Source organism: Trichosurus vulpecula, chromosome 7 (genome assembly GCF_011100635.1).
Source record: "Trichosurus vulpecula isolate mTriVul1 chromosome 7, mTriVul1.pri, whole genome shotgun sequence".
Taxonomy (NCBI): Eukaryota; Metazoa; Chordata; class Mammalia; order Diprotodontia; family Phalangeridae; genus Trichosurus; species Trichosurus vulpecula.
This window is the reverse complement of record NC_050579.1, coordinates 37,978,300-38,266,657: the sequence shown is the minus strand read 5'-3', so window position 1 is coordinate 38,266,657 and position 288,358 is coordinate 37,978,300. Positions and strand designations below refer to the sequence as shown.

General features: G+C 43.0%; 1 protein-coding gene and 2 non-coding genes across 3 annotated transcripts; 1 reads left to right on the top strand and 2 right to left on the bottom strand.

Moving 5' to 3' along the window:
- The first annotated feature begins 86,636 nt into the window (after nt 1-86,636).
- LOC118858922 lies at nt 86,637-86,738 on the top strand. Its single transcript, XR_005011034.1, has one exon. It is a non-coding gene; the product is annotated as a U6 spliceosomal RNA (small nuclear RNA).
- A 6,159-nt stretch (nt 86,739-92,897) lies between these two features.
- Nucleotides 92,898-94,304, bottom strand: LOC118857477 (probable E3 ubiquitin-protein ligase TRIML1). Its single transcript, XM_036768152.1, has one exon. The coding sequence runs from the start codon at nt 94,302-94,304 to the stop codon at nt 92,898-92,900; it is 1,407 nt and encodes a 468-aa protein (XP_036624047.1).
- Nucleotides 94,305-283,237: 188,933 nt separating this feature from the next.
- Nucleotides 283,238-283,309, bottom strand: TRNAT-CGU. The gene has a single exon. It is a non-coding gene; the product is annotated as a tRNA-Thr (tRNA).
- Nucleotides 283,310-288,358: the final 5,049 nt, after the last annotated feature.

Genomic DNA, 288,358 nt, shown 5'->3' with positions numbered 1-288,358 from the left:
AAGGTTTTTTTTTTCTTTACCTGCAGTGTGAGAGAGCAGCTAGAGTAGTGGATTTGAAGACAGAAGAACTGGGAATGAATGAATAATGCTGGTTTTGCCGTTTATTACCTTTGTGATGTTGGGCAAGTAACTTAACGTCTCTGAGCTTTGGTTTTCTCATCTGTAAAATTGGGTTAATAATAACTTTTTACTTGCCTCCCATAATCCTAACCCTATCATCCCCGGACTTAACTTGGGGGTCACATTCTCCCACAAATATGCACAATGTCAATGAGAAGAGTGAGCAAAAACTTGGGGTACAATTGGCAGTGAGGCCCACATATAGGGAACTCAAATCTACCAGTGCTGTGGAATTCTGGCGTTTTTCTACTCTCTGTCTTTGCTTTTGTATTTGTATTTCCAGCACTTGGTACGATACCTGGCCCATATTAAATGCTTTTTCATTGATTCATTCAGACTCATGGAGTCCTCATGCAGCTCCCTCTGGGTGCAGTTTTTCTGCTGCACAGGTTGCACACTTGATTGTCTGGGACTGTTTGTCTCTGTAGATAACTCTTGGCTGCCAGGGCTATTTCTCTCCTGAATCCGTAGTCAGCTCTCTTCTCTACTGCCAGAGGTCTAGGTCCTTAAAGCTATTTCCTGCCTGGGATACTACTCCATTTTGTTTCTGTGGCTACATAAAGAGCGTGTCTTTGCTCCATGATGGATGTATCTCTGCTGGGCCTCTTACTAGAAAGAGTAATTCCACTGCAAGATTCTATGTTTGTTGTGTAGCTCCCTATGGGCTTAGTCACACTCTAATTAGCACAGGAGCTTTGACCAACATGTTCCATTTCTGACTTGGGTTGGTTTGCCCGTCTTTAGGCAGCCTCTTTTGTATTCTGAGAACGCTGACTCTCATCATATGCTTAATCCAATTCAATACTCTTACCATTAGAAACCTACTCTAACTAGCTGCACGCACGCGCGCGCGCGCGCGCGTGTGTGTGTGTGTGTGAGGGAGAGAGAGAGAGAGAGAGAGAGAGAGAGAGAGTGAGAGAGATCCTTTTCATTATAGAATTCCATCTCCCTTCCCCCCCATCTCCTTGGGCATACCATTTGGCAAAGGATCAGAGCTTCTGTGTCATTGGAAGGGGTTTGAGTATGGAGCCCCCACCAGAAGAGACCAGAGTGTAGGCTCAGGTCCATGGAAAGTGCTCCAGTCTGACAGATCAGGGGGCTCTGCTGATGACTACCACTAAACACACACACAGGTATATATGTGTGTATATGCATATAATATATGTATGTAAGTATATTATATTTATTTATAATTTATTATTTTATACAAACATATAAATATAAATTATATAAACAGAAGCCATAGCATATAATAAATTATATATATTTATGAACATATAAATATAGATTACATATTATAAATATATTATAGATTATTATTAAATTATATATTTGTATTTATATAAATATCTTGCCTCCAAGGATCCTACATGTAACTTCATTGGCTCCAACAGTACAGACAACAGCTTATCCTCACCTCTACAGTCTTCATCTGTCCTTCCAATGATCCTCTACAAAAAACTGACCCCATGTTTGGGAGTACTTCTTAAGTCTTCCCACATTCTCAGGGCATACTTGGGTTTTCCATTGGTGGTTCTTTGCTCTTGTTACATGATTAACCCACCAGCTATCTGTTCAATACTTTCCAGAAAATGTCAAAGTTTGGTTTATAATACTGAGACCTAGAAGGGGCTCTCAGAGGTCATCTAGAGCTGAGGCCATCATCATGTAGAGAAGATTGAGAGGTTAGTGACTTGGAGAATGTTAATACTGGAAGGAACTCACCGGGACTTTTAATTTTCTAGGGGTCAAGGTCACACAGGTCCCAAGGTCATGCAGGTAGGAAGTAGAAGAGCTGGGATTCATAGGATCCTAGATGTGGAACTAGAAGGGACTTCAGATGTAATCTAGTCCAACCCCCTCATTTTATAGATGAAGAAACCCAGGCTGGGGTGAGGGTGGGGGCTCAATGACCTTCCCAAGGTTCTACAGGTAGTGAGGGTCAGAACCAGGGTTTGAACTTAGGCACATGACTCCAAGTCTAGTGCTCTTTCTGCCTTGCATTGCTGCTGGGTATGTGGGGTGTTCAGGGAGGACCAACACCTCTGGTGGGAGGGCTTGCTAGCCCTTTTCAGGGCTGCTCACTCAACCTTCACCTGTGACTCCAAGAAGCTGTAGCACATGCAGCAGCTACACCCCAGTAAAACCGTGTCAGCTGACAGGTTAAACCAGGTTGAGGGTAACTGACAGGCCTCAAACCCATCAATGAGTTAGGGGGTGTCTACCCCGAGCATGTGAGGACTTCCTCCAGCAGAACAGGTAGATGAGAACAATTTGTTCCAGTGGCTACGAAGGTGGCTGAAGAAGGTGCTGTGGAGTGCTGGTGGAGAGCTCGGTCAGACGTTGAAGATGTCGAAGTCATCCCCCAAATCCTGGGCCTGACTTTTGTCCTGCCACTGGCCTTTGATGACTCTGAAAGAGAACGAGGCTGCCAACTTTGTGTGACGCTGCCTCGCTGAAAGCCAATTCACGCACAAGTCGAAAGGCCTTGCCCTGCCAGTTTGCTGCTTCATTATTCTACGGTTTTAGCCTTCTAGTATTTTATCATTCAACTATCTTGCTCTTTCCCGTTTCATTATGTTGCTATTTCACTGTCTCACTATTTTACCTCCCTCAAAGTCTTGTAGCAACAGGTGAGTGACAAAGCAGCAGGTGTGGATACACTGGGAGCTGCAGTCACAACCCTGCACCCGGGGTGCCTAGGCCATAGGGTCGTCTTCTCACTGGGCTGAAGCAACAGTGGGATTCGGCTGCCCCTTGGGTGTCTGAGCAGCCTTCTTAAGGACCTCATTGCTCACCTCCAGGAATGAGGAAGGGGCTGGAAAAGGTATCCTCAAAATTATCTGCTTCACCTAACTGCTTACTGAGGCAGGTAGGGATCGCATCCTGTGGTCAAAACAAAAAACATGTGCAAAAATTTTTGTGAAGATGATTCCACTCACCACTTGCCAGTGTGGCTTCAGAAAGGGCCAAGGAATGGAATGGTTGATGTGGAATTTGCTGCCCTACAACTTCAGGAGAAATGCTGGGAGCAGAACAGAGATCGGTATACCACATTTACCCGTCTTACCAAAGCTTTTGATACTATCAGTCAGGAGGGCCTATGGAAGATCTTGGGGAAATTTGGTTGCCCAGAGAAGTTCATTGATCTCGTATACCAGTTTCATGGTGGTGTGTTTGCACAGGTTGTGGATACTGGGTGATGTTCTTGCACTTTCCCGGTTGCCAGGGGAGTGAAGCAAGCCTGTCGTTCCCATTCTTTTAGCATGGATGTTTTCAGTGATGTCAGATGCCTTCAACCCAACCTTGGCAGTGACGGTAAATTAGTTAACTTGAAAAGGTTACAAGCCAAGACTAAAGTAGAGGGACAGTTGGTGGATGACTTTTTGTTCACAGATGATTGCACATTCAATGCTGACTCCAAGGCTGAGATGCAACATAGTATGGATGATTCTCTACGGCTTGTGCTAATTTTGGCCTAAAAATCAACACCAAGAAAACACGTGTCCTCCACCAGCCTGTGTCACACCATCCATCTGTAGAACCATTGGTTACAGCAAGTGGAGAAATTTTGAATACTGTGGATAAGTTTACTTAGCTTGGCAGTATACTCTCCAGGGATGTACACATTTTTGATGAGGTTAATGCAAACATTGCCAGAGTTGGCTCAGTGTTTGGGAGGCTCTGAAGGAAAAGTGTGGGAGAGAAGATGTAGGCTGCCTACCAAACTGAGGGTCTACAGAGCTGTTGTGCTGACCTCACTGTTGTATGCCTGTGATGCCTGGGACAGTATGCCAGTGCCATGCCAGAAAATTGAATCACTTCCATTTGAATTGTCTTAGGAATATTCTGAAGATCAGTTGGCAAGATTAGGTACCATACACTGAGATCCTTTCTTGAGCTGAACTGCCAAGTATTCAAACTATTGTAGAGACTGGGCTGGCCATGTTGTTGAAATGCTAAATGTATGTTTGCCTAAAAGACCGTTTTATGGAGAACTCACACAGGGCAAGCACTCACGTTGAGGTAAGAAGATCTCTCTGAAGAATTTTGGAATCAACTGCATGAGATGGGAGACACTGGCAAAGGACTTCCCAACATGGCATGCCTGCATCAAAGAGGGCACTGTGCTCTGTGAGTGAAGCGGAATTGCAGTATCTCAAAAAGAAATGTGAGATTCACAGATTTAGAGACATCTCCACACCAAATGTTCATATGCACTGCACTCTTTGTGTCCAACATGTGGTAGAGCCTTCTGAACTAGTGTTGGTCTGATTAGCCACAATAGGATTCATTGTACCTTGACCCCGACAATGTGATGTCATTTTGATCCTCTTCAAGAATGAAGGATAACAACCAACAGCAATGCCATAATCCTGGTTTGCAAGGTATTTCTTGAACCTGCTGTGTGGAAAAATATGAATATTTGGGTTTAGATTAGCAAATTAGAGCTGTTCATTTCAGTTTGGGGTTTGTAGCTCAGTTCATGTCCTTGGCACTTAGTAGATGCTTGGTGCTCCATAAATATTGACTTACCCATGTGTGAAAAGCCATTGAGGAGCTGTGGTACGTGGAAAGATTTGAAAGCCATAAACTCCTCCATACTTGGCTTTGGGGGAGGGTTAGTGCTGATGTACATGAAGATGGATCATAGCCGTGAGGACATAAAAGACGAGCAATGACTAATACTAAAGTGGATGGTGGGTAAATAAAAATGAATTCTTGCTTTGAATAATTTTTATTGGAGCGTTTCAAATGTGGGGTGATCTATGACAGGCAAAACCCACACAGGGCCATATAACAAGCATACACACGTCAAGCCATGCATGCAGCTTTATGTCCGCTCTGTTTTCACTTCGTGGAATTAGTACTTGGCTGGTGAGCACACATGTTGCTTTTTGTCCAATAATCCTGAAAGACTTTGTGGAAAAGGCCACTTTTCTCCTTCTGTTTTTCTCTCTTTGTAAAGAGAGGCATTGCAGGCAAGGGCAACCTCTGGCAAGATGGGGATACAGGTAACAAGTTAAGTTTTGGTTTTCTGTTTGGGTTTCCAGACCTCTTATACCAGGGCTCTTGGCTTGTTCCCTCTCTCCCTCCCATGTTCCATTCCTTCCTTTCTTCCTTCCTTCCTTCCTTCCTTCCTTCCTTCCTTCCTTCCTTCCTTCCTCTCTCCCTTCCCTTCTCCTCCCTCCCTTCCTTCCTTCTCTTCCTTCCTTTGTTTCTTCATTACTTTGTTCCTTCCTTTCTGCCTTCCTCCTTCTCTTTTTCCCTTCCCTTTCCTTCCTTCCTTTTCCCTCCTTCCTTCCTTCTTTTTCCTCCCTTCCTCCCTCCCTCCCCTCCTTCCTTCCTTCCTTCCTTCTTTCCTTCCTTCCTTCCTTTCTTCCTTCCTTCCTCTCTCTTTCCATCCTTTTCTTCCTTGCTCTCTATCTACTATACCAAGCTGCCTTTCACATACAGAAAAAAAAATATGAAATACACACAGAGTGATTTGGTAGTGGTGGGTATAGTGATGTGGAATAGAATACCAGTAACCCTGGGAGGGAGGCGTGCAATAATATTGGAAAGGCCTCTTGTAGGTGGTGACACCCGAACTCCTTAAAGGGACCTTATAGAATTATAGCCTGAAAAGCTGAAAAAGACCTCAGAGGTCATCTCATTTTTTAGATGTGAAAAACTGAGGCCAAGGGAAGTTAATGACACATCTAAGGTTATACAGTTAGTACCCGGCAAGGCAGGGATTGGAATCTACTGCACCACACTGTTTCCTTGGATATTTCCAGAAGTGTCAGTGAGGGAGGAGGGCATTCCAGATACAGGGATGGCCTGTACAAAGGAATGGAGGTAGGAGGCTGAATGTTGGGCTCTAGACCCAGCTCTTCTCTTTCCCCTCGTCAAAGCTCTAGACCTTTGCCTGACTTAGTGAGACTTTCACTCACCAAGAGGCACAAATGAATGACTTGACTTCATAGACCATTAATCTGCTAGTGGTAATTCCTGGTGGATAAAGGCTTTGATCAGTTCTCCCAATGGCTGATCTGTGGGTAACCTGTCTGAAAAAGCCTTAAGGGACCAGATGGATAAGATTTCCATCTGCATCAGGAATTCTTAACCTGGCATTTGTGAACTTAAAAAAAATCTTGGTAATTGTTATTTCACTATAATTGGTTTCTTTTGTGATTCTGTCTCTTTTATTTTATGCATTTAAAAACATTATTCTAAGGAGGAGTCCATAGGTTTCACTAGCCTGCCAAAAGAATCCAGGGCATAAATAGAGATCGAGAATCCTTGATCTGTACTGATTCCTGCTTGGAAACTATCAGTCTGGCCAAATGTTCTGGGCCCTGGAAAGAATGGGACCCCTTAGGGGTCAGGAGCAATGAAGGAATTTTGTATTTTGACAGGGATCCTTGGAGACAAAACCTTTATTCAATGAGTCTCTCCAATCATGGGGACTTTAAACATCACAGCAAGCTGGTGGAATCTGGGGCCATGGGAGGGATCTCAGGGTCCCTTATTGAGCTGTATCTCTGCCTGGATTCTTTGCCTGTAGGGCTGACTTTGACAGCAGCCTCCCACCTAGCGGTATGTTTATAAGAGATAGGGGACCCTGTTTATGGTCTCACGGCTACTCTCTAATGGTTCCCAGCAACCCACCTCCAGGTCCAATCCTCTGCAAATCAGCTTGTTTATCCTCGTCAGCTCATGCGTCTTGTTCCCTATTGCTTCCCTTACCCCGCCCCGCCTCCGCCCCCCCCCCCCCCAACCTCCCATCCCTCTGTATCGTGATTATAGGGCGAATTCTTAGGGGAAACTGACATTGAACTGGAAAGTTCCTTTTTTTGTAGAGTCCGCAGGGAGTTTGGTAGTAACTGCTTCAGAGGTCTGAATGACAATAAATGCCCAGACCCAGAACAGCAGGCAGAATCAGCAGGTTTCTGTGTATTCAGGCCAGTCTGCCCTTCCTGGGTGTTGAGGTCAGAACAAGATGTTTGTTGATAATACTGAGAGTTTTAAGGGATATGTGATGGCTGAAGAGAAACCCAGGAAAGGTCAGAACTCAGTTCTGAAGAGAGAATGCCTCATTTATGGTTTGTAAATACAGTTAGCTCTCAGTTGCTTCCTTTGTGTCAGGAGGCAGGGGAATGGATGACCTATCACTCCAGTTTTCTTCTCCTCTCTCCTCAGAAATGGATGCCTCGCACACGTGTTTAAATAAATGCATTTTCCTCATAACAAGCCTGGAAGACATACCCATGGGCCCATTTTGTTGCTGTTGTTCAGTCATTCAGTTGTATCTGACTCTTCGTGACCCTGTGGACCATACTGTCCATGGGGTTCACTGGAGTGGTTTGCCATTTCCTTCTCCAGTGGATTAAGGCAAATAGAGGTTAGGTGACTTGCCCAGGGTCACACAGCTAATACGTGTCTGAGGCTGGATTTGAACTCAGGTCTTCCTGACTCCAGGACCAGTGCTTTAACCACTGAGTCACCTAGCTGCCTCAAGGCCAGTTTTGTATATGAGGAAATTGAGGCTCAGAGGAGTGAAATGGAATTACCTAAGGTTATATGGTTAGTTATTGGCAGAAGCAGCATTTGAACACAGGTCTTCCGAGCCCAAGACCAGGACTTTTGTCATTACAGCATTGTGTTTTTCATTATACGCTTGCACATACACACACACACATGTGTATACATGCATACATATACAAATATTTTTATTAGTATCTTCTGTTTTTACATTACCTAGACTTTCCCCTGAATCTTTCCCCCTTCTCTTCCCAGAGAACTATGTATTATAGTGCTTTTTTTTTTTTTAAAAAGAGGAAGAAGGAGAAAAAAAAAACTTGGACAAAATCAATGAACATATTGAAAAACATCCCTGTCTCTTCAGTGCGGTGGGGGAGAGTCATCTCTCATCTCTTCCTTAGGTCCGAGCCCATTCTTTAGAATTCGCAATATTCATTTTCGACCGTTCTGTGGTCATTGTTCCTTCCCTTTCTATTGCTACGGCCACGATGTCTATTACTTTCCTGCTTCTGTTTACTTCGCTTTGAATCAGTTCGTGTCAGTTTTCTCACGGTTCTCTGTATTCATATTTGTCATTTCTCACAGCCAGCAATATTGTATCACATTCATGTACCACAGTTTGTTTGGTCATTCCCCAGTCAATGCGCAGGTACTTTATATTAACCCACTCAGTACCCACTTCCAGTTCTTTCACAAGCAGTTAATTTAACTGGATTCCAGCCCAATAAATACTTGACTTTTCCCCCACTGATTAAAAGAAAAACAGCTAAAAGAGCCAGGGGAAAGTTAGTCTGGAGAAGAGAAGACTGGGGGAAGAAGGGAAGGACATAACAGAGGTATTAAAGTATGCAAACCTGACAGTCCAAAAAATGACTTGCCTTTGTGTTTGCTGTTTCTCCCTCTGATTGCAATAAGAGATGTGTAGCCATTAAGGACTTGGGATTTGTTCTCCTCTCGGACTGACTGGGCTCTTAGGGCACAGACAAATCAAACTGCGCTCTGCCTCAAATCATTCACCAGTCGTTTTGTGCTTTACTCTGCAGACCAGCTCAGAGACAAGGAAAGTGTCTTTGCTTCTGGACTTTGGGGTCTATATTCAAGTGCTTTCTGGTGGGGAGATTGTGGTTATTCTGTGCCTGGAGTGGGGAAAGAAGAATGAGGTATTGAAGATGCTGGGTCAGGTGACCACGCAGGAGGTGTAATTCGTCCATGCTCCTGGGGAAACTGAATTGGTTTGTGATGCTGATCTCTACTCCAAATCAAATACACAGGAATGACTCCAAGCTGGGCAAACTCTACACAAAGCAGGTGGCGTGGGAGGTTAGTTACTGCCCTGAACTTTGCTTCGGCTGTTGGGAGCAGGCTAGCCTTTCCCCTGACTGCGGGGATTACCCCTGAATCCCAAGGAAACACCGCCAGATCTTTGCCACCTGTCTCTTGGTCACCCTCATCCTCTGGCTTTTTCTTGAGTCGGAACTTTCTAAGACACAGCAAGACAAAGTCTTCCTTTCTGGGACTTTCCCAGTCTTTCCCCAGTTCTCAGCTTCTACTCTAGCTTCTAGTTCATTCACTACACTAGAATTCTTTCGAGCCTGACATTCAAGCCAGCCATTTAAAAAATACATTTTATCTTCCTGTTATTACTGTCATTTGTTTGTTTACAAATATATCCTTCCTTCTTCCCCAAGCCGTTGAAACATCTGTTGTAACAAAGATTAAAAAGGAAGAGAAGAAACAAAGCCAAAGTTGGTTTTTCTGGCTTCTTGTAGGTCCCGGTTAAAATCCCACCTTCTACAAGATCTCCTTTAACTTGAATATCTTCTTTCTGCTAATTATTTACAATTTATCCTATTTGTCCATAGTTGTTTTCATATTTTTTCCCCTAGAAGACTTGCTCCTTGGGAGCAAAGATTATTATTATTAATAATGATTTTTTGTTTCCTTTGCATCTTCAGTGCTTAGTATGGTGCCTGGCACATAGTGAGCACTTGTTTCTTGACTTGGCTCGAATGAACCAACATATTGACTGTGTCTCACAGCATATGCATGCTCATAGACTCCAACTTCAGCAATGAATGGAGGGAGGTGTTGAGCCATCAGTTATAATAGTGATTATTTCATGTATGGGCTGTCCTCTCCATCTTTCCCATGTAGTGGGTGTCTATCCATCACTTCTTTCCCCCAACTCCTCTCCAATTATCGTGGGGCTTGTGAGTATGGAGGGTGAGGAGACTGAGGGCATGGTGACCTGTCTCTCTTAGCTGCAGGCTTGTTCCTTCTTTTGGTCTTCTCTCTGTCTGGCTTGGAGGTTGGTCACCATGGCAACCACCTTATCAACTCAGTAAAATTAACTGTGAAATGGCTCCAAAGAGGACTTATGTATGTGGATGTGTGTGCATGTATACATTTGTGTATTAAAAAATCAGTAAGACATTAACCCTCCCCTATGACTTATTCTTCAGTCTAGAGCTTGCTTGTGCTTTTGAGGTTGATAGAGGAGTTCACTAGTATGGTAATCAAGAGAGGGGGGCAGAATGGTGTAAAGAGTAATCACTGGCTCCAGAGATGCAGACCTCAGTTCTAATCTTGCTTCTGATATCTATCATGGGGTGAAGTCGGGCAAATCATTTAACCTCCTCAGGTAGATGACCTCTGAGGTCCCTTCCAGCTCTAGAGTCATGAGTCTCTGAAACATCGAGGGAGAAAATTTCAAGCAATGTTTGGCATTGAAACCCTGTTCTTTTTTTTATCAATTCTCTTATGAGACAATGTAGAGAGCATGTCTGAAGGAAGCCATGTTGAACAATACATGCAATAAAAGCAACAAGAAGTGCCAATTAAAATGCCCCCTTGGGTCCTCCTCAATCCTTTATTTTCGGAATTTAAAAAAATAACATAAGGAAATAAATGATTTCTTCAAGATCATATTAAAATAGATGGAAGAACAAAGCAGACACTTTTGTGTCCTTCTCACCAATCCTTGGCGCACAGTTTTGCACACTGTAGTTACTTGGATTGGATTGGACGGCTTTTGCCTATTAGAATATTATATTTCTTTATTATTGATGCCCTTTTTTATCTTGAATGGCAGAACCAAGAAGAAAGTTTTTGTGCTGAAAATCTTTTCAGTTCTTTTTGGCTCTCTTCCCATCCCTCTCCACCCTTGCTGGTGTCAAAGGTATTTAAACCATCTGCTCAAAGCACCTGTTTTTTTATATCACCTTCTTCCCTAAATATTCCATTTCTCCCTCCTCTACACAGAGACGATAGGATCATAGATTTAGAGCAAGAAGGGACATACTGATAATGCTAATAGCTAGCATTTACGTAGAGCTCTAAGGTTGGAAAGGATCTTTACATGGGTTATCTCTCTTGATCATCACCTCTAAGGTAGGCGCTATTATTAAACTTATTTTACAGTAGAGAAAACAGAGACGATGAAGGTCGAGTCATTTGCCCAGGGTCACATAGCTAGTATGTGAAGTAGGATTTGAATCCGTTCTTCCTGACTCTAAGCAAGTGCTCTTTCTACCGTACCACTTTGCTTCTTGTAACAAAAACTGACCAAAAAAGCAGTCCAGCAAAACTCATGCACACATCAACTCGTCTGACAGCATATGGTAACATTCCACACTGAAAATCACTCACCTCTTCAATTAAATCAATCAATCAACCAATCTGCAAATATTCATCAAGTTTCTACTATGTGCCAGGCATAGGGACATGAATACAAAGAATCAAACAATCTCTATTCTCCAGAAACATATTCTAATCCAAGAAGGGAGTTGTATTTTCCCATCTACTTAGTCACATTTATTAAGCCCCTACTGTACATGCCTGGCACTGTGCTAAATGCTGGGGACAGAAAAAGAGACAAAAGACAGTCCTTCCCCTCAAGGAGCACATAATCTAATGGGGGAGACAATAAGTAAATCACTATGTACAAACAAGCTATGTGCAGGATAAATAGGAAATGATTAACAGAGGGAAGGCACTAAGAATTAATGCACTTATTTTCCATTAATTGTTTTGTTTTATTTTGACTCTACAAATGTCATGCCTGCCCTAGGTTAAGTTCACCACCTGAAATCTCATCACCAAGCTGATTGACTCAGTTTTGATATTGTTATGGGAATTTTTGGTTTCTTTTTATTAACTTTTATTATTCAGGGATCAGGGCCATTCTTCCTGTAACTTTCAGTTAACCAAAAGTCTGTCTTCTGTTAATATTAACCTCACCTTACTAAAACCTGACTCCTGGAATAATAGCATTAAGGAAAGACTGTTTAACATTATTCTGATAAAAGCCAAAGGGGAGTTGAGCTACCCAGAGTGATTTAGTTATTTGTGAGCTCCCCTTCCTAACTGTGCAAGGAAAGATTACCTTGACAGCAATTTCCTTGGTTATCTTGGGGACATGTAAATCTTCCCCCTCAATCTGTAACCCAATTTAGTTTACCTATAGAGTCCATTTAACTAGCTTTGTTTCCTTAAGGGATGTAAGAAATTTTGTCTCTGCTTAACTAAGTTTGTTCAACTTTTGACACTGAAGGAAGCATGGGATTATGAATCTGTCTTTTATTTCACCTCTATGACCTAAGAGGAATATTTAAGATGCAATATGTAAAAAAAAATATTTCTCTATCACTGTGATGTAATTTTGTCTCTAAGAGGCCTTGTTAGAATCCTAATCTTTGTTCAGGTTTATTTTTTTGTCTGAGATCTGAGCCGATGCTTAAGCATAATAAAACTTAGGTTTTTTTTACCTCCATCATTTCTGCATTGTGGTAGATCAATTTTGACAGTAGTTTCCTACCACATGAAGTAAAAAAGAGATATTTCTCCCATGACAAATACTTAACAGCTCATCAGATTCCTCAGTTGCCTCTCCCTGCTAATTAGAGGGACAGAGGTGGGGTGGACTGATAAACTCCTCCCAAAGTCTTCCTTTATTAAGGGCTCAGTATTTTCCAAGTAGGTCATTTTCCATCTGCCATTCTTCTTGGTTTCACCTCCACTGAATATCATGCCCCATCATGGAGTACCCTTTGATGCCCTTCCCTTTCAACTTTCTATTGTATATTGTCTTCCCCTATTAGATTGTAAACTACTTGAGGGCAGAGACTGCCTTTCTTTTTCCTTATTTGTGCTTAGTATAGTGCCTGGCACCTAGTAGGCACTTAATAAATGCTTATTGACTATTGACTAGAATCCAGAGGAATTGGGAAAGGCTTTCTGTAGAATATGGAATTTTAGTTGGGATTTAAAGGAAGCCAGGGAAGCATGTAGGCAGAGATGAGGAGGGGGAGCATTCCAGACATGGGGCACAACCAGAGAAATGCCTAGAGCCAAGAGTGTCTTGTTCATGTCCAGGAGGCCAATGTCACTGGATAGAAGAGTCCATAAGGAGTAAGGAGTAAGAAGACTAGAAAGATAGTAGGGGGCTTGATTATTAAGGGCTTCGAGTGTCAAACAGGATTTTGAACTGAGAATGAGTGGTCAGATAGGAGGAAAATCAGGTGGTATCTCAAAACAGTAAGAAGAGATAGTGATCAACAGTGTCAGAGGCTGCAGAGCATTTGAGGACAATGAGGATTGAGAAAAGACCATTAGGTCTGGCAATTTAAAGATCATTGGTAACTGGAAAGAGTGGCTTTGGTGGAATGATGAGGTTGGAAGCTGAATTGTAAAGGGCTAAGAAGACAACGAGAGGGGAGAAAATGAGGCATTGCAGATTGGATTGTAGATGGACTTTTCAAGATTAGCCACAAAGGGCAGAAGAGACATATGGGCGATAGTTAGTAGGGATGGAAAGATCGAGTGAGGGTTCTTTTATAGGGATGGTGGAAATGTGGGCATATTTTTAGGCAGTAGAGAAGGATCCAGTAGGCAAGACTGAAAATAAGTGATGGAGTATGAATGAAAGAAGAGGCACTCTGTTGGAGGAGGGAGACAGGATAGAATAGCTTGCTTGAGCAGGTAGAAGGGTAAGGAGTAATGGTGATGGGAGAAAGCCAACACTAAGGCTTGGCAGGGTACAGTGGCAGAAATAATAAGGGGGAGAGGCACAGAGAAGAGGACAGTGGAGTGCTGAATTGGTTCTCTGAGGCCAGAGCATTATGCAGCGTTTGGGTTTGTTTTATTGTTCTATCTGCATTATTGTAGTCATTGCTTCCATGATTTCCTGCATCTTATTTTCTTTACTCTGCATCAATTCATATGTCTTCCCAGTGGGGAGGAAGCATGATATAGTGGACAAAGTGTTGGATTCGGAATCAGAAGGTTATTTTACTCACTATATTTGTGACCTTAAGTAAGCAAGTCACTTAACCTCGCTAGGCCTCAGTTTCCTCAACCATAAAACAATGAAGTTGGATTAGATGACCTTGAAAGTCCCTTCAAACTCCAAATCTATTGTCTCATTTCTCTGAATTCTTCATATTCCTTGTTATTCCAGCACAGAAATATTGCATTATAGTATCTAACGATTTGTTTATTCCTCAGTTAATGGGTATCTCTTTTGTTTATAGTTTGTTCCTATGACAAAAAAAAGTTGCAATGAATATTTTGGTATATATGGGAACTTTCTGTTGACCTTCTCAGGGGTTTAGGCCTATCAGTGGGGTATCTGAGTCAAAGAGTATGAACATTTTTAAAAGCATAATTTCAAATTGATATCTAGAATAGTTGGATAGACTCACAGTTCTAATAACGTAATGATTGGTACGTGGCTTCAAGGAAAAATTGTAACATATTTATGTTAAAAGGTAAAATTGAAAGTTTTACTAAAAAAGTTAACATATGGAAAAACAGGGTGGGAAATGGTCCTTTAGAAATGTTTACAGCCACAGATGATTTTATAATTGAAAATAACCTTCCAAAGAGTTATGATTGATCATCTGAAGTTCCTGGAGACACAGTTTTAGAAATATTTCCCTTCAAATTTTAATTCAAAAAAGCTAAGTGGGGTTCATAAACCATACTCAATTAAAATAAAAAACGTCAGTCATTTGCCATTAAAAGTTCAAGAAGAATTTGCTGGGTTATCAAGTGAGATAGGTTAAAAACTTGAGTTTCCTAAAAATTGTTAAATGAATTTTGGCTTGGGATTAGGACAGAATTTCCAACAATTTCTGAAATGGCCTTAAATGTGCTTCTGCAATTTTGTACTATGTATTTATGCCAAGTGACCTTCTCAGTGTTGGCGATTATAAAATAAAAATATCGATCAACTCTGAAAAACGTTGGAGATGCTCTATGTCCTGCAGTATCAAATATTCTGCCAAGATTTAATTCTTTATGTAAAAATAAACAGGCACATCCATCTCATTAGTATGCAAATTTACTTTTTTCCTTTAATAAATGGTAAAATTATATGTATACCAAAGAATTGTTTTAAAATGAATTTCTTTGATTTATTATCAGTAAATGTTTATTTGTATACTCATTTTATATATCTGAATACCAGGTTCATGTTAAAATTTCTCAGGCCAAAAGGGAAAAAGTTTAAGAAGCCCTGGCCTAGTAGACCTTTATCTGGTTCCTCTCTAAGGCAGGAATAAAAATCTACTTTGGAGGGGGTTGAATTAGAGTCCAGAAATATCTATTAATGCCTTCCCACAAACTGCATTTAGACAACCCTTATGGACACATACACACATACATACACCCTATACATTCATAGTCAATCTGCTTTATACTTTGTTAGAAACATTTAGCTACCTAACATTCCTCTTCCATCAGGAGAACATTCTGATGCTCTTTGGTGAGTCATAGCTCTGGGCAGCAGTGAGCCCTCTTTGTCTCCATACACAACTGCTCTCTCTTCAAAGATCATCTCTATTCACAGAGGAAAGGATCGATGCATGTGGGCTGGGTCAGTCTGATTATGGACAGCAGCTGATGTTGCTGCTGCTGCTGTAACCTGAGCACCTTTGAAGCAGGTTGTGTCTCTATGAGCCACACCTGGGTAAACAAGTACCTCCTAAGGGGAGAAAGCTGGATTAGAGATGGAGTAGAAGAGGTAAACTGGTAGGCAAGGGATCTGGGACCATAAACTAGGGAGCTCAGGAGACATCCAGAGCAGCCAGTTCTGAATATTCCTAGGTTAATTAATAAATGGCCCTCCCAGCCCTATAGTGTCTCTCATGCTTCATGAGTCCCAGGCCATTTTGTTTTCTCTTGGCGGGGGCGGGGCACGTTGTGCTTAAGTGCTTGAAGCAGATTTTACATAATAAACATTTGCCACATTTTACTTCCTTTGTCAAGATTACTAATCTGATAAAGCTCCTTTCCTTCCCAGCCAGATCTTTCACAGCTGTGAAGCAACTTGGAAGGAGGTTTGATTCAATAAAAGCAGTGAATTCAAGGCAGTGGGCTCTCAGTGAAGTTAATACTGCCCTATATTAAGTTTAATATTCGGGATCCCCCCTCCTTTTCTTAATTTACATGGATCCAAGGGTACTGGAGATTTCCCTTCCCAGAGACGGTCTGCAAGGAAATAGGGCATCTTTACTTATTTATTAGATTCACCATCAACCCTACAATCCATGCTATTATAATCCATAATACTCAACTGTAATTGTAGAAATACCATCTTTTTGTTCACTCTCAAATGCATTACCTTCCTCCTGATGTTTTGTTCAGACCAATAAGAAGATTCATTTGCATTGGCTGGGAGGGAGGTATGCCGGATAGCCAGGGGCATAACATTTTGCTATTGGACAATCCACTGAGTGGGTGACAGAGAGTTGATTATCTACCATGGGGCCTGAAAGATGGATTTTCTTCAAAGCATTTTCTCCAGGAGGCTGTGGCTGAATGAGCCCTGGATCTAGAATGGAAGGAGCTCAGTTCAAATTCCAATTATACTGCTTACAGGGGTGTGCTGGAGCAGGCTCTAACTGACTTGTCAGACCTGAGAGCTGATTGTTAAATTTTCAGCGTGAACATTTACACCTCAGAAATCAGTAAGAAAAAATAGTTACAACAACATAATATATAAATACAACACATAGATTATCTATGGTATATAATATACAAACATAATACACAGATTGTATATGATATATAGTATACAAATATAATACGTGGATTATATATGGTATATTATATATAAATATAATACATAGATTATATATTGTACATTACATAAATACAACGCATAGATCATAATTATATGTAATAAAATATATAAACACAACAAATATATTATACAGTAAATATACAGATATAATTATTAATAATAACTGGCATTTATGTAGCGCTTTAAGGTTTACAAAGTGATTTATATCCACAATCTCATTTGAGCTTCCTAATACCCCTGGCAACTTGCTTCCTGTGTGACTTTGAACAAGTAAGTCACTTAACCTTTCACCATATGAGTTTCCTCATCAGCAAAACAGGAAGGTTGTAGTGTTGGAGTATATGACCTCTGAGGTCCCTTCCAGCATTAAGTCCATTATTGTATGATTCCCCAATCCCTTGCCAAAAGGCTAGTCAAATACAACTAGTGAATAAATGATTTCTTGGGGGTGAGGAGGTGGGAATAGGTTTTTAGTTCTGATACTAATCAAAAAAGAATTCAGGACTTCTCCTTATCCACTCTGCCTTAGCTCAGCCTGGCTAAGTTTCTGTTCTCCTTCATCATTCCTGAATCTCAACAGGCTATCGTGCCCCCAATGCCAGCTATCTCACTTGGCTCCTCCTGGTATGGCCAAGGGTGTAATGCTTTGGCCAATGGACAATCCATTGAATGGTTAATGGAGATCTGTTTACGGTGATGACTGATGCTGGGTTTTATTTAAAACCATTTTCCTGTAGTATGGTATAGTGAAACGAACGCTGGGTCTGGAATCAAAGGATCTCAGTTTGAATTCCCTTATAGTTTGCTAGGTGACTATAACTGGTCTTTCTTGTCATGGGGGGAAGAGGAAGAGTAAATGATTTTTAAAGAAATCTTTGTTTCAGACTTTACCATAGGCTATCATCAAGTTGTGGATTTTCCGGTAGTAGAATGTTAATCCCGTGTTTCTCTCTCCATCCTTCAGCAACTGTATTTTAGGGAATGCAAACTAAAAAAGCTGTAACTAGGATAGGGTGGCTGGATCTTTGACTCAGGTGTTGATTCTGGTTAGGGGTGGGCATGCTTCTTCCTCACAGCAATCCAGAGGCTGTCAACCTCTTTCCTAGCAGTTTTTTCCTGACCTACAAGTTAGTGGGAAAGATGGCCCTGGGGAGAAGGGGAGGGGGCAGAGGGGCAGGCCAGCAGATGTCGGAGGAAGAGGTGATTATCGTACCAGTCATTAGACCGTCTCTGAGGCCGCTTGTAACACAGCCCTCCCACCCGCCCCCACAACTAAATTTACCTCAGGTACTGGGAGTTCTAGTTACAACTCTGCAAATCCACTGCATTACTGGCCTGAGTAAAGCACCATGGGAAAGGCTGAGGTGCCTCTTTTGATACGTTTGCCAGTATGCAAATCAATATAAACTGGCTGGTTGAAAATAAAGCTTAGAGTGCTAATTCTTTTAATTTCCTTAGGGTTACAAAGCAGCAAGACTTAGAGTCAGGAAGACCTGAGTTCAAATCCAGCCTCCATTAACGGATACAATCAACAACTTTAAATACGGTATCATTTAGATTAGAATTTAGATTTTGACCTGGATGGAATCCTAAAGGCCATGGAGTCCTATCTGCCCATTTTTGCAGCTAAAGAAAGAGTCCTAGGGAAGTTTTGGGCAGTTGGGTGGTGCAGTGGATAGAGCACCAGGCCTAGAGTCAGGAAGACCCGAGTTCAAATGTGACCTCAGATACTTACTAGCTGCGTGACCCTGAGCGAGTCACTTAGCCCTTATTTGCCTCAGTTTCCTTATCTGTCAAATGAGCTGGAGAAGGAAATGGCAAACTCTAGTATCTTTGCCAAGAAAACCCCCAATGGGATCGGGAAGAACTGGAAATGACTGAACAACAAGGGAGGTTTTAGTGACTTTTGCAAAGGAAGCATTCCCCCTCAGTATTTGTTAAGCACTTCCTAGTGCCAGCCCCTGGACTGCCCACTGGGGATACAAAACAAAAAGAATGGCTCATAGAATCTCTCCCGGCTCTAAATCTGTGATCCTACAGAGTTGTCTCTGACTTTGAAAAATTTCCATTTAGTCTGAGGAAACAACTTTTCTAGCTGTAAACATTTATAAAACATAGGCTGTGGGGGGCGTTAATTTATACTCTTAGAGTGTTTTGGGGGCATTTACAGACTGACACCAATGGTCACCCAGCTAATTATGTGTCAGAGGCAGGATTTGAACCCAAGTGTTCCATACCCCTGGTCGGAAATTCTTCCCACTCTAGCACAGAGCTTGTACTTTTGTGTTCATTTGCACTCTTTTCTATAAAGTCAGCTTCCTCGAGCCCAGGGATCACATTGCCTTATTTCTTAGCCCAGGAATCTGCATATGGTGGTCACAAAGTCCTTGGCATCAGTCATCTGGTCTGACTTGCCCAGACACCATCTTGCTACAAAGCTGCGTCACTCCTCAGTCGACTTTTCTTTCTACAGGGTCTCCAGGGACGAGCAGTCAACGTTTGGCTCAGTGTGGGACGTTTCCCAACAAGCCACTCAGGACAGCTGTTGTGCTCTCTATTTCTACCAGTTCATCCTTTTGCTGGTCTTAGGCTCAGCCTACGGGGAGAAGACAGCCTCCAAACTAAAGGAGTTTCTTTTTCAAATGCACATCTCCCGAGGTCTATCTGGGCTTACTCTCAGGGTCTGGCCCCTCCAAGGTGAGGGAAAAGCAGAGTTTAGTGGGATTAGCTCTCCAGATGAGATAAGGAGACAGGAAATAAGTGTTTATAGAGCACCTACTTTGTGTCAGGCATAGCACTTTTCTCTCTCCCTCCCTCCTTCTCTCCTTCCCTCCCTCCCTCCCTTCCTTCCTTCCTTCCTTCCTTCCTTCCTTCCTTCCTTCCTTCCTTCCTTCCTTCCATCCTTCCTTCTCTTTCTTCCTTCCTTCCTTCTTTCTCTTTCTTTCTTTCTTTCTTTCTTTATTTCTTTCTTTCTTTCTTTCTTCCTTCCTTCCTTCCTCCATTCCTTCCTTTCTCCATTCCTTCCTTCTTTCCTTCCTCTCTCTTCCTTCCTTCCTCTCTCTCTCTTCCTTCCTTCCTTCCTCCCTCCCTTCCTCTCTCTTCCTTCCTTCCCCTCTCTTCCTTCCTTCTTTCCTTTTTTCCTTCCTTCCTTCCTTCCTTTCTTCCTCTCTCTCTCTTCCTTCCTTCCTTCCTTCCTTCCTCTCCCTTCCTTCCTTCCTTCCTTCCTTCCTTCCTTCCTTCCTTCCTTCCTTCCTTCCTTCCTCAGGAATTGTTTCCCAAGGAAAAATCATGTGAATCAATCTCTCCCATCATCTGAAACTCAGTATCATATCTACAAATATTATAGGCTCAGAAGTCTGAGACTTGAAGGGACCTTAAAGGTTATCCAGTCTAGGGTTTGTTAATATGGGGCCCACATACCAAGGCACTTGTGAGTTTTGATGGGGGAAAATGACATCTTTGTTTTCACTAATTTCCAACTACACTTTAGCATTTCCTTCAATGTTGAATGTAGGTGACAAGCATGATTCTGAGCAGGGGTCCCTAGGCTTCTCCAGACTACCAAAGTGGTCCGGAATTCACAAAATGTTAAGAAATCCTAGACTGGTCCAACCTTGTCATTTTATGTCGGACAAAAGGGAGGCCAAGAAAGAGGAAGTGACTTAGCCAAGGGGACGCAGACAGAGCTGGGATGTGAGTGCAGGACCTTAGATTCCAAAGTCAGTGTTCTTCCTATAATACCACAGTCCTTATAGACACAGCCCTGTTTACAAAAATGTTTTATTCCAAACTTAGTGGGAGATGGTGTAGTAGAGTTGGCTTTACAGTCAGGAAGACCTGGGTTCATGTGACCCTGGCCAAGTCACTTCACCAAGCAACTCTCCTAAACAAAGTATCAGACCTCAGCACAACAAACTAAACTTCCGTAATACATTTTAAAGTGTAAATTTATCCACTTTAATACATAAAACATCATAACAACTTTTTAATTACTCCCTCTACTTTCTCATTAGGATTCTCTGTCCTTTCATTTTTATTCACTTTTCCTTTTATAGTCTCAAGGAGAAAACAAAATGTCCTGGGTGAAAATTCTTCCATGATTCCCTTCAGCACATATATTAATCCAATTGGATGCCCAGAGAGAATCTCTTCATGCCTCTATTTAATACACCCGCTATTTCTTAAGGCATTCTTGTACAAATAGGGTGATCTCCCTGGAGGACCAGACAAAAAGATTTCCTCTGAGTGCCTGCACAGAGAAGGCACCAGAAAATTTTCCAATATATAGTTGCCAATGCATAGGAAATCCAAATGGTGTTCCTAACTCAACTGACCACAGCATAAACAGGCTTAGTTGAAAAAGAAAGAAAAGCCAGATGAGCCTGAAACACACATGAGAATTCTCAAAATGATTAAGCACTTGGGGTTGATGGGGATCAGCTCCTCCAAAAATAGGTAAGGTCCCTTCACCTAGAATTAAGGACCCGCTGCTGGGCCCAGCAGACTGAGGTGCTCTACCCATGCCCTTCTCCACTAAGGGGGTCCTCATAGTTCTGGACTCACACATGTGGTCAGACCAGGTTCATTGTTGGAGGAGCCATGAGATGGAGGTAGGCTCCCATTTCTCATGCTCTTTGGCAATACCACCTTCTCCCCTCCCAACCCTAATGCCCCGGGACAGAAAATTTAAAGTTTAAGTTTTGCCTTACATCTAGAGTTTCTATAAAAAGGAGTAAAAATATATTCAGTGTACAATGTAAGTCAGGTATAGGTCAGATATTTATTTTCTTCCACACCGAAGAAATGCTAATAGACGTAAAACATTTACAATGCCCATTGATGGAAGAACTTACACTGAATTTACAAACAACTTATAGCCACTATCAAACCATCTCTGGAGGCTGATTAAACCTAATTAGAACATAAAGCAGTTATCAGGGCTGACAATTAGACGTTTCCTATTTCACCTCTACTTTGTACTGTCCAAACAACTCCTGGTCTCATGTCTTCTGGTAAAACAAGGCAAGCTTGTACTGATCCTTTGGTTGGTGGTCATTTTCTCCAGGAGTCCTAATGTAGTTACTGGTCACTCCTCCATTTGCTACCAGGAAGCTCTGATCTGTTGGGACCTGGATCATCAAATCTCACAGGCTTGGGCAATATGAATTCTGGTAGAGAGAACTCATTTTCTTAAATCTCAGGAATGAATAAGCACAAAACAGGCAGCCCAAACCCAAGGTCAGGCTTGCCCTTGTAGGATATGTGTTTTAGATTGGACATGGCATGGCAAATGGCAGTGAGGTTGTAGGATAGGGAAAACTTCTCCTTACTTCATCCACTTCTTGGGAAGCAACTTGAAAGAATCCTGACATAATTCGAAGGTAGGAAGGAAGAGATAACTGAGGTGGGGGTCACTCCTTTATAAATCCAGTAAGTTATCAGCTCTTTCTGCTCTTCATCCAGGGAGAGAACCCTTTTAAATTTCAAAGTATAAGCCCTTCACCCCTGAGTCACACCCAACCAGAAGCAGATACCAAAGTTCCCACATTGTTCGACTAGAACAAGAAAGGTCAACTGTGAGCAACTGTGAGCATTGGTTGGCCCTTGTTACATTAGCCATGCTGTTAACAAATCATTCAAGTGATGTTTTGATGGACGGTGAGCCTAAGGAAAGTGACCAGCATGAGGATTTAGGAAGATAGTGAGATAAATAGGAGATCCAGATTTTATTTTGTGGATGGGAGAGTTGTTAAATTTCCTGACTGGGATAAGCATGTGAAAATTTGAATTTTTCTCTGCCTCTCGATGATAGTAAAATTTTGACACAAGTGTGGAATCCTGGGGAGTGAAGTGGGTGGGTGGGGGAGGAAATGTTAGGGGGGCAAAACTGAGGAGACTTCTCAGCCTGAGAAGTTCCCAGGAAGGAGACCTAGGAGCTAGGCTCCCACATCTCTCCAAGGAAGATAGATGGGGGTCAGGTTTTTTTGGGGGGGAGGATTAGGCATAGCTTCTTTTTTAATTATAAATTTATTTTTATCTCTTGTTTACAACACTCAGTTCCACAATTTCTTGGGTTCCAATTTTTTCTCCCTCCCTCTCCTCTCCCCTACTCTCCAAGATGGCATGAAGTCCAATGTAAGCTCTACACATACCTTCACACTGAACTTATCTACATAATAGTCCAGTTGTAAAGAAGAATTACAATCAGGCATAGCTTCTAAAGGGACTTGCATGGTTTCCCTTGACCCTCCACATGGATTAGGGGCTAGCTCTAAGAGTTTCTCTCTCTCTCTCTCTCTCTCTCTGTCTCTCTCTCTCTCTCTCTCTCTCTCTCTCTCTCTCTCTCTCTCTCTCTCTTTCTCTCTCTGTGATTCATTATACCACTGCCCAGAGTGTACTCCGGGACATCTCCCACAGCTATTGGGATATCCTGCATCTATGTTTCCACAAGGGTGGGTTGAAGGTGTCTCCAGATACTCCAGAATGTTTAGGCATTCAAGGTGGCAATGATATAGTGCACGGGATAGACATTATTTTACCTCATATAAAGTGTACAAATGCAAATAACTCACAGGAAAGAATATAACAAGAATAAAGGAGACACCTGAAGATCTGAACTTGAATTTTACAAGTCATCTAGCCCAAGGTCCAGAGACACTTGCAATAACCAATAACTAATCAACACAACCCTCCTTATTCTTTGGTTGTTCTGATCTTTCCTTCAGGGTTTCAAAGTCCTTTGGACTATTCTCAGGAAGGAAATGAACTGGAGGGGACAATAGAGAAAATGTTCTGATGTTCCAGTGGATCTTCCCTTTCCACATGAACCTATGTAGTTCTTCCCTAGGCTACTGGTGCTGCCCTGAGGTTTGAACTTTCCTTAGGAAGGAAGTGGGCTTGGGGCTACTGGTCAAGCAACTTCTCCTTCTCAATGGATATGTGCTGTCTGAATAACTCACTGGAAAATGGAGATGGGTGAGACAAAGTCCAAATCCCTTGCTCTCCTATGTCCTGACTAGTTTCTTGCAGCTGTTTCTCCTGGCGCTGGAGGCCACATGCACAGTCCTATTCTTTTTCCAAGAGGCACGCTGCTCAGGAAATCCCCCTTTGCTGGGTGGGTCAGATCCCTGAACTTTTGAATTTAGGGATACTCTCGATACCAACTCCCAAAGTTTCCACGAAGTTTCCCTTCTCTGGCTGGAAGGCTAGATTCTGAGAGTGTGTTGTGGAGAACATCTTCCTTCCACTACCTCAGCTGCTGCCATCTCTTAGCTGAGTAGGAACAGCTGAGAAAGTCTATTTTCAGGCTCCTGGTTTCTGACCTATGTCCAAAAAAGAAAGAAAGAAAGAAAAAAAAAAACCAGATGGGTGAAGGGGGCCAGGAACTTTCCTCTTAAGCTACAGAGATGAGCGCAGGCTTATGTGTTTCTTACCCAAGGTCAGAGGTGGGGAAAAAACCTTGCTTCCCCAATCGCTTCCCAATACATTCTCTTTGAAAGGCAGAAGAGAAAATATGAAATGGAACCTAAAGTCTTCAATAATAGCAACTTATGATAGTAATAATATAGTAGCTAGCATTTCTATAGTGCTTTAAAATTTGCAAAATACTTTACATATGAAGATTCCATTTATAGACTAGCATAAAGACTTCTCCAACAAGAGTCTGTTCTCTCAAGGATCTGAGCCAAGCAATTCATTCTGGGAGCTGCTCCAGTCATTGAAATCCAACCTCTAAGATGGCTAAAGGGGGAACTTCAAGTCAGCCAAGCTATCCTCGGGCAGTCCCAGCATCTTGGCAGAGATTACCTAGTGTTCTTTTATTGACATCTTGAATAAAGCACCCAAGGCATTATGTGAAAGTGAGTGGACAAAATCAAGATTATGCCTCCCTCCAAGGAAAAGTATGACACTCAATGATTTGGTCAAACTGCTTTTATTTACATCAATCAATACAGGCACTCAGTTACTTTGCTCAATTTACTTAATCACCCAATTATTTAATAAAGGGGGGAAGCTCCTATTCTGATTCCCACACCACAGAATGGAAATCACCTAAGATCCCTGAGATGTACAATAGGGAATACGCAGAAAGACATCTTCTTCTAACTACCCCAAAAATTCTTACTCCACCTGGGATGGCAGAAACATCTATGGGGGATCAGAGGTTGGAGGGTAGAAGTTGGATCTAGTCAGGCAGACCCAATGGCTATGGGCATTGACGGTTGGGAGCTGGATCCTGCCTAGACCAGCCTGAACCCTTCAGGCCCCAGGAAGCTAGAAGCTCAGGGTCGGGTTTCTTGATGGGTTTTGAATCATTGCCAATGACTGGTTTTGTTTTGCTTGTGTGTGGGCTTAGAGGTAGTTCCTACTTCAGCATTGGGACCATCTTATCTCTATTAGGAGGGAATACTTGGGCTTAGTGTGACCTGCTCTTAAGGGAAAATTGACCAGTGCTTTTTGCTGACTGGATGGTTAAAGTTGTTTATGCTGTTATGTGAATATATTCACAAGGTAACTAGCATGTGTTTTGTAAACGATTCATGGTAATACATTGATATCACATTTCAGAGTGACCCTATTTGGTCACAGGCACCTGATAATTAGATCCATCTGGGCTTACATACTTGGGAGCTTGGAGCATGTATGCTCATTACAAATTCAAAGAAGATTCACTCATGTCAGGCATGTTCCTATGATGCCCAGTCACGAGACTCAAACATAGATCAGTACAGACTCTGCTTCTGAGAGTATACATTCTAATAGAATGGCATCTTTACCAATAACTACACTGTGCAGAAGACTCAGGTAAGTAGAAAGGAGTTAGCCAACAAGCACTTCCTTCGTTCTAGGAACTGGGGATACAAAGCATTGGTGATACAAAGAAAGATCAAAAAATGGGGATACCTGCCTTCGAGTTGCTTATAGTTTAATGGGGGAGACAACAGCCAAACAACTATGTACATAAAAGATACAGTGTAAATGGGTTGTAGTCTCAGAGGGAAGGCCCTAATAATAGGGGGACTAGGAAAGGCCTCCTCTAGAAGGTAGGGTTTCAATTGAGGGAAGCTAAGGGAAGCCAGGAAGCAGAGCTGAGGAGGGAGAACATTGCAGATATGGGCAGCAGCCAATGCAATAGCCCTGGGTCCATGGTCACGTAGCTATCAGAGGTGGAATTTGAATCCAGATCTTTCTGACTCTAAGTCCAGAACTCTATCTATCACTCCACGACTTTGTGGAAGATAGAGTGGCCTACTATATTTGCACTGGAGGACATGTACTTAAATCTCAGTTCTCCAATTTATTATCAATGTAAGTTTATGCAAGTTACATCTTTTTCCTGGGTCTCAGTTTCTCCATTTGTAAAAAGTGGAAATTTACATTAAATGGCCTTTAAGAACCCTTGCAGGACTAGATCCTAGGATGTCTCCCTTATCCTTTTTGTGGAAGTTCCTATACCTCCAGTATCCTAGAAGTCCTGCCATTGAACCTGGCCCATTTTTCTTGGAACTATTTGGTTTGTCTGAAGTACATTCACTAGCCCGTAGTTCAGGCCAGTTTTACCTTCTAAGTAAACAAGCCAAAGTTCACCACTCTAAGCCTGTGCCTGGTCCTATCCTCACTAGCAGCCATGTGGCCTCCATGGTGTGGCTGACCTTTCCCAGGAGCCTATCTGCATTGCATTAGTTTCCTTGATGGCCTCTGTTTCCAGGCTTCCTTTGCAGAAAAGATATTACTTGATAGGTCCTAAGCTCAGTAAAATATCAAGTTATTCTTGTCTGGAGACATCAGACTCATCCCCTGCCTCAGGTTCCCTTTATACCATCCCTCATGATATGTCCAGGGATATCGGCTTTCAGAGTCCTAGCTCTACAGTTTTGGAAAAAAAAAGAAACACATATGTGTATGTATGTATGTATGTATGTATATATATATTTGTGTATATATATATATATGTATATGTGTGTCTATATGTATTTGTCCAGACCTGTGATTTCATGGGTATAGAGACCTACCTGATGAGGCTATATACACTCTTCCAAAGTGGCTCAGCAATTCTTCTATTACCTATGGTTTAATTAGAGGGTTCCTTGGGGTCTTGAGAGGTTAAATGACTTGCTCTAGAGTCACTCAGCCAGAATGAATTGCATTTAAACCTTGGTCATACTGACTCTGAGGCCAGCTCTGTATTCACTTGGCCATCCTGCCTCTCATACTTTTGTAATAGCACAAAGAACTTCTATATATGGTAAAAAACTATAGGAACAGTTTTTTTTTTCCAGGAAAAGAAGCTAAGGGCCATTCTCTTATAGGAATAGGGAATCACTGTGAGTTCTCAAGTGATAGCAGAACTTCAGGTGGGAAGAGTGTAGTGGAATATTGTGGAATCCTACTTCTATGGAAGGAATACAGGGAGGATTGTAGGAAATCGTAGGAATTGAAGCTGGAAGTCTTTGAGTTCAGTCACCATCTCATCTTACAGAGAAAGAAACTGAGTCCCAGGAAAGAAAAGTGACTTTCCTGAGGTCATCCAAGTAATAAGTAACAGAGCCAAGGTTGGCTCTGCCTTCTGATTTTGAATCCAATATTGCTTCTACCGCCCTGCTGTAGGTCGACAGCATAAGAAATTCTAATATCCATCTCATTGAGGTTTCCTCCATAATGACTGGACATCTCCATTGGCATTAAATGCTGTTAGGTGTATTAGGAAGCACAGAATCCAAATTCAAGAGGGCTTCCTTTAGCTGGTGAGGTTCAGCTTTCCAGCACTGTACTTGGCACATATTAAGCACCTGATAAATGCTTTTCATTAATTAATTCCACTAATTAATTAATTTCTGTTTGTGGATGACATTGTGTTGTTCAAGTCCTGGAATAATAAAATGACTCCTAAATGAGATCCATAACTATTCAGGAATTGAATCTAACTATCCATACAGGACAAACTAAATGGATGAAGTAAGTAAATGCTTATTTTCCAGATTGTGATATGTGATTGGATGGGCAATTCAAAGAGCTGGACAATGAGTATACACATCATCTCATATACACACTGTGTAGGGACAATGAGCAGGGCCCAGAATTGTACATAAGCAGGACAGGCCACCTTTGGGAAATACTTTTAATGAAGCTTCTCCTTGAAGTGAGAATCCATCATTTTAACAGTATCTTCCTGGTGAGGCTGTATGATTGTGAATCATAGTATACCAGTTTCTGAAGAACTAAAGCTTAGATCATCCGAAGGGTAACAGAGAGGCATTTGGTGGGTGTGAGTGGGCTGCAACCCATTACTAATGTGAAATTGCTGATAAGCAGCATAAAGGATACCATCAGAGAGATATATGACAGAAAGATGGTCACATAAGTACTCATGGCTTCACTGGCACCCATGTGAATCAGTAGGTCAGCAGATTTCTTGGAGGATTTGTAGAGGGATATGGACAAGATTTGCGGGGATGAGAGGGCATGGATAGGTTGGGGGAGGTCTTCATTGCTGGAAAGCGTACCTATTAAAAACCTTTTTATTTACATATTTTCATTTTAAAATAAGTTTCATTGATGTTGCATTTTTGTATCACCCACATTTCTTCCTGGATCCTTCTCCTTCCCTTCCAGAGTCATCACCTATAACCAAGAATTTAAAAAAAAAAAAAGAGGAAAAAGAAAAAATTCAACAAAAAATCAACTCATTGAAAAAAACCTGATGTTTCATATGATGGTCCATACTCATAGAATTCCATTTCTGAAGCACAGTGGATAGAACACTGGGCCTGGAGTCAGAAAGTCCTGAGTTAAAATCCAACTTTAGAGATTTACTAGCTGTGAGACCCTGGGCAAGTCACTTAACCTCTGCTTCAATTTCCTCAATTATAAAGTGAGAATAATGACAGCACCTATCTCATAGGGTTGCTGTGAGGATCGAATGAGACAGTATTTGTAAAGTGCCTGGCACACAGTAGGCTCTATATACACGACAGCTCTTCTCTCCCTCCCTCTCCCCTGCCCCTTCCTTTCCTACTCTCCTTCCCTCCTTCTTTTTCATTTCACAACATTCAGTTTCAATTATTTTCTGGTTTTTCCATTTGCCTTTTGTCATTGTGTATATTGTTTTCCTGGCTCTGCTCACTTTTGCATCAATTCATATAAGCCTTCCCATGCTTCTCTATATTTATCATGTTAGTTATTTCTTTCAGCACAGTCAGATTCCATTACATCTCTGTGCCACAATTTGTTTAACTGTTCCTCAATTAATGGGCATCTGCTTCCTTTCTGGTTCTTTGTTACCACAAAAAGTGTGGCCATATTTTGCTGCATATGGAGCCTTTATTTTTGTTAGTCGTGGGAGTACTCATATCGATGTGATCATACGTCTTGGTACTGAGGAGAGAGCTCTTGATACTTGGTATAGAGTCTGTCTGGGGGTTATGGTTAGATCAAATAGGCATCTTTTCCAACAGGACTGGAAACAGAATATAGCCTTTCCCGAGTCCCATGCAATGGCTGGATAATGTGATATTAGCCAAATGTTCCTTTGCACTTTGGGGAAGAGTAGGGCATGATCCAATAAGCATTTGTTAAGTGTCTACAACACTCCAGGTACCGTGCTAAGCTAAGACAATTTTTAATAATCAAGAATTGAGTAAGCAGAAAAAGATTGTTCTTGTTTGTTCATCCTTCGTTCTTGAAGAGGATCAGTGACATCATGGGTAATATCTTGATTTGTGTGTGGTTTAGATTTAAGCGAGGCAGAGTTGCACGAAGTCATCAGCCTCACTCTCTCTCCCAGAGTCATCCAGGTCCAGTGGCAAGACAAAAGTCAAGATGACTGCAATGGCTCAGCATGCAGTGGATGACCTTGGCGTTTTTGATGCCCGACCCAGCTCTAAGTGCTCTACAGTATTTCCTTCAACCACTTTCATGGCCGTTGGAACAAATTGTTCTCATCCACCCATTCCGTCTTCATGTGCTTGGGGTAAGCATCCCTCTAACTTACCGGCAGGTTCTCTACTGAGAGGCACGGAGGTGGCCGTGCGGACTCCTGATATAGCAGATCATCAGGTGGGTTGTCTCCTTGGAGCTCAAAGCCAAGATGTGATGGAGAGCCTGCCAAACCTCATCAAACCCACAGACTGCTATCTATTGCTGCTGATTCATATAGGAATGAGTGATATAGGCAGTAGAGGCCTGAAATGCCTCTCTCTAGAGGCTTTGAAGGTTGAGGTAAAGGACACGGTGGGCCAGATGTTTTCATCTCTAATCCCAGTTGATGGTTTTGACAGTGGACTAGAAAGGAGGAAGTGAGCAGCTAGGTATGGAGATTGTGCTATAAAGCAGAAATTGATTTTTGAGACCTTTATTTCCCATACCAGAATGATAGGTTTCTCTAGGAAATTATAATATAAATGGAAAATATAACATAAAACAAACAAAAATCAAATGGAAGGATAGCTTGGGAGTTTTCCTGGAAGACATAAACAAAGTAATTATCCGAATCACCTTCATTATACAGTATGAAATATCATTTCATGAGACACTTGGGATTGTAGGATCATAGATATGGAGAAGGAAGGGACCTCAAAGTCCACCTGGTCCAACACTTTCATATTACAGAAAAGGAAACTGAAGCCCAGAAAAGTTAAATGACTCAGCCAAGACTTGGCCATCTCACATTGCGCAAACCAGCTCCCATGAGGAGTACTGCAGTTTGTGCCAATATCCACTGTAAAGAACAAAGAGGGGGAGGAATTCTCTGATCTTTGTGAATTGGATATTGAAATGCAGACTGGATGGGGATATGCTGAGGTACATTGGCAGCTGATTGAGTAAGAGGCTGCTGGTTGTTTTCTTTATTTAATATTATGAGCTCCAATCCTATCATGTCCATTTGGTAACTTTTTCACCAACGATTCTTTCCATGTGGTGCAATGGATAGAGCATGGAGCTTGGCATTAGGAAGATGTGATCAATCTTGCCTCAGACATTTATTGATAAGCTATGTGACCCTAGGTGAGTCACTGTGCTTCGGTTTCCCCATCTGCAAAATGAAGAGCATCATAACACCTATCTCACAGTGTTGTTGTAGGGATCGAATGAGTTAACATATGTAAAATGCTGTGCTGACTTTAAAGTGCTACATGAATGCTAGGTCGTCATCATCATCATCTTCTCCTTCTCCTCCTTCTCCTCCTTCTTCTTCCTCATTACTGGTCAGCTCATTTTACAAAATGCATTACTTCTTATTTGTATGTTATATCGTGAGTCACTGTTCCATAGATAATAAAGGATCATAGAACCTTAGATCTAGAGGTGGAAGAGACATCAGAGGCCGTTGAGTCCAACTCCCTCATTTTACAGATGAGAAAACTGAGGTCTAGGGAAGTTATCACTTGCCCAAGATCACACAGGCAGTAGCTTCAGAGGTTGGGTTTGAACCCAGATTCTTGGACTCCACAACATGCCTCACCTCTGAAACATGTTTGCTATGTAATTTTGGGCAAGTTATTTGACCTCTTCATGTCCCCAGGCATTTCTGTAACATTATAAGTTGCAGAACAATTATCAATATGCATTAGTAGATGGAGTTTCCTCCCAGGTTACTCCTTAGGCTGAAATTACAGGTATGGAGTACAAATATATCAGTCAGTCAGTCAATAAATATTTATTAAGTGACTGCCATGTGTCAGGAACTGTGCTAAACACTAGTTATACAAATTAAGGCAATAACACAGTCCTTATTCTTAAGGAGCTCACAGTCTAATTGGGGAGAAAACATGCAAATAACTGTGTACAAAGACACTTTATGTGGGATAAATTGGGGGTGATCAACAGAGGGAAGTCACTGGAATTAAGGGGAATCAGTAAAGGCTTCCTGTAGATGATGGAATTTTACCTGAGGCTTGAAGAAAGAAAGGGAGGCCAGGTGGCAGAGATGAAGAGGAAGAGAATTCCAGGATGGAGTGTTTTGCTCAGGGAATTGTAAAGAAGCCAGTGTCTTTGGATCACAGAGAATGCTTAGTACGTGTTGGTGGGTGAAGTTGTGAGGCATAAGAAGCCAGGAAAGGTAGTGGGGAAGCAGGTTATGAAGGGCTTTGAGTGCTAAACAGAGAATTTTGTATTTGATCCTGGAGGTGATTTGGAGTTGCTGAAGTTTATTGGGTAGAGGGGTGCTATGTCACACCCGTGCTTTAGGAATATTATGTTGGCAGCTGAGTGGAGGATAGACTGGAGTGGGGAGAGACTTGGGGCAGGAGACCATACCCTAAGTGAGGTGATGAGGACCTGCACTAATGTAGTGATAGAGTCAGAGGAGAGAAGGGGCCCTATGCTAGAGATGTTACGAAAGCAAAATCCACAGACCTTTGCAACACACTCAATACGGGGGCAGGAGGATTGAAAATGAGCACTCTAGGATGATACCTAAGTTGTGAGCCTTCATGACTAGGAGAATGGTGGCTTCCTCAATAGTAGAATAAAAGGGAGAAAGATGATTTGGGGGGAAAAGGTGATGAGTTCAGTTTTAGACATGTTGAGTTTAAGATAGCTATGGGACATCTAATTTAAGATGTCTAGTAGGCAGTTGGAGATGTGAGCCTGGCGGTCGGAAGAGAGGTTAGGGCTGGATAAGTAGATCTGAAAATCATCAGTGTAGAGATGATAATTGAATCCATGGTAGCTGGTGGATCATATATAAATATATATGTATGTACACATAAACACATGTATATATGTATGTGTATACCATGTCCTTATATCACTGTTACCTCATTAATAACACATATTTTGGTGGTTGCATCTTTCAAGGAATCTTGTCTGACATGCATAGGGAGACTTCTTTCTGGGAGGAAGAATTTTGCTTGAGTCAAATCCTTCTTTGTCTCTGACAATGCTGAACACAGTGGGATCTTGTATTGTCTCAGTCAATCGTATAATGTGACATTGTGGCCTTGCAATGAAAAGTCATCTATGAAACTTGCCTGTATTTGTATCATGTTTTCACTAAAGACAAAATAAATACAGAGACCATTTTAATGAAGGTTTTGTAGCACTGAGAAAGTAGACATGTGGGTTGATAGTCGTTGAGGTTTTCTTAGTCCCCTTTCCTTTTTTGGAGGTAATTCTACCATCTCTGATCTTTCCCATGCTTTTGCAACCTTTCTCTGTCTGAGCTATCTAGAAAATTAATCCCTTAGTAACTTTAACCCAATGGTTGCCTTGAGCAACTGTGTCTGTAATTTGACTGAGTTTAGCTGTTCTTTCCAATGCCTTTTCTTAACTGCTCTTTCCACTTCCTCTCAGAGCACACGGAAGTGTTAGAGTCCACATGTGATGGTTCCACTGTTCTTGACGATGGGCATTGATTACTACAGAAACCAGAGAAAATTGGTTGCAGTTCTTTTTGTTTGTTGTTTCCCTTCCAGTTTTATCTAAAAATGCTCTCGGGATGATCTGACTTGGTAGTGTCTCATACAAGCTTTCCGCTGGCTCATTTATCAATCCATTGTTTCGCTATTTTGTGAGATCACAAAAGCACCCTGCTCACCATCTTTCATCATTGTCTTCTATAATGTTTTGTGAATGAGCATATAGAAACACATGTGTCTGTATATCCATGCATAGATCCATGTAGATACACACATATCTTAGAAGGACTCTACAAAAGAACATGAAATTGAGCCCTGGATTGGATTGGAAAAGTAGACCAGACTCTATTGCCTTTGGAAAATTGTGCATGCCTTCAACCCAACTTTTTTGCAGTTCCAAAAGCCCATCTCTTTATTATTAATGTTGATTGACATATTATTATTGATACTTACTATTGATCCAATATTATATTAGTAAAATGACATGGCTGTGAATCATAGAACATCTTGTTCCTAGAAGAATCAAAATGACAGGTTGTCCAAAGGCAATGGAAAGCTACGTGGACATAAATAGGTGGTTGGTTTTTTGTTGTCCTTCATTCTCAAAGAGGACCAAAATGACATCATGATGTTGGGGTCAAGGTACAATGTGTCTGATTGTGGCTGATCAGACCAATGTGAGCTCAGAATGTTCTACTTCAGGTTGGACACAAGTAGTCCATATGAAATACATCAATGAGGTTTTGTATAGTTGGGAATGGAAGTGAGATGATCACACCACAACAATGAGGGACAATAGATGGACAGCCTGAAGGATTCATTAGTAATCTTCCTGTCCTCCTCCTCTGGGAGATTTTATCTTTATATGTATATATATATATATGTGTGTGTGTGTGTGTGTGTGTGTATGTATATATATGTATATACACACATCTATACATACATACATACATACATACACAGACACACATATATCACTTAATTTGATGTCAGTTGAACTAGGTTAGAATTCCATCTTGGACTCTTGCTAGCTATGTGAACTTAGACAAGTCACCATCTCTCTGGGTCTCAGTTTTCTCATTTATAAAATAAGGGGGCTGAATTTGATTGCCTCTAAGCTTTAAATATATAATCCTATGATTCGAATATGTTGGGTAGATCTTCCCTGGAGATTTATGAAAAGACATGGGTGAGAATCTCTCTGGATAATAAAGTACAAAGTAGTTGTGCTCTGCATCATAGAAGGGAGCACCCACATTGAAGAAGCTGGAGCTCCATCAAAATATTATGCTATAATAACCACAAAGATATCATTGTAGATGCTAAGTGTCCTGCTGAATCAAAGGTTCTTTCATCATGTCCATGACGTTTTCCTAATCTGCCCATTTGGGAAGCTATCAAAATTGGTATGGTGTATTTTCAGTAAGCCCATATTGGCTCCAAGTGATTAATGTATTCTTTTCTAAATGCTCACAAACCATAAGGCATCTCAGAATTTAGATGGTAACTAACATTAGGTTTACTAGTTTGAGGCTCCCAGAACCGATTCATTTTGAAAATATGTACAGTTCTTGCCTGTCCCAGCCTTCTGGAACCTCTCTCATTCTCTGTAATTTCTCAAAGATTATTATCAGTGGCTCTCAGAACCCATCTGGAAGTTCTTTTAGTAGCCTAGGATGTCTTTCTGGAGATATGAACTTATTTAAAGAAGCAAGATGCTTTCATAACACGTCTTCTGGGCTCTAACTTGTTTTTGACTATATTTGTCCTCTCACCGGTTTAAAGACCGTTCTCCTTTATTGACAAAAGAAAAAAAGAGGTTAAGTAGGTTTTTCCTTCTCTCTGTCACCTGCTAATATTATAACCTCTTCCCCAAGCAGTGAGACTTTTCTTTGCTTGTTCTTTTTGCTCTGAACATAACTAAAAAAAAGTCAAGCTTGGTGTAGTTGGCCATGTGCCCTAAACTTTAGGATAACAGATTTTAAACAATTTAGAAGAAAAATACAAATTATCCCAGAGCTCAAGGCTCTAAAGAGGATAATGTGTCATAAGGGATGGGGGAAGCTAAAAAAGTGGGGGAGATCTGGCTTGGCAGCTGTGTGTAGATGAGGGGTTGTTTCCTCTGCCCCCAGGTGCCTTGGTTCTTCCCTTGTGTGCGTTAAAGCATGTCCCAATAAAGGCTTATGACTTTACACATTACTGGCCTGTTGGATTCTTGTGAAAGCCTCCTCTAAATCCTCAAACTGCAGGAACAGATTGGGATAAAGACTTTATGATGAAAGTGGAGCTTTTGGAAAATAAGTCTGGCAGTGACTATAAGGAGAGCCTGAAGTCAGGAGGCGAGGGAGGGTGTAGCCACAATCCAGATGTGAAGGGATTGTAAGTTTCCCTGGGGACAGAGTCTTCCATTTCTATTTCCCCTTCCCTCTGTAGCCCCAAGAAGAAATGGCTGCTGTAGAAATGGAGCTTTTTGTTAGTCAGAAACAAATCTGGCTCTTTATGAATACACAGTAGAGGTAATCTGCAAAAGCATAAAAGCATGCTATTAAGTCAGAGGGTCTTCATCTTTTGTGTGTCCTGGACCCCTTTGGCAGCAGTCTGGGGAAGCCTATGGACCCCTTCTCAGAAGAATGTTCCTAAATGCATCAAATAAAATACATAGGATCATAAGGGAAAGCAACTATATTAAAATACAATGACAAAAATATTTTTAATAGTCCCGATGATGAATCCCTACATTAGATAAATTATTAGCAATAAGTAGCATTTAAATTATGCTTTAAGGTTTACAAAGCACTTCACAGTGATTCTTGCAACAACTCAGTGAGGTAAGTGCAATTATCATCCCATTTTATAGATGAGGAAACAGACTGAGAGCGATTGAGTGATTTGCTCAGGGTCACAGAGTATGTATCTGAACTTGAACCCAGCTCTTCTTGAATCCAAGGCCAGCTCTCTGGAGTAGGGGGAGGGTGAGTAAGTTAGTTCCACAGAAGCAATAAAATAAATGTGGCAACATCACTGTGGGATTTTTTTGGCTACGGTTTATTAATGAAATCATTGTAAAATAATATTGGCAGCCAAAGTACTGGATGTGGACTCAGAGAACCTTGGTTTGAACCTCAGTCTTGCTTGAACAAGTCACAACCTCTGTGAGCCTAAGTTTCTTCACCTGTAAAACTGGAAGGTCATCCTCTAGAGTCCTTTCCAGCTCTAAAACTAGGATCTTTTGGGGAACTTGCTTTCTTCCCATTTAGGTCATTCCATGCTAGGCCCAAGGCTTGATTTTGGGGGAGAAACCAGAATTTCTGAAGATAGACCTTTTGGGTTTTGGTACCATCCTCTGTGATATCACTGAGAATGGGTCTGGGAGGGGCAGAAGGAGAGTCGAGGGCTTCCCAGCTTCATTCCCACCAATCCTGGGAAAACCGGAGGACAGATTGTTTGCATGCTCTCTGGGGTAGAGAGACCTTGATTCAGACCAACTTTGCAGCACGAGGAATAAAGGTGTAGAGAAAGGCAAAAAGGATAAAAAGGAAGAGAAGGATTCAGGATAGAGTGAAAGACAAGGAAGTAAATGAATGGGAAAGGATGGGTTAATCTCTGCTCTGATGGATTAATCTATTGGCTTGGTGAGTACTACAGCTTGTGACATCTGGTTTCTTTGTAACTGAATTTGATGATTCAGGGATTTAGTATCGTTGACAGGTGTGGCTGAGTCCCTCCTCCCCCAGAGTGGCCCCCTAGGGACTGCTATTGCTAAATACTCCCTCTAATGATAATTATACGCACTCATATTTACATGGTGTTTTAAGGTTTGCAAGATGCTTTATTCAAAGTGGCTCAGCCAGCATTGTTTTGAGGGTGAACCCACGGCGGCTGCTCAATGTGAACTCTCTCAAACTGCTACTGGGCAACTGAGAGCTAGAGCCAGGACCCCAGTACCTGTATCTAAACATAATTATGGGCTGTGTTGAGCTTGACGGTCCCTAAATAAAATTAGTCCCGAGCAGTCAGAAAAATAGACTTCTCCTTGAAGTGCACAAGACACTGATATCATTAGACCAAAGACATCCTGCTTTTAGGAGACTCACTCCAGCTGCTTAATTCAGTGAGAGACAGGATGCTGAGCACAGCTATGCAGGCAAACACCAGCCCAGAGTAAATAGTCACTCAGCTAGCGACATGAAGTACATTTAGGATTCTTTGTCTCTTGTTTGTGCTTCCAAGTGTTTAGGGGCCTCGGTTGCTTTGCATTGCTGTCTAAGCACACCCTATACCTAAGGCTCTGGGTGTTTGTTCAGAATGAAGGACAAACAACAATCTGTTTAGGCGATGCCTGAAATGTCCTCCCGCCTTTTCTTCATTCTTTTACTTTCTACAAATCTGTTGCAACTTGACTCAAATGCCGCCATCTTGAGTAGTCAACTGACTTTTCAAATTCCTATTGTTCATTTTGTTCTGTCTTTTCCGGAGTGAAAATTATTCACCTTGGCAGAGAAAATAACTGAAGGTTTTAAGCACACAAGAGATGTTTTCATCACTGCTGTCCATTGAAGACCAGGGTATCAGCAGAGAAAACCAGATTTGGGAAATTACCAACCTGTTCAAAAAAAGATGGTGCCTAAAAATGGGCTTTGGATTTTTGAACCATGGCTTAAAATATAGGAATGATGGATTCTTGTGGAAGCTAGATAGAACAGTGCACAGAGAGCTGGGTGTGGAATCAGGAAGATCTGAGTTCAAATCCGGCCTCAGGCACGTACTAGTTGTGTGACCCTGGGCAAATCACCTAACCTTTGTCTGCCTCAGTTTCCTTATCTGTAAAATAATGATTGTAATATCAACTACCTGCCAAGGTGGTTGTGAAAATCAAATGAGATAATATTTGTGAAATGCTTAGCATAGTGCCTGGCATATAGTAGTAGACACTATGTAAATGCTTGCTGTTGTTAATATTATCTTTGCTGCCATCGCTGCTGCTGGTGGTGGTGATGTTAGTCAAGGATGGAATGCTCCTAAAAAAGGTCTGGTGAAAAAAATTGCCTGGAGACTTGCAACATTCATTAAAAAGGTCTTATACTGAAAATGAAGGAGGAGGGAAAAACTTCTCTCCAGATGTGTGTGTGAGTATGTATGTACGTACATACATACATACATGTATATATACACACACATATGCATCTATGCACACATACATATGCATATATACCCACACACATATATACAGATATGATACATATACACACCTATAGATACATACAGATAGATAATATAATTACATATGAATTTGTGATTGGGATGGAAATAAAAGCTGGGCATAGCCTGACCTGCACCTTAGATTTGGAGAAAGCAGATTTCAAAGGCCAAGGAGAAAGGTTAGGGAGGACCCAATGGATTAAAATTCTGCAGGAGAAATGAGTCCAGGAAGGCTGGGAGCTCTCAACAATGAAGTTCTGAAAACAGAGAGAAGTAATTCTTATGAGGGAAAAGGAGAGTTGTCTAAATAGATCTCTGTGGGTGCACATAGAACTCATCTCACAGCTTAGATTTTAAAAAGATGTGGTCAAAAGAAGGAAGGGATGTAAAGTATCAGACAATGAATACAAAGGGAGACATAGTCCTGTGTTCCTAGTGTTGGGATGGCTGAAGTTTGCAATGGACTGAGAACAACAAATAATTTTTTTTAAAGTTTAAATTCTTTTTTTTTTCTTTTTGCAGGGGGTAAGGCAGGGCAATTGGGGTTAAGTGACTTGCGCAAGGTCACACAGCTAGAAAGTGTGTCAAGTGTCTGAGGCTGGATTTGAACTCAGGTCCTCCTGATTCCAGGGCTGGTGCTCTACTTGCTGTGCCACCCAGCTGCCCCAACAAATAATTTTTTTAAAAATTGAGGAAAAGACGAAGCTCAAAGAAAGGGTAGGATAGCTGATTAGGGTGGATTTTTGTTCTTTAGTCGTTTCTAACTCTTTGTGATGCCATTCGGAGTTTTCTTGGCAAAGATCCTGCCATTTCCTTCCTCACCTCATTTTACAGTTGAGAACACTGAAGTGAACAGAATTAAGTGACTTGCTCAGGGTCACGCAGCTACTAAGTGTCTGAGGCTGGATTTGAACTCAGGTCTTCCTGACTCCAGGATTGGTGCTCTATCCACTGGGCCACCTAGCTGCCTGATAAGAGCACATGGGACAATGTTAATGGATTACAGGGAGCAAATTTGCTTCTGTTCCCTCTGCCAAGGAGAATAATTTTTGTTCTGGGAAAGATAACAAAATGGCCAATAGAGATTTGAAAACCAAGAATAGTTGGTTTATTGTCTAAAGAGAAGAAGAACCAGGAGATAGTTAAGAAATCGCCTCTCTGCCCTTGATGAGCTCAAGTTGTCAGGCAGGCCCTGGCAAAGATGGCAAAGACAATTAATTGGATTATCTCAAGTGCACATAAAGGAGCTGGGATTGCGAAGGTGTTGAGGGATAGATTCACACGGTATCTGAAGGAGGGAGGATAGCAAAGACAGCGAAAAAATATTGGAGGCAATATTTATTAAAGTGTTTAGCATAGTACTTGGTACATAGTAGGCATTTAATAAATGCTTATTCTCTTCCCACCCCCCTCCTCTATAAAATGAGGGGAATGGACTAGATGGTATTGATGTTCCTTCAGCTCTAGGTCTATAATTCTAACGCCGGCACGGGTAAGTTTCCTTATCAAGAGTTCCCTTTGCAAATGAAATTGGAAGTCTGGGCTAAAAAAAATATGGAACACTCTTCATCGTTATGAGGAGGAGGAGGGGGAGCACGGAGTAGCACTGGAAAACAGAGTGAACCTAATGCTAATTTTAGAACTCTTGGAGGATGCCTTTTGCCTACTGATTTCGGAAAGTAATTTTCAAGGCTACATTAGTGTCTGTCTTACCACCAGGCTCTGTTCTTTGGTAAGATAGCTCAATATTCTATTTAGAAATTATTGTATCATCCTCATTATTATTTTCTTCCGTTTCTCCCTTCTGTTTGGAAAAAAAAGATGAGAAATCAAAATAAACAAAATAATCTAAGCACTCATGCTGGATGTGCATGAATCTCTCTGTAGGCTTATTCGCCTTGGAGATGGATGTCCCTCCCTTGTTTTTCCCTCCTTGTCTGAAATCAGAGCAAAAGGTATTTAACAAAACAATATAGCAAAGTAAATGACAGGGAATTGGCTAAGGCATTAAATGTTCTTGGCATCCAATTTCCCTTCCTGTCTCACCAAGGCAGCAGGAGATGTTAATATCTGTTTACTCACAGAAGGGTTTTAGAGTCTTCCCCCTTTACTGCCTACTACTCATATTTTTCCCAATAAACAATGCAGTGTACCCCAAATATTATGGGAAAGTGAAGTTTATTTGCATAGATATACTCCCTTGAAGACTCCTTTAGGGTAAAAAAAATCAGTCCCTGCAAATCATATTAAATATATATGTATAGTTATAATTATGCACCATAAGAATTCATTAATCAGGATACAGCAGGTTGTTGTCCCAAATACACATATGTAGGCAGATACATAAAATATAAAATCTATATAAAATCCATATTAGAATTTGATGTGATAAAACAGACACATAGATGATATGCAATGCCTTATGTAACATGACTGGCTGACTGAATTAAAAGGCATTTATTAAATATTGATTGTGTGCAAAGCACAGTTCTAAATGCTGGGGATACAAATAGAAAAAGCAATTAATCAGCACAGATTATTTAGTGGCTATTAGGTCACACAGTGAACAGAGAGCTGCTGGTACCAGAGTTGGGAAGATCTGAGCTCAGCCTCAGACACTTACTAGCTGTGTGTTTCTGAGGCAAGACACACTCTCTCAGCTGTAAAACGAGATTATCACAGCACTCACTTACTTCCCAGGGTTGTTGTGAGGATTGAATGAGATAATATTTGTAAAGTGCCTGGCACATAGTAGGTACTTGATAAATGCTTGTTGCCTCTCTCTCTACTATGTGCTAGGAACCAGAGATAAAAGTACAAAGATTGAAACAATCTTGTACTTGCAAGGAACTGACATTCTTACAGAGGAGACCAAACATATAGGAAGTTTCAGCTGCACATCAGATGAAAAGGCCCTCATGGTCCATAGGGTAACGTGGCAGAGCCTAGGGTAATATATCTTCTTTAATGTTATTTACACTGATCAAACCATGTCCATTTCTGATGTTGAACCATTTGACAGTAGCTATGCCACTGACCAACAAGCCTACTCTGACTAAAAAGTATGTAACAAGGGACATGAAAAGAATGGTGTGTATGTGCGCTTGGGGCCTGTTGGCTAGTTTTGTCTTATCACCCTCTTTCCAACTAGAGGATCATAGCACTGGAGATTCAGAGCTAGGAGATACTCAAAAGCTTCTCATTTCAGGGACTCAGAAGAAATCATAAAATAAAGCTTAGAAGCCTTTTAAAGAAGAGGAAAGTGAGGGGAGGTGGAGTCCCCAGTCATCCAAGCAGTAAGCAACAAAGCTGGGTCTGCTAAACTACATCACCTCCCCAACCTTTTTCTTGGGTTCATCCTTCTCATTCCAGGCCTCTGAATAGGGGACATGTGGCTAAGGCTACATCAGTATATAGTCTAGGAGTTCTGGACTAGGGGTCTATGGATAGATTTTGGGGTACCATGAACTTGGATGTGAAAATAATGTAAATATTCATTTATTCAAATACGTGTATTTAAATTTTTTATTTTTATTAAAATTATTTTTCTGTATTTTATCATTCTAGTTATTTTATTTATTATTCTATCATTATTTTATTTATTTTAACTCCTGCTCATTCTAAATTTATTTATTTATTTAAATGTAATTGGTTTCCTTTGCAATCCTATGTATTTATTTTTTAATTTTTTCTTTCATGTGGTTATTATTTAATATTTTTTAGTTTTCAGCATTGATTTCCACAAGATTTTGAGTTACAAATTTTCTCCCCATTTCTACCCTGCCCCCACTCCAAGATGGCATTATTTATTTTTTAACATTAAATTTTTTTAGTTCCAAATTCCCTTCCTCCAACTCCTCTTCTATCCACTTTGAAGGCAAGCAACATGATACCCATTATACATGTGAAATCATGCAAAATGTATTTCCATATTAGCTGTGTTATAAAAAAGCAAGAAAAATAAAGTGAAAAAAATTACAATTCAATTGCACTCTGAGTTCATCAGTTCTCTCTCTGGAGATGGACAGCAATTTCATCATGAGTCCTTCCAAACTGTCTTGGATCATTGAATTGACCTGAGTAGCGAAGTCTTTCACAGTCAATCGTTCCAACATTGCTGTTACTGTGAACAACAATCTCTTGGTTCTTCTCACGTTACTTTGTATCAGTTCATGTGGGTCTTCCCAGGTTTTTCTGAAACCATCCCCACATCACTTCTTATAGCAATATGCATTGAAGAAACGTTCTCCTTGGAAGGGGGCCGTAGGCTTTACCAGACTGACAAAGGAGTCTATGGCACATAAATGGTTAAGAATCCCTGCTGCATTCCCATCCTTGCCTTAAATTTTTTTTTCTGTGAAAGAGATCCCAGGCAGCCAAAGGGGGAAGATGGGGGAGCGAAAGACTCCGGCACATTCCATAGGCTGCTGTTTCTATGTAAATATGTCCCATGGCCTCTGGCCTCCTCTGGGTTTATTGCAGAGATGGATGGACCTGCATTCCAGCTTATTATTATTATTTCTTTTAGTGAAACAGGCATAAAATGAGCTGGCAAGTTCGGCTAAGCACACGAAAAAGATCCTAATTGGCTAAAACTTAGACATCACTCATTTCAGTGTCTTTGGCCTGGGAGAAGGCAAAAGAGGCCAAATCAATGAGCTGGTGGGAAGCTGCCCAAGACACTGAACTCCTGGACCATGTAGCAAACTTGGCCCTTGAGCTATCCCAGTCATTGGGTTGAGAAGCAGATAAGAAGGGAAAAAAACATACCTCAAACCCCAAACCAAACAACATTATAACACACGTTCTTGGCCCAGAGAAACAAAAAAAACGCACTGGAGGATTAGGGGTCCTCCCCCTTCTACCCAGGGAAGTAAATGTGTCAGAAACAGTCGGGTGGGTTTGTTTGTTTGGATTTGGGTTTGGTTCTTTTTTATTATTATTATTTGAAATAAATTAAATGGTGAAACTATATTCCCCAGCCTGTGTTGAGATTTCTAATAAAACGTGAGAAGGCTGGAATGGAAATTTGCAGAATCACAGCTTTTTGCTTTAGACCTGTTATCTGATTCTCTGTGCGCTCTGGGATACTCTGTCTTTCTGCTGACAGCTGCACAGGGTCAAAGTTGGGCAACGGGAGGGCTGCTGGCTTCTTTAGGTAGCGATTAAGTTAGTTGAGAGAGTCTGAGAGTCTTTTTCCCCACTGTCTTCTTTTTCTATATGACTTCCTTTTTGCTGCGCATTTGTTTTCCTCTCCCTACCAGCACCAGCTTCTAGGAGCTGGGGAGCACTGCCGCTTTTGCCTTGGTGTAATATTGATTAAGTAGGGACTTTTTTACTGTTTTAGAATGCTAAATTAATTGTCTTTGATTGAGCCTTACTGGGTGCAAAGCCCCAGGCCCAACCCCCTAATTACTAGGTGCTAAGCCGATGTGGGTGTGAAGCCCCCAGGGCCCTAAGGGGAGTTGCTAAGACCAGAGCCAATGGTATATGCCTAAGTTCTGGTGGCTCAGATGACATTTGATGATGTCTAAAGACTGTATAAAAAGAGAGAACAGAACTGTTTGCTTGGGGCTCTGAGCCACTGGAGGAGTGGCACGTGACTCTGGGCCAGCCGTTGTTAAGAGCTTCTGGCTCCTGAACTCAGATGTTGATGGTTTCTTGGTAACTGTGAATTGTGATCTGGTCTGTTTATATTATGTATGTTTGTAATTTGTTTGTACTTGCTCTGAAGTTTGGGTTGCTGGCTTTTCCTCCTGAACTAAGTGAGTTTATATGTTTATGTTGGATTAAAGTAAGATTGTTAACCCCTTAATGTTGCTTTCCTTAGTAAAGCAGATCAAAAGAACCTGTGCTGGCTGCGTTCTTGTTGTTGGGCTTGTGTTGGTCTTCCACCCCCACAGCAGCTGCTAGTCGAATTGTTGCAACACTTGGTTTCCTCATCTGTAAGATGAGGGAGGTAGACTAGATAATCTTTTCTAATTCCTGGTGTTGGCATCTGGGAGCTCCCCACCTGCTACCATCTTGTGGTCACTGTGTAGTTCTTTTTTTTTTTTTTGGAGGGGAGAGGTGAGATAATTGGGGTCAAGTGACTTGCCCAAGGTGACAGAGCTAGTAATTGTCAAGAGTCTGAGGCTGGATCTGAATTCAGGTCCTCCTGACTCCAGGGCTTCTATTCACTGTGCCGCCTAGCTGCCCCTCACTGTGTAGTTTTAGGCATCTTGTTCCCTCCCCCTTTTTCCTTCACCCCAGAGCGCAGGAGAGGGTGCTAATATTCCCAATTTGCTCTACCCTAAGGACAGCTATACAGTTAGATCTCAAAGTTTTTTTCCCCTACGTCTAATACAGCTGTGATATAGACCTCCAACTCTCTCCTGGCTCTTTCTGTCTTTATGCTATGGTTGGCTCTCTCTTCATACCTGCCCTGACTCCAGGAGGGGATTGTCCCCATAGGGTGGCCATGTGGATACAACTCACTCTCAGGGTCCTAAAGGTGTACATGGAGTATTTTCCTACTACTGACCACTGTCACGCTTGAGCCCTCATTGGTGTGTTCCCCAAACACACAAAATCAAACTATGATGACATCATTGACTCTAATACATGAAACATTTACTAAATGATAACACAAAAGCAAGACTAATTATAACATTTACTCAATCAAAAGCAAAAACAAGGCTAATCATAACATGATATTTACTCAATAGAAGACAAAGCTATCTATAAACCTGAATCTTACTGGGCCACCAATACATACGGTATCCATGAGGATTGGAGAGAGTGGATACAAACTTATAGAAACCTAGCAACGAGGCAGTGAGTAGGGAGGGAAACTCATGTGTCAGGGGGTAACTCACAGTGGGGCCTGAAGGGTTGAACAGTAGTGGTCTCTTTTAAGGAACAGTCCACACCCCAGTCTATGCCACTATTATTCTGAGTTCTTTTAGTAAGAAAGTATCGCTATCCTCTTTCAGTGAAACAGAAACCTTAAGCCCAGGACCTGCAGCTTTCCAGGGAAGCCTCTTAAAGCTGTTCCCATAAACCAGAGAACTAAAAAACTCCTCAGATTTGCCCTCTGGATTCTCTCACTCTCAAGCCAGAGAGGGCAGTGGAAGGCAATGCATTCAAGCTCTTGAGGGGTTTCCCCTTTTGCAAGGCCATAGAAGGTGCTAAGAGCCACAAGCCCAGCCAGCTCTTTACATGGCTTAGACTGGATTCATCTTCCTCCAATCAGCTTCCAGAAGATAGAGCTCTGCTCTAAGGAGAACAGCAGCTGAAGAACCATGGAATATTTTCCTCTAAGACTCATCCACTCATCCTCTCATTGGTGAATTCCTCCTGGAGCATCTCTTTTGTGAAAGGACTCAGTCTAGTTGCCTTAATTCCCGTCCTGGCCCTGTTTCTTACTTTCTGGACTTCAGGATTATATCCCAGGCCAATGAGTATCTTTATTTCTCCCCTCTACTACCAACTTTTCAGCTTCCTTTCATGAGTTGTCCTCCCCAATTAGAATGTAAACTCTCTGAGAGCTGAGACCATCCTTCTTTTTGCTTGTATTTGTATAAGCTTAGCACAGTGCTTCACACATAGTAAGCACTTAATATATCTTTCCGTCTATCCCTCCTTCCTTCCTTCCTTCTTTCCTTCCTTCCTTCCTTCCTTCCTTCCTTCCTTCCTTCCTTCCTTCCTTCCTTCCTTCCTTCCTTCCTTCTTTTCTTCTTCTCTCAGCCAACTCAGACTGCAGCTTATCTTATCTGCTGATTTTCCTCTGCTCTGTTTCTTTCTAGCTGTAGTGATGTTCTCTGCTATAAGCTTTTCTTTCAGTAAGCTTGTGTGTCTTCTCAGTCTTCTGATATCTAGCTTCTCATTTCATCTCTTACAGCCGCTCATCCAATGTCTCTGGCTTCTGATGCCTCAAATCAGAACCTGCCGATGAGCAGTGACTCATCTCTAACTCAGAAGGTAAAACCCATATCCACAGTTTCAGCAGATAGAGCATGATATAAAGAACCATTATACAATTTTCCCACAGTCCCCAAATAGTTCTTTGGTTTGTAATTTCTTACTTAAAGTTTGTAAAACCCTGAAAACAGTCATATAAATTGAACTGAGGGACAATAATAGCTTGCAGTCATCCTCACCTTCTCTTACTTCTCATATTTTCAAGATGCTTTCAAACAGGTCCTCTCAGTACATTTGTAATTGGGTGCCTGGCTAATGAGTGTCCAGTCCTTAGAGCATGCACTGATGTACTCTTATACAAAGCATGCTCAGTACTCTTTGCTTGATGCCAATCTAACACCTGGAGCAGTGTTTTGATTTTTATTAGTATAGGAAACACGCAGTGAGTCACTTCTGCCAATGCAGATCGGTACTTGTTCTGAGATTATAGAGAATTGTGTGGGGCATGGAGAGGTTAGAGGGTCTGCCCAGGGTGAACCCAGGTGTTCCTGACTTTAAGGCCAACTGTCAATCCCCTATCCCATACTGCTTCTTTGTGCACCTGGAACATAATAGGCGCTTAATAAATACTCGTTGATCGATTGATTGGGGTGGGGAAGGAGAGGCAAGTCTTGATCAGGGAGGTGCTGAGAAGTGATAGGAAGCTCATGTTGGTTCAGAGTAGTCTGCTGTCCATGCTTAAATGCCTTTGCTTTAAGTTTCTCTGGTCTCATGCAGCTAGGTGGTAAAGTGGGTAGAGCACCATGCCTGGAGTCAGGAAGACCTGAGTTCAAGTATGGCCTCAGGTCTTAGTATCTGTGTAACCCTGAGCAAATCACTTCATCCTGTTTGCCTCAGTTTCCTCATCTGTCAAATGAGCTAGAGAAGGAAATGGCAAGCCACTCCAGTATCTTTGCCAAGAAAACCCCTAAATGGAGTCACAGAAAGTCGGATACGACTGAAGCAGACGCAGACTGACATGACTGAACAACAAATGGCACTTTGGGTTTCAGTATCCGCTAAATGGGGGCAGTTGGGAGCTACCTGCTGGGCAGGGTTGGTAGGTTGGCATGAACAATTCAGATGGTGCTTGTCTATTGTCATTCCCACTTAGAGGCAGCAGAGTCACGAGAACACAGGAATTGGATTGAAGAGACCTGATCTTAAATCTCAGTCCTACTAGTAAATGGTACCAGCTGAGGGAGTGTGGACAGACCTTTAACCTCTGGGCCCCAGTTGGGCTCCTCATCTGTAAATTTGGGATAATGCCTTTGCTTCCTCTCATGGATTGTTAGCCAAAAAAGAGCTTTGTAAATGTGAAAGTAGCCTAGATAGCTAAGCTTTTATCATATGGTTGAGGGAGAAAAGGGGTCTGGGTTGGATTAGGAGCTTAATTAGAGCTTGAAGGGATTTTCCTGATGACCTAGTTCAATGCCTGGGAAACTGAGGCCCAGAGAGTTGAAGCTATTTGCCCAAGCTCACCCAGGGATTGGAAACCAGTTCTTCATAGTAAAAATTCAATGTGTTTTTCCACTCTGGCATACTGGACAAACCATGATTGTAGGTCAAGTTTAGGGGCATGGATGACTACTGCTCCCTTACATATGAAAGTGAAAGATGCAGCCCCTAGTTTCTTTGTCCAAACATCTCCTTGAGGAGCCCAACATGGGGGCTACATTAGGAAGGAAGCACACCTTAAAACCCCCGGAGATCAGTTATTTTTTTAGGGGCAAACTCTTCCCTGAAAGTTGGTGCTTATGAGTTGGGGGTGGGGTGTGCAGGGGAAGGGGATCATAGATTGGAACTAAATAGGGACCTTGGTTAAGTGCAACTCCTTTACTTAACAGATGAGGAAACCGAGGCCCAAATAGGTTAAATGTCTTGCTGAAGATCACACAGCAGAACCAGAATTGAACCCAGGTCCTCTGATTCCAAATCTGACACTCTTTCCATTATAGTATGGGATTAAAACATGTCAACTTGTTTTAACCCAGTAGTTCCCTCTTTTCTTAATCCTTCTTCCACTGTGATTTAGGGGGAAGAACCTCTCTTGGCCTCAGATGAAGACATAGTGGTAGAAATGATCTTTGAAATGAAATCTAGTTTTTCCAAAACCTCAAGTTATATTAATTTAACCAGCAGGTGGAGTTGCTAGCCACTCATTGGCGAGCTCCAAGCTCACATTGATGGCTTATATATGCCCAGCCATGCATATGGGTGGAAGTGCTAAGGAAGTGTTGTGAGTTTTATGGGTACCACAGAATCTATGACCTTCTATGACTCAGGTCCACCTCTAGAAGATGGTGCCAATTTGTTGTCAAGTGGTGTGTGAATTTGAGCATCTGCCCAATCAAAATGAGCTCTGAGCCCCCACCCACTGGCAAAACCCTACCTCCTTTCTTGTATTTCAGGGAGCAGTGGTCATGTGATCACAGCATAATGGACTTGGTGCTGCTCCATAGAAGCAGATACATATTCTTGAATACTAAATGCAGCATTTGCTCTTAGCATAGATTATATAGCTAAATAGTCATGATAACTGATTATATATGTATGTGTGTATGATACACACACATATATGTAAAATAAAACATCTACCAAGACCCTTGAAACCTGTCATTTTCCAGAATCCTGGAATTCTCCCATATTTAAGGATGAATTGTATTCCAGGAAATGTATAGTTTTCTTTCCCTTTCCTTTCCTTTTCTTCCCTTCCCTTTTTTTTTGGAGACTAGATCTCCCTATCTTACCCAAGTTGAAACCATGGCTACTGCCATTCACCAGCATAATCTCAATGCTCTGTTTCAGATCTCAGGTGGCTTCATGGCCCTCCCATCCTGGAGCTCACCGTATTGCTGCCCAACTTGGTTTGGCTGCCCCATGGGCTTTAGCCTCAGAACTCCTAAGCTCAAGAGATCCTCAGCCCCAGCCTCCATGCCTATTCCAGAAACAGTTTGAATCCTCTCTTCAGTGGACAAAGGAGTATGTAATTGCAGTTTGCTCAGGATATTTGAGTCACATCTCTAGTAGAAAAAGTCACCAGATGCTGTTGTTGAAATTCTGAAAGAGCTCTGGACCTGGAACTCACGGGGAGTGGACTTGGATCTGGGTGTACTCAGAACCTTGAGTTGACCCAGGGTGGGCCTTAGATAGGCACCTCTCAATGCCATGTCACAAGTCTATGATGGTTCTCTGTACCTCAGTTAAATCATCTGTAAAATGTATATTAAGATGTTTGTATGATGGGTGTATGGGTTCAAAAAGGAATGTAAAATAAATTTTTGTTGTCCTGTCGTGTCTAACTCTTTGTGACACTATTTGGGATTTTCTTGGCAAAGATCCTGGAGTGGTTTGCCATTTCCTTCTCCTGCTCATTTGACAGATGAGGAAACTGAGGCCAACGGGGTAAAGTGACTTGCCCAGGGCCACACACCTAGTAAGTGTCTGAGGTCACATTTGAATTCAGGTCAGGTCCAGAGTTCTATTCACTGCTGACTTGGATGACCCAGGAAGAGAAAATGAGGCTGGCGACTTTGAGCGCTCACTTAAGTCCGATGTGCACACAAGTCAAGACATCACCTGTAATGTCACTGGTCTTCTACAGAAATGAAGGATGAATGACCACCAACCACCCAGCTCTCTCAACGCAAACTATTGGTGAATTTTTTATACTGGCAACATTTTAATATGTTCTTCTTGGCAGTTTGGGGCACCTTTTTTTCTTTTAGGGCTAAACCTTATTAAAAACATTTTTAAAAGAAGCAAACAGTAATAAATATGGTTTGCAATGTGCTCTTTATAAATATTTTCACAAGACTCACAGGTCTCAGGTTGGAAGAGACCTCATGTAGTCCAAATGCCTCACTTGGCAGATGAAGAAACTGAGAGCCAGGGCCAGGAAGTGATTGGCACGGTAGCACAGAGAGCCAGTCTCCAGGGTTGGATTTGTTGCTAGGTTCTCTGCTTCCGTAGCCACTCTTTCCACGGTATTCTGGAGAGCGCAGGAGAGGGGCTTCGTGGGCCGTTGGTTAGAAGCACTGTTGGCCTTAGGCTGGAGAGAGCTGTGGGAAATGGAGCAGGCTGGGGAGGCTTCGTGGAGAAGTCAGGCTTAAGCTGCACCTGAAGGAAGGGAGGAAGAAGAAGACGTTTGAAGGCAGAGGGGAAAGAACGTGATCAAAGGTGGAGAAAGGGTCGTGTGTGGTTTGTGGGGTGGAGCAATCAATGAATAAACTGCTGACGTTGCATCCATCGGGTGTGTTAATAGCTTCATGACTTTCCCTTTCCCCAAATGTCTTTGTGGAATTATGGCAGAGGGTGTGTTTCTTGATTCCCCTATTTGTGGAGCCATGCGTGCTATGGAATAGAATCACTAATGCTCTTGGGTTGTGGACTAAGATGTGAGTGGTGCCTTTACAGGTAATGAGCACCCTGCCCCTGATGGTATCCAAGCAGAAGTTGCATGACTGCCTGTCAGGAACACTGCACTCTGTAGGAGGTTGCACTTCTGGGTTCCAAAGTCTCTTCTAAGTCCTAAGATTCTATGCTTTTGATGTATGGAAACCCAAGAGAAATTTTATAAGGGAAATGCAGGGAAACCAGCATTTGCAAGTGAAGGAAGAGATAATTAGCTCTTTGCGATTCTTCTCCCATCTTCTTTCCAAATGGATTGTTATATAACATGTAGGTCGGCAACTCCAGTAGTTGCACGTTCTGTGGTTAGATTTTGAAGCCTCAGCATTTCTCTCCAGCTCAGAAAAGAGCTTGGAATGTATATGGCAGGGGCTGATGGGAGTAGGTAATACACGAGGAGAGGCAGTTGTGCCCCTAAGGAGCCTTAGTCATTGGAAAGCATGGAGAAGTGGAGGCAATGGTCCCAGACAGAGGGGAGGGGCAGCAGGTGGGTTAGGATGCCCATCTGCTGGCATTTCTAGATCTCTAAGATCCCCATAAATGAATGCTGCTCAGTTCTTTTTTTTCTTTTGTCTTCCCTTACTTATTTTTAAAAATTAACTTTTTTCTACCATAAAGCATTTATTTCCCTTTCCCACCCTGCCTCTCCTATAAAAATTAAAACAAAACCCCTATAACAAATACGCATTTAAAAAATTTAACAAAAATATTTTACACAACTATCCATGTTTACAATCAGATCTCTATTTACAGCAAACATACACAATGCCATAAGAAACAATGCTACAGTGCTTTTGAAAGTTAACACTAGTATCATCAGGCTGAAGTTAAGCTCTAGAACTTTGTAAAGTTTACCATATTACTTAAATTGGTAAAGGATACACCAAATATAGACTCAAAGGTCTGAATATTACAAAAACCCTTAAATTCATAGAAGGCAAAAAATATCCCACATGAAAAAGTGAGTTCACAGTAAGTAATTCATTTTTCCTAAGATAACAGCTATCTTTCAAAGATAATGTAGCAAATTTTAATCTGAAATATAGTTTTAGAAATAAATTATGCACAAATATTCATTGTTAAGGAAAAACAAAATCCCATCCTAAGTCTAAAAATGTGTCTCATTCTGCGTCCGCGTCCTGAGTCCGTCCTTCAGGAGGTGGGTAGCATCTTCTTTTTATTCCTCTGGACTCATTAATGATCATTACATTGCCCAGAGTTGTTAAGTCTTTCAATATTATTTGTATTTACAATTCTGTTGTCATTGTTCTCCTGGTTCTGCTCACTTCACTCTTCATCAGTTCATACAAGTCTTTCCAGATTTCTCTAAAATAATCTCTTTCTTCATTTCTTACAGTACAATAATATTTGATTACACTTCTGTATAATTATATACTATACTATAACATATGAATATATAATTTGTTCAGCATAGTCATATATTTGTTCAGCATTCCCCAAGTGATGGGTACCTCCTTAGTTTCCAGGTCTTAGATATCACAAAAAGAGCTGCTAGAAATATTTTCATACTCATAAGATCTTTTTCTTTTTCTCTTATCTCCTTAGGGTATAGGCCTATTAGTAGTATAACTGGGTCAAAGGGTATGTAAAGTTTAGTAACTTCTTGGGGCATGGTTTCAAATTGCTTTCTGGAATGGCTTCACTAATTTAGAGATCCACGAGCTGTGCATCAAATGTGCCTGTTTCCCCACAGCCCTTCTAGCATTTGTCACTTTTTCTTTTTCTTTCTTTCTCTCTCTTTTTAAATGTCTCTCTCCCCCCTCCTTCCTTCCTTCCTTCCTTCCTTCCTTCCTTCCTTCCTTCCTTCCTTCCTTCCTTCCTTCCCTCTCTCCCTCCCTCCTTCCTTCCTTCCTTTCTTTCTTTCTTTCTTTCTTTCTTTCTTTCTTTCTTTCTTTCTTTCTTTCTTTCTTTCTTTCTTTCTTTCTTTCTTTCTTTCTTTCCTTCCTTCCTTCCTTCCTCTTTCCTCCCTCTCTCTCCCTCCCTCCTTCCTTCCTCCTCCTTTCTTTTTCCTTCCTTTCTTCTTTCTTTCTTTCTTTCCTTCCTTCCTTCCTTCCTTCCTTCCTTCCTTCCTTCCTTCCTTTTATTCTTTCTTCTTCTTTCTTTCTTTCTCTTCTTTCTTTCTTTCTTTCTTTCTTTCTGTCCTTCCTTCCTTCCTTCCTTCCTTCCTTCCTTCTTCCTTCCTTCCTTCCTTCCTTCCTTCCTTCCTTCCTTCCTTCCTTCTTTATTTTTTGATCAACTCTACCAATCCGAAGTAGACCCTCAGAGTTGTTTTATTTTGCATTTCCATTATGGGTGATTTGGACCATTTTTTCAAATGGCTATAGATAGCTTAGACTTCTTTCCTTGAGAATTGCCTTTTGTCAACTGACCATTTGTCAATTGGGAATGACTCATACTTATAAATTTCAGTCAGTTCCTTGAAAATAATATTTTTATCGGAGAAGCTGGTTGCAAGACCTTCTTTCCATAGTTGATTGCTTTCCTCCTAATCTTAGGCTTTCCTTTATTTCTTTTTTTTTTTTTTTTTTTTTTTATTTATTTATTTATTTATTTATTTATTTATTTATTTTTAATGCAATTTATTTATTTAACATATTTGGTTTTCAGCATTGATTTTCACAACAGTTTGAATTACAAATTTTCTCCCCATTTCTGCCCTCCCCCCCCACTCCAAGATGGCGTATATTCTGGTTGCCCTGTTCCCCAGTCAGCCCTCCCCTCTATCACCCCCCTCCCCTCTCATCCCCTTTTCCCTTCCTTTCTTGTAGGGCAAGATAAATTTCTACGCCCCATTGCCTGTGTATCTTATTTTTTAGTTGCATACAAAAAGTTTTTTTGTTTTTGAACATCTGATTTTAAAACTTTGAGTTCCAAATTCCCTTCCCTCTTCCCTTCCCACCCAGCCCTCCCTAAGAAGTTGAGCAATTCAACCTAGGCCACACATGTATTATTATGTATAACCCTTCCACAATATTCATGTTGTGAAAGGCTAACTACATTTTGCTCCTTCCCAACCCATCCCGCTTTATTGAATTTTCTTCCTTGACCCTGTCCCCTTTCCAAAGTGTTTGTTTTGATTACCTCCACCCCCATCTGCCCTCCACTCCATCATCCCCCTGCCTTTTATTTTTTTTTTTTATCTTCCTCCCTCTTCTTTCCTGTGGGGTAAGATACCCAACTGAGTATGTATGGTATTCCTCCTCAGGCCAAATCTGATGAGAGCAAGGTTCACTCATTCCCCCCTCACCTGCCCACTCCCCTCCTCTCCTAGAACTGCTTCCTCTTGCCACCTTTATGGGAGATAATCCACCCCATTCTATCTCTCCCTATCTCCCTCTCTCAGTAAGTTACTCTCTCATCCCTTAATTTCATTTTATTTCTTTTAGCTATCTTCCCTTCATCCTCAACTCACCCTGTGTCTGCTCTCTTTCTTTTACATATATATATATATATACACATACATACACATACATACATATACACATAGATACATGCATACATACACATTCACTTATATATATACATAAACATATATATATGCATATATATATATGCATATTCCCTTCAACTACCCTAATACTGAGGTCTCATGAATCATACTCATCATCTTTCCATGTAGGAATGTAAACAAAACAGTTCAACTTTAGTAAGTCCCTTGCAATTTCCGTTTCTTGATTACCTTTTCATGCTTCTCTTGATTCTTGTGTTTGAAAGTCAAATTTTCTATTCAGTTCTGGTCTTTTCACTGAGAAAGCTTGAAAGTCCTCCATTTTATTGAAAGTCCATATTTTGCCTTGGAACATGATACTCAGTTTTGCTGGGTAGGTGATTCTAGGTTTTAATCCTAGCTCCATTGACCTCCGGAATATCGCATTCCAAGCCCTTCGATCTCTTAATGTAGAAGCTGCCAGGTCTTGGGTTATTCTGATTGGGTTTCCACAATATTCAAATTGTTTCTTTCTGGCTGCTTGCAGTATTTTCTCCTTGATCTGGGAGCTCTGGAATTTGGCAACAATATTCCTAGGAGATTTCTTTTTGGGATCTATTTGCGGAGGCGATCGATGGATTCTTTCAATTTCTATTTTGCCCTGTGGCTCTAGAATATCAGGGCAGTTCTCCTTGATAATTTCCTGAAAGATGGTATCTAGGCTCTTTTTTTGATCATGGCTTTCAGGTAGTCCAATAATTTTTAAATTATCTCTCCTGGATCTATTTTCCAGGTCAGTGGTTTTTCCAAGGAGATATTTCACATTGTCTTCCATTTTTTCATTCCTCTGGTTCTGTTTTATAATATCCTGATTTCTCATAAAGTCACTAGCTTCCACTTGCTCCAATCTAATTTTAAAGTAGTATTTTCTTCAGTGGTCTTTTGGACCTCCTTTTCCATTTGGCTAATTCTGCCTTTCAAGGAATTCTTCTCCTCATTGGCTTTTTGGAGCTCTTTTGCCATTTGAGTTAGTCTATTTTGTAAGGTGTTGTTTTCTTCAGTGTATTTTTCAGTATTTTTTTGGGTCTCCTTTAGCAAGTCATTGACTTGTTTTTCATGGTTTTCTCGCATCCTTCTTATTTCTCTTCCCAATTTTTCCTCTACTTCTCTAACTTGCTTTTCCAAATCCTTTTTGAGTTCTTCTATGGTCTGGGGCCAGTTCATGTTTTTCTTGGAGGCTTTGGTTGTAGGCTCTATGACTTTGCTGTCTTCTTTAGGCTGTATGTTTTGGTCTTCTTTGTCACCAAAGAAAGAATCCAAAGTCTGAGACTGAATCTGGGCGCGTTTTCGCGTCCTGGCCATATTCCCAATCAACTAACTTGACCCTTGAGTTTTTCAGTGGGGTATGACTGCTTGTAGATTACAGAGTTCTATGTTGTACGTTTGGGGGGGGAGGTGCCAGCTCTGTCAGAGCCGCACTCCTCCTTCCCCAAGGACCCCCAGTCCAGACTGGGCTCAGATCTTCGGCAGGCTGTGCACCCCTGCTGTGATCCGCCACTTATTTCCCCCCACCAGGTGGGCCTGGAGCCGGAAGTAACAACAGCTGTAGCTGCCCCACCTCCGCTGCCCCCGGGGCTGGAAGCCGAACCGCGAACTCCTTCCACTCCCGCAGCTTTTCCCACTAACCTTCTCCGCAGTCTTTGGTGTTTGTGGGTCAAGGGGTCTGGTAACTGCTCACGTATTCAGGGCGCTAGGGCCCCCTCCGCCCGGCTTCCAGTCCGGATCGTCCACGCCGCTCAGGCTGGGCTCTGCTCCACTCCGTTCCCAGCTCCCAGCTCCCAGCTCCGTGTGGAATAGAGCCCACCCAGAGACCATCCGGGCTGTCCTGGGCTGGAGCCCTGCCTCCCTCCGCTGTTCTGTGGGTTCTGCCGCTCTAGAACTGGTTCAGAGCCATTTTTATAGGTTTTTGGAGGGACTCGGGTACAGAGCTCACTCTAGTCCGTGCTTACCAGCCGCCATCTTGGCTCCGCCCCCCTTCCTGGATTCTTTCCTTTATTTCTTAACATTTTTAATTGATATCTTTAGTTTTATTACCTTCATCTCAGAATGCATCCCCACCAGCCCTCCCTACCCAGTGAACCATCTCTTCTAACAAAAAATAAAAAATAAAGAGAAAAAAGGGAGTTTAGTGAAACCAACCAGCACATCACACTCATATGGCAGCAGAGGCATCCACTGAGTGTTAATTTTCCAAAGTCTCTATGTAGTATAGTGGAAAGCCTGCTGTATTTCTGGTCTCAGAATCTTAAAACTGGAAGGAGCCATCGAGTTCAACTGTCATGCAAAAAAAAAATCTCTATTCTAATATACCCCAACAAGTGGCCAGCCAGCCTTTGCTCGAAGACCTCCTCAAAGGCAGCCCATCCCACTTTTGGGTCACTCTAATAGTTAGGAATTTTTTTTTCTGACCTCAAGCCTAAGTTGGCCTACCAGTAAGTAGCTTGCTCCTCCTGGTTTTTCCTTCTGGGTTCAAATAGAATAAACCAGCATCAGAGGAACTCCGGTTTGAATACTGACTCAGTGCATTTGCTCCTTGGGCTGCCTTAAGGCAAATCACTTTACTTCCTCTCAGCCTTGGTTTCTTCCTTTGTAAAATGAAGAAATTAGACTAAATGGTCTCTAACATCCTGCCCAGCTCTAAAGTCTACAGCCCTGTGATTTTCACTGGGCCATGGCAAGTAACAATAGCGGCGACTCCTTTAGCTTAGGGAGTTTTTAATCTTTTTTGGGTCACTGGCCCGTTACACAGTCTGGTGAAACCTAGGGATCCCTTCTCAGAGTAGTGGTTTTAGATAAAATTAAATACATAGGATCACAAAAGGAAGCAGTTACATTGAAATACAATTCCACCCCCCACCCCGTCTGTTGGTCTCTCTCTCCTATAGTAAAATGTTTATGAATCCCAGGTTAAAAACCTCTAATCTAGCTGGTATTAGCTCCCCTGTATAATGAGTTCTGGACTTAGGGTCATGGGAAACATGTTCAAAGCCTGATTCTGCCACTTATTACCCATGTGACCTTGGGCAAATCATGTCACCTCCCCAGGCCTCAGTTTCATCATCTGTAAATTGGACTAAATTGTGTTAGATGGCCTCTGAGGTCCCTTCTAACTCTAGAGTTGGGCCTGTGAATTTAGAAGCTCCGTAGAGGATTCAATGAGGGTGGTGGGGAGCAGGGGTTTGTGGAAGTATTCTCTATCTTTTTCTATTCCGGAACCATGCTGACTTTGCACTCCCTAGCTTGGACCAAGATTTGGAGAAGGGCCCCGGGTGGATGGCTGGGCAAGGAGCTGGGGTTAGAGTGGGGGATGGAAAAGGGGCTTGCTTCTCCACTGGCGCTCTGGTTACTGTGTGGCTGTTGAGGAGAAGCCAAGGAGAGGCAGTGTGTGTTTCCCTGCCAAAGCTGGCTGTGTCAAATTAGGTTGTTTAAAAAAAAACCCCAAAAAACCAAACCAAACCTTGTCCAAGGAACGTTCACTGCTTCCCTATCTGTTCTGGCCAAAGGATTAAGAGCTGGCATTTACAATCTAGGGAACAGCCTTCTGGGACTCTACAAAGTAAAAATTTTAACTTCAGAGGAAATTTCTTCCTTTTAACCTCTCTCTGGGTCTCAGTTTCCTCATCTGTAAAATGAGACATTTGGACTGTATGCCTGAGATCTCTTCCGGCTTTAGACCTATAGTCTATAATCCTTTCAGCCTGTCATACCTTACCTTTTCTTCTTCCTCCAGATTTCATGTGTGATTCCTTTGTGACTGAGTCAGGGAAAAAAATCCCCCTCTGAGTCAGTAGGGTTAAATTTTTGACATGATAACCCAGGCTGTGTTGTGTTCCCAATGGTCTGGGGGTTGAGGAGGGGAGGGGAATTTCCCTAGGAGACCAAGTGCAAACATATCCTGAGTAGATGGGAAGGTTACCATGGCTTCTGGGCTTCTGGGCTTCAACTATTGAGGCTGACTATTTCTTGCTTCCCTCCCCTCCCGTTTCCCCTCTCCCCCCCCCCCCCCGCAACCCCCCCAGCAAGCCTGTTAAGGTTGAACTTCACACTTAGGGTCCTCAGAGTCTTAATTGGCTTTTTTTTTTCTTTCTTTAAAAAGGAAGGTCCAGTTCTGCTTTGGTCAGTGGAAAGCTTTCTGGCTTCAGTGATGTCAGTAACAGCTGAGCATGGACCCATTTGTCATTATTCCTTACAGTTGTTCTCAAGGCCAAGGCTGGCTGAGTTGTCTCAGGCTCTCTCATCGGCCTCTTCTTGGCTCTCCCCCTTCCAGATGGATGAGAGAACAATGGACTCTGTCTGTCCAAGCCTGGATGGGGTGACGACTCTGCTCCAGTGTGTGGGGAAACAGGTTTTTTTGCAAGTTTGGCATATTTATCTTTATGGCCTGTGACTAAGGGATCGGTCTGCAGCAGCCTGAGAAGGCCAGGAAATCTTTGAGCAAAGCTATTTGCAAAATCCAAAGGTTTTCTAGCCGGTTAAAATTTGTCCTCCCCCTCTTAGGCCCTGCTCTTATAGTAGAGATGGATGAGTCAGAAGAAACACCTTCGCTCTCTCCCCTTGCCCAAGGTCGACTCTTTGCTTTTGATTGAAATGACAATCCAGATGATTTTTAAAAGTCAAGGGAAATTCACCCGAGCCACAGGCAAAAAGGTCGCCTTTGGAGAGCTCCTCCAAATCTCAAAGTCTCCCGTTCTTAACCTTGGTGTATAAATAAATCTCTTGGCTACTTTCTCTGTCTGACTTTCTGAAAGACCCTACTGCAGATTTTTCAGATTTTTTCAGTTATTTCAGGTTCATATAAGCATGGTCTGGGTTGGCTCTGTTCAGAGTTATAACTGGGGGTGGCATTGCCCTAGGGTGCTGAATTTAAAGCGGGTCATGTACATAAACGGGCACTGACCACAGGTTCGGGGCTTTGGCAATTCAGGTTCAACAGAGCTTAGCAGTTAGTTATCAATATAATAATTAGTCAATAATAATAATAATTAGTCTATCATAATAATTAATCAAAATAGGAAGCTATCAGATGGTCAGCTGGGTGAACTCTGCCTCCACCCACCCCCAACCTGAGACAATCTCTCCAGAGGCATCCTTGAAGTCTGGGGACCCAATCTCAGGGTCTTTGTTACCTTCTTCCCCTACTAGGTTGTTATTTTGGTCCTTTACTTCTCAATTTCAGCCAAAGGCATAGTTCTTAGTGTTTCTCGGCTCCCGGTTTGTGATTGTTGCTCTAGATGCAAAAATTCCTAGATATATTCAGTTCCCTCTCTGGCAGCTTTCCCCAAATAATAATAAAGGGAGGCAGCAGAGAAAATGCTGGATTTGGAGTCAGAAGAGCTGGGTTCAAATTCTGGCTTTAGCACTTACTCCCTGGGTATGACCTTTGGCAAACCTTCTGACTTCCCTGGGCCTCAGTTTCCCCATCTGTAAAATGAGAGGGTGAGCCTAGATGAGTTCTGAGGTCCCTTCCTACTCTAAACCTATGCTTCGGTAACCTTTGATCATCTCTTACATTTGACAAACAGTCACCGAGCATTTATTAAGAAGCTCCTGGCTTAATAAGCCTTAACAAGCTATGATATACCTGGCTCTGTGCTTAGCGCTAGGGATGCTGCAAATACAAAAATGAAACCTCTCCTGCCTCCTGGGAGTGCCCACCCTCCTTAGACTTGCCTCTTGGGGTCAAAGTTTCCTTTAGGACTCAGGTCAAATGCCATCTTCTGCGGGAGACCTGCATGAGTCCCCGGTTCCCTGTGCCTTCCCTTTGAAGGCTCCCTTGTATCTGCGCTGTATAGCGCTCATGAGTAGAGGCATCGAGGGGGTGCCAGAGTGCACAGAGCACTGGACCTAGAGTTAAGAAGACCCGAGTTCAAATTCAGCTTCAGACATTTACTAGCTGTGTGGCCCTGGGTGCATCACTTAACTTCTGTTTGCCTAAGTTTCTGTAAGTATAAAATGGGTCAATGATAGCACCAACCTCCCAGGGTTGTGGTAAGGATCAGATGAGATAATAATTGTAGAGTGCTTAGCACATAGTAGGTGCTCTATAAATGCTCATTCCTTTCCCTCCTCTCCTTATTCCTTGTGCCATCTAACCATCTCCACAGGAAAAGAAAAAGAGAGCCCAAGCCCTTGTAACAAACATGGATACAATTATATCTACACGTTCTCCCCTCCTTCATTACAATACACCCTCCCTCAAGACAAGCACCGGTTTGTTTCCCCTTTTCTTTGTATCTTTTGCACTTAGCATTGTGCTTGGTACATAGTAGGAGCTTAATAAATGCTTGTCAATGGACTGATTTCCCAGCATTTCACATCCATTAACTCATTTGATCTTCCCCCAAGCCCTGTGAAGTTTATGATTATTTCGATTTTCCAGGTGAGGAAACAGAGTCAAAGGGAATGTGATTTAGCCAAGGTTACAGGCCTGGTATGTGGGAGAGCTAGGACCAGAACGCAGATCTTCTGATGACCAGCACAGTGCTTTTGCCACGGCAGTGTGTGGGTCTATATGTGTATATCTGTGTTCAGTTGTATATGTGTGCACATATATACATGCGTGTGTGTGGCACTGTGGTCACGGAGGCTTGGCTGAGAGGCCGCATCACTAGGCAGAGTTTCCAGGGGCTCCGGGGCCCGCTCCGCAGTGGTCACCGTGGAAATGCACAAACAGGCCTGCTGAGTTCCCCCTGCCTGGCCCGCCGTGCTCTGGGGCCTCCTCGAAGCCGAGCCTCTTGTCTAACTAGCCCTCCCCGCTGGGCCTTCTGTTCCTCCCCCTGCCTGCCCTCACACAACCAATATTTGTGTGACTCAGCCGGCTCAGACTTGCTGGCAGGCTGCCTCGAGCTGGGCCTGTGATGCATGGGGGAGGCTCAGGCTCCAGACACATCTTCGCCGTTTGTCTGTGTCACCTCCTCCCTCTGTGCTGAGAGGTTTAGCTGGACTTGGAATCATGAAGAATTGGGTTAAAAATCTACCTCTGATTCTTAATGGCTATGGGATGTCAGACAATAACACCCCCCCCCCCAATCATATATTAAGTGTCTCCTATGAGCTTGGCATGGTGTTAAGTACTTTATAAATATTATTTTATTCCTATAACAACCCTGGGAGCGGGTGCTATGATGACATCCATTTTACAGATGAAGAAACTGAGGCAGACAGAGGTTGGTTGAATTGCCCAGAGTCACACAGCTAGCAAGTGTGACCTAGGGCAGATTTGAACTCAGGTCTGCTTGACTCCTAGTCCAGGAAGTAATTTAACCTCCCTGGGCTTCAAGTTCTTCACGTGTAAAATGAGGAGGGGCTGGACTCTGACATCTAAGATCTCTTCCATCTCTAAATGTACCAGGCCTCTACCAGCCTGCGCTCTAACGAAAGGGAAAAACATCTTTAATTCAGTAAGCATCAATGAATCTCCTACTATGTGCCAGGCACTATACTAGACACTGGGGATACAAAAAAGATACAGTAAACACAACATAGTATCCAGGGAAAGGCCAAAGAGAGGCAAGTTGGGGTGGGCCTAAGGCGGGGCATCCTGACCTAAGGTCCATGAACTTGTTTTTTAAAATATTTTGAAAACAGAATAGGTTTCCTTTGTTATTCTATGCATTTTATTTACCTTACGCATTAAAAAACCTTATTCTGAGAAGGGCTTCCATAGGCTTCCCCGGACTGTTGTAGGGGTGCGTGGTCCCTCCCCCAAAAGTTATGAACTCTTGAGATCACTAAGAGAGATCAGGAGGGGCTTCCTGTAGGAGGCGGTGCTTGAGCTGAGCTTGAAAGATCCTAGGAACCAGCTGTGAGCCTGAGGTGGGGGTGGGGAGTGTGTTCTAGACTTGGGGAGTATGTCAGGAGATATAAGAAGAAGATCGAATGCCACAACTGTATGACAGCAAACAGGCCGATTGGCTGGACCATAGAGGGCAGGAGGAACGGGCCAGAAGCCTGCTAAGGCCTGTGAAGGCCTTCAAAAGCCTCAAACAGGATAGATTGGTTTTTATCCTGGGGGCAAGAGAAGCCCCTGGAATTTACTGAGCAGGGGAGGGCATGGCCAGACTGGGGCTTTAGAAATCCTATTTAGGCAGCTGAGAGGCAGAGAGACTAGAGAAGGGAATGGATTAGAGGCAAAGAGGCTAAGTAGGAGGCTATCGTGATGTAACGAGACCTGAACTAGGCTGGTTGTGGGGAGCGAAAGGAAGGGGACAGATCTGACTGTATCAGAAAGGTAGAGTTGATAGGACTCGGTTGCTAATTGAATATGGAGAGAAAGATGGGGGCAGGGGGAGGGGGAGAGGAAGAAGAGAGGAGAGAGAGAGAGACAGAGACAGAGACAGAGAGACAGAGAGAGACACACGCAGATACAGAGAGACACAGACATAGAGACACACAGAGTTAGACAGACAGAAGAGACAGAGACAGGGAGAAAGACAGAGAGAAAGAGAGAAAAAGAGAGAGAAAAAAGAGACAGAGAAAGAAAAAGAGAGAGAGAGAGAGACAGAGACAAAGAGAGGCAGACAGAGATGGAGACAAAGAGAGACAGAGACAAAGACAGAGACAGGGAGAGAGAGAGGAGAGAGAGAGAGAGAGAGGGAGAGAGAGAGAGAGAAAGATGAAGATAGAGAGAGAGAGAGAGAGAGAGAGAGAGAGAGAGAGAGAGAGAGAGAGAGAGAGAGAGAGAGAGAGAGACAGACCCAAAGCTTTGAGCTTTGGCAAGAGTTAGGGTGGAGGAGGTAGGATGGGGAGAAAAGCATAGGTCATCCTTTGCTTGGTCACACTTCCCTTCACACAGGTTCCCAAGCACAGATGTAAGCATGTCCTTCCTGTGCTGAAGAAACTAATGGCTTCCCATTACCTCCTGGATCAAATACAAACTCTTTTGTCATTTAGAGCCCTTAGCAATCTGCCTCCAACCTACCTTTGCAAGCTTATAACATGCTTCTCTCCTTTCCACACTGTCTGGTCTAACCAACTTCCCTACTTTCTCTTGCTCACACATGCCTGTCCCACATGCCTGGAATGCACTCACCACTCACTACCTCTTAGAATCTCAGGTTTCTCTCCAGATTCAGTCTAAGTGCCGCCTCCTACATGAAGCCTTCCCTCATTTCCCCCGTGGCTGGTTCCTGCAATGTCCGAGGAGTGACTTTGGATTTATATTGTTTATGTTTGTTTGTGCATCTCTAGTTTCCCCTCATGGAAAGTAAGTTCCTTGAGGGCAAAGTTTATTCATTCTTGTCCTTGATTTCCTAGGACCTAGCATAATGCCTGGAGTATAGTAAGCATTTAAATAAATGTTTGTTGCTTGCTTGCTTGATTGGTGGAGTCCGAGGGTCCTTTCCTTCTAGCCTGCTTTAAAAAAATCTCTTCATAGTTGCTTTTTGGGGGGGGGGGTTGGAGGGTCCATTTCAGATCTATAAAAGCCTGGACTGAATTGTCTCTGATGACTCCCCCTAAATAATCATATCCTACACATTTCCAGCATTTTATACTCTCAAATTGCTTTCACATCATACTTCATTAACCCTTCATAAAATCCCAGAAATGTAAACTCTCTGAGGGCAGAAACTTTCATTTTTGCTTGTGTATCTATATATCTTAGTACAGTGTCTGGCACATAGTTGGTGTTTAATAAATGCTTGTTGGTTGGTTGGTTATAAGTGAGGAAAGGCAAGCACTTAAAATATTGATAATTCTAGTTTTTACTTTAATTAATTTCCCAATATATACCTTCTCTCCTCTTCCCAGAGGAAGTGATACCATGTGTTTTCTCTTATAATTTGTTGTTATCTCTTATAACAAATTATTAAAAAAAAGAGAAAAAACCAGGTCAGCCAAACTAATCAGAACACCAATAAGACAAGAGGTGTGCGGAAGAGCGGATAGTTAAAATTTCAGTGTGAGCATTTATATCCCAGAAGCTTCAAATGCTACAAAACAGGGCTTCGTTGATTGTTTTCTTGATTATCAAGATTTAAGAAAGCAATGAAGAAAAAGTTAGTGATGCAGGTTCAACTTAAAAGTCTTCCCTGTGTACGTGTTCCCTGGAAAACTGGTTGTTAAGCCTTGACCAACCCACTGCTGACCATTCCAACATTATCTATCTATGTATCTATCTATCTGTCTGTCTGTCTGTCTGTCTGTCTGTCTGTCTGTCTAGATATAATTTCATACTTTTTGTCCCTCTCCTCACCCCCCCCCCACCTCCACCCCCAATAAGGGAGGAAGGAGAGTTCTCATATCTCTTCTTTAGAGCTAGGTTTCATCATTACCATTTCAGAGCATTCAGTTTTGATTCTGTTGCTTCTGTTACTGGTTTTCCCATTTTCATTGTTCTTGTTATTATATATATTGGTATCCTAGTTCTGCTTCCTTCACTTTGCATTAGTTCATATAAGTCTTCCCAGGCTTCTCTGGAACCGTCATGTCTATCACTTCTTATAGCACAACAAGACTCTATCACATTCACGTAGCACAGTTTGTTTAGCCCTGCCCCAATCATTGGGCCTTCATCTCCACATTTGCAATGATACCACACAATTTAATTCTTATAGCCTTACATTTTTAGAGCCTGAAATCATCAAAGAAAGCTGGGCAGAGAGGGGAAGTAACTGGCCAAAGATGATACAGCTCATTAATGGCAGATCCAAGATTAGAACCCAGGAGTTTAGGTTCCCAATCCAGTGCTTTTTTTCACCCTGGTACCACCCTCTGTTTCAAGGGTATATAGATGTTTTATTTCCTCAACTAGATTTCCTCAACAAACAGACCCAGCCCATGTTGAACCTGGCTTGCATTTAGGATTTACAAAGCTACTGGTGATCCAAGTCCATGCAATTAAGTAGTGTCTTTCGCTTTGGAATGAGCTTTGAGGGAAGAGAAGAGTCCCAGCACCCCCAGGCTGTGTTGAATCTCAAAGTCTAGACAAGCTCTCTCAGCCATCTCCAGTGGAAAATAACTCACACACGTAACTCACATTTCTATAGCACTTTAAGAGAGTGCTTTCCCCATGGCAACCCTGTGAAGCAAATTTTATGAAACCCATTTTATAAAGCAAAAGATCATAGACTCCTGGCTAGGATAGATCTCAGAGGCAATCTAGTCTAATCTCATTTTTCAGATGAGGAAATTGAGGCTAAAATCATAGATCTAGAACTGGAAGAGACCTTAGAAACTACCTAGAACAAACCCTGCATTTTACAGATGGGGAAACTGAGGCCTGGAGAGGAAAAGTGACTTGCCCAAAGTCACACAAGAGTAAGAGGCAGGGTTTGCATTTGAACCCAGGTCCTCTGACTCCAAAGCTTCCTGTACTACTCCGTTTTAAACTTGGATCTCCTGACTCTTTCTGATTACATTCTGTAGTTCTAGGAAAGTAAGGAAGCCTTTGGTGGATTGGGCAGAAGAGAGAAAGCCCACACTCTGAAGTGAGTGGAGGCAATAATTTTGTTTATCTTGCAAGTACACCCCGCTCCAGTGTCCACAGTCCATACAGCTCTCACTTGGAGACATGCTGCATGCTTACTCTCAGCAGCCCTGGAAGCCCCTGTTGTGGGTGGTGTTTACCTTCCAGCCCAAGAATAACAGATGCAGATGTATCTCGGAGAGATGCTGGCCGAAGGTCCCATATTCTGAAACCTCACCAGAGAGAAAAATGGCTGGAAATGGGAACTGGAGAAGCCCATTCCCTACTCAGAGGTGCAACTAGGAATTTTGGCTCAAGGGGAAAGTATCACAAACAGCTTCTGGGGGGAGTGACATGAAGTATGTCCTTAGCTGGGGAATGGGGCAGGATATTGCCCATATGGGAGGGGAAGACATAGACCCAAAGATACTGCCTGGGAGGGGTGGGGACAGAGTTCGTCCCAGTCCACCATCTGGCAGCATCCCTTTTAACACAAATTATTCTTGCTGAATGAGGTACTAAATAAGTGCTTTTTTTTTCTATTTTTTTATGCTGGAAAAGAAGGATAGGGTGGTTGATGCCCTTTAAATTCAGCACCTTGGGGCATAGCTCCAGCCACCCTGCCTTAGTTATGACTCTTGCTCTCTAAATATTGTCTTAGGGAAGGATAGAAGGTTGAGACTGGGTTCTTTTTTGCAAGCAGTGGTTCACTTAAAAGGCTGGGAATGAATGAATGAAGTAATGAATGAAAAACATTTATTAAGTACTTACTATGGATCAAGTACTGAATGACTGCATTTCTTCCTTCCTAATGATTACTTTGTGGCTACTTCCTTGACTAGGGTGGGGGGAAGGAGAAAAATCTTGGTTTTTAGGCAAGATCCTCTGACTCTTGTAAAGGGGAGAATTGTGAAGAATGTTTTCCTAAATCCTCTTCCACCTTTTCACCATCCCATGCTAGATAATATTATTCCCAATCAATTAAAAACACTTATTAAATACCTACGATATGCCAAGTACAGTCCCTACCCCCAAAGGGTTTGCATTGTCACTATTCTACTAAAATTATCCTCTCAAAGATCATTAATAAGCTCCTTATTGCTAAACTTAATGGTCACTTCTCAGACTCTTCTCCTTGGCCTCTTTCCAGAACCTGACCCAGTTGACCTCTTCCTCCTTTCGAATACTCTTGCTCCATTGGCTTCTGTAAAATGCCACATTCTCCTGGTTCTTCTCCTACCTGTACCTCCTACCTCCTTTTCTGTACAATGGGGTGACTCCTTTTCTTTCTCTTGCTCTGTTAAAGTAGATGTTCCCCACGTTTCTTAGGGACCTTAGTTATCTTATCTTTTCTCTCAATGAGCTAGGAATGATTAGCTTAGAGGAAAATAGACTCAGGGCTGACATGATGGATAGCTGTCTTCAAATACCTGACAAAAAGAGAGTAGAAGAGAAGAGAGTGACCTCCTTGAGGTATATGTCTTGCAATGGAATCTCCTAGTCAATGGGTATGGACCTTTTAGCCACTTTACCTACATAATTCCAAATTGCTTTCCAGAAGAGTTGTGCCATTTGACAGTTCCACCAACAATGCATTAGTGTTCCCATCTTTTTACAACTCCTCCATTGTGGGTCACGTTTTCTAAATCTCTGACCATGTTTGTGTGTTGTGTGTCCACTGTGAGCTGTCTGTATCATTGGCATATGGTGATTGAAACTGGATTCAATTCTCCAGGTGATGTTCCACTAGTGGGAGGTAGAGAGTAAATGGCTTAAGTTTCAGTGAACAAAACCAACAAGTGGAAGTTTTTGGGAGTGAGATTTTTGCCCAGTATATGGAAGAACTTTCTAGTAGCACTATCCAACAATGGAATGAGGTGTCTTGGGAGGTTTCGAGGTCTCCAAATTTAAGTTATTCAAGTAGATTCTGGGTGACTACTTCTTAGGACTTCGTAGAAAGGATTCCTGCATCAGGCAGGAGGAGGGGTAAGATGACCTCTAAGGGCCCCTCCAACTCTCAAATTCTATGATTGTAAGATTCTGATTTTCTTTGTTCAAAGATTCTATGATCCTAAGAATCTAAGGAATCTAAGATTTTGAATTTTCTGATTCTGTGATTCTAAAATTCCATGGCTCTATGATCCTAAATTTCTAAAATTTTATGAATCAAAGATTATACTATCCAAGCTAAAATTCTACAATCCCAGATCCTGTGATCCAAAGATCCTATGACTCAAAGATTCTCAGGTTCTATGATTCTAAGATCCTAGAAACCTAAGATTCTAAAATTCTTGACCTGATTCTGATTGTAACAATCTAAAATTCTGATTAGCAGAGCCTGAGTTTTTGTTTCTAAGTTGCAATGACTCTATGCTTCTATAAGTCTGAGTTTCCACAATTTTACAACTTAAAGCTTTAATGGCATGAAAACTATATGATTTTATGAATCAATTAATGTGTTAAATCTTTAATAAATATGAATGTAACTCAACTGGGTAGTCCCCTCCTTCATTCCATCTGGTATACTCCTTTGACTATTTTCTATAGCTACAACATAATTTGTTAGCCCCACATGACAAATGCTGGATGGATTTTAGCCCAGGAAAACAAACAAATAAACTTTCCTTTCCAGATGAATTTGCTTTCTTTTGTCAGAAAATGAAAACAAAGTAACCCAATGTATTTCCCCTTTGACCTTGGCAGCCCAAGAACAAAGATGCTAAATTCGATGGTCAGCTGCAACTGTCAGTTCACGCAGATGCCCATTGCTGTCTGCTTCCTCTGCACCTTTTAGATGCTCTTTGTTCTGTTCAGAATCCCTAATTGCCCTATTTTGGCCTCATATTGAATCTTGCAAGCCCTCTCAAATCCTTTTGGAAGTGGTAAGGAGTAAACAAAAAATAATAACATATAATTTGTTATTACTTTTTTTGTTTTTGCTTTTAAATGTGGAGAAAAGAATGTGTAATTTGATTCTAAACTTTGGTTGATTAAAATAAATGAGGTTCTTGCATTTGTTCATTCTCTTTCTCTTTCCCTTCTCTCTCTCTTCTCTCTTCCTCCCCCCCCTCCTGTCTCTCTCCTCTTCTCTCTCTTTCTTTCTCTCTATCTTCTCTGTTTGTCTTTACCATCTCCTTCTTTCTTTCTCCTTCCTCCCAGTTTCCTGACTCCCCTTCTATTGTGAACATTCTTTTGATCCCTTCTCTGAAGAGGCAGCAGAAATGTGGGGAGCTCAGAAGTGGCTGGTGGAACATAATTCCTTTTTGACATCCTCTGGGGTAGAAAGTAATTGAAAGTCTTAGTTTCCAAAGCTGATGCCAAAGCCACAACACAGGGTCAACATATTGGAGGACAAGCTGGAGCCAGTCAGTGGGATGGACTGGGGAAAACATCCTCGGAGGGCCTCCTCAATGGCAAAAGCGAAATGCCTGTCCTCACATATAAAGACCCGAGCTGGAGATTCCCCTTCTTGCTTTCAGTGTGTCATTACCTCTTCCAAAAACCTTTAGTGGCTCTTTAGGATGCATGCTCTTTGAGGGCAGGGATGGTTTCATTTGTTTAGTTTTTTAATCACCAGTGCCCCATATAGTGACTAGAAGTTGTAGGGGTCTAATAAATGCTTGATGTGTGAGTGAATGCAAGGATGGATGTTCTGCACTCCATGAAGTCTAAATTCTTCTGCCTGGCTTTCAATGGGATAGTATTTTACAAACCTTAATTCACGATGTAAGTTCAGCTTTGAGACCACCTTAAATCATTTACTCTCTACCTCCCACTAGTGGAACACCAACTGGAGAGTTGAATCACCATACTCAAATGATACAGACAGCTCACAGTGGACACACAACACACAGACATGGTCAGAGATTTAGAAAACGTGACCCACAATGGAGGAGTTGTAAAAAGATGGGAACACTAATGCATTGTTGGTGGAACTGTCAAATGGTACAACTGTTCTGGAAAGCAATTTGAATTATGTAGGTAAAGTGGCTAAAAGGCATACCCATTGACTAGGAGATTCCATTGTAAGGCATATACCTCAAGGAGGTCACTGACAAAAAGGAAGGCTCCATATACATCAAAATATTCATAGCAACACTTTTTGTAGTGGCAAAGAAATGGAAAAAGAATAGATGTCGATTGACTACCAGGGGTGAGGAACATGCAATCTTGAGACCAAATGTGGCCCTCTAGGTTCTCAAGCGCAGCCCTTTGACTGACAAACTTCATGCCTAAACAAATGGTGATAATGAATATAATAGAAGATGACTGTGTTGTAAGAATGATGAACATGACAAATGCAGAGAAACATGGGAAGACTTAAACAAGCTGAAGCAGGGTGAAGTAAGAAACAATATCTCCCATGATTACAACAAAGTAAATGGAAAGTACACCAACCACAAAACAGTCAGAAACGAATGTTGCGAAATTATAAAGCACAAGCTTGGCCCCAAAGAAGAAATATGAGAAGACAACTCCCTCTGTTCCTATGAACACATGGGATCCTTGGATGTACAACATTTCATATAATGTTATTTTTTAGCGTATCGATTAATTTGGATGAATCGTTTTCTTTAAAATATTTTTTTTTTATTAAAAAGGATAGCTGTCTGGGTAGGGGGAAGGGTGGGATACAGGGGAATATCTGGGCAATGTAAAAATAAAAGATATCAATAAAAATCTATTTAAAAGGTCTATTAAAAACATGGCCTAATTGGATAATGTCACTTAGATAATGCCACTGACAGACTTAAAGCACAAGACAAGGGAGAAGAAAGAAAGAGGAAGAAGATAACGAGTTGAGAGTCTAACAGTAGAGAAAGGAGAAAGTGACTAGGCAGAGAAGGACAGATGATGGGGGACAGCAGGATGCCACTGATAATTTCAGTCCTAGGGAGACAATGTGGTATGGTGAAAAGTCCATTGGTGTGGGAGCCAAAGGAACTAGTGCCGTATTCCAACTCTACCATTTACTGTGTGTGACCTCTCTCTCTCTTTCTCTCTCTGCCTCAGCTTCCTCATTTGTGATGGGATCGATGACCTCTAAGTCCCTCCCAGCTTTAGATCTATGACACTTAGTGACTCAGGTTAATTTGGTGCCTTTTTATCCTTCTTCTCCTACAAAGCTCCCAGAGATGGACCAACAAACTACAGAACAGTCCAAAAGCAGCCACGGGAGGAAGAAGGAGGCTTGGATGATACCCATGAAAGACAACTGGCTCCTGGATAATCCTCAGCTGCCTTGATTTCTCCCTGGAAGTCCAAGCTGAAGTTGGCAGACCACTACATGGAGATGTTGTAGACAGTATTTGTGTTTCAGGAATGAGTTGGTCCAGATGATTTCTGAGACTTTGGGAATTCTGTGATATCTCCTGTTGCTATGCAAAGACAGATTTCTGCTCCAGTTCTTCCTCACTATTAGAGTTGTTTAAAAGTGTCAGGAACTATCTTGGTAGGTAATGAGTTCCCCGACACTGGAGGTATCTAAGCAGCAGCTGGATGACCACTCACTATGACTACGGTGGAAGGGATTTTTTTCAGGTAGAGCTAGGACTAGATGACCTCTGAGGTCCTTTCTGAACTGAGATTTTATGATTTAAATATATATATATATATGTATGTATATAATACATATATATATATATACACACACAAAAACCATACATGCACAAATATGACATATATATTTACGTGTGTATGGCTGGCCCTGTTGTCACGTGCCCCTTTGCTCCCCTGGACAGTGCCATGCAGTGGAAAGAACACTGTCCCGCCTCTGAGGCTTACTCCCTATGTGACCTTCTGAGCCTCAGCTCCCTTATCTGTAAAAGGAGGTGGGACTAGATAACCTCTGAGATTCCTTCCCGCTCCAATCCCATGATCCATTTGGACTATCCTGTTCTCTCTAGGCTGGCTGACTCAAGCGCATTGGGGAAATATGCAGAGCCAGTGCAGAAATGCATCCCAAAGTTTGCATTCATTATCACCAGGGGGATTACGACATGTCTAATCTTCTGGGTTTGGTATGCGGAGTATTCTGTCCAGGACTCCTTTCGCTTTTTTTAATGGGGCTTTAAACATTTCTGCAAACCCAATCCAAGTGCTGATTTATTTTGAAAGGCCACAATTCTTTATCTCCTGGCATTTAGCTCACTTTTCCTCTCAGGCTTGATTAGCCACTTTTAGCCAAGTTCAGTTTCTTATTTCGTTCTGCAGGCAGGGGAGTGTGTCTTTTTTACAGGATCCCAGCATTTCAGAACTGGAAGGCGCCTGAGAAGAAGTCCCTTCCAGTCCCACTGGCACCTGCTCATAAGTCCCTGTTAGGACATCTCTTCAGGCTAAGTGACTTGCCTCAGATGCTATGGGGAATGAGCAGCAGAGACAAGATTTGAATGAGAGCCCTCTGAGAGAATCAATCAGTGGGCTTTTAAAGGGTGGTGGTGGGGCGTGTGTGTGTGTGTGTGTGTGTGTGTGTGTGTGTGTGTGTGTGTGTGTGTGAACTTCTTACTCTCTCACTTCAAAAGATCCATGATTTCATTCTTTTTGGGAGCCCCTCTACCAATGAAGATTGACCGCAGCCTTTCTGGCCTTAGAAGATGGATTCAAAGGGCTCAGAGTTAGAAGGAAATTCAGGTGTGGCTTAGGTCAACTACTTTGTTTTACTGTTAGGATAGGAATAAGGACTGGACTTGTGATTTCACTGATAGGGAGCTCCAAGTGAGTGAATTCTCTTCACGAATGCAAGTCAGTCTCTTCTCTGCAACTCTTCTCATCAGGTGAGAGAGATGCCTGGGGGCACTGAGGTTAATTGACTTGTCCAGAGTCACAGTGGCAGTCTGTGTCAGCTATGGGACTGGAACCCAGATCTTTCTGGCTTTGAGACTAGTTCTTTGTCCATTGGGCTATGCCACCTCTCTGTTTTCTTGCTATTTACTTAAGGACAGGGACTGGGAAATGTTGTTCCTTCTTTCACAGTAAAAGCCTGTTACATTCACGTACCCCACAATTAGTTTGGCCATTACTCAAACAATGGGCTCTCACCTTGATTCTAACATTTTGCTATCACAGAAAGGGAAATTCAGTTATATGTAGGGTCTTTCTGTCTTTGACCTTTTTAGCTTAAAAGTCCAGTGGCGGGTTCTCTGGGCAGGTGAAGTATATAGAGCACTGGGTCTGCAATCAGGAAGACTCATCTTCTTGAGTTCAAATCCAGCCTCAGACACTTAGTACCTGCTGTGTGACCCTGGGCAAGTCACTTCACCCTGTCTGCCTCAATTTCTTCATCTGTCAAATAAGTTGGAGAAGGAAATGGCAAACCACTCCAGTATCTTTGCCAAGAAAACCCCAAATGGGATTGTGGAAGAGTTGGACATGACTGAACAACAAGTGGGTTCTCAGGGTCAAAGGGTATAACAAATTTAATGACTTTTCTTGAACAATTACAAAACATTTTCTACAATTTTTGACTCAATTCACACCTCCACCAACAGTTTATTCCAGGGCCTGTCTTTCCATAGTTCCTCCAACGTGGACTCTTTCCATTTTTTGTTCCTTTAGTATACCCTTTATACTCTTGGCTGTCCAGCCAAACTGGCCCTGTTGCTGTTTCTCATATGTGGCATTCTGTCTCCTATCTCTGGACTTTTTCATAAATAGTCTGTTCCCCATACTAGGAATGTACCCCGCCCCCTACACCTATTAGAATCTTCATTCAATTAACTATGCTAACTATGTACCAGGCATTCTGTTAAATGCTGGGGATACAAAGAAAGACAAAAAACCCAAACCAAAACAAAACTTAAATCAAACCTCCAAACCAAAAGAATAGAACTAGGTTGGAGGCTTTGATAACTAAGGAAGAAGATACAGCCCTGTGGAGGGTTAAAGCCTGGGCATGGCTGAAGAGAGAGCATCCCTTAACAAAGCCTGTGTGGTTTGGTTTGCTAGGCTCAAGAAAAGGATTATCTATACCCTAGGTGTGTGTGGCTTCCATCACATTCTCTCTGGACAAGCAGTGAGGCAATAAGACCTTTTGTGCATGTTGTGGGGACCAGAGAGCCTTATGCATCCTACTTCACCCAGAGAGAGCAGAGGGTGGGAGAGATGGCTTTGCCTGTGTCTGGGGTCCCTTTCTCTACTGGCCGCTTGGATGGGTCTCTGCATCCTCTTTCTCAGATCTAAGAGAAGTGTGTGTCCTGAGCTCATAATAAAGATCCTGGGGTCTTCTGTTCTATGTTTGTGGGTAGTAAGAAGAAACTGGTCAAGTGGTTGATTAGGGGGTAATGGCCCCTGATGAGAATTGACCCCAGAATAGGGAAAGTTGGCTCTTGTCTGAAAATGTGCCTCTGAGGTTCATTTGACCACTATCAAGGGAAAATACCCAGGAAAGAGGAAGTATCCTTATTTACTTAATAACTGTGTCTACACATGATGCAGGCCAGTGAATGCTGCTTTCCTCATCAAATAATTTTTCCCTTAAGCAGGGGTGTGCTGGAGTCAAGCACAAATTGCCCCAAGGGATCTGATTGTTATATTTCAGTGTGAGCATTTTCACCTTGGAAATCTACAAGTGCTGCAAATCAGGACTTGATTCATTGTTTTGTTGATTATCTAAACTTAAGAAAGTCATAGAAAAAAACCTTAATAATGCAGATTATACTTAAAAGTACATTGTGGGTACATTTTTCTTTTTAGAAAGCTGGTTATTAAACATTTACTAGCACGCTCCTGACCTTGTGGGATCCTAGACATATTGGTGAGGGAGCAATCATGAAACCAGGGATTTCACCTGATACTGAGGGATTAACAGGGGGAGAGAAGGAGCCTGGATGGGCCTGAAGTTTCCATATTTTGGTCATAGGATCAGGGTTAGTCAAGTTATAGCAAAAATAAATTTGAAAAATATGTATTATGTTGCTTCATTTATGTTTTCTGGAACATTTAGCATTATTTTAATTAGATTTCAGCAATATTTTCATACCCTAACTTCCCATTTCCAATATCTCAGAATGGACCCCAATGGTTCCCATGCTATTTCAAATGCTAATGTTTCTGCAAAATTAATTAGTGAATCAAAGGCTAGAGCAGTCTTCTCTCAAGTGGTCTTCTTGCCCTCCAGAAAATATTCTTTCTTGCTTATGTACTCAGTGTCTTTTGACTTGTTAAAGCAGTCTCTGACTCTGTTAACTAGTATAATATAGTAGGGAATCATTGGACTTGGAATCAGGAGACCTGGGTTTGGATACCAGCTCCAATACTTTCTATCTTACATGACCATGGGCAAAGGACTCACTCTCTCTGGACCTCAGTCTTTTTATCTGTAAAAATGGGAATAATGCTGCTCACAGTGCTTGCCTCATAGAGCTTTTATGAGGAAAATGCTTCACAAGCCTGAAAACATCATGTGGATGTGAGTTATTAATGTTAGTAGTATTTGAATAATTCATATGTGATTTCAGCCTCCTTAACCTAGTGTACTATGTCAAACTCCTTGTTAATTTTATCACATTGTTCTCACTTAGATGCAGCAGGGTGGTGCAGTGGGTAGAGTGCTAGGCCTGGAGTCAGGAAGGCCTCAGTTTAAATCCAGCCTCAGGACCTTACTAGCTGTGTGAATCTGGGCAAGTCTCTTAATCTCTGCCTCAGTTTTCTCAATTGTAAAGTGGGGAGAATCTTTACATCCCAGGGTTGTTTCGAGGCTCAAATGAGATAATATTTGTAAAGCACCTAGCATGGTGTTTGGCACATAGTGGGTGCTTAACAAATCCTTCTTCCCTCTCCTCCCCCGTTCTCTTCTATTAAGTTTGTTTATGGAGGTTTGACCTAGTGCATTTTGGGGGAGATCTTCTGTTTCAACAATCCAGCTAGCAGCTGTTGTGGGGGTGAAAGACCAACATAAGCCCAACAACAAGAACGCTACCAGCACTCTGCAAAAGCACAGGTTCTTTTAATATGCTTTGGCAAGGAAAGCAATGTTAAGGGGTTGACAAGCTTACTTTAATTCAGCATACAAATATCACTCAGTTAGTTCAGGGGAAAAGGCCAGCACACTGAACTTCAGAGCAAAATACAAACAAAGTACAAATACCAACAGACAGACCAAATACAGATTCATAGTTACCAACATCTAGGTTCAGCCTGGGAGCTCATGAAAGGGGCTGGCCCAGAGTCTCGCACACCACCACTGCTGTGGGTAAGAGCTCCAAAGCAGAGGAAACCAACCCCTGGTTTTATATCTTTTTCAGGGGTGAATCACACATGCAACTCACCCACGCGACCTAGAATCGTCACAAAGAGGCAACTTAAACCCACGGGTCAGAAGTCTAACACTCAAACTCATGTGTAAACTAGGCCCTCCCTTAGTTAGCCCCACCTGGGGCCCCACCTTGGTTACCAAGTCACACCCACATAGGTTTTACACCTAATAGGGGTTTGGGCCTGGGGCTTAGCACCTAGTAAGGCTCAGTGAAATACACTGAATTACTACTTAAAGGAAACAAAAGCCAACTAAGTGCTAAGAGCCCATTTTGCTTACCAATACATCTTCCTTCGAAACCTGTAGGTTTTTTTTTTTTATCAACAATCATCAGCATCACCACAGCCACCACTTTTGTCATCATGCTGTCATCACCCTTATGGGATCTTAGGATCATGAGGGACAGAAGGACCTGAGAGGCCATCTAGTAAAGTAACCTTGCTTTATGGATAAGGAAACTGAATCGCCCTCGCTATCCTCATCCTCACCACTCATCAGGCCATCGTTTCCTGTAAATCTCAATATTTGATTTTTAACAGACAAAACACGGCAAACACTAGAAATTATATTTTTAATACAATGAGAATGAAACGGTTAAGTGGTGGATCAATTTTCTTATGAAATTTCTCCAGTAAAAACATTTTGTATTCTGAATAACACATCGATTGGTCTATAGGTTAACCCAATACAGTAGTGCTAGGATCAGGAAGATGGCAAAATATTACTGGTAACTGACTATTTTTTCAGCATGAGGCCTACAGTTGCTGAGAAATAGACTAGTTTTGCTAATCTTAGATTAGGATAGCTAAGCGGTGTAGTGGATAGAGCACCACCAGCCCTGAAGTCAGGAAGACCTGAGTTGAAATGTGGCCTCAGACACTTACTAGCTGTGTGACCCTGGGCAAGTCACTTAACCCTGTTTGCCTCCGTTTCCCTATCTGTAAAATGAGCTGGAGAAGGAAATGACAAAACCACTCCAGTATCTCTGCTAACAAAACCTCAAATGGAGTCACGAAGAATCAGACACGACTGAAGGACAACAACAAAAGCCTTAGATTAACCTGTGTTGATTAGACCATAGGATTTAGAGTAAGAAGGATCTTTACCAATCTTCTAGTCTAATAGGCCTCAAAGTGTGATCCTGGCTGTCCTGAGCCTCTTATAGTGGGTCTGCCAGGTCAAAACTATTTTCTTAATAATATTAAGATGTTATCTGTCTATTTAAATTTCTCCAACTGCGTATCAGTGTGAGGCCGGATTTTCTTCATATACTTCAACAACAAAAAAATTGCAACAGACTGAATACAGAAGCAAATATAATAATGTAGCTGACTTTTATTAAGCCAGACATTAAAGAGATTTGCAAAAGTATGTAAACTTTTGTTTTTGAAAATATAGTTATTTTTAACGAAAAGGATGTTTATATTAATATTTATATTATTTATATTAATATTTAATATTAATTTAATATTTAATATTTATATTATTTTCTTACTATATTATGTTGTATAATAAATGTTGCATAATAATAACATTATTATATTAGGCTTATTATGGAAATTTAAAGATTTTAAAGTATGATTAGTTCTAATTTCTAATACAGTAAATATTGATGGATATAAACCAAAGCTCTTGGGAGATATTTAATTTTTAAAAGTGCAAAAGCTTCCTGAGTCCAAGAATATTGAGAAGTATTGTTCTAATCCACATAAAGAACCAGGAGATCAGAGAGATTAAGTGACTTGCTCATAATCAATAGCTAATAAATATCAGAGCTGGCATTTGAACCCGGGACCCCTGACCTCTGTCCATCACTGTCTCTTTTGACCCATCCTACTTGCTTCAGGAACAAAACTCATTTTGTCAGCATTATAAGACCATCCAGGCCATGGGTTCTTAATATTGTTTCAAGGTACCATGGACCCTTTTGGCAATCTGTTGAAGCTTATGGATCTCTTCTCAGAATAATGTTTTTAAATTTATAAAATAACACAGAATTATAAAATTAATTATATATTGAATTATACCTTATATATTGAAATTATTCATATATGTATGAATGCTGTTGTAAAAATTCAAAAAGGGTATAGACTGCAGGCATTATTCAGAAGGGAGTCTCCCACTCTGAATTTGAGAGTCATTCAGAAGGTTGTGAGTATAGAATCCAGAAAAGGGAGCTCTGAACTTAGGATTCAGGCTGTTGGGCTTCTGGAACCAGGGAAAGCATATCTAGACCTTAACCAGAAGGGACCTAGTTTCCCAAGGCCTGGGTTAAGAAAGTCCTGATCATAAAACAGATTATTGCTGAAAAGATTCCAGTACGTTTTTTGTGGAAAGAACACAAAGTCCTCCTTGGACACCCGATGGAGGTGATCCTGAATTCTTGAAGGCAATGCCAGTCGAGTGTCAGCTCTGGCTTCAAGTGTGATCTTGGCTATAGATTGCGTCTACATTTTGAGGATGAGTTTAGATAAGTATGGAGCAGACTGGCCTGACAGTAAAGAATCCTTTGACCATGGGAAATCATGAGACGAAGATATATCTAAAATGCAACTCAACTCTGTGTGGTTCCTTTCCACTTTGTCGGTGAAGGTGGCCCAGGGTGCTGAGAATGACAGTTTTTAGATGCCTCCTCCATAATCTTAAACTTAGTTATTAGTTTCCTAAATGTGACATCCTTGTTGAGTCATTGACAAGTAGACGCATCATTGGAGCAACCAAACTGTGTTGACTTTGACCTTCCCACTATAGATGAAACTAGAAGAAAGAAGGACGTTGAAGCACAACGGAAGGGGGACTGTCAGATTCTCTTTGGAGAGACAGACAAAGGAATTGGTGGAGCTTGCTTTATCATGCGTCCAAAGGCAACAAGAAATGTCATTTCATGGGACATTTGTACATCTCTTTTTTGTGGAGCTCATGACTATTTTCCAGAAGACCTCTCCACCCCGGAAAATAATTGTACACATGAACCATTTGTTTCAGAGGATAAAGAGGAAGAGAAAAATCTATGATGAACTGTATGAGACCCTCCCAATGAAATCAACATAAACTGTGAATACTTGGTGACTTCACCTCAAAGATGAACACAGGTGAGAAGATCAAGAAATATACTGGAAAATATAGGTCAAGAATAAAAAAAGGAGAACATCGACTTGTAGATTGCATAAAAGCCTCACACCTATATTTCATGAATATTTTCTTTGAGAAAGTAAATGGCAGGTGCTAGTAGAGTGAACCCCTAAAACATCTCAAAAATGAAATTGATTATATATTAACACTAGAAAGAATAGGCACAGTAATTGTGAAATATAATTTTACTTTGAAATAATATTTTTCAACCTACTATCTCTGTTTTCTTTGCCGTGTTGATAAAAAAAATAGTCTGCATCAATTGATGCAACTTGGTCCTTTGAAGCATTCTTGAATTCCCATCCTTCTATTAGCAGAGAAGAAATGTCCCATTACTGATGGGGGAGTCATACATGAATGAGGTGTATATAGAGTGTTACATGCCCAACTGTCTGTGTAAAGTCAGGCCACTAAGTGGAAGATCATCTTCAAAGGTTTCTTGCAAATCGTGAAAGGGAAGGGGGAGGCAGGCTAAGAGACAGATTGGCGTCTGAGGATTCTGAGTTCTCCCATCAGCCACAAGGACTTCTCTTCCATTCCCAGAGCCCCATAGGCAGTTCACAGGGCTAGTGGGAGGCCAGAAATGCCTGACCTTTAAATAAAGGGTAGGCTTGGTTAAAAGACACGAACAAACAGTTCTCAAAAGAAAATTGCAAACTGTTAACAACCATATGACAGTAACGTAAATGGAAAAAATCACAATAACAAAATAATAAAAATTGAGTGCTTCAAAATTTAAATGGCCAAACTTGGCTCCAGAGAAGACCAAAGAAAAGACAGCTTCCCCACCCTTTGCTGCTTTGATGTTACCATGTAACATCAGATTTTTTCCCACGTCAAGTAACTTTAGAAAACTTTTTTGCATTCTAGACAGAAGTACAAAGAGACAATCGCTGGAAAAAGGAAGTAGCTTCAAGAATCATGGCCACTGAGGGCAGAGAAGAGTCAATTGTGTGAAGAGTCAAGAAAGGAGAAAACTCTCAGAACCCCCTCGAGTGACCCACCCAGCAGAAATGCTTCACCCCAAGAAAGCTGTGTAAGGACTCAAGGGCCTTACATTTTATTGGGGGGGGTGGGGGTGGGGGCGGACAATAGGTACACATGCTGTTGTTGCTGTTCAGTCATGTCTGAGTCTTCCATGATCCCATTTGGGGTTTTCTTGGCAAAGATACTGGAATGGTTTTCCATTTCCTACTTCAGGTCATTTTACAGATGCGGAAATTGAGGCAAACAGGGTGAAGTGACTTGCCCAGGGTCACACGGCTAGTGTTGAGGTCAAATTTGAACTCAGGTCCTCCTGACTCCAGGCCCAGCGCTGTATCTTCTGTGCCACCTCGCTGCCACATGTACATGTACATAAATAAGTGAAAAGGTAATTTTTCGGGGGGAGAAGAGGAAGGTGCTAGCATCTGGGTAGGGTGGGGATCAGGAAAGGCTTCACACTGAAGATGGTGCTTGAGGTGAGCTTTGAAGAAAGCCAGGGATTCTAAGAAGTGAATATGAGGAGGGAGAGAGGGCATTATAGGTATAGGGGACAGAATGTATGAAGCAAAGGCAGGGAGGCGAGAGGAATAGCAAAAAGACCAGTTTGACTTGATTGTAGAGTACATGAAAAGCAGTCATTGCTATTTGAAAGGCCACAGAAATCAGGTATGGTACCCCAAGATTAGAGAAGAGCAAATGTTGGGCTGATTTTCCCCAAAAAAGGGAAAATAGTGGAGTCTACAAACTATAGGTCAGTACTGAGTTTGATTTTTAGTTGCTGGGAAAATCCTAGAATGAGTCATTAAAGAGATGGTTGGTGAACAACTAGAAAGAGAAGCAGTGACTATACCATCATGGCTTCGTCAAGCACAGGCCATGCCAATTTAAACTCATTTCCTTTTTTGATGGGATTACTAAGCCAAAAGATGAAGAGAATTCTGTGGATATATTTGATAGCTTGGACAGATAGCACCAACAGACAATAAGTTAGGTTCTGATCAAACAGGAAGAAGACTGCAGGTTGTTTTGCCTTTAGGAAAGTTCAGAGCTCCTTTAATTATCCCAAACTTTCCCCAGAAACAAAGGCCCATATCAATACCCTACTGCTATGATGGTGAGATGTGGAAAGTACGGTCTCTGAAGAATTCAAAAGTAATGTCGCACAGAGGTAATGGAGAGGCACATGGCTGATGGGAGCAGGCAGTGACACAGAATAAACAAGGAACTTCAGTGAAGAGCCGTAGTAAAAGATGTCATGAAGAAATGTATGATTGAAAAGGATGAGCTGGTCCCATAGCAAGAGTGGGGGATGTCTGAAGGACTGTGAGTGTGTTTTACTACCGTCCTCAAGTGTAATGACCCCGGGAGTCTCCCCATTCCAATAAATGGAGATGCCCAAGGAAGCTCAAAAACCCCTGATAGGGAAACTAAGGCACCTTTTCAGAATAAGAGCAGCAGTAATGAACAGAAGCCGCTTTCTTGAGGGGAGATTGAATATCAATTCTCCAAGTCCTCCCTTCTCCCACCAGCCAACGGATCCAGCTTCCTTGGTCCCTTTCACCAATGCTTCGTCCTGCTGGACATAGATAAGACTCCCATAAAAACCCGTCAGATTTTATTGGTTTGGGGAGAGGGTGCCTCAGTCCCTCCAGGGCCCTAGGTTTGGGTGCCTAACTAAATCTGGGATCCCATTGGACCTGACCTATTTCTACCATCTTCTACCATCTCTGACTGCTCTTCATTTTAAAAGTATGTCCTTCCAATAAAGCTGGCCTGTTAGATGTTTTGTGTTTGCTGTACTGGCCTATAGGTATTCCTAACCTTCTTAAGTCTGCTTTAAGACGTTGAGGTGTCAGAGAAAGGTCCCTGGCCTCTGTGGCAAGCCTAGGCGAGGATGTAGATGAGAGCTGCATAGCACGGGTGGGGAAGACTGAGTTGCCATAGACATTAATCAATGAGATCACCAGTCCATTTGAGCATCTGAATGCCCTCCACAGGATCATAGATTCAGAGCTGGAAAGGATCCACAGAAGGCATTGAGTCCAGCTGCCTCATTTTACAGATGTGGAAACAGAGGCTCAGAACTGAGTGACTTGCTTAAGGTCACATAAATGGGAAGTGGTAGAGTCAGGCTTCAAAGCTTTCTGGGTCCTGGGTTCAAGGGACTGAAACAATAAAGCATGGTTATGGTTTGTTGGCATGGGATCATTTTTAAAAAAGCAACAGGGCAAGGGAGAGAGAGGGGGGGAGAGAGAGAGAGAGAGAGAGAGAGAGAGAGAGAGAGAGAGAGGGAAGGGGAGGAGGAGAGGGAAAAAGGAGGGAGATAGAAGGAGAGAAAGGGAAAAAGAGAAAGAGAGGAAGAAAAAAGGAAGAAAGGAGAGGAAGAAAGAGGGAGGGAGAGTGAGAGAAGAGAGGAGCAGAGAAGGGGGAAGGGGGGGGGAGAGAGAGAGAGAGAGAGAGAGGGCTCCAGGTTGCCATGACTTCTCACATTGTCTCTTCCTAAGGAGCTGGTTCTGGGAGTCTGCTTTATTTAAACTATGGCTTTTGTTAGAACTGGGAGCTGGAGAGAGGCTGTTGGGATTTAAATGGTCTCACAGTCAAATCAATAGTTCTGGAAAGGCGGTCATTATTAGATAGGAGAACTTTTCAGAGGAAATAAGGTTAAAGATGCTCAGCCAGCAAGAGCCAAAGGAATTATTTTCTCTTTAGAACCTGCCAATTACTCTATGCCTGGAGCAGAGCCCTATCCAGAGAGTTTCTAGGAGGCAAAGACCAATGGGAAATGTGCTAGTCGTCAGTGGTGCAGGGGACCCTGTCGCTCCAAGTTGTCCAGCTAATGAGTATGCCTTTCGATATGGGATAGCCGAGTACGCTGCTCTCTCCGTGATTTCTTTTCATCCAATTGGATACAAGGATGATCAGAATCTACTAAAAATAGAGGAGCACTAGCACCCCCAGACAGTGGCTGGAAAGGAGGTCTTGGTGTCGTTCAGTGCTGGCCTGGCTCTATATCCTGGTATATTTTACTTATTTACCTCCCCTCTCCCATCTTGAGTAAATTTTAGTAGCAGAAATAAATGTCTCATTAATTAGTCAAACTAAGTACTGTTAGATGAATGTGAGTTCCTTGAGGGCAGAGACTATAAGTTGTGTATGTGAAGTTTTTTTTTTAATTTTTAATTTTTTGATCATTGCTCGGTCCTGTGACTCTTTGTGATGCCATTTTAGGGTTTTCTTGGCAGAAATACTGGAGTGGTTTGCCATTTCCTTCTCCAGCTCATTTTACAGATGAGGAAACTGAGCCAAACAGGGTTAAGCGACTCACCTGGGGTCACATAGCTAGTAAGTGTCCGAGGTCAGATTTGAACGAACTCATGAAGATGAATCTTCCTGATTCCAAGTCCAATGCTCTCTTCACTGCCCACCTTGGTGCCCCAAATTTTGCACAGTAAGTGCTTAATAAATTCTGGTCTAATTGGATAGAATATAGTTCGTAAATTGCAGAATAGTGGGGTTTCCTTTTCAGCTGATTTAAATTAAATCAAAATACTATAATGCTGCTTTTTTGTACTTAATTTAGAATGGGAAATCTCTAGGGCAGAGACTGTTTTTTCTTTCCTTGTTTATTTCTTTTTTCCTCCCTCCCTTCCTTTCTCCCTCCCTCCCTTCCTCCCTCCCTCCCTTCCTTCCTCCCTCCCTCCCTTCCTTCCTTCCTTCCTTTCTCCCTCCCTCCCTTCCTTCCTTCTTTCCTTCTTTCCTTCCTTCCTTCTTTCTTTCCTTCCTTCCTCCCTCCCTTCCTTCCTCCCTCTCTTCCTTCCTTCCTCCCTCCCTCCCTCCCTTCCTTCCTTCCTTCCTTCCTTCCTTCCTTCCTTCCTTCCTTCCTTCCTTCCTTCCTTCCTTACTTCTTTCTTTCTTTCTTTCTTTCTTTCTTTCTTTCTTTCTTTCTTTCTTTCTTTCTTTCTTTCTTTCTTTCTTTCTTTCTTTCTTTCTTTTTTCTTCCTCCCTCCCTCTCTTTCTTTCTCTCCATGCTTAGTATAGTGCCTGGCATTATAGAATGGAATTACTAGATGCTCATTGGCTGACTGACTGCCAAGTGGACTTGGGGTTTGAGCTCAAGTGGTGTTTACTCTGCAGAAGGTTTTCTTCAACCTAAGGTTAAATACTAGACACTTCTCAGAGCCCAGGTGATCCATGAAGGCCTGTGATGCCAGAATGACTCCCAACCTGTCCCTACTGCCCCAGCAACCACCCAAAAAACCCCTTTGGAATCCTTTGGTTCCAAACTCAGTAAGAATCCAAGCCCAGTTGCTTCCCTATTATGTCAAGTAAGAGCCTTGAATCTGAAAAGATTTTAGATATGTGCAGAAATCCTGACTCTCCTGAGTTCTTCACACTGAAATTAAAGTGGCTTAAAGTAAACATGCAACATGTATAATACACATGTAAATAAATTTAGATTTACATAATAATTTTAGATTCAAATAACTCTGAACAGCTGCCTGGGAGACTTATAGTTAGATTATTTGCTGCCACTAGGGGCCATGAAAGATAAGAAAAGCACCAGACAGTGGACCCAAGGTCATGAAAGCCCCTTGACCTGTTCAATGGTATCAGTGGAACTGGCCCAAGAATAATCCTGAGAACCTTGGTTTGGAGAGTGAAAACTTGGCAGTTTCATCACAAGTAGGGCCCTTCTCCCAGAGGCAGATGGAAAGGACTAGAATTCTGCCACCAAAGGAATTCTAGCAACCTCTTGATTGGCGCATAATATGAAAGGTATCTGGGCTTTGTTGCCTTTAATGATTGAATATGGAAAAAGGCTCTAAAGACCATTAGTATAAACCAGGGTTATCTCTGTCCTGTGGAACCCCTTGGACTAAGCTTGTAATTGTGTCCAGAGCTGATTTTCCCTTAACTTTCACATGTGCTGCTTTGTCTTTCAGGGGACTGAATGGATACCTGAGGAACTGTGTGGCTGGCAGAGTTGAAGGATCATTGATCATAAGCTCATAGATCTAGAACTGGAAGGAAACCCAGAGGCCTTTTTTTTTTTAACAGATGAGGAAACTGAGGTCTAGGAGGTTGAATAACTTGCCCAGTCTCACAGCTACTAAGCTCTAGAGAAGAGATTTGAAGCCAGGCACTCTGCTTCCAAAACCAAGACTCCACTCTTTCTCTCAGGGTGGCTGAACCGACCCTCTCCTGCTTTATTATATACTACTCCCTTTCAACCACACTATGATCCAGCCAATGGTCTTTTAGCTGGTTTTCATTCTCATTAGAATGTAAGCTTCCCGAGGGCAAGAACTTAATGGATGTGGTCTTACTTGTTGATTTCCCACACAGAAGCGTCATACCTCCTGCCTCATTACCTCTGCCTGCGCTTTATACATATATAGTTATCAAAATATTTTAAAGTCCTAGAGCATCCTTGATCACCACACTGGGAGGTTAAAGTTCCACTTTATCTGAGCTTGTGCTAGTCTATCTGGCAGGCCCCTCTCCCAGAGCTTCCAGACTTCCGGTTGTTTTTCTGTACCATCCTGGGCTAGATAGAGGAGCTATCTGTTGTTTCTCTTTGAATTACTTCATCATTATTTGATCTGTTTCTCTCTGGTGGAGGTGACAAGGTGGCGAGGTGGGTAAGGGCACTGCCTTTGGAATCAGAAACACCTGGATTCAAATTCTGCCTCAGACGCTTCCCTGCTGTGCAACTCTGGGCAAGTCACTTAGACCTCTCTCAGGCTCAGCTCTTTCATTGTAAAACAGGGAGAATCATAACACCCACTTCATATGGCTGTTGTGAGGACCAAGTGAGACAGCACAGGCAAAGTGCTTTGCAAACCTTAAAGTCTCCTGTAAATGATAGCTGTTATTATTATATGTAGGGTTGGCTGGGCTCCTCTATAACCTTTTATGTTAACTAGAAGATGGGAGGCACTTAATAAATGTTTGATGGGTTGACCAGTGTGTCCTTTCAGTGTATAACATCAGTAATCAAGAAATCCTCTGACTGGATTTAAAGTGTGTGCAGACAGATTACTTGAGATCTAGAATTGGGTGGACTTATAGTAACCAGGTATGTTTTTGTTAATTGGAAAAAAAACCCCAGAAAATAAGCTCTAAATGAGCTCCACACAGGTGCAGTGATGCTCATCTAAGTGACTGACCCAAAATACACAAAGAATTTGATAATCTCTTCTTTCTAAAGCTTGAGGTCACATGACTTGGATGAAGCAATATTGTAGTGATCCATTGACATTTTCCTAGACTCATCCTTTTCAAGTCCTATGTAAATTACAACTTCCTTTTTTGAAATTAGCATGATTTTCTAAAATTCCTCCCCGTTGAAGAAATGTTTGAGTCTGTCTCATAAGATGGTTTCTGGGCTATTTGACTGCTTTTAGATACATTATCAGTCCAGGCTGCAGGACAGTATTTACTCTATTAGGTCCTGGTTTGCCCCTGGATTTCAGTCATTGTTTTCCCACCTCCACCCAAAAGTGCTGTACGGTAGTTGTTGGCATGTCTTTAGCAAGGCTGTATTTGAAATTAAGTGCTACACTCACTGGTTAGTGGACCAGGAGGGACTTAACCTATAACACACTTAACAGAAGAGAAAATCAAGGGCCATGGGAATGCTTAACCTAAAGAATCTGTCTGTCTGTCCGTCTATCTATCTATCTATCTGTCTGTCTGTCTATTCATCTATATTGCTCGGCAGCACATATACTAAAACTGGAATGGCACAGAGGAGATTAGCATAACCGCTGTGCAAAAATGATACAAAGATTTGTGGAGAGTTCCAAATTTTTTTCCCCTAAAAACAGTTTATGAAACATGTTATCGACCTCAGATAGAGAAATGATGGACTCAGAACACAGATTGAAGCATTTTCTCTTTCTTTTTCATCCTCCCTTCATTCCTTCCTCTCTCCCCTTTTCCCTCGGTCCCTTCTGTCCCTCTCTCCTTTCCTCCTCTATTCCCCTCTCCCTCCCTTGTTCTTTCCTTTTCCCTTCCTTCCTTCCTTCCTTCCTTCCTTCCTTCCTTTCTTTCTTTCATTCCTTCTTCCTTCCTTCCTTTCTTTCTTTCATTCCTTCTTTCTTCCTTTCTTCCTTCCTTCCTTCCTTTCTTTCTTTCTTTCCTTCCTTCCTTCTTCCTTCCTTCCTTCTTTCCTTCCTTCCTTCCTTCTTCCTTCCTTCCTTTCTTTCTTTCTTTCTTTCTTTCTTTCTTTCTTTCTGGAACATGGCTGATGCGGACATTTGTTTTACATGACTATACATATTTGTAATGGGTTTTGTTTTTCTTGCCTTCTCATTGAGTGGAGGCATGGGCTAAGGAGAGGGAGAGATTTTGGAACTGGAAAAAAAGAATAAAAACATTTCTGCACTTAATAAATAAAAGAATAATTTTTAGAAATTAAATTAAATTTTAAAAAATGAAGAGAAGACTTTGGGGAGAGAGGAGCCATAAAAGCTATCTTCAGATGTTTGAAGAGCTATATGGAAAAATCTTTAGACTTATTTTCCTTGGTCCCAGAGGAGTCAAGACATGGAAGCAGCGGGTAAAAATTATACAGAGGCAGATTTTGGCTTGATATAAGGAAAACACTTCCTAGACATTATAATTGTCCCAAGGTATAATGAGGTTAGGCATATTCTTGTTCAGCATGGTTTGAATTAGATGGTCCTTGATTTCTCTTCCAACATCCATAAAATGAGTGACCCAAGGCCTCTAATTCTGGTTCTGATATTTGCTATTGATTTTGCTGCACATCATGCATGTGTTCACTATTCTCTCATCTCTTTTTAGAAATGATCTGCTTCCTTTTCCTTTATTTTTCCATTCTGTTCCTGTCTCGATATATCCATGGCCTGCCACTTGGCTGATGATCCATAACGTTGATGCTGGAGGGAATATAGTGAGCCATGTCTTTTAAGACTGTTGACAGCCAATAATAGTACCCTCCTTTTTGGAGAGTCTCCTGTCACTCTCTGAGGGCTATTTTCATCAGTTCTCCTACTTGAAGGCTCTTTGGGTTCCTTTTGGGTATGCTGCCCGTTCAGGCTTCTGGTCATCTGCTTCCTGGGTTAGGGGAGTGTTGCTATAGTTAGCTTGGAAGAGTTCATTGTCTGCTAACCCAAATGGCCAAGAAAGGAAAGGTATTTGGGAAGATAGAATTTTACATGCTAGATAGATACCCTGTAAATTTGGGGCTTTTGTCCTGGAAGCTTGTCAGGGCTGCTAGGGGTGCAAACTAGGCCAAAGATAATAATAACTCCCACTACTATGGTGCTTTTTAAGGTTTACAGAGAAGTTTTCTTACAACATCCTTGTAATGTAGGTAGTGTGTGTCTTATCCCCATCTTACAGATAAGGAAAGTGAGACTTATAGGAACAAAGTGACTTGACCAGGGCCACAGGACTAGTAAATGTCAAAGCAAAGTTGTCCTGACTCTAAAACCAACATTCATGCCGTGCTGCCTCCTTGTAATTAAACCTTCCCATTTCCAGTTGAAAATGATCTTTCCTTTGTTGGAATATACCTAGCATGCTCAGCTTTTCTTATTTTAATCCTTTCTTGAAGCTCTAGCTCGCATCTATGCGGATATTCCTTCCACCAGTGTAGACTGTGGCCCATCATGACTTTTTCATCTATCTGTGTGATTCATTGTTCATGCCCTCCCAGTTATCCATCATAGAGAACCTACTCATTGTATTGGGAGGTGGGGAGGAGAGGTGTTTCCTCCAGGTCTCTGAATCTTCTGGGGGGTGGGGTAGCTGTGTAGCACTTAGATGGTCCTTCCTTTGGGAGATGATAGTTCACTGGATTCTTCCTGGTCAGACCATATTTGAGATCTTGTATTCAGTTCTGGGTCCTCCATTTCAAGAGTGCCATTGACAAGCTGGAGTATGTCCAAAGGAGAAGAGGGTGAAGGGCCTTGGTTTCCTTCCATCTGAAGCTTAGAAGGAACTGATGATATTTAGATTGGAAAAGAGAAGATTTAGTGAAGTCACTTAGCAACACTACAAGGGGGGAGGGGTAGAGTAGATGACCCCTGCCCTGCATTTCTAGGCTCTGTCCTCTTTAGCCTTATTTGAAGACAATTAGGTGACACAGTGGATAGAGCATTAGAAATGGAGTCAGGAAGATGAGTTCAAATTTGGCCTTGTGGGATCCTGGGCAAGTCACTTAATCTCTGCCTCAATTTCCTTACTTGTAAAATGGGGATAATAATAGCACCTACCTCCTAGGATTGTCAAGAAGATAAAATAGAGTAATATTTGTAAAGTGCTTTGCAAGTCTTAAAGAGTTATATAAATGCTAGTTGCTGTTATTGCTATCATTATTACTGAAGTGCTATCCCATGGAAGAGGCAACTAGGTGGCATGGTAGATAGAGTGCCAGGCCTGGAATCAGGAAATCCTGAGTTCAAATCTAGCTTCAGACACTTATTAGCTGTGTAACTCTGGGCAAGTCACTTAACCCTGTTTACCTAAGTTTCCTTATCTGTAAGATGAGCTGGGGAAGGAAATGGCAAACCACTCCAGTATCTTTGCCAAGTAAACCTCAAATGGGGTCATGAAGAGTCAGACATGACTGAAAGGACTGAACAACAACACAAAACCCATGGAAGAGAGAAATGACTTTTTCTAGGTCCAAGAAGAAAGAATTCAGAGCAATGACCAGAAGTTACAAGGTAGAAAATTTAGGCTTGATTTCAGGGAAAAAAATCCTAATAATTAGAGCTGGTCAAACAGTGGAATGGACTGATTGGGGAATGGTAAAGCCAACTGTGGTACATGAATGTAATGGAATACCATGGTACCATTAAAAAATGATGAACATCAAGAATTCAAAGAAGCATGGGAAGACCTGTATGAAATGAGTCAACAAGCATTTACTAAGCACCTACTATGCGCTAAGCACTGTACAAAGTACAGAGGATAGAAAAACAAAAACGGAGTAGGGTTCCCTGCCCTCAAGTAGCTTATACATTAACATTCTTAGAGTCTAATAATAAAAGATGATGATGAAGGGGATGAACTGGGTGTACCAGTAAGGCAACATTCACAATATTGATGGTGACCATGAACATGCCTGTATAGTTCAGTATTGCAAAATATAAAAGACTCTCTATATAGATGGCAGAAGAAGTAAAACATTTATTCAGACAAACAGAAGATCAAATTCCAAAACCAGTAATTCCAATTCGACATAGCAACAATTGTATCCCACTTCAATGTAATAGCAAGGAAATTAAAACAAAGTATCACAGCAAGGAGCCAAGCCATCCTGTAACCTTCCCCTCTGCTAGGGCCTTCCTGTAAACACTCGCTCACGAATCCTAACTGTCTGCTTGCCTACGTCCTCTCCTTCTGCAGTTCTGAAAGCCCTTGCAGTTCTCAGAGCCCTTCCAGTTCTCTCTCTGTCTCTCCGTCTCTTCCAGTTCTCCATCTCTCTTGCAGTTCTGTCTTCTTCACAGCTCTCTCTACTCTGAGCTTAATGGATACCCTCAGGATGTATATACCCTGTTTAGGGCCCGAGGGCTTCACACCTAATCAGCAAAAGGGTGTGGTCCTGGGGCTTAGTACCCACTTAGCAAAAGGGTGTGGGCCTGGGGCTTCCACCTACTTAGAAAAAGGGTGTGGGCCTTTCTACAAACAAGCCTCCCCTAATCAAGCTTCTCTTAACTAACTCTGCCTGAGGTCTATTAAGGGGATGAATGGGAGGGGAAGATCTTTAATCACATTAGTACCACCCTGGGTCAGCAAGTCAATATGTCCTAGAAAATGAGCATAGTCCTTCACTGCTGCTAAATATTAACTTTTCTACTTGCAGCTTGGCATGGGAGGCATTCTAAGCTCTAAAATATACATTTCTTAAGTTTGCTCTTACCTGAGCCTTTGAGGGAAACCAGGGATTCTGAAAGATGAGTAGACCATGAGGGACAGAGAATACCAAGAGTGTCTTACATGAGAGAACCAGTAAGAAGTCTAATTTGGCTGAACATGGTAGATATGGAGGTATCATGTTTAAAAAGTTTGATCGACATAATTTCTGGGGAATTAATAATTTTATTAGTAATACCAGCATTTTCTTAACAAGAAGGTTAGTGGTACTCTCCAATGCTAAAGACCAATCACAGTTTATATGCCTTTGGAAGAGTGAGTGTTCCTGAGGGTGGCAATCAACTCTGATTGGTTAACAATTAATAAGAGCATAAATATTACAATGAGGGGTTGGGGGAATGTAACTTCAGTCAGTCATTTACTCCCAAATCACCCCCAGCCTTGGGCAATCTAATCAGAGAATTGATCCCTACCCAAACCTGTATAGATAACAATGGACTTCTCTACTTGAGATTAAATTCTTGTAAGGTTGGGTGGTGTCTGACCACAATTGAAGAGAATGTTAATTCAGCCACCAGAGACTGAGCTTTGAAATGAGGACTTTAGAAAAATGAGAAACTCTAGATCTCCCCAAATCAATGGTTATTAATAATCATTTTTCTTAGAGGAGAATAATGTATAATCAGCCCAGAAAGGTAATTTGGGGCCAGTGAATTTGGTGTGAAGGGCTTCGAGTGCCAAACAGAGGAGTTTCTATTAGATCCTGTTGTTGTCTAAGACATCAGGGAGGTGATGCCATTGATGAGGGCACAGTCTCTGGGAACCCCTTGAACCCTTGAACTCTCCTTGAATCTTCCCACTTGATGTGGCCTTGGCCTGAGGCTATAACCATTAGGCCCAAATACCTACCTTTTCCAGCCCTCTATTATCCAGCTGTTTCCCACCCTTAATCCTGTTTCCCATCCTTAATCCTGATCAAAATATCTATACCCTAGCTCTGCTACCCTAGCCCTCTATTGTCTGTCATTTCCATGTAGCCTTCAGCTATTTCCCACCCTGGGTCTGACCTCATCTTGGTCACATCAAACTTCTCCTTAGACTCCTCCTCAAGTCCTCTCTAAACCCCTCCTCTGGTCACCCCAGACCACCCCTCAATCCCTCCCACAATCTTTGTGTATATAATCTCCATCTTGCCTCCATGAAGGGGTCAGATCCAATCTAGCTCAGATTGATCTGGCCTGCTTTCCTTACAGGCGTCACAAGGGGTGGGATCTCCTGGGGCAGGCCTATTTGGCTAACTCTTAATAAACTTTGTCTTTTCCCTTGGCTGAGAAAGCTTGAGTCGAATTCTTTTGGCAGGACCCAGTGTGTCGGTACTTTGGGGTGTCGAGCACCCCTCACGCCAAACCCTCTTCACCATGACTTGCAAGTGAATTGGATTTAAGAGAGGGAGGGCTGTGCAAAGTCACCAGCCTCACTTTTTCCTCTGGAGCCTTCTGGACCCAGTGGCAAGACATAGATCAGGATAATTAGAGATGGCCCGCATTAGATCCTTGAACCAGTAGGGACCCACTGGAGTTGATAAGGGTGGGAGCTGACATGGTCAGACCTGTGCTTTAGGGAAATCACTTTAGTACCTATGGGGAGGATGAATTGGAGAGGGGAGAGACTGAGGTGGGGAGAGTAATTCAGAAGCTATTACAACAGTCTAGGTGAGAGGTGATGAGAGCATGGACTAGGCTGGGGGTTGTACGAAAGTAGAGATGGGGAGAACATACAAGAAATTCTGTGCAGGTAGAAATGGCGAGATCTGGCAACTGATTGGCTATGTGGGGTAAGTGAGAGTAAGGAATCAAGAATGACGTTGAATTTGAGCAGATGGTCAAAGGCAAGACTTTGAGCCCAGGCTGTTCTGATGACAAAGCTGGAGAATATTGTATTTCTCTGCATTTATCACGCATAATAAATATTTGACAAATTTTTTTGGTTTTAATAATCATATATAACTTTATTGACCATTTCAACATAAATCCAAATGAATTGAAAGTCATTTTCAGGGTAATTTAGAGTCACTTGTCATTGAGAGTATTCCCATAGTAATGAGCAGCGCTGACCACCATCTACTTATTACTCAGGGGGCAAATAATGAGTGATGTAGGAATATTTTCATTATTAGGATAGCAAGAAGAAAAGTAAGGCCGAAGAGGTCCTTTAAAGGCTATATTTGGGGGACTGTAGATAAGGCATTTCTCTGTGACATTGTAAAATCCTATATGTCCCTTTTCATAATCAAGAAAAATACCCACTTTGTCAATAGGCTTGCTCTCATGCAAACCACCTTGTGAATTCCAGAGAAAGAAATTATTTCCATATTTGAAGGCAACTAGTGTCCTTACATCCTTGGATGACAAGGAGTGTGTCCCCTTTCTGCTGACTGAATCTTCACAAATGCCCACTGACCACTCTTCCTTATCTCCCACCTCCATTTCCCAATAGTGTTTGCCTGAGGTAAAGGTCTGGGCCCCAAGTACAACAAGAGCACAGTCAAATCTTTCTTCATTGTCAGGCAGGTCCTGGGGGACACTTGTATAGTTGAAAGTCCTCAAATCTTCAGACAAGACGAGGTGAGGATTGGCAGTTTCAGGATCCAGAGTTATATCTCTCTGGTAGTTCCTGAGCATTTTTCTCAAGCCAGTGATGGGGCAGGTACTCCAGGCAGGGAAAGCAACCTCTGGTTCTTGAAGCAGTAGCTCCTCATTCCTGGACAAAGTGTCTTTCATATCCTGGAGCATTTCCAAGGGATCTCTGTTCAAATTCTCCTCTATTTTTAACATCCTTTGTTTCGTATCCTGGATTTGTTGTGACAGTTTGGTCTTTTTCTCTTCAAGTTTTCTGAGCTTGTCTCTGGATTCCTGGTCTAGTCTTCCCAGATGTAGACATTCTTCATCCAATAAGAACTGGTGCATTTTCTCATATTCAGATGTAATTGACTTTTTAAGAGCAAAAGTATCCTCCTTACACTGTGCTTCTCTCTTTCTTATATTGTCCAGTGAAATTTTAAATTCTTCCTCTTTTTTCTGTAAGATATTCCACGAATCCTGGAGCTTCTCCTTGTACTTGTCGGTAGCCCTGTCCAAGGGAAGAACTTCATGATCCTTGTGCTCTGGTGCTAATGAACAAGACTCACAGAGGGGTCTCTTGTCTTCCTCGCAGAAGAGCTTCTCTTTTTCCCCATGTTGACCACAGATGGTCAGGCCCACCATGCTCTGAAGTAAGTGAGGTCTGATCATTTTGGCAGTGATACAAAGATGCTGCAAGTTCTCATTGGGCACCAGATCACTGACTTCAATGACTTTTCTGCACTCTGGGCAGGTCAACATGCCATCATCTCCCTCCTTGCATTGGAGAAGACACCTTATGCAAAAGCTGTGGCCACATTTGAGAATCACTGGGTCAGTGAAGTAGCTCAGGCAGATGGAGCAAGTGAGATCTGCCTTGAGATTTTCAAGTAAGCCTTTGACATCCATGTTCCTAGACCTCTGATTCTCTCCTTCTCCAATATCTTCTTGGGATAAATAACGGCTCTCTCCTTTGAGCTCTGGCAGCAAAAGTTTTCAGGACTGAGTTGTTGGGGTCTTTTTATATGTCTTTCTTTGGTTAACCCCTCCCTCTACTCCACCCACAGGTAAGAACTCCTCTGGTTTGATAGCTTCTTGCCTCTGGTATAGGTCTGAGTTGTCACCTCTCTCCTTTTGTAAAGTAATAAGTTTCCATTCACAATAGTGTTTGCACCTAGACCCTCAGATCAGAGTAGTCTTGCCATTGAATTCCAAGTGAAACTTACTTTTCCTTCCTTCCTTCTCTAATATTCTTCTCAGGAGATATCATGCTAAATCTTTCCCTTTAGTGGTGTCAGCAATATTTTTAGGACTTTGTTGTTGTGGTCTTTTAAAGTGTTTTTCTTTACGCTTCCCACAAAAGGTGAGAACTTCTGTGTCCTCATAGAGCTTCTAGTCTCTGCTATGATACTGAGTTCTCAGCTCTTGTTTCAGAATTGCCTGCTACCCACTCTGACCCATCCTCTTAACACTGCTCCTTTAGAGTCTGTAGCCTGCTCATCTCTCCCCTTTTATTCTGGCCTTTGGAACCTCTATTCTGTTGCCTACAGTCACCAAATTAAGAGCTGAGCCTTTCAACATTATAATTAATTAGATCAACATTTAATTAATTAAAATCAACATAAGATTATCTAAAATATACAAATTAATAACATTTAAAAGAGATGTTTAGTTATGCTAAACATGCATAACTTCCAATTATGTGGAATGAAAAGCTTTCAAAATATAGAGACTCAAGAGAAGAAATCAATACCATGTGGGAGCAGGATGTGTGTGGTACATGTCATCCCCATCATCCTGCCTGCTACTGGAGCTGTACCAAGGAAGCTCTCAGGGAGCCCCCAGAGAGTAAGCTTATGTCCCAATACTTTTATTCAATTACAAAACACAATTTTTCTATTCACTGGTACAATATTCCACTGAATATTGGATATAAAAGAATAATGGCAGGATAGTGGCTTGTCCTAGGACTGGTTTTAAACAAAATGGAAAAAACATAACAACAATAACAAGAACTCACATTTCTATAACCATTTAAAGCTTTTAAAGAGATTTTCATATATTATTTCACTTGATGTTTGGCCCTTCACAATGACCTTGTGAGATGTGTTCTGTTTTCATTCCCATTTTACAGATGAGAAAAGGGAAGTTGAAGATCAAGTGATTTTCTCAGAATTACGTAAGTGGGGTCAGGCAGGATTCAACATACTTGTCCTTTCATTCTTCTATACATTCAACAAAAACTTATTATAGAAAGTAGTATGTGCAGAGGAAAAAAAACACAATGGCTCTCTAGAGTTAGAAGATTGGGGTTCAAATATCACTTCTGACATGTGTTACCTGAGCAGTCTCGGTTAAATCACTTCATCTCCCTGGGACTCAGTTTCTTCATCTGTAAAATAGGAAGGTATACTAAATGGCTTCCAAGGTCTCTTCCAGATCCAGACCCAGGGCCCTCTGACCAGTCCTGTGCTGGCCACTGCAGCATGAAGACCTGGTCCCTGCCCTCCAGGAGTTGTGGGCACAGCCATGGCTGGTACTTCCAGGTCCAGGAATAGTCTGAGAGCTGGGTCTCCTCCTAGGGTGTAAAGTGCCGTTTTCCTCCGATGTGGGTCATTCTGGAGAACAGGATGTGCTTGGAATTCAGCCAGCAGACACCCCGGGATGGCTATAATTGGGCCAGATAAAGTGCTGTCAGCCTGGAATCTTTATATTGTGTCACTAGACTGCCCGGGCGGCTGTGAAATATCTCTTTAATGCAGCTGTCCTCTCAGGAGAATTATCATTAGCGCAGGCAGCCCCCTTTAATAGAAGCAGCCCCTTTTAATGGGAATAATTATTCACCAGCATTTGAGGGCTCTGTTTTTCCTGCATTGCTTGAAAAAAAAAATGTACACGGCATAATGCACTCTATCAGGGCAGGCTAGATCGATTCAGTTCACTCCTTGTTATTCTCCGGGGGCCCCAGCTGCCAAGGCTCTCCATGTAATGGATGATGCTTTAAAGCAACGGATGGTAAACAATTGCAGCAAGGCCAGGCTGGAGTTGGTTCTGTGGTGGGCTGTGGATGAAAAAAGAAGCCATCCCTACATGTAGGACACTGGGCTCATGCCTGCGGGTGGTTTCTCTTCTCTCCCCTTCCCTGCCGCCTAAGCTCATTTATAAGAACATAAAAACTACTTGTGGCATTCATATTTCCACTTGGTTTTCACTGGCCCTGGGATCATCGAGAGGCTGGTACATTCCTGCTTTCACAGGCACCTTATTTTACAGGTGTTCTGGAACCCCAGGTAATCTAGAACTTTAGGGAATCATCGATGGTCAAGGGGCTCTAATTCCCCACCTGCCCTCTTTCTCTGCCAATCAAGAACAGCCTTTAAAGTCGGGTTTCTTAATATAGGGTTCACAGATCCTCAAGGTGTCTATGGTTGTGTTTCAGTGAATCTATAAATTTGGGATGGGAAAAAATGACATCTTTATTTTCACTAACCTCTAACTGAAATTGAGGATTTCCTTCAATTATTTAAAAAACATTTCTTTTGAGAAGGGGTCTATAGTTTTCATCAGACCGTCAAGGGGGTCCATGATACTAAAAAGGTGAAGAATTCCTGTTCTAAAGGGAACAAAGGCAGTTCTGTAATTTAGAGCTGAAAGAGCCCTTAGAAATCATCAGATTCTAACCGAACCCAATCACTTTATTTTATTTATTTTGAAGATAGATTTTATTGACACTTTTTGGTCTTACTTCATGGTCATTTCTGGAAATACACTCCCTCCTCCCCCTCTGCCCCTCATTGAACCTTCCCTTTTCATAAAGAAAAACAGTTGAACAAAAACATCTTCTCCATCAGATTGTCCCTTCAATATTCCCCAGTCTAATCTTCAATCTCTCTCTAATTACTGGCTTCAAACATGCCTATGACCCTCATCCTTAAAAAGCCTTCACTAGTCCCTACCAACCCCTCCAGCTATTGTCCTATATTACTGCTGCTTTTCTCAGCCAAACTCCCAGAAAAAGCTGTCAACACTCATTGCCTCCTTTTTTTTTCCCCTCTCCTCTAACTCATTTCTCAACTCTTTGCAATCTGGTTTCTGAGCTTCTTGCCTAATTGAAACTGCTCTCTCCAAAGTCACTAATAATCCCTTGATGGCTGAATCTTATGGTCTTTTCTCAGACCTCATCCGTCTTGAGCCCTGGGTAGTCATTTCCACTGCTGACTACCCTCTCTTCTTGGATATTTGCTTCTCTCTGAGTCTCAATGATATTCCTTTAGCTTGGTTCTTTCACTTACCTGACTTTTAGTCTCCTTAGCTAACTCATCCTCCATATCACACAACCTTGTCTGTGCCTATACCCCAAGTCTCTTTCCGGGACCCTCTTTTCTCTATACATGTTCTGTCTTGGTGACCTCATCAGCTCCCATGGGTTGAATGATCATGTCTACTAAGATGATTTCCAGATTTATACATCTAACCTGAATCTGTCTCATGAGTTACATTCCATTGTCACCAACTGTCTATTGGAAATTCCAAACTGGACATTGCTTAAACATCTCAAACTCAATAAGTTGAAAACAGAATTCACTATGTTTCTCCTGAAACCCTCCTTGCCAACAAATTTCCCTATTTCTCTCAAGGGCATTGCTATCCTTCTAGTCTCCCAGGCTCATAACCACGGTAGCATCCTCAACTCCTGACTCTTCCTCACCCCACATATCCAAATCTTTACTCATACAGCCACCATCTCAGGCCACCTCTTCACTGGGATCATCACAATGCTTCAAGGATCTCTCCACTCTAATCCTTCCTACACATAGTCACCACCTCTTCACTGGGATCATCACAATGCTTCAAGGATCTCTCCACTCTAATCCTTCCTACACATAGTCACCAAAGTGATTTACCTTAAGAGCAGGTCTGACCATGTCGCTCCCCTATTTAATAAACTCTAATGGCTTCTTAATGCCACTAGAATAAAAGATAAACTCTTTTGGGCTTTTCAAGTCTTTCAATACATGGATCTAACCTATCTTTCCAGCCTCATTGGATGTTACTCTTTCTCTCACTCTACAATTCAACCAGGGTGCAGCTAGGTGGCACCATAGTACATTCATAGAGTGTTATCATCTTCACTAGTTCAAATCCAGCCTCAGATACTTAGTAACTGGGTGACCCTGGGCAAGTCACTTAACCATGTTTGCCTCAGTTTACTCAACTGTAAAATGAGCTGGAAAAGGAAATGGCAAACTGATCCAGTATCTTTGCCAAGAAAATCCCAGATGGGGTGATGAAGAGTTGGACACGACTGAAACGACTGAACAACAACACAGTTTAGCCAAACTGACCTTCTCTCTCCTCCTCACACGTGGCACTCCATCTCCCATCTTGGCATCTTTGCATGTCCCCAGTGCCTGTAATGTACTCCTTCTTCATCTCTGTTTCCCCAATGCCTCAGTTTCTTCCAGATACAGCTCAAGCACCAATTACACAAAGCCTTTCTTGCTCCCAGCCCCCTCGCTCGCGAGTACCCTCCCTCTCTAATTATCTTTTATTGAACTTTTTGTTGTTGTCGTTCAATAGTTTCAATCATGTCCAACTCTTCGTGACCCCATTTGGAGTTTTCTGGGCCATTTCCTGTTCTAGCTCATTTTACAGATGAGGAAACTGAGGCAGAAAGGGTTAAGTGACTTGCCCAGGGTCACACAATGGCCTGTCTGAAGTCAAATGTGAACTCAGGAAGATGAGTCAGGAATTTCCTGACTCCAGGCCTGGTACTTTATCAATTGGGTCACCTAGCCGTCCCTGGATCAGTCGAAGGAACTGGGATCCTCGTTTGTCTCCTTTTTTTCAATTTTTATTTTTTTTTATTTGTCTTCTTAAACTGTGTCTCACGAGGTGTTGTTCATCCTTTGAAAAGGACCAACGACATTTGGAGGATGATGTTTTGACTTTTGAGTAAATTGGATTTAAGTGAGGCAAGGCTGTGCAAAGTTATCAGCCTCACTCTATCCTTCAGAGTCATCAGAGTCCAGTGGAATTTATATCCTCCTATTTAGGGATGGAATCTGCTTAAAGACAGGAAGAAGGATAAAAGCTAGTTTTCCTGAGTGGAGAGGAAAGAGGGTGTCTGAGACCTCTCTGAGGGTCCAGCTCTCAGAGAGGAGGATACCAGAGCCTGCCCTCTCCTTCAGATTCCTTCCAGGAAATAGAGGGGATAGAAAGACGATACCGTGGGTTAGGTTCATGTCTATAAAAAGGTCAGGTCAAGAATTTGCCTTCCAAGACAGAGGACAGAGTAGTATTCTCTCTCTCTCTCTCTCTCTCTCTCTCTCTCTCTCTCTCTCTCTCTCTCTCTCTCTTCTCTCTTCCTCCTCTTTCTCTTTCCTCTCCCTCCCTACCCTCTCTTCTCTCTCTCCCTTCTCTCTCTCTCCTCTCTTTCTCTCTCCTTTCTGTCTGTCTCTATCTCTGTCTCTCTTCTTCTCCTCTCTCTCTCCTCTCTTTCTCTGTCATTCTCCTCCTCCTTCTCTGTCTCTCCTTTTATCTCTTCCTCCCTCCCTCTTTCTCACTCTGTCTTTGTCTGTCTCTCTGTCTTCTGCCCTGCAGCCACTGATCCTTGAGATGGGTCTCCCCCCAACATTCAGACACTATCAACAACCTCCCCATTCCTGAGAAAACTGTCAGAGAATCATAAGATGCTATAATTTCAGAGCTTGAGGATACCTTAGAAATCACTGGATAAGAGTCTAGAAACTGAAGTGACCCCAGAGGCCTTCTCATCTAATCGCCCTGAATTTACCAAAAAGGAGACTGAGGCCCAGAACGAGGTTAAGTGACTTGACCAAGGACACATAATTAGAAAATATCACGGGCAGGATTTGAATTCAGGTCCACTGACTAGAAAAGCACCAGTGCACTTTCATCCATCCCAGCTGCTTCTCCTTAACTTCACCAAACATCCTTTTATTCATTAGAAATTATTTTGTATATATTTATATGTGTAGGTGTTATCTTCCATGATAGAATGATATTAAAAATAATAACCAACATTTATTTGGTGCTTCAGGGTTTTACAAAATGCTTTTCAGATATTGTAGCATTCGATCCACACAATAACCCTTTGAAGTAGATGCTATTTTATTGTTCCACGAGGAAACTGGCTGAGAGAGGTGAGGCAACTTGCCTAGAGTTACATAAGCTAAGTAAGCATCCAAGGCAGGATTCTAACTCAGATCTTCTAGACTTGCCATCCCATACTCTCTCTAATACATGACCAAGCTGCCTCCCTGAGAAATTAAGTGATTCAGTCAAAGTCACACAATGAGTTGGGAGCAAAAGGGGCCTAAGCCCCTAAGATCCTGATTCATAGGATCATAGATTTAGAGCGGGAAGGGGCCCTAGAAGTAATGGAGTTCAACGCCCCCCCCCCTCCTCATTTTACAGATGAGGAAACCAAGGCACAAAGTGACTTGGCTAGGTAGTGTCTGAAGGGACTGCCAGTCTGGTGTCCTATCCGCTACACCAAGAGGTCACACGCAGCCTGTTTTGACTGAGTGTTCCCCTGCTAGGGACCAGCAATCAGCCGACCATCCAGGACTCCTCTAGTAAAGAGGGGGCAGAATCTATGTGACGCAGTGCTCACCAGGACAAATATCTCTGTGTCTGCTTTAGTCCTATTGAAGATTCTGAGTTTCTTTCCAATGCTCTTTAAACATCTGCTGTTTCTGACCCTCAGTTTCTACTATGCGGCATCTGAGAGACTTCTCAGAACAAGGCTGGCTAGTTCTCTGCACCACATCTAGAGGGATCAATTTTTATCTGAGCATAGCCTTTAAACAAAGCCTGAGTGACTCTGACTCAGCACCTCCACTCCTCCCCCATCCGCCTGGGGGATCTACAGCCAGACTCTCATCCATCTGGAGCTGTTGTATGGACAGACTTCACCATGGACTGATTTTGTAGTTCCAATGTTTTCTGAGTCTAAGCCATGGTCTATGAATCTTTTAAAATGTATTTTTGATAGCTGTATGTCAATATCATTGGTTCCCTTCCTAATCCTATGTTTTTATTTTATGCATTTAGAAACCTTATTCTGTGGAGCGGTCCATAGACTTCACCACCAAAAAGGTGCAGAACCCCTACTTTCATTGTCATATCTCTCCTTTCTCCTCCAACTAGAATATAAACCCTTTGAGGGCAGGGACTGTTTGGTTTCTGTCTTTGTATGCGGAGTTTGTTGTACATTGTGAGAGAGGAGGCTCTTAATGATTTTTGTTGGATGGGATCAAACTGGATTGAGGAAGGGATTAGTGAGGGTTAGAATCCTGGAAGCTGTCCAGGGGCCTGGCATCCTGGGGGTATGCACCTGGCTTGCTCTGGGATGTGTGTGTGTGTGTGTGTGTGTGTGTGTGTGTGTGAAGTGGTCCTCCTTATATTCCAGTAAAAGAAACCCAACAGATCATTTTCAGCTTAGGTCTGGGAGACGGGAGGTGGAAGTGTTCTACCTTATGTGCCTAGAAGAAAAATCTTATAGATCAGACTCAGTTTACAATGCATTTCTTGGCCCTTAATGGTTTTTAAAATAATGCTTCATCCACAACTCTGAAAAAGGCAATACTAGAACCAGACTGATATCTCATCTCTGTTCTTTTTCATTTGCTGAGAGTTGTAGGCTGGTAGGGAAGGGGAGACATGCCAGAGGGTACCTAGGCTCTTCTCAGAGTTCACAAGCATCCCTGGGGCGTTGTTGCTGAGCTAGGCATCCCAGGGCCCGGCAAGCTAGGCTTGTTTGGCTGCCGGTGTTGTTCAAGCCACATTGGGATCCCCAAGCTGGAACTCTCCAGAGGCTACAGTGAGGTAGCCAGAGTTTGGTGTTGGCCTCCAGGTGGAGGCTGGCCAGCGGAGGTGAGCCGGCTCTGCTCCCCCATCTCGATGAGCTAAGCAAAACCAGATGAGGCAATGGGAGGACAAATCCAAAAGAGAGAGAAGGGATCCAGGAGAAAGAGGTGGGAGTGAGAGAGGCAGCTTCTGATCCAGGCATTTTGATGGATTTTGTCACCCCCTTTCTGCTTGGCTTACTGGTCTTGGCCCAAAGGGATCAGGAAGGGTTATCCTCCACCATTGGCGAAGGGGCAAGTGGGGTGACCCCCAGCCATGCCTGGGCCCTTGGCCTGGCTCTCTCACTCTCCTGGCAGGTGCTTGTTGGACTGTTGCCTCTGAAGCAAGTGAGCCCGAGGAAGCCTCAGGAAATTTGAACTTGGCTCTCATCTCTCACCCACAGTGCAGGGTGGGCCCCTCGCTTGGAAGCCAAGCCTACCCTTCAGTCAACACCACTCCTGGCCAGGGGAGCTTGGCTTCAGGCTTCAGCTGTCCTCCTCCTACAGGGAGCAGAAACCAAAGGCTTTCTTTGGAATCGAATGTCTCACTGAAATGGAGCCTGGAGGCAACTCTGGTGCCCATCAAATGCTGAGCTGGGAGTCGAGAAGGCGCTGGGCTAGAAAGATAATTTAAAAAATAGTAATAATACGAGTTTTTATAGCACATGAACTCTTCCCACCCTATCTTCCCAGCCTTGTTGGCCATCCCTCCCCTTCCCTGTCTCCACAATTCAGCCAAACTGCCTTTCTCCTTGCTCCTCACCCATGGCATACCATCTTTAGGACTCTGGGCTGGCTGCCCCCCATACCTCTTAAAATCTCTGTCCTCCTTCAGGACAGGGGTCCACAACCTCCAGCCCGAGGGCCAGATCCGGGCCCCCTTTTTTTTTCTACAGCCAGAACTAAGAAGGCTTTTTATGTCTAAATACAATAAAATTTTATTTTGAAACATAAAAACATCCTTAGTTCTGGCCAGACAACACCAGGAGGCTGTGGATTTAGCTCTTCAGACACAGTTTGCTGACCCCAGTTTCAGGACAGAGCTCAAGAGCCACCTTGCCCATGAAGCTTGACCTCCCCCCTACCTATTAGTCCCCTTTTTCCCCCAAACCTTACATTTAACTACTTTGCAGTTATTCTCTTTACTCTTTATATATATACGTATATACACACACACACACACACACACACACACACACACACGCACGCACACACGCACACACACATATACACGGAGGTGGTATGCAGTGGTGGTTAGAGAGCTGTCCTCAAAGGCAGGAAGACTGGGTTCAAGACCCATTTCTCATGCATACTGACTTTGTGACCCTGATTAAGTTAATTATTTATTTAATTAGGTTCATTTCAACGCTGTAAGCATTTCTTGAAGACTAAATTGTGGAGAAGGTGCTATCTGCATTAGTAAAGGGAGCTTCTTCACCTGGATGTCCAGTTAGGACCTTCTATACTTATGTATGTTTTTATCTTGCCTACTGGACAGCTAGGTGGCGCCATAGTGCACACAGAGCACCTGGCCTGGTGTAGGAAGACTCACCTTGCTAAGTTCAAATCGACCTTAGACAATTTCTAGCTGCGTGACCCTGGGCAAGTCACTTAACCCTGTTGGCCTCAGTTTCCACTTCCGTAAAATGAGCTGAAGAAGGAAATGGCAAAGCCCTCCAGTATCTTTGCCAAGAAACCCACAAATGGGGTCACAAAGAGTCAGACAGGACCGAACAACACATTGGTGTTTATTAGCACGCTTATTAGCATGTAAACTCCTTGAGAATTGGGACTGTTTCTTTTGGTTGTTGCTGTTTTGACTTTGTGTTCCCAGATCCTGCTAGGCCTGTGCCCTGGTCTGGTAGGGAGACTGTCTTTACCACTAAGACCTGTGGTCATGCCTGCCTGAAAGAGGTGATCTCAGAGTCAATCTAGTTTTGATGCCCAGGAGAGGAGCCAGCACAATGCTTGGCACACAGTGGGTAAATGCTTGTTGACTGGTTGGTCATCACAACAACACTTCAAGGTAATCACTACAGGATTATTAACTGCATTTTATAGATAGACCAGAGGAAGGCTCAGAGGAATGAAATAATTTGACGAAGATCACAACTAGTAAGTGTCAGAGGAAGGATTAGAATTCAGATCTGTCCTGACCATAGGTCTAGCCCTCTTTCCACTCTACCTCAAGCTAGCTCTCCATAATGGCCCATTTTGGGTCATTTCCACTGTAACTTTCTATGAGTTTAAGCCACAGTTTACACAGTGACTGGTTCATATAGTATAACACACATTATGGCACTCATTGATCCCCAATTCCTGAAGACTAATTTTTTTTCCTGAACTCCCAGCAAACGTTCTCTGGCATCCTTCCCTTCCCAAGTTTCCCTTCTTTGTCAATATAGATTAAGTAAGAGGCCTTAGGGGCCTTCCCAAGGCAGTAGTAGAGGGCAGTGACAAGAGTCCTGGCTTTGGAGTCGGAGACACCTGTGTGACCTTGGGGCAGGTTACTTAACATGTCTGGATCTCAGTTTTCTCATCTGTAAAATGGATGGCATGGTCTCTAAGTTCTCTTTCAGCTTTGATTTTGATGATCCTATAATTCTGTTAGTGAAGAGAAGGTTTCAGTGGTTTGGGGGTTTCAATCAATCAATATTTATTATGTGCCAAGTATAATAAAGGATGCAAAGAAGTCTAAAACATTCCAATACAACAGCAGGTATTACTAAGTGCCTACTGTCTGCAGAGCCTACTGTGCTGGGGAGGATAGAAAGGTTAGGGATGGCACAGTCCCTGCACTCGTGAAGCTTATACTCCAGAAGAGAAGACAGGACAGAAACAAGAAGCAATAGCAAGAAGCAGGATGCTGAGTCAAATAAGGAGGCCAGACAAGGTGGGCAAACCCAGTGCTTTCTCCAATAGAACTCAAGCTTATTGAGGTCAGGGGTTTCCTTCCTTCCTTCCTTCCTTCCTTCCTTCCTTCCTTCCTTCCTTCCTTCCTTCCTTCCTTCCTTTCTTTCTTTCTTTCTTTCTTTCTTTCTTTCTTTCTTTCTTTCTTTCTTTCTTTCTTTCTTTCTTTCCTTCTTGCTTTCTCTGTCATTCTAGATTCAGTGTTTAGCACATAGTAGGTGCTTTTAGATGTCTATTGTTTGATTGATAAAAAGATTACTCTGGCCTGGGATGGCCAGGGAAGGCTACATGAAATATGTGGGACTTGGGGTAAGCCTTGAAAGATGGGTAGGCTATAGATAGGAAGAAAGGAAATAAGCATTTATTAAGTGCCTACTATGTGCTAGGCACTGTGCTAAGTGCTTTACAAATATAATCTCATTTGATTCTTACAACAACCCTGGGAGTTAAATGATATTATTATCCCCATTTTACAGTTGAGGAGACTGAGGCATATTGATGTTAAATGACTTGCCTTTAGTCACACACAGCTAGTAAGTGTCTGAGGTTGGATTTGAACTCAGATCTTCTTGACAGTAGGCTCAACACTTCGTCCATTTTACCACTTGGGTAGAAAGAAGCAGGGAGGGCATTCCACTGGAAGGAAAGGTGAAGAGCAAGGTCATAGAAGTGGGAATTTATAAGGACTGGCGACAGCCTGGGATGTAGTGCGTAGCTCAGTCCAGCTGGACAGAGAAGATAGAGAAAAAAGCTGGAAAAGGGAGATTACATTTAATCTGTTTTTCAATGCCACCTAAACCTTGGGACAGTTATTGGTATTCATGCCGGAGACAAAAAGTGCCTTTCCAGAGATAAAATGATTGAGTGGTCTTTGGGCATTTTGTTTTCTTTTAATTGGCATTGAAAGGCCAGAACAAGGCCTCTGCTAACAACAAGTACTGGGCCTTTTGCCTTGAATTAAAGAACTCTGGAATAAATTAGTTGATTGTATAATGCATTTCAATTCCCAGAAACTTGGCCAGAGCAGCTCTTCTCCCCTTATGAAAAGAATATTTTTCAACTCCATTATCTGACCTACTCCTTTAGGGAAAATATTACATGCTCCCCACTCCCTCCCATGCCAGGCTCCTGATGGCAGAGTTGGTTCACTTCAACACTGAGATCTGGAGATCAGAGGACATGGCTTTACATGCTAGGCCTATGCCCTGGGCTGGGAGGGGGATTGTCTTTACTGCCAAGACCTGTAGCTTTGCCTGCCTAGAAGAGGTAATCGCAGAGTGAAACTGGTTTTAATGCCCAAGAGAGGGGCCAGAGGCACAGTTTTATGGGGCTCAGATTCTAGAATCTGAACTGAGAAAGGGAGTGGAAAGGGACCTAGCTCTGTTGTCTCTTGGCCCCGTTCACCACAGCTTTTCAACAACCACATAGTTCAGGGTAGCAGCTGAGGCACCAGCAGTCAGGAAAAGCTGTTCAATGCACAGGGCATCAGGAACAGGGCCGGAGGTGGGAAACGTCTGAATTTGATGGTCAGAAATTTTAAAAATTAAGAGAGAAGATTGCCACCTTGGTGGGGATTTCTGTCTTTAACAAGAATGCTAGGGAGTCTGGAAATATTAAGTAGGAACTGTTGGACAGGAGTCCAAGTTAGGTTGATTGTAGAACATCAGGGCAAAAGCCAAGGAAACCCAAAGCAGACAGGGATGAGCTTTGTTGAACAGTTTGTCGTGCTCAGCACGTCTCCTGGAAGGGTCTTCTTTTGAGATAGGAATAATTTTAAGCATTTTAAAGTTGGAAGAGACCTTAGAATTTAACCAGTTGAAACTTTTCATTTTAAAGAGGGAAACTGAAAGGGACCAGAGGAGTCATGAGAACCATTCCAAAGTGGAATGGGCTGCTCTTGGAGAGTGATGGGACCCATCCCACCACTTGAGATCTTTGAGTGGAGGTTACATGACTATTCATCAGTATGTTGTAGAAAGGATCCTTTTTCAAATATGAATTGAATTAATTTTTACATCACTGAAAAGAGATTGAGGTTGCAGGGAAAATCTACTGAGGCTTCCTATTTCTGCCCTCTCTCTTAAAAAATCATATTAGGTACTGTTTTGTCTATTTCCTTGGCCTTATAAGAAATAACATCTTGATAGTTTTTGCTTTGAACTCTTTTTTATGTTAAGAATTTCTATTTTGTTTTTCACTTGGGGGTTATAATTTGTTATTTTTCTTTTTCTCTCTTCATTGTTGCTTCATTTCTTTCCTTGTTTACTCCCCTTTATCCATTCCTTCCTTCCTCCCTCCCTCCCTTCCTTCTTTCCTTCCTTCCTTCCTTCCTTCCTTCCTTCCTCCCTCCCTCCCTCCCTTTCTCCCCTCCTCCCTTCCTCCCTCCCTCCCTACCTTTCTCCTTTTCTTCTTTCCTTCCTTCCTTCCCTCCTTCCCTCCCTCCTTCCTTCCTTCCTTCCTTTCTTCTTCCCTCCCAAGTCTTACAAATTCTACCTCCTCAACATCTCTCCTATCTATCCCTTTCTCTCTACTCAAACCTTCATCCCATGCAAGCCCTCACCCTCTCTCACCTGGACTATTGCAATAACCTTCTACTGCACAGTCTCTTCCTGCATCCTGTCTCTCCTCTCATTAACTAGACTTTGCACAGTGGTCACATTGATTTTCCTAAAGAACAATCTGACCATGTCGCCCATTGCACAAGAGCATTTCCATGGCTCCCCATTGACCCTAGGAGAAAGTAGAAACACCTCTGTTTAACATTTACAGCCATTTACAATCTGGCTCCAGCCTGTGTTTCCAGGCTTACATATTATTCCATGTTATGAATTTTATGCTCTAGTGAAGCTGACCTGTTTACTGTTTCTGGTGGTGTGGTAGATAGAACTCCAGGAGTGGAGTTAGGAAGACTTGAGTTCAAATCTGGCCTCAGATTAGCTAGGTGACCCTGAGAAAGTCACTTAATCTCTCTTTGCCTCAGTTTCCTTATCTCTACAATGGGGATAACAGCACCTACTTCCCAAGGTTATTGTGAGGATCGAATGAGATCGTAATAGTAAATTGCTTAGCATAGTACCTGGAGCATAGTAAGTGCTATATAAATATTAGCTATTGTCATTATCCATCTCATTTACCACATCCTGGCCTTTGCCCAGCCTGCTTTTCCTCCTCCCCTCTGAGCCTGGGAACCTTTAGTCCTCCTCAGGGCTCAATTTAAGGTTCACCTCCTTCAAGAGACCTTTGATGAGTCCCCCTGATAGCTAGTGTCCCCAATCCTGTTGGAAATGTTACTACTACTACTACTACTGCTACTACTACTACCACTACCACCACCACCACCACCACTTCTACTACTACTACTACTACTGCCACTACTGCCACTACTACCACCACACCACCACTACCCCTACTACTACTACTACTCCCACTACTACTAGCTAACATTTATCCATTGCTTCAAGATTTACGAAGCACTTTACATATTTTTACATATATTTTACATATATTCAAATGCTCACTTTGTATCCACATCCTCTGCTTATGTGTCTGTGAACACGGATTCCTCCTCATGTCATGTGAGCTCCCTAAGTTTGGGGATGGTCTGACTTTTGTATTGATATCTCCAGTCCTAGCATGGTACTGAGCATATATGGTCATATTTGTTGATTGATCGATTGGACTCGACGATCTTTTAGCTCTTAACTCTATGATCCTACTTTATCTCCCCAAGCCTCAGTTTCCCTGGATGTAAAATGGGGATAATAATCTCTTAGCTATCTCAGAGGGCTCTTATACAGATCAAATGGAATAATGGGTGTGAAAGCACAGTGTCAACCACAAAACATTATACGAATGGAGGGTGTTATTATTCTAAATGCCTCAGTGAAAAGTTCCCAGTTACCAATTAGTCAGGAACATCCAGATGCCATTTATAAGGTAGGTGTCAATTATCCCCTTAGCCTTTGCTTGGGTGAGCACTAAATATGTTAAATTTTTCATCTTTCCTAGTGTTTTTCCTGTTCCTTGGGGGCCAATTCTCTACCTCTTCTTTCTCCTCTCTTTCCTCTGATTGGCTGTGATCCAACACTGGGATCTAGCAAGGGATGCACTTATCATAACTTTGTTTAAAAAATCAGAATAGTCAGTGTTGGTGAGGTTGTGTCAAGGGGGCACATGAATCCACCATTGATGGAACTGTGAATTGGCCTAGCCATTCTGGAAAGCCATTTGGAATTATTCGAAGAGAGTGATTGAAATGGATATGCCCCTTGACCCAGATATTCCACTGTTAGGCCAAGACCTCCCCAGGGAGGCCAAAACATTTATCGCGGAACTTTTTTTTGTGGCAACATTGATACCCATTTGTTCAAAATGGCTAAACACAGCTCTTTTTGTGGTGGCAAAGAATTGGAAATTGGAGAAATGCGCATCAATTGGGGAAATGGCTGAACAAACTGTGGTATATGGTTGTGATGGAATACTATTGTGCTATAAGAAATGAGAAAGAGGATACTTTCAGAAAAACCTGGGAAGACTTACATGAGCAGTCAGGCAAACATTGTACACTGCAACAACATCAACTATGAATGACTTAGCTCTTCTCAGCAATACAATGATCCAAGACAATTCCAAAAGACTTTTGACAAAAAATGCTATCCACCTCCAGAGAAAGAACTGGCGGAGTCTGAATGCAGATCAAAGAACACTTTAAAAAAACCCTTTCTTTATTTTTTCTGTCTTTTTCTTTTTCGGGGGGAGCTCCGTGTTCTCTTTTGCAACAGAGCTAATATGGAAATATGTTTTACATGATATACAGTGTCCCTATATGAGGACCTGTAAGGGCAAGCAAAGTGGGACTTTTTGTTGTCTTTTGTTTTGGAGCACTTCTCAGCCCTAAGGCAATCAAGTCCTTTTGATTGAGTCTTGCCTTTGTTTGTAGGAAGGCCCACATCCTTTTGCTAGTTCAGGCACAAGAGGTGTGAAACCCTCAAGAGGTGTGAAGCACTCTGACCCCGAAGAAATGTATATATACTCTGAGGTTAGCATTTTGTTTGGGGATCACTCATTGGAGGAATATTGGTGTGAAGACTCTGGGTAGCTGTTAAGGAGCCCACTGGCTTTGAAAACCCAGATGTTGATGCTTCTCTCTCTGGCAAATATGTATGTATAGCTTTGGTCAGACAGCTAGAAGCCTGTCTGTTGATTTGTGTTATTTGCTCGGTTTATATTTTCTCTGTCTGTAATTTCTGTTAGTATTTGCTCTGAAGTTCAGGGTGCTGGGTTTTCCCCCTGAACTCAATGAATGATACGTATGTTTGATTAACGTGAGATTGTAAACCCCTTAAAGTTGCTTTCTTTAGAAAAGCAGATCAAAGAACCTGTGCTAGCAGCCCTCCTGTGTGCTGGTGTTATTGGCCTTACACCTCCACAGCAGCTACAAGCAACATTGTTGTTATAGGACCTATGTGGGATATATATGAGATCCCATATATCCCCTATAGGGGGATATATATGAGCTATGTAAGATTGCATCTGCAGCTATTGATGCAGCACAAGAAAACATGGATGCATCCTTGTATATACATATATGATATATGACATTTTATATATATATAGTATAATCTTATATATATGTATATATATGGCATAATACCAAATTACTTGCCTTCTTAAAGAGAAGAGGAGGAAAGAGGAGGGAGGGAATTTGGAATTCAAAAATTATTTTTAAAATGTTAAAAATTGTTTTTACATGTAATTGAGAATGATAAAATAAAACCATCCTGAAAAAGAAATGGCTAAACAAGTTGTGGTACCTGAATGTAAGGGAATATTATTGAGAATGAATGAATGAATATGATGAATACAGAGAATCATAGGACGACTCATATGAACTGATGCAAAATAAAGTAAGCCGAACTAGGGAAACCATGTACACGATGATCATAGCAATGCAGATGGGAAGAACAAGACAATCAAAATGGAACAATACTGTGAAATTATTAGTTTGATTCAAAGAAGAAATATAAGAAGTTACCTCCCCTGACTTTTCTGCAGAAATGGGAAATCATAAGCAAGGAATACCACTTGTAATGTCAGACTTTTTCTATATGTTGGTTAGTTTTGTTGAACTCTTTTCTTCTCCCCTTTTATTGTTTGTTTTAAGGGATGACTCTCCGGGAGGTAACACATTGGCAATTTTAGGTAATGTAAGTACAAAAGGCAGCTACTGGTGCCATAGTGCACAGAGTGCTGGGCCTGGAGTCAGCAACACTCATCTTCCTGAATTCAAATCTGGCCTCGGACACTTAGTAGCTGTGTGACCCTAGGCAAGTCACTTAACTCTATTTACTCTATTAGCTCTATTAACTCAGTTTCTTCATCTGTAAAATGAGCTTGAGAAAGGAAATGGCAAAGCACTCCAGTATCTTTGCCAAGAAAACCCCACATGGGGTTACCAAGAATTGGACATGACTGAAACGACTGAGCAACAACAACAAAGCCTTATCTACCCTGAACTGTTCCTAACTCACTCACTCAGGGTCCATCCTTTTGCATGAATGAACTCTTGTTTCAAATCACCTAACTTCTTAAGGGGACTGACCTCTTACTGCTGACATTTTCAAATGACAGAAAAAGCCTTGAAGTAAAGCAAAGTTAAATTGGTTTCTTCACAGTGTCAATCACAGGCCTGCACAGAGCTGTGAGTCAACCGCCCCAGCATGCCCTGAGGTCAGCATTACCACTGGCCCTTTCCCCAAGAGCCCATATGCGGCCAGCGGCTGTGGGGCTGAAATGGCCGGAGATGGCCAAATGCAGTGGAGAGTGAAAAGAAAAACACAAAACACGGGCCAGGTGGAAGAGTAAAGAACAGCTCCGTTTATTTAACTGAAGGACAGGGCTCTTAGGCAAGCAGAATCAACAAATCCATGTGCGAGGCATTTGCATAATGCCTGACTTCCTCGTGCTTTTGTTCCCCTTTTGGCTTAAACAATGTTGTGTTAACAGCCCACAGGTGGTATTTAGCAGGTGTGTGCCCTGGGGGTTTTGGAGAGAGCACATGTGTACCTAGGAGGCTTGAAGAGCCTTCATCCTGAGCAGCACGTGCATGCCAAGGGAGGGATGGAGAGCCCACGTGCGGAGTTATCAGCCCAAGGGCAAGAACAGGCCTCTGGCCTGTATCTTATCCCAGAATGGACTTTCTCAGAGCTGGTCCTCTACACCCATACACCTTTGATGCTAATGCTCGTAAATACCAACACCACTAGTGTGGTTCCCAAGCTGGGTTGCACTTTGTCTATTTCTCTCCTGCCTGGGTTCTTTTTCCTTCTTGGTTATCATAACCTAAACCAAAACCTGAGCTACATAAGATTGCATCTGCTAGTTACTGACGCAGCCCAGGAGAACGTGGACACATCCGGAGCAGCAGCGGGTGGAGATGACCCAGTGAGTGTTTGCTGAATGAACAAGGGAGCAAAGGACTCAGCAAGATCTTTGCAATATTCTAAGTTTGAGATGATCTCATCTGTCTTCTAGCCTGTCTCCTGCCCACCTGGGTTCATCTGGGAGAAGAGCCCAACTCCAAAATCGACCTCTGGGGTTGGGTTTGGGGTCTGGTTTGTCAGGAGCCTGTCATTACCCCCATTATACCTGTTCTAGATGATTCACAGGCCATGGGGCCTTCTTTGAAGCCTAGTTTCCTCTTTATGGGGAAGTTTTTATTTTATTTATTCATTCTTTTTTTTTCTTTTCTGATGACTCATTGGAGTTAAAGTCTCCTATGAGAAAAAGCAGGGGAAGAAATAAGAGGTTTCCACATAAAAAAAGGTAAAAGAAATAAAAGCTAGCATTTATACAATGCTTTAAGGTTTGGAAAGCACTTTATAGGTGTTATCTCGTTTAATCTTCACAGCTCTATGAGACAGGTGCTATTCTTATATCCATCTTATAGATGAGAAAACTGAGGCTGAGAATGATAGTCCCCATTTTACAGGTGAGGAAATGGAGTCTCAGAGTGGTTTGAAGCGACTTCCTCAGGGTCACACAGCTACTAAGCCTCTGAGACAGAATTCGAACTCAAGTTTTCCCATCTCTAACTCCAGCACCCGACCAACTGAGTCACCTAGCTGGTAGCAGGGTGATTCTCCGCTCCTCACACTGGGGCTGAAATTTGCTTCCCAGCTCAACAGAACACTGCTCTATTTCAAGGACCAAATGCCAAGAGCTTCCTCCAAAGTGAGATCCTCCTCCAAAAAACAGGAACCAGGGATGGCATGGAGGGCAGGGGCTGTGCTAGGAAGGGAGGTTATTGGACCAACAAGCATCGATTAAGCATTCATTATAGGCAAGTCACTGTGCTGAGCATCTGGGGCACAAAGCAAGGCAAAACTGCAGGGTCTGCCTTCAAAGGAGCTTCTGCTCTAATGCTGGTGCACTGGTTCTGGAATCAGAGGACCCGGGGTCCAATTCTGCCCATGACATTTCCTACCTATATAAACTAGGGCCAGTCACTTAAATTATCTCAGTCCACCCTTTTCCCATCTATGAAATGGGAGACCTAAGTCTAGCTTCCTTCTAGATCTTATTGGCCATGTAGCCACAGGTAAGTCACCTTCACTTCTCTAGATCTCAGCTTTTCCATCTGTAAAATGGGGATAACAGTAGTTACACTAACTACTTCCTGAGGCTGCTGTGAGGACAACAGAGCTCTTGTGAGTTAGTGCTGTTAACATGGAACCAGACTCACACGTCCCATTGTATCAGTAAGGCAATAAACACAGCTTCGATGATAATCTAAATGGCTATTCTGCCAGGAGGATGGTTTGGGACTCCAGAATCACAGATCTCAAATCTGGAAGGGACCTCAGACCTGGACCGATTCGTATCTGACCAAGATCCCCGTCCCCCCTCCCCCCCCAATGGCAGCCCTCACCAGTGGTCACACCTAGGTCTCTGATGGAAGACCTGCAGTCCTGAGGAACCTGCTACCAGCTCCCAGCGCTTTTGGAGAGCTCGGGGTTATTAATAATTGCCCCCATTCTTATGTTAATGGAAAGTTTACAAAGCACTTTACCCTCGTTATCTTCTGTGATCTTTATGAGGAAGGTGCTAACAACAGCCCTATTTTATATGACTCTTTTGCAGATGAAGAAACTGAGTATCAGGGTGTGGGCCAGAGGGAAGATTCGAATGGAGGAGTCCCTGACTCCAGAGTCAGTGCTCTTTCTTCTACACCATTCCCTTCTTTCTCTTGCCAGGAAGTTGTTTTTTTACAACTAGCCTAAATCTTTTTTCATTGTCATTCAATGTTTCAGCAGTGCCCCACTCTTTTGGGGTTTCCTTGGCAGAGATGCTACAGTGGTTTGCCATTTCCTTCTCCAGCTCATTTTACAGCTGAGAAAACTGAGGCAAACGAGGTAAAGTGACTTGCCCAGGGTCACACAGCTAGTAAGTGTCTGAGGCTGCATTTGAACTCAGGTCTTCCTGACTCTACACCTGGCACTCTATCTACTGTGCCACCTAGCTGCCAACGTGCTTTTCTCTAATTCCACCCATTTCCCTTTGTTCTGTACTCTGGGGCCAAGCAAAAGAAGTCTAATCAGACACTTACTAACTGTGTGACCCTGAAGGAGTCACTTAACCTCTGCCTCAATTTTCTCAACTTTAAAATGAGAATAATGATAGCACCTACCACCCAGGGTTGTTATGAGGATCAAGTGAGATAACATTTGTAGAGTGCTTAATACTGTTCTTGGCACATAGTAGGGACAATATAAATCCTAGTCACATGACAAACTTTCAGATCCTCGAAGATAGATATTCTGGACCACTCCTATTCTATTCAAGGAGCCTTCCCTTATTCTGGATATTAGCAGAAGAGGTGATGCCCAGCCAAGTGATTTCTCCTAGCTCAGAATGTGATCACAGATAATTTTATTAAACTGAATGTAAAGACCAATGTAATCAGTGAAAATAAGAGAGCAGGTAATAGAGATAAGGAGAGGTTAATGTGTTAACATATGTCAATATTCTGTTGCTCCTTTATGAAGTCTGAAGCACTCCCTGATGGAATTTGGTAATGTAATTAGGTAGGGAAATGCTGCAATCAGTCCAGGAAGGGATCAACTTGGTGGAGGATGAGTATCAAGTGATTTTCTACTCCCATTGACATCAGTTATCAAAATGAAACAAAACTCCCACTCTATCCAGCATCTGGAGAGCCTCTCAGGTCGAGCTAGAGGCACAGAGGAGTACACTGAAATAGACAATTTCTATTGAGACAGAGAGAAGCAATTTTCCAGGCAGGAGGCAATTTCAAGGAACAAGACCCATGGCAGTAGAGAAGAGAGCTGATTACAGATTCAAGAGAGAATGAGCTCTGGCAGTTAAGGATTCAGCTGTGGGGAAGAGCAAATCCCTGAACTTATCCAGCAGACCCTGTACCCAAGAGGGAGCTTAGCACGGGGACTCCCTGAGGTGGGTTATCTTGGCCACATGTTCCCAGCTTCACTACCATTATAGTTTATGCCAACTTTTCCCACAGGTACTGGGTGTGTGTACCCCAGGTTTATGGGGGAGAAGATTTCCAGATATTTTTCTTACTACGTCATACTATTAAATCCTTTTACTTTAATCTAGTTGTGTTTACTGGCTGACTATTAATGATAAGCTCTTTGGTGGTTTGCAAAGTATCACTTTAGGAGTATGTACTGACTGAGCTTCTGTTGAACCCAAGGTAGTAGTCTTCCTCTACAGAGTAGCCCACAGAGTGGATGCTACATAGAGTTCCCAAGATTAAGAGTTGGACACTAGCCTCCTAAAGGGAAACACTCTCTGAACTTGGAGGAGAAGAGCATCCTCCATAGAGACTGCTTTGCAGTGGAAGGACTTAAGTCATGCCCTGAGGACCCAGGATATTTGCATCTTGTCAAGCTTCCATATTGTTTTAGGTTGCACAATGCAGATCCAAGGGGAATGAATGGGAAATACGTGTTTAGTAGTCCCATAAAGGGTCTTTACTTTTTGAAAGGAGTTGAATGAGTCTAATGGACTAATTGAATGTTCTACATTTCTGTATCTGATTAGGATCCTTCACATCTTTATGCATTTTCTGCTGTAGGTAAAACAAAGACTCTCCCATTCCCAATTTCCTTATTGTACATTGAGAGCCAATATAGGTTTACATTCAGGGAACCCTAGTATCAAGTCACTTGAGCCTCATTCAGATTTCCCAAGGTGGGTGCAGTGAGCCAAAGAGGGAAACTGACTTTTTTTGGGGGGGGGTCAGGTACTCTGTCCATGTGAGCTCAGCGCTTTTGGGGAGAGGATAGTTGAATATCTTGCCCAGGGTCACATAGCAAGGAAGTATCTGAGGCAGGATTTGAATTTAGGTCTTCCTGACTTAAAATCTCATACTCTAACCTGTCACTTAACTATCTGTCTAATCCTGGGTGAATCACTTAGCCTCCCTCTGCCTCAGTTTTCTCTTCTGCCAAAGGAGGCTAACAATAGCACTCGGTTCCCAAGGTTGTTATGAGAATAAAATTAGATAATATTTGTAAAGCTTGTGCTATATATAAATGCTAGTTACTGTTGTTGTTAATAATCACTGCACCACCTAATTGCCCTTATCTGCCTGAGGATTCTGATTTGCAAAGATAAATTATTATAAATGGTTAAAATAAAATCTTTTTGTTAGATTTCAATAGGATAATATAGTGATTTACCAAATATTCCCTTGACCCCCTTGATAAGCTTCTTGTACTCCCTGGAAGTAAGCATGCCATAGGGTGGGGACCCTCTGATGTAGTCCAATGCTTCCATTTTATAGAGGAGGAAATTATCCCTCAGGAAAATGAAATGTTTGCCCAAAAAATCCCCTAAGAAGAAGAACCAAGACTTGAACCCAGGTCCTCTAGACTCCAGATCTAATGTCAAATTCCCTGCACTAACCTGGCCTCTAAAACTTGTATCTTGTGCTTCACATAATGCTCTGCATGCAGTTGGTGGCTAATAGTTGACAAGGTGTTGCACAGTGAATCTTATCTCTCTCAAGATAATTGCAGCAAGAGCCAGGGACTCTCTGGGTTATTGAGCAAAGTCTTATTGGTTTAAGAGGCCTTCCTGTAGGATCCTCGGATGACTCCGGGAGATGTTTGCTACTTGTAGAACTCTGGGGCCATTCTCAGTTCTGCCCAAAGGAGGAGTCCAGAGAAGAGATGGAGAGAGTCCTGCATCACTGACTCTGTCTAGGGAAGCAGGGACTGTCTATTTCCCTTTCACTACCCCACATGTATGAAGGGGTGGGAGCTGGTGGGCGGGGGAGGCCCAGTCAAAAGGGTCACTGCTGGAGGCACAGAGTGGGGGGAGCTGGCTGGGAAAGCCGGCCTTGTCAGTTTCAGCAAACATCTTGTCCAAACACACTGAGCCTCTTAGTCATCATTCCTGTGCCTGGGGCTCCATGTCCTCAAGGATTCTCTCTCTCTCTCTCTCTCTCTCTCTCTCTCTCTCTCTCTCTCTTTCTCTCTCTCTGTGTCTGTCTCATTCTCTCTGTCTTATTCTCTCTCTGTCTCTTTCTCTCTCTGTCTCTCTCCCCTTTTTCCTTTCCTTCTCTCTTTCACTTTCGCTTCTCTGTCTCTCTCTTTCTCCGTGACTGATTCTCTCCCTCTCTCCTTATCTTTCTCAAGGCACTTAGCTTTTCTAGGGAGCTGGGGATTTCCACTCTGGAGCATCTGTGAAATCCAGGGCTATTTCCTGTTTGCCTTTGCCCTCTGGAAAGGACTTGTCTGCTCTGAAATTTGGGGGGAAGGTGGCTCACTTCCTTTGCTTCCTCAGGGGAAGCCCTGGAATGTCTCCCTCGGCCTCCACTGTGGGGGCTTGTGATGGCTTCTGATAGGAGGAGTTTTGAGGCTCCTTAGCACTTCACGCGAGCTCGCACACACACACACTCACACACTCATACACACACACACACACACACACACACACACGCTCACATACACTCACACACACACACTCACACCAGAGAGACCTCCCGGTGCCCTTGAACGATGCAGCCTGCCTGGGGAGGACAAAAAAAGGTGGAAAGGTAGCCTGGGGTCAGTGGAGAAAGTGCCGACATTTCTAAAGGTTCAGTTACTCGCACCAAAAGTGAAACCAAATGTGGAAGAAGAACCAGCCCTTCTGAGCCGAAGGCCAGGCCTGGAGAGAGGCACAAGCTGGCTTTCTCCAGAGCTTTTCCCATGCTACATAGAGCACCCTTTAGTGATGGGATTTTTGGGGATACTAGGAAGAAAACTCCCTCTCCCAAATATCTTCTTTACCTGCATGGGAGTTGTTTCTTTAGGTCTTGTACTTTCATTCATTTCTTCATTCATTAAAAAAATCTGTGTATACAGTGCCCATTAATGTACAAGAGAAGACAGGGAGCTCAGCTCTGGAGCAAGGTGTAGGGCAGAGCTGACTCAGCTCAAACATGAATCCAGCCCCTAGATTTCACTGACCCCCATCCCTGACCCTCAGGCTTGTCCTCTAGGGGCTAGGTATACACCCTGAAGTCACTCACGTACCAATTCCGCTTCCTCTTTTCACTCCTTTCTCAGGGACTGATAATCAAAACAACATTGACAATCGACTGCTCTGTATTCTGCATCCTGTTGATTCTGAGTTCTAGGCCACCTGGTCTAAGCTTCCTTTCCTGGTTGCCACTGCTTTCCTCCCATGCCATCTCCTTTCCTCTGGTCTGCCTGTCCTATTTTCATTGTGTGTTTAGGTGGTGCAATGGATAGAAGATATGAGTTCAAATCTAGCCTTAGACACTTACTAGCTATATGAACCTGGGCAAGTCACTTAATCTCTGTATGCTTCAGTTTCTTCAACTGTACAATGGGGATAAATAACAGCATCTGCCTGCTGGGTTATTGTGAGGGTTGAACGAGGTAATATTTGTGACATGTTTAGTACAGTGACTGGCACATGTAGGTGCTTAATAAATGCTTATTCCTTTCCCCCTCTTTCTATTGTTAACAAAGTGCCCTTATGCTCACCATCCTGGAAATTACTTAGTGCATATTTTAATTTACTTTTGGGTGTATAAGTTGCTCCCATTCCCCTCCCCCAAAGCTTCTTAAGGGAAGGCACTGAAGTGTGCTTTTAAAAAAAAATCCTTAGTCTGGTACACACTAAGTATTTAATGCTTGCTGGATTGAAGGCCCAAGGCATAGAGAAGAGGGGAATAAGAAACTTAAGGAAAGTGGTCCCTGACCTCAAGAAGTTTATAGGCTAGTAGAGGAAATGAGCTGCCTGCACAAATCTATGTACCTGGAGAGACAGTGGGATGATGTGGTAGAAGGAGCATTGGCTTGGGAGTCAGGAAATCTAGGGAGGCCCTAGGGATCTCATTATCTAGCCCATGTGATTCTTGCCAATTTTTTTTAACCTCTGGGTCTCAGTTTTTATTTCTGTAAAATGAGTGTTTAAAGACCTTTGAGAATTGCAAATTAAAATGACAATAAAAACACAAGAAAGCAAACATGGACAATTCTCAACACAAGATGTATTATTTATCCCACAGACTTTCTTAAAATGAAAATTTATTGTTACATATTTTGAATCCTCTTATGTTCTGCTATGCACATGACATGCTTTTTATCCTTTCTTACTTTGTATTTAAGTTTCAATATTTAAGTTTATGATACATTTTTGTTTCTTTTCTCTATTCTGTGTTTGTGTTCTGGTAAATAAAAAAAAACCAACTCTGAGGTACCACCTCATACCTATCAGAGTGGCTAATGTGACAAAAAAGGAAAATGTTGGATGTCAGAAAACTGGGACACTAATGCACTGTTGGTAGAGTTGTGAACTAATCCAACCATTCTGGAGAGCAATTTTGAACTATGCTCAAAGAGCTATAAAACCGGGCAATATTTGAAGTCAGAACTTTCTGACTTCTAGGCCAGATTTCTCTTCACTTCTCTCATGATATTGGCTTTTGAGGTAGGCTTTGAAAACTTGATATTACAGTTATCTCTTCCATGGCACAGTGATTGGGGGCGTAGTGATCCCACAATCCGGAAAATCTGCATACAATTTTTTGGCTCTTCCTTTGTACTAGAGAAGTCTGAATTATTATGGCATTAAAAGATAAAATATGTTGAAATTATAATATACTTTATGCATTTCTGAGTTTCTAAACTTTTTCTATGTCATCTGCTGGTCTTCGCGTGTTGTCTGCAGCTTTTGAAAAACTCCCTCCGAATTCCCATTTAATCTCTTGTGCCAACCTGCGATATATGAAAATTACAATAGAGAAAGTCGCAACATGGAAGGGATAGCTGCATTTCAACAGCCAGAAATGGGAGGGGCAGTGGGCAGGGGAAATGGGATCATTTCCGGTGGAAGGCACAGTAGGAGTAAAGGTGATTAGTTCCTGGAAGGGTGAGCCATCCAGTTTTGGCTGGAGCGTTTCTGTCTCCTAGAGGCCTCATTGGAAGGGGTAAGTTAGGATATGTTCATTGGCCTCTGAGCATTATCTTGGAAGAGCAAACATGAAATCACTAGTCTCTGTGCAAACTCAGAAGCCCTCCCCAGCTCCGCTGAACCTGTTCAAATTTTGCATGGGTTGCCTCTTTGTGTGGCTAATTAGATACATCCCTGAAGGCTCTTTTTTCTTAGCCTTTCTCACCTCTGTTCCCTACCTGGCTGTTACAGATCTGTCTTGCCCAATGACTATAGCTGGGTCAGTCCCTCTATCTTTTTTACAGATATTCCCCTCTGCATCCCTTCCAGATAAATTTCCTGGCCAAGATGGCCTTAGCAGCCTCCACAGCCCAACCAGCCATATCAATCTGGTCACACTCTTATTCATTAACACTTGAGAGTATTTCAGACCACTTCCTGAAAAGACTCAGTGGGAATGGGACATGGGGTTGGTACCCAAGAAAAGGAGTTGGAAGCTAGGAAGAAATTGACAGTGGGTGTTCATCAATTGAGAAACGGCTGAGCAAACTTGGGAATGTGAATGGGATGGAATACCATTATGCCCTAAGAAATGATGACTATGAGAAAATCAGAGAAACTTGGGAAGGCTTATATGAATGGTTTGGACAATGTCAGCAGGGCAACAATTTACCCAGTGACCACAGTAATATAAAGTATGACAACATTGAAAAACTTCAGAACTTTGGTCAGTTCAGTGACAAATTGTGATCTCAGAAGACTAATAATGAAACATGCCTTTTGCTTCTCAACACAGAGAACATAGAATCATCAGATCTAGAACTGGAAGAGTATTAAAAATAATCTAGTCCAATCCCTTCCTTTTAGGGATGAGGAGACTGAGGCCCAATTGTCCAAGGTAATAAGTGACAGACTCAGGATCTGAACTCAGATCCTCTGACTCCAGGGCTAACGCTCTATCTGTCCTATCATACTACCTCCGTGTGTCTAAAATACATTTCTAAATTTGGAAAGATTTATTTATTTGTAAGCTTGTGCTACCTTTATACACCATCAAAGTTGAAGGTCCAAAGCTGAAGAACAGACAATGAAATGTCTCTCTAAGGGTGCAAATGAAGCATTCTCATTTGTCTAAGGCTTTAAAAAGCACGATCACATATTGAAAGACCATCAGAGACAATGACATTCAACCCTCACCCCCACCCCCAAATGGCTGCTTAACTACTTTTGTCCCCAGGCACTCATCTGCAAGATCTAACAGGAATCTGGGAAGTGGTGGTCACCATAAGATAGGGTGAGCTCCCTTACCAAGGAGCTCCAATTCTGAACTAGGAAGAAATGTGGAATAGGAGAGGATATACCTTGCTCGTGCCCTGTCTGGGACCCTGAGGCCTAACTCAAAGTGCGTCTCATGGGGGCAGCTAGGTGGCACAGAGAATAGAGAACCAGCCGTGGAGTTCAGGAGGACCTGAATTCAAATCCAGCCTCAAACACTTAACACTTATTAGCTGTGTGACCCTGGGCAAGTCACTTAACCCCAATTGCCTCACCAAAAAAGAAGTATATCTCATTTCTTCCATGAAACTATCCATGATCAATATCTTCACAACCACTCTCACATAGATCCCATTCTCTCCATTCACAGCCACCACTCTGGTCTCTCATTGGGAATCAGGAGGATCAGAGTTCAAACCTAGCATCCAGCACTTGCTTGCTGGGTGACCCTGGGCAAGTCACTTAACCTTTAATCTATAAAATGAAGCTAATAATAGGAACTACCTCCCAGGGTTATTGTGAGGATAAAATGAGATAATATGAAGTGCTTTGCAAACCTAAAAGGGCCATATAAAAATGTTAGCTATTATTATGTCCAAAGCAGATTTTATTATAGCATTTACTGTCTCATTCTCCCAAATCTACTTCTCTTCTTAACTTTCCTATTTACTTTGAAGGAACCCTTAAATGTCCAGTCATTCAGATTAGCAATCCCATGGTTGCCTTTGCTCTTTCCTCTCTCTCACCTCCCACATCCGATTAATTACCTGCCACAACCTGTTGCTTCTACCTCCACAATATCTGTCGCACCCATCCCCTTCATTCCACTCACACAGCTGCCATTCTCAGTCAGTCTCTCACCACCTGTCATGTGGATCATTGCAACAACAAAAAAGTGTTTATTACATCATATTTCTTACATCATCATGGTTATCCCAAATATCCCTCTCCCTCCTCTTCCCTGGGAGCCATCACATAAGATAAAGAGTATTTTTTGGAGAGGGGGAGAAATTAATCACAACTGATTAATAACATTGAAAAAAATCTGAAAAAGTGTAATGTATAACACCTGTGGACCTTTCACCTTCACAAAGTGGTGGGTCTGGGGGATGTCCTCTTGTATCTCTTTAATCAAGTCTTGTTTGACCTTTGGAATTTTGTTAATTCACTTTTGATTTTTTGGTGCATCACTGTTCTTTTCATCTACGTTGCCGTAGTTACTGTTTTCTTGGCTCTGTTTATCTCACTCTGCATCGGTTCATATAGATTTTTCTATGCTTCTTCATCACACACTTCATTTCTTACAGCACAGTGATATTCCATTACATGCACGCACCACAATTTATTTAACCGCTCCCCAATTTATGGGTATCTGTTTCCAGATCTTAGCTATCACAAAAAGTCTGCTATACATATTTTGGTGCATACGGGGGGGATTTACTTCTTCTTGACATCTTTCTTGGGGTATAAGCCCTGTAATGGAACCTCTGGTTCAGTATGCATGGGTATTTCTGTCACTTTGCATAATTCCAAATTGTCTTTCAAAATGATAGTACCATTTCACAGCTCCCCCAACAATGTATTAGTGTGCCTCTTCTCCCACAACCTCTCCAACACGGGCTGTTGCCATTTCTGGATCATTTTTTTTCCAATTTTCAGGGTGTAAGGGAACCTCAAGGTTATTTTAATTTGCATTTCTCTTATTATTAGTGCAATAACCTTCTAAGTGATCTTCCTCTTTCCATCCTCTATCCTCTCTAATTCATCTGCCAAAACAATCTTCCTAAGGCACAGGACGGAATGTGTTAATCCCCTGTTCAGCAATCTGCAGTGGCTTTCTATTGTCTCTAGATTAGGTCTCTAGACTACCTTTCTACTTATCTCATAAACTCTATGTTCCAACCACCCTTATGCTCAATTGCTATTCTCTGAACTTGGCATTTCATCTTTTACCCCTGTGGCTCGAATGGATTCCTTTCCCATCTCCATTTCTTTAGAATCCTCCAATTCCTTCAGAGCCCAGTCCAGGTCCTACCTTGTTTGAGAATCCTTTCCTGATTCCTCCAGATATCAGCACTACCTTCCTCCTTGTACTCTCCTATACTCTTTGTTTATCTGCATAGGGACTGTGTCCCTGCAATAAAACATAAGCTCTCTGAGAGCAAGCACTGGTTTTGTCTTTGTCTTTGTCTTTGTATGTCCAGTGCCTATTTAGCACAGTGCCTTAATAGATGCTGGTTGAACTGAACTGGATTGAATTAGGTCATAAGTCCCCTGGCACTTATAAGGAGTTGCATCCATTTGTGTATGAGGCAGAGAATGATTGTGCTGCTGGATTCTTTCTAGTTATGCTGTTGTTGTTTGTCCTTCATTTGTGGAGAGGACCAGTGACATCACAGGGTGATGCATTGACTTGTGTGTGAATTGGATTTAAGTGAGGTAGAGTTGCGCAAAGTCTTCAGCCTCACTCTGTCTTCCAGAGTCATCAAAGCCTAGTGGCAAGACAAGAGTCAAGATGTTCACCAGTGGCCCGGGATGCAGTGGATGACCTTGGCATCTTTGATGTCTGACCAAACTCGAAGTGCTCTACAGCACCTGCTTCAGCTGCCTTCATGGACCTTGGAACAAATTGTTCTTATCTGCCCATTCATCAGAGGAAGTTTTCACATGCTTGGGATAGACATCCCCCCAACTCACCAATAGGTTTGAGGCCTGTCAGTTACCCTCTACCTGGGTTAGCCTCTTTGCTGAGAAGGTTCTACTGGGCTGTGGCTGCTGTGTATGCTACAGCTTCTTGGAGCCACAGGTGAAAGTTGGGTGAATCAAGTGGACACCAAAGGTGGAAAGCAGCCCTGAAAAGAGCTCTGCAAGCCCTCACACCAGAGGTGCTCATCCTCTCTGAACTTTGACATCTTAATTAAATGCTTTTGCTGTTGGTTTTGTGGATCTTCTGTGGCAAAATGGGTATAAAGAGGGTGTTGTACTTGTGGGACTCAGACTATGATTTTCAAAACTAGTTACCTAAATAGCCCACATTGGAAGTGGGAAAAGTAGCAAGTGGATCCAGAATCCCTGAGTCTTCAGGAGACCACTGTTACACGTATATCAAAACTCTATTCCTTCGTTGTAACTTAGAGGGAGTTAAGTTTAATTAACTTGACTTTCTAGTTTAGCTAAATGACTAACTGCCTCTTCCCTCCTCCTATCATTAACCATCACAGGGTCATTTTCTTGTTTATCCAAATATATTTCTTCATGTTGGGGTTTCAGGGACTGTGCAAGAAATATTTGGGGACAAGGACCTTTTCAGAAAACATACTCGTCTGCTTACTGTCCTATTTAAGTCCTGCCCTAGAAAAATTTCCCTGAGAAAAGGGGAATTCTTAGTATCCAGGGGCCACAAACCCTTCTCTTCCCTCCCTTTTCCCCAATTTTCCTCCTGCTAAAGGGAAGAATCAATGACTGTTTCACTTTCCCCTTCTCCCACAGCTTCCTGTTTGGTACCTGAGTCTGTGTCATGTCCAATCCTCCATCCTCAGTACAGGGATAACTTTCGTTGCAGAAGGGGGAGGGATGCCCTGCCCCGAGCAAGAATTTCTCAAAAATGAGATTCCCAGGGTAGGTTAGCATTTTCCATCCTCCTTGGCTTTCTTTCCTGATTGGACTTTATCTCTGCATTTCATTAGACTTTGTTAGATGTGGTTGTTTCTGATCCACCCCTTCCTCTTCCTCCATAATGTCAAAGCATCTCCTCCCCACACTGCCCTGAGCTGTACTATCACTATTAATGAAAGGATGGATCTCTGGCCCCACCCTCTGCCGTGTGTGTGTTTGTGTGAGTGTGTGTGTGTGTGTGTGGGCGAGCGCTTGGTGTGTAGATTCCCCATCCCGGGCTTGCTCCATCAGTTCACAGCCTGTAAATAAACTTTTAATTAATACAGCTCCAATTTAATTAATACAGCCAAGTCCAAGTTTGTGGTTATGGGAATGTGTCCTTTCTGATGACATTCAAATGACTGCTCTATTTATAATGATGACTCAGCCTTTACCTAAAATCCTGCAGTGAGATCTTGGCATTGGTGCCAGCTTCCCTGAAATCTTAAACAGTTTTAGCCTGTAAATTATCACTGTTTCATTTTCATAATAGTGCTCATCCTTGACCTCCTCTTGACCCTGTCGCCAAACCACTTAGCAAAATCCGAGGGTGACCCGTGCCCTTCTACCTCCCGCTCCGGCGCTTCTCCCCGTCCATGTGTCTCCATTTTCTCCTGTTTATCAAGAAAATTGCTATTGCTCCCACGTCCTGCCTTGGCAGAGAGAGCCCCCTCCGACAACAACCTTGAGACGGAGACTTCCTTGCTTGGCTAATGGGAAATTCTCTGCCAGACAATTTTCCTGCTGGCTCTCATTGTTTGCACATGAATGAGCCTTCGTAGGAAGTCTAAAGGGGGAGTGGATACCCAGAGAGGAATGCTCTGAGCTCCCCAAACTTCTAACACTTCTGCAGCCTCTAGCCTTGCCCCTCTCCAAACCTCCCTCTCCGTATCTCTCTTTCCACTGCCTGTGTTTGATTCAGAATCACTTCTGAGTAGGGCCACCTGAGAGAAGAGATGTCTATCAGCCTTAGGTTTAAAAATCTACCATGAAGGAAATCCCATAGCTTCCCCCACTCTTCCCAAGCCAGCAGCTAACTACCTTCTCTGTCATTCATTCATCCACCCACCCACCCATCCATCCATCCATCCATCTGTTCATTCATAGAAAGAATGTTGAAATTAGAATCACAGGACCTGAATCCGAATCCCAGCTTTGCTAGTTACTAGCTATGTGAGCTTGGGAAAGTCATTCAAACTCCTTCTGTCCCAGTTTCTTCACCTGTAAATGAAGGTAGGATCATAGATTTAGATCTGGTGTTGGACTAGACTAGATGTAGGAGTTAATTTATCACTCCACAAATGCTTATTAAGTATCTACCAGGTGCCGGACACTCTGCTAGACATTTAGGATACAAAGAAAAAAATTAAACAGTCCCTGCCCTCAAGGAACTTACATTCTATCAGAAGAGACAAGGTACATATAAGTATACACAAAGTATATTCAGAATGAATGCAAGGTAAATTTTGGAGAGCAAGACTACTAGCATTCATTTGTCATTCACTATTCACTCATCCAACATTCATTTTCTCCATTTGTTCATTGAGTTATAGTTTTAAAATTCATTAATTTCCTCTTCATTTTTTCAAAGCCCATTCATCCATCAAGCACTCATTGGATATCCTCTATGTGCAAGGCACGTTGTTATGTGCTGTGGGGAATACAAGGATAAATAAGGCAGGGGGCTATCCCTCAGGAAGCTTACAGTTTAGTAGAGGAAATACAGTACACCAACAACTATAATACGAGGCACTATTCACAAGTACCAAATGATTATAAATGCATCGTGAATTCAAAGGAGAAAAAGATCACTTCTTGCTGGTATGATTAACTCACTCCTTCCTCCATTCATTCAACAAATTAACTCTCGGGATGCAAATCTCAGCTAATTTTCTTTTGTCCTCTATTTGATTTCATGAGACAATTTCATACCTTTATTCCTCTCCCCTTAAATTCATGGCCAAATATTTCCCCAGGGGAAAGATCCCTCAGTTAAATCCCAGGCACCAAGTCCCCAAATTCCAGGTGCTTGCCCAAATCTCAAACCCAACAGATTAAAATTGGATTATACCGGTTGGTGTCTTGTGACTCTGGTGGCTATTACATATTAATTCACGAGTCCTGTTTGCTCTGCAATATCAATTAAGTTGGGACTTTCTTACTGTTTTAAAATGATTAATTAAGTGTCTTTGACTGGGTCTTACTAGGTGCTAAGCCCCAGGCCCAAACCCCGATCTATTAGGTGCTAAGCCTATGTGGGTGTGAATTGGTAACTAAGATGGGGCTCTAGGTGGGGCCAATGAAGGGAGGTCTGATTACGTCTTTGCTCCCAAGTAGGCTCCAAACCCCTACCTATTAGGTGCTAAGTTGATGTGGGCATGAAGCCCTCAAGGTCCTAGGAGGAGGTGCTAACTCCAGAGCCAAGAGTAAGAGCTTAAGTTCTGGTCAATCAGATGACTTTTGATGATGGCTAAAGAGTGCATAAAAAGGGAAGACAGAGCTATTTGCTTAGGGCTCTCACTCTTGGTGGCGAGATGATGTGGAGACTCTGGGCAGCTGTAGAGTTCTCTAGCTTGTAAACTTGGATGTTGGGACTTTGTTAAACCCTGGTAACTATGCATTGAGATTTGAATCAGACAAGGTCTGTCTGTTGATGTTTGTAATTTGTTTGTATTTGCTTTGAAGTTCAGGGTGCTGGCTTTCTCCCCTGAACTGAGTGAATGATATTTGTATGCTGGATTAAAGTAAGATTGTTAACCTCTTAAAGTTGCTTTCCTTAATAAAGCAGATCAAAAGAACCTGGGCTTGCAGCGATCTGTGAACTGGTTGTTGTTGGTTTTACATTCCCACAGCAGCTGCTAGCCGGATTGTTGAAACAGATGGCACCATTGTTTTAACCCTACCCTTGATCTCTTATTTAGTTAGAATTCTTGATTAAAAATCTAGCCATTCTAGCGTGAAAACATATAACCATTTCTTTTCTCTCTAGGGGACATGGTTGCAGAATCAGGTATACCTCTGAACACTAGAATGGAAAAAAGGACTACCAGCCATGGAACTGGTGGATGATATTAGGTCAAACAGACCAAATAAAATGCAAATACACCAAAGAGCCATGATTTCCTCAATGTGGGGGAACTCCCAATATGGGAATTTCTTCCACCAATAGCAACAGAGAATAACCTATCTATGATGGTTAATGAGCGGAAGGGAAAAAGTGTATAGCACCTACTATGTGCGAGGAACTGAGTTAAGTGCTTTTTACAAATTTTATCTTATTTTATCTTCACAATAACCCTGCCAAGTAGGTGCTGTTATTATCCCCATTTTACAATTAAGGAAACTGAGGCAGACCGAGGTTAAGTGCCCTGCCCAGGGTCACACAGCTAGTAAGTGTCTGGGGCTGGATTTAAGCTCAAGTCTTCCTGACTCCCAGCCCAGCACTCTATCCACTATGCCACCAGCTACTTCCAGGGAGTTGGGTAAGACACATAAAGTCACACATACAGGAAAGGATTAGGGGTAGAATTTGAATCTAGGTCATCCTGACTCCAAGCCCAGGGCTCTAGGCACTCTAATGGATCTGTGCTGTCATTACTGCCTAGCCCTACCTGCCCATCCTATGAGTCTATCATAAATTCACCAAAGGGAGTCCTGACAACATCCTGGACAGACATTGCAAATGTATAATGAATTGGCCCTGGAAATCAACAGGCAGAAATGATTGGCTGTATTGTCTTTGGGAATTGCATAATGCCTCTACAACCTCATGACAGGAACAGGGTGGATACGACTTTATTATGATCTATGAGCAATTTGAAACGAAGGAAGCATCTGAGAACATTGTTGATGTCAAGTAGGGCCTGCATGTTTTTGCTGCTCACTCTCACTCTCATCAATATCTAATTAATTGGGAAGTCTTAATTGATTCTCTCTCTACGATATCTTTTCCATCTATGCCTTCTCTCCACTCACACCAAAACTGCCTCACTTCGGTTTCCCTTCTCTTACAAAGAGCATTGTAATAGTCGTGTAATTGGTCCTCCTACATCTAGCCTTTCCTCTCTCTAATCCATATTCTGGGCCACTAGGTGGTGCCATAGTGCACAGAGCCCTAGGCCCAGAGTCAGGAAGATTCATCTTCCCTGAGTTCAAATCTGACCTCACACTTCCTAACTGTGTGACCCTGGGCAAGTCATTTAACTCTGTTTGCCTCAGTTTCCTCACTTGTAAAATGAGGTGGAGAAGGAAATGGCAAACCACACCAGTATCTTTGCCAAGAAAACTTCAAATGAGGACACAAAGACTTGAACATGACTGAAATAACTGAAAAACAAATCCATACTTTCCACTAAGCTGCCAGAGATATGCCTAAAGCAAAATCTGACTGTATGACTCTCCTCCTCGAGAAGCTTCTGTGGCTCTCTAGTTCCTCTAGGCTCCAGTCTATCTTTTCCAGACTGATTTCATATTACTCCTTGTCACACATTCTAAATTACAGTCAATGGGTCTACTGTGACACTGTACCTCCTCTCTCCATGCCTTTGGAAAGGCCATTCTTTATCCCTGGAAGGCTGTACATCTTCACTTCTGTCTCTTGGTACTTCTCAAATGCCAGGAGACGTGTCAACTCCTGAAGGAAGTTTTTCCTAAAGTTTTTGTCAGTATTTCCCTACAAAGTACTATCTATGTGTCTATCCATCTATTTATCATCTATCTATCCATCCATCTATTTATCTATCTATCCATCCATCCATCTATCTATCCATCCATTTATCTATCTATCCATGCATCCATCTATCCATTTATCTGCCATCTATCTACCAATCACTTATATTTTGTCTATCACCTATCAGTCACAGATCAATCTATTTCTTCATCTATCATCCATCTCTATCACCAATTAATCAATCATCTATCTACCTATTATCTAGATTCCATCATCTATAAATTATCTATCACCTATCAATCAATTTATCCATCACCTATCACCTACCTGTCTATCATCTCTCAATCATTCAATGTCTCACCTATTTATCAATTGTCTAGCATCTGTCAAACAGTCATCTAGCTTTCATAGAGCTATCCATCCATCATCTATCCATCTATTTTTCCATTATCTATCATCTAACTATTCATCTATCATCTATCTATCTATCATTAATATTCTATCACTTATCTATCTATTTATCAATCTATTTATCTTCATCTATCATCTGTTACTCTGTCATTCATTTTTCTATCATCTATCTAGCTATTTATCACCTATATTCTGTCTCTATCATTGATCATCTATTAATCTATTTATTTATCATCTATCATCTCTCTATCATCCGTCATTTATTTGTTTTTGTTTTAAATGTACTTACATGTAATCACATTATAGAATTTGATTATACACAAGTAGAACATAATTTCCTTGAAGGCTGGAATTGTTATTCTTCTGTCTTCACATTTTCAGCACCTAATATGACCTAGCACATAGTAAGTACTTAATAACTACTTGTTGAATTGCACAAATGATGTCATTCCCTATTTAACAGGACAGTCCTGGGAAGAACTTCCTTTGTCCAGGGGTTTTCAATCCCACAAGTCACTCACCTCTGTCAGCCTCAGTTCCTTCATCTGGAAAATGAGGGAGTTGGACTGATGACCCCTGTTCTGGGTCAGCCCTGACTCAGACTAGTCTGTGGATTCAAAAGTGGAACAAAATGAATTACTTGTAAACCATCCAACACTTAAAGAAAAAGAAATATCCTTGAAAGGATGGAAAGGATACTCGGCCAGGATACAGCCTTGGTTCAGGTGGACACTCCCCTTCCCGCTATTTTCATATAAAAAGACATTTCTGGTCAGAAGGGTGTGTTTCTTCTCATAGTGGGTGCGGGGAGGGGTGACCATTGAGCATGAGGGTCAGAGACTTCTCATGGACTGGCCTTTTGATATCACAAGCAACCAGAAAGCCTTGTTAATGTCTCTAGTACTACTTCCTCAGACCAGTCACAGCTCTACTGATCTTCAGGGGGGGAAAAACTAGCCCAGCTTATGATGCATGGATCCTAGTAGAAATTGCTCCTCACATGGCTTCTGAGGCTCCTTCCAGCTCTGGAAGGGGCATTAGAGGTCTCTTAGTCCAATCCTCATTTTATGGCTGATGAATTTGAGACCCAGAGAGATTAAGTATAGCAGAACCTGCATTAGAATCCAGGTCTTCTGGCATTGAATCTATATCATGCTGTCTCTCCTTACTAATCCTGGATTTAGGCCTGCCTTCTTTGCATAAGACTCTCCTTATTGGTGGTTCCAGACCCTCATCTGGGAAAAACCTGCAGAGAAAGAGAGTACACTTTGGAAGGTAGACAGGGAAAGCTGGCTCGGTAACACATTTCTAATTTCCAGCTTGACTCTCTGGAGATGTGGGAAATTTCCCCTGAGATGAGAACAGGGTTTTTCCCTTGGTTGAGTGGAGATATCTCAATCCTATGCCAAGGATATAGGCTTGAACTCAGAGTTATGCTATGTAAAATTTAGATTCTAAGTGCTTTGAGAGCAGAGACTGTCTTTTACCTTTCTTTGTATCTCCAATGCTTATCACAGTACATGCTACATAGTTGACACTTAGTAAACACTTATTGACTGATTTTCTTCCAATTGGAGCTGTCCAGCAGTTGAATTGCTTCTTGGAAGGTGAAGAGTTCTCTGTCAAGGAAAATCTTTAAGGAGACCCTGGATGACTACCTGTCAGGGAAATGTCACCTCTGAAATCTCTTCTAACTTGGAGATTCTATGATTCTACAAAAAGGGGAAAATAGGAAGAAGTTAAGAGGAGGCAAGAAAAGAATAATCTTATATCCTTGAGAATCTAGAGAACTAGGGTTTCTTGCAACTCGGTACCCAAGTTACTACCTAAAATCAATTGATCTGCAAGCATTTGTTAAGCACCTACTGTGTGCTGGGAACTGTGCCAGTTGCTAGGATTTTGAGTTAAAAAGTGAAACAGTCCTTGTTCTGAAGGACTCAAATGTCAGTATGGTTGTGTTTGGAATGCCAATATCCTTTGGTCAAGATGGCTGTGCTGTGTTTGGCCCAACAAACTTCATCCCAGATTATTTTTTGACAAAGTCAACATTCTTTCTTTCCCACTCTTTTAAAATCCTCAAAGGTTCACATGCTCCATGCAGGCTTCTTAGTTTGCCTGAGTTGCTTGGCCTTCTTTCCCACCTCATTGCCCAGAATGTAATAACCCACCCTGACTCCCGGCCAGCAGTGATGGGCCCAGGAATTTCAACATTGCTCAGCAACCCTGGTCTGGCTGCCAGTCCATCTGTTTCCAATCTCTTTATTGCTTCACATTCTTTCTGCCTCTCTCTCTCTCTCTCTCTCTCTCTCTCTCTCTCTCTCTCTCTCTCTTTCTCTCTCTCTCTCTCTCTCTCTCTCTCTCTCTCTCTCTCTCTCTCTCCTCTCTCTCTCTCTCATTTTCCCTCTTTCTCCCCTTTCCTTTCTCTCTCTGACTCTTTCCTGCTCTCCTTTTTCTCCTCTTTCATTTCTCTCCTCTCTCTTCTCTATCATTTCTCTTTTCTCCCTTCTTTCTTCCTCTCTTTCTCACCTCTGTCTCTATCTGTCTTTCTCTACACACACAGAAAGAGGCAGAGATGAGAGACAGAGGAAGTAAGAAAAGAGAAAAGAGAAAGGATAGAGGAGAGAAGAGAGGGGAGAGAAATAAGAGAGGAGAGAGAAGAGAAAGAAGAGAGGAGAGAAGGAAAGAGTCAGAGAAAGGAAAGGAGAGAAAGAGGGAAAAGGAGAGGAGAGGAAGAGAGAGAGAGAGAGAGAGAGAGAGAGAGAGAGAGAGAGAGAGAGAGAGAGAGAGAATGATGTAAATATGGGCCTACACTTTAATTGCTTAATGAATTTTGTCACTTTCCAAATGAGCACTGGTCTTGCCCAACACCCTTCCCACAACTGAAAGTTTATGTGTGCCCCTAAATTTCATTTATCTGCTGTCTTGGGAGAAAAGCAAGAGCAAAAACAACAACAAAACCCAGTCATGCCCCTCCTCCCTTTCCCTTCTTTGATTCTTAGATGTTGGCATGAAGGAAGAGCACATGGAGTGTCAACATTCAGGGGGAGGTGGTTCTACTTCCCACATAGGGTGCCAAGGAGGAGGAGAAGAAGGAGGAAGGCATAATTCTTTTGGTCCCTTGTTTCCCAAAGTTCATAAGTATGCCAAGCTGCAACCTGGACCTTTGCCTGTAACACAGTGGCCCACCTCTGATGAGATTATCTGAGGTAGAGAGATGTGTCCAATACTCTAGCAGTCTAGCAGATCTGTGTTCGCATTGTTATAAGTATCCCCTCCCATGATACAGATCATAGCCCGTTCATGCTGGCCCATCTTGTTATGGAACTAGTCCATCTTTTCTCCCCAGTCATCATACACTTTGTTGATAACGTTCTTTCAGCTCATAGGACACAGATTTAGGGTTAGTTAAGAAGGTACCTCCAAGGTCATCTAGTCCAATCCCTCTTTTTATAGATGGGGACACTGAGGCCCGGGTGAGTTTAACAGATACTAAACCTCAGAGGTGTGTTTGAACCCATGGCCTCTGGCCCCACAACCAGCATTCTTTCTCCTGTACCAGACTTTCACATTGTTTTTCCTAATGAAATTACAGGCAGCTCACACCCAACATGTGCCTCTCCACTGCCCTCTGGGTGATCTTCCACTTCAATTCTTTGGAGCCTACATTGTTCTAAGACTCCCAGTCATATAACATGGCAGGAAGGGTTTTGGTGTAAAAAACACGGACCATTGTTTCAGGGGAGAAGTTGGTGTCATTAAAATAACTTCCCAGTTTCCCAAAGGCAATCCGGCCCGCTCTCCTCCTCCTCTTTGGGGAGATGACAAGCTGCCAGCGGGCACAACTCAGCTTCCATCCCCATGGGAACACAGTTTTTCTGAAGTGCCAACTCTCCAATACCAGGCATCTGGGTGTGGGGCTGGTTCCTCTTTGACTGCTTTTTAATGGACCCATGATGGTGCTTCTCACCCAATGAAACACCTTCTTTGTCTCTCACAGCCAAAGGCACTTACTAGAAAATGAATGGAAAAAAATAGGGCCCACAGAAGTTTTTATGGGCCCATCATACTTGTTAGCAGGACTTAAAGTAATGGAAGAGGAAAGAAGCTGGTTTAGGGATCATTTCATTTGGAGAGAAAAAGGAAATAAGATGGTTTATTCACAAACCTGGGCTAAATCCAGACTCTTCACCCTTGTACCAATGGCCCTCCACCATCTGGTGCTACTTCACCTATTTGACCTGATCTCCTACTACTCTCTTATAAGGAACCTTCCTGAACCCCTCCCAACCCCCCCAATTCTGTCAGGCTAGTTTCTTTATTACTTCCTGTGAACTCTGCTCATGTCTTAACCCTGCCTACAATGTTGGATTTGAGAGTCCCAGCTCTGTTGCTAACTGTGTGACCTTGGGCAAGTCACCCTCCTCTGTGCCTCAGTTTCCTCTTCTGTGAAATGAGGTAATTAAAACAGATGGTCTCTAAAGGCACTTGGAGCTTGATACTATGATCTATGATCCTGTTTCAACTGATTTTTTTTTCAAGGCATGACTTCTCTGATGACTCTTTCTTGTACTGATCTCCCTCCCCCTTTCCCAAATTCCTGTGTCACTCATTGGCTGGATCACATAATTTAACACTAGAGGGATAAATAAATTATACATGATGAGTGTCAGGGAACCCTGGGTCTGGATAAATACACACACATATATGTGTATATATGTATATACATATATACACACATATATACATATACACACATACCTACATGTATGTATACACATATATACATACACACTCATATACATACATACATACATATATATACATCTTCATCTACATCCATTATATATATATATATATATATATATATATATATATGTATGTGTACATATATATGTACGCTTGGTTCAAATCCCAGCCCTGCTGCTTACTACCTGTATGTAGTAAGGACAAATCCCCTCCTGGGGCCTCAGTTTCTTTACCTGTAAAAAGAGGAGGGTCAGGCTAGATGGCCTCTGAGGATGAGGAACCTTACAGTTGGGAGTTTTTCTCAACTTTTCTTTACAATGTCTATACTCCATTAGAGCACACAGGCTATGCATCCATCAGTCCCATATTCTTATGTCACCAGATCATTACCCCCCCCCACCCCCTGGTCACATTTCTTTAATGATGTCCTTTAAGATCATTGATCCCAGATCTAGACCTGGTGAGTTAGGCATAGGAGGCATTCTCCAGTTGGCTCACAAGTGTGCCTCACCTTCCCAGCTGGATTGTTAGTGCTTTTGGCCAGGGAAACTTTTATCAGAAATTTATAGATTTAAGTCTAGAAGGGATCTTAGAAGTCATTTAATCCAACCCCCTTATTTTATAGAAGAGGAACTGTGACTTGCAGAAGATCTCACAGGGAGTCAGAACTTGAACCCACATCTTTTGACTCCAGAGCCAGCATGCTTTCCCTTATATGAGGTTGCCTCCTTTATTTAAGTTCTCTTATATTCCCTATTGCACCAAGCAGAGCACAAGGCAGGGAGAATATACTGGTAAATATATTTCAGAAAGAATAACCAAGTTGTAAAATGGAGTATAATAGGTTCCTAGCTCCTATTTTTGAAAAATGGAATGACCTCTCAGATCCTAACTACATCCCATTTAAAAAAATAAATTTATTTTTTATTTTTAGTTTACAACACTCAGTTCCACAAGTTTTTGGGTTCCAAATTTTCTCTCCCTCCCTCTCCTCCCCCTCCCCTTGCAAGACAGCACATAATCCAATGTAAGTTCTTTGCATACTTTCACATTGAACTTATTTACATAATAGTCCAGTTGTAAAGGAGAATTATAACCAATGGAATGAATTATGAGCAAGAAGAAACAAAACCAAAAAAGAAGGAAAAAAAAGAGAGAGCAAATAGTTTGCCTCAATATGCATTCTTTCTCTGGATGTGCATAGCTTTTTCCTTCATGAGTCTTTTGGAGCTGTCTTTGAACATTGCATTGATGAGAGGAGCCAAATCTATCAAAGATAGTCCTTACTGATACACAGTATCTGTAATCATGTATAATGATCTCCTGGTTCTGCTCCCCTCACTCAGCATCAGTTCATATAAGTCTTTCCAGGTTGTAATGAAGACCATCTGCTCCTCATTTCTTATAGCACAATAGTATTCCATTATATTCATATACCACAATTTGTTTAGCCATTCCCCAATTGATGGGCATCCTCCTGATTTCCAATTCTTTGCCACCACAAAAAGAGCTGGTATAAACATTTTTGTACATACAGGTCCATTTCCCATTTGTGTGATCTCTTTGGGATACAGCCCTAGAAGTGGTATTGCTGGGTCAAAGGGTATGTACATTTTTATAGCCCTTTGGGCACAGTTCCAAATTGCTCTTCAGAATGGCTGGGTCAGTTCACAATTCTACTAACCATGTAACGATGTTTCAATTTTCCCACATCCTCTCCAGCATTTATCATTTTCCTGTTTTGTCGTGTTAGCCAATCTGACAGGAGATATGTGATACCTCAGAGTTGTTTTGATTTGCATTTCTCTAATCAATAGTGATTTAGAGCATTTTTTCATATGACTATAGATATCTTTAATTTCTTCCTCTGAAAACTGCCTGTTCATATCCTTTGACCATTTATCAACTGGGGAATGGCTTTTATTCCTATAAATTTTGGCTCAGTTCCCTGTATATTTTAGATATGAGGACTTTATCAGAGACACTGGTTGTAAAGATTCTTTCCCATTTTTCTTCCTAATCCTAATCTTTGTTGCAATGGCTTTGTTTGTATAAACACTTTTCAATTTAACATAATCAAAATTATCCATTTTGCATTTTGTAATACTCTCTGTCTGTTATTGGGTCATGAATTCTTCTCTCTTCTCCATAAATCTGACAGGTAAACTATTCCTTGCTCTCCCAAATTGCTTATAGTATCAGCCTTTATTCCTAAATCATGAACCCATTTTGACTTTATTTTGTTATATGGTGTAAGATATTGGTCTATGCCCAGTTTCTGCCATACTGTTTTCCAATTTTCCTAGCAGTTGTTGTGAAATAGTGAGTTCTTAACTCAGAAGCTGGATTCAGGTTTATCAAAGAGTAGATTGCTATAGTTGTAATTACATCTCATTCTTTTTTTAAAAAAAAAATTTTAAAAGCAGGGCAATTGGGGTTAAGTGACTTGCCCAGGGTCACACAGCTAGTACATGTGTCAAGTGTCTGAAGCCAGATTTGAACTCAGGTCTATCTGACTCCAGGGCTGGTGCTCTACTCAGAGCCACTTAACTGCCCCTACTATATCTCATTCTTAACCCCACTGCCCTGAATATGCTGAATTGAATGTGAAGTAGAGGTTATGCAGATGAATAAGACACTCAAGGAACTTGTAGTCTTGTTAGTACAATAAACATAGAACAAATTAGAATAAAATAAGAACATATTCAAAACTCAAAGGAATTTGTAATGTCATCAATGTGAGTATTCCCTCCAATGGCAGAGATTGCAGCTTATATGTAACACTGGTCTGTTGTGATATTTGCTCCTGTCTTCCCATATGTACATTGTAGGAGAGACACTCAAGGTACTAGGATCATTCCAGATTTCTCTTGACATCTAGGGGACATTCACGAAAGATCTGGTAAAACACATTTTTTTTAATTCCTCTCTCTTGACAAGTGATCAGTTTATTTGTAAAATCATATGGAGAAAGGTAGTGGAAAATTATGAGTTGTATTGCTATGGCAAGAAGTAGTGGGAAAGCATCAGCTTGAGAAAAGCTTGGTGAAAGTCATCCCAAAGACATTCAGGAATGAAGCCAGAAAGAAGACAACAGACAAAAAGATGGATAAGATCTACAAAGACTTTTATTTAAAAAAAACAACAAACTTCACTCTCAAGAACAGTGGAGTCAAACATCTGAACTCACATCACAGTCATGGGTATGTTCCCACAGGAAGTAGAAATGACATTGAAGAAAATTGGTCAGCTTAGGCTAAGTTTTACATATTCTAGGTTTGTGCGGGAAGCATTGTTTTGAAGCATTGAGGAATCAATTCTTAATGTATCAGAAGGGGGGAAGATACTAAAGATATAGGAAAACTCTCAGCTCTTATTACTATTGAGATAATGAGTCATTGAAAACTTTTGAGTAGGGGCGTGATGTTCAAAGCTGTGATTTATTTTGGCAGCTCTGTGGAAGATGAATTGGATAGGAGACAGACTAGAAACAAGGAGATCAATCAAGAGGCTATGGCAATAATCTGACAAGACATGAGAGGGTCTGAACTAAGCTAGGAATTGTATGGATAGAAATAGGATCAACAAGACTTGTCAACTGGGTTTGTGGGTTTGATCAATCAATCAACAAGTGCTTATTAGGCACCTATTGTATACTAGACACTATAGAAACAAATGAAAGGGACTAATTGGTCTTTGATCAATTGGTTTCCTTACCTCAGTTGATGTAGACACAAAGCAAAAGACAAATAATGAAGGAAATGAGGTATTAATATATTAAACAAGCTACTAGACCAATTGTAAAGGTGCAACCCTATGTCCCCTTAGGGATGTGAAAACATTTTTCTAATTGAATTAGAAGGGAAACTGGGGATTGGCTGGTTGAAAACTTGCCACACCCCTACAAATATTTAAATAGCCAAGCCCATACCTTTGGAGGGGGCAGCTAGGAGGCGCAGTGGATAGAGCACTAGGCTTGGAATCATGGAGATCTGAGTTCAAATCCAGCTTCAGACACTTACTAGCTGTGTGACTCTGGACAGGTCACTTCACCCTGTTTGCCTCAGTTTCCTCATCTGTAAAATGAACCGGAGAACGATGTGGCAAACCAGTATCCTTGCCAAGAAAAACCTATGTGGGGACATGTAGAGTCATACATGACTGACCAACAGCGAAATGTCTTCGGACTTAGTAGAATTTGAGAGAGCTTGGACTGGGAGCACCTTTGTGGGGTATGACCATTGTATGGTACCTCTACCAGTAGGAAGAAGGAGGTAGGGAAGAGAAGATTTGCCTTGGCCATACGTGTCCCCTACCTGTATGCTTCAATACTATTGTAGTCTAAGTTTGCACCAACTCATCCCACAGGTGTCGTGTATTTATATGAAGATGCTTCCCAGGTTTCCAGAGGTAGGAGAAAGAGGATGTTTTATAACTATTATTCTTATTAGTCCATCCTAGTAAATGCCTTTGCTTTGGGATAATTGTGTCTACTGGGTAACTGGTTTTTTTTTTAATTCTCTCTTATTTTATTTTCTGAATTACATTCAAATCTTTTTTAACATTCATTTTTTAAAAATTTGAGTTTCAAATTCTCTCCCTCCCACCTCTCCCCACTCCTTGAGAACACAAGCAATTTGATATAGATTATACACGTGAAGTCATGCAAAATGTATTTCCATATTAGCCATGTTGCAAAACACAGATCAAAAAATCCCCCAAAAATAAAGTAAAAAAAAGTATGCTTTGATTTGCATTTAGACTCCATTAATTCTTTCTCTAGAGATGGATAACATTTTTTATCATAAGTCCTTTGGAATTTCCTTGGATCATTGCATTGATCAGAATAGCTAAGACATTCGCACTGATCATCATACAATATTGCTGTTACTCTGTACGATGGTTTTTTGCTTCTGCCAACTTCACTTTGCATCAGTTCATATGAGTCTTCCCAGGTTTTTCTGAAACCATCCTGCTCATCATTTCTTATAGCACAATAGCATTCCATTACATTCACATATCATGACTTGTTTAGCCATTCCCCAATTGATGGGCATCCCCTCAATTTCCAGTTCTTTGCCACCACAAAAAGAGCTGCTATAAATCTTTTTGTACATATAGGCCATTTTCCTTTTTCTTTGTTCTCTTAGGGATACAGACCTAGCAGTGATGTTGCTGAGTCAAAGAATATACATGGTTTTATAGCCCTTTGGGCCTAGTTCCAAATTGCTCCCCAGAATGGTTGGATCAGTTCACAACTCCACCAACAGTGCATTAGTGTCCCATTTTGTCCACGTGCCCTCCAACATTTGTCCTTTTCCATTTTTGTTATAGTAATGTTCACAGGTGGGGGCTCACAAGCTATAGTTTTGGTAGCACAGACCCAGTATAGTAGGATGACTTAGAACTTGTGAGAACCTGTTCCTCCACCCCCACCTCTGGGAATCCAACTTTTAAATTTGTAAGTACTGACTTAGGAAGTGGCCAAGAGGGAGTGTTACCCAAATACAAAAGCAAGACAATTCTTGCCCTTATGTTCTTCTGGGGAGATATCACATGGTCATACAGAGGTACGTAGAGAATATATAAAAACTAAGGATAGAGTGATTTGGGTGGGGCACTAACAACTGGGGGAACAAGGATAGGCCTCTTTAATAAAGTAGCACTTGATTTGAGCCTTAAAGGGAGTTAGGAGTCCAAAGAGGGGAAGGTTAAGGAGCCAGAACATTCCAGGCACAGGAGAAAGCCTGTGCAAAGACATGTAAGAGTAAATAGGCCAATTTGCCTGGAGGTAGACTGGGTGAGAAGGAGTAATGTATAATCAGCCTGGAAAGGTAGGCTGGAGCTTTTGAATAACACAGAGAAGAGTTTATATTTCATCTTAGAGGAAATTGGGAGCCATGGAAGGCTCTTGAGCATCCCCTGACTTAGGAATATCACTTTGGCAGCTATGTGGAGGATGGACCATCAAGGGAAAAGACTGGATACAGGGAGACCAAGTTAGGATATTATTGCAGTAGATCATGAAGGTGACCATGGTGTGAGTGGAGAGACAGGGCTTGATGTGAGACATGTTGTGGAGGCGGAATTTATCAGACTCGGCAACTGATGGAATATGGGCAGTGGGTACGAGAGTGAAGAGTCAAGGCTGATGCCAATACTGCCAGCTTGGATGACCAGAAAATGATGGTGGCCTTGGTGAAAATGAGCAAAATAGGATGAGAGGTAGGGAAGGTTCCTTCCAGCTCTAAATCTTCTGGGACTCCATTCTTTCCTGCTGGAGAGCTTCTGGCTTTCTCTGAAGTTGCATGCCAGTGAGCTTTCCAGCCTAGAGGGAGGGCCCCGTCAACCCAGATCATAAAATACACAACCCAGTTCAAAAAACAGCACCACAGGCTCAGCTCCCAGTTCCCCCCACTGGCAGTGGGAGCAGAGTTGGCCAAGAGACCATGTTTAACATTTCACAGACTGATTCTGCTCTCCCAGGCATCTCTGCTCCTGCTTTGCTCAACTGACAGACACATTTAATGGAAAGTAGTTCTGTAGAAAAAAAAAATGGAAAAAGTCAGTTGACCCAGAGTTATTGAGGCCTGTGAGGAAACCTCTATAACATGAAGTGGGGGAACGGTTTAATGACCCTAATTTGGGTTGTGTTTTTAAAAGGGGAAAGCATCAAAACATTTATTGACCAAGTACTGGAGTTTGGTGACTTGCCTATTTTTTCTGTTACAAATTGTTTCAGAAGGCATAGGATTTAGAACTGGCCTGACCTTTAGAGGCAATACAGTCTATTGCATAGGGGAGGAAACAGGCCCAGAGAGGGGAGAGCTGGGATTCAAACTCAGATCTATTGACTCCAGATTCAGTTCTCTTTCTGCTACACTGAAATTTTTATTTCTTAAAGGGGCTGGGCCTCTTGAATATTTCAAAAGGGTGTGCAGATACTGTGAGTTTGGTGGATAAAGCCAGCATCTGTCTGGATGTCAGCCCAAACTGGAAGTCACAAGCCAAGTTTGGAGCCTGCTCAGTTATTTCAAGGGTCAGCACCTAGAAGGCCAGTTTGGGCAAGAATATCTAGTCAGGATTAAAGGCCAAGTGAAAAGCTAAAAGAGGGAGGGTTTCAGGCCAGAAATAGGCTAGGAATGGAATTTAGACTAAGAAAGTAGACAGTATTTTAGGAATTTTAACAGATAACGGATCTACAAAGGGCAGCGAGGTGGTACAGTGGATAGAGCACCAGGCCTGGAGTCAGGAAGATTTGAGTTCAAATCCAGCCTCAGACACTTACTAGTGTGACCTTGGGCACATCACTTCACTCTGTCTTCATGTCCTCATCTATAAAATAAGCTGCAGGAATTGTGGAAAGATGGTGGGATGTCAAGAAATGACCCAACTTTTCCAAATTCCCTCACAAATAATGTACAATAATGCCTCAAATTAAATTTTAGAATGGCAAAAATAATTAATAGTCAGAGTAAAGCAGTTGTCCCACCTAAGACAACTTCAGAGGACATTAGAAAAGATCTGACCTCCTAGGGTGGTGGTCTGGCTTGATTGAAGTACAGATACCTCTGGCAAATACTATTGAGTCAACAAACAGCAAAGCCTGGGGGCAGCTGTGTAGACAGTGGCAGCCTCAGTTTCAGGAGATTTTGTCCCATAAACCATAGGGGGGTCAGGTGGCTAATCAGGGGAAGACTGTGGAGGCCTTCTGTTAGTGCTGGATGTGGGGCCCTGGAGCACTGGCCAGATGCAGACTTAGGCTGTGGCCACAGGCAAGGAGGGGTGAGCACAGTCAGGGATGGCGGCAGGGGGACTGCTGATTATGGTCCCTGGTAGGAGAGCATAGTCCCTGGTTTCATTTTCATGGCACAGGGGTGAGATCCCACTTGCAGCTGCCTGGGAGTCTCCAGGGAGCAAGAGCATTTGTAGTGCCGGTGGTGCCAGGGGCCATGGCCATGGAAAAGAGGAATATCTGAGGTCATTTATAGACCAAGGCGTGAGCTGGAGGAGCAGTGATTACACCTGGCCTTGGATTATAGAACACTGGAAGAACCAAGAGGTCAGCCCCCCCCCCCCCGCCCAGATATAGCTCAGAAAACAACATCATGAAAAACCTGAAGCCTGAGACATCATTCCCCACACCTCAGGAACAGAGTCCAGCTCTAACATAAAGTTAATAGCCAAGAGATATACCACTAAAGACGAGCAAAAGACAGAGAAAGAACCCAACCATAGATAGCTACTATGGTGACAGAGAGGATCAAAATTCAAACTCAGAAGAAGACAAAACAGCTTCTTGAAAAGTTTTGAAGAAAAAAGTAAAATGGTCACAAGCCCAAAGAGAGTTCTTGGAAGAGCTTAAAAAGGATGCTAAAAATCAAATAAGAGAGGTTAAGGAAAAATTGGCAAAACAGATGAGTGATGCAAGAAAAGCAAGAAAATTATGAAAAGAAAGTCAATCGATTAGAAAAAGATCCAAAAACTTATTGAGGAAAATAACTCCTTAAAAATTAGAATTGGATAAGGGGAAGCTAATGACTTCATAAGACATCAAGAAATAATAAAACAAAATCAAAAGAATGAAAAAAATAGAAGATTGTCGGACTACCTGAAAGTTATGTTAAGAAAAAAGAGTCTAGACACTATACTTCAAGAAATTATTAAGGAAAACTGTTATGAAGTTCTCGAACTAGAGGGTAAAATAGAAATTGAAAAAATCTACCAATCACCACTTGAAAGAGATCCCAAAATGAAAACTCACAGAAACATTATAGCTAAATTTCAAAACTCGCAGGTCAAGGAGAAAATATTACAAGCGACTAGAAAGAAACAATTTAAATATTATGGAGCTACAGTCAGGATTACTCAAGATTTAACAGCTTCTACATTAAAAGACTGAAGGATGTAGAATATAATATTTTGAAGAGCAAAGGAACTAGGTTTGCAACCAACAATAACATACCTAGCAAAGCTGAGTGTAATCCTGCAAGGGAAAAAATAGATATTTGATGAACTAAAAGACTTTCCAATTTTTTTGAGGAAAAGACCAGAACTAAAAAGAAAATTTGACTTACAAGAACCCAAAGAAACATAAAAAAGTAAATACAAAAGACCAATTATAAAGGATTCAAGAGGTTAAACTATTTACTTCTTATACGAGAAAATGATATTTGCAACTCTTTAGAATGTTTCATTACTAGGGTAGCTTGGAAGAGTATACGTAGATAGAAGGCTTGGGGTTAAGTTAATTATAATGAGATGATTCTAAAAAATAAAATTGGTAGGGAGAGGTAAAATGGAGCAATTATCTCATACAAAAGAGGCATGAATTGAAGAACTATTATAGTGGAGGAGAGGTTAGGGTGGAGGGCAGGTAGTGTGGGAACCTTATTCTCATTGGAACTGGGTTAAAAAGGAAATAACATATACATCTAGAATGGTATAAAAGTCTTCTTAACTTACAGAGAGATAGGAAGGCAAGGGGATAGGATAAGGGAGAAACTCTTAGAAGGGCATGAAGATTAGAGAGGTAGTGGTCAGAAGTAAAGTAGACTTCTGGGGAGGGATAAGGTGAAAAGAGAGAGAAAAAGGTGGGGGAAAACAGGATGGATGAAAATACACAATTAGTAATTAAAACTTTGAATGTGAATAAGATGAAGAACTCACCTATAAAATGGAAATGGATAGCACAATGGATTAAAAAAAAACCCAGAACCTGACAATATGTTGTTTATAAGAAAAACATTTAAAAATGAGAGCACTCATATAGTAAAAATAAAGAGCTGGAGTAGAATTTATCATGCTTCAGCTGATGTAAAAAAAAGCAGGGTTAGCAGTCATGATCTCAGACAAGGTTAAAGCTAAAATTGTTTAATTAAGAGAAATAAGCAGGGAAACTACATTCTGTTGTATCCTAAACAATGGAGTAATAACAATATTAAGTATATATGCACCAAATGCTATAGCATTCAGAATTTTTGTAAAGGAAATGGTACAGGTGGAAAGAGAAAACAAAACTATAATAGTGAGGATATTTCAACTAGGCAATTAATAGAATCTTAGATATGCTAGAAATGACAGACATTGGGAGAGAATCGAATTAGCATTATGTGTAGACAATAATGAACAAGGATTCTTGAAAAATAAATAAATAAAATGAATTAGAGGAGGAAACATCAAACCACTCCAATATTTTTGCCAAGAAAACCCCAAATGGGGTCACAAAGAGTCAGAAATGACTGAAATGACTGAAGAAGAACAACAAGGTCTACAAAATAACATGTATAACTATTGGCTCCAAGACAGAGAGAGTAAAACTTCTGATCAGGTTTTCAATACCCTTTCTTCTGTGGACATATGTGGATTTGGAGGTAAGAGAGTAAAGGAGTTGGTGACTTGAGTCCTCCCTGTTCTCGTTCTTGGAATGCTATCCTCCCCACCCCCACTAAACTTCATCTCAAATATTGATCTGGAGGACAAAATGAGGGAGGGGTGGAGGTAGGACTTTTTGGATCACCTTTTTATGTGAAACAATTAGGGTGATTCTCTTCAATGTTCAATCACATCTGACTTCCTATCCATCAATCAACAAATGAACATTTCTAAAGTGTCTACTCTATGCCAGGAATTATACTAGATGCTGGGAATAAGAAGACAAAAATGAAACAATTCCTGCCCTCAATGGGCTTACATTTTATTGGAGGAAATAACATGTGCCTATGCAAGTAAATATATGCATGGCATACCAAGTAATTTGACTGGATACCACCAACTGGGGTATGGCAGTGGTCAGAGGAAGCCTTATGGAAGAGGTGGCATTTGAGCTGAGCTGTGAAGGGAACTAAGAATTGTGAGAGATAGCAGTGAGGGCATGGCAGGCAACCTTATAGAGGAGAATGAGGTGGGAGATGGGAGGATCTCTGCGGGGTATAGCAAGCAGGTCAGTTTGGAGTGCGCGAAGAGGAATATGACATAATCAGCCTGGAAAAGTGGGTCAGAATCAGATTGTGAAAGGTTTTGAGTGCCAAACAGGAGAGTTTGTATTTCATCCTAGAAATAATCATTCCCCACACACCAGGAACAGAGCCCAGCTCTAACATAAAGTTAACAGACAAGAGATATACCATTAAAGATGAGTAAAAGATGGGGAAAGAACCCAACCATAGATAGCTACTATGGTGACAGAGAGGATCAAAATTCAAACTCAGAAGAAGACAAGACAGTTTCTCGCAAAGTTTTGAAGAAAAAAGTAAAATGGTCACAAGCCCAAAGAGAGTTCTTGGAAGAGCTTAAAAAGGATTTTAAAAATCAAATAAGTGGTTAAGAAAAGAATTGGCAAAATAGATGAGTCAGAGGGTCAGATTCTGTGCTTTAGGAATATCAATTTGATATAACTATATGAAGGACAGATTGCAGAGAAGAGACACCAGATGCAGGGAGACTGATTAAGAGCCTATTGTCCAGGCAAGAGGTTAGGAGAGCCTAGATTAGGGTGGTGGTTGTGTGAATGGAGAAAAGTGGAGGTGTGGGTGGTTTTTATTGTCGTGTCCAACTCTTCACAACCCCATTTGGGGTTTTCTTGGCAAAGATACTGGAGTGGTTTGCTAATTCCTTCTCCAACTCCCTTGACAGATGAGGAAACTGAGGCAAATGAGGTTAAGTGACTTGCCCAGGGTCATATAGTTAGAGTCCAAGGCTGAGTTTGAACTCAGGTCTTTCTGACTCCAGGCCCAACACTCTATCCACTGCACCATCTAGCTGTTGACAGACATAGGTAGTTGGATATGATGGTGGTGGTGGTGGTGGTGGAGGTGGTGGTGGAGGTGGAGGTGGAGGTGGAGGTGGTGGTGGTGGTGGTGGTGATGGTGGAGGTGATGGTGGTGGAAGTGGAGGTGGAGGTGGTGGTGGTGGTGGAGGTGGAGGTGGAGGTGGAGGTGGTGGTGGGGTGATGGTGGTGGTGGTGGTGGTGGAGGTGGAGGTGGAGGTGGAGGTGGAGGTGGAGGTGGTGGCGGTGGTGGTGGTGGTGATGGTGGAGGTGGTGGTGATGGTGGTGGTGGTGGAGGTGGAGGTGGTGGAGGTGGAGGTGGAGGTGGAGGTGGAGGTGGTGGTGGTGGTGATGGTGGTGGTGGTGGTGGTGGAGGTGGAGGTGGAGGTAGAGGTGGAGGTGGTGGTGGTGGTGGTGGTGGAGGTGGTGGTGGTGGAGGTGGAGGTGGAGGTAGAGGTGGAGGTGGTGGTGGTGGTGGTGGTGGAGGTGGTGGTGGTGGTGATGGTGGTGGTGATGGTGGTGGTGGTGGTGGTGGTAATGAAGGGGCAAGGATATCCCAGAAGCTGCAAACCTGGGTGACAAGAATGATTGTGTTACCCTAAAAGAAATGGTGAAGTTAGGGAACAGGGGTAGTTTTGAGAAAATGGTAATAGGAATAGCTAACATTTATCTAGCACTTACTATATGCTAGATACTGAGCTAAATGCCTTATAATTATTATCTCATTTGAGCCTCACAATAACCCTGCAGTGTAGGAGCTGTTATTTTCTCTATTTTACAGATGAAGAAACTGAGGCAAGCAGCAGGTAACTGACTTTCCCAGGATTACACAGCTAGTAAAAGTCTGAGGCTGGATTTGAACTTAGGTCTTCCTGACTTCAGGCACAGCACTGTATCTATCGCACCAATTCTGCTTTGGACACATTAAGTTTGAGAAACTCAGAGGACATAGAATTGAAGATGTCCAATAGTTGGAGCTCAGGAGAGAGACTATGACCGGGTATCTAGATGTGGGAGCTCCCTGCCCAAAGATCAATCAATCAATATTTGTTGAGTTGTTCAGGCATTTCCAATTCTTCATGACCCCACGGACCTTAGCACACCAGGCCCTTCTATCCTCCACTGTCTCTCAGAGTCTGTCCAAGTTTGTGTTTGTTGTTTCCATGACACTATCTATCTATCTCTTCCTCTACTGTCTTCTTTTTCTTTAGCCTTCAATCTGTCCCCAAATCAGGGTCTTTTTCAATGAGTCCCATCTTTTCATTATGTGGCCAAAGTATTGAAGCTTCAGCTATTCGGTACCAGGTACTGTGCTAAGTGTTGGGATACAAAAAGAGGCAAAAAGCTTCCTGCCTTCAAGGAGCTCCCAATCTAATGGGGGAGGTGAGAGTTGAGTCCACTGGAGCTATTGAGATCACAGAGAAGTGGAGTGTAGAAAAAGAAGAGAAACAGACAAGGACAGAGTCTTGGGAAGCAGGCACAATTAGGGAGTGGGACACAGAGGATTTCCAAAAGAGACTGAGGTGGACAGGACAGACAGGTCAAAAGAGAGCCAAGACACAGCAGGATCATGAAAATGCAGAAAGAAGAGGGTGCTGAAGAGTGGTAGGTGGTTATTGGTGTCTAATGCTGCAGAGAGGTCCAGAAGGATGAGAACTGAGAAAGCGTTATTGGATTAGTCAATTAAGAGATAAGTGGACACAGCAGTTTAAGTTCAGGGATAAAGTTGGGAACCACACTGCAAAGAGTTGTGATGTGAATTAAAGGGGAAGAATAGAGGTGATGAGTGTAGACAGCTGTTTTTTAAAAAGAAATTTGACTGAAAGAGGGAGGAGAGCTTTAGGAGATGGCAGCCTTTTCGGGGGAGGAAGTTACCATGTTGCTCCCTCTTCAATGACAGAACCCTGACACAAAGCCCTGTTTGCCCCATGTTAGTTACAGTATGCCACCTCTGTAAAATGAAATGGTTGGACTAGTTAGCCTCTAAAATCCCTTTGGGCTCAGACATTTGGGTGTGTAAAGGTGTGTCCTGGGTATGCATGGAGGGAAACTTTAGAGACCAAAGACAAACTTTAGTGCCCTGTCCTCAAATTCACCCTGCTGACCACAGACACAGGTCATAGATTTTTGCTGAGGGCTTAATTTAAAAAAAATCAATAAAGTAAATGATCCCAATGATCAAAACCCAACTATTTTTGGCCAAGGAGCGGGGCAGGTCAACAATAAATTGAATAGAGACATTTTTTTTTTCTGAAATCGAACACTGGTGGTTGGTGGAAGATCATCAGAAATAGAAACTGATGGAGATGAGTTTGGTTTCCAAAGTATTTTATGTCCCCCAAGTTCCCAGAATTCTGTGTCCTTTTCCCTAGTGCCTCTCCCCTCCCAGAATCTCATTAGCCATTGTCTTCCCCTATTAGAATGTAAGGTCTTGGCTAGCTGAAGTGATGCAAGCCCTTAATCTCTGCTACTGAGGAGGCTGAAGCTAGTGGAGCGCTTTAGCTGGAAAGTTCTGAGCCACAATGGGCCCAGCTGCCAGGGTGGGAGTGGGGTAAATCCCTGGGATCGGGAGGCCCCTAAGGATGCCTAAGGAAGCAAACAGGCCCAGATCCTAAAACAGGGCAGATCAAAGCTTAGTGCTAATCGAAGTGAGACTGGACCTGTGAGAAGCCCCTGTATATACAGCCTGGCGGGATGGGGAGAGCCAGTCTTAACACCAACAAAAAGAACATAAGCTTTTTGAGGACAGGATGCTCTTATATTTGTATTCCCAGGGCTTAGCAGAGTGCCTCGCACATAGTAAATGCTTAATAAATGTTCTCTCTCCCTGTGATATAGATTATACATACACATATATTTACTTATCTGTCTGCCTCTCTCTCTCTTTCTGTCTATCTATCCACCTGCTTCTGTACGTCTCTAGCTGTCTGTCTGTATCTACTGATTGGTCTGTCTACCCATTTGTCTCTGTCTATACCTATCTAGCTGTCTGTCTGTCTCTCTGTTTATCTGTCTATACATCTGTCTCTATCTGTCTTTCTCATCTAGCTATCTTTCCTTCCAATAGAGAGGTGGGGTCTACAGAGGTCGAGAGTTGCATATACTGTTAGAAATAGTGGCCAGGTAGACAGATCTTGTTTAACTGCTTGTCTTTGCACAAAGAAAGAGAATAAGCCTTTATAAGGCACCTGCTCAGTGTCAGGCACTGTGCCAAGGGTTCTATAAAGATTACCTCATTTGATGTTCACAACCACAACCTTGCAAGGTGGGTGCTGTCATCAGCTCCATTTTAAGGTGAGGAACCTAAGGCTTGCATATGGAGGATAGAAATATTGGAGAGTGTCTGTGATGTACAAACAGAAGCACAGTCAAATCTTTTTCTCAAGAAGCTGCCTTGAGAAGGCCTTGGGTGAGGGGTGGATGTCAGCGCCAGCATGTGGCAGAAGGGGAAAGAGGAGACCCAGGCCAGGGCTCCAACCAGGCGGCTCCTTTGTTGTGGGCTTTGGGTGAGTCTCTTAATGCTGGATGGGGATTTCCCCTCTGCAGAATGGGGGAGTGGGAGTGGTATTGGGTCGAGTGCTCCCTTACAGCTCTGAGTAGCCACACTTGTGAGTCTGATCATCTCTGTGGCCCATGGGACCCTTTCTCTTCATCTCTTCACTTTGTCTCTTCGGTATCCTTCGGGTCCTGCCTGTGGTGTGTGTGTGTGTGTGTGTGTGTGTGTGTGTGAGATGAGACATTGGTAATTCTGAGCCCCGCCCCGAGATGAAGGAGAAGCCGAGCTGGGAACATTCCTGTCCATACTTGGTACAACTCTTTCTGTGGAATGTGTTGGAAGACAGGCTGAGAACATCATCGGAATTTTTCTATTGTTACTGCCTTGGTCCCTGAAGGTCATCAGCCAGGGCGGGCAGGATTAGGGAAAAAAGAACAGCCAGAAAATGGTTCTCCACCCCCATCATCCTTTCTTAGGATCCACAGCTCTGGAGCTAGAAGGCACCTTAGAAGCCAGCTAGTCCAACCCGCTCATTTCACAGTGGAGGAAACTGAGGCAAAGAGAGGTTATGGGATCATAGAGTTACAGCTGGAAGGGGCCTTAGAGGCCATTTACCTTAGATGCCCTTACTTCACCAAGGGGGAAACCGAGGGCCAGAGAAGTTAAGTGGTCAGGATTTGAACTTAGGTCTAGGTCTGCCCCAACTCCAATTTTACCATTCTATCTTCCTCTAAAAGACAGAAGATGACATTTATCCCTAAAGAATCTAGCTAAGGAAACTCAACAAACACAAGAAAATAATTTTAGAATACTCACAAAGCAACCTATCACCAAGTGTAAATGAATGTGCAATTTCAGCCCGTGGAAGTCTTGGAACCATCTTCATGTCAGTGGTTCAGGAATTCTGCAGCATCTAATGTCACTTGGGGAGGGGGGCAAGTATCCCATCCTCTGGTTCCTTGGAGACCATGTGGCATCAATCCTATCATTTTTAGGGGGGGCATAACTGAGACTGGGCGGGGGGAATGACTCCCCTGAGATCACACAGAGAGTTAGTTGGGATCATGCTTCCCGATTTCCAACCCAAAGCTCCACCCAACTCACCAAGCTCAGCATCCCTTGGGAGTTTGGTTTGTTGTTTCCCTTTGGTCAGTGAGGCCACACATATCCTGGGATGAGAGGAAACCGGGAGGAGTGAATTGAAAGCAGCTGAGATGGCACAACAGCGGAGGGGAGAAGGCAGCCCGATGATCCCTGTATGTCTTGGCCCAGCCGACAAGTGCTCTGGCGTCCCCAGGAGAGAGGAAGAAGGAGGGAAGGAAAGATGGGGTCAGTGGTCACTGAGCTGGCCTTGCCGACGGCCAAGCCCACAGCCTGGGATTGAGGCCAGAAGCTCGGATTGTCCAAATTCAGGTTAAGCCCTAATTAAATCATCTATTAGGTTGTTTGTAATCCCTTGCCTCTCTGCTGCCTCCCAGCCAGAGACCATCCTTATATCAACAGTGAAGCTGTTTGACTTCTGGAATCACAGCTGGCCAAGGACTGCTTGGAAACTGAAGGAAGAGAAAGTGGGGGCTGAGTCCAAGCCTGTATTGGATTTTGTGGGTAAACTCCATGTTGGGAGGGTGTGGAGAGAGAAAGATGGGGAAGTGACATGAACCAGATGGACAGCCTCTGATTTGCACAAATCACCAGTGCCCCAGATGTGCCAGATATGTGTTTCTGCCAAAGTCAAGGGACCACATGAGGCCAACGAGTCTGGTGATACAAGTATGTGGGCACAGTCAGACCTGGTTCCTAAGAGATATGTGGTGTGGCCAGGGCTTCAAGGTGCACCGGAGTTTCCCTCAGGGGTGGCTATGTGTGCCCTAAGGCCCGGGACATTATGGGTACTGCTTATGGACTCTCTAAATGGGAAAGGGTCAGCCCTGGAAGTCTTCTCTATGAATTTAGTACTGGGAGTTTTCATGGGTTTGTTGAAACTGAACGAGACATTAGAGATCATTTAATCCGATCCTCATTTAATTTTTAAAAATGTATTTTGTTTATTCATTTGCAAGAGTGCCCTGGCTCACTATTCCAGAGCCAGGCTGGCTACATTCTCCAATCAGAGTCTTAGAATTTCCCTGAGGGATTGGGGGCTGGGGGACATCTGTACTCTAATATTATCAGTTTGAGCCCCACCCCACCCTAGGTGCCAATAAGTAGCCCCTAGTTTCACTTAACCAATTATAATCAGTCAGTTTTTACAATGAGATAGTATTTCAAAGATATAACAAAACCAAAATACAAACATTTCCCCCCAACACCATAGGGACACACTCTCCCTTATCCTACTTTAGTCTCTAGGGAGAGAAAGCTCATTCTTAGTACAGTTTCTATATAGCATCAGTCCCACCGAGTTCACATCCAGATGTGGCCTGACCGGTGTATGAGTCCTCATCTCAGCTACTACTGGGCTGAGTCCTGAAGGTCACTCCTTACTCTTTGGATCATTGATGCTGGATTGGCTAGAAAAACCCTGGGTGCCCAGAGGCTCACCCTCTTGACCTTTCAAAGCTCCAGTCCTTTCTCTTAAAATGGAAATGAACAAATCTGGAGGCAAAAGATTGGGGTTCATTTTATGGGGCCACATGTAGATGTCGGTGCCTCTCCCCTTAGAGCAGAGATTCCCAAACTTATTTGGCCTACTGCTCCCTTTGCAAAAAAAAATTTTTACTCAGCATTCCCCCTGGAAATTTACTTTCTTTAGTCCTTTAACAGTTTTTTAAAATTTGCATCATTTCAAAAAATATAAAATATACTTTTACAAAGTGATACATCTTAACTTTAATAATTTATTGTAAAGTTTTGGGTTTTTTCCTGCATTGATTAGCCTTGACAGGAAGTAGGGCCGCTTCTTTATCAGAGACCACAGTGAGGGAGATAGTAGGGGCTGAGGTCAGGGCATGTGAGATGGGGGACCCGGGTTTTCTGACTTCAACCTTCAACCAATCAGTCAACAAGCATTAGTGCTTACCATGCACCAGGCACTGGGCTAAGTTACAAAAGAAAAAGAAAAAGCACGTCTACCCTCAAGGGCTTACACTCTATTGGAGGAAATGACATGTAAATAGGTATCTGCAAGATAGACATGGAAGGTAATCAATGGATAAAGTGATCCACCCAAAGTTACACAGGTAGTAAGTGGCACAATGAGGTCTCGAACCCAGGGCATCAACCTCATCATTGTTACAGTGGTGTGGGGTAGCACGGAAGTGTCAGACTTGCCCTCCATGGGTTGTCCAAGACTAGCAGAACTCAGGACTGTGTCTAGAACCAGATTAAAATGTGATGGGAAACATTTAACAAAACAAATAAAAATATATCACTTCATAGATAACGTTAATGTGTGGTTCTCAATATGCAGCCCACAGGGATCCTTTTCTACTGGAAAACCTGGGGTTGAATCTCACCTCAGACACTTAGTAGCTGGTGCCATTTCTATGAATCCGTTTGCTCGTCTCTAGAATACTGGTAGGTATTTACCTCAGAGGGTTGGCGTGAAGAGCAAATGAAATAATGTACGTAAAGTACTCTGTAAAACAAACCACTGTTAATCTCAGCTGTTATATTTGGGTTTTTTTTTTTTTGCCCCCTATATGTGACTTTATCTTTTCAAGGAAGTCCACTCATGCAAATTCAGAATTCATCTATACCTCAAAATCTTAGAGTTTCTAGGGGAAATAAGAAATTAAATGACATATTTGTGGTCACAAGCAAGCAAGAGTCAGAAGTAGAACTTGAACCCAGGTCTTTGTGAAAGCTACCTGTCTAGGATTGTCCTTAGCTCCCCTTGGCGTTTCTCACCCAGAACCTGTGGAGCCCAGGCACTGACGCAATGACTAACAACAATGTAAATGGACAGTTCAAAAAAATTCCAATGTCCCAAAGAGATGTGCAAATATCATAATATTGGGTTGAGTTTGACGTCCTAATGGGTTTTGTTGACCTGCTTCTCTTCCCTCTTTTCCTGACTCCTTTTTACTTCTTTTAATAAGGGATGGTTCTGGGATAGGGGAGAGGGATATATTGGGAAATAAAGGTGGTATAAAAACAAAAAAAATCATTAAAATTCCTTTTAAAGTTAAAAGAGAAAGAGAGATTATCGCATCAGATCCCTTCGATTTATAAGTGAGGGAAACTGAGGTCTGCAGAAGGTCTATTTTCCAAGGTCAAACAGAGAATAGAGCAAGGATTCAAAACCAGGTCCTCTCTCTCTCCAAATTCATACCTGATGTTGCTGAATGGACAAATGAGAAAGGGAGGGTGGGAGTGAGAAGAATCCACATAACTGAATGAGAAAAATCTATTTGTGACACTCTCTCTGGGGAAATAACATTGTCTAAGAGGTGAATTGGAAATGAGGCTGATGATACTAGGGGGAGGGGGAGGGGTCTGAAATCTCATCAAAGAGCCAAGAACATCTCCTAGAGACTCTTCAGTATGACACGAATCGAGAAGGGAAACTAGAATCCAAACAATGGAAACTCATCTGTCATGAGGTAATGCTGGAATGACAGAGCCATGATTCCAAGAAACTATGCCTAGGGCTGATACAGGGACTGGGGGCAGGGCATAACAGGAGATAATCTCAAGAAGAGAGAGGGGGTGGAGTGGTAGTTCCATGGCTGGAAGGGTGCTGCGTGTCCACCCAAATCCTGAAAGCTATCGCATTCTGGGTCTCTATAGGACTATGATGCAAGGTTTGGAGATAGTGGTCCCCTTGGGGAGAAATGGACAGAGCACCCACCCAGGGAGGAAATGTGCCCCTCCCCCACATACATTGGCCCCCAAGCAAAGTCTTGTTGGCCCCAGAATTCTAGCTTACTTGACAGATACTTTTGGTGGCTGGTAAGGACGATCCAAGGAGAATAGAAATTGATTGCCTTTACTGACCAGACAAGAGAAAGGCTCATTCTATCTAGTCAACCCAAGTGCTCCCGTCCCAGCAGAGACTATAGTTACAACATCCAAGAGTGAAGGATTTCCCCAGACTGTCCCAATCTCAAATATTTGGTCTTATTATCCTTAGCAGCTTTCTTGTGCAATGTAGAGAGTGCTAAGTTCAAATCCCAGCCCTGCCACTTGTAATCTGTCACCTTCTGGGCTTGGTTACCTCACCTTATGTAGAGAGACCAAGGTTTCTCTCTGGACAAAATATGGCACCAAAGCAATCAGGCTTTATTTCTAACAGATGTGCCCAATCAACATCAGTACCACCTCCTGCATGAAGTTTTCCCTGATTTTCCTTAGCGATAGGAGCTGTCCCCAGCCCAGAACTTACCTTGTCTTACTCTGGTGTGTATATGATGCATACTTAATTATTTATGTGCATGTTGTTTCTCTGATGGAGTGTAAACTCCTCGAGGGCAGGAACTTGTTCATTTTTGTCTGCATCCCTCACTCTAGCACAGGGCCTGGTAATAGTGGGCCCATTGTAAATATTTGTTGATTGATAAGATAGGCATGTGACCTTGCTGGTCTTTTTTTTTCTGGTTCAAATTCATTTGTATGCTAAATTAGAAAGGATCTTGGGAATTCTTGTTGTTTGGTCACTTTTCAGTTCCGACTGATTCTTTGTGGTCCCATTTGGGGTTTACTTGGCAAAGATACTGCAGTGGTTTGTCATTTCCTTCTCTAGCTCATTTGACAGACAAGGAAACTGAGGGAAACAGGGTAAAGTGACTTACCCAAAGTCACATAGCTAGTAAGTGTCTGAGGCTGGATTTAAATTCAGGAAGTTGAATCTTCCCGATCCCAAGTCCGGTGCTCTATCCATTCTGCCACCTAGCTGCCCCCTTGGGGATACCTAATAGTATCAAACCCAACCTAGATAGTTACCTGTAATAGAGGGTGTCGATGCGTTCCTCCCATTCCACAGAAATGGGGGCTGTAAAGAAAAGGCTTTATCTTAGCCTGGGGAGCTTTCTGCCTGGCTTTTGTTAACTGGGTATGGTGGTTATGTCCAAAGCTGGGATTCTTAATCTGAGATTAGTCCATGTACTTGTTTTAAAAAATATTTTGACAACTGAACCAGAAAAACCTCGCTCCCCAAAACTATATTTCAACATAATTAGTTTCCTTGGTAATCCTCTATATTTTATTTTGTGCATTTAAAAACATGATTTAGAGAAGGAATCATAGGATTTGCCAGCCTGGCAAAGGAGTCTATGACACAAAAGAGGTTGTTAAGAACGCTTGGTCCAAATTGATGTCAGCTTGCAGACTGAAGCTTAGAAGACTTTGTTGGCCCTGATGGAGTTAGCCCAGAAGATGGTAGCAGAGGATAGCCCCCAGTGAGGGGCAGGCCTATTGAGAGTAGTGCAATGGTATCACCAGGAGACGTGTGAGTTGCCTCTCCACATATATTCTTCACCCATGGGCTGCTTCTGGGCCTCTAGACAGGCTTCTCTTCCTACTGATGTTGTGCGTATTTGTGGGTGTGCCCTAGGTTTATGGAGGCAAATGTCCTATTACAAACTAGACAATTTCATGAAACGCCTTTGGACTAATTGTTTCTTCTGGTTGTCTAGAGAAAAAGTATACACTGGTTGGGGCCCACGAATGATCATTTTCAGTGGCTGTGGACACCCAGAATACCATGAAGCTGGGTAAGCATTCTGGCTGTCCCACATATGATAGGGCTGTGTTCCAGGTGTGGGAGTTGGACTATATGGCCTCTAAGATCTCTTACAGTTCTACATCTATGATCCCATGGACCTAGATGTCCTGAGAAATTTCAAAAGCTCAGCAAATACTGAACAAATGACTACAGTCTATGAGCTTCGCAAGAAAAATAAGTGGCAGTCACAAGTGGTAACTGAGAGCCACCAAATATGCATAATATATACGTATATATGATATTATATATATTTACCCAGGTTAAAGAAACATTTCATTTACTCTCCAAATTGCCTGAAATATAGCTTATATTGAGTACTTCTATGGCTGTGTACCCAGCATTTACATATGCAGTATTTGTGGTGTGGGCAGTATGGTATGAGCTGAATGATGGTGGTATGGTGGTCCAATTTTTTTGCTTGGAAAAATGGTTTTTATATCTTTTGTGTGTGGAGATGTAATTCTTTAGTTTCTCCTGCATATTTTAATCATAGTCTGGCACTGTAGAAAGAAGATTGTCTCTGGAGCCAAAGGCTATGGGTTCAAAATTCACCTCTGCCTATGTGACTTCGGGCATGACACTTAATCAGTGTGGGCCTCAGTTTCCTCTCCTGTAAAATAAGAGGGTTGGACTAGATGGCCTCAAGTTCTCTTTCAGCTCAAAATTCACCATCCTGTGTAAAGGCCTATCCCCAGTTAGGAATGAATGAATCAGGCTTCTGGCTTCTGTCAGCCTCCTGTGTTCCTGGTGAACAGGAATCAGTCCCCCACAGGCTGCTCACCCCCGGATAAGCTGATAAGTCAGCTAGCTCCAGGACATGAGGCACCACAAGGGCCCCAGGAGGCAAGGCCCAGCCTCAAACCCCTCAGCTGGCCTTGTACCATCTTAATTCCAACAGTAATCTAGGGTCACTTCATGATACAGATTTGTTTTTCTTAACGACTATGAGGCTGACTGGTTACGGGTTGAGAGCAATGGCCAAATTGGCCCAGACCCCAAGCTGAACAGTGGCCAAGTCTGCTGCCGTGATCTGTATGGCAACACTGGGCAAGACTCAAACGGCTTTTTAATTTGCTGAGATCCTCCCCAGTCCTGAAGGCAAGGTTCAAATTACGCGCCCCCCCTCGTCCCCCACCATGTGCCCACAGCATGACTGAGGCTGCTTGGAGGGACATCTCTGCCTCCATCAGCTCCCACTGAGTGCTCAGGCTGGTTGTTGGGGAAAGAAAGTGATCTGTTTTAAATGAATACTACAGTATAATGGAAAGAGAATCACCTCTGATAGAAGAGGATTATAGCTTTAGAGATGAAAGGGGCTTTAAAGGCCAATTCCTCCATTTTACATAGAAGGAAACTGAGGCACAAAATGCTCAGTGACTTGCCCAAGGTCACACAGCTAGGAACTATTTGAGGCAGATTTGAATTTGAGTCTGAGGCCAGCTCTCCATCTACTGCGTCACCTCACCACCTAGTCTGAGGGCCTAGTTAAAATTCTGTCTACAGCACTCCCTACCAGTGTGGCCTCTGGCATGCCACTGAATCTCCTTGACTCTCAGAGGGGCCTTTTAAATCTCTCTAGCCCTAGATCTGTGATCTTGAGTTAGGACCCTGATTTTTTTCCTCCCACTTTTTTTCTGGCCCAGAGCCTCACTCCTCCTCCCCAGCTCTCTTCCTTCCAACTCTAACGTGGCTTTGTCTGCCAAATCCTGCTTGACCTATTTACGGACTGAGAAGCCACCTCTGGACTGCTTTCTCCAAACAGTACGTTTTATGATGAACATGTTCCCAAGGCTTCATGGAGAACAGTATGGCCTTGGCCTGGTTTGTCTTCTTTTTCTGAGATTGGGAGGCCAGATGCCCAAAGGGGTGGCCTCTTTGCTGGTGTCAGGAGCGCCTCCTGTGAGCTGCTCTCTGCACCCTGCAAGCTAAACTCTTGGAGGGTCCTGAAGATGAGTGTAAATCGGCAGTCTCCTTTCTGAAGCTGCTGAGATGACTCGGGCTGCCCATTGAGAAATGGTGGGGCATAGGCTGTTGCCGTGAGCCTCTGTCTCAGGACCCTAAGAGATCAAAACTAGTGAGACACTTGCCCAAGCTTTCCAAGGCAAGTGGTCGCTCAAGCACTGATAAAGCCAGGAGCCCTCCCTGAGCTGCCAAGGTGAGGCTTCCTCTCCTCCCCTCCTCTGCACAGTACCTGGAGGACCCTCCTCAAAGAGCAGTTATGGGGACCAGATGAGATAATGGAGCTGGGAGGGCCTCAGGGGCTCTCTGCCCTCTGCCTTCTACAGCTAAGGTCAATGACTCGCTGGGGATTGCATGGGGAATAATTATCATAGCCAGGATTGGATTTTTCAAATATACATACACATACATAAACATGTCTCTCAACATATAATGTATGTGTGACATATGCACATGTAGATGTATGCACACATCCTATATACATACACATGTTTATGCATATCTACAGATACATATCACACTCACATATGTGTGTGTTGGCTATAATCCAATGCATTTACTATATGCACATGCATGTATGTGTGCACATTGTTATATGTGGATGTGCACATGAAATAATACCTTTAGGTGTATATCCCACACGTATATGTATATGTATATGTATATGTATATGTATATGTATATGTATATGTATATGTGTATGTCACCACATGGTAAGCACATTTACTATATTGCACACGTATATGTATTGTACACATTATATACGTGTGTGCATATGTATATGTATAATAAAGGCACACACCAAAATGTATACATGTATGTAAATGTGCCTCTCTAGACAACAAATGTCTACACAGTGTACAGAGGAATATCCATATGTAGGTGCCTTTCTATATACAATACATACATTGTGTATGTGCACTTCTATGTGATCACATATGATTCATGCATATATACACCATGCCTCATATACATGTATGCACACACACCACATGCATATATAAATCCAAGTAAATACATGTCTGTAGATACAATGCATATATTATATGCTCACATGTATAGACACGATGTGATTCTACATACACACGTGCACACACGTGCATATTAGTATGTACCTCATACGTATAGATTTATACATGTATGTGCCTTTATATGTACATTGCATGTATTATACACAGTGCAAATGTGTGAACACATGTATATACAAAACAATACATGTGTGCTCATTTGTATACCTAGAAGTATATATCCAACATATATGCACATATACATGGATATGCCTCTCTCTACATAACATACTTAAATGCATACATACATATATGTAGCACACATACTTTAGAATGACACATACTATATTCAAGTGTGTATGTTTATATTGGATGTCCCAAAAATCTTGGTGCAGAGTTAAGCTTTAATTGCTTAAATGGGCACTGAGCCTTTTGGGATACCATATAACCTGGGATAGATACTGGAATTGGAACTTCACTGGTAGAAGGAAGGCCACTATGAAAGAGTCCCTCTACCAAAGCAGGATGGCAATCCTCCTGAAACTTTGCAAGTTCGCTAGGACACCTGGAGGTTAGTGGCAACAGGGACACACAGAGAAAGATTTATTAGAGGAAGGACTTGAACTAAGGTCCTCTTGGCTCTGGGCTTGACTCTCTGGCCACCATACTATGCAGAGGACCCTCTAGGTGGGGCTCAGGCTGCGTTGTGCAGGGAAGCTATGGAAGGTCCAGCTGGGCTGCTCCAAGGAGCTGTTCCATCAATGCGTAGATGTGTATGAGAGAGCCAAAGCTGCATAACGATTACGACTCTTACGGCTCATGTTTCCATGATGTGACATCTGTTTACCTTAGACTTCTCTTGAATATACTTATTTATATGCATATGTTTCTCTTCAATAGAATGTAAGCTTCCAAGGGCAGGCAAGATTTCTATTTTTTTTTTAAATCTCTGTGTCTCCAGTACCTAGGACGGTGCCTGCCACATGGTAATTGTTAGTTGCTAAATTGGTGAATCCAGGCCCAATGTGCTCAGGCATCTTTTTTCCAGGATGAACCTAGGGCAGATTCAGTTGTGTGAAACTATTATGCTTTCTCAGTTTGGACCTATCCTTAATTCAATTCAATTTAATTCACTTTGACAAGAATTTTCTAAGTCCTTGCCATATGCCAGGCACAGGGCATACAAAGATCTAAAATAAGAAAGGACCCCAAAGATCATCTAAACCAACTCTCTTATTTTACAGAGAAAGCAAATGAAGCTCAGGGGGACATGACTTGCCCAAGTGGTGGTTAGTGGCAGAGTTGGGATTGGAGCTCAATCCTCGGACTCCCAAGTCCAGAGCTCTTACCAATGCACCATGGCGGTGATTTTCACTCATGTGATTTGCATCCTCCACTCAATGCCCAGTCCACTCTGTGCCAATGACTGGAAAATGGTTTGTTCCATGTAACCTTCTGGTGGAGGGGTTGGGAGTGGGGAGTATTAATGGTGAATGACAGTTGTTTTTTTTTTTAAAAAAAAACCTTAATAAAACATTTTAAAGGTTAAAAACACACACAAGAAGAAGACTGTGACCTCTGATATGTCACAATTTGTCTAGGTCCATTTCTCCATCTGTAGGTCCTGCCAGTGGATTTTTTGTACTCCAGGAACGTTCATGGGGATGCTGGAAGAGACCTCAGGAGGTCATTTAGTGATACAGTTTACAATATAATTTTTTAAAAATTCATATTTGTTAATATCACTACCAATCTTATCAGAGAAATCGTTAAGTTTTGAAAAGATATCAAGCTTACAGTGACTGATACAAGTTTCCAAAATTCTAATTTTCTCTTGGAAGTTCAAATTTTGTCATTGGCTACAAATACAATCATTTGTTTTTCCTCAAAGTGACGGGCTCACTTCATTCATTTTGACAAAAATATCTGCCAGATACCAAGTCCAACCATACGTTGTCAGTTATTCTTTCAAGCCAAAATGGTGCTTTGTGAAAGAAACAGCTGGTCAAGTTCACCACTCCAACAGCTGCTCCAGTGATGTTCCTCCAGACAAGCATCATGCTTTGGTATGCAGCAGGCATGCTTAATGCGTATGTCCTTTTTGTCACACGGAACATTAAAAAGACATGTCCTCAAGGGTCAAAGATTTAACGAAATTAATAATTTTTATTGCTTCACCAAGGATATTCTTAAGTGAAACTGGCGTTTCTTTTTACTGAAGGTGCACGGTGGAGGAGAGTTCAGTTTGGCACTGTCGCCTTGATTCACACTAACATGCCTATGGTTTTAGCCACTGTGACTTTTGCACCATCCATGTGAACATCAGCACAGTTTCAGAAAAAACCATGAGATTCCAAAAGTTGCTCAATGCTTTGAATATTTCAGCCCCACCTGTGTTTGTTGTCCAGCATTTACAGAAAAGATTTTCTTCTATGATTAGTTGGTGCTGCTACCAGATAAATACTAGAGAAATAGCAAGTCCAATCCCATCTGCCGATCCATTCATTTGTAAGGCAGAAGTGCAATTCTGCAGATGAGACAGTAACTCAGTCTGTGTGTTTGCAGCTAAATCTTTAATGCACAGGTCAAGGAACCTCTGACGTAAAACACCATTGTTCACCCGTGAGAGAGCAAGAGTGATAAAAGCAAATAAGATCTTAGTATTGTTATGAAAATCATTTGGACCTCATGGACTCCCTGAAGGCCACACTTTGAGAATCTCTGCTGTAAATTTCGGTACCTTGGGTCAAAGTCCTAGCCACTGCACCCTAGTTACAGCTCTATGCCTATGTCCCAGTGCTGTCCTTAGGTAAAATATGGCAATACTGCAACCTTTGCAACCCTGCAAGTGTGATAAAAATGCCAGCTGTTGCTGCTGTTGTTGGTCTCATTTTCCTAAAGCACAGAAATTCCAATTGGATGCCCTAGTCTAATCAAGGTCAGACTCATTCCACAGTTGGGGCAGTGGTAAATGTCCCAGAGCAGAAGACTGAAGGACAGGGATTAGCTCACAGGTATGCAGGTTGGGAGATTGGGCTGTCTTCTAACCCTGAGTCTGTCCAAATGCTAGGAATCCTCTGTGTGTAAACACTCTAGCCCTCTACTTGAGTACTCTATGGTTACTAATCATAGGTCTAGAGCTGGAATGGAAGACTGTAGAGTCCAGTTCTCCCATCTGACAGATGAGAAAACAGAGGCCCCTAGAGGCAAAGTGACACGCCCGAGGTCATACAGGGAGTAAATGATTTGAAACTCAGGTCTTCTGACTCTTTCTACTGTTCCGATCTTCCTCTTAATCACTTACATATGATATGTTTTCTTACGTTACATATAGCTGGATTTTTTTTTTTGGTAAATAGTATTTTTTCCAATTATATGCAAAGATAGTTTCAACTTTTGTTTTTTTATAAGATTTTGAGTTTCAATTTTTTTCTCTCTCCCTCCCACCTCCTCTCCCCAGGATGGCAAGCAATCTGATATATTCATGTGCGATTATGTAAACACATTTCCTCATTAGTCATGTTATGAAAGAAGAAAGAGAACAAAAGGGAAAAGCCACAAAAACAAAAAAAGTAGTCTGCTTCGATCTGCATTCAGACTCCATAGTTCTTTCTCTGGATGTGAATAGCATTTCCATCATGAGTCTTTTGGAGTTGTTTTGGATCATTGTATTGCTGAGAAGAGCTAAGTCTATCAAAGCTGGTCATCGAACAACGTTGGTGTTACTGTGTACAGTGTTCTCCTGGTTCTGCTCATTTCACTCAGCATCAGTTCATGTAAACCTTTCCAAGTTTTGCTGAAAACTACCTGCTCATCATTTCCAATAGTATTCCACTACATTTATATACCACAACTTGTTCAGCCATTCCCCAGCTGATGGGCATCCCCTCAATTTCCAATTCTTTGCCATCACAAAAAGGGCCGTTATAAATATTTTTGTACATGTGGGTCCTTTTCCCTTTTTTATGATTTCTTTGGGATGCAGACCTGGTAGTAGTATTGCTGGATCAAAGGGTATGCAGTTGGATTGCCCTTTAGGCCTAGTTCCAGATTGCTCTGGAGAATGGTTGGATCAGTTCACAACTCCACCAATAACGCATTAGTGGCCCAATTTTCCCATGTCTTTTCCAACATTTATCATTTTTTTTCTGTCATATAAGCCAATCTGATAGGCATGAGATGGTACTTCAGAGTTGTTTTAATTTGTGTTTCTCTATTCAATAGTGATTTAGAGCATTTTTATGTGACTATAGATAGCTTTAATTTCTTCCTCTGAAAACCGCATATGGCTGTTTTCTTGCCAGTTATGTGATCATAGGCAATTCAAATTTTAAAAACGTTTTTAAGGAGTAAATTTATTTTATTTTCTTCAATTAACAAGCATTTCTTTTCTCTTCCTTTCTCTGTCCTCTTCCCACCCAACTGAAAAAAAAACGCCAAAATCCTTGTAACGAATAGGCATAGTTGTGAAAAACAAATTCCTACGTTGGTCATTATCTGAAAACATATGTCCTACTCTGTACTTTAAGTTCTTCACCTTTCCTTCAGGAAGTGGGTAGCATGCTTCATTATCCTATCTGCTAGAATCCCTTGAATTGATCGGAGTTCTTAAGTCTTTCAAAGTGGTTTGCCTTTTGAATGCTGTTTTTATTGTATAAATTGTTCTCCTGGTTCTGTTCACTTTACTTTGCATCAATTCATACAAGTCTTCCTAGATTCCTCCGAAACTATTGCATTTATCATTCGAGTCAGTCAAGTAATACTTATTAAGTACCTACTATGTGCCAGGCACTGTACTAAACATTGAAGATACAAAAAAAGGGCAAAAGACAGTTGCTGCCCTTAAGGAGCCCACGGTTCATTATAATCATTTGCCATGCTTTGTTTAGCCATCACCCAATAGGCGAGCACTCTCCAGTTTCTTAGTTCTTCACCACTACAAAAAGAATTGCTATAAACTGGTCCTTTTCTTCTTTCTTTGATCTCTTTGGCATATATACCTTGTAGCAATATTTCCAGATCAAAGGGTGTACATGGTTTAGTGACTTTGGGGGCATCTTTCCAAATTGCTTTCTAAAATGGCTGGCAATTAAATTTGACAAGTATTTATTATTTGTCCCCTATGTGCCAAGCACCGTGCTGGGCTCAGGGGATACAGAAACCTAAAAAGAGCTCCCATGCTCACCTTCCTTCACTGTGCTTCTCAGCTAAAGGAAGGGACAGGTGCTTTCTCTAGTATGGCAAAGATTCAGCAGTATGATTGGATAAGGGTACTTTCAAATGGATTTTCTCTCTCCACCTTTAGCTCTCTGCTATGCCAATCCAGTGCAGGCTTGTCCAGGTTCTGCCCTGCAGCAATTGGCGAGAGCCAGAAGAATAGCTGGTGCTGTGTCTGTGGGAAGCTGACTTTCTGAGCCTTGCCACCGCTCCCCAAGGGGCAAGGAGGGAGGCTGAGAAGGCTGATAGGTATAGGAGGAGGAGACACTGGGCCAGTAATGGGCCCATTCTGAGCCTCTAAAGGCACCATTTTCACACATGGCTGCAGTAGGCTGACTGTGTGTCTGTGCTGATTAGAAAGGCTGGAAATTGAGAATGACTCTAAGAACAAAACTTTAGCTGTGGTCTCTCCCTGATTTGTCAACATATTTGGGGGCCATTTGGTCTTGTGCCATGGTCTAGCCATGAGCTAGAGCTTTCCTTTGACACATCCTCCATCTAGGTTCCCTGGGTGGCCCAACCCTGCAGGCCTTGGACAGCTGTCCATCACTCCTTCCCTGGCCTTTATGGGGCCTGCCCAACTCCCCAACTCCCACCCCTTGTCCTCCTCCTCCCATCGGCCAAACCCTCTAATCACCATAGCACAGGGAGAAGGTGTGCACATTCTCAGTAACGGTTTCACCATCCAGCAGACAGTGAGGAGCTGTCTTCTTTGGATAAAGGCAATTAATTGGTCCACTTGAAAGCTGTTCAAGTTAGGGCAAGAGGCCTGCACCTGGGAACATTCAGGAGAGAAAGCTCTTCTGGGCTGCTTTCTCAGACAGCAGCTTCTAAGAACAGTCACTGGGGCAGGAGTCAGTGGCCTTTCCAAGCTTGCAGGTCACTACTGGGGCTAAGCGAGATCCTCAGGTGCCTAAGGAATAGGAAGGAAGGAAACAAGCATTTATTGTTCTAATGACTTCCTTTACTTCCTCCCCTTTTAAAGTGAATTCTTTTTTACAGCTATTTGGGTTGACTCCTTTTTTAGCTTTTATTTAGAATTTTACTTTTCCCCAGGTTACATGTAAAAACAATTTTTAACATTTGTTTTTAAAACTTTGAGTTGCAAATTCTCTCCCTCCTTCCCTCCCCAATCCCCCTCATTGAGAAGGCAAGCAACTTGACATAGGTTATATATGTGTAGTCACGTAAAATGTATCCATAATAGTCATGAAACAAGCATCTATTAAGTGCGTGTCATGTGCCAGACCCTGTGCTAAGTACTTTACAAAGATCTCGTTTGATCCTTGCAAAACACTATGAGATAGGATCTAATATCATTCCCATCTTACAGCTAAAGAAACCTGAGGCCCAAAGTGGCGGAATCACACAGTTATTAAGTATTGGAGGCAGATTTGAACTCAGGTCTTCTTGATTCCAGCCCTACTGCACTTTGCCACTTATCTGCTTCTATAGGCAGGGAAGAAAACAGAAGGGGACAGGAAACAGATATGAAGGGGCAGAAGAGGAGAGAAGACTTGTGCCTTTGCAGAGGTGGGGGGTCCATGGATGTGGAATATTGCAAACGACATCCGATTCTTTTGTTGTTGATCAGCTTTATTGAATTCACCCCTTTTTTCTTTTAAAAAATTCTTTGTTACCAGGGATAACTCTGGAGGAGGGAGAGAAGGGATGTAGGGGGAAATCTAGGAGCTGTAAAAACAAAGAAATTCCTACTTAATAGGAAGAGTAAGTATCAGCAGCTGCCTCGGGTCGGGGTGGAGGGGGTCAATGATGGACACCCACTCTGCTCCCTGAGTTATCTTTGCAGACCTCTGCCTGTATTAAAGAAATCTGGACAGAGGCAGTGCAGTACAGTGGTTACTCCTGCATCTGAAGGAATCTTGCATGCAGCATTTCTGGAAGCTCAGTCTTGGGCCTGAAGTCTATAGCTTTGGTCCCCAGTGGTCAAGGGAAGAGAGAGGAGTCCAACTCAGAAACATTCACGTTTCTACAGCACATTATGTTTTACAAGGGATTTTTTTCTTATGGAAACTCTGTGAAGCAGATAGGGTAAATACCATTATTCCCATTTTACAGAAGAGGACACTGAGACTCAGAGAGGAGAAGATACTTGTCCAGGATCATCTAATTAGTCCGAATGTCAGAGCTGGGTTTCAAACGCAGGTTCTCTTCACCGTAGCACATGTGATCCTGTGTTGGGCACCGAAGTTAGACACGGGAGGAACTTCTGTACGGACCAAGTAAGAATTCTAAGACCCTGGAATGTGTCACCCCATGTAATCCTTTTCTCTGGACATTTTTAAGAAGGCAGAAAGATGCCTCTGTGTCTTGGGTAGTTCAGGTACAGCCCTCCCCAGAGTCAGGGGCATGGACTAGATGACTTTTATGAGATTGCAATTTGGGGAATGAGTCAAACTTCACAGGAATCCTTGAAATATTTTCACAGCTTCTAAGCCCGTGGGCATTTCCACACCATCAGCTGCAATCCTACAAAAGGCTCCCTGTTCCCAAGGGCTCTTGTCATCTCCATCCCACTGTCTGCTCCCTAATCTACTTACTTCAGCGTGGAAACTTGGATTCAAGAGCCCACCTCTGCCACCAGATAGCTGCGTGACCTTGGACAATCAACTAACCATCAGGGAGTTACCATGCTGTGCGAGTTACCTCGCCGTGCGAGGTTTGAGGGGAAACAGACAGAAATGAAACTTTTTTTTTGTCCTCTAGCGCCCGGGCAAATCAGTCAACCGACAAACATTTATCAAATGCTTACTATGTATCAAATATTGCGCTAAGTCCTGGGAATACATAGCACCCCCTCCAAGACAGAAGAAGCTGACTATTCCTTCCTTCAAGGGTCTAGGGGTAACCGTGAGGTGTTGTAGGTTTTAGTACTCTATCGAGAACTGCAAGTATCGTGCTTCCCATTTATCATCGTCCAATGGCCTCAATTAGCTTTGTTTTTGCAAAGGTATTTACTAAGATGACACAGTAAAATCAGTTGGTACAAAACATCCCCCCCAAACCTTGGAGTGCGTTTTGCCCTGGAATGCACAGAGTACCTAGAAAGAATGGATCAAATTTTTAGGAAAATAGCAGTGAGGCACACATGTGGCAAAGGCTCCTGATTACTGAAAAGTCCTTTTCTCCCTTTGCAGAGTTCCCATGAAGCTCCCCTTATGTGTTGTTCCTTTTTGGGCTCTGAGGATTTTCTAGATTTTCTAGAGTCCACAGCTGATAATTGTCTCTGATTCCCCAAAGCTGCTGCCATCCTTGGGTGATTGTCTTTCCACACATATATAAAAGCACTTTCTCTGTCATTGGCTTTTCTAACTCCAATAGTCAATCATTGCTGCTGGGGGTGGGGTTAAAAGATGACGAGGAGGGGGGAGGAGAGAAACTCCTTCCCCAAAGCAATTCTCTCTCAGTGATTTGGCTGAAATCCTTTCACCACTACACTGGCCTTTAGAATATAATATTCTGAACTGGTTTGCTGTGTTATACATAGGCTCAGTGGTGCATCTGATTCTCTCAGCCAATCCAAAGATACTTCCTGTATGCCATCATCTATTCTCATGCAGTGACCAAAGTACTTTATTTCTTGGAAATTGGTCAAGATTTATTCATAGCTAGCTTATACTTTGATCGACTGATTCACTGGAACTGTCTGGGCCTTCTGTAATTACGATGATTGGGGTGGGGGTTATACCAAGAAAAATCAAAACCAGTCCCCGAAGGTAGATTTTCATTCTGGATGCTTTTATGGAGGAAGAGGAAATGACATTGAATGATGAATAGTACTGAATTTATGAATCATCCCTCCCAGCTCTTGACAGAGAGGTGATAAGCTACATGTGCAGAATGAGGCATACATTTTCTGATATAGCCAAAGTATGGATCTGTTTAGCCTGACTGTTCTGATTTTTTACAGGGAGAGCATTTATTTTGTTTGAGGTATGGTTGGGGGTAGGGGTGAACTACAAAAGGGATGATATCAGTGATGGCCAGAAAAAGAAAGAAAAAGTGTTAATGAAAATACATGGGAAAAAAAAAACAAGGAAAGTTAACAGAGACATGGACAAGGAGGACAGTATTGCAATCACCATGTTAAATATATTAAATACTTGAAAAAAGATGTACATAATTGAGATTCATGGTTTCATAGCTGATTATCTATTTTTCTTTATATATAGAAATGGTCAAATTTGTTGATATCTATCAAGTTCATAGTTTTTTAAATGGGGATGGTTGGTTGGGGGAATGGCCTAAAAAACAAGAGATGAGAAAAGCAGCTGGACTGGACTAAGTATATACAGAGGAGGTACATGTTGGAGAAAATAAAATTTTGAGGGTGTTGGGTAATTGATTTTCAAGATATCTGAAAGAGGGGAAGAAGTCTAGGGTATGGAAAATCTCAGAACCTGTCATGATTACCCATCTGCACCAAAAGGTGACCAAGAGAATATTCATAAGTACTAATCCATGTGAATAAAATTTTATGAGAATGATACACACACACACACACACACAAACACACACACACACACACACACACACACACACACACACGGCATCTTTGATGAAAGTATTAGAAGTGAATGGGTTACTTTTGTCAATGACATTCCACAGCAGACCATATCTTCCAGCACTTAATACAGTGCCTAGCACATAGTAGACATTTAAAATGTTAGTGACTGACCGACTTCTTTGCCATCACACAATGTCTGAAAGATGTAAAGAATACAAGATCCCCTGATGCTTCCTTCTTTAAAAAACATATGAAAAAGCATTTGTTTCAGTGGAACAAAGCATTGTGGAGAGGTCCTCTTCTAATAAGATATGGTTTACGCATATGTAAAGTTAAATAAGAGTTCTTGAAAGCTAAAACAACAGAGAGAGCTTTGTTCGACAATTCTCCGATTATTAACATAAGGGGAGGAACCAAACAGGGAAATGGATGTTCAATAAAAGTCTTCACCGGCATCATGGAGAAAATCTAGTATAGAAACCAAGTCTCAGAGGGATTCCCTATAGATCCTCAAGTCCCCCAGATGCTCCTATGTGGAGATCATGACGACGACGATGATGATAGCTAGAATTCTTATAGCAATTTAAGATTTGCATAGGGCTTTACATAGGTTATTTCACAATAACCCTGTGAGGTACATGTTATTATCACCCCCATTTTACAGAGGAGTAAACTGAGGCTCAGAGAGTTTATGTCTTTTGTCCACAGTCACATAGGTGGTATCTAAAGCAGCATTTGAACCTGGGTCTTCCTGACTCCAAGTCCAGCACTCTACCCACTGTGCCACCTTGCCACCAATGTATGTGTCAATGGCAATGATGTTGTGCTTATATCATGGAGCTCCAAAACACTGTACAATCTCCTAAAGGACATCTATGATCACCCTAACCATGAAGGAAAAACTAAGCAGATAAGGATGCCCAATGTCCCAATTGTAATATACAATTTGATGAACAGCTTACAGAGTTTGCCATTGTATACACATACTCACATATAATATATACATATACATATGTGCAAACATGTATATACAGATGATCTATACACATAAACACATACATATTAATATTATATATGTATGTGTGCATATACATACACACACACACACACACACACACACACACACACACACATATATATATATATAAAATCTCTCTCTCTCTTTCTCTCTGTGAATAGACACTCCAAATAGATAATGATCTGGGCCTAGAACTAAAAACTAAGAGGATTATAAACTTAGAGCTAGAAGAGACATTAGAGTCAGAGTCCAAAGGCCTCATTTTACAGATGAAGAAGCTGAGGCACAGGGAGGTTAATCAATTTGCCAAGAGTTATACTGCTTGAGTGTCTGAAGCAGAATTTGAACTTACATCTTCTTTTTTTCATGTTACTGATTTTAATGAAAAAATGTCTTTATATCTTTGCCTATAAATCATGAGGCTTAAAAATATGTAATTTTTGCCATTTTTTCTTTCTATAATGTCTCTACAAAGTTGTCGCAATCGTCATCATAATGACTATTAGCTCATATACATATATATCACACAATATTCTATATGCTACATACATAATGTAACACATTACATATATATATATATATAATAGAGTGATAACTGAGTATTGGATTATATACAGCAAAGTAAATCCGCCTTTACCATGGAGAATTCCAATAAACTAGAATTCTCTTAAAAAGCTGTTTAGGCAAAAGTAAACACATCAACCTGGCCTTTTTTACTCACCCCCAAACTGTTTCAAACTTATGCTAGCTTCTTGAAAATACATACATGCATAATACATATATACGTAAATATAGATACAGACATATATAGGCATATGGAGCTCTCTCTCTCTCTCTCTCTCTCTCTCTCTCTCTCTCTCCCTCTCTTCTTTATCTCTCTCTCTCTCTCTCTCTCTTCCTCCCCCCCTCCTCTCTCTCTCCTCTCTCTGTCTCTGACTCTGTCTCTCTATCTCTCTCTCCTCTCTCTCTTTTCTCTGTCTCTCTGTTTCTGTCTCTCTGTCTCTGTCTCTCTGTTTCTCTCTCTCTCTCCTCTCTGTCTCTCTCTGTGTCTCTGTCTCTGTCTCTCTGTTTCTGTCTCTCTGTCTCTGTCTCTCTGTTTCTGTCTCTCTGTTTCTGTCTCTCTGTTTCTGTCTCTCTGTCTCTGTCTCTCTGTTTCTCTCTCTCTCCCTCTCCCTCTCTTCTTTATCTCTCTCTCTCTCTTCCTCCCCCCCTCCTCTCTCTCTCCTCTCTCTGTCTCTGTTTCTGTCTCTCTCTCTCTCCTCTCTCTCTTTTCTCTCTCTCTCTCTCTCTCTCTCTCTCTCTCTCTCTCTCTCTCTCTCTCTCTCCTCTCTGTCTCTGTCTCTCTCTGTGTCTCTGTCTCTGTCTCTGTTTCTGTCTCTCTGTCTCTGTCTCTCTGTTTCTGTCTCTCTGTCTCTGTCTCTCTGTCTCTCTCTCTTTCCCTCTTCCTCCCTCCCTCCCTTCCCCTCCCTCCGTCCCCCCTCTCTTTCTCCATACCACTGCAATATTCTAAGTTTAATGCAAGGGAAAAGAGAAAATAAGAGACATAAAACTCATTGTTATCTTCTGTTTACATAGGCAGAGCGGAGACATTTAAACCCAGCTTTTCAGTCTTTGAAGTGCCAAGTTGAGATGTTTCAGTCACTAACTGAATTGATCAGCTATATGTAATTTGCACTCCAAACCTCCAGGGCAAACATATTAAACTTGAAGTAAAACACTCACATGAGCTAAAGAAGAAAAAAGAGGGTCTTCCAAGATTGAAACTGACACTGTAAGTAACCTACTTTGCAACAACAACAAAAAATTCTACAATTAAAAATGAATCTGCATTAGTTCTTTTCCCCCTATCCCACCAAACCAGATTTAGTTCACTGCTCCCTGATGTAGCAGGGTGGCATGGGGAAGGGAGATGCTATTATAAGATAACAGTAATAATAATAGAAAAGGAGTCAGTGGTTCCAAAACTATAGTGTTCTTCTTTCCAAACAATCAGACCTTTAATGCTATACCTTGTCACTGTACCTTGACTCCAACATATTGATGTCATTTTGATCTCCTTGGAGAACAAAGGACAACCAACCAACCAACCAGTTATAATTCAAAGCTGTACAGAGTTTGTCCCCATAAATATTGTTCAGTTCCTGGCACTTGCATCAATAATTAAATTACAAACAATAAATATTGGCATCATGGGTACATATTTACAAGAAAGAAAAAGTTATTACAAAATGCTACTGCAGACCACACAATCACCATCTGTGTAGAGCAATACCATAGCCTCATCTTGAAAAAAACCAAAACCACAAGCACAAACACTCAACAGTGTCAATGCCATTAGACAAGAATACATTGACAAGTGTAATGTTTTGAGAAAAAAAGGTCCAAGATGGCAGGACGGTTTAAGACTGTAAGAGTTTAAACAATCACCACCCAGCCAGGGAAACATTCTCATTATTTCACATCATACCATTGAAAGCCCCCTCCCCCTCTTTTTTTAAAAAATTTCCTCTCAAGAAAAAATTGCAGGGTCAGAGTATTACAATGAAGGGATCAGCTCAGCAGGATTTGGAGTGTTCAGTTGGGGGCGCAGGGAATTTAGGAGATAAAATTAATTTGAATGTCAAAACATGTCTTCTTAATCTTGAGAAAAGGGTTAAGGTTACTTCAGAGATCTTGCCAGACCTTGCCAAAGATCTTCTTGCCTAATTGTAAGAAATAAGATGTAGTCCTAGATGGTTGCTTGTGCAAAAAACTCTCCATTTCTATCTGGATTGGTCTCAGTTCTCTCTCTCTCTCTTTTCCTTCCTTCCTTCCTTCCTTCCTTCCTTCCTTCCTTCCTTCCTTCCTTCCTTCCTTCCTTCCTTTCCTTCCTTCCTTTATTCTTTCCTTCTTTCCTTCTTCCTTCCTTTCTTTCCTTCCTTTATTCTTTCCTTCCTTCCTTCCTTTCTTTCCTTCCTTCATTTCTTTCCTTCCTTCCTTTCTTTTTTCCTTCCTCCCTTCCTTCCTTCCTCACTTCTTTCCTTCCTTCATCACTCCCTTCCTCCCTCCCTTCCTTCCTTCCTTTATTCTTTCCTTCCTTCCTTTATTCTTTCCTTCTTTCCTTCTTCCTTCCTTCCTTCCTTCCTTTATTCTTTCCTTCTTCCTTCCTTCCTTCCTTTCTTCCTTTCTGCATTTGGTCTCTCCTATAGTTAATAGGGTTTTGAGTGTTTATTTTTGTCCTCAGACGTACCACCAGCTAAAATTGGGAGGAAGTCTCGGGTTGTGACTGGTGCTAGTCTGAGTTATGGAAGAAGGGATTTTAGTGGATTCTTTACTGTTTGCAAAGGCCATAGTGGGTGGATGATTCATAGCCTGAACTGGCAGCAGGGGAGGAATCTGACCCTCGAGATTCATGAACCTTCGTGTGTTGCCTAAGAGAGCTGAGGTGTATATTAAGATTTGTTACATACTTTACAGATGGAAGGTTTGTTGGATGTATGCACAATGCACGTGCTTCTTTCTGTTACCACTGTTTGCAAAGACTCTTATCATAGCCTTCAAATTCACATTTAAAGGGTTTCTCACCTGTATGTGTCCTTTTATGAATCTTGAGATTCTCAGTGTGGGCCAGCTTAGGTCCTCCTAATTCCAAGTGGAGTGCCTATTCTATTGAACCTCTAAAGTGCCTCAGGAGAGCAGCAAGAACTGCCTTTGGGAAATCACAAAGTTCTTTTAATGACCTCAAGTTTTCCCCTAAAACAAAGGCTCATCTTTTAACACCAGTGATTTTCCAGTAACATCACAAAGCTGTGAGTCCAGTTTCTAAAGAATCTAAATTGAGGATTACCCTAATGGCATTGGTGAGACACATGGTGGTGTGAGAAGACTGAAACACATTATAAATGAAGAATTATGAAGTAGTGGAGAGAAGGATATCATCAAAGAAATTTGTCATTGAAAAGAAAGATGCTGTGGGAGTATCTTGTCCCATGGTCACCCAACCTCAGAGCCAGGATTTAAGCCCAAGCCAGTGGAAGGACTAAATGCTCCATTGCTGTCTTCTGGATGGCAAAAGAGCAAAAGGAAGAATTTTGGCAGGCTGCATATAGTCAACTTCTGTGAAGACATGGGTGAGTGTTGCACAGGATGGTCAGATATGGATGAGTTTTGCTCTTCTTCCTCAGGGAAAGCTTGTAATGAGAAGACCACAGATCCATCAGGGTTAATTATGATGCTGGTAGTGGTGATAGCTTGAATGTTTTTATTAGGTTTAAAAGAGCTTTCAAAGCCATGATTTCATTTGGTACATATGATAACCTTGTGACGTTGGTAAAGCATGTATTATTATTTGGCATATAAAGAAACTGAGGCACAGAAAGGTTAAGTGACTTGCCCAGGGTTGCACAGCTAGTAAGTGTCTGAGGTAGGATTCGAACTCAGACCTCCCTGAGGGTCCAACTCTCTATTTACTTCTATTTAGTACTATTTACTACTCTTAGTAATAACAATGATAGCCATGATGCTATCAGTGGTGATGGTTACAGCAACAGAGATGGTAGTGTTCTTGGTAGTGGTGATAATGTTTTTGTTGGTGATCACAGATCATAGAATTTGCAAGATCTTTCCGCAATCATTTAATTCAACTTACATTCCAAGCAGGAGTTCTTAATCTGAGGTCTGTAGATAGTAAAGTGACTGTTCCACAGTCACACAATCTGAGAGCCAGGATTTTAAGTCCATGAACTTAGGGAAAAAAAATCAGCCTCATTTCAATGGAATTGATTTCCTTTGTAATCCCATGTATTTTAGTTTAAGCATTAAAAAAGATTATTCTGAGGAGTCCATAAGCTTCATTAGACTTTCAAAGGAGTCCCTGACATACAATAAAGTCTAAGGACCCTTGTGCTAAAGCAGTGGTTCTCAAACTTTAGGATCTTCTTCATACTCTTAAAAAACTCTTGAGGACCCTCCTTCAAAGAGCTTTTGTTTATATAGGTTATAATTTATGCATTTTTATCATGTTAGAAATGAGAATATCTTTTAGTATCATTAGAAAGAGGGTTTTGGCCTAAAAGACTTCCCAAAAGGGTCTTTGGGACTGTCAGGGGTTCCTGGACCACACTTTGAGAACCACTGTCCTAAAGGAATCCTCATTACCACATGCTTGCCAAGTGGTTTTGTTTGAAGGCTTCCAACGAAGAAGAAACCACTACCTCCCAAAGCAGTCCATTCCACCTGGGATAGCTCTAATTGGGGCTGTCTTTCCTGACATCAAGCTCAAATTGGCCTCTTTGCAAATTGTCACCATTATCTGCCCCCTAGGCTGAACAAAACCAGTCTAATCTCTCTTTTCTATGGTGTTGAGTCTTGTCTAACTCCTCATCCTCCCATCTAGGGTTTTCTGGGTAAAGATACTGGAATGGTTTGCCATTTCCTTCTCCAGCTCATTTCACAGATGAGGAAACTGAGGCAAACAGCATTAAGTGACTTGCCCAGGGTCACACAGCTAGTAAGTGTCTGAGGTTGGATTTGAACTCAGGTCCTCCCATCTCCAAGCCTGGAACTCTATCCACTATGCCAGCCAGCTGCCCTTCAAATACTTGCATCACAATGCTGATCACTTTTAAGGTTTACAACACTCTTTGCCCAAAACTCTGTGAGGTAGGTAGTGCCAATGTTGCATCCATTTAATAGACGAGGGCGTTGAAGCTCAGAGAGGTAATGTGATTGTCCCATGGTCACCGAACCTCAGAGCCAGGATTTAAGCCTGTCTCCCCATTCTAGGTCCTCTATTGGTTCCATGTCATCTGCAGTAACAGGAAAGTATTGTGAGCAGAGAGGGAACCTGGTCCTTGCTATTGAGGGCATTAAATTCCTAAGACAACAGCACACACAAGTCATGCCCCCCCTAAAACTTCCTTTTTCCTTCTGATCGGAAGTTCCTTCCTCCCGGATCATGACTGGTAGTGAAACCTCCAAATTGACTTGCATCTGCCCTGGGGTCCTTGTCACTAGATCATAAGATTCAGAGCTAAGAGGACCCGGCCCATCCACTCTCACACATGAGATAAGTGTTAGAGGCAGGATTTGAACCCAGACCCTCTGACTCCGAATCTAGGGCACTGTGTCTCTGTCGGGATGCTTGTCCTTTGGCTCACTGATCGTCTCAGTGGCCACAAGTCCCTCCCTTTTGTTGGCCAAATGAATAGGACCCTGGAAGCTGAGAGCAAAGCCGCCAAGGTCACACTCACCTACCCGGGGATTCTGACCCCCTCAAAACCGCGGGAAATCATTGCTGCCAATGACGTTCAAAGTCACCCAGCCTAATCCCCTCATTTTACAGCAGAGGAATAAAACCCAATGAGAGGAACTGACTTGTCTATAATCACATGGGAAGCGACTAACAAAGCCAGACTTAGAACTGGCCTTCATCCCTCCCCCCAGGGGCACTGTGGGCATTTTTCTTGGGTGTCCCCAAGCTTGACAGTGTAGAAAGTTTTCACCATGGCAACTACTGTCCCCGTGACAAGTCTATTCAATTAGACAGTGTCCGGAATTGAGGTTGCCGAGTGCTCCCCCATCTCAGCTTCTCCCTGGGCTCTGAAGCATGGGGGAAAATCATAGGATATCAGTGGGAAAGGGACCTTGGGGGATGCCTAGTCCAACCCCCTCATTTTACAGACCAGGAAACTGAGTCACAGAAAGGAGGAGTGATTTACCCATGATCCTCCAGCTAATAAGTGGCAGGGCTAGGATAAAGAGCCATGTCTTCTCATTACAAATCCTCCCCTAAATGAGTGTGAACTCATTGAAACCAAGAACGGACTGTTTCAATTTTTGATTTTGTATTCCCAGTGCCTGGCCTCTTAGTAGGTACTTAATGAATGTTTGTTGATTGACTGACAGATGGATAGGTGGAATGATCCAAATTCAGAGTCCTGTGCACAGAAGCCCTGCCTCTGGTAATTCTAGAGAAAGGTTGCTTGAGGCTCTGTTTTGACATCCTAGAAACCTGAAGGTTTCAATCAGCTTCTTAATTAAACGGCCCTGGAGTTCCTCATTCAGGGCTAGTCATCGCCCTAAGAAAATATTTATCTGACACCTAATCCTAAAGAACAAACGCCTTGTTCCCACCCCCACCTCCCGCCGGGGTATTGAGCTTTGCTGCAGTCCTTGGCCCCAGACTCTGCCTTCCGAAGCCAGCCAGCTTCTCTTTCTATTCTCCTAAGAGGGATTGACTAGGAGAGCGTAAATGCAGCCCCGCTTGTGGAAAAACCAGTGGGACTCAACTTGCCTCACTCTGTCACTCTTCTGGTAAAAGTAGAATGTAAGAAGGACGGGGACTTTTTCCTTTCTGTCTTTGTGTTTCTAACACCTCCTGCTGGCCTATAGGTACCTAGTAAAAATGCTTGATGTTGAATTGAGTGCACAATGGGCTGGCCTCTTTCTCACTTTCACTTATCTAGAACTTGACAGTGCAGCGGATAGAGCCTGAGACTTGGAGTCAGAAAAACCTGACTTTGAATCTCGCCTCAGACGCTTAATGGCTGTTCGACCCTGGGCAAGTCATTTAACCTTTCTGTGTGGCAATTTCCTCATCTGTAAAATGGGCATCATCATCACCATCATCATCATCGTCATCATCACCATCATCATCATCACCATCATCATCACCACCACCATCATCATCATCGTCATCATCACCATCATCATCATCATCACCACCATCATCATCATCACCATCATCATCACCACCACCATCATCATCATCGTCATCATCATCATCACCACCATCATCATCATCGCACCTATCTCCCAGGGTTATTGTTGGGATCAAATAATTTGCCATATGTGTGGGGCTTTGCAAACCTTAAGGCACTACATAAATGCCAGCTATTACTATTACTGTATCCGCTGTCTCATTTCATACTCATAAGAATCCTGCGAGATGTGTAGGACAGACGTCATTATCCCCATTTTACAGATGAGAAAACTGAGATTCAGAAAGGCAAAGTGACTTGCCCAGAGTCACACAGCTTGTATGTGGCTGACCTGGGGTGAAAACTTAGGATGCGCAGGTCTCTTACTCTTAGTCCAAGGTTCTTTCCATCCTTCCATCTACAAGTTTTTATTAAGCACTCACTTTGCATCAGGCACTGTGATAGACCTTACAGATTCAGAAGGCAAAAGTGAGAGAGCCCTTGACCTTTACAAACTTATATACTATTGAGAGATCTAGTGGAAAGAGCAATGAATAGCTCTGGAGGGCATTCCAAGTCTATATGAAATATACGTGAGCCACCTGAGCTGCTGGGCTGGGGCAGGGTGGCTTCCACGAAACTGAACGTGGGTCCTGACTAATGGTCTTGTCCTTTGGGATGATGCGACAATCCTTTATCAGTCCTCCTGACTGTGGGGTTGTCCCCCTTTCTCTCTTTCTGTCTCTCTGTCTGTCTGTCTGTCTCTCTCTCTCTCTTCCTCCTCCTCCTTCTTCTCCTCCTCCTCCTATTCCTCCTTCTCCTCCTCCTCTTCCTCCCCTACTCTCACTCTTGAACATGTCACTTGGGATTCTGGCAACACCTTCTTTATAATTCTTTCAATTGGGATGGAGGTTGGGGTAAGGAGATTTCTCTCCCTCCTCCTACACCCCAAACAATTATACCTACAACTTGAGCACAAAGCAGCTAGAAAACACGCTTCCTTAGCAAGCCCAAGACTGAATCTTGCCCCTGGCCACAGCTCTTTTGTGTTCTGTCTTAAGCATTTCCTTTGCATTGAAAGAAAGAAATAGCTGTCCTATATCTGATATCTCTTTTGTATACTGAGTACTGTATCTAGAAGAGACACTGTCAATCCCTTTAAGGGGAGAACTTAGGCATGAGCCATACCTAAGCTTTGGCTTTAGAGGGTTTTTCCAGAACTCCAGGGTAGAGGATGAAATGAACCAGAGAATTCTAGAAAATGCTTGATTCCCTACTCTTTGGGAAAGGCTCCCATCATATTGGACTCTGATCATAAGAGTCAAAAGCCCAAGAGCCTTTTCTTGGAAGCCCCACCCTGGGTCAAGGGTAACACAAGGTAAATTGGAGAGGGCATTGAGAAAGGCTTCATGTAGCCAGGTGTTTCTGCTGCACTTTGGAGGAATTCTAAGAGCCACAGTCTGGTGAGGAGGGGGTATATTCCTGGCATAAAGGACAGTTTGTTAAAGGTCCTGGGCCCATGCTCAAAACCCTTCTAGTTTGGTAAATCTTACCAGGGCTTACCCTGTACTTACATAGCCTTTGAGAGACCCAAGTCAAGCCCATGCCATGACAAGGCATCAGAATAGGAGCTTGGTGACTGGAGTTGGGAGGCAGAAAACACAGTGGCTAAAACCCCCTTCCAATCCAAATGCATCTCACTTCTAACTTGGGACACTCTATGGAGTATACGGCCATCTTCCTTTGGAGATATCCTCCTCTGAGACAGCTAATAAGTACCTATGAGAGTAATAGTCAGTCTCTCAACTCGTGGAGGCATGAGATTCTCTCCAATGAATTTGAAGCAGGGTGGGGGGTGGGGTGAGACCAGATAGACCAGTGTGCTGGTTCAATAGAGTCTTCTGATTTTAGGACTAGAAAAGACTTAAGAGGTTTCCCTCTTATGCAAGAATCTTCTCCGAGCATCCTTAACATCCAATCTCTTCTTGAATATCTCCTGTGATGTGGAGCTCACTCCTTGTTTGAAAACTAATAACAACCTGCTAATTTATCAGATACTTCATAGCTGGCTTCAATGATATAGATAAGCTCCTGTACACAGTATGGGGATCCACTGTCTCCCACCTCCAGCCAAGAATAAGAAAAACCACAACAAAGAAGCCTCAGGTTCATTGTAAGGGAAAGCTTTGATAGCAAGAATTGCTAAATGCTGAACTAGGTAATCAAAAGAGACTGTCCTGCTTTGATGAGCTCTCCACTAGACCAGTGGCTCTCTGAACTGGAGCCCTCACTCTGTGGGACTTCGCCGTCTTTTCCAAAGCCATAGTGAACTGAATCAAGATTCTTTCCTAATTACATGAAGAGTCAGTCACCTGACACAAGCCTTCCCCAGACGGCGGGGTTGGGGGGGAATCAGAGCTCTCCATTATCAACAAGAGTTGTTCTTCTGAAAGCCAGCCAACTAGACCAATGGTATCTGAATTTGACACTCAATTGGACATAATTAAGATGCTCAGCTAGAAAATGGGGCCCCCTGGGGAAATGATCTCTTAGCGTAAAACTCTCGTCCTGTCCCCCCTCATTCCGATTTTGGGGGGAGAGGCATTTTCTTCAAAGTCAGACTCAGAACACTCCTTTTGTCAGCCTGGCGGCAGCATCCCTGCCTTCTGACAACCAAGGCTCCCACATCCTCAGGAAGAGGAAACAGCAGGAGAGGAGAAAACAGTCAACAGTGAAAGATGAAACCCGGAGAAGGAGGGAGGCAGCCTTCCTTCCTTTTTTTTGTCTTTTTCTTAAATTTCAGACCTATCTGAAAAGGCCATTAAAAAAACAGTCATACCCCTTACTGTATCTTCTCCAGGAAAATCATTTCAGTAAATTAGAATGAATCAATGGGCAACTCAAGACACCCTGAGAGTCTTTGAAAGCTAAAAGTATGTTGGGGGTGGTGTGGGGAGTGGCTTTGGATGAGCTTGGAAGATCTGCTCACCTCCAATTCATCTCCTGGGTAGCTTTGCAAACTGCTGGGCCCCTTGGACTGTTCAGCTGGGAACATGACACTCACCTTATTTCTGGTTTCCATCCATGCAGTATATGCCATTAACATCTCAAGTCATCCCCTCTGACATGGTGGGCCTCCATTCTCTGGTGGATTCCTACAGGCATCTGTCAATGGTTTATAACCTGGATCAGCTAAGCCCTGCTGAATAAGGGGGCAGGGGTAACTGAAATGCCCCCAAGGGTGTCACCCTCCCCTGGGGCTAGTTCTGCCAGGAAGCAGAGCTCTGGTGCCTAGGTGGGGTGATGGATTAGAGAGGTACCAGGACCATCCTCTTGTGTTGCTAGAAATTCCCCACGGGAAGCAGCCACCCTGGGCTCATGCTTTGTCTCTAGAAGGATCCCATATCCTCTGCTATCCCTCGAATAGGGATCAGAATTAGGATCTGTGATTTATTTGATGTGGGGAACTCCCAGATGAGAAAAATCCCTCTACCAATGCAAGTTGGTACCTTCTCTGCCACTTATAGTTTTAGAGAGTCTCAGACATAGTTATATACTATTCAAGAGAATGCAGAGGTGAGTAAGATGTTCCTGCCATGATGGACCATCGTGGAAGTCCTGGGGGTGGGGAGGGGGACAGGGGCTAGTCCTGCTCAAGCCTGCAGAGAAGTAATGCTGGGTAATGGAGAGAGTGTTAGATATGGAGTCAGGAAGACCTTGATTCTAACTCTGCCACTGACGCTTACTAGCTGTGGGACTCCTTCTGAGACTCAGTTTCCACATCTGTAAAGTGTGTATTAATAATACTTGTAGGGCCCACCTTGAAGGGTTGTTGTGTGACTTCAATGAGAGAAAACATTAGTCCACAAGAGATAGCCAGGACACCGAAATTAAGTGAGTTGCCCAGGGTCACCCAATGCTCTCTGATGACTGCCTTTCAAGGCTATCAATAAAAATGCAAAATGATAATGGCAAAGTTATTCTGAGCGTTATAAATACTCAGATCAGCTACAAAGGACCTAGGAAGGAAGGTGCTGTCTAAACTCCAGAGAAAGAACTGCTAAAATTCACAATTTAACATGGAACAAAAAAACAAATAAAATAAAAATTTGAAAATTGCAAAAAGTGTGTTGTTAACCCAGAAGGTATTATATAAAGGTCAGCTATTAGTTTTGTGCATATTCAAGAAATATAACACAGACAGCCTGGAAATATGTCAGAGTTGGGGGCTTTGTAGCAGAGGCTGCTGGGGTTTGCAGGAGGAGTCTGGGTCTCAGTTTCCTCATCTGTAAAATGGGAGGGTCGACCTTGATAACCTCTGCTCTCTCCTCCAGCTTTGGAGTTATAGCCTGTGAACCAGTTTCATTCGTAAACATCTAAGTTCTGATAAACCCCTCTCTGGTAGCAGGGAGCTCCCTGCCCCAGCCTGGGGGCTGCCTCCTATCGCTGCAGCTACCTGGCCTGCCTGCTTCCAGGCATTAGAGGGTCAGTGAGCAGCAGAGGGGCCAGGAGCAGGTGGAGGGTGGGAGGTGGACCCGGCAGGAGCCACTCCTGCCCTCTGCCCCACTCTGTTGCTCTTTGGGGAAGGAGGAATGGGAGGTGGTGGGGAGCAACCTTCCTTTTAAAAAGTCTCCCAGAGCTTGGCACTGACCCTGGCATGTTGGCAGCTACAAAGACCTAAATTTGGATGGCCTGCAAAACAGCCTGAGATGAGGGGAGGGGCCAGAACTATAAGCCTCAGCTTTTTTTGACGATGCTAGTTCTGGCCAGAGTGTGAGTGCCTCTACAAAGCTGATCAAGCAACTAACCCCAAAGAGTTGCCCCTCTCTACCCACCTCACCCAGTCAGAGGCAGGAGGTACTATGGAAAGACCCCTGAGATGAGAAGATCCAGCTTCTAATATTAGCCTTTCCACTTACTAGCTGTGTGACTACAGATAATTTATTTCCACCTCTTTGGGCCTCAGTTGCTTCATCTATAAAAGGGGGATTTAAAAAAGGCACCACTTTCCTTCCAGGGTTGAATTAGATGCTTCATAAACCTTGTAGAAACTGGAGTCGCTGGTATTGGAATCAGATGAAGGGATGAGAGAGCATAACCCCCCGCCCCTTCACTCTCCCTTCACATGGGTTCTCCACCGGTAGGAGTTAGGTAGCCCCTGCCACATCCCACCTTCTGTTATTTCTTGTGATAGCCTTCCCATTAGATTGCAAACTCTGCAAAAGTAAGAGCTATTTCATTTTTCATCTTTGTAGCCCTACTGCCAGTGTAGAGTCTGTACACAGTAGATGTTTAATAAATGCTGATCGAATCAAATTGAAATGTAGATCTCTGTAAAGTTCTTAGAACAGTGGCAGGTAAATTTAGGTTCCAAGCAAAGAATTGATTGCATGCCTGTTATGGACACAGGAAAGCTTTTTCACATGGTAATAATAATTTAAAAAACCCACCTTTTTGATAGGGATGGTGATGTAATGGTGATGATTTAGAGGATTGTGGTGGTGTCCATACCACTCATCACAGTAAGCCTTCCCCTCTGTCCTCCAATCTTCCACATCATCCTTCCCTTGACACTTTCAGCAAAGTACTTTGCCTCATACTTAACCATTTGCCAAGAACTGAGTCTTTTCCTCATCACACATCCCTTTGTCATTTTCTTCTATCATCTCCTTCACTTCAGTCTCTGATGAAGAGATGACCCTTCTTGTTGCCAACATCCAACCCAACATGTTGAACCCTTGCTCTAATTCTCTCTCATTTCCAACAGATTGCCTCCACTTTCATCTCCACTTTCTAAATTTCAATCTCTCCTCTCCATTAGTTATTTCCAAGCAGCCTACACAGTCCATGTCTTATATCCTAAAAAAAGTGCTCCCTACATCCTCAAATACCTGCTGGCTAACTTCCTCTCTCTAGTCTCTCCTCTGCTAAGTTCTTGAAAAAGTCATCTCTACTGGGTACCTCCACCTTCCCATTTCTCACTGTCTTCTAAACCCTCTGCAACCCAGCTTCCAACCTCGTCACTGAAATGAAACTGCCCTCTCCAAAAGTGATCTCTTCACTGCCAAGCCTAATGGCCTCTTCTCAAGCATCGTGGTCTCTGCAGCATCTCATATTGTGGCCCATCCTCTCCTCCTAAACACTCTCTCCTCTCTCGGTTTTCATGGCCCTCCTCTTTCTTGGTCCTCCTCCTATCTGTCTGTCCTCTCCTGCTCAGCCTCCACTGATGGCTCTTCATCCATGTCATAGCCACTGCCTGTGGATTTTCCCCACCTCTCCATGCTGCTTCCTCTTCTATTTTCTCTCTCCATTATCTCACTTGGTGATCTCAACTCCAATGAGTTCAGTTATCTTCTGTATGTAGATGACTTCTAGTCTACATACCATCCCTAGTTTCTCTCCCGAGCTCCTGGTCTGCATCACTGCCTATAGACCATTTCGAATTGGATGTCCCATAGACATTTCAAATGCAATATATCCGAAAACAGAATTCATTTTCTTTCCTCCCAAACCCTGTCCTTTTGCTAATTTCCTTATTGCTGTTGAGATCATGCTCCTCATCCTATTCACCCTGGCTTCCTTCAAGACTTAGCTTAACCACTAGCTCCATGTAATGGATCGATGATGGTGATGGTAATGGAGTAGATATTGATGAAGATAATAGTGGTGATATTAATGGTGATGATGATGAGAGGGATGGTAGTTTTCAACCAATCAACCATCAAGTTCTTTGTTACCGTGTTGGGCACTGGGGAAACAAAGAGAAATAAAATACTTCCTGTTCTCAAGTAGTTTGCATCTTACAGAACCCTGGGGGTGGGGGAGGGGTGAGTCAGCATGCATATACATAAGAGTATAAAAAATAAATACAAAGTATTTATACAATGTGGCGCAGTGGCTAGAGCTCTGAGCCTGGAGTCAGGAAGCTCAAATCTAGTCTCCCTTACTAGCTGTGTGACCCTGGGCAAGTCACATAACTTCTGACTGCCACAGTTTCCTCGACTCTGAAATGGGAATCGTAACAGCATCCACTTCTCAGGGGTGTTGTGAGAATCGAATGAGATAATATTTGTAAAACATTTAGGGCACTGTCTGGTGCACAGTAAGTACTTGTTTTTTCTTCTTTCCTTCCCAAATTTGTGGGGAAAAGGCATTGGCTGCTAGAAGGAGGGCCAACAGAAGGTGTCCACTGAGCAGAGTTCTGAAGGAAACAGATTCTAAGGTGGGAGTGATGGTGGCCATGGGGATAGAGATACTCAGGGTGGTGATGGTGTTACGGGAGGAGTGGTCCATGGAAATGTGGAGCACAGAAGTGGGGTGGGGAGGTTCTAGAGCATCGGTATCACCCTGTTCCCTTCAGACAGGAATCTATTAAAGGCAAGTCTTTCCTGGCCTTCATCCAAAGAGATTAATTGCTGAAATGCCAAGATGACTTCATTGTAAGGCAGCCTCACCTCTTAAAATCCCCTCCCAACTCTTCTCCCTTCCCTCCACCCTATGATGCCAGTGTTACAACGAATTTCTTCTATTACCTCCAGACCAGAAAAGTGCACTTGTGAGGAGTGATGGATGGGGAGAAGAAGAGGAGAGGGTGAATTGTGAATTCATTCAGTAATTCAGCTCATCATTTATTAATCACTTACAAAGCTAAGGCACTGTGTTAGCTTCTGGGGCTGGGTGAAGGATATCAAAGAGCCCCTGTCTCCAGGTTCCTGCCCTTAGGGACCTTACATAGAGCCCAAAGTGGAAAGGACACTGGATACGATGACAGTGGACCTATGCCTCAACCCCTGTGTCATTTTAAATCTCTTCGCTCCTGGGTCCTTGCCTATGAAGTAAGATATGTGGGTATGTAAAACAATTACCTCTAAGATATCATACAGTTCTAAATTTCAAATCAACAATCATTTATTAAACACCTACTGTGTGCAAAGCATTGTCCTAAGCAACAGTTATACAAAGACAAAAAACAAAACCATGTCTGCCCTGAAGAAACTTATATTCTACTAGGAATCCTATGGTCCTCGTAGAAGGGAAGATTTGATGGAGTTAATAAGTGTGGCACTTTCCAGGAGAGGTAAAGGCTATTGGGTGGTGGGGAGGGGGGATGGACGACATTTTCTGAAGCCAAAAGATATGGCTTTTTGCCATCTTTACCTTGCCAAATCCTTCAAGGTGATTTGGGGAAACAGGTCTTGAGAATGTACGGAAGATGATACAATTTTTAAAATGTTTCTGGTGTCTTTCTGAAATATCTTTTGTGTTTACTTTATGTAAATTTCCAACTATATCCTTCCCCCTCTCCCTATCTAGCAAACTATCATTGTAACAAAGAATTTTCAAAAAGAAAAGGGGGAAAGCAGTTAAGTATAACCAGCCAACTTATCCAGCAAGTCTGATAATGTATGTAATATATAATATATAATAGACCTTCCCCAGCCCAGCCCCTCCCACATACATACATACACTTCTTCAGAGAAAGAGGGGAGGTACATCTGGGAAGACAATTTGAACCAAAAAGGTTTTGGCACATCAGAGTGGCAGCCAAGCCAAGCTGGATTTATCTTCATCTCTATTTCAAAGCAGAATGAACAGGACATTGGCTAGGCTGAATTCCACTTGAGCCAGGGGAGATCTTTCTCAAGTCTCTGATACACAGTCATTCTAAAGAGAGGAGAGCCATGGGTTAACAATCATTTGGGAGTAAACCCCCATTCCTAAAATCCAAAGGGAGGCTTGGTTACAGGCAAAGAATTCCTGACCAAATTCAGTTGCTAAATCATCAGGGCCTCATATGCCTTTGGCAATTCCAAGATGGGGGAGGTAAGCGATCTCCTTGTCACATGGACATTTCAGCCCCTTCCCAGAAAGCCCAGGCAGTGCCAAGTGACTGCTGAAGAAAGCAGATCCCTCTGAGCTGGATTTGAGTAACTCAAAACCCCTCTCATTTACTCAACATAACATGGTCAGTCCTGGCCCCCTGAGCTCCACCAGCCTCTCGAACTATCAGCCTGTATCTGGAACAGAAGTTGCTCCTGGCTAAGATGACAGAAGACCAGGATTGCTGCTAGATCCTGAAATGGGATGATGCTAAGCAGAAAGGGACTGCTTGACTTCAGCTCCAAACTAGCAGAGCCCAGATGATCATATCAATGTCATAGGGAGATTCTTGACTTCTTTTGACTTTTTGAGAATACTGATGGAGTTCACAGACTGGCTATCAATAATCCTTCCCCTTTGCCATGGCCAGACTGTCTTCTTTCTCACTTATAATGTCTTTGATGCCATCCTTCATACTTCCCCTCCATTCAAATTTCTCATTTGTAATGTGTAGTGGCACCCTTCCAAAGAATGTGGGTGTAAAAGATTGAAGAAAGAGAGAAAGGACCCCTATGTAAAAAGTATTCATAGAAACACTTTTTTGTTGTAGCAAGGATCTCGAAAGTGAGGAGGTGCCTATCCCTTGGGGAATAGCTGAACTTATGGTATTTGACTGTGTATTATTGCGCCACAAGAAATGATAGAGGAGATGGCTTCTGAGAAACCTAAGAAGATGTGTATGAACTGATGTGGAGTGAAGTAAGCAGAACTGGGTAAACAGTTTATACGAGGACTACAGCAATATAAAGAAAACTGTCTTTGAAAGACAAGAATTCTGATCAACGTAATGACTGATGGTGAAGCATGCTACCCACCTCACACTAGAGTCATTAAAAGAATTATGGAATTTCCCAGAGACAGTCAATCAATCCAGCCTGCTTTCCCTGTTCTATTCAATTCTGGACCAAATTCATCATCTATTTACAATTCGTGTTGTGTGTGTATAAATACACATACATATGTATAGATAACACATGTAGATATTTAAATAAATATCTGTATGTGTGGCGTATGTACATATATGCATACATAGTCTAAGATAGGGACTGAACCTATAATTTTATTATACAGAAAATCTCTTAGCAGAACTGGAGACTCCATCTACCAATGCATGTAGGCGCCTTCTCTGAAACTAATTATTTTGAAGAGTTGCCTAGAGCACGGAGAAATTCAGCGACTTGTGACCTTTCTCAGCCTCAATTTTCTCAGCTGTAAGATAGGGATAATAATAGCACCTACCCCCACAGCGTCCTCGAGAGGGTAAAATGAGATAACACATGCGATGGGCTTTGTAAACCTTAAAGCGCTATATAAATGCTAGCTTATTGTTTTCATCATTCTATTATGTTATTGTGGTTTTGATTATTATTGTGGTCCAGGATTGCATCTAACTGGGGCAGCGTTGCCTGATTCTCCTATAGACCGTTTATAAAAAATGTCTTATTAAAAAAAAGAAATTAAGTGACTTGTCCAGAGACACATAGTCAATATTTGTTACAAATGGGATTGAATCCAAGCCTTCCTGGCTCCCAGGCCAGCTTTCTATTCACTACTCCATGGTGCCTTGATAGATCTATAGATACACAGATATAGAGTTAGAAATAAAGACAGAGATAGAGTTAGAGCTGCGGTACATACTCACATGTGCATACGTATGCTCGCACAGACACAGCGACGGGTGAATACAACAGGTTGCTCAACAAACAAGAAAAGTGATCATTTTTCATTTCTGTTTTTCCCGTTTGGATGGTTAGACCAAACTCTTTAAAGAGATTATGAATCTCATCTATGAGGTTCTGAAATGCTCTTAGGTTTGGCACAATGGTTACAAAGTCATCTACAAACAGGAACATTTGGAGGACCTTGTCACCTATGGGGAATTCCTTCTTGACATGGATTTTGGGCTGGATCTAGCTCATGACAGTAGTGAACATTTTTGTCAAGCATACATTACCTTGTTGTATGCCTTGCTTGATATTAATGGTCAGAGGTCCATCCAACAAAGTTATCTCTACTGTTATTTGTTTCAAAGAATCTTGTATGGTTTTGATTTATGCAAGTGTCAATAGTTGAGTTTTCCAATCATTTTGATGACATTATGGATTTGGATAAGTTGACCTCTTAAGAGTCTTTCAGATCTAAATCTGTGATCCTATCATTTGAAGGATATGGAGGGAGGCGTATCTATGGGTGTCTTCTTGGTTACTTCTCAGAGACCCAGGTTATCTCTAAGAGGGTTCAAATTCAAGAGGATAGACTTTTGTCAGTGTTTCCATCTCTTTCCATGACCTATACAACTAAGTTGAACAGATCACATTTGCTCTTCTCTGTAGCTCTCTCTCTCTCTCTCTCTCTCTCTCTCTCTCTCTCTCTCTCTCTGAATCCAGATTTTGCACAGCAGACTAGACAAATTTCCTGAATTTTGGGTAGCAGGGATGGGTAAGAGGAACCTGTGCCCATGAGGAGTTGCCTTCCTTCAGGAACAGGTGACAGTGATTTGGAGCAGAAACACATGGCAGAGGTCTGCAATAGCCTAAGGGTGGTTCATGGGCAATATTCATGAGTTCCAACTCTTGTGTAGTAGAGGGGAAATTTTGAATTACTTATCAATTAATCAACATTCCTTAAGTATCCACTATGTGCTAAGCACTGTGTGGGGATACAACTATAACGAATGAAACAGTCTTTATTCTTTGAGAGCTGGCATTGTAATGGGGAATAAAACAGGCACATATATAAATATATCAAATTAATATAAAGAGAATAAATACAAAGCAATTAAATACAAGGTAGTCTGAGAAGACCCAATGGACATGGCCTGGAGTTGAAGGGCAAGGATGCCTTCTCAGAGTTAAAAATCACATGATCTTACAATCATGGTGCTAGGGGCTAGAAGAGGCTTCTGAGACCATCTACCTGAAAAGGAATTCCCCTTAGAGTATCCAGCATTTTAGATTCCCCCACAGTGACCAGATGAAGTAACTCCTTCCATTGTTGGACAGCTCCAATTGCTAGGAAGTTCAGTAAACTAAGCCCAAATCTGCAAGTACTTTAGGAATTGTGGATTGCAGGGAGCACCATTCTGCTGCTCTAGAAAAGTTGCCTGGCATTAAGGGAGGGTTTGGAATGCCCTGACTCTGCAATATAATAACTCTGTATAGAAACAACTTAATTTCTCTGGGCCTCAGTCTCCCCATCTGCAAAATGATGGGATTGGATTAGATGACCTTTAAACTCCTTTTCAGTTCTATCATCCTTTTCAGTCCAACATGCAGTCCATCCAATCCTAAGTCCAACTATGCTTTCAGAATGGGTAGTATTCCAATATATGAAAAGAACGGGAGAAGGCACTCCAGGCATGGGGAAGGACATGAGCAAAGGCACAGAGTTGGGAAAGCATAGGGTATGTTGGCTGGAGGGGGAAGTGCAGAGTGTAGTCTACTTTGACTGGAACCTAGAGTGCATGGAAGAATGTCATATGAGCTACGTAAAGGTAAGGCAGATCTAGTTTGTAGCAGGCTTTGAATGCCAGGCAAAAAAAAAATCTGAACTTTATTTGGAAAGCAATTGAAAGGCCTGGAATGTTTTTGAACAGAGGAGTGACAAGAACAGCTCTATGAATAAGGAAGAGGCAGTGGTACAGTGGAAAGAATGCTGGCTCAGGAGTCTGAGGAGCTGGGTTCAAATCCTGCCTGTGACTTTATATAGCCTTGGCTAAATCATTCAGTCTCACTGGGCTTTGATTCCCACTTCTATAAAGTGAGGAGTGATGGTGTCTGAGAGCCTTCTCCTTCTAGATCTATTATCCTCTGGTTATTCTGAAGAATGAATTGTAATATCTCCCTCTACCCAGGATCCAGTGACTTCTTCAGCTCCTGGGTCCCTTCCAGAAGGTAATGCCAATTGCTCCCACACCCAGATCCCCAAAGGAAAAGTAAGGAAAAAGTACGTGACTCCCCCACCTTGGCTAAAGGGATTGCCACAGCACTCCTGGTCCATTCTGGGAAATCTGCTGCCCTTGCAAAATATGATTCCTACTTTATATCCAAAAAGCCAGATGCAGGGAGGCCATTGGCATATAAATCTCTGCTAAGAGGGACTAGGTTCCTGAATCCAGGGAAGCAAATGGGCAGGGAGCCATCTGGGGCAGGCTACTGTTCCAAAGGTAAATGAGGAAGGCGGTGAGTTGTTTCCCAAGGTCCTTTCTGCTGAAGACTCTGTCCTGTGCCACCCTCTCTTTTGATCCTCCCACCCCATGAGCTCCAGAACTCTCTGGTCTAGAGCCAACCTCCTCCCTCCCTGGGCTCCCTGTATCTTGGCAGCCACGGTGAGGCTGGCTTTGGCTCAGGCCAAAGGGTCACCTGCCAGTGACCCTCCTGCCTCTGCTGCTGCTGCTTTTTTGTCCCAAGTGAAACTCTAGTCCTGGGGTGCCCCATCCCCAGGTCTTGACCAACAAGGGCAGCCTTACCCCCATCTTGTGCCTCTGCTGGGAACCGCTGCTCAGCAGCCCTCTCCTTCCTTGGCCTTAATTTTCCCTTACCCTGAGCCGGGGGCTGTTTTCAAGGCTGGGTGGACAACTGGGAAGCACTGGGTTTCTGTGACCTCTCACCTCTTCAGGTTCCAATGACTTGCTGGAGCAAGATAACGCTTGCATGCTCCAGTGTATGACTCCCAGGCCAGTCAACCTGAGTGTGAATCCTGTTCTGCAGCTCTGATCTCAGAAGATCATAGCGTTTATAACTGAAAGGCACTTTAGTCACCCAGTCCAGGGGCTTGTCACCATTTTTGTGTGTCCCAGGCCCCTGGGGGCAGCCTGGTGAAGTCTATGGACCCCTTTTTCTGAACAATGTTCTTCAAAATGCATAAAATAAGACACACAGGATTACAAAGAAAACCAATTAGAGTGAAATACAGTTATCAAGATATTTTTAAAAGATAGTTCATAGACCCCAGGTTGAAAATCTCTGAATTCTAGTCCAGTCTCCTCATTTTAAAGAAAAGGGAGCTTAAGCCAAGAGAAGAGAGATGATGTGGCCAAATAATAAAACTTAACAACTAGAAAGTAGCAGAACCAGGATTGGAATCCAGGTCCCCTGACTCCAATACACACCACACTGCCCTCTCTTATTACATTACTGTGGGAAAATCAGTTGTCTTCCCAAAGCTTTACTTTTCTAATCTGAAAAATTGGATGCTGATTCTGTCACTACTTACATCAGAATTATGTTGAGAAAATCACTTTGTAAATTGTGAAGTTGTATACGAATGTGAGAGATTTTTATTATTTCTGTAACAATTGTGAACCATGAACAACACATTATATGATATGTGGCAGGGTACATAATGAGACATTTGGAGAAGTTCAGCAGTGGAAATGCAAGTATTCCAAATCAGCTCCTTGGCTGCTTCCTTTAAACCTACAGAAAGGCAGTATGTCCCTACATGAATTATCCAACAAGGGGGTGCAATGCCTAAGATTTCCACCAGGTGGTGGGCTCCTTAAGTGATTAGTCCAGGAGCCACCTCTGGCAGAGATACATGACATGGACTTCCAAAGGCTGTAGCATCCCTACTCACCACCAGAATGTGGTCAGCCTGAAAAAACTTAGAATCCCTACCCCCTTGTTCCCTGCCCCCACTAAATTATGTGACATTAAATGATGGTGCTGGTTGGGTTCCAAATTAAAGCTAGAGGACAATATTGCTAAAAATCAGTCGAGGATGTATTGCTAAAATAAAAATTAGAAATCTGTGACTACAACTCCCACCCTGAAATTGGAATTTCCTCTCTCTGTTGAACAAGTTCTCCTCCCCCCACCAATTCACAGGGCACAGGTATTCCGTGTACTATGACCACATCATTTATTGAAGATCACAAAAATGAAAGGAAAAATGTTAGACATTCCTACCATGTGGAGCCTTTCATCTCCAAGTATCTCTCCAAACTCTTCCTACTTACCTTCCCAGATCTTTGAAGTGCTGGAGTAGGGGGTGGGAGGAGACAAGACTATGCCACCCCTTACTTGCGGGTCATTAAGGAAAGATGTGGCATGTCCAGGAACCCTCACAGACTATATCAAAGGGAAATACGAGAGGATGGAATTGGCTTTAATAACAGCTGGCCCCTGCTTCTCCAGACTCATCTCTGGCGCACTGATTACTGTCTTCCACTCTAGGTGTGGTGAATTCAGTGAAGCATACTCGTGGTCTCAGTTCTTCCTTCGGTAGTCCCAATCAATAGTCTTGGGCCTCAGCACCACCACAAGCTAATCTCTAACCCTATTTTCCCTTGCCTTGCATGTCAGACAGGAAGTCTTGAACTTCAGTCAAAATGACCAAGAAGGACAGTGAAGAGAATTACGTCCCCATGCAAAATCCTGTGTCAGTGTCCCCTGTTCCCAGCGGCACAAACGGCCCTGCTCCTAAGAAAAGTACAGGCAGTGTGGACTACTTAGCTTTGAATTTCCAGCCAAGCTCACCCAGCCCCTACCAAATAAAAGGCCAAGAAGGGGACCCCAGACCCACATGCTCACATAGAACTCCTGTCGTTTGCCAGCTCTCTTGCACAGTTCTGGGTCTACGGCAAGAGTATGCTTGAAGCGTCCCCACTTTTCTATCCTGGAGAAGATTGAAGGCAGTTTTACTGTCAGATGATATCTCACAAAATCTATTGCCTTTTGTGGGAAAATCCAGAGCCCTCTGGTTCCCGCAGAGAGGAAACAGTTTCAGAAATACCTGCTCTGTTTTTTAAGCAGGCTGCATGGATTTCCATGATTCTAGGCCACTGGGACAAAGTCCCCCAGACTTCAGGACACTGATGTTTCCCCCTTGAGAAAAAAATATAAATAATGCCAGTCCCTATACCTCCCTTCTCTCCTCAGTCAAGCACAGATCCCACTAATCCCTGGGAGTATTCCATCCTGGACGTCCCTGGGCTGGCATGGCCGTTATCATCTGATCCAAAAGAAACCCAGCTCTAAAGAGCCCCTGAGCGATAACCCTAGCTCTCGTCCTTTCCTACCTGGAAAACCAAAATCCCAGGTGGAATTTGGGAAAGTCATTATTAATAGTACCATTATCATATATATTGGAAGTAGTGGGGTCAGTGGTAAAATTAATTTAATCTCCACTCTGCATTTGTTGGAGATGTTTGCTAATAATCTCGACTATTTTCTCATTGCTTTGGTTGGTGTACTGTTTGACTCCATTAATGAAAGGTAACTTACTGAATTCAGAAGTGGTTTATAATGAGTTTTCTGCTCCTTGCCTTCTTGGGGAAGCCTTTAGTTCATTCTCCCTAGAGAACAAAGGTCAGCCACCATGATCCAACAGGGACTGTCTCCATCTGATCTCTAGCCCTAATTTCCATTGTCTTGCACGTCAGACAGGAAGCACTGAATCCTAGTCAGTTCCACACAGTCCTCCTTTCCATCCCATCCCATCCCCATTTTACAGATGAGTTAACAGAGTTCCTAGCCTCTGTCTGTGTCCTTATGCTAATACGAGCATGTTTGAAAATGATTCACAAACCAAACACCAGCTATTGCAAAATCTTTGAGACATGAATGAAAGAATGAAATAAAGAAAGAATAAATGAATGAATGGATGGATGGATGAAAATGAATGAAAAAGCATCAAGTGCCAATGTGGTCTAGGAGAAGAGCTTTCAGTGGCTTGAGGCTGATCCGGGAAGGCTTAGAGGAGACGGGTAGGCCTTCCAGCTCTGTGCTGGCTGGGGAAGAAGGCACATCTGTGGAGTTTCATTTCTCACCCAGGCTGGTCTGCAGGGCGCCCTTCCTTCCTGACTGCACGTCCCAGAGGAACCTCCCAACCCCTGGACCCAACTGAGCTACAAAATCGTTTCCAGACCTGATGGGCCACCAGCATTCATTCGACTCAAATATGCATTTCTGGGCCTGGCCCACATTTCCTGCCCCAGCGTCCACCTCCTTCCCATTTGGTCCTCCCCACCCATTCCCTGCTCCCCATCTCACAGCCAACACTCAAATTTCACCCCACCTCTTCTCCCCCTAGCCCCAGCAATAATGTCTGAGGGCATTTTTTTTTTGCAGCCTTATGCCTAAATCTCAAAAACGCAGAATCAGAGAATTATGTTGTTCATGTTATGTTTCTAACTCTTCATGACCCCCTTTGGGGTTTTTGTGGCAGAGATACTGGAGTGGTTTGCCATTTCCTTCTCCAGCTCATTTGACAGATGAGAAAACTGAAGTGAAAGTAGGGTAAAGTGACTTGCTCAGGGTCACGCAGCTAGTAAGTGTCTGAGGCCAGGTCTAAATTTAGGAAGAGGAGTGTATTCCATGCCTGGTGCTCTATCTGCTGCACCTGGATTCAAGCCTTCATTCTACCATTTATCTGACCTTGGGCAGGTCATGCGACCTCCCTGGGTCTCAGTTTTCCTGTTTGTAAAATAAAGGGGTTGGAGCAGATGCTCCCTAAAAGCCCTTCCATGACCCTACATTAAAGTTAGGGTCTGATTTTCTTTCAAGTCTGTGAACCAGGGTCCTACGTGCCCAGACTCCATCAGCCCAGACGCTAGCTAGACTGGACTCTGGACAGCATTGAGGGCACCCCCATCATTTTACAGAGAAGGAAACTGAGGCACACAGAGGGAAATTGTTTGCCCAACCTCAAAGGGTTATAAGGGACAGAGACAGGGTTTTGGACCAGGTTTTCCAACAACTGAAAAATAATGATTAACTTCTTCCATAGCATTTTAAAACTTACAATTCAACAGTTGGCCACTAGGTGGCGCCACAGTGCACAGAGCTCTGGGCCTGGAGTCAGGAAGACTCTACTTCCTGAGTTCAAAACTGGCCCCAGACACTTACTAGCTGCGTGACCCTGGGCAAGTCATTTAACCCTATTTGCCTCAGTTTCTCCATCTGTAAAATGAGCTGGAGAAGGAAATGGTAAAGCATGCCAGTATCTTTGCCAAGAAAAACCCCAAATGGCGTCATGAAGAGTCAGAAACGACTAAAAAATGGCTAAACAGTAACATTCAGCGGTTGATATAGCACAATTTGGAGGGGAGGGGAGGCTGAGCCGATGTCGTCTGTGTGTAACTCCCTGGTGTGGGACCTCCCTTCACTAATATGGATCATTTTCTCTGTGTTAACAAAGCCTTAGCAGCCTGGAGTGTGTCCGAGGCTGGACCCAAAGCCAGGTCTTCTTGGTCCCAAGGCTAGCCCTCCATCCATACTCCAACTTTGCCTCTGTATAATTCACATATGAGACGCTTCTCCTCTCCTGTCTCATGTATGGGGGCAATACCAACCTAAGTTTGTCAAGATTTTTAATTTTAGCAGAGGCTTGCCGACTTTTGCTTCCCCCCCCCTCCCCAAATTCCTTTTCATAAGATCACAGATCTGAAGCTAGAGGGGATGCCGGCTCAGAGAGCATCTCATCCGTCGCTCTCAGGTTATTCAGCCTGCCTGTCATTAACATTTATTAAGTGCCTACTTTGTGCAGGAACTGGAGTAAGTGATTTAGGAGATGATAAAGCCAGGCACCGCGCCTTGATTCTCTGTTAATTTCCTTCAATTTCCTATCAATATAATATTTATATTTTCCAAATCCAGTTTTTCCTTTGTGACTTTATAAGCCCTTGCTATGTTTTAAAAATAAAAATAGAACAGCATTAAAGGCAAATTTTTATAGTCCAGTCTTGAAATATGAATTGAAATGTTAAAAATAGCTTGCCAAGGGATGACTCACTGGGTGGGGGAAGCAGTGTATTATAGCACAAAGAAGACTGGCTTTCATAAGACCAAGGTTCAAATCCCACCCTGGACTCTTATAGCTTCGTGGCTTTAGACACATGGTCTCTATGGACCTCAGTTTCCTCATCTATGGGATGAGGGGGCTGGAGTAGAAAGCCTTTGGGGTCCCTTCTGGTTCTAGATCTAGGATCTTGTGGCCTGGGTTCTCCCCCTTTCTTTACTAACTGCATTCCTTGTGCCCCACCACAAATTCCCCCCATTCCCTCCATATATACATCCCCTCCATATTACAAATACGTGCACATTCACAATGATGGACATCAGAAATCACAGATTTCCAAACTAGGGGGAAAAAACCCTTGGAGGTAGTCTCTAACCCAATCCCCGCATTTTACGAAAGGGGACACTGAGGCCTCCTAAGCTATAGCAGTTTACCCAAAATCATAGTGCCAGGAAGTGATAGAGCTGGGCCCCACCCCTCTGTGGTGCTACTCATTGATCAGCAGGTCCTTGGCTCAGCTCCAGTAAGGGCCCAGCAGAACCAGGCTCTGTGGACTAGTGGGAGGTGCTGGGCGGGGAGTCAGGAGATCTGACACAGACTCAGTAGGTGTTCTTGACAAGTTATCACCCCAATCTGGGCCTTTGCCTCGATTGACATCAATCAATTGACCAATCGATCAATCGACATTTGTCACATAACACTAGGTACAGAGGGCTCTTCTAGGCCCTGAGGAAACAACAAAAGTGAAGGGGTCCCTGCCCTCAGGCAGCTTATATTCTGCCAAAGGAGACAATATGAAGACATTTAAGTGTATACACACACACAGAGCCAAGGTAATGGGGGAAGGGAACAGTACTGGGAAAGTCAGGACAGGCCCCCCGATAGAATTTAAAGCCCCTGAGCTGGGCTTTAAAGGACTCTTAAGAATTCAAAGGGGCGGAGGTCAGGGGGAATTCTGTTCCAGGCCTGTGCAAAGAAAGATCCAGAGATGGGGGACAGAGTGCCGTGTCTGAAGAAGAACATAGAAACCTGGGGGGGCTTCCTTTAAGAATTTTTGAAGAGGAGTAATGCAGAATCCTAGAAAGGTAGGCCTTTAATGCCAGAGGCAGCTAATGGGGCCTTGTGGATTAGCTGGAGTTGGAGTCAGGAAGACCTGAGTTCAAATCCAACTCGCTTGTGATCCTAAACAAGTCACTTAACCTTGGTCTAGTTTTCCCATCTGTAAAATGGGATAGTAGTAACACCTACCTCCCAGAGTCTTGATGAGGAGTAAAATAAGATGATATTTGTAAAGTGCTATGGAAAGTCTAGCTGTTATTTATTTGACCCAAAAGGTCCAAAGGGGCCCTTGAAGTTTGCTGAGCTGGGGAGGAGTATGGTCCAACCTGTGACTTTGGTAAGGACAAGGTGGGGGACTGGAAACTTTTCCAGGCCTGGCGTCCAGAGCCCCACGATTAGAGGTTCACTGGGGGGAGGGCCTTCTTCCTGCTATCCACCAAGGGCTGGCCCACCATAGGCGATGTGTCTCCCAGTTGTGGTGGAGACAGTTACAGGACCACAGGTGCCTGATGCATCAGATACAAGGGGCAGATGGAAAGGCTGGATGGGGTGGCTGTTTTTGTTTTTCCGAGCCCCAAGGCCAGCAAGGCTTGTCCAATTATAACCTAGCAGACCAGCCACCTTCAGACCTGTCCAGCCTCTGAGTCCTCTGCACCCCCAATCTGCCCAAGTGCCACAGGGACAATGAAGAAGTCCAGGAAGTGGAGCAGGTAAGGTCTAGGGATGGTCAGTGCTGCCTGGCCCCGAAGGGCTCTGCTTTGGACCCTGCCACCATCTTCTGTCCATCTCCTAGAACTTCTCCCGGGTGTAGGAGAATTTCACACAGGCGTCAGGCAAGGAAGATTCTGCCTTGTTTTTTGGATTGTTTTTGAAACAAAACACAGTAGCTCAGGATTCATAATCTCTCCCAAGTAATTAGTGTGTGCGAAGCTCTTTGAACTTTCAGACAGGCTACATCGGGGGTTCTGGAGGGGACAGGGGAGCTGCTCCACGAACTTGGGCTTTTTAATTTCATAACTATTTCAGTAAAAGCGGTTTCCTTTGCAATAGCGGGCATTTTGCAACATTATTCTGAGAAGGGGTCCATAGGTTTCACCACCCTGACAAAGGGGTCTATGACACAATCGAAGGTTAAGAACCCCTGGACTTAATGAATATGAAATATCATTGCTGGCAGCTCAGGACGGAGGGGGCCAGAAAGGCAGATGCTGAAGACTGACTAGTGGGGGTGGGGAGAGGGTAATTCTAAGTGTAGGAGGGTCTGCGTCAGTGATGATGCCTGGTTGGGAGTGCAAGAATTTGTGTGTGAGCGTGAGCACATGAGTGTGTGTGTGTAAGTGTGAGTGTGTAAGAGGATTGGTGCCCCAGAGTTTGTGTGACCGTGAGTGCTGAATAGTGTGTGCATGTGTGTGTGTGAATGTACAAGAACCTGTTTGTGAGGACCATGAGTTTGTGAGTGTGATGGCACAAAAGTTTGTGTGTGTGTGTGAGAAAAAGTTTGTGTAAGAGTATGAGGGCATGACAGTTTATGTGTGGGTACGTGAGAATTTGTGTAAGTGTAGTGTGTTAGAATGTGTGTGTGTGAAAAAGTTTGTGTAAGAGTATGAGGCATGAAAGTTTGTGGGTACATGAGAATTTGTGTAAGTGTAATGTGTTAGAATGTGTGTGTGTGTGATAGAGTGTGTGAGACTGTGTGTGTGTGTCCCAGAGTTCAGGATAGGGCTCAGTGCAATAGGCTATTCTTGCCCCTGGGGGTGGAGGCTGGAAGCAGTGGCTTCCTGACCAGACCCTTAGCTCTGGATGTAAAATTTCATTTGGGTAAGAGAAGGAAGTCAGACTCTCCAGGACAAGCCCCAGGGAGCTATGAAAAATGATCTGTAAAAACCTCCCAAACATGTTGAAAGCCGTGGCAAGGCCACCTGGGAGCAGCCACTTTCTGGGCCTGGGGTCACAGGAGAGAGGAGACTCGGGTTAGGTTTTGGAGGAAGGAGTGTTCTGGGCCCTTTGTAAAGGACAGGCTTCACCAGAGGCTCCTCTTGGCTCCTTTCTTGAGGGGCTAGAGCTTGTGTTCCCTGCCTGGGGCCAAGGAGGGGCATGCTCAGCTTCCTGGGAGGTACCTAAGTCTGGCAGATCGCAGATCAGTGGTGGGGGGGGGGGTTCCCCCGGACCATCCCTGTTACAAGAAGATTTCGTTGCTAGAATATTCAGAGGCAAAAAATCTGGAAGGATCTGGTTTTCAGAGAGGTATCATGGTATGCATTAACTGGGCCTCGGGACAAGTGGGTTCTTGCTCTGGATCTGACCTTATTATCTGTATGACCTTAGAAAATCAGTGAACCGGTCTGGGCCTCAGTTTCCTCATCCATAGACTGAAGGGCTGGGCCCATCTGGCCTCTGGGGTCCCTTCCTACTCTGGACCCATAACCCATCACCAGCTCAGTCTCCTTCTCTTTCTGGCCTCCTTTGAAAAAACGAAAGGGGAGGGCTAAGTCCCTTTCACTTCTCCTACAACCCCATGACCCTGTGCATAGCTCTGCCCTGTGCTAACTGGCTCTGACAACATTCCCAGAGGATCCGTGCAGCACAGCCCCATTACTGAGGCAGCTGGGTTGCTCAGTGGATAGAGCATGTGGCCTAAAGTCAAGAAGACCTGAGTTCAAATCCCAACTTTGACATTTCCTACCTGTGTGACCCTGAGCAAGTCACCTGACTTTTGTCTGCCTCAGTTTCTTCACCTGCAAAATGGAGATAATAAGAAAACCTACATCCCAGGGTAGTTGTGAGGATCAAATGAGGTAATATTTGTAATAAACTGGTAATTAATAAATTAGTAATAGTAATTAATAAACGCTTGTTTCCTTCCTTCTCCTACAATTGAAGAAAAAGGGTGTTGAAGACTATTTCTGTAGTTCTGGACGAATGGCCCAGTTCAGTCCAAGAGAATGATGGAGAATTTGCCTAATGAAGAAGTAGAGAGAAAACAAGAATCCGTCCGTGTCTCCTGGAGCCGTGGGCTATATGAGGAAAGTCCTTCTAGGAGGCTTTATGGTCATTATTCTTCAGTTCTTCAAATCATGGTCAAACTCCCTGGGAACCCTGTAATTTGCACTGAGCTTGTCTATAATTCAGAAGCCCAATTCCAGGGCCTGGCTGCAGGCTGAGCCAGGGACACCCCCATCTCCAGTATTTCCCAACACTGGAGGAATTTGGACAAATGTGTACCAGTGGGTTCTGTTAACTTCCATAAGCCTCTGTCTCTCCATCTGAAGTCTTTGTTCTGACCTCACAGAATTAAGGTGAGCACCCCGCATTTGGAGATTTTGGGGGATATAGTCTATAAATTCCACGAGAGCTGATACTGTCTCATCTGAATTTTTTATCTCCCCTAGCCCTCAGGGCAGAGTTCTTCAGTCCTTCAGTTGTATCCAATGCTTTACAAGCCTGTTTAGGGTTTTCTTGGCAAAGATATTGGGGTGGTTTGCCATTTCCTTCTCCAGCTCATTTGACATTTGAAGAAACTGAGGCAAGCAGGGTTAAGCGACTTGCCCAGAGTCACACAGCTAGTAAGTGTCTGAGGCCAGACTTGAACTCAGAACTTCATGACTCTAGGCCCGGCACTCTATCCACTGAGCCACTTACCTACCTCCTAGGCAAACGGAGTTAAGTGACTTGCCCAGGGTTACACAGCTAGTGAGTAGAACCCAGGTCCACTGCCTCCAGTCCCAGCATTTTATGTACTGAGCCACCTAGCTGCCTCCTCAGCACACAGTAGGTGCTTAATAAATGTTTATCTGCCTTGATGTAGAAATGTAATTTTAAATTTGTGTTATTGGGCATTGAAGGCTTCTAACCACCTAGCTTTTACTGTCATGTCTGGAATCAGAAGACTCGGATACAAATCCTGGCTCTTCCTGGAAGAGAGTACAAGTTAGTCCTGACAAACAGTGGGTACATAATAAGTGCTGGTTGATCGATTAACCATTTGTGCGACCTTAGGTAAGTCACTTCCCTCTGGGTCTCAGTTTTCTGCTCCATAAAATAAAAGTTTTGGACTCTTATATTCTCTAACATTCCTTCGTGCTCTAACCTATGATCCTATAATTCTGATTTTCAGTATTATATTTCATTGTGTTATCACTGTTATTACATCATTATACATTAATATTATATGATTAGACTCATTATATTATTGTTACTGCTTTTCTTGTGGCTTAGTTCAATTTATTCAAAATATATTATAAGTCTACTTGTTCTATTAGTCAATGATCTATTATGATAGAGGTGAGGCTGCTGTAGCAGGGTGGGAAGAGAAATCTAGTGGACAGAGAGCTGGTCAGAAGTTCTGGGTTTGAATCCTGTCATAGATACCTACTAGCTGTTGGACTCTGGGCAAGTTACTTAACCTTTTGCCCCAGTTAACTGAACGCGTCCCCTGAAACCTCAGTTTCCCCATATGTAAGACAAGGAGGTTGGACATCATGATTTCTGCTGTCTTTTCCAGCTCTGAATCTATGATTTTATGACTAAGAATCAGGGGACCGAATTGCCTTGGCCAATAATATACTATATAGCCTTACAAATTTACCTCCCCTTTCTGAGTCCTCCTCCTCCTCTAGAAAGTGAAAAGATTAAGCTATAATCCAAAGTTAAAGTCCTTTCCAACACCAGCATTTCATTTTACAAATTGGGAAACTGAGGCCCAGGAAATAAAATTATTCCCTCTCTGACCTAGGACAATTCTTCCCTAAGGTGAACTGCATGACTGAAAGCTTAGGGAACTGGGGATTAATTCTCCACTCTTTTGTGTAAGAAGAGAGAGAGAGAAAGCAGTTCCTTGAGAACCCTTGGAGCTTCTTCTCTTCAATGTCCTGGCATGCCTGACATTTGGAGGCTGACCCCAGTTGGTCCCAGTATATTATATTCCAGTATGAGGAAGGTGCTGTCCCCTGCCAATGGGGACCCCACACCGGGCAGATTTATGTGTGTGACGCTTTCACATTCTGGGTGACCCTCTGATGAGAAAGAACAGCCTTCCTCTCCTGGTCCCTCTGAATTATTACTCTGCAGCCACAACATGGAGATCCAGACATTTCTTTCTCTTGCTAATTAGAGCATCCTTTTTTTTTCAGAGCTGAAGTGTGATAGATGCATGAAAACGAAGAACAAATGTGTCTGATTATTAACTGCTCCTCTGGAGACAGGGTAATTTGAGGAACATTAAAAATCATATTTTTATAATGAAATGATAGTACCACTTAGAATGTTTCAAGAAAGGCTTGCTCACTTCTTCTATGGACGGCCCAAGAGAAAACAGCTTTCAGTCACAGCATGAGAGCCTATGGGTAGGCAGGAGGGAGACTTCCAGGCTGACCTTAAACAGATATCATTAAGAGTAAAATAGTCATTTCCTTAGGGTAATTTAAATGCTGCCCTGCCTAGAGACCAAATATGGACAAAATAATCACTTGGGAGGTCCCTTTAAATCTGGGATAATGACTTTTGCCTCTCCTTCCACCTTTACGTACCATTATGAGAATTCAAGACACTGGCTACATTGGGAGATTTCTCAGAGTAAACTCTAGATGGGGCAAAAAGAGAGAGTGGTCATTTAGGGAGCCCCTAACATTGGTAATGGTCCATGGATGGGTGGGGGGAGAAATTGAGGTCTTACTCTGAATTAGAAGAAAGAGAAGCCATCCCTTTCTCCCCTCTACCTCCAAAAGAGATGCTCCTTCTGGTGTTTACAATTCAGAGAGCCCTTTCTAAATCAATCCAACAAACATTCTAAAGCATCTACCACCATGTTCAGGCCTCCAAATGAAACTCATTATGTCTTAATTGACAGGAAACAACTCATTACTGGTGAGAGAAGTCATTCCTGAATCCGCTTTCTGTGCACAGCCAACCCACAGACTTGTTAGAGCAAAGAGCAAAATTAGTACAGAACTAGAAAAATTAAAATGAGAAAAAGCTATGACATGCAGTTCAAACCAACTCCATCCTGACCTATTTAAATCAATCAATCCACTGCACAATGTTCTGGAAATACAAAGATAAAAGTGAAATCGTTTCTCCCCTCAGGTAGCTTGTGTTCTAAAAGGGCAAATAACATGTACACGTTTAAGTATATACAGCACAATTAACTGAAAGATGTAGCAAATACAAGACCCCACTGGGATAATCACTTGTTGGTTTTTTAAGGTGTGATTTGGTAAAGCAAAATGTCACCTTAAGATCTCTCTTCCAATGTTTTCATCCATCAACACATCAAAATCATTTAATATTTCCTAAAAGATATAGCAGAGACAACCTTGTTCTAGGGAAACTAGGTGGCCATGACCTGGAGTCAGGAAGACCTAAGTGGAAATCTGGCCTCAGACTCTTACTAGATGTGTGACCCTGGGTAAGTCACCTAACCCTATTTGCCTCAGTTTCCTCATCTGTAAAATGAGCTGGAGAAGGGAATGGCAAACCACTCCAGTATCTTTGCCAAGAAAACCCCAGATGGGATCACCAAGAGTCAGACACAACTGAAACAAGCAAACAACAACACAACAACCTTGTTCTGTGATCCACTGTTTATAAATTCCAGGCAAGATATAAGCAGGTAGCTGTAGGCTCGCCAAATGTGATCATCACCTTCATGGAGGAGATCCAGGACAGAATCCAAATTGAACAGGAAGCAGAGTGAGGTCTTCTAGATGCTTTTATCTGTGGGTAACATCAAACCCTGGAATGCTGCAGAACCTCCTGGAAGAGATCCTTCACCACTCCAAAGAGTTTGGCCTAACCATTCATGCAGGAAAAACCAAATGGATGAACAACGTCTATTGTTCAGTTTGTGACTTGTTGTTAAATGGATAACCAATAGAACTCAGATAGACATATGGGTACATAGGAATGACATTTTTATTGTCTAAGATATATCTATACATAACTACATACACATATGTAGTTATATTGGACGATAGATATCTCTTAGGCATTCTATACATCTATATAGATAAAGATATATCTTAGACAATCTGTATATCTATGTACACATATAAAAATATTTTGGGCATCTCTACATCTCTATGTAATCTATACCCATATAAATATATCTTAAATAATCTATATATCTAGAAAGACAGGTCTTGGACAATCCATGGATATATAGATGATGCCCTGCCAATGAGGATAGATCAATATCTCTAGGCCCCTCTACATATCTCTGAAGAAAAAGATGTCTTGGACAGATAATTTATATGTCTATATAGATATCTATTATATAATCTATGTGTCTATAGACAAACATAGATATATGTTAGATAATCTACATATCTATTTACATCTATAGATATGTCTTAGACATCTATGCATAATCTACACATCTATATACATCTATAAATATATCTCAGAAATCTGTTTACCTTCAAAGACACATCTTGGACAATTTATGCATTGATAGACAAATCTTGTGCAGACAGCACAAGTGGACAAGCTGGTCTCTGAATTAAACAGGAGAACGATCATAGGCTGACTTGCCTTTGGGAAATTACAAATCTCCCAAATCGTAAAGCTCCCAGACTTCTCCCAGAAGCAATGGCCCACACCAATATTCTATCAGTCTATGGATGTTACATAACTGTGAGTCATAGAAAACTAGTCTTGGAAGCAGGAATAATGAGTACCACTCAGAGTGGGATGGAGAGGTCTGTGTGTGTGTTGGGGGGTGTGAGCTAGCTTTAGCATATAATAAATAAGGAACCTCAAGAAGGAACCAGAATCAAGGGTAACACCAAGAAAATGTATGATCAGAAAAGGAGATGGGCTGGTCACATTTCAGGGAATCAATCAATGAATAAGCTTTTACTAAGTGCTTACTATGTTCCAGGCAGTGACGTAAATGCTGGGGATACAAAGCAAAACCAAAAACAGTCCCTCCCCTCAAGGAGTTTCCATTCTAATGGGAGAAAGAGTACATATAAATCAGAAAAAAATAAAACACAAGATAAATACAGATCACTTTAAAGGGGCTGGCACTGGCAGCCTGGATGGGGACAGGTGGGGGCATCTTTGAGTCTTAAAGAAAGTTGGATTCCAAGGGTTCAAAGGTTGGGAGGGACAGCATTCCAGACATGTCAGACACAAAGGCATGGGAGATGCAGCATTTGTTGTGTGTGAGGAGCAGCAAATAGTCCAGGACAGTTGGGTCATGGAATGTATGGAGGTGAAAAGAATGTAAGAAGATGGGAAAGATGGGAAGGGGACAGGTTGGAAAGAGGAATTAATATTTGATACTCAAAGCAATAGAGAGTCTAATGAATTTTCTGAGCAGAGGAGTGGCAGAGTCAGACCATCATTTGGTCATTAGAGACAATCACTTTGTAAGCTGAGTGAAGGTTGGCTTGGAGTGGGGAGAGACTTGAGGCGGGTGCCATGCACCATTGGCATCTTTGTGACATCTGGAGAAATTGAGAATAGCCTCCAGGACATGGAGGGGGCCACCTTTGGTGAACTGATGGGAAGTTATGGACATGAATTACCCCGAAGAGGTGGGTGAGAATGGAACAATCTCTGCTTTGGGAGGGAACATCCCCAGTGCTGAGGTCAAGATCCACTGGAAGATCTGAGTCGGTGTGAGCACAGTAGCTACAAGAACAAAATGAGAAGCAGTCCCTACCCTCAAGGACCTTCCATCTACTGGGGAGGTACGAGATGTAAACGTCTTAGTGTATCCAAGACAATCTGAGGAGGGAGCAGGAGGGAGCAGTAACGAGTAGGGGGATGAGGAGAAGGTTTGCATACAGCATGGTTCCTGAGCCAGGCTTGAAAGGAGCGAGGGATTCTAAGAAATGGTGGTAAGGAAGGAGAATGTTCTAGGCATGGAATCGTGAACTTTTATATGGCACTTTAAGGTCTGCAAAGCCATGTGTATGTGTTCTCTCATTCGATACCCACAGTAACCCTAGGAGGTAGGCACTATTATTAGCCTCATTTTACAGATGAGAAAACTGAGCCTGAAAAAAGTTAAATGATTTGTCCAAGGTCACCCAGATAGTGAGTGGCTGAGGTGGGATTTGAACTCAGGTCTTCTGGGCTCTTACACACTGTGCTCCATGAAGACAATCTATGCAAAGGTGTAGGAGATGCAATGCTGAATTCTAGCCAAAGTAAGTGGTCCAGATTGGCAAGGGAGTGAAGCAAAATCAGCCTGGGGTGGTCAGCTAGAGTCCAGTTCTCAAGGTCTTTGAACATGCATATCTCCACGTTACAGATGAGGATGTGGTGGCCTTGCTTCATTAGTGTCTGACTCTATGGGACTCCATTTGGGGCTTTCTTGGCAGAGATACTTGGAGTGGTTTGCCATTTCCTTCTCCAGCTCATTTGACAGATGAGGAAACTGAGGCAAACAGGATGAAGTGACTTGCCTGGGGTCACACAGCTAGTAAAAGTAGGAGACCAGATTTGAACACAGGATGAGTCATCTTCCTGATTCCAACCTAGTGATCTATCCACTGTCCAGGTGAGGAGAGTGAGGTCCAGAGGGGGTGATTACATGGCCACAGATCCTATGGCTAGTAAATGAGGGAGTCGGCCATTGATTCCCCAGTTATGTGACTCAAAAACCAGCCTTCTTTTCTCTGCACCAATCATTTTTAACCTTAACAATTCCACTGAACACGATGAAATGTGGACCTCTTTCGGGCCAGGGAGGAGAGGGCCAGTCAGTTTGGAAAAGAACAAAGAGTTCCAGAACAATCTCTCTTTAAACTGTTGCAGAAACTTCGCCCCATTTAATAAGCAGAGGGCCCTTTTTAATCTCAAGTTGCTTGGGTCTAGCTTATTGTGCTGTGAATCTTGAGAATTTACAAGCATAATATCTCCTTAATGCCTGGCTCATGTCATGAGGAGGGAAGGGGAAGAATGGCAGAAAAGCTTCATGTGGTTGGAAGAATCGAGTGAAAATTACTCTTCTATTTTAGACACCTAATTTTCTCTAATGTTCTCTTGTTCGGTTATCATTCTGATGTCTGAAGTACCTTTTTAAGGTGGGAAAGGATGGGGGAAATTCATGCAATCATACATCTGGAGCTGGAAAGGACCTTAGAGGCTATCTAGAACTCATTTTGTTTATTATGACTTGTCCAACATCTCCTGGAGGAAAGAAAGGTAATAGAATAAGTAGTCAAACTGAGTCAAACTTGTGACTTCAAATCCAGTATTCTTTCCCCTGTCCTGTGGGAGGGAAGTGTAGGCAGTGTTAGAATTAGAAGGATTATCCCCCTTCCAGCCCCACAGGTTCCTAACCTTGTCCTCATCCTCTACCCCTCACTCTCCCCTATTATTCTGTCAATTTCTAAATCTTACCATTTTTCTGCTTACGGCGTTCACCCTGAGGCAGGCCCTAATCATCTCTTGCCTGGTGATGGTAGTAGCGGTGATGATGGTGGTGATGGTGATGATGGTGGTGGTAGTGGTGGTAATGGTGGTAGTGGTATCTTGCTTTCATACATATTTGTTTGAAGGTTGTGTTCCCCACTAGATTGTGAGCTTCTTGAAGGTGGGGACTATCTTTTGCCTCTTTTTGTACCCCTAGCACTTAGCATTGTGCCTGGCACATAGTAGGTGCTTAATAAATGTGTCTCAATTGATTGTCTCTCCCTCACAGAATCATAATTGGAAGGGACCTAGTTAGAAGTGATCTGGTCCAGACTTTAGCCCCACGATAATCTCCCTGACCGATGGTTATCCATCTGCTTGAAGACCTCCAGCAAAGGGGAACATTACACCTCCTGAAGCAGCCCTTTTTCACTTTGGGAATTGCTCTAATTGTTCGGGAATTTTCTTGACATTAAGTCTAAATCTGCCTCTTTGCATCTTCTATCCATTCCACCTCTTCAGGACTACAGGACTGCATTCTCAATCCTGAGCACCCCATTCTTCAGCTATTTTTCTAATGCAGCCACTAAACCTTAGGGCAGCTAGGTGATGTGGTGGGTAGAGTATTGGACTTATGTGTTAGATACTTTACTAGTGTGACCCAGGGCAAGTCACCCAATGGCTCTCAGGCTCAGTTTCCTCATCTATAAAATGGGGATAATAATAACAACACCTGTCTTACAGGGTGGCTGCAAGAATTAAATGAGAAAACACATATAAAGTGCTTTGCAAACCTTAAAGTGCCATGTAAATACCACCACTACTAACAGTAATAACAATAAAGATAATGATGGTGGTGGTGATGATGATGATGATGATGGTGGTGGTGGTGGTGGTGATGATGATGATGACGATTGTGATGGTGGTAGTGGTGATGATGGTGGTGGTGGTGGTGGTGGTGATGATGGTGATGGTAGTGATGATGATGATGGTGGTGATGGTGGTGGTGATGGTAGTGATGATGATGATGATGGTGGTGATGGTGGTGGTGGTGGTGGTGATGATGATGATGGTGGTGGTGATGGTGGTGGTGGTGGTGGTGGTGATAATGGTGGTGATGATGGTGATGATGGTGATGGTGATGGTGGTGGTGATGATGATGATGATAAACCACACCAACCTGGCAGATGAACTTGTTTTCCCTTAGTAAATGATAGTGAGAGAGGGGAGTTTTTAAAAAAACATTTAAGAGAAGGAGGCTGAAAGTACATGTTGGGGTGACAAGGTGATCAAGGTCTGTTCCATCATTCCTGTTTGCTCCTCACTCCACCACTGTCTCGCTGCCCCAGAGGGTCTCCCAGTATAATCCCTTTTCTCCATTCTGGGAAGATGAAAGGATCTGCCATTCTCTTTTCATCCTTTTGTTCTATCTGAACCCCTAGCTTGAGACAGCCTTTTGGCAAAACACTTCAGTGTTAGATCTCTTTTTCTCTTGAAATGTTTCCTTTTCAGTTACCTCCTTCCAGCCCTATTCCCAATTGGTACACACTGACTAGGAAAGGTCTTTGGTTAACGCAGTTTATAAAGACAAAGTAAGCATTTAAAACAAAGATAAGTAAACTCATTTTGCCATGCCCATGAGAGAAGGCTTCAGACTCCCCAAAAAGAACTCAAGGGATAAAAGAAGATGTAAAATTATCACGTTGAAGTCTGGAGTCTAGGATACTTGCAGCAATATAGCTTCTGTCTGGGCATACCTCGTGCACAACTGGCCCAAACCGCCTCACTCCCAGAATCTCTGCCCCTTTCTTTACAGAAATTGCCTCTGCATATCATGCCTAGAAGGTGGCCCTTGTCTGTTCGGGGGTTTATGCTTTCTCACAGTGTTGTCTACACTGCCAGGACGAACTACATGGAAGAGGGGCGTCCTCACAATCAATTCCCTTTCTGAACAATAAGGAATAGCAGACTCACTTGGATTCTCTAAAGTCTTTCTGCAAAGTCAAGGAATGTTAGCGATCAGGCTGAAAAGTGAGCAAAAGCTTCAATTTTTAGGAGTCACAGTCCTGATTCAAAGACCCTTCCCAATCTGGCTGGTGGCTCTGGGACCACCCAGGCTGCCTGTCAAGCCCATATCCTTCCCCCATTCACTTCTTTTCCATCTAGAAAATGATGACTCCTCATTGGAAGCAGGACATGGGGAAAGAATACTGGACTTGGAGCCAGGAGGGCTGGGTTCAAATTCTAGTCCCTCCATATTCTACCTCTGTATCTGTGAGCAAGTCATGTGATCTCTCTAGAAACAATTTTCCCATCAGTGAAATGGGGATAATAATTATCCTCTCGCTACTTGTCTCAGAGGTTGGTTGTGAGAAAGTACTTGACATTCTGCGGAAAAAGTGAGTTACTACTGTTAATGTTTCTCAGAGGGAACAAATAAATGGGGAGGGGAAGAAACACATATGACAGGCCATTTTTAACTTGCGGGTTGATGTCAAAGGGCGTTTGGCATGAAGCTGTCCTGATTACTTTTTGATTTTAGTAGAATATAAGCTGAGCCCCTAGGGGGCGCCATAGTGCACAGAGCCCCAGACCTGGAGTCAGGAAGACTCATCTTCATGAATTCAAATCCAGCCTCAGCCACTGACTAGCTGTGTGACCTTGGGCAAGTCACTTCACTGTGTTTGCCTCAGTTTCCCCATTTGTAAAATGATCTGGAAAAAGAAATGGCAGAACAGTCCATTGCCTCTGCCAAGAAAACCCCAAATGGGGACATGAAGAGTTGGACATGTCTGAAATGACTGAAAAAGACTGTAAGCTCCTAGAACGTAGAGGCTGGTCTGGTTTTGTCTTTGATCCTCAGCACCCAGCACATAGGAAGCATTTAATAAATACTTATTGTACACATGCATGCATGAATAGGTGAATTCTAACCTTGGCTCAGATTATGCGAGCTGCCATTTTGATAGTCTATGGAGCCATCAGAAGAGCGTAACTTCGGCCCACAGGACTTTCCTCTCAGAGGCATGGGCACATCGCTGACCCCAGACCCACCAAAGAAGAAAGAAGGCTTTTTTCCTCCTTCCTGCTTTTGATTTTTCTTTTCTTTCCAACACTGTTCACTGGCTTTCCTTGGAGTCTGTGCTGGTGTCAAAAGCCAAACCCTCAGCTCCCCAAATAGCTCCCTTTTTATCCTTCTCAGAGTGTTCCATGCCAAAGTCAGCCAGAATCGAAGAGAGTCTGATGGATGACCCATTAGTGGGCATTGGGCAGATGACCGAGCTGCAGCGGGAAGAGTTCTCTCCAAGGAAGCCAGGATCCAAGCGGTGCTCTCAGTTGTACCCGAGGCACAGAAGGGCTCAGACCTCCCCAAAGGGTCTACCCTTAAACATGCCACTTCCCTCCCCCCTCAGGTACAAACACGATAATTAGCATATATAATTATAGGGTTTGCGAAGCACTTTACATATCTCACGGCACTGTTGTTGATAACAAGATAAATGCTATTACTGTCCCTGTTTTACAGATAAGGAAACAGAGGCAGACGGATGTTGTGACTTGTCCAAGGCCACATAGTTAGTAAATGTCTGAGGCAGGATTCAAACTCAGGTCTCCTTGGCTCCAAGTCCAGTTCTCTATCTACCACCTAGACACCTACCTTTGTGACTGTAGGCAAGTCCCCAAAGCTCTTTCTGTGTTAATTTCCTGCTCTGGACCAGCTGACCATTCTATCTCTCTAAATCCAGGATCTCAGGCCACTTATTAGGCTTCACAGGGGCTGCAATCTGTGTTGGGGAAGGAAGCATCCACACCAACAAAAGCACAGTTGCGTAAAGTATTAAAGCAAGTTGTCATTTCCACGATGTGATGGCTCCAAGTGATTCACTTTGCACAGAGAAGCCTCCGGTTCACAAAGCATCTGGGAATGTGGAACACCCTTCACCCTTGGTCCTTTTCCCTAATGCTGCAGAGGCTGGAGGTGGGTGTCTTTCCATTCCGCTTTCATATTGGAAAGAATCCTGAAGGCCCGAGGCCTAGTCCTGACTCTACTGTTAGCTTGCTGTGTGACCTTGGGTGAGACACTCCCCAATTCTGGACCTCAGAATTTCCTTCTGCACAACCTGACAAACATTAGAGCTGTTCCAAAGTGGAGCAGGCTATTCAGAGAGGTGGTAGCTTCCCCCTCCTTAGGGGTCTTCAAGCACAGGCTGGCTGACCACTTGTCAAGTGTGTTGTTATAGGATTCCTTTGTAGGTAGGGGTTAGGATGTATGAGGTCCCTTCCAACTCTTGATTGTGTGGTTCTGTGATTTATTAAGGACCTGTCATGTATCAGGCAACCTGGCCTAGAGTAGGGATGTCAGACATGTAGCCATGGGCGCCAGGCCATGTGCAACTGGCAACAATCCTGAGTACAGTGGACAAGATCAAAATGTAATTGGAAAATATTTAACAATATAAGTAAACATACAATGAAATATGGATTTAGAAATGAAGGAAAGAAAGAAAGAAAAGACAAAGGGAGAGAGAAAGAGAGAGAAAGAAAGGGAAAGAAAGAAAGAGAAAGGGTAAGAAAGGGAAAAGAATGTAAAAGAAAGGAGGAAAGAAAGGAAGGAAGAAAGAAAGAAAAAGAGAGAAAGGAAGGAAGAAAGAAGGAAAAGAAAGAAGGAAGGAAGAAAAAAGAAAGAAAGAAAAGAGAAAAGGAGAAAGGAAGAGAGAAAAAGAAAGGGAAAGAAAGAAAGAGAAAGGGAAAGAAAGGGAAAAGAATGTAAAAGGAAGGAGGAAGGAAGGAAGGAAGGAAGGAAGGAAGGAAGGAAGGAAGAAAAAGAGAGAGAAAGGGAGGAAGAAAGAAGGAAAAGAAAGAAGGAAGGAAAGAAGAAAGATAGAAAGAAAGAAAGAAAGAAAGAAAGAAAGAAAGAAAGAAAGAAAGAAAGAAAGGAAGAAGGAAGGAAGGAAGGAAGGAAGGAAGGAAGAAAGAATCCATTTGCCCAGGATGGCAGGTCCAGAAAGAATGGCTCCTTGACCAAGTCATGGATCTACAACCTTCACTCCTTTCTCACCCTGGTGCCATCTTTTATTCCCCTCAATTCCCTTCATCCCCCCCCCCCACTTCCCCAAACCCACTCTGGCCCCAGGGGTACCTCAGCTGTCATGTGTGAGATCTGTAGCTAGATGGTGAGAAGGTCACTGAGGCTGGAGGGCTATCCTTACTTCTTCTTCCAGCTGTGAGTCCAGATGTGAAATCCCACCTTCCCTGGCCCTCTGCCAGCTTCCTTTTGGTGTGGTCTAGAGAATTCAGCTAAGTTGACCCTTTTAGGAAGTAATTTCTCAGAAGGACAAAGACATGTTGCTTGGAGCAGTGATCTCCAAATCGTTTTGATCACTCACTTTTCTTGGTATAAAAATATCTGAATACACACTCCCAATATGTCTATATTTATTTATAAATAAATCATCTACATATGCTATTGTACTAATGTACATTATGAAACATACACAAAAATAGAAATGAAAAACGGTTGTTCTGCTGCGTACATGGCAATTTTTTTATTTTCTCATTTTATGTTTAAGTTTAAAATAAAAAAAAATTACCAAAAAAGGATCGATGAAGATGAAATAAAACAGTATTTTAAACATTTTTTATTTTGTATATTAAAGGTACAAAAAACTTTCTTGCTTTCACCACAACAAAAACAATATTTTTAGTGAAAGCAGTGTGATTAGATGGCCTTCATTATTTTTTAAAATCTTGGCTTACTACGTTGCTCTAGAAAACATGTTTGGCTCTGAATTCTCCAGTGCTTAGCACAGCTGCCATAGCCAGCACTCAAATTCTTGTTGACTTGACCTGGCTTGACTAAGGTCAGTTTATTTTGATATTTGGTCTTAATGGTTTTTTATAGCTGAAAAAGACACCTCACAGAAACAAATGGAGAAAGTGCGCCATTTGGCTGTGTTTGGTGAGAAACATGATACATGTATTTCAGTACCATCCACCAATTATGCAAAGGTGTTTGTTGTCGTTCTTGTAGTAGTAGAAATTAGGCTATAGTAAATCCCCCCCCAACCCTAGGGAAGAGGGAGATTGTTCTTGTACTTGGGTCCCGGGTCTGAAGGATGACTGTCCCAGGTGAAGAGACAGAGAGAGCAGCAGGTTGGTTGGCAGGATACCTAGGTTGACCCTGGTATCCTGGAGATGGATGTTTTTCATTTGCTTTCAATCTGACTGATGGGTTTGGTGAAGAGGGGTCTTGGGAGCAGAAGCAGAGACCTGAGAGAGTTCTAGGTCTGGCTCCTTGGTCCCTAAGTGCATAGCTCATGAATGGTTGCTGCTGTAGCCCCTATCAGCCTGGTTCAAGGATCCCTCGTTTTCCTTGGAGTGAGGGAAGAGAAGAGCCCAGAGGTCATCCTCTGCTCGGGGCTAGAGCCAGGTCCAGGGGACATTTGAGAGGGGCAAAGAGGCTGTGGCTGTAAGAGGGGAGGGCCAGGCAGGAATGACTACTCCTGCACGGACAATCACCAGGTCTCATCTCCACCAATCCTGTTTCCTTGTCTAATGATTTCAGAGCTTGGTGTAGAAGGAAAGGGACGGGTAGTGCTGTTATTTCTGGAGCTCTTGGCCCTACCTTGGGCATGGACCCATTGTATATTTATCAGATACAGTTGTTATATAAAATGGTATTCCTTAATAATTTTTTTTTTACAAACTCTGTATGTGTGGGTATCTTTATTTTGGGGGTGGAGAAAATTGGAAAATGATTGTGGTCTAAAAACAAGACATTAAAAAATATGTACAAAAATTACTTCCACATAGTCCTTTATAGTGCCCCATTGACTGGTGTGGCCTGGACCCACGTTGCCTCTCCAGAGTACCAATTCTTCCACCATCCCCCGACACACATACACACTCCACCTTCAGCACCACCAGGAATGTGCCCCATTGCCTTCTGGGAAACTCCATTGTTCTCGTCTTGATCATTCCATGGGAGGCTCTCCTCCCTTTAGCTACTAATTTGGAAATCCCCAAATTCCTCACAGGAATGCTTAATAAGCACACTGGAGGCGTTGGTGAATCCTGCCTTCTTTCTCATTCCTAAGCGACCCATCTTTCGTTGCTCAGTCCTGGCAAATGCCGGCATTTCCTATTGTGACTGGCCCCCAGTTGCCTTATCTATAAATAGATAAATGAGATTCCGCATGGCCCAGTGAGTAATCCCAACATCCTCTTGGAGCCTTGATGAGAGCTGAGTCATAGGCCCATGGCTCCCCAGTTCCAGTATTATTTACTTACATGGTCTCAAAGTGAATCACTGGAGATTGAATTAGGTTTCAGTGAGTCCACTGGTATTTCCTTTCTTTTATAGCCAGCTACCAACACCTCCGACTCTAGTTGTCTACACTCAGAAGTGCATTGAGGGAACAGGGGAGGTTTGTGTGTTGACATTGTCAGGGCCTAAGAAAACAACAACCTTTACGCTGCTGAGCAGGTTGGGTGGTTTTTTTCCTTTCTCAGCTGGCTTTCTTGTTTTGTGTTTGCTGAATGAAAAACAATGACAACAGAAAAAAAGCCCCAGAAAAGTTTGGATATTCTGCCTGTGGCTGATGTAGTGCCACCAGGAAAGTGCTCTTTGGATGGGCATGGAGGTAGATAACCACTTCCCCACAGACAGATTTATATATGTATGCTTTGGCTTCACCCACCAGGCCCATGTGACAAGATTCGATGGGGCTTGACAGGTGTCCTCTGCCCCCAACCTAAAAAATATCTGCCCCATGCAGGCGCCTGTCAGTACATGAAATTCCACTCTTAGAGATTCATTGCTTTGTGTTGCCAAATAGAATCTTGGTGTCATCTGATCCAACCCCCCTACCTGAAGCCTGAATTCTATCTTGGCTCTACCTCCTCCTGACATTCCTTCCAAATGCTTGTCTAGTGAAAGTCTGAACACTTTCAGGGAGAGGGAGCTTACTAACACACAAGGCAGCCTGTTCTATTAAAAGATAGTTCAAATGGTTAGGAAGGTCTAACACAACTATGGATGATAAGTTTTCTTGAAATCAATATAAACTGAGCCAAAATCTGCTTCCTAGTGACTTCTACCTACCTGTCTTTGGTTTGCATGTTGGTGTTACATAGACTAAGTCTACCCTCTTGACATGAGTGTCCTTCAGGCTTCATTTTCTTTCCTTTTAGCCACTGGGAGTGGAAGGGAGAGCCAGGGGTGTCTATGAAGACAGGAGAGAAAGAAAAAGAAAGAAAGAAAGAGACAGAGAGAGAGAGAAAGGAAGGAAGGAAGGAAGGAAAGGAAGGAAGAAAGGAAGGAAGGAAGGAAGGAAGGAAGGAAGAAGGAAGGAAGGAAGAAAGAAAGAAAGAAAGAAAGAAAGAAAGAAAGAAAGAAAGAAAGAAAGAAAGAAAGAAGGAAAGGAAGAAAGGAAGGAAGTAGAGAAAGAAAAGAGAGAAAGGAAGGGAAAAAGAAAGGAAGGAAGGAAAGAAGGAAGGAAGGAAGAAAGAAAGAAAGAAAGAAAGAAAGAAAGAAAGAAAGAAGGAAAGAAAGAAAGAAGAAAGAAAGAGAGGGAGAGAGAAAGAAAGGAAGGAAAACAGGAAGAAGAAAGGAAGGAAAGAAGGAAGAGAGAGAGAAAGGAAGGAAGACAGGGAGAGAAGAAGAGAGAGAAAGATAGAAAAGGAGAGGAGAGAAAGAGGAAGAAAGGAAAGGAAAGGGAAAGAAAAAAGAAAGAAAGGAACAAAGAAAGGAAAAAAGGTCATTAAGGTATCTTTGTAATAAGAGAAGAGAAGAGAAGAGAAGAGAAGAGAAGAGAAGAGAAGAGAAGAGAAGAGAAGCCAGAAAGAAGTATAGGCAAAGCAGAAAAGTTTTGAAAGCTACAAGTGAGCTTACCACGAACAAGCTGTACTACAAAGAAACCTGCAGCTTCATGTTGTCTTGTCCTACATGTATATGGAAATGCCCATTTTGATGGTAGCCATTCAGATATTAGACCTCTTTCAGGCTAGTTCCCTGTCCTCCGTTGATTATCTTTAATTTTACCTTGGACATACCTAGTTTGTATGTTGTCACTCCCATTGCTATCAGCCTCTTGAGAGCAGGGGCTGTGTTTTGTCTTTCTTTGTATCACTAGAGCTTAGCACAATGCCTGGCACATAGTAGATGCTTAATAAATGTTGGTCGACTATCTAAAGACCACCATTATGTCCACCCTCTTCCTCATCCCTTTCTTTTCCCTAACTGAAACATCCCCAGCAACTTTGTCATTTTGGGGTGTGTGTGTGTCTTCCTTCCTTCCTTCTTTCCTTCCTTCCTTTCTTCCATGTGGGTGTCTATGTAATTAATGGGGGGTGGGGTAGGGAGGAAGGATGATCCAATAGCTTACATTTATTTAGTCCTTTATCTTTTTCAAAGCACTTATAAATACAAATGATCTCACCTGATTCTCACACTACCCGTGCGGGGTAGGTAACATACTTCTTCTCCCCATTCAACAGCTCCATTGTTCCTTCATCATTCATCCACATGTCTTCTAATCCAGTCTCACCAACTCCTTCTCCAGCTCGTTAATGTCTGTCTCAAAAAGCGTTGCCTAGAAACATAAGCACTACCCCAGATTTTGTCCAAACAGCAGAGAGGACAGGCATCCCCTGCTTGGATCCTTAGTCAGTCGTTAACTCGGCCCAACCTCACATTTTTGGACAGTCCCTTCACATCGTTGACTCATATTGAGTTTTGGAGCGTTCAGAAACCTTTAAGACTTTTTCACATTAATTGCTGCTAGGCCAGATCTTGTTCATCCTGTTTCCATGCTGTTGTGTTTTTGGACCCAACTATGGGACTTTACATTTAGGACAGTATAGTAAGACCTTTCTGAAATCAGCAACGACTCCATGTTTTCATCTTCCTTTCCCCAGTGCCTACCACAGTGCCTTGAACATAACAAACAGGCATGTAACCAGTGCTTGTTCAATTGTTTTGTTGGATTTACACCTGGTGATTTTAGAATGTTAGATTCAGCTCGTTGAGCTGGCTTGCTGGGATGCTTCTGGGTGCTGGTTTTCTCACCCCATATAAGAGATTTCCAGACTTTGATACTTACATAGGTGAGTGACCTTATCCAACTCACTTAACCAATCCAGCTCTGCCACTTTACTGGTGTGATTTTGGGTAAGTTACTTAACCTCTGAGTCTCAAGGAACTTATCTGTAAAATGAGGGAGTTGGACTAGGTGGCCCCTAAGGTCCCTTCCACTGCTAAATCAGTTATCTGAGGGCTTCTCTGACCTTCAGTCTCTACAGCTATAAAATTAGGATAATGGACATCATCATTATTAAATTCCCATCTATATAGTCCTTTAAGGCTTGCAAAGCCCTTTCTTCACAATAACCTGTGAGGCAGGTTGTGCAAGTATCAATATCTTCATTTTACAGATGAGAAAACAGGCTTTGGGAAGTTGCCCATGACCACACAGCTTTCTAAAGTGGAATTTGAATAGAGGATTCCTGACCTCAGCTCCAGAGCACTACCTTCTAGGCTCTACTGTGTTTCTTGGATATTCTCCAAGGTCCTCTCCAGCTCTAAACCCTAGGATCCTTCCCAGAAGAGGTGGAGGACTACGAGCATGGAATACTCCATATGTTGTCAGAAGCGGTCGTTGGGTTAGTTGGTTTTGTTCAGCTGTTTTATCCTGAGGAAAGACTCATTGGCTGTAAGGGTAGGAGGGAAATATAGTTGGGCATGATGACAATATAAAAACAAAAGTCATCAATAAAACTTTAAAGAAATTTAATGGCAGAAAACATCTTATTATCTTATGATCTTGTCTCTCCAACTTTGTGTTATCCAGAAGCACTATGTCTACAGCATCTCCCAGATCTACTGGGTGGGGTATGGGGGTGGGGAGGAGGGAGACAAGGCAAGGGGATAAACATCAAGCATTTATTAGGCACCTACTGCATGCCAGATACTTGTTAAGTCCTTTACAAATACTATACAATTTGATCAGTTCGGTAACTATATTTATCAGTTTAGTAATAGCATTTTAAAAGAAAAGCAAGAACTATCTCCAATTATTGTTGCACTTATTATTATAGTAAGGCAGAGGACATAATGGGCAGCATTTACATAGTACTTTGAAGTTTGCGAAGCACTTTACAATGATTATCTCCTGACCCTCACAATGACCCTGGGAGGTTGGTGTTATTATTATCCCCATTTAACAGATGAGGAAACTGAGGCCAAGGTAGGTCAAGTGATTTGCCCAGGGTCACATACCTAGTAAGTTTCTGAGGCAGGATTTGAATTCAGGTCTTCCTCATTCCAGGTCCAGCACTCTATCCTATACACCACGACTTGTTCTTAGTGAATCCATAATGGCTCCTAATGATCACTGCTTTTCCTCTTAAAGTCTTACAAAGTCTCATTTGATCACCTCTTCTAGAATTTTGCTGGGCATTGTTATAGAGCCTAGTAGCCTACTGTCTTTTCCTCTTTGGGGAAAATCTCTAGCCTTTTAATTCTTCTTATTCTCCCTAATTCCTCAAGGATTACCAGTAGTGATTTACACTTTAATCTGCTACTGTCTTGAGCCTTCTATTTCTTTTGAATCATCTTTCTCTTTTTAGAGTCTTGGGCCATAGGATTGTGCCTCCAAAAACATTTTTTAAACCTGCATTCCTAAAATCTAGGGTACGTGACTGACTACACCTATAGCACATTGAGTACTGCAAACTCTAAAATGTCAATGATACTCTCTCCCAGGGTTCCTGCTGCTCCTGCTTTCCTGATCAAATCCTCCTTTTGGGTTTAATCAGATCGAGAGTAATGGTTTTACCTTGTCACTTCTGTTTTCTGAGAGATGAAATTATTTTCAAATTTACTGAAATATTTATTAGGTGCTCTACATTTATTAGAAGGAGATACATATGTATTATATTTATATGTATTATATATACATATATATACATATCATTATTCTATCTTCGTGACAGGTTTGTGTATCAGCAATCCAGCTAGCAGCTGCTGTGAGGGTGTAAAGCCGACAACAACCAGCTCACAGAACGCTGCAAGCCCAGGTCCTTTTGATCTGCTTTACTAAGGAAATCAATGTTAAGGGGTTGACAATCTTACTGTAATCCAGCATACAAATATCATTTACTGAGTTCAGGGGAAAAAACCAGCACCCTGAATTACAGACCAAATACAATTCGTAGTTATCAACATCTGAGTCTTCACAGCTGGGGACCTCATTACAACGACTGGCCCACAGTCACGCGCCACTCCTGCTATGGCTCAGAGCTCCGAGAGAGAGAACGCTAACTTCTGCACTTATACATCCTGTTCAGGGCTGTCACTTCATCCAGGCTGGGCGTGGAGAAGTTCCCCACCCCCAATATCACATCAGATACAAATCAATGGCTCCCAATTGTCTCAGTGCTGAGAAATACAAAAACATCCCACTTTATCTGCCCCATTCAGACAAAGGCCAGAATCATTAAAGGTCAACAGCAAAAAGTCCCACCTTAATTACTATTACAGTTTGTCATTTACATCAAGAAAAGTATGATTCATAATCTTCAACTGGTTGAATGAGTTGTAGCACAATAGAGTACTGCAGCAGCAATATCGCTACTATTCCTTTCTTTTTTTGGTAGGCTCTGTTATAAACATAACTATAAAATTTATTTTATACATTTTGAAATGATTAAAATAATTCTAGTTATAATCCCAAATAATAATTTTATGGACATTTATTATTATTATTATTATTATGAGACGTAAACAGGAGTGTGCTGCATCCAGTTCAGCTCACACTAGGAATCAAATGTTAAATTTTCAACAAAAGCATTGATACCTCAGAAATCAGCCAATGCTATAAACCAGCATTTGATTTATTGTTTTGTTGATTATCAAGACTTAAGAAAGTAATGGATAAAACATTTTTTTAAATTTTTTTATTTTTTTAAATTTTTTACTTTTAGTTTATAACACACGGTTCTACATAATTTTGAGTTCCAGATTTTCTCCCTTCCCTCCCCCCTCCCTCTCCAAGACGGCATGGAATCTCATATAACTACCACATATAACTTCGCATTGAATTAATTTATACACTAGTCAAGTTGTGGAGAAGAATTATGACCAATGGAATGAATCATGAGAAAGAAGAAACAGAACGAAAAAAAAAACCCCAAAAACAAAAACAAAAGAGAAGAAAAAAGGCAAGCATGTAGTGCGCCTCAATCTGCATTCAAACTTCATAGTTCTTTCTCTGGATGTAGATAGCATTCTCCATCGTGAGTCCCCTGGAGTTGTCCTTGTACCTTGTGTTGCTGAGAAGAGCGAAGTCTGTCAGGGTTGGTCTTCATGGAATCCATATATCTGTGGTTGTGTAAGATGTTCTCCTGGCTCTGCTCCGCTCACTCAGCATTATGTCATGTAGGTTTTTCCAGGTTGTTATGAAGTCCGTATCATCCCCACTTCTTATGGCACAATAGTATTCCATTACCTTCATATACCACAGCTTGTTCAGCCATTCCCCAATTGATGGGCATCCCTTTGATTTCCAATTCTTGGCTACCACAAAAAGAGCCTCTATAACTATTTTTGTACATATGGGTCCTTTTCCCTCTTGTGTGATTTCTTTGGGATACAACCGTAGAAGTGGTATTGCTGGGTCAAAGGGTATGAACATTTTTATGGCCCTTTGGGAGTAGTTCCAAATTACTCTCCAAAATGGCTGGATCATCTCACAACTCCACCAGCAATGTAACAATGTTCCAATTTTCCCACATCCTTTCCAGCATTTATCATTTTCCTGTTTTGTTATTTTAGCCAATCTGACAGGAGAGATGTGGTATCTAAGAGTTGTTTTGATTTGCATTTCTCTAATCAGTAGTGATTTAGAGCATTTTTTATATGCCTATAGATATCTTCAATTTCTTCCTCTGAAAACTGTCTGTTCATATCCTTTGACCATTTCTCAATTGGGGAATGGCTTGTATTCCTATATATTTGGCTCAGTTCCCTGTATATTTTAGAAATGAGGCCTTTATCAGAGATACTAGTTGTAAAGATTTTCTCCCAATTTTCTGCTTTCCTCCTAATTTTTGTTGCATTGGCTTTTTTTGTACAAAAACATTTCAATTTAACATAATCAAAGTTATCCATTTTGCATTTTGTAATGCTCTCTATCTCTTGTTGGGTCATGAGTTCTTTTCCATAAATCTGATAAGTAAACTATTCCTTGCTCTCCCAAATTACTTATAGTATCAGCTTTACTCCTAAATCATGAACCCATTTTGACTTTATTTTGGTATATGGTGTAAGATACTGGTCTATGCCCAGTTTCTGCCCTACCATTTTCCAATTTTCCCAACAGTTTTTGTGAAATAGTGAATTATTAGCCCAGAAGCTGGCCTCTTTGGGTTTATCAAAGAGTAGATTGCTATAGTTGTTGACTTCTCCATCTTGTATTCCTATACTATTCCACTGATCCACACCTCTGTTTCTTAGCCAGTACCAGGTAGTTTTGATGACTGCTACTCTGTAGTGCAGTTTAATATCTGGTATGGCTAGGCCACCTTCTCTAGTATTTCTTTTCATTAATACCCTAGATATTCTAGACCTCTTGTTTTTCCAGATGAATTTTGTTATTATTTTGTCCAGTTCAGTAAAATAATTTTTTGGTAGATCAATTGGTATGGCACTGAATAGATAGATTAATTTAGGTAAAATTGTCATTTTTATTATATTAGCTCAGCCTAACCATGAGCAACTGATATTTTTCCATTTATTTAGATCTGACTTTATTCGCGTGAAAAGTGTTTCATAGTTATGTTCATATAGGCCCTGGGTTTGTCTTGGCAAATAGTCTCCCAAATATTTTATAGTGTCTACAGTAACTTTGAATGGAATTTCTCTTTCTATCTCTTGCTGTTGGGCTTTGTCAGTAATGTATAGGAATGCTGAGGATTTATGTGAGTTTATTTTATATCCTGCAACTTTGCTAAAGTTGTTTATTATTTCAAGTAGTTTTTTACTTGATTCTCTAGGATTCTATAGATAAATCATCATATCATCTGCAAAAAGTGATAATTTAGTTTCTTCTTTTCCTATTCTAATTCCTTCAATTTCTTTTTCTTCTCTTATTGCTACAGCTAACGTTTCTAGTACCAAATTGAATAGTAGGGGTGATAATGGACATCCTTGTTTCACCCCTGATCTTATTGGGAATGCATCTAGCTTATCCCCATTACAAATATTCCTTTCTTTTTATCTTTCTCCAAATGTTCTCCACTATGATTTCATTCTCAAAAAGAGGTTTCTTTTTCTTTTTCTAGGTATGCCCAATTCAGGAATTGATTTTGCTTGACTTTGTACGTTTGTAACAGAGATTTTGTTTTTTTTTTTTTTCCTCTAAAAAGGGTGGAGGGAAGAAAGGAAGTGGATTTTTGCTGTTTGAAGAAAAAAATAAAAGTATATGTCTTCTTTCCATGGTAGTGTTATGAGCCCCATGGCACCAAGTCCTGGCAATACCTATGATGTCATATTTACACCATCATGGTAAAAATCTTCATTTGTGTGAAAAGATCTGGGGTTTTTAGTGGATCGAAAGCTCAGTACAAGCCAAAGTGTTGTATGCCAAACAAGAAACTGATACTCTCCTAGGCTGCATTAGCCCAGATCAAGGAAAGTGATTGTTCTGCCATACTCTGCCCTGCTCAGATGACATCTGAATGTTGGGTTCATATGGACACCACATTTTGTTGTTGTTGAGTTGTTTTCAGTTATGCCCAACTCTTCATGACCCATTTGGGGTTTTCTCGGCAAAGATACTGGAGGGGTGTACCATTTCCTTCTCCGGCTCATTTTACAGATGAGGAAACTGAGGCAAACAAGGTTAAGTGACTTGCCCAGGGTCACACAGCTAGTGGCATATCACATTTTAGGAAGACAATTGATAGCCAGGGAGTATCCAGAAAAAGACAATCAGGAAGGCTAAGAGTCTTGAGATGAATTAATTGAAAGAAGTTGAAATGTTTAGACTGGAGAAGAGCAGCCTTTGGGGAAGGGAGATGGACGTGAGAGCCATCTTTGGCAGCGCTACATTGGGAGTCACAGCACCGAGGTTCAGATGTCGCCTCCACCAATTCTTACATGCACGACCTTAGGAAAGTCACTTGGTTTCCTCATCTGTAAAGTGAAGGGGGTTGGAATAGATAGCCCCCAAGGGCTTTCTGCACATCTAGAATCTATGATTCTCTAATTCTTGGAAAAAGGCGTAAATTTGCTTTATTCCTTTTGGCCCCAGAAGGCAGGAGGGGGGGAGGGGTCAGCGTTGCAAAGAGCAAATTCTGGCTCCCAATGTTGGGAGCTGTCCAAAGGTGAAATTCTTCAGGTGTGAGTTCCTTCTCACAGGCTGAATGAGCACAGTTAGTGGGTATGCTGGAGCGAGCATTCTTTTTGGGGATGAGTCGGTCGCTGAGGGGCCGTTTAACCCTGAAATTTCATGAGCATTATGTGTTATAATTGGTGACTTGTATTTGTGGTTTCTAATAAGAGCTAGCATTTACATAGCGCTTGACGGTTTGCAAAGCACTTTCTGTGTCATCTTATTTGATCCTCATAACAATGCTTCGAGGTAGGTGCTCTTATTAGCTCCATTCATAGGTTTAGAAAGGGCAAATAACTTGCCCAGGGTCACACAGCCAGTAAGTGTTTGAGTCAGGATTTGAACTCAAGTCTTCCTGACTCTGGGTCCGGTGCTCTGTGCACGGCGCCACTTTATGCCCCCCTCCAAATCCTCCATGAACGCTAGACTGTAAGCCTCGTGAAAGACTCTGAAATAGGCTTTCCAATCCAAACTTTGGCTCTTCCACCCTTCAGCACAGCAGACTACAAAAAAAAAAAAAAGAATTCTTAATAATGCTTGTTGAATGAATAAAAGACAAGCACACCTCACAAATGACCATCTTGGATCTACTTGCCACTGACCAAGCAGGGAACTGACCCCATTACTGTATCTCTTCTTCTCTGGGTCAAGGACAGATTCCCTCGTGGCTCTTCCTTCACATCAATGCTTTCATTCATCTGTTAGTACCCATGGAACTTAAGCTCGTTGAAGGCATGTATTGTGTTGTTTTATGTTTGTATCTTCAGTATCGAGCACAGGGCATTTTCCATAGTAAATGTCCAATGCACCTTGAATTGTTTGTTGAACAGGATGCTGTTAGCCCAGAACCACCCTTGAAAGGAAGAGGCCCGTTCTTGCTGTATTAGGTCTTTTGGTTCTGTCTCCTCTTTCCTTTCTCCCATGAATTACATTCTTCTACCTGCCAACATCATGCTCTTGGTTTGTATTCCCCTCCATCTCCTCCAAATCTTTCTCTTCTGGAGCAGCTAGGTGGCGCAGTCAGTAGAGCACTGGCCCTGGAGTCAGGAGGACCTGAGTTCAAATCCAACCTCAGACACTTGATACATGTACTAGCTGTGTGACCTTGGGCAAGTCACTTAACCCCAATTGCCCTGCCCAAAAAACCAAACAAAAAAACCCCCCAAGCAAACAAATCTTTCTCTTCCCAGCTGTTTTGTGGGTTATTTCTCTTACCTGTCTAGGAATCCTGTATCTTCTCTAATAAGTGGGAGCATAGAAAAACATTCCTTGAGTCTTTTCACCTTCTCACAGAGGGAGTTAGTTAATGAATGCCTCTGTTAGGAATTAAAACATAACATAAACCATGAACCCATTTCCTTGATTTCTTTATTTTGTGATATGGAAAGGTTAGGGTGAGGATTCAGTTTCTCAAGTAGATCCACAGCCCTTTGTGGCTCCCCCTGAAGACTACCACTGTAACTGCTATGAAGAACTTCCTATTAGTATATGGGCCCTTGGGAATGCCTGCTCCATAATCTCTGCTCTCGGGTCCCTGCCATCTCTAATGTTCTGTGTCCCAACATTCTACATTCCGAGGCCCCTCGATCTCTGACATTCTGTGATTCCATGAGAAAAAGGGTAGTTGGTAGAGGGCAAGAAGGAGGGACTGGGCAGGGGCCCAGCTCCTTTCCAGGATGTCATTGAAAATGCTGACAGCAGAGGCTTCCATCGGATGTGACTCAAACGGTCAGACCGAATGACAGACTCTCAGGAGAAGATTTACAGCTGTGCAGCAGCCATCGGTTCCCAGCCATATGCTACTTCAATTCAGCCCAAGTGTCTCCGTGTCCCAGCTCAGTGAGGGCTGCCGGACAGACAGGAATCTTGAAGGTGGACAGAGCGGCTCCAAGGTCCTTACATTCTACGGGCAGATCACCTGAACTCAGCCACAAGCTTGCTTGGAGACCTAGTCTCTTTCTGACTTTTAAATAAACAAGCCGAGTTTGCAGACAGAGAGTTGTTTGTATTCTAGGGGCAAAAAGTTTCTCTTTCTTTATATCTCTGTCTCTGCCTCTTCCCCTGGTCCCTCTCCTTGCTCTCTCTGTCTCTCCTCTCTTTCTGTCTCTGTCTCTCTCTCCATCTCTCTCTGTCCTCTCTCTTCTCTCTTTCTTTCTGTCTGGCTCTCTCTATCTCTCTCTCCACCTCTGTCTGTCCCCTCTCTCCTTTCTTTTTGTCTGTCTCTCTCCTCCCCTCCTCTCTCTGTGTGTCTTTATCTCTGTCTCTCTCCCCCCCCCATGTCTGTCTGTCTAACCCCTCTGTCTCTGTCTCTCTGTCTCTCCTTTCTCTGTCTGTCTGTCTCTTCCTCTCCCTTCCTCCTCCCCTTCCCCCCTCCCCCCTTCCTCTCCCCTCCTGCCTCCTTCATTCCCACTACTAGGCTGTCAGACATGGTTGAATCTGAGCATCCTGAATTTCCACAGGCCATAACAGGACTCAGAGCTAGAAAAGACCCCATGGCCCATCTAAGCCAACCCTCTCCTTTCACATACGAGAGGCTCAGGAAAGCCCATTGACTTGTCCAAAGTCACACATGCAGCAAGTACTCAGGGACAGGTAAGAAATAAAGAGTCAGAGGAGATGGGGGACCTTGGAGTAGGGCCACTGGCCCCCAACAACAAATGGTTCTTTTTTCTGAGTCATCATGGAATGACTAAAGCAATCACAAGACACTGGGATTGGAAGGCAACTGAGGAACACCATTGTTGTGTTCAGTCTGTCTGACTCTTTGTGACACCATTTCAGTCCCTTCCTTTTACAGTGGAAGGAAATGAGTCACAGGAAGGTGAAAGGGCCTGACCAATGGGACCCAGCTGGTCAATAGTGCAGCCAGGGCCAGAAACTGACCCCCGGTGCTTGTCCCATAGTGATCTAGACAATTTCCTCAGTGAAACCGGGGAGAGTCAAGTGCTGACCAAGTCCGTGGCTCAGGAAGTTGGGGAGAGGTCTCAGACAGTCATCGTGGTTTAGAGGCACAGAGGAGGCCTCAAACTGGGTGGTCTCATACTGAGCCTTGGCATAAGTATATGGCAGTCTCATTATAAATATGGCTGGGCACCGTTCCTCTGAGATGCATTTTGTTTCACACTGGCTCCTACAAGCTTTCTTGTACCTGCCAGCAAGCCAGACACCCTGACGAGCTCAGAGACGTGCCTGAAATGCCCAAATCCTGCCTGGTGCCCGTCCTATGTCCAGCCTGCTGCTCCCAGGAAGGGCATCAGGCTGCACTTGTGCTGAGGGAGAATGAGCTCTCCTTAGATTACAATGTCCAGGTCATTTAGCTCATCAAGACACAAATAAAACAGCCTCCCTAATCCAAACCCCCCTGAACTGGTGGCCACGTCACTCATCCTGCTGGCAGCCAAGGAGCCCCACTTGCAGGGAGCCTTGCCTAGAGACAAGGGCACCACTGGGAGGGCTCCCCACACTCAGCTCTCCCTTCCCCCTATGCTCCCCCAAACAAACTATAACAATCCTATCAAAGTGAGCCAGAAGGAGTGAGCTACTCTCATGACATGAATTTTTCACATTTATCCAAATGTTTCATTCTCATAGCTCAGTTAAATTTTTAAGATTTCAATTAATCTTTTATCAATAAATTTTTATTCATTTTATTAAAATTTTTTTAGGATATGCTCTTCATACAGCATGTTCAATGCGTTTGCTGCACATGAAATTGACACCTTTTTCTCATCCTGCTGGCAATAGAATATACACTAGAAAATTTGACTTTTAGAGTCAGCCAGTTAAGGATGGGTCCACACATCTTCATTGGGCTCTTAATTTTATCAATAACATCTTTTTATACCTACATTTCCAAGTACAACCTTCCCCCCCTACCTCCCAAAGAGCCATCCTTTATAATGAAGGGTAAAATAAGGCCAAGAAAGTCCATTTCAGCCATATGACTAAAAAATTATATTTGGTGTTCCTCATTCATAAACCACTCAATCAACAAGTATTTATTAAGCATATAATTTGCCAAGAAAACCCCAAATGGGTTCATGGAAAGTCAGACATGACTTAAAAAATGCCTGAAAACAGTAATTTGTGCCAGACACTGTGCTTGCTGCTGGAGACAGAAGTACAAAGATTGAGACAATTCCTCCTCTCAAGGAGCATACATTTTAATGGGGGGAGGGGACGGCAAATACATAAATATAGATATGTGTGTATGTATATAAAATTCAAATAAAGTGACTATGAACAAAGATACATAGACAAGTGAGTAAAATACAAGGGAGCTTGGGAGAGAGGATGCTGCAGATTGGGAGATCTCAGATGTTCATGCGGAAGATGGTGCCTGAGCATCTTAAAGGAAAAGCTCTGAGGGAGGCAGAAGGAGGAGTGGATTCCAGGCATGGAAGACCCATAATCCTTCAATCTGCAAACTTGGTCATAATAATTTCACAGCATTCAGTTAACATGGTTACTTTTAAGATCATCTTCTTTAGAACTTCTGTTTGGCAGTTGGTGGGACCCACAGCTGGAGAAGAAAGTGTGTTCCCCAGAAAGCCTCAGGGGTGAGACTTCTACTGCAGCCCGTATGTCCTTGGAGCTGTGACTGGCCTATTTGTAATGGGAGCAAGTCTGTCTCTATTCTCAGGGGCTTACTGTCTTCTGGAGTCAGCTGTAGCTACCCTGTTCACACACCTGTCACCTCCTCCTTCTCTATCCCTTTCAGAGTAAGGGAAAGCTCTGATTAACCTGAGCCATTGAGCAAAACTGGGTGATTGATCATCGATAATGACTCTGAAATGTCAGAGCCAGAAGGGAACTTGGGAGATTCCCCAACCCAATGCTCTCATTCCAAATGAGAGGGATCTGAGATCCAGGGAGATCAATTAATGTGTCTAAGATCACCTAATGAGGCAGAGATTGATTCGGCTTACCTCACTGCATCGGTGTAGTTCCAGAGGACAGAATCCAGAGGAATAGTGGAATCTGAAGAAAGCTTTGGTTTAGACTCAATCTAATGGAAATCTACCCCCCCCCCATTAAAGTCATTGGCTGCTGTGAATTCCCCACCACTGGAAGTCTTGAGGCAAAGGAAAAAGAATCAGTTGTCAGGAATGTGTAGAGTGGATGCCTTCTCATGTGGATTGGACTAGATGCAGGTCCTTTAAAGGTCTCCTCCTTTTCCTCCTCCTCTTCCTCCTCCTTCTTCCTCTTTCTCTTCTTCTTCTGTCATATCCAACTCTTTGTGACCTTATTTAGGGTTTTCTTGAGAATGGTTTGCCATTTCCTTCTCCAGCTCATTTGACAGATGAGGAAACTGAGGCAAACAGGGTGAAGTGACTGGCCCAGGGTCACTCAGCTAGTGAGTATCCAAGGTCAAATTCGATGTCAGACCTGGCACTCTATACACTGAGCCAAGTAGCTGCCCTCAAAGGTCTTAGATTCCAAATTAAGGAAATTCCAGGCTGGGGAAGGAGCAATCATAGAAGTCACCAAAGTTGGGAGGAGCACAGCACAAAGAAGAGATTTTGAGAAGACCTGCCTGGCTTTGGGGAGTCCTCCGCCTCTCTCCTCCTCACTTCTCTCCTTTCTGCCCAAAATCTTACTCCCAGTGTGTCTGAGCCTGTTTCCTGATATGTAAAATGAAGGGGTTTACACCAGATGACCTCAGAGGTCCTTTCTGTGGCTGTATGATCCACTTTCTGGTGGTGTGACCTTGGATACGTCCACCTTTGTGGGCCTCAGTTTCCCCATCTGTAAAACAAGAGTATTTGAGTAGATGACCTCTGAAATCCCTTCCAGGTCTGGATCTTTTGTTACGAATGGAAAGTCCCAGCAGTCTGACCACTGGCTGAAACCTCTAACTATAATTACAGGGCTTTCAGATAATTATAGCAATTGTTGAGTTTAACTTAAATTGAAATACAAAAGGGAATAGATGAAATGCAGTAATTCAGCATCATTGCTATCATTTTGCCCCCAAATACTTACTGAAAACTCCACACAAATTATCCTTTTCTGGTATAGGTGTAGTTTCTTTTTTTATATATATGCTCACAGATCTGCATCCCATTCCTTGGATGCTCAGAGGAAGATACTCCAGCAGGGTGGGATTTCCTCCCCAAAGGTGACCAGGCACACCCCACCCTAAACAGGATGCCACATGAGCATTGTTGGGGCACTGCATTTTAGCAGTGCATGGATAGGCTGGACCACCACTAGAGGAGGGTGCTAAGGGGAGACAGGGTGGAACTGAAGATTATGCCACATATGCAGATGTGTTGAAGGAACCAAGGATGTTTAGAGAGAAGTATTAAGAGAAAGATGAAAAGAATGAAGAGGAGATAGAGGTGATATCTGCCTTTACCTATACGAAGGGCTGCCCTATGAGAAAGAGAGTGGACTTGTCCTACTGGGCCCAGGGAGCTCACCTAAGAGATAGAAATGTGTTACAGAGAAGCCGATTTGGGATTTGATAAGAGAAGAAAAAAAAACAAACCAGGGATAGGGCATGTAATTTCATTCACATCGCAGACAAGTCAATGATGTAGGGAATTCTCAGATGAGGAAACTCCTTCCACCAATAAAAGTCAACACCTTCTCTGCCCCTTGGAGTCTCAAAGAGGTGCCTAGAGCACTAAGAAGGACTTTACCCAGGTTCACACAGTCAGCATGTTTCTGAAGTGAGACTGGAACACAGATCTTCTTGGCTTGAAGGCCAACCACTGGTGATTTCCTAGTAGAAGCTGAGTGACTTGTCAAGGCTGTGTAAGAGGTGTCCCTGCTTAGATATGGGTTGGGCTAGAGCGAGAGTTCTAGGTCAAGCCTTTTCATGCCCTGGACCCCTTGGGCAGACAGTCCAGTGATGCTTCTGAAGGCATTCTCAGAATGCTATTTTTTAAATGTATAAATCAAAACTCATAAGATTCCAAAGAAAAACCAATTACATTAAAATAGAGATATAAAGTATTTTATAAGAAAAAAGGTCATGGGCCCCAGGTTAAGAATCCCTAGATTAGATGGCTTGTGAGGTCCCTCCCTGCTATGAGATTTTATGATTAAATTTGCCAGATGCCAAATGCCAGATGCCAAGCCATTCAGGTTAGTCCCTCCAAACTCATATGGTCCTAGATTTAGAACTGGAAAGTACCTTGGAGGCCATTAAGTCCAAACCCCTCATTTTACAGGTGAGGAAGATGAACCACAGAGAGGGTGAGTGACTTGTCCAGGTCATGCAGTCAGTAACCACCTAGGTGACTCTGGGGTCCCTTCTAACTCTGTGGAGAAATAGCGTAGATACCCCAAATGTGACCATTAAGCAAAGGACAGTGGCTATGGTGAGATCCCCACTTCAGCCTTGGTGATGCTCCTAAGCCTCTCTCTTCCTTCCTGGTCAATCACACATGTCTTTTCATGGGTTCCTGGGTATAGAACATGAGGTGACCTTAGAGACCAGACAATCCAATCTCTCATTTTACAGATGGATAAACTGAGGCCAGGGCAATTAGGTGGCGCCACAGTGCAGGCCTGAAGTCAGGAAGCCTCATCTCCCTGAGCTCAAATCCGGTCTCAGACACTTACTAGCTGTGTGACCCTGGGCAAGTCACTTAACCCTGTTTGCCTCAGTTTCCTCATCTGTCAAATGAGCAGGAGAGGGAAATGGCAAAGCACTCCAGCATTTCTGCCAAGAAAACTCCATATGGGATAACAAAGATTCAGAGAGGATTGAAATGAATAAATAACAACAAAAAAGGTGAGGCCAAGGAAGGGTGAGTAACCTGCCTGTGGTCACACAAATAGTAAATGTCACAGGTGGATTTGAACCCAGGTCCCTGATGGCAAAGCCAGTGCTCTCTTTGTGGTTCTCATTTTAAATGTTTCACTGAAGCTCTTTTTCACATCATCCTTTTCCGGCGACTGCCTCCACCCTCTAAATAGAACCTATGTTGGACTTGTCTAACAATGGACACCTCACAGTCCCCCACGCCCCTGCAGAGATATGAGACACCCACTTCACCATCAGTCCCTCAAAGTCATCACTGGTCACCAGATGCATTGGAGTCCTGGAGTCTTTGAACCATCACAAATATCTTTATCATTGTGTGGCCCATCTCTTGGTCCCACCCCAAAGACCATTATACTTGGAAACCGCCATTTACAGGGAGGGACCACTACTACTCTTCATCTTTCACATGACTTTTATTGATGCCCCTTTTCATCTCCAAATATACACGTACACCTCTCTTCTCACCTCCCCAGCAAGCTTTTCTTGCAATAAAGTTTAAAGAAAAGAAGGCAGGGGGTGGTTGCAAGGAAAACCGTTTGTTGATTGAAAAAAAAATAAAATTTAATTTAAAAAAAACATCAAAAGAGATAAAAAGAAAGCAGTTCAGCAAAACCAGCTAACACATAAACCATGTTGGACGACATTTGTCATATTCCACACGCATAGTCTCCATCGACTTTTGCGAAGATGGAAACAAGGTGTGTGTTCTCAGTTCTTCTTTGGATCCAGATGTCAATGCTTCTATGAATGAATGAATGAAGCATTTATTAGGCACTTACTATGTGCAAAGCACTGTGTTAAGCATCGAGAAAAGGAAGGTGGGGCCAGCTCTCAAAGAACTCATGTTCTTGGTTTTGTTTTGTTTTTTTTTTTGAGGGAGGAAGGTAGGGCAAATGGGGTTAAGTGACTTGCCCAAGGTCAAGAGCTCATAGTCCAGTAGGGGAAGACAACACATACCAAGGCTTCAGCTGTCAGTCAGATGGAACTGTCCCATGATCCGCAGGGTGCACTGATGAAGCCTCTTCTTTAATGCCATTTCTACCAGTAAAATCACTTCCGGAATCCTTACAGCCCTTCTCCAGCTCACTTACAGGTTCCCCTTCCCCGATCCAGCAGGGACAATGTTTCTTACCTGTCTTTACATCCACAACATTATTTGGTGGAACCACAGAAGTCATCGGGTCCAGCCTCCTACCCAGCATTGGAATTCAAACCCGTTTGGAGCTTGAGGCTGGTATGATGTGATGATATGTGTCCTACTTTTGTTGGTTAGATACAAGAAACAAAACACAACGATAAGGCTGATCCCACCTCTTAGTCCAGCTGAGCCAAATAGCCCACAGGCTACCCATGGTGCTGCCTGCCCGCCAGGAGACTGGCAGGAGAAGAGAAACACTTTGCCCCATCTTGACTTCACTGGCCTTGGTCCGGGGAACGCCTCAGTGGGGACTGTGTCTCTACTTGTCAGGCTGGAGCTAAAAAAGGCCCTTCCCCACTAGAAGACCAGAATGTCAATGTGAACTGGGGTATTTATAACCCAGAGGAAGGCAAAGGGTCTGAGGCAGGAAGGGGGCAGTAGCAGGTAGGGAATGATATTAGATAGTGAAATGGCTGAGAGCAGAGAGAAAGTGACTACCTATTTCGTCTCCAGAAAGAAGGAAGGAGGCAGCTAGGTGGCACAGTGGATAGAACACTGGCCCTGGAGTCAGGAGGACCTGAGTTCAAACCCTGCCTCTGACACTACTTGTGAAACACTGGCTAAGTGTCCTCCTTGGGCCTTATCCGTAAAGTGAGGAAGTTGGACTAGTTGGCTTCTGTAGATGATCTTTTCACCTTGAACAAGTTACTTAATCAATCTATAAAACAAGGATGTTTTACAGTCCCTTTTTGGTCTGAATCTACTAGTTTATAATCCTGAATAGAAGATAGAAGTCATTCCTAGATAATTATAGCTCAAGGTTAAGTGACTTGCCCAAGGTCATGCAACTAGCAAGTATCGGAGGCCTGATTTGAACTCAGATCCTCCTGACTCCAGGGTCAGTGCTCTATCCACTGTGTCACCTTGCTGCCTCAGCCCAAGGGACTTCAAATGAGACCCGAGCTGAGCTGCGGGGTTTCCTCACCTGGCTCCCAAGCAGAGAAGGGGAAATAAATCCGGTCATAGTTGGAATGGGAGAGAAGGAGGCTGACTTCAGGTGCTATCCACTTTCTGGGAAGCTGGTTTAATTGGTCTCCATTCAGGCCTGCCTTTGAAAATGGTTCTGAAGGGGCTGGTGGAGCAAGGAGGCTTTTAGCAGGTAGAGGGCATTAAGGGAAAAGGAGAAAGGTCTGAAAAATCAATCTGCAATGACCAGCCATATCTCCAGATGACCTATGATGAAGAATGTTACCCAGCTCCTGATACAAGGCGCTGGATACAAGGTGAAGAAAGAGACATATTTTTGGACATGGCCGTCATGTTTGACTGGTTTTATTTGTTACAAGGATCTTTTTTCCTTTCTTTCAATTTTTAATATGGGTAGAGCAAACTGGGTGGTGGTGGGGGGGGTCAGAAAATTAGCAATAGTAATAAAAAATAAAAGGACTTAATATTTTTAAAATGCACAGAAAAGAAGGAAGCGCAGATGAGGACAGTTTTGAAGATAATGTCTATCAGATTTTTAAAATATTTTAAAATAGGTGAAATGGAGATTCAGATTTCATATAGAATGTCCTTTTTACAAAAAAGTCTGCCATGTGTATGGAAATGCTTTAAAAAATTGTTTGGTGTTTAGTTCAGGAATTTTTTTAAATTCAAGCTAAAAAAAAAAGAATCCGCAAGGGGTTTGGCCCCTGGTGTTCAGGGGTGGAGCAGGCCAGCCAGGGAGAGGTGGGAAGGCATGATGCCAAGCCAAAGAGGGATTGGGTCTGAGCTATTGGGGCCCCTCCCTGCAGAAGCCCGTGGGCCTGGAGAGCAGCCATGAAGTCATGAGGGGAGCTGTGATCTTCCACCCCTAAGGCTGGTTTATCTTCCAGATCTGCAGAGTAGCCAGGGCAGGAGCCTAGCAGGGAAATGCCGTCCCTCTCGCCCCCGGCACCGCCCCCTTCACCCCCCACCTGCACCCTGCTTGAGCCATAACACTTCCTGGAGGGGACAATGCCTTGGTTAGCTCACTGTGCTGGCATGGAGCCTGGTTGGCGGCTCCTGGCTGGGCCAGGGTAGATGGCTACTGACAACCTTCGTAATCAGAGGAAGAGGAAGAAGGGAACATCTCTCAGGGGCGAGGGAGGAGGCTGGCTTCCAAGGCTAGGACAGCCCCTGGAATGATTCTGAAAGCTGGTGCAGCCGCCCTCACACCATATCCACCACGTCCCCAAAGGCAGCTCTGCCATTAACAATGTTGCCTCCACATGTCACAGAGATGTGTCATCCGGTGCTATCTACACTGGGTCATAGATGAGAGTCATTGGTTAAGTGCCCTTGGGAACACAGCTTTGAATAAGCTTCATTCGCCCAGGTGTCCAAATCCAGGGCAAGCCATCCCCTGCTCCAATGTGGCATCAAATAATAACTGATTTATGGACCCTAGGATCCTAGAGCTGGAGTCAGGAGAATGCTGGAGCCAGCGCAAAGTGGCTTGTGGGAGACGGATGTTAAATCTTCAGTGTGAACTTTCATCCCTTGGAAATCAGCAAACGCTACCAATCAGAGCTCAATTTATTGTTTTGTTGATTGTCTGGACTTAAGAAAGTGATGTATGAATGTCAATAATGCAGATTAAGTGTATCCTGCATACATCCCCACGCCCCTGCCCCCCAGAGAGTCAGTTATTAAACATTTACCAGCATATCACTGGCTGGAAGGGATCCTAGAGGTCATGGCATCCAACCTTTCTATTTTACAGATGAAGAAAGTGAGGTCTAGAGAATTTAAATGCCCTGCCAAAGGTCAAGACACCACAGGGTTAAGCAGGAAAGGGCCCCAGAGGTTCTCTAGTTCAAACTTTTCCTTTTTACAGGTGAGGAAACTGAGGCCCAAGGCTGTTCAGTGACTCGCCCAATCACACAGATTAGTAAAATGACAGACAGGATTTGAACCTGAGTGAGGCCTGTGACTTACTGAGCCACTGTCTTTCTACTATATCCCATAAACATCCATTTATTTATTTTTATATTTTATTGTTTTAAAAAACTAATTGTGTTTGCTGTGTCATCTTGTGGATGGGTATGGGGGAGGGAGGCTGAGAAAAGGGCATCTGAGGGAGAAGGGAGAATGGGGCGAAGGAGTTGAGGGTTAAGAGAGACATCAGATGAGGAGGGTGACTTGAGTTGAAACAAGAGAAGGAAAGTAAAGTGAGAAGAGAAAGGATAAATGAGCATGAGACAGGCTGAGAGAAAGGGACAAATGGAAACAGAGAGGCAAGGAGCAGGGAATGAGACTGGAATGTGGAGAGAGGTGGCAAAGGGGTGGGAGAGGGGGAAGAGAGGGAGGGGGAAGGGAGGAGGGAAAGAGGGGAGGGAAATAGAGGGGGAGGGGGAAAGAGGAGGGCAAAGAGAGGGAGGAGGAAGAGGAGAGGAAAGAGGGGGAGGGGGAAAGGGGGAGGAGGACTAGATGGGGAGGGGGTAAAGAGGAGGAAGCTAAGAGAGAAAATGAAGGGGGAGAGCTAAAAAGGGGAGGGTGTAAAGGGGGGAGCAAAGAGGAGGGACAGAGAGGAGATGGAGGGCAAAGGTGGAGGAAGAAAAGGGGAGGGCAAAAAGAGGGTAAGGATGAAGAGAGAGGTAGGGTAGGCAGAGAAGACAGAGAGGGAAGAAAATAATTAAAGCTTATGCCACATCCTGGGGGTTAGCACAATCTTTTATACGCTCACAGGATGTGATAAAAATTTTATTTACTTTTACATACTGTGTGAGCCACCACCACTTTCCCACCTAGGAGTGCGTTGGTAAACACTTTACAACCGGCTTCCTAAAGGGAGGAATGTGCAAATGACAGGCTTTTAAGTTTAATGTGCATTAATAACATTTTATCCATTACTTCTCTTAAGTCTAGGTAATCCACAAAACAATAAATCAAGCCCTGATTGGTAGTATTTGTTGATTTCCAAGGTATAAATGATCACACTGAAAATTTTACAATTGGTTCTGAGGACCCTCCAGAACCTGCTCCCTGGCACCCTGTGTAAATATACGAGTGTGGTGGGGGTAGATATATGCAAATATATGCACAAATACCAGGCAAGTTCACATTTCCTTTACGGAGCCTGAGCCTAGAGAGGGCAGTAGATAAAGACTGCTTCTTGAAGACCCACTATGTGAGAGTGAGCAAGAGAATAGTCTTCTGACTGCGGATGATTTCGGGGAGGTGGAGGTTGACAGCCCCAGAAGGCGATGCCTCCCGACACCTCAGATGGGTGATTGGCAAGCTCAGAGCCTCCGGAACCTACAGAGCACATGGCCATTTTTTCCAGATGATGATAGAATGAGAACTGGCGCCTCGGAACATTAGACAAGATGAAACAGTATCCCTGAAATACCTGGCGGATGAATTTTCCTGTTGCCATTTGAGGCCGACAGAGAGAAGCCGGGTAGACAGAACAGGCAGAGTCCTGCTTCTCTGTGTCTCTGGGAAATGTCCTGCCCTGCTGGGCAAGGTGGCAATGCTTTTTTTTTTCATTCCCACATCTTGGGAATGGTGATTTTGGCTTAAGGTTTTGGGGTGTGTGTGTGTGTGTGTGTGTGTGTGTGTGTGTGTTTCTTTTTGGAGGGAGGAGGGAATGGCTTGGTTCCTATTTATTGAATTTATCATATTTTAAATTTTTTATTTGTTTAATTTATGGAATAAAACAAACATTTCTATAACATAGTATAATAAAAAAGATGATTGTGTGTGAATCGACAAATCTATTATTACAACTTGCTATTCCTTTTAAATATATAATCAAGTTATCTTGTAAATTTCTTTTTTTTTCCTTCTCTTTTATTGAATTTTAAAAGAAGCACAGAGAAGAGGTGGCTAAGCTTGGAGACAGGAAGACTTGAATTCAAGTGTCATCCCTGTCACATTTGCTGTGTGACCATGAAAGTCTCCATTTTCAGGGATCTTTCTAAGGAAGAGTGCCAGATTTGAAATCAGCACACCTGGGTTTGGAATTCTGCCTCTGCTACTTACCACTTGTGTGATGTATCTTTGGGCATTAATTTACTCATCTTTAAAACGAGGTAGTAAGGCTAGGTGACCTCTGACTTCCTTTCCAGCTCTAAGTCTATGATCTGTGAAGTTACAGATGAGTATGCTGATCCCCATTGGTGGAGGACATTTCCTGCCCATTTCCTGCCAGTTACCTCTCACTGGAAGTTATAGGTCTGGATAAAAAATATGTATATATTTTGACCATCCTCCAGGGATCCTAAATCCAATTCAGTGGAGTTATATGCCCCTAGCACAGAGAACAGTGGCCATATATAACAAGCTAAGAACTGAGAACTATGTAAGAAAGAATGAATATCCTCTCAGCAGAAAAGAAAAAAAAATCATAGAAGCTTCAGTTCATAGCCTAGAAACCCGATTTATCCCAACAACAGACCAGGATGGCAGAGATGGACAGTTCTCATGAAGCAAGCCCAGGAAATCCTCGTAATCACAGGATTTGTGGGATCACAGGATTTTAGAGCTACAAGGAATCTTAGAGAGTATCCAATCAATGTGGTCTCAGGACCCCTGGGGATCCCCTAGACCAGAGGTGTTAAACACACAGCCAGAGTAGAGGTAGAATCAGATTAAAATGTAATTGGCAAATATTTAATAAAATAAATAAGAATACCATACAACATAATGCTGCTGTGTGGTTTTCCAAGTTAATATTGTGACCCACGGGGATCTGTTTCTATTTGAGCTGGACACCACTTTCCTAGACTGGTTGGGGGAGGTCTGAGATATGTCCAGGAGCTCAAAAATGTTTTCATAATACTACAAAGACATTTTAATTTCTAATATGATAAAAAATATTGATAGACATGACCCACATAAACAAAAGCTCTTTGGTGATTCATCAGTAATTTTAGACCTGAAGTAAAAAAAAGAAATTGAGAACCACTGATCTTATCTAATCTTTTATATTACTGATGAGCAAATGGAGAAATGGTTTTCCTGAAGTCCCATGAGCAGGATGTATCAGAGCTGAGGGGTCTGATTTGAAATTCCCCCCTCATTCCACTACAATGCAGCCCCTGTATTTTACAGATAAGGCAACCATCAGGGTACAATGCAGAATTTCCACGGCCCTTCTGGAAAAGTCCACCTTGCACAGGAATGTATGATCATAGATCTAACAGGACCTCAGGGGCCACCTAGAATGGCTCCCTTGAGGAAACTGAGGCCCAGGGTGAATAAGTGACTTTTTCAAGGTCAGACAGGCAGTAAAGAGTCAGAATTTGAATCCAAATGTTCTGACTACAGAATCAATACTTTTTCCACTGTACCCATCACGCCCCACTCCACTCTCATGAAAATGTTCAAAGTGATCTCTGGGGAATCCCTTTTAGCAGTATTTGTCCAAAACCAACCAACTGGATGCATTCTCTCTATAACCAGCTATGTGTGGTTGTGTGGTGTCTACATTATCTTTCAGCGTAAACACTTACTCCGAAGTTTCTTCCACAGGTTCCGGCCTAATCTGGTTCTCTTGGGAATGGCTGTTCAGCTCCTAGGGGATGTTCCACAATGAAATCACAGATTACCTATTTTAGAAATGGATGTGTTTTCACGAATTCTCTCTCTGGCTCTGATTTTGGGCCAGAGTGATGCACGTTGAGTCCCAAAGAGCCCTCCTTCTGTTCCTAGGGAATCCCAGGCGTCCCTCTTCTGGTGCCCTTACTCCATGGAGACGCCAGATGAACATTGCAAGAACAATAAGGATTTTTAGGGGCATTATGACTGAGTTAATAAAACACAGCTGCCCCTGAAAGTCCCTCATTTTTCTTGCTGCCTTTGAGGGCTCTCCAGACAGGTTGGGGGGTGGCAGGTTGGTCTGAGGAAGCAGGGGATACTGGGGCCTGGGAAGAGTCAAATATCCAAGATGGCAGACTGGCTTTCCTAAAGACTGGGAGTCCTTGGAGATCTGACAATGTAAGCTGAGGCTCTTTCTGAAGGGGGTACATGGGCATGGAGAGAACATTTTCAACCACATTTTCCCCTCCAAGCTGCTGGACTCACATCCCTTACCCAGCCCCCAGTGACAGGCAACAGGTCACCAGTGAAAACACCACCCATCCCCAACCACCTCTTACCATTGGGCTATCCAGAAAAAACTAATAAGATTATTTTCTGCCCCAAAGAGATTTTTCAAGATTTTTTTTAACCAGATCCATGATTTTTATTGCTATAAAGGGAACTCCCAGTAACAAGTTCTCCCTAGTAACGTAGGGTGGCACCTGCTCTCCATCTTATAGTCTTGGGGAGTTAGTTGCCTTGGGCACTGAGTGGTTAAGTGACTTGCCCTAGCTCACAGTCAAGATGTGACAGAGGCAAGGACTGAATCCACGTCTTTCTGGCTGTGAGGCCAATTCTTTATCCACTACCCCATGCTGAGGAAGGAAGGAAGGAAGGAAGGAAGGAAGGAAGGAAGGAAGGAAGGAAAGAAGGAAGGAGGGAGGGAGGGAAGGAAGGAGAAGGAAGGAAGGGAGGGAGGGAAGGAGGAAGTAAGTAAGGAGATTTATTAAATTCTTAGAATGTGCCAGGCATTATGCTAAGTGCAGGGGCTACAAATACAAGCAAACAAGATAGTCCCTCCCTTCTAGTAGCTTATATTCAAACAGGGGAAGACAACACATAAGGGGAGATGGCAGGGGGGTATGCCTGAGGTACCATGTATAGAGAAGACCAGGAATGGGACAATTGAGGAAAAGAAAAGAGGATCATGTATGCAAAGCATTTTGGTAACTTTAAAGCCCAATATAAATACTAAGTTTGGGAGGGGTGTCCTAGACGCCTTTAGTTTGGTAAAACCTATGGATCCCTTCTCAGAATCATGTTTTCAAAGCATAAAATAAAATGTGTCAAACTACAAAAGAAGGGATCCAGTGACCCCCTAAAACCGATCTCAGGTTAAGAACCTCTGCCCAAGACTATGAGTTGCATGAAGGCAGGGCCACGGTTTATCTCACCTTAGCCTTCACTGCTCCTAGCATATTACTCTGCCCTCATCACTTAAAACATATCCATCAAATTGAACTGAAACCCCTGACCCAGCGAATCAATGGAACAATTCCAATCTAATGAGCATTTAAAATTATACTTACATTAAATTATCATTATATTATAAATAATAAAAATTACAATTACATTTTAAAATTGCTGTCCCTGGCTTTTCTATCACCTCCACCTCCAAATACATCCCTCTCCGTCTCCTATCCAGTGACCCATCCTTTGTAACTAAGAGGAAAGAAGATGGGGAATCTGTTCAAAACTTACCACCCCAGCCACCCCACCCCCCAATCTGGTTGTCCATGCCACATTCCACACCCATAATGTTTCCCCCACTCCCACCCCTCCACACACAAAGAGTAGAGGTAGGCACATTTTATTATCTCTTCTCTGAGGCCAAGCTTTGGTCAGCATATTTAAACTGCATCCAATTGGGATTTTTTTCTCCAACTAGTATTTACTAAGCACTGTGTTAGGGTGCTAGGGTTATAGATAAAAGCAAAAACCAGTCCCTGCCCCAAGGAGTAAATTCTACATCCAATCCGTTCTAGTTTCTACATGTCCACTTAGATGAGGGGAGGGGCAGCTAGGTGGCACAGTGAGTAGAGCACCAGCCCTGGAGTCAGGAGGACCTGAGTTCAAATCTGGCCTCAGACACCTGACCCTGGGCAAGTCACTTAACCCCAATTGCCCTGCCTTCCCAGGTCCAAAAATTAAAAAAAAAATTTTAAAAAGATGAGGGGAGAGGGGACAGTAAAGAGTAGCCAAGGACAGGCAATCCAATGATCTGCCCCTTCTGGTGTGGAGAGCTCATACACCAAGTCCCTGCAGCAAGAGAGTTTAAATGGAGAAACCTGGGTTTTAATTTCCAGCTCCTCTTTGGCCTTGCACAGAACACTTTATGAACCTCAGTTCTTCCATCTGTGAAATAGGGAAAAGGACTAGTCCTTTCCCTGCCCTTATGCTATTTCAAAGGCATGGATGGGAGGGAAAATAGTATCTATAGTAACATAGAAATGAAAGATGTTATTGATGAAGAGATTTCAGCCTTCCTCTATTGTTTCTGCTAGGAAGAATAGACAGACTGAATGTAAGCTAACTGAGGGCAGGTACTATTTCCTTTCTTTTTTGTTTTTTAGTCTTTCTACCCCCAGTGCCTAGCACATCATTTGGCATACAGTTGGCACTGGTCACCTGCTTGAAGACAATGGTGGAAATACTAAATATAGCCAACTCCCCACACACAAATTATTCACTTTGTGGGTCAAATAAAGACAGTATGAGAGCCCAGTGGTCTTTTCCCTACTATGCAAGCTCATTTCTAGTGAACTCATTCTATCCTCATTATGAGTAAATATGGAAACTTGGGGGGGGCAGGGGAGGAGTCTAGATCTATGACTTCATCATTTTGAGTAACTTCCAGTGTGGACACTTCTTCCATGGATGCAAATCAGCCACCTCTTCTAATTTATTGTCCTAGAAAGTTTCAACTCTTTCTTCCTTTTTCTTTCTTTCTCTTTACTTCCTTCCTTCCTTTCTTCCTTCCTTCCTTTCTTTCTTCCCTCCTTTCTTCTTTCTTTCTTCCTTCCTTTCCTTTTTTCTTTTTTCTTCCTTCCTTTCTTTCTTTTTCTTTCTTTCTTCCTTTCTTTCTCTTTCTTTTCCTTCCTTCTTTCTTTTATTCCTTCCTTTTTGTTTTCTTCCACAGAATGTCTAATATGAAAATATGTCTTACATGATTGCACATGTATAACCTATATCAGATTACTTGCCGTATAGGAGAGGGAGAGAACTATAGAATTTGGAAGTTAACCCTTTTTTCCCCTGAGGCAATCAAGGTTAAGTGACTTGCCTAGAGTCACACAGCTAGTAAGTGTCAAGCGTCTGAGGCTAAATTTGAACTCAGGTCCTCCTGACTCCAGTCCCAGCATTCTATCCACTGTGCCACCTAGCTGCCCCAAAATTAAAACTTAAAAAAATTCATGTTAAAATTGTTTTTCATGTAATTGGAGATAAAAGTAAAATATTATTTAAAAATAAGTTATCCAGAACACTGAGTTTAAATGATTTGCCCTGGTCATACCTAGGTCTCTCTGAGCCCAAAGCTGGCTTTCTATGCACTCCTCAGCCTTGCCTTGAAATATAAGGGTTTTTACTTGGGGTCTGTGAACTTGTAAAATTTATTATGGTAACTGTGTCAATATAAATGGCTTTCTTTGTAATCTAATGTATTTTATTTTATGCATGTGCAAACATGATCCTGAAAAAAGTCCATAGGTTTCACCAAAATACCAAAGGGGTCCAGGACACACACACACACACACACACACACACACACACACACACACACACACACCAGTTAAGAAGCCCTGAACCAGGAAGAAGAATGGTGTCTGGACTTCACAGGTTGTATGGCCCTATAGCCCATGCTCTAGAAACAAACGCTGAGTGTCTATAAACTGAGTTTAACCTTGAGGACTTCTCATACAAATTCTTCCCCTTCCCCCAACCACTATGACAAAAATCCTAGACCAGATTCCCAAGCTGGTATACATCATGTTGACTTGTTCTGTGATTGCAGGAGTGAGGTCCTCTACCCAGAAGCTGACTAGTCCCATGGCTCAAAGGAGGCCGTTTGATAACGTTTCATAACCCAGCTGGAAGAATAAGGAAATTTCTGATCAGAGGAAGGGAACAGGGCAGTCCTGTTCTTCACTGCCCAAGCCTCTCTCCTATGGCATCTCTGGGCAGTTAGCACTATTCAGATCAGTCCTCTACATCATTTTATTATCTGGGAGTTGTATGAATCAAAGGCTTGTCTCAAATTTGTTCATCATGTCAAGGCTCAGCTGAAGAGAGGTTAACAGAGGATTTCGGATTTTAAGAGTATCAGAGAAGCCTAGGCGATGCCAGTAGGGCAAATGGATTAAGAAGACACCAAATGTTCTGTTGACAGCCTAGGACAGGAAAGTCACTACCTAGCCTAGCTTGTAGGAGGTTGGTTCACCTCAGGAGGAGAAAGTATTGGGATGCCTCTGAGAACTCTGAAAAGATTTTTTAAAAATTTGGCCAAATTTGGGATTATTTATGGTTAATGGTTATTCAGCCCCTAAGGATTACAGCCCATCTCTGGCTTCCTCTCCTAGCTCCCCAGCTCTCTCTCTCTGCTCTGCCCCTAACCCATCCCCTAACGACATCAGGAGGAATGCTATCAATCCTAGGAATGTCACCAATCAGCAGAACCCCCCCCCCCAGCTCCACCTCCTCCCCCAGCCAAGCCCAGCCACTCATCCAGAGCCCTGACACCATTGGAATTTACCCAGAGTACTTCCCAGAGGGTCAGAGACTGCTGGTACAATCACAAGGCATAGAATCTTTGCTCTTCACACCAGCCAAGAGACCCATTGTCAAAAAAGAAAATAAAGTCCCAGCCTCAGCCAGGAAATAAGCTTTTTCTTCCAGCTGTCTCTCTCTTTTTTTTCACACGAGCTTCTAGGTTGAGTCAGGTTTGGGCCACCTCCCCATAGTACCCGATCACCAGGCAAAGTTTCCAGGAGTTCAGGCTGATGCTGATCCCTCGGGCTCTTTATATGAATCACTGTGGGGGAGGGAGAGAGATTTTTCCTGCATGTTCCTCTCGCTCAAGATGTTCAGATAGACCCTCAAAGTCCTCACCCTAACCTCCCTCTGCCCTACCTCTCATAACCAGAGACTAGAACCAAAGTTCGGAGTTTATACAAACTGGTCCCATCTTTGGGACTTCTCAGACAAATCTCTCTTTGGCTTGCACTCCGACTTAGGGTTTTCCCTAGGAATATCAGAATTTGGTTTGTATCTAGAAAGACACTAGAAAAAGCAATGGGTCCTCAGAACACATGCAAGCATGCGGCTAACGTATCATCACGCAGAGGACAAGTTTGAGTCTGCACAATATAAAACGTAAGAGTTCATGCCCAAGGCAAAAAACTCATACCTCATTTAAAGAGACACAGGGAGGATTCAGAGCACTGGACTCTAAGTCAGGAAGACCTAGACTTGAACGCCACTTTGAACCCCACTTGGCAAATCACTCAACCTTTCTGACCCACAGTTTCTGTGTCAATAAAATGGGGATAATAGCACCTATCAATAGCACAGAGGATGGAGCACTGGGCTTGGGATCAGAAAGACTCATCTTCCTGAGTTCAAATCCGGCCTCAGACACTTACTAGCTGGGTGACCCTGGGCAAGTCACTTAACCCTGTTTGCCTCAGTTTCCTCATCTGTCAAATGAGCTGGAGAAGGAAATGGCAAACTGCTCCAGGGTCTTTGCCAGGAAAACTCCAACTGGGGTCATGAAGAGTTGGACATGACTGAACCACAACAATCTTATAGGGAGCTGTTATTACTTAAATTCATTAAATATTCATTAAGCACCTACTATGTGCCAGGTACTATGCAGTTGGGTGGCATAGTAGACAGAATGCTGGGCCTGGAGTCTGGGAGACCTGAGTTCAAATCCTGCCTTAGATATTTACTACCTGTGTGACCATGGGCAAGTGACTTAACCTCTGTCTGCCTCAGTTTCCTCATCTGTAAAAAGGGGATAATAACAGCACCTGCCTCCTTGTGAAGATCAAACGAGATCATGTTTATAAAGTGCTTTACAAACCTTAAAGCTCTGGATTAACCCCAGCCATGATTAATCCCAACCAAACTAGTTGACTGTGTAACCTTGGGTAAGTCTCTTCCCCTCCCTGGGTCTTCATTTCCCATATCTGTAAAACGACAGGACAGGACTCTTCTTTGTCATGTACCATTTTAGCAGTTGAGGGAAGCTTATGGACCCCAACTTAGAAGAAGGTTTTTAAATGCATAAACACATAGAATGACAAAGGAAACCAATTATATAAAAATTCAATTATCAGAATGTTTTTTGCAAAGCAAGTCCACAGTCTCCAGTTTAAGAACCCCTGGTTTAGGTGAACTCTAAAGTAAATATAGCCAGGTCCCAACGAGTATAATCTCAAGAAATGGTTGCATTATTAGAATTTGCACTCCGTATTTACATTGGACTGGAACCAATGACCATGTTTCCCATAATTATAACTTGCAACAGTGTGAATTCAAATACATATGACCACTTCCTGGGATTCGTTACTTGCACTAATCTTTATGCAGCACCAAATGGTGACAGCGCTTCAGTTTGTAAATGAAGGGGGCTAGACAAAACAGTCCTTGAGGTCCCTTCCAGGTCTAAATCCCATGTACCTGTGAGCCAGGTAAGTCAGGAGGAGGAATGGGTTATACCTGTGGTGACAATGGAGGGAATGGAGTAGAGGAGATACAGTGTTTCTACCTGCAATGCTAGCTTCATTCAATAAACATTTATTAAGTATTTACTATGTGCCAGGCACTGTGGTTTGCCATTTCCTTCCCCAACTCATATGACAGATGAGGAAACTGAGGCAAACAGGGTTAAGTGACTTGCTCAGGGTCACCCAGCTAGTAAGTGTCTGAGGCCAGATTTGAACTCAGGAAGATGAGTCTTGTTGACTCCAGGCTTGGCACTCTATGTACCAGGGTGCCCCCTTAGCTGCCCCAAAACAACAATAAAAATGTGTCAGGCACTGTGCTGGGCACTGAGGCTGCAAAGGCAAAAAGATGAAGCTAAGCGGTCTGGACAGCCACCAGATCTAACAAGTAGCCCATTGCTTGGGGCGCCTGGAAGCGGAGATGGATTTCATCCCTCTGTAGAAGCCCCATCTGCTTATTATGATGAGGACCCAGATAGACTTTAATTAAGTGCATTATATTCCTTCAAAGTTAAAAAAAGAAACACACAAAACCAATCGTAAAAGAAAAAAAACACACCAGATGTTTAGCTCTCATTTGGAATTTGCTTTGAGAAAGTATGCACCAACCACACCCCCGAAGGGAAGAGGGCCATCCAGGCAGAGGGAGTATTTCCCAAATTACTGGAGAAAAGGAAAAAAAAATCTCCCAGCCTGGGATCTGAAAAGTAATTAGGAACTGCTGGAAGATGGACCTTCCAGAACCTCTTTCTTTAAAGTGGTCTAAAGGGAGATAGAGTGTGAGCCAGGGGGAAGAACACTGGGTTTGTTGTAGAGACCCTGGGTTTGGATTCCAGATCTGCTGCTTACTAAGCTGTCTCTGGCAAGGCCCTCACTCTTCCTCAGTTTCTTCACAAGGGGGATGGACTGTAAGATCTCTAGGGTTCCTTCCATCTCTAAATCTCTGAACCTCTGAACACTTAGAGGCACTGGGTTCAAATTCTACTTTGGTCGCTTACTAGCTATGTGATTTGAGGCAAGTCAGCCTCTCTGGGCCTCAGTTTACTCAACCATAAAATGGGGGTGGTGCTTAGACTAGGAATCACTGTTGTCCCTGAACCTAAGATTCTGTGATGAAGGTACATGCTCAGAATGGGCAGAGGGGACAAAGAGTCCCAGGAACATGTGAATCAAGGATTCCACACCTTCCTGGATATCTGGCACGTACTGGCTATATGTGCCTATACCCTTACTTTGACACTGGGATCGATGTCTAGTTGTGGGGGGTGGGGGGATGGTGTCAGCCAGTGGTACATACCAGGGACATGGGTGTGGGGGGTGGGGAGGGTGTATCTAGCCTAAATGTACCCTAGATATACTCGGCACTTGGGGCAACTCCACCCAACCCCATTCTCCTTCCCACAGTCATGCCCCTGCCAACCCAAACCCAGTAGGATAATAAAAGGGTTCAGCTGTACTCCACAAGGCCTTGGCTCAATGCTGTGGCTAGGAGCGACCTCTGACTCACTGCTCAAACCATGCATGCATGCTGAACTTTCTGGGAATAGTGAAGAATGCCAGGAGACCTGAATCCTATCCACCAGGGCTCCGAGGCTTTGCAATAATCTGAATGACTCTGCCAGAAATTATCTTGCTGATAAAATAAAATTGGCTTTTAAACATCTCACATTCCCTGTTCCCCTCCCTATCCCTTCACAAAGAAATGTTTCTCCAGATGTAGTGACCTTCCCGGGGGCCAACTTGTCTGATTTCAACAACCCTCAGGTTCCTGGGACCCCAGCTCAAGAGCTGTGCCCACTGATGATGAAGGTTCTCTCCTCCGAGAGTGGATATTTCTCTCCTATCAAGCTCACTGGAGCCTCAATCTCTCTGCAGTGAAGTTGCCCAGGTGGACCCTGATAGCACTTGGAATTTTAGACACAGATGTAAATTCTGGCTAAAGAAACTGATACAAAAGACAATGGAGGCATCTCTGTGCCAATGCTACCAACTCTAAGTTAAAATGCAGCAGAATATAGTGAAAGGACTGTTGGATCTGAAGTGCAGGGCCTGGGTTCAAATTTCAGCTTTGCCATTTATTATCTGGGTGACCTCGGGCAAATTACCAAAGCCCTCTGAACCTCAATTTCTTCATCTGTAAAGTGAGAGGGTTGATCTACATGGACTCTGAGGACGTTTCTACCTCTAAATCTGTGATCTTTTGATGTTTAGACGAGGAACAAGGAGATGGAGGAGAAGGAAAAGAAGGGGAAGGAGAAGCGAGAGAGAAAGGAGAATGGAAGGGGGAAGGACAGAGAAGAGAAGGGAAGAGGAAAGAAAGGAAGGGAAGGAAAAGAAAAAAACAAGAAAGGCAAAGTAAAGAAAGAGGAAGAGGAGGAAGAGAAAGGAAGTCAGGGTTTTGGTGTTTTGTTTTGTTTTGTTTTTTTTTTGTAACAACCATATCTGAGTCATGGCCTGGGAGTGGCAGGTAGGGAGGCCAGGGAACTTTGAGCATAGGAGAGAACAAGACGACATGTGCTTAGCGAAGATGGCCCAACACAGCTAAGGCAAATTCCTCACTAGCTCAGATTTTCCCTTTCTCACAGTGCAGGGACGACTTGCTTGTGAAGCATAAAGCCTTCTCACAGTGGCAGCTGGGCATCTCCTCAAATGCCCCCTCACGCTCCCATGCACCATCTAAGTCCAGCAGCCTCTCCTAGCAGCCAACTCACCTGGAGTTTAGGAAGCCGGTGAGAGGCGGCTTTTCTCATTCCCCTGTTTCCCTCTTACCCCTTTTTCTTCTCTCCAGTTTCACCTGCCGCTGTCCCCTGACATACTCTCCCTGGGCATGAAGAGGATCACTGAATGGTGTCCTCTATGTGGCTCAGAACAGAAGCTGCCAACAACAAAACAGCTGTCTCCCTTTGCCCATGTCTGTTGGGCATACAACTGAAGTTCTTTTTTGTTTTATTCAGAGTAAGCGAAACCTGGTTTTAGATTTTAGAATGTAGTCTTTGACCGGTGAAAGGCTTAGAAACAGAGCAGAGAAGTGATAGCTTCTACAGTAATAATGATAATTATTATATGAATAAAAATATTTAACATTAATGAAAGCATGGGACTCATCACCCCAAGGCTGTTAGGGAAAGATTACCTCCTTCTTCATCAAAGAAGGTGAAAAAGCCAATAGATGTTTTTAGAATACATAACGATGTGTCAAAAATTACAGAAACACTTCTGGAACAAGGAGACCTCCTGTCATCGAGTTGATGCAGACATACCTCCTTCCCCACCTTCCTCCTTGTCAAAGAGATTTACCTCCAGAGAAAACCTATATAAAATCTAAGAGGGTGAGGAGAATCCAAAGGCACTCCAAGACAAAGACATCCATACAGGGTCAGCCAATACTATACAGACACAGAAGCATCGAACACATGGCTAAGACATGAGAATTTGTTTATGGAAACAAAAGGATTTACGGTGGCCACTAGACATTACATAAGGGTTATTCTTAAGCGACCTAGACTTCTTGATCAATACAGACTATGCAAAGAAAGGGTAGAAACTTATCAACATATCACTACAGGTTGCCAAAAAAAAAATTAGTACCCAATACCAGCAAGACCCAACCTGATGGTCATAATTATATATAAGAAATTTGCTGCTTTTCATAAACTGACATCAAATCCCCTCAAACCTCAAAATGTCCTTGGGAATTCCACAATAAACTATACTGGAACCCAAGCATTATCACAGATAAGTTTCTCACAATCAATGTAGATGCATACAAAAGAATATTTTAATAGATGCTGCAGTATCAAATACTTGTGATCTCTAAGATACAAAGAATGAAAACATTCAAAATATAGAGACCCAGGAGAGATCAAAACCTAATGTGAGGAAAAGTGCGTCCCATATGCATTGTCTTGTCTATTTTAGTGAAGTTGGCTTGAATATGCTTTCATTAAGCCACAGAGGATAAGCTTATATCCCAATACTTTTATTCAATTATACAAAGTAGTCACTCTATCCACTTGGATAATAATCTGCAGAATATTAAACATCTTTTTAAAATCAGGTTAGCAACCTGCACTAGGACCATGTCCGCCTGAACCCCATCATAAGAAGAACCTCATACATAAGAAGGTGGCATAGAGGATAGAACCCTAGACTTGGAGTCAGAAAAACCTCAGTTCCAATCCAGCCACAGACACTAGCAGTGTGACCCTGGGCAAGTCACTTTGCCCTGTTTGCCTCAGTTTCCTCATTCATAAAATAAGCTGGAGAAGGAAATGGCAAACCACTCCAGTATGTGTGTCAAGAAAAGCCCAAACAGGGGAGTCAGATACAACTAAACAACCACAAAATAGGGTAATAATCGTCCCTACTTCCCAGAGTTGTGAGGATCAAATGATGTAATATTTAGAAAGTGCTTTGCCAACTTTAAAGTACCATATAAGGCTGGCTATTATTATTATTCAATAATAACAACCAACATTTATGCTTTAGGGTTGGCAAAGCTCTCTACATTTATTGTTTCACTTGAATGGGTTATAACCCTTGTTCTCCATGTCAGAGATTTATGTCTCGGCTGAGTTGGTTTTAGAGGCCCTGAAGGATTGTGAAAGTGGAATCTTTAAAAATCCAGACTTGTGATTTCATCCACTCCAGGAACACTCCCAGTGTGGAAACTCCTTCCACCCACACAGATTGGCAACCCATTGGAAATTGATAGTCTGGGAGAGTTGCCTGAGACACTGAAGATTTAAGCTGCTTGCCAATGGCCACGCCACTAGTAGAAACCCAAGTCTTCCCAACTCTCAGGTCGGGCCTCTCTATCCTCTGTGCCCCTACTAAGATTACTAATAAAAACAAGTCACTGGTGTCACTAAAAAAACAAATCACTGAAGAACTAAATGCTTTTGTTTCAATATTATTTTAAAGAACACCGATCAAGTAAGATCAACGTTAAAATGATAAAGAGGAACCTACCTCCAACCTTCTAATCTTCATTCCCCTCAGGACTTTTTTTTTTTGTCTGGAAGTATATGAATCAAACCAGACAAGAATGGTTTATTTTTCCTCTTATGTTCAGCTCCCACAAGGAGAATAACCTGGCTCCTGGTCACTGTCTCTTCCTAAGAGAACTCTGGGTTACCACCTAAAGTGAAAGGGTTGGACTAGATGAACTTTAAGCTCTCAATGCATCGGGAAGGGGTGGGGGTGGAATTTGTGAAATTCCATAATAATAATAACAGCATTTGTAAATCACTTTAGGATTTGCAAAGTCTCATTACATATTGCTCCCTGCTCCTGGGCCTTCTTTGGGTCAAAAGCAACAACGATGAAAATGAGTTGACAATTTCCCTTTCATTAGAATTCCTAACAACCGATTAGAAAAATGTTTGAATTGGCCCCTGGGTTCTAATTATAGCACTGGCTTATATAAATAGGCCAAAGTTACATCTCTTACTAGCGTTTCTTCCAAAAAGAATAAAGCCTTCACAAAGAACAAACTATAAGGCAAACAACAACTCAAGATATTTGTAATAATTGTACAAAGGCCACTGATAAAAATTATGTTGTACTAAATGAGGTCACATAAAGTTGGACACGACTGAAAAATGACTAAACGACAATCTATCCTTTCTGCCCTTTGACATATACGGTTCCACTCTGCATTAGCTTGTACATGGTGTGAAATCTGGAGCGGTTTTTTTTTTTCAAGAATAACATCCATAAGATGTCCTGAGATTTTTAAAAAATAAATGTAATATTTCAACAATCTGAAATCTGAAACTTTCTTTCTTAATGCAGAACTCTATTTTGAATGTGGATGGCTACTTTTTAAAAAATGATCCCTTTATTGTCCGAGATTTCTAAACTCAGAATTGGGAAAGAGTTTTTCATACTGCTCTGGAGAGCTCTAACTGACCCAGAACTGGAGAGATTTCTGGAGAGAAATTTAACTTGGTCTGCTTTTATTTCCCTTTCCTTTTTTTTTTTTTTTTTTTTTTGCTTTTCTTCCTTCTTTTCTCTCTCTCTCTCTCTCTCTCTCTCTCTCTCTCTCTCTCTCTCTCTCTCTCTCTTTCTTTTCCCTTCTTTGTATGCCCAACACTTAGTACAGTGCCTGGCACATACTCAGCATTTAATAAATGCTAATTGACTAGCCAAGAGGGTCAAAGGAACATTGGATTTCTTGAAGGGTTTTTCATTCTGATGGAATCACCTTTTAAAAAAGGATCCTAGCTCTAGAGGTGGAAGGGACCTCAGCAGCCATCTAATCCAAAGGTTCTTATTAACTTGGGGCTCATGAACTTTTTAAAAAATATTTTTATAATTACTTCAATATAATTAGTTTCTTTTGTAATCCTACATAACTTATTTAATGCATTTAAAATATTATTTTGAAAGAGAGTCCATAGGTCTTTTTACCAGACTGCCAAAGAGGCTGATGATACAAAAGGTTAAGAATCCCTAACCTAATTGAACTCCCTCATTTTACAGATTGGAAACTCAGGGCCAGACAGGTTAAGTGATTTGTCCAAGGTCTCACAGGTAATAGGTGTCCAAAGTGGAATTTGAATCCAGGAAAATATCCCTCTCCCCCCTTTTTTAAAGGAGGAAGTAGACATGGAATTTCTTAAGAAGAAGATATTATGAACCTCAGATTGTCCAAAGCATGGGTTTGAGAATGATGTTTTTGAGGGCCTTCTCATTCAAGCCAGTAATTCATCCCCCGAAGAGATCTGAAACCAACCTAGCTAACCAAACTCTTGCAAGGAAGTGAGGGCTGTCTATGTATTCCTGAGCTAAATTTAGTCCTGGTTCGGGTGCTCTGTAATTCTAATCTCAATTTACCACTGAGGGCTGCAACAGGCACATACTCAAAGAAAGCAATTTCTGCTGACCAGCTCTCAGCCTTGGTGGCACAAGCTTACAGAGACCATTCTCCATGTTCTTTATTAAGGACAGGTAGGAAATCTACTTAGAATTATCCCAGGATCATCCCCAGAGCCTTTCCTGTACTTGAATATTGTATGATGACATTTCTCTTTTTTCTCCTTTAAAAACAAAAGCCAAACGGAAATTGGTATAAATGTCCAACCTGGATCATGGACCTGTTCACATTCTAACCTCTCCCTCCTCCTGGGGGTTGATTGGTCAGTATCATTCAGTTAGTTTCACTTTCTAGTTTCCTTTGACTCTCTCAGTGCTGAGACAAAAAAATCTATATTTTAAAATGCCAAGTCAGAAAATCCTCCAAAAATTTTTTCCTGTTGTTTTCTTTTGGTCCTGAAAAGCACTGCCCTTACAGGGAAGCATGGGAAGATTTATATGAACTGATACGAAGTGAAGTCATAAACTGAGCCAAGAAAACAATGTACCCAATCATTACAAGAATGTAAGTGGAAAGAACCACAACACAGAGACTGAATGCCGTGTAATTATAAGGACCAAGCCTGGTCCTGAAGAAGAGATAGAAGAAGGCACATCTCTCTTTCTTTGAAGAGATGAGGAACTATGGGCGTAGAATGCTGCATATACTGTCAGACTTCATCAGCATATTACTTAATTTTACTGAACTACTTTTCTTTTTATTCTTGGTTATAAGGGATGGCTCTCTGGGAGGGATATATTGAAGGTGATGTAAAAACAAAAGATAGATATTTTTTAAAAAGAAAGAAAAATACTGCCCTTCACGTGGTTTGGTGAAAACCTCAACTGGGGACCCTCAGGCTGCTGAACTAGTAACGGGATTATGTGTATAATTCTAATAAAAGGAGTGAAATGTTATTTTCTTTCTGGGGGATAAAATTGTCGTAAGATGATTTCTATTGAGCCAAAGGCTTTTGAGCCTCATTTCTTGCCCAATCCTGGCTCCCCAAGGGAGAGGTTTGGTCTTTCCAGGCAAGACAGTGCACAGCCTCCCAACTTCTGGCCCAAGGAGCTCTCCAAGGAGACTTTGTCAAAACTTGTTTGACTGGAATGAATTCCACCCAGCTGCCAAAAAGGAAGGCTTCCCAGTGTGCCTAGGGTTGTGTCCCATGGCCACCCCTCAAATTCAATTGCTAGGCCCCCAATTTGAGTTCTCAGGCCTGGTTTCTACTTTAAGAAGCTGTCCCTTGCCCCTCTCTCTCTGCTACCCCCTTTCCCAATTCAAAAGTAGGATTCCCTCAGAGACATGGTTGGTTTGAAAAAAAAGCTAACAATGTGGAGAGGAAGTCTGGTATGGAGGATAAAGAGCTTGCCCTGGAGCCAGAAGACCTAGGTTCAAATTCTGAAAATTAACTTCTTAGTATACCCAGGCAACTTTCTAAGACCGTAAGAGGGGTGTGTGTGTGTGTGTGTGTGTGTGTATTCAAGAAAGCCAGAGAGAGAGAGAGGGAAAGAGAGAGAGAGAGAGAGAAAGAGAGAGAGAGAGAGAGAGAGAGAGAGAACAATTTATTAAGTTCTTCCTGAGTCCCAGTCACTGGAACTTTAACTTGCAGAACAAACCATAGTTGGGGTTATTTATTCACCAAGAGCTTCCTACCTCAATTAAATCATAGATCCAATCTAAAACAAACAAATAATTTGTTTTCCAGCACCGAAGTTTTGCCAGCCTCTTGCCTACCCCTCCTGACCCCAAATACACATGCCAGTCAGCAGAATGGTATAGTCCAAGGTTCCTAACTGAGGGTCCATAAACTTGTGAGTTTTTAAAAAATATTTTGATAACTATATTTCAATAGAATTGTCTTCCTTTATAATCCTCTGTATTTTATGTTATGCATTTAAAAGCATTATTCTGAGCAGGGACCCACATTGGGGAAGGGGGAAGAAATATATAATACAAAAAAGGTTAAGAACCCCTGGTCTACTGGAAAGAGGCCCCGTGTTCAAATTCTGTCCCTGCTACTTAAGAACTGTGGCCTTAGCTGGGCAAGTCGCTCCTTCTCTGGGGCTGACTTCCCTCCTCTGTTAAATGGCGAGGGGGGGGGCGGTGTTGGGGGGCGGGGGACACTAGATGAACTCTAAGTTTCTTTCTTAAGAACTCTGCTTTGATCTCTGATTCTCTCCCCCTTAGTGTCCTCAGAAGGTGCAGCACAGCAGGGTCTGTCTGGGAAAGATGCTATTTCTCCCTGTATATTAATACGCAGCCATGCCGTAGTGGCTAAGCTGAATCCAAATGCAGAGTAAGGAGAAGTGCTGGGATAGGTCTCGGGCACTCTCCAGAACGAACCAGCTAGGGAAGAGCATTGGAGAATCTTTCCCCAGGTCCTCACTTTCCCCCACCTTGAACACACCTGCACAAACACCACCCATCCCCTGCCCCCCACCCCATCCTGACACATACCCCTTATAGCACTTCCCTGGCTATGTAAATGTGAAAGAGAGACAGTCTGAATATGCAAAATCTCCAGCCCCAAGTATCTGTTTAATTTCCCCCGTAAAAGCTATAGTAAAAATACACATTTCTTTTGTTAAAAGGCATAAATATCTAGTAAGTTGTGCCGACTCTTTGGGATCCCTTGGGGTTTTCTTGGCAAAGATACTGCACTGGTTTGCTATTTCCTTCTCTAGTTCATTTTATGGATAAGGAAGCTGAAGTAAACAAGGTTAAGTGACTTGTCCAGGGTCACACAGCTAGTGAGTATCTGAGCCCAGATTTGAACTTATGAAGATGAGTCTTCCTGACTTCAGGCCCAACACTCTATCCACTACAGCACCTAGCTGCCCGTAACACAGCACGTTCTGTGAGAGGACTGGACTTAGGGAAATTTGTTTCGTCCTGATTCCACCGTGAACTTGTTATGTGACCCAAGTAAAATTCTCTGGACCTCAGTTTCCTCCTTTTTAAAATGGTGGATGGAGAAAGAGAGATGGAAAGCACAGGGTCAGGGTCCCTTCCACCTGTAAAATCACAGGCTTCTGTGGCCCTGGACAGCTTTCAAAATTAGAAATCTTTCACCAAAGCATCTTTCTGGAGGGGCTTTCTGATTCAAGAAATTCTGATTCTCCTGAAGTGTAAGAGAAAAAAAAACAAAACTTCCTACAGCCTTTCAAGCATTTTTCTCTTCTTACATGGAGCATCTTTACTGGTACCAGTGAGGGTGGGGAATTTTTTTTAAGCTTCTTGTTAACTGGCTTCTGGTCAGTTCTGGAACGAGCTATCGTATTACCTGAATATGAAGTTATTTTTTTCCTCCCCCCTGTATTGGGTTTTTCAGAGGAGGCCAGGTGCAAACAACAAATCTTAGGCCAATGTGACAACACTGGCCTGAGTTCAGGGCTCTGTGCTGGTGGGGCTTGTTTCTGCCTGGAGGAGGAGGAGGAGGGGGTGGAGGGGTGGCTGGCCACTGTCACTCTAGAAGGTTGAAAAGATCCATTTGGAATCCCAACATTTAATTGCTACATAATCTTAGGGAGGTCCCATGAGGAAACTGAGTCGGAGAGAGGTTAAGTGTCCAGGGTCACACAGCTACTGTTCAAGGCTGGCTAGGAACCTGTATCTTCTGACTCCAAGTCCAGAATTCTAGCTATTATATTAGTAAACAAACTATTATTATAACTCATATTTGTATAACCCTTTTATTCTAGAAGGTTGTAAAGCATCCTTATCAAAAGATCAGGGCTCATTTCTGGGTTCTGACACTCAGTAATTATGGACTTTAGAGAAAAATTGAGGGAATAGAAGTTAATTACTCATCCAGGGTCATGTAGCAAGTAAGTATCTAAGGCAGGATTCAAACTCAAGTATTCTGGACCCCTAGCCTAGCCCTATGGTACTCAACTGCCTGCTAGAACTTTAATTTCCCGCCTCACAGGGCTGCCAAGAGGATTATATCTGATTTTGCATTTAAAGTGACTTTGGCTTCTAACTATAGAGCCATGAGCTGCTATACTATGCCTGGGGAATCTCAGACTTTAAACCAGGGTCCCTGGGGAATACTATTCTAAACATGGGCCAAAAGCAAGGAATATAAGATGATCTTGAAGGTTCCTACCAGATCTCAAGCCTAGATCCTATAAGCTCCAGGTCCCAGCGAAGAGAAATACTGTCTTTACCTGCTTGAGTCCACCAAGGTGAATAGGTCTGACTCTTCAGTCTATGCTTACCCTAAACCCCACCCAAGGTGCTGTTGAGGCAAGGTTTTTCACGGGAATAAACCACAAAACCAGAGCTTAATACAACCTTCCAACATAATAGCAGAGTCCTAACTAGGATTAAATTCATTTTGGGGGAGATGGTGGGGGCAATACTACCAGAAGAAGGAGCATTCTGTCCCTCCATGACTCAAAACTCTGGGAGGAGGTAGGAAGTGGGAAGTATGGTCTAGGAAAGTGACAATGTGGTGACACAATCCTAAGGACAGAAGCCCAGGCCCTGGGAGGTTACACCAGATCACCAGAAATGGACCAACAGATGTCCACAAGACTTCATCGAAGAGTAATCCAGGCCTTTCCAGGTGTGGTGCCCTAGGGCAAAGCCCCAAATTCTCAACCCCTGCCTTAAAGTTCTGCAGTATCCTCCTCTTGCTCCCTGATCCCAACCCAACTTCCTCAACTAGCATCCTGCATCCTCCAAAGTCAAAAGCATGCTGCCTGAACGTCTTCTGTGATCAACAACTCCCTCCCCAGGGCCACTCACTCACAGGTTTCAGCAGAAATTTACAAATGTCAAGCGACAAATCGATATCCACAAAAAAAGAGAAGAAAAGAGAGAGACTTGGGGATATCTGCACTGGCAATAAACCTACACGTCTAGAAATATCAAGGGGACCACCTGCCTGTCCTGATGTCCTTTTCTGACCCTCTTACAGCTGATGGACTGAGGGCTTTAAGGAAACAGCCATATCTGTAGCCCTGGGTGGGAATGTCCAACAGAGGCTGCAGACTTAGCCTCCCACAGCAGCCAGATGTCAGGGGGGCAGAACAAAACGCGATTAGTGGGGGACTAAGGGGCAGTTCCTCTTAGCTAAGAATGAAGTCACGGATGCAGACTCCCAAAAAGGATGGGTTCTCATAAGCAACTATATGAAATGCAGAAAAAGGCCAAGGCTTCCCACTGCATCCAGGGCCATCTCCAGTCATTCTGATCTATATCTTGCCACTGGAACCAGACAGCTGGGGAGGAGAGAGTGAGGCTGATAACTTTGTACAGCCCTCCCTCACATAATCCAATTCACTTTCAAGTCATTACATCTCCTTCCTGATGTCATGCTCCTCTTCGAGCATGAAGGACAAATAGCAATAACATATGAAACGCTATACAGACATACACCACAAAGTAGGTCAGTGGATATCATGCTGGACTTGGAGTCAGGAAGACCCAAATTCAAATCCTCCAGCCTCAGATACTCAAGAGCTGTGTGATTCTCAGGCAAATCACTTCATAGCTGCCTGCCTCCATTTCCTCATCTATAAAATTCAGATAATAGCGCTTACCTCCTAGGGTTGGAGAGAGGACCAAAAGAGGCACTTTGTAAACCTTAAAGCACTATAAAAACACCAGTTATTATTATAATACATTCATCCGTATAAATGCTAGTATATATCTATGCAGTGTGTTAAAGTTTACAAATCACTTTATAGGGCTTTCCCCGCTAAAAATGCGTTTGTTTGCTGGTTACTTACCAATGGGGAAAAAAAAGCTTTCAGGGAGAAAATCGCCAGACGTTTGGGAAGTAATTTATTTGAAACGACTATAGGAGCCAAGGGAGAATCAATGTTATTCTACAGCTCACGAAGGTTAACTAGAAAATAACTAGCGCTAGTGCATGAAGTTGGACCTAGCTTCAAGCCTACAATGCCTAATGTACTCTGTTCGTCACAAAACTGCAGTGGAATGACTACAGAATGGAAGCTCCTAGAGGCCGCCTACTGTTTTCTACTTTGTTTTCCCCACCAGTCCCGTCGTCCCCGTGTCGGTCCCCTCCCCTCCCCCCCACCCCCGCCGGCCCCAATGTGCCCAGCTCAATTCGCCCTGTCAGCCAGTAAGCTTGGATTTGACTAGAGCCTGCTCCCTGTCAAAAGACTTTTCAACTCTCTGGAGGGAGAGAGAAGTCTGCGGTGTGATTTTTTAAAGATATTCTGCGGCAAGTTCAAAGACAGGAGAATGTGTCTGAGCTTGTTGAGACGCGGCCTCCTCCCTTCATGCACTAAAATTTTGACCTCAATTTTGAAATATACAATGCACCTGTCTCTATGTGCAACCCCTTAGGAGCTTACCAGAATGCATCAATATCGCCAGACGCTGTCCTTCAGAGCAGGAAAGAACACACAGTACTGCACGTACATGGGCCTGGATACTGTATCTACCCAAAAATCACTAAGCATTTATTAAGCACCTACTGTGTACCAGATGCAGTGCTAGATGCTAGAGATATAAAGACCAAAAGGAACAAATTCTGCCCTCGAGAAGCTCCCATCAGTGTGTCTAGGAGCACCACAGTGAAACGGAGAGAGCACTGGACTTAAGACTAAAATCTGGGTTCCTCTACAGCAGAGGTGGGGAACCCAGGGAGTCAAGGCCATATGTGGCCACATGCAGCCACCACACTTGAGGACCGAGAGGGCCACATGTGGCCTTGAAGCCGCAGGTTCTCCACCCCTGCTCTAGATGCTTCCATCCAACAACTGTGTGACCTTAAGCAATTGCTTCTCTTTTCTGAATTTCCATTCTCCTCCACCCCCACAAAATGGGGGCATTACCAGTACTGACCTCACCTTACATTGGGTTTGCTTTAAGGATCAAACAAGGATGACGTGATGTGGTGCAGAGGGCTCCAAGGACCTGGGTTCAAATGCTGCCTCTACTATTTATGACCTGTGTGATCTGGGTACCATACTGGGCTTTAGTTTCTACTCTGTAAAATGGAAAGGTTGGATCAGATGCCTTACTAAGAGATAGATCCCTTGTAGCTCTCATTCTGCGTTCCTACACAAGAAGTGCTTTGTAAACATATTATCAGTCTCTGCTACATTGTGCATCTATATATAAAAAAAGAAAATGCTTATATAATCCCAGAGCCCAGAAAATATGCTTTTCTCCTCTAACCCAGTGGAAAAGAAGACAAAGCCCTTAGGAAAATGTACTGATGCAGAGATGAAGAAATGAACTGCCCTCCCTCTTTTTTTTTTTTTTTGCTCAGGTGGAAGACTATGGGTACAGAACACTATATATAGGTACACACTGGTTTTGGTTTCAAAGGACCTGGGTTCAGATTCTACTCCTGATGCTTACTACCTTGGACAATTAGTTAACCTCCCTTGAACCTCAATTTCCTCAGTTTTAAAAAATGAGAGGGATTGAAATAGATCAAGTCTTCTGGACCGTATTTTTTTAAAGCATTCAATAACTGTATTTCAATATAACTGCTTCCTTTGCAGTCCTATGTATTTTATTCTATGAATTTGACAACATGGGGTCCATAGACTTACACAGGCTACCAGAGTGGACCACAACACAAAACTGGTTAAAAACTTCCGGACTAAATGACCTCTGAGGTCCCATCTATCTCCTGTTCAGATCTGCAATCCTATGACCCTCCTGTCTAACTCAGCCAATGTGTCAGTTTTGCTGAATCACTCCTTTTCCCCTCATTTTTGAAATCTTTGTTACAAGAGATAGTTCACTGAGAGGGTGAGAGGGGAAGATAGATATATATATATATATATATATATATATATATATATATATATATATGCGCTATATATATACATTACATATATGTATGTATGTATGTGTTTGGAAAAAGAAATGAGGCAAAAATAAATTATACCCATATTTGAAAAGAAATACTTTTAAGGATATAAACTGATTCCTCCTGACTGAGAGAACTCTCTTTAGGAACTACCACACCAAAGAATGGCATTTCAACTGTGCTAAAGGACTGAGGCTGGCCAAATATTTACAAACTCTTTCAGAAAGCCCCGAACGCCAGCCCAACAGTATAATAAACTCCTGGCAAAAGTCATGATCAGTGGGAGAAAGGGTCAACCTGTCGCAACACAAAGCAGGCTCTTCTGCTGGACCTATGGTCAAAGCTCTCTACCCCCCACCAAAGAGAGCCTGGCTGGACATGGAAGCCCCAGGAGGAGGGCCAAAGGTTCCGAAATAAAAACCAAACACAGAGGCAGGTTATGCAAAGGGGATGGTGGCAGCTGGCTAGAAGCAAGCTCTAAAGGACAGTTGCTACCAGCTAAAACGAATTCTTCCCTTTTCTACCTACTGTTATCTCCCAGTTGCTTGGGGTGGGGTGGGTGGGTGGAAGAGCTGAACTGAAGTCTCCCTGGGATCTTATTTGCCATTCAAATTTTGTGGGTTTAAACTCAATCCCTAATCATAGCCTTTCTTTTCTTTGAAAGGAGGCTGGAGGATGAGATTAACTATTTATCAGGTTAGAATTTATTTAGGAGCTGACCAAATTTTTCTTAAGAGTTGGCAGATTACAGAGTCCAACTTGAATTTGGAAAGTCCCCCTTCAGGCTCTCGGGGTATATGTAATTAAAATATTTTTGCATACAGTTGGAGTGCATGCATGTAAAATATTCTCCCTGGCATTTTCCAACACCAATTTATTGGGGCTTGGGGTAGGGGGAATCAGTTTGTTCCCCCCTCCCTTAGGCAGATCTAGCCTCATTCTATTCTGTGGCATAGACAGAGCACTCAATGCCACCCATGGGCTGTAGGATAGTTAGTCCTGCAGCTGGACTGTGCTAAGGAAAACACAATAAGGAAACCCAATCCCTCACTTCCTCCAAGAAAATAACAGTAAGTCATTTCCTAAAAATCCCTAAGCTGTTAGCCAGCCCCAGACACCCTAAGTGGGAGAAGGGGGCAGGGGCAGAAGGAGCTTGTAGGAGCAAACTTCTAAAGACCAGAGCCCACATCCCAGCTTCCCTCAGCCCCCAGAACTGCCTGGGCTGAGCCCGGGTACAAGACAGAGCCCAGCTTTGGGAATGATGATTTACGCCCAAGCACTCAGGCACCCACTGCCTCCTGCCTCCCTACTCCCTCCAGAGTATGCCAAACATTTCCCTATGCCTCTTTTTCTGCATGCTCTCTCATTGCCCCTGCCCTGCTGTACCATTTTACCCAGGAAGGTTTATGGGCATTCCATAGGTGGCAACACCCCAGCACTACATGCACTTTGGTGATTTCACTTAGTTTAAGAGAATGACTGGGGGAGGGAGGAGAAAGCAGACAAAGTTGGTGGGAGTGGGAATTGAGTTCATAGGACCTCAGAAGTCACCTAGCCTAACCTCCTCATTTGACAGATGGGGAAACTGAGATTCTGTTGGGAGGGACCTTTTTCTTCCCCCTGATGAAAGTCAGTAAGGAAGACATTTCTCTTAATTAGGGGTAAATCCTCCAGCTGAATCTCCCACCATAGGATTTTTTTAAACCTCCCTAGAATTTTCACTTAGTTTCAAAAAATATCAAATGATCAAAGTAATGTCTCTCTCATCTATCGCCTCCTCCCAATAATTCTCATCTTCTGTGAAATGGGCACAAATACGACTTGTATCACGTACCTCACATGGTTCTTGGGAAAAACATACCTTAATGTACTATAGAAACACAAGTCATATTGCAAATACCGTTGGACTCACTTTATGTGTTGGTTAGTTTTGCTGAAATGCCTTTTCCTCCACCTCTCCCACTTTCTTTGCTGCAAGGGATGGGGGTGGGGTAGGGAGAAAGATATTTGGGGAAAAAAAAGTGATGTAAAAACATGATGGCAGTCCATTAAAAATGAGAGGTATTATTATGATTAGATTATAAGCTCCTTGAGGACAGGCGCTGTTTAATTTTTGTATTTATTTTGCCAGCGTCTCGCCCCAGAGCTGGAATTTATAAAGGCTTTTAATTGATTGATAACAAACAGTTATCACTCTCTTCATCCTATTTCTAGAACTTAATTTAGCTCTTTCATTGATTAAGATATAAAGGCTGCCGAAATTGCCTTCCTAAATAAGGACTAAAAGCCTAGTTTTGTTGGGACAAGGAAGGGTTTCAACGTAGCCTAGGTTACTCCAGCTGAGGCACTCCCTCCACCCAGGTGGATCTGAACCCCATAGCTAACTTATAGTCTCAGAGAACTGCCTGAAGCGCTCTGAGTTCAAGTAATCTGCCCAGGGAGACTGGGCCAAAACAGGTATGTCTGAGTCAGGTCTTGTCGGAGATAGGTCTCCCTGCCTCCAGGCCTGGTTCACTCTCCTCTGTGCTCCATTGCCTTTTGATCACTAGCAGAAGAGAAAGAAAGCCTGTAGGAAGCTTTCTCCAGGCTGACCCTTGACTAATGGCTTCAGTTCACCAGGAAATCACCTAAGGCTGAGATAAGCTTTACTGGGGGTGGGAGAGGGCTGAGGTGGGGGAGGGGGGAGAGGGCGACTTGGGAACTTCCTAATGGAAAAGCCCAAGACTCCACACATCATCATTTGTGTTCTGCCTCAGATATGTGGCTCTTTGAAGTAGAAAACGACATGGTGAAAACTCCTTCGAGGCTTTTCTTAAAGGGAAAAAAAAACTCCAAAAAACTTCAAAAGAAGTCTGCCCAGACTCAGAAAGAAATGATTCCAGGCCCTTGTCTCATTCACTTTCCCTGGGACACCTCCTGATAATCTAGCAAGTGAAGTATTAATCAAAGAATCAAAGACTGGAAGCTTGAAGGTCGGTAGAAGCCATCCTGCCCAACTCCTCATTTCACAGTTTGAGGACCAGAGAGGGGGGAGTGATTTGCTCCAAAGCATCCACTTGTTAAGTGAACAAGCTGGGATCTGAATCCAGGACCTCTGACTCCAAGTTCAGTGGAGGTTTTGGAGTTGTACCTTGTTCCCTCCTTAAGCAATTCTGGTTGAAAAACCAGAAGTCACCTCACCCAAGTAGATTAGAAGACCTCTTATCTCTTCTGGATAAATGATTTTCATTTGAGTGCCAGCAGCATCAGCTCAACTTTCAACTCACAGAAAGACCCTCTCTGTCTTTCACACTCCAGTAGTGACTCATTCCATGTCTTGAGACCCTTTGACAAAGTATGTGAAATTTATGAACCCCGTAACACACACCCTGTCTACGTATGCGATACCATAGCCCAGCAGCAACCCACAGGGTTGGGGGAGGAAGGAGCAGAGGATGGATGGACTTATTAAAAGAAAAATAGCAAAGGATAAGAGTTGATTATAATGAAGGGTGCAGCCACAGCTGAGAAGGCACACACACACACACACACACACACACACACACACACACACACACACACATGCCTAGCAGGACACCAGCAATGTGGTGCTGGGCACTTAATAAATATTTACTGACTGACAGTAGATAGAACACTGGACTTTCAGTCAGTCCCCAGACTTGGGTTTGTGCCTCTTACTATGTAATGTTGATCAAGTAGATTTCTCTCTCTGTGCCTCAGTTTCCTTATCTGTAAATTGGGATAAGAGTAACATATCTCACAGGACTGTTGATAAAATAAGAAAAAGCACTATAGAAATTTCAACTGTTATAATTATTAAAAGGGGATTAATAATATCTCATGGACACATTAAGAAAAATGTTTTAGACTAGAGGGTGATATAAAGGTGAACTACTACTGTTACCCACTACTAGGATAACAATCTATGGGAACTCCTTTCAACAGAAAGTTCTTCAAACTCTTTGAATCTGTGGAAAAACTCAGCTTCAAAGGAAGCCAGGGGGCTATCTCTTGTCTCTGGAAAATGCCTTCAAAAGGGCCCTCAAACCCTGTAACTTGGCTCCTTTTCTTCCTTCCTAAAACGTTGCCTGCTGTTGATCTGTTAATTCTCTCCCTCCCCCCATTCCCCCCCCCCCAAGCAGCCCTCAAGTGTAGCCTGTCCAGAATGAAATTCACTCCCCAGCTGGAGAAACAGAGGCAGGCCCACAAAAAGAGATGGGGGTTGGGGACTGGCCCTGAGTGCCTCAAAATTCCAGCAGGGCCAGGCGCCTCAGACTGAACATTGTAATGACTAGGCCTACTCTGATGGAATTTAGATTTGCCCCAAACACCACTAGGATCCCTTTTATTTTTGGAGTTACATTTCTACGGAGGTTTCGCTAAGTTGCCAGTCACCGAATTGTTCAAAGACCCTCAAGTTCTCCAAGCGTGGGGCGAAGGTTACCCCTTCTCTCATTTAACCTCGACTACGCTGCAAAAAGCTGCAACTCTGAAATTAACTCCCCGATTCTTCTATGTCCCACTCAGGCCCGAGGAGGTGACAGGCAGTCACCACGGATCCCCCACCCACCCAGGGCTGGAGGCTTGGAGTGGGAGAAAAAGTTAAAGGGAGGGAAGGGAAAGGAGGGGAGGGGGCGTAGGTCCTTGGGAACCGAGAACTGGGACTTTGTAGGCCAGTTGAATTGATACCCTCATCTCGCCCGCAAAGACCCAGTCCTCAACTCCCGTCTTCCCACGGAATCCAGGGGTGCGAGGGGTAGGGACCGGGTGCGACGGGGATCCAGAGGAGTGGCAGACCGACTCCAGGCAAGGGTCCAGGGTCTTCCTGGCCACACTGACCTTTAAGCACCCTTTCGCTTCGTAGCAGGCAGATTTCCTGTGAGTGCCCGCTGCCCCGTCCTGCCCCGCCCCACCCCCACCGAAGAAAATACGCCCAAGAAACTGAAGGAGGCCCGGGTCCTGCCATGAGGGCCAGGCACAGCTTCCAGGGGCCCACATGGCGGGGTCGTCAAAGGGTTAAAACAGGATGACTACCAATTTCCGCGGAGGCCAGGACGCTCAGGACTTTCAAGTCCCGGGCTGCTCCCTCCAGGTTTGATCTTCCCCTTCCCACATGTTAGGGTCAGCAAGGGGGAGGGAAACAAGGGCAGGGCTCCCCACCTAGGGTGCAATTCTCCCCACCCCGCCTTTGCCCCACAGCCTGCCCGCAGGAGCTAGCCAGGTGAGCCGCCCTTCTGGTTTCCAGAAACGCCATGGGAAGGGGGGGAGGGGGACGGGAAACTTTGCAAAAAACGTATCAAAACGTATACCCCGCGGGGTGGTGGGGGTGAGGAAGCTCGGATCTGAGCCTTGGGCTCCACTCGCCGCGGTGCGTACGTTCCTGTTACCTGCCTTTGGCTCCTGCGTTGACTGCTTCGGTCCCGTCCCGTCTGACAGGGGCTCCTCTCCCGCTGGCCCGCCAACCTAGTGGACCGACAGTCAAGCTTCGCTGGGAGGTGCATACTCGGGAGGGGGAGAGGAGAGAAAGGGGCGCAGCCTCGCTCCCCGCCGTTGTCTAGTCCTGCGGCTCGGACCCTCCGAAGCAATCTGGGAGTCCTCACTGCTCTCTGGGCCCCCAAGGGGCGCCTCCGCCCTGCTTCTGGGAGGGCACGTTAAGCACCTCCTCCCCTGGGGTGGCCCGGCAGAGCCCAGGCTGGTGAAGAGGAAGGGAGAAGAAGATGAATATCTAGTGGGGGTGGAGGAAAGGAGGAAAGGTCCCTCGAAAGTTTGGGGATGGGCTGGTGGGTGGGTCAATTTTTCTCCTCTTCGCCCCAGAGCGCTCTCCGCCCGTCGGGGCTCCTCTCCTAGTCTGCGAGACGGACTCCACGTGTTGGTGACTCATTGGGCTCCCGGAGCTCCAGCTCCTGCTTCGGCCCGGGCTGACAACGCTGGCCCGCCCGCCCGCGCCTCCTCCCCGGAGTCTCTCGCTTGGGCTCCTGGAGCTCCGCCCTCCTTCTCTTCCTCCTCCTCCTCCTCCTCCTCCTCCTCCTCCTCCTCCTCCTCCTCCTCCCGGCCACTCCGCCCCGGTCTACACCCTCTGCTCCCCTCTTCTCTTCCCTCCTCCTGCCCCTGCCTTAGCCCACCCACACCTCTCTCATCAGCTTCCCCCCGCACCCTCATTCCGCTCCGCATCTCACCGACTGGTGAGATTGGGTCGGGGGTCTGTGGGTGCCTGGAAAAAGAGCCTCCTTCTCCTCCCCACCCCTTCACTCTCTCTCTCCTCCTTTCCCCTCCCCATTGGGCCAGAGTTAGCACCAAAGGATTTCCACCGGGACAGGAAGCGGTGGAGTTTTAGCTTTTTTAAGTCATCCTCTCCTGTCCTCTATTTGCAGTAATTTTCCCTTTTTCCTCTATCTATCTACGGTTCAGTAAGAGTCGCTTCCCTCTCCCGATCTATCGCCTTCTTTGACTAAGGAACGGGCTCGGGGGGCCCCCTGCTGGAAGACAGTGCTTCTCCCGCTCTCTTCTCCCCGACTCGGTCTGCCCTTCTTTCGTAACCCTCCGTCTGGGTTTCCTTCCCACCTGCCGGCCTCCTCTCTTCTTTCAACAGCCCAGAAGAATCCAGCCAAACTCTGGGGATGGGGCTCCATGAGTTAGCTTTCCATTTTGTCCTTGTCGTCTTCCCAGTCTGTCTTCCCTTTCTTCCGCCCAACCCTCCCGCCCCTGTCCCCCCTTCTCTCCCCCGTATTGTGCCCCCCTTAAACATCAGGCTTCCTGGGAGACTGTTGTGTGGGATCGGTGATCCCTAATGCCGGAGTCCGGGGCTGGGGCATTGACCCAAGGGGAGCAAAGCGACAGCCTGAAGTGTATTCTTGGAATTGGGAAGGTGTGAGCCAGAAACACAAAGTATCCAGCCTGGGCCTGGAGCTGCTGCCCATATTCTATTTTCATTTTCATGTTTCTGAACCCTAAGATGAGAAAAAGAGACAGACGGACAGACATATAAAGAGCGAAAGAGACGGAGAGACAGAGGCAGAGAGGAGGTGGGGGTTGGGGGCGGATGGAGCACTGGACTTGTCATCAGAAAACCTGGGTTTCAAATCCTCCCTCAGACACTTAGCTTTGTAAGCCTGAGCAAATCACTTAACCTTTCTTGAGTTTTCTAATATCTTTAAAATGAACTTAGTGTTGGACTCGATGACCTCTTAGGTCCCTTTAGAACTGAATTTATGATGGAAGGAAGGAAGGAAGGAAGGAAGGAAGGAAGGAAGGAAGGAAGGAAGGAAGGAAGGAGAAAAGAGGGAAAAAGAGAAAAGAAGGAAAGAGAGAAAAGAGAAAGGAACAAAGAACTAGAGAGCAAGGGGAAAAAAGATTCACTAAGATTATTTGTGATATTGCATCTCTTTGGAGGTTCCCTGGAGTTCAGGGAATCCTCCCCTTTTGTTTTTCTCTTCAAATCTGACAGACTCTTGGTAGCTCTGAGACCTGACAGTGCTGGGGATCTGAGATCCTGGGGGGATGAAAGGGCAGGGATGTAATGGGCTTAACCCAGCTCTGATCCAGAAAGAATCATGAAGAAGATTAAGATTTGGTCTCCTGGAGTAAGAAATCTCCCTGCTATCCTCCAGCCACATCAAAGAAACCCCATTGTTGGGGGGAGGGGGAGAGAAGGATGTCTAATCCCTTCAATGTAATCACAGCTACAAAAAAGAAAACATGGAGCTTTGGAAAGTAGCAGGGGATACAGCGATGCACAGGAGATAAATGAGCGCATGTCACCCACCTCATTTGGCTTGCTAGTTACACACCAGGAGATCAGGCCTTATGGTAAGGAAGCAAAAGTACCTGGTCTGGATTTCCCAAAGGAGTAATAGTGAAGACAAAGTTGCATAGCATCATGGAACGTCAGAGCTGGATGGACTGTTGAAAATATTTCATCTAAGGGCCTCCCTTTTCAGAGAATACATCTTCCTGGGAGAACTTCCCAGGCTCCTGGAAACCTCAAATGAATCCTGAATTCTGACTGATTCTCCTTGACTCTCCCCTGCCTCTGTTAGTCCTGGGCAGAGATGTGCTCTTAGCTCCCTAAGACCCTAGGAAAAAAAAACAACTCCCCATCCTCTCTTATTCCCGAGTTATTTCCTTGGTCTCAAACTGACCTACACTAACGTTACGGCTGCATCTTTTAAATCATAAGTTATAGACGAAATGACCCTTCCTTGATTTTTTGCAGAGGTGGAGGATGACAGGGTGGAATAATGAACATATTATCAGATTTGGTTGATGTACTGGTTGGTTTTCATAGACAAACATGGAAGAGACTTCTGAGGTCATCAGGTCTGACCCTCTCATTTTCCAGTTGAGGAAACTGAGGCCCATAGGATGATTTACCCAAAGTTACATCAATAGGTGTCAGATTTGAGATCTGAACTCACGTCCTTTGATTCCAAATCAAGAACTAATCCTACCTTTGTATCTTTCATTGTCCCGGTTTTTTTTTTCTTTTAAAATCTTTGTTATAAGAGATGGCTCCTTGGGTAAGGGAAGAAGAATAGATTTATTTGGAAATAAAGATGGTGTAGCTCAGGACCTAAAAGGCCACCTAGTCCATCTAGGTCACACAAATAATGTCCAAGGTGGGATTCGAACTCAGGTCCTTTGACTCCAAAGCCAGAGTTTCTTCCATTCTACCATACTATCAATAAAGATTAGATTTAAAAGAAAAAAATTGGGGCAAGGCCAACGTGAGAATGTGTTTTGCTTGACTATGCATATTTGTAACAAAGGTGTTTTGTTTCGTTTTCAATTGGGGGCAGGTGAGACAAAAAAAAAGTATATTTTTTGGTTATTGAAAAAATCAATTAAAAGAAGGCAGAGGAGTTTATAAAGAGTAGAGAGCAAATAATAGTAATAGCAAATATTCCTGTTTCTCTAGCAATTTCCTCCCAGGTGCAATGCAAATATTATTATCTTGATTTATACCACCTGTATCTTTTCACATAACTACCAGAGTTCCGTCCAGTTCCTCATCTCAGGAAGTGCTAATCTCCCCACTGCCCATTTTCTTCTTGACTCAGACATAGGCCCTTCCATCTCCCTGGTGCTTCCTTTTTCTTCTTTAATCATTCCCTTACCCATTCTTGGGGGCTGATTGTTAGTCCTGCCTCTGAGATCGGTGGCTCAATGGGTGGCATCTAGGTCCAGTGTCACTTAAGGTACAGATGTGTCTTTGTTCACTTTCTATAAGCTCTGTCTCGGTCTCTCTTTGTCTCTGTCTCTCTTTGTCTCTCTCTGTATGTCTCTCATTTCCATGAGGTCTTTTTTTTCTCATTTGCCTGCTGGGAGCCTCAATTTTGATAAACTTATTCCTAGAAATCAGGTAATTGACATTCTCCCCTAAAGCCAACCATCTGTCCAGTGGAATGATAGCTGCATCCAACAAAGGGATGATCTACATTTGGCCCAGAACTCACTTTCAAAGATACTGGGGCCCCCCAGTCAATCCTCTGAATGAGACACCAGTATTGTGTCAAAATGAGCTGTTTCAGAACAAAAAAGACTGGTATAGATTCAGTTAAAATTGCTCCTTAAAGAAATAAACAACTTAAGTAGCTAAGGAATATTCAGTGCTCATGGGTAGGCCGTGCCAGTAAGATAAAAATCACAATACTTCCAAAGTTACTTTCCACTTTTAATGTTATACCAATCAAATGACCAAGGGTATGCTTTATAGAACTTGATAAAATAATAACAAAATTAATTTGGAAAAAACAAAAGACCTAGAATCTCAAGAGAAAGGATGAAAAAAATTAGGGATGAAGGGAAAATAGCACTTCCAGACCTCAAATTATATTATAAGGCATCAGGAATCAAAAGCATATGGTATTGGTTGAAAAACAGAAAGATAGATACATGGAAAAGACAACAGAGAATCGGAAACAATAGAATTCAATAATTCAGTGTTTGATAAAGTGGAAAACATAAATTACCTAGGAAAAATGTATTTGATAAAAACTGCTGGGAAAACTAGAAAGCAGTCTGGCTTAGACTAACACCTTATACCATATTCCTTAATACATTCCAAATGAATACTTAGCCTAATCATTAATGATCAAACTACTAAAAATCGAGAAAAGAAACCACTATGGATAGGAGATGTATTCTGAACTGAATAAGAGACAGAGCTAAGCACAAAAGATGCGGTGGATAACTTTGATTACATGAAACCAAAAGGCTTCTTCTGCATTACAACTTCAGTGCATCTAGGACAAGAAGAGACGTGGTCAAATGGGAAAAAAATCTCCATATCAAATTTCTCTGGTACAGATTTGGTATCCAAAATATATAAACAATGTATATGTACATAGATAAATAGATAAAGATAGTCTTCCTCTTGTACATTTGATTCATTCATGTAACAAACATTTATTAAGGGTCTATTATGTGGCAGGGGATTGAGATACAAAGATGAAAGAAAAGAACACACACAAAAAACACACAACAGTATTTGTTCTCAAGCAACCTACATTCCTTTGAGGAGAAATAATGTGTACACAGAAAAATAAATACAACTGGGGTTTTTAGTTTGTTTGAACCTGTGATTTCATCAGTGCAAAGGATGCCCTCCCCCAATCAATAACCACTCTGCAACTTACAGTCATAGAGTAACAACCCCTGAGTCATCATGGCTAGAAACGTTTTCCCCAAGTCTCCATGTGGTTACTTGGAATAAACCAGGCAGAAAGTCCCATGGGGCACTGCAAGTTTCAATGACTTACCTGGGATCCCACATCCTGTGTATGTTAGAGATGGGACTTAAACCTAGGTCTTCATGGAGACCACTGGAAGTAAAAAAAATGTATGTAGATGTTAAATACAAAATAATATGAGGTTAGATTGGCCCTAATTAATAACTGGGGGAGTCAGGAAAGACTTCTTGAGAGATGTGGGTCTTGGGTTAAGCTTTAAAGGAAGTTGGGGCTTTCAAGAGGCGGAAATAGGGAGCATTCAAGATGTGGAAAGGAGACAGTCTATGCAAATGCATAGAAATAGAATATGGAATATTGCAGACACTAAGTAAGCCAATTTCACCAGAATTTAAAGTATAGGAAAGGAAATAATATACAGTAAGACTGAAAAGGCGGTCTATAGCAGCCTCCCTAGGGCTATACCCCTCCTCCCTGAAGCTATTATTATTATTCTCAGGGTTCTAGGGGTAAGCCACAAGAGCTATACTTCTAGTTCAGTTGCTCATGAGCCCCTACTAGTGCGTTTTCCCATTAACAATTATCCAGACAAATGTCATTAGCTTTTAGAAAAAGGATTTACTGAGGTCAAGTAATAATAGTTGGTACAAAGTCTGGGCCACAATCTCCCACAAATACAAACAGAGTTGTGGGCACAGTGAGTACTAACAAAACATAATGGTAGTGAGGCACCTGTGGAGAGAACATGTGTGGCAAAGGGCTGCCTCTCAACTTCAGTCCTTCATTCCCTTCTGCAGTTTTCATGAGGTTCACTTTGAGGCATCGTGTCAGTGACTTGGAGAGCCATTCTAGGGCTATGCTGGGCTGATTCCTACCAGGCCATGGCACCTCTGCTGGCTAATCCACTGCTGCTGAGCCAGGTTTCTCCATTGCTCTTGTACTCTCCCCAACTTCTGCTCAGATCAAGACCTGGCAATACTCCCAAGTCACTGCTTGGGCATATGCATCTCAAGGTGGCTGCTCAGCCACCTATCAGGGAAGCTAATAAAAAAGAAAGAGAAGCAGCCATGTGCTCATAGTCACAGCAGTCAGGTGAGAGACAGGGAAGCCTTTTTTCCCTACTAGGCTCCAGGGAGGCAATTCAAAGTATTCCTGCCTCCTCAAAGCTGCAAAGGAAAGAAGAATGAAGACAGGGCGTGCTGCCCTTTTTGTATACCCACTCAGCTCCAGCCCAGAGACCTGAGTTACCAGTTCTTCCAGCTCTGAGGCCAATTTATGTCATCATAGAGCAACAAAATCCTTAAGTCATCATAGCTGGGAACCAGCTTCCCCCAAGTCTCCATGTGGTTGCTTGGATCAAAACCAGGCAGAAAATATCTGCTCATGCTCCAAGGACTGGCCATCATTGGCCAGTCTACTCTCATTTCAGGAGCCCAAAACCAAACAGGAGTTTGTATTTGATCCTAGAGGCAAAAAGAAGCTATGACAGTTTCTAGAGCAGAGAAGTAACATAGTACCACTTGGACAAAACATGAGGAGAGTGTTTCAGACAGAGCAGAAATGGAGACACAAGATTTCATATGGATCAAATATAATAATGTATTAAAAGTGATTTGTTAAACCTTACAGAGCTACACAAAAGTCCATTTAAAAACTTTTTTGCAACCAGAAAAGCCTAGAAAGACTTGTATGAACTGATATAAAGTGAAATGAGCAGAACCAGGAAAACATTGCATACAGTATCAGCAGTGTTTTAAGATGATTAACTATGAATGACTCAGCTCTTCTCAGCAACACAAGGATCCAAGACAAGTACAAAAGACTCACAAAGGAAAATGCTATTCATATCCAGATAAAGAACTGATGGACTCTGAATGCAGATCGAAGCATATTTTTTTCACTTACTTTATTCTTTCTTGTGTTTTTTTCCTCTTTTGATCTGTTTCTCCTTCCACAACTGTGACAAGTATGGAAATATGTTTTACATGATAGCGCATGTATAAACTCTATCAAACTGCTTGATACTTCAGAAGAGGGGAGGGAGAAAAATTTGGAACTCAAAATCTTGGAAAAATGAATGCTAAAACTTTTCTTGACATGTAACTGGGGAAAAAATAAAATACTATTTTTTTTAAAAAGCTATTTGTTAAACCTTACAGCACTACACAAAAGTCCATTTAAAAAAAAATTCTTACACAGAAATACCCTAAGTCCATCAAGGTTATTTAACAAATCATTGTCCTTTGGCATTTTAAACTCTTCACAATCTAGCTCCAATCTATTTTTCTAGTCCTATTTCATGCTGTGCATTCCAGTCAAACTGGACTACTGGCTGTTTCCAATGTGTGATATTCCAAATCCCATATTCTCTCTCCTTGTCTTATAATCCTTAGCTCCCTTCAAGGATCAACTCAAGTACCACCCCTTAGGAATATGAAACCTTTCCCAATTCCCCATCCCTTTTTACTAGTGCTTCCCATTACTAAATATTTATTTTTACATATACTGTATCTCCTGAGTAGAATTCAAGGTCCTTGAGGTAACGGACACTTTTAGTTTTGTGTTTATATATTGAGGGCCTGGCACAATGTCCAGCACATAGTAGGCATTTTATAAATGCTTGTTGGATTGAATTTGGTTGTCATTGCATTCGATTCTAACTATCATATGTGTGTGTGTGTGTGTACACACATACATATATACATGACAATATGTAAATTCACAATATATACACAGCAGTATATATGTGTGTATGTATACACACATAACACATATACATGCAAACATACACAGCACAAGTCTTCCCCTTGTATATTTGATTCATTCATTGAGCAAACATTTAGTAAGGTCCTCCTGGGTGTGGTGGGGGGGAACCCACAAAGCTACAAAGACGATAGAAAAGAAAACAGTTCCTGCCCAGAAGGAATTTACAATCTACTCAAGGGAAAGAGCATGCACACAGCTCAGTAAATGCAAAGTATATACAAAGTAACTTGTGGGGGGAAGGCGAGGCAGGCCGCTAGCACCTGGGGAGGTCAGGATTATCTAACTGTAGGAGGTAGCTTTTGACTTAAGTTTTGAAAGAAGCTAGAGATTCTACCAGGTAGAAGGGAGAACAGAGTGCATTCCAGATGTGGAGAACATCCAGCATCCTGTGTAAGGAATAAGCAGTCTAATTTGGCTGGACCATAGCATGTGTGAAGGCTGGGGAAGAAGAGAGCAGCAACACTGTGGTGGGTTTTAAATGCCAAATAGAGAAGTTTTCATTTTATCCTAGGGTCAAAAGGTATCACTACAGCTTTTTGAGCAGGGGAGTAATATGGTCAGACTGGTGTTTCAGGAGTATCAATTCAGCACGTATTGGAGGTTGGTTTGGAGAGGGAAGAGACTGGAGGCAGAGTTAGAAGACTATTATTCACACCCAGCAAATTGGTGAAGATGACAATAATGGGCCTTTATTGTTGGAGGGGCTGTGGAAAGATAGACACATTAGTGGTTGATCAATACAGCCATTTTGGAAAGCAATTTGGAATTACACAAAAAAGTGAAGAAAATGCCCATACCCTTTGACCCAAAGATTATACTACTGGCCTTATATCCCAAGGAGGTCACTGATGAGAATAAAGTCCCCATAGACACCAAAATATTTATAACAGCACTCTTTGTGGTAGTAAAGACTAAGAAACAAAGTAGATGTCCATTTATTGGGGAATGGCTAAACAAATTGTGGTACGTGAATGTAGTGGAATATTAATGTGTTGTAAGAAATGATGCAGGTGATAATATCATCATATCAGAAGCTGGTTCTGATAGCATGGAAAGATTTACAAAATCTAATGTCAAATGAAACAAGCTGAGCCAAAAAACCAATGTCCATAATGATTACAAGAATGTAAATGGAAAGCGCGATCACAAAATAATCAGAGCGATTATAAATTTCAAAGAACAAGCATAGCCCCTGAAGGAAAATGTGAAGTGCCTTCACACTCACATACATGCACACACACACACACACACACACACACACACACACACATCCCTTTGCAGAGGTGGGAGGTCCACAGATAGGATACACACTGCTTATATTTTCAGACTTTAGGGAAAAATTTCTGCCTGGCCAAGTGAATTTAGCTTTTGCTGACTTCAGGCTTCTGACACCAGCCCAATGAAGCCAGGAAGTTGCCCATAATGTCTTCAAACCACAGATGACAATAGGGTCTCATGTTTTAAAGGGGGTAGAAAGTTACTGGGGCTCTGTTTAGACACTCCCCCTTTTCTTTTTATTTCTACAAGAGTTGGGAAACTAGAGCTTGGCACCCCTCCTATACCTTCACTAACAATGATCCCGACCCCTGAGCTAGTAGACCCCTCTGCTCAATGCCCAGATGTCCTTGCCTAGGAAATGGTGGAGCAGGCAGGCCCTTTTCAGATCTGGATATGTATATGGATATGGATATGTATTCATGTGTGTGTGTGTGTGTGAGAGAGAGAGAGAGAGAGAGAGAGAGAGAGAGAGAGAGAGAGAGAGAGAGAGACAGTAGATTATTCACTCTGCGGACAACACAGAAAACATTTTTGAAAACTTACAGTGGGGGCAGCTAGGTGGCAAAGTGAGTAGAGCACTGGCCCCGGAGTCAGGAGGACCTGAGTTCAAATCTAGACTCAGACACTTGACACATGTACTAGCTGTGTGACCTTGGGCAAGTCACTTAACCCCAATTGCCCTGCCAAAAAAACAAACAACCCCCCCCCACAAAAGAAAACTTACAGTGGCCCATAAACAGACAACAACATTCCCTTTCCCTTGGGCAAGTTCTACTTTTCCCCCATTGCTCCCCAGACCAGTGTGCTCAATTAGCCTTATAGTACTACCCTGAAAGCTTGAACTCCCATGGAGGGGAAATACACTTGGAAGGATTAGACAGTCAATCCCCCACCACACCCCCCAACATTCTGGTAAATCCTACTTTCATCCCAGGGACCAACACAGACTTCCAGTCTTATGGCATTACCCTGAGGGTTTGTATCCCCACCCTAGAAAGTAAACATACTGATTATTTGCTAAACTGGCAACCCCCTTCCCATTGGACCTATGCCATAGGATTGTTATAGCAAAGGAGAAAGTCCAGGGTTTTAGGTCCCTTGTATTGTGGCTATAGTTCTTAAATGATCCTCCCAGCCCCTAGAATTACATATATAATGCTCTTCTGTCTCCAAGAGGTTGGTGCTGCCCAAGAACTTCCCTTCTCTCTCTTTAACCACACCACAATTATTCTAGTTCAAGCCCTCATCCATCACCACTTACCCAGATTAGTACATTGGGCTCCTAATTAATCTCCTCCTCTCCAGTTTTTCTCTTTTCCAAACACCATACAGCTGCCAAACTGATATTCCTAAAGCATATGTCTAAACATGTATGTCACTCTTACTCAAGAAGCTTCAATGACTTCTTATTGTCTCTAGGATAAAATACAAACTCCCATGTTTAGTATTTAAAGTCATTTACAATTTATCTCCATTCTTTCTCCAGAGTGATTACGCATTATTTCTTCTCACACAATTAACCCAGAACCAAACTGTCCTATTTGCTGGGTTTTTTATACATAATATTTCCTATTTTTTTTTCACTTTGCACTTTTAGTCCTTCAAGGCTCAGCTCAAGTGACAGCTCCTTCAAGAGCCTTCCCTGATTCCCCCAGTTATTGGTGCCTCCCATTACTTTGTGTTTATTTGTATATGTTACATATCTATTTATCTGTGAGGTTGTATTCCTCCAGTAGAATATAAGCCACTTGAGGACAAGGACTACATCACTGGATTTCCTAGCATCCAGCCTTGTTGCACACAGTAGACATTTAGCAAATGCTTGTTGATTGGTTGATGGTAAGACACCACTGAGCTCTCAAATCTGAGGTTACTAGGAAGACAATTGTGAGGCTGGTGCTGCCTGGGAAATCCCCCTTTGCATATTAGAGGCTTGATTCTGGGCTCATTTTTCCCAGGAATCCCTCTTCTCCATCCAGGAAGCTAGAGTTAAGGAACTCTCAGCATTCCTTCAGAAAACTGGGGTTCAGGTGCTCCCACCAATAGAATCAGCTGGTTCTTTCTCTCTGGTAGTCTCCTACCAGAAAGTATGTCTGCTGCTGCTGCTGCTGCTCAAGGGCTGGGTGTACACATCCAAAATCCAGGAATTCAGGGTCCAGGCATACTTGGGCCACCCCCTTGTCTCCCTAGCCAGGTGGTTTTTAGAAGCTCTGGGGGAAGGAGGTACGAAGGGAGATGTCTTCCCTACCCCGCCCCCCAGGGGCCAGATTCACCCTCAGGTCTACCACTCTTGGATCTGTTCTCCAAAAGAGAAGCAAAGGGCCTAGAGGCTCTTTTATAGGGCAGTAAAGAGTCCATGCTCCACTCATTCCCAATCTATACCCAATCTATCCACATTCAATGGAAAATGGAGTCAATGGGCCAGTCCACCACCTTCACAGGGAGAAGTAATCAAAAGTCCCAAACAAAGGCTCGCTGCCCTGAGAAGGGAGAAAGAGGGAATGCACATTTATTAAGTGCCTACTATGAACCAGTCTATAAGTCTCATTTGGCATCTCATATCTTCCTAAACAACGGTAGGAGGTAGGTGCTATTATCATCATCCTCATTTTAGAGTAGAAGAAATTGATGGAGATAAAGGTTCAGTGACTTGCCCAGAGTCACAAAGCCAATTAATGTCTGAGGTAGCATTTGAACTCAGGTCTTCATTAATCCAGGCACAGTGCACCTCATGCTCTGACTCCACCTAGTGGCCTCTAAATGTAAGGTCATTAGGTTGATCAGGGATGTCATCTTGTGATACTCAAAAAACTTATACTTCTGTCTAGTCCAGCTGCAACATTTTATAGAGCACAAAACTGAGGTTCAAAGAGCCCCACCCCCTTTCACTTACCCAAGACCACACAGCCAGAATTGGGCAGAATTAGGACTTCTCCCTCAGCTAAATCCATTGGACCACAGTGTTGTGGCTGACTAGATGGTTGGGAGCCTTCCTAAAGTACTTTAAAGTCACATGTGGAAGGAGTTTTATTCTGTCACTGGGACTACAGACTAGGGCCATGTCCTAGTTCACCTCTGTCCCTCTAACAGCTAGCATAGTGTCTTGAAAACAGTAGACAATAAATGTTTCTTGGATTCCACTATAGATCCCCTTTATAAGCTCTTTGATGCCACTAAAGATATTCTCTGGTTCCAAGATGAACGACCTTGGCCAAGTCACAGTGACTTTCAGCTTTCTCCATGGATGAAGATGAGGGGTTGACCTGGAGGATGTCTGAGGCCTCTGCCAGCCTATGAAGTTGTACCTAGCAGGAGGTGGGAGGTGGGGAAAGTGGGGTGGGCAGTAACATGATGTTTAGATAAAACAGGGTTTCTTCGAGGAGTTTAAAGGAATCTCATAAGTCTTCCTGGACAGGGTGCCATAGAACTCCTGTGCCTCAAACTTCTTCTCAATCATCCAGGCTGGCAACCTAGGCATCCTCCTCAAATCCTCGCTCCCTCTCACTTTCCTCCCCACCTCTATATTCAATCTGTCGTTATAACCTATCATTTCTGTCCTCCAAATATCTCTCATATTCACCCCCTTCTCTCTTCTGACCCTGTCACCCTCTTGGTTCTGGCCCTTATCACTTCACACCTGGACTATTGCAACAGCCTGCTGGTGAGTTAGCCTGCCCAGATCTCTCCTGACTCTAGTACATCCTTCACTCGGATGCCAAAGTGATCTTCTTAAAGGACAGGTCTGACTGACTCTCTCTTTCTCTCTCCCTCTCTCTGTCTCTGTCTCTCTCTGTCTCTGTCTCTTTCTCTTTCACTCCCTCTCTCTCCTCCTCCTCCTCTTCTCCCTCCCCCCTCCTGTTTCTTTCCTCTATATCTCTGTCCCCTCTCTTTCTCCTGTTTCTGTCTCCTTTCTCTCTGCCTCTCTTCCTCCCCGCCCCCCCCCCACCTCCACCCCAGCAGATCTCTATCACCTCCAGAATCAAATATAAAATCCTGTTTGGCATTCAAAGCCCTTGATAATGTAACTTGTCTATCTTTCCAGTCCCCCTTATGCCTTACTGCCCACCACATAGTCTTCAATCAGGTGATACTACCTTTCCTGCTGTTCCTTATGCACAATACTTTCTCCCAATTTTTCCCCTTGATGTGCCCCTGGAATTCTCAGCCTTCTCATCTCTGCCTCCTGGCTTCCTTCAAGTCCCAGTCTGAACACCCCCTTCTTCAGAAGGCCTTTTCTGGTCTCCCATTTATCCTATGTGGATCTTCTTTGCACATAGTTGTTTGCATGTTGTCTCAGACATTAGACTTGGGTGCTCCTTGAGAACAAGGACTGTCTTTTGCCTTTCTTTGTGTCCCCAGGGCTTAGCACAGAGTCCAGCAAATAGTAGGCATTTAACAAATGCTTTTTGACCTGACTTGACTCTAGCTTTTCTTACAATTTTCCTTAATTTTGTTTTGTTTTACTTTGGTGAAGACATTCCCATCCTGTGGGCCTCCACCGCTGGGAGATGTGTATCTTTCAGAAGGCAGGGTTGGTGCGGAAAGGGGTCAAGGGGTGGTTGCAAGGGTTGGGGGAATCCATATTACAGTCCTGAAATAGGCAAACATACCTCCAATGGACTGAATAAACATTGTCTGGTATTATAATTTCTCAAATCTAGGCAGTAATTATTGTAGATAATAAAAGACAAATTCACTAACAATCATTACTAAATCCCCTGTTGCTTTCATCACAAATTTTTCTCGGTGGACAGATGACACTATAACAACGTGACTTGTCCAGAGACCACTTCTATCTGAATCCTTGTAAAATGATGACAGCAAGTTGATGATAATTGATAATAATGACATTTATTATATATCATATCAGAGAATAAAACACAATAACATTGTTTATAATGATGTATAATACTATATTGTATTTACATATGTCATATATTATAATCTAGCTCTTTAAGGCTTGCCAAACACTTTCCTAATAACAATCCTATGAGCCAAATAGTGCAACTATAATTGTCCCCATTTTATAGATAAGAAAATTGAGGTTTAGGGAGGGACCGTACAGTACAGCTACAAATGTATGCATGTGAAATATGTCAGAAATTGTTTTACTTTGAAAAGGAGAAAAAGTTGGGAATCTCCCTCCTCCCATGAGAGGCTGATGCTCCTTATAACAAGAGACCTGTGGTTTATTTCCAAATCTGAATCGAGGTAGGAAGGAGCACCCAACAACCTCACTTCCTTGGCCCCCTGAAAAACAACCCATTAATGTCTAGTTTTCCTCTTTAAGAAAGCTGCCTGGGCACTGGGAAGGGTGACTTTTTATTCAAGGATACTCCTGGAGAGGTTCCTCTGTGGGAAGTAAGCCTGTACAAGCAAACATAGGCCCAGCACTCAGTCGCCCCCCGCCCCAAACAGAGGCAACCCTAGAGTATTGGACTTGGTGTCAGAAAAACCTCCCCTCCCCATTCTTTGGAAAGGTGGGGAATTATGGGTGTGGAACACTCCTTAGAATTCAGTCTTTGTTGATATGTTGCTTAGGAAATAGATATTGCAACAAAACAACGCAAACGTAAAGCTCCGACGTCCTAGTGGGCAAGCCTGGCCCCAAAGCAGCCTCCCAGTTTCTTTGCAGACGCTGGGGGTGTCGTGGATGTGGGATACTGTTATCGCCAGACTTTGTTACTATGTTGCATAGTATTGCAGAACTTTTTTCATTGGCTCCCAGGGAGGCTTTGGGGAGGAGATATAGAGTGAGACGTGTACGCGACATAAACACAAAAGATAGTAAGTTTTTTAAAAGGAAACAAGAAGTGGGAAAAGAAAAAGAAAAAGAAATCGGACGCCCCCTGGAAATCGCAGCCACGAGCCCCGAAATTAGTCCCAGCTGAAGAAAGTGAGTTAGTTTCCTAGCCCCACATGTCCGCGCCCCCTCGTGGCTGACCAGGCTCCCACCAGCCTCCAGGGGGCCGCACCGTGGCTGGGCACAGCAGGGTAGCTGCCAGAGGCGCCCCAGGGGGTGAGGGATTCCTCCGCTGAGACCTCCCGGGGGCTGGGGACAGCCTGCTGCGTCTGTCGCTCCGTAAGCCGCCCCCGAGGTAAGCTGCAGCTGCTCCATGCCTGGGCAAGGGAAAGGTGGAGGGGAACACAACCTCACCCCACCCCTTTTAGCCTACCCATGGGGTGCGTCCCTCCTAAGACCTACCGTGGCCTCAGCCCTTCCAAGCTTCTCTTAGTACCCCGGCCCTGAGCCCGCCCTTGGTCTTAACCGTTGGCATAGTCTGCCCACGATGCCAGCGTAGCATGGGACAAGGGGTGGGGGATGTTGGGGAACCCCAGGAGAGCAAACGTATAAAATATCTAAAAATGCGCCCTGGCTAGGAGGGCCGGGAGCCGGAGAGGGCCGGGCCACGGCCCCCCACGCCGCAGGCACGGACGGGGTTCGAACCCGCGATCTTCGGTTTACGAGACCGACGCCTTACCACTTGGCCACCGCGCCTGACAGGCTTGCAGCAGGCGAAAGCAGTCAGTGGAAGGCAGGCGGGGTGGCTGCGGCTGGCCGGGGCCTCTCCCGGGCCGCTGGCCCTGCCTCTGCCCCGGCCCTGTGCCCAGCCCGGGATTCCCCCGGGGCGCGCGCTCAGCAACAGCCCTGCGGCTTGGCAAAAGCCGACCACTGTGCCGAGGCTGCCCCTCCACCCCCAGGAGTCCCGTCCCGGGGTCCCAGCAGGGCCGAGGAAGCCCCCCCGGGCCGCGAGAAGCGGTCTGGGCACGCGGGCCCACCCCAGCTCTGCAGAAGTGGTCCCCCACATTTGCGCCACCCCCCAGTCCCTGGGATGCCCCTCCCACACAGGAGGCTCAGCCCCTCCCCCAACATCCCCCTCAATATTCCGAGGCCATCCAGCTGCAGCCCCCGCGTTCCTCCATTCTACTCTTTTCCCCGGCAGCCCCCACAATTTCAAGGCACGAAAGACGTTCCTTCCTCCCCCGCAAGCTAGTGCGGGTGTCCTCCTTCCCCCGAGCGAGAGGAGCCACCAGGAGGCAGTAGATGCATGCGTTCGTGCACGAGTGCATGTCTGCATGCAAAGTATCTGTTGTACCCTTCCCCCTCCCCCCGCAGGTCACCTCCCCACCCCCCGCCCCAGCGGCCCGGCCCCAGCACTACAGAGCAGCGCACGGGGCTGCCCAGTGCCCCTAGCACACACAGCAGGGAGAAAAGCAAGACTCAGGCTCGGAGTGGAGGGTCACTGCTGCTCCCCGCCACCTGGAGCTGCGGGCGGTCTAAGGACAAGAGGGTAGTAGAGACGCGTGGGGATAGAGAAGCAAATAGGAGGCCCCCAGAGGTCAGCGGTAGTGTCCGGGGCTTAGAACCCGGGCCCCTCTCTTAGCGACCGCTTCCCTGCACCGGCGTGACCTGATCCGAAGGTCTGCTCCGGCGGAAAGGCCTGCGCTCGGGAAGCGCAGAACTCGGCGTCCAAGTTCAAAGTCCTGGCCTGGTGGCCACGAGCCCAGCGTGTCTGGATAAAGTTCTAGATGCACGTGTGGTTCCGCCTCCTTCTCTGGAAAGGGAGGGTCTCGGATGCAGACGAGGCCGAGTGTATATTATTGAGAGCAACAAAAGAGAAGCCGAGAACCCAGCTATTCCACAGTTTAAGTGAAATGAGATACACGTGGTAAGGGAGTGGGGGACTCATTTCCTGGGCTGAGTTCTTTTTTTTGCTAAGTCTGTTGTTCTGACTCTTCGTGACCCCATCGGGGGTTTTCTTGGCAGAGATACTGGCGTGGGTTGCCATTTTCTCCACCAGCTCATTTTCCAGATGAGAAACTGAGGCAGACAGGATTAAGTGATTTGCCCAAGGAAGTATCCGAGGTTGGATTTGAACTCGGGTCTATCCTGACTCCAACCCGGGCTCTTTATCTCCGAACAAACCAAGTCCAGTTCCATATTAGAGTCGGAAAGCTGAAGCCCAGAACCAGGTAGCCAGGTGGTACAGTAGCTAGAGCACTAGATCAGCCTTCTGTATGACCGGAGTTCAGATTTGGCCCCAAACACTAGTTTCGTAACCCTGGGCAAGCCATTTAATTTCTCTGGGCCTCAGTTTCCTTCTTTGTATACTGGGGATAATCATTAACAGCGCCTACCTCCCAGGGCTGTCATGAAGAGCAAAGGAGATAATATTTGCATACCAGAAAGAATTGTCTATACTGTAGCTACCTATGATTATTAGGTGGCTTGAATCTCAGCTCAGATACTCGTTTGCTGTACGACCCAGGACAAGTCACCCAAACATCCTCAGTTTCCCCATTTGCGAAGTGAGGGAGTGAGGCCAAATGGCTCCTTGACTAGAGTTGGAAGAGAGTTTATCCACATTCCCTGGCCACATTTTACAAATTAGGAAACTGTGACCTAGAAAAAGGAAATGGTTTGCCTAAGGTCACACAAGGTTTGGTAAGGGAGGCTTCTTGGAGGAAGCGTTTCCGGTTGGGTCTTGATGCATACACAGGATCTCAGAGGTCATCTCATCCAATAAAGGATTTTTCTTAATCTTCTAAGGCAGGGATGGGGAACCTTCGGCCTCGAGGCCACATGTGGCCTTCTAGGTCCTTGGGTTCGGCCCTTTGAGTTCAAATTTTACTTTTATTAAGGGGGTGTATTCCGTGAAGTTTGGCTTCAGTCAAAGGGCACTTGAGTACTTAGAGAGCCACCACGTGGCCTCGAGGCCACAGGCTTCCCATCCCTGATCTAAGGAAACTCAGGGTTGTGGGGAAGGATTCTCCAGGAAGATTCGAATCCGAACACTTGTCAGAGCATATTTCCATAGTATCCATTTCCCCACCCCACACCAGGATCATTGAATGTCAAAGGTAGAAGGGACTTCAGGGATACACTCAAACCTTTCATTGTATAGAGGAGAAAATGGAAGCTGAGGGAGAGGAAGTGGCTGAATTGACCTCCAGGCTACAGACCAGACCTCCTCAGTCACATGTCCCGAAGTCCATCAGTGCCAACAGTGGGAGTGGTTCTGAGGGGAGAGCAAACAATCAGCAAAGATTTTCAAATCTTCCATTTTGCAAAATTTCCTAGTGGTTGCAAAAGAATTGTTAGACCTATACCCTACTGAGGGGAGTTCCCAGAGGGCAAAAGGGCATCTGGAAAGCAAACAGAGCTATTGACATTTTTCAAAAACAGTGGCCTGTTCTTGTCCTTGGATCACATGAATTAGAGCTGACAGGAAACCCACAGCTCATCTCCAGCATGGGCTCTTAACCTGGGGTTTGTGAATGTGTGCTTTTAATAAATCTATTTTAATATTTTAATTCCTAAACATTTTATTTCCTGTATTCAAGTGTAATTGCTTTCCTTTGTAATACTATATATCTTATACGTTTAGAACCATGATTCTGAGAAACGGCTTTCACCAGCCTACACTTAACCCGCTGTTAAGGTCCCTGGGCTAACATAATCCCTCTTTTTTGAGGGGAGTGGGGGAGGCAATCAGATTTAGGTCACTTGTTCAGGTTCACACAGCTAGCCAGTACCTGAGGTCACATTTGAACTCATGTCCTCCTGACTCTAGGGTCTGTGCTCTCTCTCCACCGCACCACCTAGCTGCCCCCTTTTTTGTTTCTTTATTTGTTGTTTTTAAAATCCCTTTTTAAAAATACTTTTTTTCCTGTTATGAACATGACAGTTGTCAACGAACATAAATATTCAGTTAAATGTTTAAGAGTAACAAGCGGCTCTCCAAAAAACATACACCCAGGACACACTTTTACAAGCTTAATGTGCATATTAACATTTTCTCCCTCTCTTTCTTACGTCTGGATGATCAACAAAACAGTGGATCAAGGCCTATTGGCCTATTGTCAAATCTTGTCATTTCTATCTTGAAGATATTTCGCCTAAAGGTCTCCTTCTTTCCAATCATAAAGCCATGAACTGAGTTCAGGACTTCACCGAGGGGGGCCCCCCCGCCCCCACTACTATATAACCTGCTAATCTATCCCCCTGCCTCAAGACTCTCTTCCACTCACCTGCCAATGTTATTTTTCTAAAGGATTGTGCTGACTGGGTCACCGCCTTTTGTTATTTTCCAGCCACATCTGATTCTCCGTGACCCCATTTGGGGTTCTTTTGTCAGAGATACCTGAGTGGTTTCATTTTCCTTCTCTGGCTTATTTTACAGATGAGGAAACTGAGGCAAACAGGTTTAAGGGACTTGCCCAGGGTCACACAGCTGGTAAGTGTCTGAGGTCAGATTTGAACTCAGGAAGACTCCAGGCCTGGCACTCTGTGCACTGTGCCACCCAATTGCCCAAGTATTTATTAAGCACCTTCTATGTGCCTGGCACTGTGGCAAGTGGTGGAGATACATAGAAAGGCAATAAAAACAATGAATTAAATTTTACAAAAAACAATGTCAAATCAATGGGTATTTATTAAGGATCTACTATGTGCCAGGCACCTTGTGCCCACCATTCTGCCACCTCTTCTTCTTCCTTCTATACCCACTGGAAAGAGGTATATTTAAGCCTTTGGAAAATTTCTACTTGCTCTTTAGAAGGGGAAGAAATTTGCTATTGTGTTTTTGAAAGTGTCAATTTGGCAACAACTGTGGGGGTGCAGGAGCTTGCAACCTTCTTAAGTAGAGCTGAAATGGGTCACAAAACCTTTCATTTTTAAACTCGTGGACAGAAATGCCTAAATGAAGCTTTCTAAGAGATCTCAAAAGCTTTACCCACTTGCTGTTCAGCTAAACTTCATGAAGTTGCTGTTACAGGAAATTTATAAAGCTTCAAAATAGAATTCTCCTCTAATTTAGGGTGAATTTTGTTTTCTCTGTTCTTTCATCATCACTGATGTTTTCAACAGAAGAAGCATTCCCTTTCCTTTTTCTTTCCATATTGTCCCTGCAGGTAAGACAGTGAAAAGGAGTTGCATGGTTTCACTTTTAAAGGGTGCTATAGATCCTGAAGTGCATCCTGGGAAAATAAATGGAAGCCCCGCCCCTGATTTAGAGACAGAGGACCTGAGTCTGATTTCTAACTCTGCCTTTTACTGTGTGGTTGTGGGAGCCTTGATAAATCACTTTCTCTCGCTATCTCTGTCTATCTCTCTGTCTTTCTCTGTATCTCTCTGTGTCTCTGTCTTTCTCTTTCTGTGTCTCTATGACCATCTCTGTCTTTTTCTCTCTCTGTGTCTCTGTCTTTGTGTCTCACTCTCCTTCTGTGTGTGTCTCTCTCTGTCTCTGTTTGTCTGTCTGTCTGTCTGTCTCTCTTCCTTCCTCCCTCCTTCCCTCTCCCTTCAATAATCCTAGGCCCTTCCAACTCAAGAGCTATGATCCTATGTCTCAAATCCCTTTACTGTAGGTGCAGTTGGGTTGTTGCAGTGATTGGAGCACCAAGCCTAGAGTCAGGGGAGATCTGGGTACAAATCCAGCCTTAGATACTTACTGGCTGTGTGACCTTGGGCAGGTTACTTAACCCCTTTCTGATTTGGTTTCCCCATCTGTAAAGTGGGGATCATAGCATGCACCTGCCAGAGTTGTTG

Bases quoted from the DNA above. Each gene is read 5' to 3' on its own strand.
- LOC118857477 (XM_036768152.1), bottom strand. From the start codon at position 94,304: ATGGATGTCAAAGGCTTACTTGAAAATCTCAAGGCAGATCTCACTTGC.